The 288,358-nt window shown below is 42.2% G+C and overlaps 5 protein-coding genes, 1 long non-coding RNA gene, 2 other non-coding genes and 2 pseudogenes across 13 annotated transcripts in view; 6 read left to right on the top strand and 4 right to left on the bottom strand.

Annotated features, from left to right (window-relative positions):
- Positions 1–46,216: 46,216 nt before the first annotated feature.
- BTF3L4 (basic transcription factor 3 like 4) lies at positions 46,217–67,519 on the bottom strand. Of its 2 annotated transcripts, none has more exons than XM_053576485.1 (6): positions 67,383–67,519; positions 63,375–63,441; positions 59,686–59,799; positions 50,764–50,965; positions 48,484–48,543; positions 46,217–47,949 (listed from the first exon to the last, which is right to left on the bottom strand). In XM_053576485.1, the coding sequence occupies exons 2-6, from the start codon at positions 63,426–63,428 to the stop codon at positions 47,903–47,905; spliced, it is 477 nt and encodes a 158-aa protein (XP_053432460.1). In that variant the 5' UTR covers positions 63,429–63,441; positions 67,383–67,519; the 3' UTR covers positions 46,217–47,902. The 2 variants fall into 2 exon arrangements, with proteins under 2 accessions (XP_053432460.1, XP_053432459.1); XM_053576484.1 differs by lacking the exon at positions 67,383–67,519 and adding an exon at positions 67,181–67,316.
- Positions 67,520–67,690: 171 nt separating this feature from the next.
- Positions 67,691–97,260, top strand: TXNDC12 (thioredoxin domain containing 12). The gene is made up of 7 exons (XM_053576483.1): positions 67,691–68,524; positions 78,433–78,493; positions 88,704–88,756; positions 90,034–90,107; positions 93,748–93,817; positions 94,406–94,489; positions 96,405–97,260. Exons 1-7 carry the CDS (start codon positions 68,428–68,430, stop codon positions 96,482–96,484), a joined length of 519 nt encoding a protein of 172 aa, XP_053432458.1. The 5' UTR covers positions 67,691–68,427; the 3' UTR covers positions 96,485–97,260.
- KTI12 (KTI12 chromatin associated homolog) lies at positions 82,875–84,959 on the top strand. Its single transcript, XM_053576480.1, has one exon. It carries the CDS (start codon positions 83,349–83,351, stop codon positions 84,399–84,401), a length of 1,053 nt encoding a protein of 350 aa, XP_053432455.1. The 5' UTR covers positions 82,875–83,348; the 3' UTR covers positions 84,402–84,959.
- Positions 97,261–100,130: 2,870 nt separating the features above from the next.
- On the bottom strand, positions 100,131–107,584 carry LOC128574729 (caspase-6-like; annotated as a pseudogene).
- LOC128575123 (homeobox expressed in ES cells 1-like) lies at positions 101,781–102,855 on the top strand (annotated as a pseudogene).
- A 12,372-nt stretch (positions 107,585–119,956) lies between the features above and the next one.
- RAB3B (RAB3B, member RAS oncogene family) lies at positions 119,957–198,791 on the top strand. Its single transcript, XM_053576481.1, has 5 exons — positions 119,957–120,106; positions 131,506–131,733; positions 173,344–173,462; positions 177,318–177,442; positions 191,491–198,791. Exons 2-5 carry the CDS (start codon positions 131,506–131,508, stop codon positions 191,676–191,678), a joined length of 660 nt encoding a protein of 219 aa, XP_053432456.1. The 5' UTR covers positions 119,957–120,106; the 3' UTR covers positions 191,679–198,791.
- LOC128575730 (small nucleolar RNA U13) lies at positions 139,343–139,446 on the bottom strand. Its single transcript, XR_008377137.1, has one exon. It is a non-coding gene; the product is annotated as a small nucleolar RNA U13 (small nucleolar RNA).
- Positions 198,792–225,828: 27,037 nt separating the features above from the next.
- The window catches only part of NRDC (nardilysin convertase), a 126,768-nt gene continuing 64,238 nt past the window's right edge, over positions 225,829–288,358 (top strand). Inside the window, exons 1-6 of one of the 2 annotated variants that reach the window (XM_053576455.1) lie at positions 225,829–226,351; positions 255,899–256,199; positions 259,198–259,331; positions 260,956–261,025; positions 261,184–261,265; positions 262,403–262,556. In XM_053576455.1, the coding sequence (XP_053432430.1) occupies positions 226,008–226,351; positions 255,899–256,199; positions 259,198–259,331; positions 260,956–261,025; positions 261,184–261,265; positions 262,403–262,556 (1,085 nt within the window). In that variant the 5' untranslated portion in view covers positions 225,829–226,007. The remainder of the gene's footprint in view (positions 226,352–255,898; positions 256,200–259,197; positions 259,332–260,955; positions 261,026–261,183; positions 261,266–262,402; positions 262,557–288,358) is intronic. The other variant, XM_053576456.1, reaches the window with a different exon arrangement.
- On the bottom strand, positions 233,724–241,163 carry LOC128575130 (uncharacterized). 4 transcript variants are annotated; one of them, XR_008376929.1, is made up of 4 exons: positions 240,923–241,163; positions 240,373–240,412; positions 236,980–238,299; positions 233,724–235,865 (listed from the first exon to the last, which is right to left on the bottom strand). It is a non-coding gene; the product is annotated as an uncharacterized LOC128575130 (long non-coding RNA). The 4 variants fall into 4 exon arrangements; XR_008376931.1 differs by lacking the exon at positions 240,923–241,163 and adding an exon at positions 240,496–240,782; XR_008376928.1 differs by having other exon boundaries at positions 236,980–240,412.
- Positions 260,176–260,282, top strand: LOC128575768 (U6 spliceosomal RNA). Its single transcript, XR_008377160.1, has one exon. It is a non-coding gene; the product is annotated as a U6 spliceosomal RNA (small nuclear RNA).

The raw sequence follows: 288,358 nt of genomic DNA, 5'->3' as shown, positions 1-288,358 counted from the left end.
ATATGGGGCCGGAACCCTACTCACTGTGCCACAGGCGCTGCCCTATGTTTCCAATTTTCTAACTTACAACATGAATTTCTTTATTTGTAAACTGAAGACTGAGCTGTAAATGTAATTAGTACAGTAATGTTACTCCCACCTCAACTCAAAACAGCAAAACCAACCCCTTTCATTTACAGGCTAGAGATAAGGCAGTATTTTACTGCTATAATAGTTAAGGAAATGATTTTAAACTAAAGAACACCCTAACCATTGAGAGAGAGAGAAAGAAAAAGACAGAGAGGTGTTGGGAGAGAGAACTTGAGTGAAAGAAGAAGAGAGATTGAGAAGGAGAGACCTCCACAGGCTGTTATAGAAGCAAAGAGCAGAGGTGAAAGAAGCCAGCTAGGTGTAACTGAAGCTCCAAGTTCCCCAAATCAGGTCTGTAAAGTGGGGAGGGAACAAACAGCAGCAGCAGGAAAACCATATATTGAATCTTATACCCAGTTTTCCAACTCCATTCTTTTCTTTTCTTTTTTTTTTGAGACAAACTCTGTTGCCCTGGGTAGAGTGACATGGTGCCACTCTACCCAGGGCAACTTCAAATTCCTGGGCTCAAGCGATCTTCTTGCTTCAGCCTCCCAAGTAGCTAGGACAACAGGTACCCGCCATGATGCCCGGCTAATTTTTCTATTTTTAGTAGAGACAGGATCTCAGCTCTTGCTCAGGCTGATCTCATACTCCTGAGCTTGGACAATCCACCCACTTTGGCCTCCCAGAGTGCTAGGATTACAGGCATGAGTCACTAAACCTGGCTGTCACTCCATTCTTTGTATAAATTATCTTATTCCCTCTTCCCACCAATCCAGTGAAGTAAATAACATTATAGGCGAGGAAACCAAGGCTTTCAGATATGAAGAAACTTGTCCCAGGCCACATAGTTTTAGAGACAATAATCAAACCCAGCTTTACCTAAGAGTCTTTTCTCTTAACCACTTCCTGTGAGCCCAGCCCAGACTCCAGACCTTGCCTTTGATAGAAGATCTGATGGGGCTCTTCATAGCACCTTTTATAAACACACCTCCTGTGATAGTGTACAGTTTGTATCCCCCACTTCAGTTTATTAGGGTTCAGCCTTCAGTGCTCTGTTACAGGAGGGATTGAATCCTCAGATCTGATCACTTATCAGATGGAGGGTTTTCTGTGGGGGTATATCACAATCTATAGGACACAGGGTACAAAATTATGGTGTGTTTTCTATGTTTAGGTTAGGCTAGGAATAGGATTTGGGGAAAAGAGAAAAAGTCGTGTCTATTGTAAATAGTTTTGTTTTTTAATGTGGGGGATGTCCAGAACGCAAGAAAATTACAAAAAGAAATTCTGAAAAGAAACTGATTAATGGGGATCTTTCAAGGGAAAAATGCTTTCTTTTATCTTGACATGAGGATAAGTTTATTAAATATTTCCAAGGCCAGGTGCGGTGGCTCACACCTGTAATCCCAGCACTTGGGAGGCTGAGGTGGGCGGATTGCCCAAGGTTACTGGTTTGAGACCAGCCTGATCCAGAGCAAGACCTTGCCTCTAAAAACAGGCAAGCATTGTGGCAGGTGCCTGTAGTCCCAGCTACTTGGAAGACTGAGGCAAGATAATCGATAAGCCCAGGAGTTTGAGGTTGCTATGAGCTATGTCACCATGGCACTCTACCAAGGGTGACAAAGCGAGACTGTCTCAAAAAAAAAAAAAAAAAAATATATATCCATAAGACTAAGTGATTAAGCAATACATTATTAACTATTTAAATATAATAAAATGTTTGATCCAATATTTCTATACTGAATGAATCAAAAATGGTATTTTAGGAAGATAATGTATGAAAGAAAAATTATCAACAATAGGTATATACCAATTTATGATATATACATCAAATTATGAATTAATTTACTAAAAATATACTGCCTCCTTAAGATATAGAATTCTTATTGGAAACTTTCTATTTTGTTAGAAGAGTTAAAGTTGGGGGCAGGGCGAGGTGGCACATGCCTATAATCCGAGCACTCTGTGAGGTCAAGGTGGGTGGATTGCCTGAGCTCACTGGTTTGAGACCAGTCTGAGCAAGATCGAGACCCGGTCCCTAAAAATTGCTGGGCGCTGTGGCAGGTGCCTGTAGTCACAGCTACTTGGGAGGCTGAGGCAAGAGAATCGCTTGAGCCCAAGAATTTGAGGTTGCTGCGAGCTATGATTTCACAGCACTCTACCCCCAGGGCAGTGTGAGACTTGTTTCAAAAAAAGAAAAGTTATGGGGGCAGTGCCTGTGGCTCAGTCGGTAAGGCGCCGGCCCCATATACCGAGGGTGGCGGGTTCAAACCCGGCCCCGGCCAAACTGCAACCAAAAAATAGCCGGGCGTTGTGGCGGGTGCCTGTAGTCCCAGCTGCTGGGGAGGCTGAGGCAAGAGAATCGCTTAAGCCCAGGAGTTGGAGGTTGCTGTGAGCTGTGTGAGGCCACGGCACTCTACCGAGGGCCAGAAATTGAGACTCTGTCTCTACAAAAAAAAAAAAAAAGAAAAGTTAAGTTTTTATTCAGTGAAGATCCATTTTCAGAAAGGCATACATTAACTTGATCAGTGGTTATCAGCAGTTTTCCTGTAACATTTCAAGATAAGAATGAAGTTCCTTTAGATTTTCTAAGTCATATTCCTACACTGATTAACCTGTATAAAGCAGAGCGGTGGGTAAATGGAACTCACAGATTCAAAATAAAGAATTTTGCCCTTCCCTCTGCATTCTTTCTTCATCTCGAGAAAAACTGTTCAAGGATATCCTTGACAGTTATCTATATCAACTTTTTTGAGAGATTAAAACTGAAGTTGCACATTTGTCAGACAGAATGTTGTTGCAATACAAGTGCGTAAAAGTTAACTGGATAGTTTTTTTTTTTTTTTTGAGACAGAGTCTCACTTTGTTGCCCTCGGTAGGTACAGTGCTATAGCGTCATAGCTCACAGCAACCTCAAACTTTTGGGCTTACGTGATTCTCTTGCCTCAGCCTCCCAAGTAGCTGGGACTACAGGCACCCGCCACAATGCCTGGCTATTTTTTTGTTATAATTGTCATTGTTGTTTGGCAAGTCTGGGCTGGGCTCTAACCCACCAGCTCCATTGTATGTGGATGGCGTCCTAGCCTCTGAGCTACAGGCGCCAAGCCAACTGGTTAATTTTAATTATATGTAATATGTAGAACAAAATTTCATTTTGAACTTGAGTGCTAAATCAATTTTGTGCAATATTCTTCTGGAAAAATTTGGGTTAGCAGTTTTCCAGACCTACTGTCCTCAGATTATTAAAAAAATGATTTTCCCCTTAGGAGCAGATCCAATTCAAAAAATTGTTTGGTAGAGAGACGAGAGCCTCTAGGTATACAAATTAATATATATAGAGAGAATCTATTATCATATGTCACAATACAGACACATTAATTAATCAACCATTCTTCATTGTTATTTTTATTTTTTTTTGTAGAGACAGAGTCTCACTACTTTATGGCCCTCGGTAGAGTGCCGTGGCATCACACAGCTCGCAGCAACCTCCAAGTCCTGGGCTTAAGCGATTCTCTTGCCTCAGCCTCCCAAGTAGCTGGGACTACAGGCGCCCGCCACAACGCCCGGCTAAATCAACCATTCTTAAAAAGTTTTACATTTTATAAAAATTGCATTACCCTCATTATAATTGACATACCTTTAAACATCCTCTCAAAGAAATGAATTTAGAAAAAGATAAAAACTGGGCGGTGCCTGTGGCTCAGTGAGCAGGGCACCGGCCCCATACACCAAAGGTGGCAGGTTCAAACCCAGCCCTGGCCAAACTGCAACAAAAAAATAGCCAGGAGTTGTGGCGGGCACCTGTAGTCCCAGCTACTCCAGAGGCTGAGACAAGAGAACTGCCTAAGCCCAAGAGCTGGAAGTTGCTGTAAGCCGTGTGATGTCATGGCACTCTACCGAGGGGGATAAAGTGAGACTCTGTCTCTACAAAAAAAAAAAAAAAAGAAAAGAAAAAGATGAAAACTGAAATTCACTACTGTACTGATTTTATAAGATAGGTTGGCTCATAAAGCAAGAAACCAATCTATATAGATCATAATCCAGAGGAATTTTAGTTTGATTGTTTAGAAAAGGAGACATATCTTATCGTGAAAATTATGCTATAAATGGTGGTTAGTTTCTCAAATGAACCCAGAAACATTTTACACTCCACATATGATAACATGCAGTATGGTTTTCAGCTGATTTCTGACTCAGTCTTGCTGATATCAAGAAATCATTTATCTGTTTCTATGGCCTTGGCTGCTTTCACTTACAAAAGAAAAAAAGAAGTGATCTTGTCCCTGTCAGCTACTGCAGCTGCTAACTGCTCAATGTCCAGCGAAAAGAATAACCCCACCCTCCAGCTATCACATCTGAGAGCTAGTACAAAAAGAATTCTACCAGAGCCACAACCTCTGCATGTTTCCAGTAAATAAACAACTCCCCATTCAGCCACAGGGTTCTTTCACTTTCTCATGTGAGGCAAAACAACTCTAAAACAATTTCTTTTAAAAACCCCCAACAGTTCTGGGGCTGGTGGCTTACATGTGTAATCTTAGCACTCGGGCAGACTGAGGCAGGAAGATAACTTGAGGCCAGAAGTTTGAGGAGTGAAACGTCCAAAATACAAAAATTAGCCAGGTGTTGTGGTGGGCACCTATAGTCCCAGCTATTTGGGAGGCTGAGGCAGGAGGATCCCTTGAACCCAGAAGTTTTGAGATTGCTGTGAGCTAGGCTGACAGCATGGCACTCGACAGCCTAAGCAACAGAGTGAGAGTCTGCTGTCTTCTAAAAAAAAAAAACACAATTCCAACAGTGATAGCTTCACATTTACTTCCTCCCTAATATGAGCAATCTTCCATTTCTCAAATAGAAGGGTGCTGAGGGTCTGAGTTGGAAGTCAGCTGAAAACTTGTCTTCTGGACATAATTAGTAGTCAGTCACTCATAGCGTAGGAAGCATAACTTGAGGAGTGTCAGCAGTTAACTAAGGGAAGACTGTCATTAAACTGATTTGAATAATTTGGATGCTTATGGACAGAAATGCGTTTAAGATTTTACATAGCGATATTGAAGGAGCTTGGAAGATTTTCATAAAATATTTAATTGTGAAAATCCAACTTTAGACATTAAAGCACTTTTGTTATTTCCCTTGGCTAAATTGAGAATTATGAGCTGTGAACATAAATAGGCAGCATTATTTTCTCCCTCTTTTAAGATGTATAAACTGTAAAGATCTTTCATCAAAATAATGCATTGCTATGATGACCTGGATTAAAGCTTCACAGGCATTAGATAGCTAAATGAAAAATGAAATTTTCGGCGGCGCCTGTGGCTCAGGGGGTAGGGCGCCGGTCCCATATGCCGGAGGTGGCGGGTTCAAACCCAGCCCCGGCCAAATTAAAAAAAAAAAAAAAAAAAAAGAAAAATGAAATTTTCAGTTGATTCAAATACTTTAAAATGCTTTGGTACCATCAATTATTCTTTCTAAAGAAAACTTCCTCCCACTAACCCTGTACACCCTCTGGTGTTACTTCTGCCTTATCTAACACTCTTTACTACGAAACATTTGTAACGTTCCCTTATGGGCTTCACTTGCTAACTTTCCTCTCACTTAACAAGCTACTGCAGAAACTACTAAAACTGCTTCTATGAAGGTGGACAAAGGTCACATGATTTGCCAGTGGCTTTTCATCTCTTTGGAACAGAGTTTTTCAACTTCAATACTATTGACTTTGAATAGTAGAGAATTCTTTGTTGTAAGGAGAATTCTATTTCATAGAATGGTCAGCAGCCTGGCCTCTACCCTCTAGTAGCCAGGACATCTATAAATTAATAAGTAACTTCACAGAAAGTAAGACCTTAATTAACAGTGAGCAACACATACATAGGTACATTCTTCTAGAGAATTAAATAATGCTTGGCCAGGCTTGTTAAGCAATGCCCCAACTTTGAAAGAATGTGCTAGAGGTTCTTAATTTCTGAATTTTGGGTAATTTTTCTTAACAGACAGGGCCAATGCCTTATTTATGTTTCTACCCTCAGTACTTGACATTCAGTAATTTATATCTTGAAAAAATGCATAGAATGATGGATAAATAAAAATACCTAGGTAACCGAATTCTTCACTTTCAACCAGAAGTTTTGACAAATTTTTTTTTTTGCAATTTTGGCCAGGGTTGGGTTTGAACCTGCCACCTCTGGCATATGGGGCCAGTGCCCTACTCCTTTGAGCCACAGGCACCGCCCAGTTTTGACAAATTTTACGTTTGTGACCAGCCTATATAATTGCTATTTTTTTCTTCCTTTCTTTTTTTTTTTTTTTTCAGTTTTTGGCCGGGCTGGGTTTGAACCCGCCACCTCTGGCATATGGGGCCGGCGCTGTACTCCTTTGAGCCACAGGCCCTCCCAATAATTGCTATTTTTTTTACTTGGCTAATGCCAAGTGAGATAGCTTACAGAGGAGAAAGACCCATTGGTTGTAGAACATGGAATTGTAGGGAAACTGAGAAAGGAGAATTAGGTTTCCAAAAATAAATGAAAACTTTTGACTTCACCTTGGAGACCTAAATTTTTCCTAAAGCCATCTCTGTTTACCAAAGTAAATTTTCTCATTGGTATTTACTACCTAGTGTTTGGAATTCTTTCCAAATATATGTACCCTTTAACATGTTTTAGTGTCACCGTTTTTGTTTTGCAAGGCCCACTAAATCTTTTAGGTAATATTTGTAACTAAGATGGGTATGTCTTAGTCCATTTTGTGTTGCTATAAAGAAATACCTGAGTTTGGGTAATTTATGAAGAAAAAAAGGTGACCAGGCACGGTGGCTCATGCCTGTAATCCCAGCACTCTGGGAGGCCAAGGTGGGTGGATTGCCTAAACGCAGGAGTTTGAGACCAGCCTGAACAAGGGAGAGAACACATCTCTAAAAATAGCCAGTGGGTGTGGGGTGCCTATAGTCCCAGCCACTTGGGAGGTTGAGTCAAGAGGATGTCTTGAGCCCAAGAGTTTGAGGTTGCTGTGAGCTATGATGCCTTGGCACTCTACCCTCAGGACAACAGAGTGAGACTCTGTCTCAAAAAAAAATTAGTTCATTTTAAGTTTCTCCCTGTGCATTATTTATTATTTATTTTACTTAATAGGAGAGGAAAACTTAAAAATATTAAAGAATAAGAATGTTATTCGTAGCTGGGCATGATGGCTCACACCTATAATCCTAGTACTCTGAAAGGCTAAGGCAGGAGGATCACCTTGAGCTCAGGAGTTTGAGACCAGCCTGGGCAAGAACGAAATCCTGTGTCTACAAAAATAAAAAAAAGCCGGGCATTGTGGTGGGTGCCTAGAGTCCCAGCTCCTTGGGAGGCTGAGGAAGGAGGATCACTTAAGCTCAGGAGTTTGAGGTTGCAGTGAGTTACAATAATGCAACTGCACTCCAGCCCAGAAACACAGCAAGACCCTGTCCTATTGCATAGAACTGCTGATATTCTTCTGTATAGAAAGAAGGAATGAACTCACACTTTTTAAACAATATAATTCAATACCAATTAGTTATCTTGATGATTTTCAGAAACTCCAATGTTAATGTTATACCCAAAGGAAAGGTGGGAAAGACGATTTCCCTGTAGGAATTCTCTGGGAACTGTTACCTGAATCAAATAGGTCCCTGGTGGAATGGCAAATTCAATTAACTTATTTTTACAATGTAATAGTACTAAGGAACAAATTCGAAAGTTGCCTGAATTTCTAATCAAGGATAATAGCATTATTGAATATTTAAAATCAGTCTTTGTTTTTTTTCTTTTTGAGATAGTCTCACTTTTTTGACCTCAGTAGAGTGCCGTGGCATCAACAGCAACTTCAAACTCTTGGGCTCAAGTGATTCTCTTACCTCAGCCTCCTAAGTATCTGGAACTACAGGCACCTGCTACAACACCCGGCTATTTTTAGAGACGGGGGTGGTGGTGGTGGTGGTGTCTCGATCTTGCTCAGGCTGGTCTCGAACCTGTGAGCCCAGGTGATCCAACCACTTCCGCCTCCCAGAGTGCTAGGATTACAGGTGTGAGCTACCATGCCTCGTCTAAAATCAGTCTTATTTACTTATCACAATTTAAAAAAATATTTAAAAAAATTTTTGTTAGTAAAAGAACTCAACATTTAGATTTTAAAGCAAATTAAGAATTAAAGCACCGTCCTTTTCACTCCATCACACTCTACAGAGGTAAACACTGTTAAGATTTTGAGTACATAATATTTTTGTGTATTTTTTATAAATGTAAAATATGCATATATGAGATACATAGTTTTTAAAATATGTATAAAATTCTGCATTTTTTTCACTTAATGCTTGATAGATGTCATTTCATGACTGCCTTCTTCTTTTCAACAGCTCAGAGTATTTTATTATGAGGCTATACTGTAATTTTTAACTATTCTCTGAACTAACAGACATTTAGGTTATTTTTATTATTTGTTATTAAAAACAGTGAGCAGGGTGGTGCCTGTGGCTCAGTGGGTAGGGCACCGGCCCCATATACCGTGGGTGTGGGTTCAAACCCAGCCCCGGCTGAACTGCAACAAAAAAATAGCTGGGTGTTGTGGTGGGCACCTGTAGTCCCAGCTACTCAGGAGGCTGAGGCAAGAGAATCACTTGAGCCCAGGAGGTGGAGGTTGCTGTGAGCTGTGACGGCACAGCACTCTACCGAGGGTGACATAGTGAGACTCTGTCTCAAAAAAAAAAAACAAAAAAAAGAAAAAACCAATGAGTCATTGCAAGTATTTTATAAGAAAGAAAAATAAGGGCGGCGCCTGTGCCTCAGTCGGTAAGGCGCTGGCCCCATATTCCGAGGGTGGCGGGTTCAAACCCGGCCCCGGCCAAACTGCAACCAAAAAATAGCCGGGCGTTGTGGCGGGCGCCTGTAGTCCCAGCTACTCGGGAGGCTGAGGCAGGAGAATCACTTAAGCCCAGGAGTTGGAGGTTGCTGTGAGCTGTGTGAGGCTACGGCACTCTACCGAGGGCCATAAAGTGAGACTCTGTCTCTACAAAAAAAAAAAAAAAGAAAGAAAAAGAAATTCAGTTCCTGTCATCTAGGGACAGATCTGACGTAGTAGGCCTCTATGTTAAAGGGATGTGACGCACACACCTGACTCATCTCACAAAACATCCGATTCAGACAAGGACACTGTGCAACACAAAATACCAAACAACTGCTTCTCTTGCACAATAAGTAACTGCTAATTCTTCACCTGTTACAGCTTTGTCCTAGCTCTAATCTGTCCTACGTATAGGTAAGATTTATTGAGATACTCAGTTGTAGAACTGCTTCGTTTCTGACGGCACACCATCTAGACCATTTTGTTTCATAAAACCTCCTTAACATTATCCAACTAAAGAAAAAAAGAAGGCCAAATGGCAACAAAAAAATAGCCGGGCGTTGTGGCGGGCGCCTGTAGTCCCAGCTACTCGGGAGGCTGAGGCAGGAGAATCGCCTAAGCCCAGGAGTTGGAGGTTGCTGTGAGCCGTGTGACGCCACGGCACTCTACCGAGGGCAATAAAAGTGAAACTCTGTCTCTACAAAAAAAAAAAAAGAAAAAAAGAAATACAAACAAAAATTCTGACTTAACAGTTTTGCTACAGTGTTGAAAGCCTATACTCCCAATAAGATAAAAGGGAATTTCTATACTTGGTAATTAGCTTTTATTTTATTTTTTTTATTATTAAATCATAGTTGTGTACATTAATGCAATCATGGGGCACCATACACTGGTTTTATATACCAGATGGACATATTTCCATCACACTAGTTAACATAGCCTTCCTGGCATTTTCTTAGTTATTAGTAATTAGCTTTTAAACTTGCCTGGAAAAGTTTTCTTTTTTTTTATCTGTTATTAATCACCTGTGATTTAAAAAAAAAAACATTATCCAACTAAAACCCAAATTCCATAATACATTCATTCTAATTTCATCCTCTTACCGAGGAATCCCACAGTTAATTACAGGTGCATTCCTGGTGGTCTTTGTTGGAGGACATTGACAGTTAAGTTCTTTAAATATGTAGGTAACATTTCTAGGACTTGAATTCCTGGGTCAAATAGATAACTATTTAAAATTGTAAGAGAGGCTGGGCGAGGTGGCTAACGTCTGTAATCCTAGCACTCTGGGAAGCCCAGGCAGGTGGATCACTTGAGCTCAGGAGTTTGAGACCAGTCGGAGCAACAGCAAGACCCTGTCTCTACTAAAAATAGAAAAATTAGTCAGGTGTGGTGGTGCAGGCATGTAGTCCCAGCTACTCTGAGGCAAGAGGATCACTTGAGCCCAGGGGTTTGAGGTTTCTGTGAGCTATGACACCAAGGCACTCTACCCAGGGCAACAGAGTGAACCTCTGTCCTGAAAAGAAAAAAAAAAAAAAAGTAATAATGTCTTTTTGCAGCTATCACCGAAGAGGCAGTGGCCAAAATGAACTTCAATTCATTTGTGACTTCTGACCAAAGCACAGCAAAAGATTTCAATGCACCTTCCCACATTCGCAGGAACATTATGTCTTCCCCTCTTTCCAAAGAGCTGAGACAGAAGTACAGTGTTCGATCCATGCCCATCCGAATGGCTCATGAAGTTCAGGTTGTTTTGGGGGCTGTATACAGGTCAGCAGATTGGCAAAGTAGTCCATGTTTACAGAAGAAATATGGCATCTACACTGAGTGGGCGCAGTGGGAAAAGGCTAACGGCACAAGGGTCTGTGTGGGCATTCACCCCAGCAAGGTGGTTATTACTAAGCTCAAACTGAACGACGATTTCAAAAAGATCCTTGAACAGAAAGCCGCATCTCACCAACTAAGAAAGGAAAAGGGCAAACACAAGGAAGAAACAATTGAGAATATTCAGAAAAGAAAGAATCATATATACAACTTTTGTTAAAAACTGCTAAAATGAGATTCGGTGCCTGTGGCTCAGGTGGCTAAGGCGCCAGCCACATACACCTGAGCTGGCAGGTTCAAATCCAGCCCAGGCCTGTCAAACAATGACAGCTGCAACCAAAAAATAGCCGGGCGTTTTGGCAGGGGCCTGTAGTCCCAGCTGCTTGGGAAGCTGAGGCAGGAGAATCGCTTGAGCCCAGGAGTTTGAGGTTGCTGTGAGCTGTGATGTCACAGCACTCTACCGAGGGCGACAGCTTGAGGCTCTGTCTCAAAAAAAAAAAAAAAAACTGCTAAAATTAAAAAAAAAAAAAGAATTGTAGTAGATGTTGCCTAATCATCTCCAAATACTATGCAACTTTTATTTTTTTTTTGCAGTTTTTGGCCGGGGCTGTGTTTGAACCCTCCACCTCCGGTATATGGGGCTGGCACTCTACTCCATTGAGCAACAGGCACCGCCCCACTATGCAACTTTTTTTTTTTTTTTTTTTTTTTTTGTAGAGACAGAGTCTCACTGTACCGCCCTCGGGTAGAGTGCCATGACGTCACATGGCTCACAGCAACCTCTAACTCTTGGGCTTATGGGATTCTCTTGCCTCAGCCTCCCAAGCAGCTGGGACTACAGGCGCCCGCCACAACGCCCGGCTATTTTTTGGTTGCAGTTTGGCCGGGGCTGAGGTTTGAACCCGCCACCCTCGGCATATGGAGCCGGCGCCCTACTCGGTGAGCCACAGGCGCCGCCCCACTATGCAACTTTTAAATGCTCCCCCAAAGTCTACTGGTTGTTAGCCTTTTCTTACAGTTATGTAAAACTTCCTTTTTATAATGATAACATTGGTTACATTAAACCAAGTACTTTTTCTAAGTGATTTCCATGGTATGAATAACCTTTTTTTTAGACAGAGTCTCACTGTGTCTTCTCCTGGTAGAGTGCTTGATGTCACAGCTCACAGAAACCTCAGATGATTTGGCTCAAGGGATTCTCTTGCCTCAACCTCCCAAGTAGCTGAGATTACAGGCGTCTGCCACAACACCCGGCTGTTTTTAGAGATGGGGTCTTGCTCTTGGTCAGTCTGGTCCTGAACCTGTGAGCTCAGGCTGGTCTCAAACCTGTGAGCTCAGGCGATCTACCCACCTAGGCCTCCCAAGTGCTGGGATTACAGGCATGAGCCATCGCTCCCCGCCTGAATAACCTTTTTAACATCTTTGGAACAAACCTATGATATAAATTCTAGTGTTTTCATTTTAGAGATGAGGAAATGAGGTAGCTAGAGGTTATGCAATTGCTCAAGGTCACATGGCCAGGAAGTGCTAGAGTGGAGATTTGCACAGTCAAGTTCCAGAGCCTCTGCTTGTATCCCTTGGACGGTAGTCCTATTGAAAGACATACAAGAGGCCGGGCATGGGGGCTCATGCCTGTAATCCCAGCACTCTGGGAGGCTGAGGCAGATGGATTGCCTGAGCTCACAGGTTCAAGACCAGTCTGAGCTAGAGCGAGACTGTCTCTAAAAATAGCCGGGCATTGGGACGGGTGTCTGTAGTCCCAGCTACTTGCTGAGGCAAGAGGATTGCTTGAGCCCAGGAATTTCAAGTTGTTATTAGCTGTGGTGCCACGGCACTCTACTGGGGGTGAGAAAGTGAGACTCTGTCTCATAAAAAAAAAAAGACATAAAAGAAAGCTAGGAGAATGAAAAGCCAGACTGTGTTCTTGGATACAAAGATTCCCTGTTTTATGAGCCTACAAATTTTCAAGCAAAACCAGTTCATTTTAGAGTACTTGACAAAATAATTTCAGTGTTCAACTGGAAGAACAAATACATAAGAGTAACCAGGAAAATTCTGAACAATAATAATGAAACGAGACTGGCTCCCCCAATTATTTAAATTCATTATAAAATGAAAGCAACAACACAGAACCAGTGCAAGGATAGTGTAATTAGTGGAAGAGATTAGAACCCAATAATAGACCCAGGTATGTGTGCCATGAGAAAAGAAGGAAAAATATGGCTGGACTCGGTGGTGGCTCACACCTGTAATCCTAGCACTCTGGGAGGCTGAGGCAGGTGGATTGCTAGAGCTCAGGAGTTTGAAACCAGCCTGAGCAAGAGCAAGACCCCTGTCTCTACTAAAAATAGAAAACTGAGGCAAGAGGATCTCTCGAGCCCAACAGTTGGAGGTTGCTGTGAGCTATGACGCCATAGCACTCTATCCAGAGTGTCAGCTTGAGACTCTGTCTCAAAAAAAAAAAAAAGAAAAGAAAAGGAAAAATAGAAGAATTACTGAGGAAATAGTGATGGTATAACTGACTAAGTGTGTAGGAAAAATTATAGCCAGATGCCTCCTTTATTACACCAAAAATTCTAGATGAATCAAAGATTTAGCCAAAAAATTAAGCCATACAATTAGACCAAAAAAAAAAAAAAAAAAACCCACATTTTAAATATTTAATCAGGGCTTGGCGCCTGTGGCTCAAGCGGCTAAGGCGCCAGCCACATACACCTGAGCTGGCGGGTTTGAATCCAGCCTGGGCCCGCCAAAGAACAATGACGGCTGCAACCAAAAAATAGCCGGGCATTGTGGCAGGCACCTGTAGTCCCAGCTACTTGGGAGGCGAAGGCAGGAGACTTGCTTGAGCCCAGGAGTTGGAGGGTGCTGTGAACTGCGATGCCACGGCACTCTACCCAGGGCAACAGCTTGAGGCTTCGAATAAAAAATAAATTTTAAATTTAATTTAAATTAAAAAAAATATTTAATCAGGGTGCAGGGAAGACTTTTCTCATAATGACATGAAAAACATTAGGTATTGGGCGGCGCCTGTGGCTCAGTCGGTAAGGCGCTGGCCCCATGTGCCGAGGGTGGCGGGTTCCAACCCAGCCCCGGCCAAACTGCAACAAAAAATAAAAGTAGCCGGGCGTTGTGGCGGGTGCCTGTAGTCCCAGCTACTCGGGAGGCTGAGGCAAGAGAATCGCTTAAGCCCAGGAGTTGGAGGTTGCTGTGAGCTGTGTGAGGCCACGGCACTCTACCGAGGGCCATAAAGTGAGACTCTGTCTCTACAAAAAAAAAAAAAAAAAAAAAAAAGAAAAACATTAGGTATAAAGAAAAAGGCTGACACATTTGACTGACTGAAAAAATTTTAAAGCGCCAGGAGTGGTGGCTCATGCCTATAATCCTAGCACTCTAGGAATACAAGGCAGGTGAGTCCCTTGAGCTCAGAAGTCTGAGACCAACCTGAACAAGAGAGAGACCCCTTTCTACTAAAAGCAAAACAAAACAAGACAAAACAAAAAAAACCCAACTAGCTGGGGATTGCAGTGAGCATCTGTAGTCCTATCTACTTGCGAGGCTGAGGCAAGAGATTTGCTTGAGCCCAAGAGTTTGAGATTGCTTTGAGCTGTGACACCACAGCACTCTACCCAGAGTGACAGAGTGAGACTCTGTGTCAAAAAAAAAAAATTTTTTTTAAGCATAAAATGACAGAAACAAAGTGATAAATATTTTAAAAATATACTAGGGGAAATGTTTATGATTTTTTAAGGACATTTATTGTAATTTTTGTGGTTTTGAAAGTATAGGTGGCTCATTGTAAAAATAAAGGCCAAAAATTATCAAGAAGAAGATAAAAATTGCTACCAAAGAGTAATAATAATTAGGGTTTGGGTATCCATTCTCCCAGACATTTTTCTGTGCATATATATGTCTTATTAATACAATTTATTATATATTAGAATAATGCTTATAAGATAAATACATATATATTTTAATGGCATCATACTATTTAATCAACCATTTTTTTTTTTTTTTTGTAGAGACAGAGTTTCACTTTATGGCCCTCGGTAGAGTGCCGTGGCCTCACACAGCTCACAGCAACCTCCAACTCCTGGGCTTAAGCGATTCTCTTGCCTCAGTCTCCCGAGTAGCTGGGACTACAGGTGCCCTCCACAACGCCCGCTATTTTTTTTTTTTTTGTAGAGACAGAGTCTCACTTTATGGCCCTCCGTAAGTGCCATGGCATCACACAGCTCACAGCAACCTCCAACTCTTGGGCTTCAGCAATTCTCTTGCCTCAGCCTCCCGAGCAGCTGGGATTACAGGCGCCCGCCACAACGCCCGGCTATTTTTTTTTGTTGCAGTTTGGCCGGGGCTGGGTTTGAATCCGCCACCCTCGGCATATGCGGCCGGCACCCTACTCACTGAGCCACAGGCGCCGCCCAACGCCTGGCTATTTCTTGGTTGCAGTTTGGCCGGGCCGGGTCTGAACCCGCCACCCTCGGTATATGGGGCCTGTGCCTTACAGACTGAGCCACAGGCACCGCCCAATCAACCATTTTTTGAGCCTTTAACAGTATATTGTGACCATATGCTCTTTTCAAAGATATATAAAGATATGATTATCAGAGAGTTGTCTCTAGACCAGCAGCATGAGAAATTATAAGAAGTGTACCCCCTTAAGGCCCTTGGGAAGCCTATTGAGCCAGAGACGCCTGAGTTTCAATAAGCACTCCAGGTGATTCAATTTATACCTAAGTTTGTGAACTACTGACTTATATCATCATTTTTGACCACATAGTATTTCTTTTTTTTTTCTTTTTCTCGCTTACTTTTTTTTTTTTTTTTTGGAGACAGAGTTTCACTTGGTCTCGCTTGGTACAGTGCTGTGGAGTCATAGCTCACCGCAACCTCCAACTCTTGGCCTCAAGAGATTCTCTTGTTTCAGCCTCTTGAGTAGCTGGGACTACAGGTGCCTGCCTCAATGCCTGGCTATTTTTTAGAGACTGGGTTTCGCACTTGCTCAGGCAGGTCTTGAACCTGTGAGCTCAGGCAATCCACCCTCCTCGGCTTCCCAGAGTGCTAGGATGACAGGTGGTCACCTGGCCTGACCACATAGTATTTCATTGATTGCCTGGTTATAGTATAATTTATTTAACCAACTCCCATTATTGAATTTTTTGCTGTTATAAACAATGCTGCAACAAATATTCTTTTCTTTAAAAAAACTCTTCATCAAGATATAACTTACAGGCCATGTAATTCATTCATTTAAAGTATACTAAATGGTTAGAATATTCACAACACTAGGGAGCCACCACCACAATCTGATTTGAGAACATTTTAAGTCGCCCCATTATAGCCTTGGCACCTGTAGCTCAGCAGCCAGGGTGCCAGCCACATACACTGGAGCTAGCGGGTTCGAATCCAGCCTGGGCCTGCCAAACAACAATGACAACTAGAACCAAAAAATAGCTGGGCGTTGTGGCAGGTGCCTGTAGTCCCAGCTACTTGGGAGGCTGAGGCAAGAGAATCGCTTAAGCCCAAAAGTTTGAGGTTGCTGTGAGCTATGACGTCACAGCACTCTACTGAGGGCAACAGCTTGAGACTGTCTCAAAAATAAATAAATAAATAAATAAATAAGTAAATCATCCCATTATAGAAATCCTATATTCATTGCAGTTAGACCTCATACCAGCCCTGGGTATCAATAAACTGTTTTCTGACTCTATGGATTAGCCTGTTCTGGACATTCCATAAAAATAACATTCATATAATACTTGGCCTTTTGTGTCTGACCTCTTTCATGTAGCATAGTGTTTTCCAGATTCATCCGCGTTGTGGCATGTATTAATACTTCATTCCTTCTTATTATCAAGCATTATTCCAAGCATGGATAGACCACATTTAATTTGGCCAGTCATCAGTTCATGAATCTTTGGATTGTTTCTACTTTTTGTTCTTATGAGTAATGCTACTATAAATATTCAAATATAAAAATTTTGTGGGATTCAACAAGTTTTTGTGTGGCTATATGAATATATACCCAGTCATATATTATGAAGACATGTGCATGGCTGGATACTTTCTGGACAGTCCTGTGTTTTCATTTAGCAAACCAACCTTTTATTTATTTTTTTTTAAACTGAGTCTTACTCTGTCACTCTGGGTAGAATGCTTCAGTCTCTCTGAGTAGCTGGCACTACAGGTACCTCCCACAAGGACAGGCTAATTGTTAGTAGAGACAGCACTTGGCTCTTGCTCAGGCTGGTCTTGAACTATACTATGGACCCATGTTGGCCTCCCAGAGTGCTAGGATTACAGATGTGAGCCACTGCACCCATCCCCAACATTTTTTTTTTTTTTTAATTTTGAGACAGAGTCTCAAGTTGTTGCCCTGGGGAGAGTGCCATGGCATCATAGTTCACAGCAACCTCCAACTCGAGCTCAAGGGATCCTCTTGCCTCAGTTTTTCTATTTTTAGTAGAGATAGGGTCTCACTTTTTGGTCAGTCTAGTCTTGAACTTGTAATCTCAAAGCAATCCACCAGCCTTGACTTCCCAGAGTGCTAGGATTACAGGCATGAACCACCGCGCCCAACCTCCCACCATTCTTTAAAAAAGTTTTACTTGAGGTATAAGTTACATGCCATATAATTCAGCCATTTTGTGTTCTATTGAAGTATTTTTATTAAATTTACAGAGTTGTACAACCATCAATGTCTCAACAGACATTCTTGCCCCTATACTTTTTCATGCTTGAGAAGATGTTAGGTTAAATAAAATATTATTGATTTCCCCCATGGAAACAACCTAATCAATATTTGCCCTCTTTGTAAGACTCAGGCATTTCAAACCAGAAAAGAGAGATTTGGAAAGGCCATGAAATGGAGCAATGACCTATACGATTTATTGGGTAATGGACTCTAAAATTTAAAACATCCTTATCTTCTAGGACATTTTCCTTTGATCATTTAATAGTGCAGTCCCCAACCCCTGGCTGTGGACTGGTACCAGTCAAGGGCCTGTTAGGAACCCAGCTGCATGGAATCACCTCCAAAAAATAGTAGTGTGCGTCCTGTCAGATCTCCCCATTGCCCCACATACCCCTCATCCGTGGAAAAATTGTCTTCCATACAATTGGTCTCTGGTCCCAAAAAGTCTGGATACTGCTGATCTAAATGTAATGTGTGCTGAGAATTATTTCCCGAAGGAGAAAGTTGAAAAACATCAATGTCAGGCTGGGCGAGGTGGCTCATGCCTATAATCCTAGCACTCTAGGAGGCCAAGGCAGGCAGATTGCTTGAGTTGGAGACCAGCCTGAGCAAGAGGGAGACCTGGGCATTGTGGTGGGTGCCTGTAGTCCCAGCTACTCCAGAGGCTGAGGCAAGAGAATTGTTTGAGCCCAGGAGTTTGAGGTTGCTGTAAGCTGTGATGCCATGGCACTCTACCAAGGACAACAAAGTGATACTCTGTCTCAAAACAACAACATACCCAGGAAACCTGTGCTCTCAAATCATTGGCCAGAAATAGAACACATGGCCATTTTCAGCTGCAAGAGAAGCTGGGAAACCAGGTAATTGGCTTTCTGACCTCGAGAGTAGGCGAATGAAAAGAGGAGGAAGTTGGGAATGAATTTGGGTTAATTAGCCAACAGAGACAGCTACACTGGCCAAGTGGAAGTTGGAGAGTGTGTAACCACGACCTAGATGTGGAACTCTTACACACACAACAGTGGGTGTAGAGCACTTAGGGTATGTATGGGGAAAGGTCTTCTTCAGTCTCTCAGCTTGTGCAATATGGTCTTTAATGCGTCATGTCACGCTCTACCTCCGTGTTCTTCAACTTTTTTAACTCATGGACTGCTGGAGCCTATAGTTAAACTTCCATGGCACACGTAAATTATGTTGATAAAAAAAAAGGTAAAAAAAAGAATATACTTACTGTGCTTTGAACTTCTTCCAAAAATAATTTAATTAATGATCTTTAAAAAGTTTTGCAGATCCTCTTGCAGCATACGGGTTGAAAAATCACAGCCTAACATATTAACATAACTATACCAAAAGATCTCTTCACTAAAGAATTTTGTTTTATTTATTTTTTTGAGACAGAGTCTCACTATGTCATCCTCAGTAGAATGCCATGACATCACAGCTCACAGCAACGTCAAACTCTTGGACTTAAGCAATTCTCTTGCCTCAGCCTCGCAGGTAGCTGGGACCACAGGTGCCCCCCACAATGCCCAGCTATTTTTTTTTTTTTTTTCGTAGAGACAGAGTCTCACTGTACCGCCCTCGGGTAGAGTGCCGTGGCATCACACGGCTCAGAGCCACCTCTAACTCTTGGGCTTACGCGATTCTCTTGCCTCAGCCTCCAGAGCAGCTGGGAGTACAGGCGCCCGCCACAACGCCCGGCTATTTTTTTGTTGCAGTTTGGCCGGGGCTAGGTTTGAACCCGCCACCCTCGGCATATGGGACCAGCGCCCTACTCACTGAGCCACAGGCACCGCCCCCAGCTATTTTTTTTGTTGTAGTTGTCATTGTTGTTTAGCAGGCATGGGCCGGGTGCATGTGGCTGGCACCCTAACCACTGAGCAACTGGCATCAAGCCTAAAGAAGTTTAGAGAAATGTCACTGTTTATTCTGGGCTGGGTGCAATGGCTCACACCTGTAATCCTAGTACCCTGGGAGGCTGAGGCTGGTGGATTGCCTGAGCTCATGAGTTCGAGACCAGCCTGAGCAAGAGTGAGACATTGTGTCTCTAAAAATATAAGTCGGGTATTGTGGCAGGTGCCTGTAGTCCCAGCTACTCTGGAGGCTGAGGCAAGAGGATCACTTGTGCCTTAGAGTTTAAAGTTGCTGTGAGCTATGAAGCCAGATCACTCTACAGAGGGTGACATAGTGAGACTCTGTCTCAAAAAAAAAAAAATAAAAAGAACAGTAGAAAATAGTAACTAGGCGTGGAAGCACTTTTGAAAAAAGTGAGCACTCAGGGATGGTGGCCTTGACAGTATTAAAGAAGGTAAACTTAATAAAGCTGTAATAAAAGAAACTAGGCCTGACAGAGTATAATCTTAAAAGGGAAGGTGTATAATTTAAAAAAAAATTTTTTTTGAGACAGAATCTTACTATGTCACCCTCGGTAGGGTGCTGTGGCATCACAACTCTTGAGCTTAAGTGATTCTCTTGCCTCAGCCTCCCAAGTAGCTGGAACCACAGGTGCCTGCCACAACACCTAGCTATTTTTTGTTGCAGTTGTCATTGTTGTTTAGTAGGCCCAGGCCGGGTTCGTACCCGCCAGCCTGGGTGTATGTGGCTGGTGCTGGCACCGCCCATAATTTTTAAATCTAGAAAGTGAAAGATTTGGAAATTACATTTTCTCAACTCAAAATTTATATATGGAAATCCTAACACTAAATGTGATGGTATTATGAGGTGAGCCCTTTGGTAGGTGATTAGGTCACGAGGAAAGAGACCTTATGAATGAATGTCCTTATTAAAGAGACCCAGAGAATTTGCTTCCCCCTCCAACCATGTAAGGTTATAATGAAAAGACAGGGCAGTGCCCCTAGCTCAGCGGGTAGGGTGCTGGCCACATACACTGAGGCTGGTGGATTCGAACCCAGCCTGGGCCAGCTAAACAACAATGACAAGTGCAACAACAACAAAAAAATAGCCACATGTTATGGCGGGTGCCTGTGTTCCCAGCTACGTGGGAGGCTGAGGCAACAAGAGAATCGCTTAAGCCCAAGAGTTTGAGGTTGCTGTGAGCTATGATGCCATTGCACTCTACCAAGGTTGACACAGTGAGAACTCTGTCTCAAAAGAAAAAAAAAGGAGGGCGGCGCCTGTGGCTCAGTGAGTAGGGCGCTGGCCCCATATACCGAGGGTGGCGGGTTCAAGCCCAGCCCCGGCCAAACTGCAACCAAAAAATAGCCGGGCATTGTGGCGGGCGCCTGTAGACCCAGCTGCTCGGGAGGCTGAGGCAAGAATCATGTAAGCCCAAAAGCTGGAGGTTGCTGTGAGCCGTGTGACACCACGGCACTCTACCAAGGGCAGTAAAGTGAGACTCTGTCTTTACAAAAAAAAAAAAAAGAAATAAAAAGGAAAGAAAAGAGCAAACAACCCCATTTATAAGTGAGCAAGAGAAATGAACAGAAACTTCTCTGAAGATGACAGACCAATAGCCAACAAACACATGAAAAAGTACTTACTGTTCCTAATCATTAGAGAAATGGAAATCAAAACCACTCTGAAATATCACCTAATTCCAGTGAGACTGGCCCACATCACAAAGTCCCAAATCTGCAGATTCTGGTGTGGATGTGGAGAAAAGGGGACATTTTTGCACTGCTGGTGGGATTGCAAAATAATACAACCTCTATAGAAAGAGGTATGGAGAATTCTCTAAGAACTAGAAATCAACCTTCCATTTGATCCTGGAATCCCATTACTACGTATCTCCCAGAAAAACAAAAATAATTTTACCACAAGGACATTTGCACCAGAAAGTTTATTGCAGCTCAATTCACAATTGCCAGGATGTGGAAGCAACCCAAGTGCCTATCAACCCAGGAATGGATCAACAAACTGTGGTATACATATACCATGGAGTACTATTCAGCCGTAACAAAAGATGGGGACTTTACATCTTTTGTGTTTACCTGGATGGAGTTGAAACACATTCTTCTTAGGAAGTATCTCAAGAATGGAAAAAAGTACCCAATGTACTCAATACTAATTTGAAACCAATATACAAACAACTACAGGCCCACACAAAGAAAAAAACTCAAATATAGTCTAGCAAAGGGGAAGAGAGAGGAGGCAGAGTGAAAGAGGCAGGAGGAAGGGCGATTGTTTGGAGGAGAGAGGGCAATTGGCAGAATCTCACCTCGTGCACAATGTGAGGGTTTTCAGCACACCCCTGGGTAAAGGGCTCAGCTACAACTTGCACTTTACCTTAGAATTGAAAACAGTGTGATGCCTGTGGCTCAGTGAATAGGGCACCAGCTCCATACACTGAAGGTGGTGGGTTAAAGCCTGGCCCTGGCCAAACTGCAACAACAACAAGAATAACCGGGCATAGGGATGCAAGGCTGGTTTAACATACGCAAGTCTATAAACGTTATCCACCATATTAACAGAGGCAAAAATAAAGATCACATGATCCTCTCAATAGATGCAGAAAAACCATTTGATAAAATCCAGCATCCTTTTCTAATTAGAACACTGAAGAGTATAGGCATAGGTGGCACATTTCTAAAACTGATTGAAGCTATCTATGACAAACCCACAGCCAATATTTTACTGAATGGAGTAAAACTGAAAGCTTTTCCTCTTAGAACTGGAACCAGACAAGGTTGTCCTCTGTCACCTTTACTATTCAACGTAGTGCTGGAAGTTCTAGCCAATACAATTAGGCAAGACAAGGAAATAAAGGGAATCCAAATGGGAGCAGAGGAGGTCAAACTCTCCCTCTTTGCTGATGACATGATCTTATACTTAGAGAACCCCAAAGACTCAACCACAAGACTCCTAGAAGTCATCAAAAAATACAGTAATGTTTCAGGATATAAAATCAATGTCCACAAGTCAGTAGCCTTTGTGTACACCAATAACAGTCAAGATGAGAAGCTAATTAAGGACACAACTCCCTTCACCATAGTCTCAAAGAAAATGAAATACCTAGGAATATACCTAACGAAGGAGGTGAAGGACCTCTATAAAGAAAACTATGAAATCCTCAGAAAGGAAATAGCAGAGGATATTAACAAATGGAAGAACATACCATGCTCATGGATGGGAAGAATCAACATTGTTAAAATGTCTATACTTCCCAAAGCAATCTACCTATTCAATGCCATTCCTATCAAAATACCAACATCGTACTTTCAAGATTTGGAAAAAATGATTCTGCGTTTTGTATGGAACCGGAAAAAACCCCGTATAGCTAAGGCAGTTCTCTGTAACAAAAATAAAGCTGGGGGCATCAGCATACCAGATTTTAGTCTGTACTACAAAGCCATAGTGCTCAAGACAGCATGGTACTGGCACAAAAACAGAGACATAGACACTTGGAACCGAATTGAAAACCAAGAAATGAAACTAACATTTTACAACCACCCAATCTTTGATAAACCAAACAAGAACACACCTTGGGGGAAAGAGTCCCTATTCAATAAATGGTGTTGGGAGAACTGGATGTCTACATGTAAAAGACTGAAACTGGACCCACACCTTTCCCCACTCACAAAAAAATTGATTCAAGATGAATAAAGGACTTAAACTTAAGGCATGAAACAATAAAAATCCTCCAAGAAAGCATAGGAAAAACACTGGAAGATATTGGCCTGGGGAAAGACTTCATGAAGAAGACTGCCATGGCAATTGCAACAACAACAAAAATAAACAAATGGGACTTCATTAAACTGAAAAGCTTCTGTACAGCTAAGGAGACAACAACCAAAGCAAAGAGACAACCTACACAATGGGAAAGGATATTTGCATATTTTCAATCAGACAAAAGCTTGATAACTAGGATCTATAGAGAACTCAAATTAATCCACATGAAAAAAGCCCTTATATCAATGGGCAAGAGACATGAATAGAACTTTCTCTAAAGACGAGAGACGAATGGCTAACAAACACATGAAAAAGTGTTCATCATCTCTATATATTAGAGAAATGCAAATCAAAACAACCCTGAGATATCATCTAACCCCAGTGAGAATGGCCCACATCACAAAATCTCAAAACTGCAGATGCTGGCGTGGATGTGGAGAGAAGGGAACACTTTTACACTGCTGGTGGGACTGCAAACTAGTACAACCTTTCTGGAAGGAAGTATGGAGAAACCTCAAAGCACTCAAGCTAGACCTCCCATTTCATCCTGCAATCCCATTACTGGGCATCTACCCAGAAGGAAAGAAATCCTTTTATCATAAGGACACTTGTACTAGACTGTTTATTGCAGCTCAATTTACAATCGCCAAAGTGTGGAAACAGCCTAAATGCCCACCAACCCAGGAATGGATTAACAAGCTGTGGTATATGTATACCATGGAATACTATTCAGCCATTAAAAAAAATGGAGACTTTACATCCTTCGTATTAGCCTGGATGGACGTGGAAGACATTATTCTTAGTAAAGCATCACAAGAATGGAGAAGCATGAATCCTATGTACTCAATTTTGATGTGAGGACAATTAATGACAATTATGGTTATGGGGGGGAAACAGAAAGAGGGAAGGAGGGAGGTGGGCGGGGCCTTGGTGTGTGTCACACTTTATGGGGGCAAGACATGATTGCAAGAGGGACTTTACCTAACAATTGCAATCAGTGTAACCTGGTTTATTGTACCCTCAATGAATCCCCAACAATAAAAAAAAAAAAAAAGAATAACCAGGCATTGTGGCGGGCGCCTGTAGTCCCAGCTGCTTGGGAGGCTGATGCAAGAGAATCACTTAAGCCCAAGGGCTGGAGGTTGCTGTGAGCTGTGATGCTACAGCACTCTACCAAGGGTGACAAAGTGAGACTCTGTCTCTAGTAAAAAAAAAAAAAGAATTGAAAACCATGTAACCTAAACAATTGTACCCTCATATTAATTTGAAATATAAAAAAAAGACAGTGGTCTATGAACCAGGAAGTAAGCCCTCACCAGACACTGAAACCACGGCACTTTGATATATGTTTGTTAAGCTACCCAGTTATAGTATTTTTGTTATAGCATCTTGAACAGACTAAGACGGGGCTTATATAAGTAAACTAAAATGTTTCTTATCTTTAAATATTTAGAATAATTTCAATGAATGTCTAATTGTAATATCTGTATTCCCATCTGCTTGATTCTTCCTAATATATCCAGATCCAGTGAAATCACAAAATGAAGATAAAAACATGAACAAAAACATTTTTTTTCTATTTTAACAGGTTATAGGAAGTATTTCTTCCTTCTATGACCTTTTTTTTTTTCTGCAGAGACAGAGTGTCATGCTATGGCCCCCCGGTAGAGTGCTGTGGCCTCACACAGCTCACAGCAACCTCCAACTCCTGGGCTTAAGCGATTCTCCTGCCTCAGCCTCCCGAGTAGCTGGGACTACAGGCGCCTGCCACAACGCCCGGCTATTTTTTGGTTGCAGTTCAGCCGGGGCCAGGTTTGAACCCGCCACCCTCGGTATGTGGGACCGGCGCCTTACGGACTGAGCCACAGGCGCCGCCCTTTTATAAAGTTTTTTTTTTTTTTTATTTGTAGAGACAGAGTGTCACTGTACCACCCTCTGGTAGAGTGCCGTGGCGTCACACAGCTCACAGCAACCTCTAACTCTTGGGCTTATGCAATTCTCTTGCCTCAGCCTCCCGAGCAGCTGGGACTACAGGTGCCCACCACACGCCCGGCTATTTTTTTGTTGCAGTTTGGCCGGGGCTGGGTTTGAACCCGCCATCCTCGGCATATGGGGCCGGCGCCCTACTCACTGAGCCACAGGCGCCGCCCAACACTAACTTTTTTTATTATCTTACATAACAAAAAGTCTGGAGGCCAGATTGATTCGGTATCTCAACAATGCCATTAGAAGCTCAGACTTTTTCCACATCTCTATGCTTCTATCCACAGAGTGTTGGCTTTCATCCTAACTCTATATCCTCATTGTTACAAAGTGGTTGCTGCAGCTTTAGGAATCATGCCCTTTCACAACATCTTCAGAAGGTAAGAGGGAAGAAGGAGGTTCTCCTTATGCATCTCTTTCTTTTTATCAGTGAGAAAAGTTTCCCCGTATTTTCCTTAGGTGTCAATGGCTATAACTGGTCTTAGCTGTGTGGAAGCTGAAAGGAAGCTGTTTTTGAAGACAAACAACTGTCATTTCCACCACTGTCATTTCCAGCTCTGTAACAGGAGGTAGCCTCTGTCAGATAGCCGGCAGAGGAATGGGTAGTATGCAGGAAACCTCGCGGGTGAGAAAACAAAATTGTTCCATTTACAGAATTGATAGCTTCCCTTAGATGTTTCAATAAAAGTGAGTCAGATTTCTATCAGAATAGTTCAGACTCTGATATTTCCTACCTCCTGAGAGTGATTCTGGCCTATTTATTGACTTCAGAGGCTAGGATGTTGATCATGAGCTTTTGTACTTTAAGGAGGAATGTTTGTATTAAAAAGAAGGATGTATTCCAGCAACATTATTTCATCAGAAACTTCATTAACAGAAGCCTGAATACTATGAGAGTAAAGAAAGGGAGTTGATGAATACTGGATCCTCAAATTTGTCAAATTAGCCTGGGTGTGGTGGCTCACACCTGTAATCCTAGCACTCTGGGAGGCAGAGGTGGGTTCAAGACCAGCCTGAGCAAGAGTGAGACCCCTGTCTTTTAAAAAATAGCTGAGCCTTGTGGCTGGCACTGGGAGGCTGAGGTAAGAGAATTGCTTGAGCCCAAGAGTATGAGTTTGCTGTGAGCTGTGACACCACAGCACTCTACTCAGGTTGACAAAGTGAGACTCTGTCTCAAAAAAAAAATATTGTCAAATTAGTCAAGAAACCTCTGAGATTCTTGTGGTAGAGGAGAGGGTTATATGATATGTGCTGGGGGAGGGGGACTCCCTCATTTCTTTAGTAGGAAAGAGATCAGCAGAGAGAACTGAAATAGACAAAGGGTGGACTCACTGAATCACCCTCTGCGTAGGGGATATGGCTAACTCCAGGTCTTAGGCGTCATTGATGGGTCCTCTTAGACCAGTGGTTCTCAACCTGTGGGTCGTGACCCCTATTTAACAACAAAAATACATTGCGGCATTAGGAAGGTTGAGAACCACTGTCTTAGACACTTCTGGAAGTTAGCCTTCAACACTTGACTAGACCAGTTTCATTTCCCATGAGAGAGATTTGAAATAGACTCTTCAGGGTCCAGACATGCCATAAGGATTATGTGAGATTTATTCTTAGGACCATTCTGGGTTATAATTCAGGTTTTTTTCCTCCTCCATGCACTCCTTTCCCCAACCACCAGAAATATTATTGGTGTTTGAAATGTCTTTACATAGTCCTTTCAATTTATACTTACAAATAAATAGATTAAACCATAAATGTGTGAGAGAAGTAACAGGTTAACGTATTCACTAGGTTGCAATCACTCAAGGTAATAAGTGCACAAAGATGGATAAACGCATTAGCTCTTTTGCTAAATTATATAACCATGATTTCAAAGCTGAGTTGTAGTCAGCAAACATTTTCAGTTACTTTCTACTTAGAAGTCTGTGGCTGGCTGCAGCAGGGATGTTTTAGGGCTGAGGAGGGGCCAGACACAGCACATATTTCCTTATATAGCAATAGGGGCATCACAACCTTGAGTTGTGAGGAGGGTGTCTCTAGTTCAATGATAAAAGGCTAATAATTCTTCTTTTTTTAAAAAATAAATTTATTTATTTATTTATTTATTTATGTTACAGTTGTCATTGTTGATTTTTTTTTTTTTTTTGAGATAGAGCCTCAAGCTGTCACCCTGGGTGGAGTGCTGTGGCATCACAGCTCACAGCAACCTCCAGCTCCTGGGCTTAAGCGATTCTCTTGCCTTTGCATCCCAAGTAGATGGGACTACAGGCACCGGCCACAACGCTTGGCTATTTTTTGGTTGCAGTCATCATTGTTGTTTGGCAGGCCCGGGTTGGATTCGAACCCGCCAGCCTGGGTGTATGTAGCTGGCGCCCTACCCACTGAGTTATAGGCACTGCTCAAAAGGCTAAATGATTCTGGGCTTCAAACTCCATGAACCCAGAGGGAGGAACCCTTCAATCCTGTGAAGCGAGCAACACTGACTATCAGAATTTGTGTGTACTTTTTGTGCATTAGGATAATAAAGAAAATGAAGTGGAAGGGTTGCGGGGGTTCCAGGTCATATAATAGGCAAAGCATGCTAAACAACAAAGAAATTGTGCTGGAATGTCATCACCCTTTGAATAGGGATTTAATTTCAGCAGTACAGCTTTAACTATTATTAGATTAATGCTGTTAACTTGAATAATATTGGTATTATTATTATTATTATTTTTTGCTGTTGTTGCTGTTTGCCCAGGGCCGGGTTTGAACCCACCACCCTCGGTATATGGGGCTGGTGCCCTACTCACTGAGCCACAGGGGCGCCCAATATTGGTATTATTTATATTCAATTTTTTTCTTTATAAGTATAATATGAAGGGAAATTAAATAAAGATTTTATAGCAAGTTTATGCCTATTTCAGAAACAAAACAGAAATATGTCAACATAGGGATTGCAATTCTGTTTTTACTTTTCTTTAAAGCATATTCATATGTTACTTAAGTTTGAGAAACTCTGACTAGAGTGTTATATATTAGAAATACTGAGCTGTTTGTATTTTTTGATACCATAGGGAAGGAAAAATAATTTTTTCTTCTATCTTTATAATTTCTTTTCTTTTCTTTTCTTTTTTTGAGACAGAGTTTCACTTTGTTACCCTCCCTAGAATGCCCTGGCATTATAGCTCACAGCAAACTCAAACTCTTAGGTTTAAAGTGATTCTGTTGCCTCTGCCTCCCAAGTAGCTGGGACTACAGGCATCTGCCACAAGGCCTAGCTATTTTTAGAAACGGAGTCTCCCTCTTGCTCAGGGTGGTCTGGAACTCGTGAGCTCAGGCAATTCACCCACCTCGGCCTCCTAGAATTCACCCGTCTCAGCCTCCTACATGCTAGGAGTCTTTGTAAATCTTATGTTCTGCTTTTAGACAAGTAGGGAGCAAAGAACTTTCTTACACCTGCTTCTTTGTATTTATTTTCAGCTCAAAACAATCTATGTCAAAAAGGTATACTTGGGGATGGCACATTCAGGTCTTCCACAGTACTAAGAAAAAAACCCTTAGGGCGACGCCTGTGGCTCAAGGAGTAGGGTGCCGGTCCCATATGCCGGAGGTGGTGGGTTCAAGCCCAGCCCAGGCCAAAAATCACAAAAAAAAAAAAAAGGGCAGCGCCTGTGACTCAGTGAGTAGGGCACCGGCCCCATATGCCGAGGGTGGTGGGTTCAAACCCGGCCCCGGCCAGAATTGCAACAAGAACAAAAAAAAAATAGCCGGGCGTTGTGGCGGGCACCTGTAGTCCCAGCTGCTCGGGAGGCTGAGGCAAGAGAATCGCGTAAGCCCAAGAGTTAGAGGTTGCTGTGAGCCGTGTGACGCCACGGCACTCTACCTGAGGGCGGTACAGTGAGACTCTGTCTCTACAAAAAAAAAAAAGAAAGAAAGAAAAAAACCTTGATTTTGTCAAAGTTAAATTAGTTGTGCTTCTGGATTTGATTTTCTGTAAGACATGCTGACAACTGTCTTAGCTCTTTTGGGGTAAAAATATCTTATAGAGATTTACTAACAGCCCTCAATAAAATAAAATATTTTTAGTATAGCAGGTAAGCCTTTCATCATCACAAGATTTAGATGGACAGAAACATAATTTTTCTTTTTTAATTTATAACTGAAGTTAGTGGGGGAACCTTCATTCTGGCTAGCAATACAACAAAAGAAATTAAAATGGCCAATTCAAGGTATCCAGTAACTTTCAGATTTTTTTTTTTTTTTGAGACAGAGTCTCACTAAGTTGCCCTTGGTAGAGTGCTGTGGCATCACAGCTCACAGCAACCTCAGACACTTGGGCTTAAGTGATTCTCTTGCCTCAGCCTCCCAAGTAGCTGGGACTACAGGTGCCCATCACAATGCCTGGGTATTTTTGTTGTTCTTGTTTTGTTGTCATTGTTGTTCAGCAGGCCTGGGCTGGGTTCGAACCCGCCAGCCCCTGTGTATGTGGCTGGTACTGTAACCACTGAGCTACAGGTGCCGAGCCAGTAACTTTCAGATTTAAAACTCTTGTTGGGTAACTACTGAGTCAGACCTGAGACTACTTCCTTCCCTGTTCATCTTCTCTGCTTTTCCCTGGGAGCAAGGCTCATATATCATGTGGCCATGCTCTGCTCCCATGCCTTGATATGAGTTTTTTTCTGCTCTCAGCCCTCACTTCCCTCCTGTCCTTGGGTTTATGCTCTGGCTTCAGCTGCTGATTTCTATGGTCATTTCCATGGCCTTTAGTTTCAAGGTCTAGCGTTGTGTTTCTTTTTTTTTTTTTGTAGAGGCAGAGTCTCACTTTATCGCCCTCGGTAGAGTGCCATGGCGTCACACAGCTCACAGCAGCCTCCAACTCCAGGGCTTAGGTGATTCTCTTGCCTCAGCCTCCCGAGTGGCTGGGACTACAGGCACCCACCACAACGCCCGGCTATTTGTGTTTCTTTTATTGGTCCCACCACAAGCCTTTTCTGGTCTCTGGGCTTGTTAGCACTTTCACTCCCCCAGCTCCCAGTCACACCCTAGGGGTATCAGGAACTCTAGCCCATTTTCCTCCCTACGTTGGATAACCAGCGCTTTCTGAAACAAGTGGGCCTATTTATAAAAATAATGGTGACACAATTAAACACAAATATCAGATACGAAGCTTCCGATGTGAGCTTTTGCAAAATCCTTAATTTACTTTTACAAAGTTGCATGAGAAGTTCACTATTATAATGGAAGAAAGTAAGAAAATTAATGTTGCCTCCAATGGTACAAATGTTGTCGTGGGAAAGCAGGAAGAATTTGATCCTCTCTTCTTAGATAAGGGAACTATGTCAAAGATAAGATAATGTTGCCTTGGGCAGAAATGTTGACTTTCAGCTGTTTTCCCATGTGGGAGCCTGAGTGGCCTTTGGGGACTTGGTACTCGGTGCTGACCACGGACATCAGAGCCCTGGGCAATTGATGCTGGCAGGGCTATAAATGACTCTAACCTTGAGATGTTGTCCTTTGAGCACAACAAGTGTTGGTTCTGTGCCCGTGAGATCTGAGTATAAAGGATACAGCTTCTGAAAAGAAGAGCTTCCAGTTACTAACCACTCAGGGTGGTTGAATTAGGGCCACCAGGGCCTGCTCAATGTGTGGATTGTGCATTTAAACTGAAGTTTCTAGTTTGTTGTTGTTGTTGCAGTTTTTTTGGCCAGGGCTGGGTTTGAACCTGCCACCTCTGGTATATGGGGCCAGTGCCCTACCCCTTCGAGCCACAGGCACTGCCCTGTTTGTTTGGTTTTGAAACAGAATCTCATCTGCCACCCTGGGTAGAGTGCTGTGGCATCATAGCTCACAGCAACCTCAAACTCTGGGGCTCAAGCAATCGTCTTGCCTCAGTTTTTCTATTATTATTTTTTTTTTAGCACAGACAGGGTGTGGGGGATGGGGGATGTCTCGCTCTTGCTCTGGCTGGTCTCAAATTCCTGAGCTCAAGCAATCCACCAGCCTCAGCCTCTCAGAGTGCTTGGATTATAGGTGTAAGCCACTGTGGCTGGCCGACTAACATTTTTTTTTTTTTGCAATTTTTGGCCGGGGCTGGGTTTGAACCCACCACCTCCGGCATATGGGGCCGGTGCCCTACCCCTTTAAGCCACAGGTGCCGCCCCCATTTTTTTTTTTTTTTTTTTGAGACAGAGTCTTACTGTCACTCTCGGTAGAGTGCTGTGGCATCACAGCTCAAGCAACCTCAAACTCTTGGGCTTAAGTGATTCTCTTGCCTTAGCCTCTCAAGTAGCTGGGACTACAGGTGCTGGCCACAACGCCCCAGCTATTTTTTTGTTGTAGTTGTCATTGTTGTTTCATATAGTTGTGTATTATCATTGTCATATACTGAGTTGTACTTACAACAGTTAGGAAGGCTATAGTATCACTAGGTAACAAACATTTTTCAGCTCCATTATGATTGTAGTGTAACACCATTGTGTCTATGGTCTGTTGTTGACCAAAGCACTGTTATTCACCACATGACTATATGTGTATAATACGTGATGTATGTATAATGTGTAAAATACATTTTTAACATATAGTGGGTTGCATTTCATAGTGTACAGGTTGAAATGTGTGTGTATAATCATGAACGATTTGCTCTCAGCTTATATAGTAGCCAGAACAACGGTGGCTCCAAATTAAACACTAAGGTGATTACTTAAGAACACATGGCACCTGCCAGCTTCATCTTAGTTATTCAAAACATTTGGCCACCTCCTGGCCTTCAGGTGAGAAAGCCTAAGTTAACCTGCCTTCCTTACACAGGGTTAACACTCCTATGAAAATTAAACCCAAATCAACACCACTTGTTGAACAGATGGCCATCCAATCTCTCCGTGGAAGTGGATCAATAGAATAGGCAGGTCCAGTGCAGACACTACAATAGAGACTCTACCTAACAAATGCAAACGTTGCAACCTAATTGTTTGTACTCTCACATTAATCTGAAATAAAAAAAGAAGGTCATGTCCAAGAGTTCACTGAATCTTTTTATAGGATATGAATGAGTAAATTGTTAAGTATCCAAAGGTCTTCACCATAATGTGTGACCAAGATTCTTTAGACCAGAACATTCTCAAAGCGTAAGTTACCAACAACCTACTATGGCTATAGGGGAAAAAAAAATCTCATCAATCGCACCAACAGAGCATGTTTTTTTTTTTTGTAGAGACAGAGTCTTATTGTACCGCCCTCGGTAGAGTGCCATGGCGTCACACGGCTCACAGCAACCTCTAACTCTTGGGCTTCCGCGATTCTCTTGCCTCAGCCTCCTGAGCAGCTGGGACTACAGGCGCCCGCCACAACGACGGGCTATTTTTTTGTGGCAGTTTGGCAGGGGCTGGGTTTGAACCCGCCACCCTCAGCATATGGGGCCGGGGCCCTACTCACTGAGCCACAGGCACCGCCCAGAGCATGGTTTTAAGACATTAATTTCCTTGGTGAATCTGCCAGGATATATTAATTAGTAATGTACACTTAAGTAACCAAATTAATTATCTTGTCATATGCTATTGATATAATCAATTATGTTTGGAAAGATAACTGACTCAAATTTTTTTTTTTTGAGACAGAGTCTCATTATGTTGCCCTTGGTAGAGTGCAGTGGCATCACTGCTCATGGCAACCTCAAACTCTTGGGCTTAAGCAGTTCTCTTGCCTTAGCCTCCCAAGTAGCTGGGACTACAGGCACCCACCAACAACGCCTGGCTATTTTTTTTTTGTACTTGTCATTGTTGTTTTAGCAGGCCCAGGCTGGGTTTGAAACCACCAGCCTTGGTGTATGTGGCCAGCACGCTAACCACTTAGCCACGGGTGCCCAGCCAATTTTTTTTTTTTTTTTTGCAGTTTTTTGGCCGGGGCTGGGTTTGAACCCACCACCTCCGGCATATGGGGCCGGTGCCCTACTCTGTTGAGCCACAGGCACCACCCGCCAATTTTGTTTTTTAAGTGAATGATTTTGAGCAAGCCTTTATGATAATAGTTGACAAACAGAACAAATTTCCCCTTGAAACCCCTGATAGTTTGTGACATATAGTCATGTCATAAGCCTATGGAAGAAATGTTCTATTTTTTGTAGAGACAGATTTTCACTTTATTGCCCTCGGTAGAGTGCCGTGGCATCACACAGCTCACAGCAATCTCCAACTCCTGGGCTTAGGCGATTCTCCTGCCTCAGCCTCCTGAGTAGCTGGGACTACAGGCGCTTGCCACAACGCCCGGCTATTTTTTTGTTGCAGTGTGGCCGGGGCTGGGTTTGAACCCGCCACCTTCGGCATATGGGGCCGGTGCCCTGCTCACTGAGCCTTGTAGAGACAGAGTCTCACCTTTTCGCCCTCGGTAGAGTGCTGTGGCGTCACACAGCTCACAGCAACCTCCAAATCCTTGGGCTTAGGTGATTCTCTTGCCTCAGCCTCCTGAGTAGCTGGGACTACAGGCGCCCACCACAACACCCGGCTATTTTTTGGTTGCAGTTTGGCCAGGACTGGGTTTGAACCCACCACCCTTGGCATATGGGGCCGGTGCCCTACCCGCTGAGCACAGGCGCCACCCAGAAACGTTCTATTTTTAATATTGGACATATTAAGGCCAGGTGCAGTGAGGCTGGCTTACACCGGTAATCCTAGCACTCTGAGAGGCTGAGGCAGGTGGATCACTTGAGCTCAGGAGTTTAAGATCAGCCTAGCCAGAGGAAGACCCCACCTCTAAAAGTAGCCAGGCATTGTAGAAGGCGCCTGTATCTCAGCTAGTTGGGAGGCTGAGACAAGAGTATCTCTTGAACCCAAGAGTTTAAGGTTGCTGTGAGCTGTGAGCACTCTACTGGGGGTGACAAAGTAAGACTCTCTCTCAAAAAAAAAATTGGACATATTACTGCTAATCGAACAAATCAGTGAATATATAAAAAAAAGTGGGTTAAATAAAAATGCAGAAAGCTTTAGTGACCTTTAAAACTGTTATATGATTAGCTAGTATGCTACTGCTCCCAATTCTGATTCTCAGCAGAGTCTAGGAGATCTGTTCCTGCCCCAGTAGACCTTATTTAGAGTAGCAACCCTGGTGCCACGGTATAACTTAGCTGGTATTAACGCTGATTGTTGTTGTTTTTTTTTTTTTCTGAGATAGAGTCTCACTCTGTCATTCTGAGTAGAGTATCACAGTGTCACAGCTCACAGCAACCTCAAATTCTCTTGGGCTTGAGCAATCCTCTTGCCTCAGCCTCCCTAGTAGCTGGGACTATAGGTATGCATCACTATGCCCAACTACCCTGTTTCCTGTCTTATTTTAAGGTGTGCTCCCAAAGATGCGCTAGGTCTTATTTTCAGGAGACGTCTTATCTTTCCTGTAAGTAGGTCTTATTTTCGGAGGATGTCTTATTTTTGGGGAAACAGGGTAGTTTTTCTATTTTTGGTAGACATGGGATCTCACTCTTGCTCAGGCTTGTCTTCAACTTCTGAACTCAAGCACCCCTCTAGCCTCAGCCTCCCAGAGTGTGAGATTGCAGGCATGAGCCACCGTACCCAACCTTAACATAGGTTTTTGTCCAGAGTAAAAGGCTAAACAAAAATCATCATTTTTATAAGTACTTTATTTTATAAGTACATCATTCTGGACAGACTTTGTTACAAGTAAACTTAAGCAAACTAAAGATTCAATCAAGTTTCTAACATTGGTCCTTAGAATAATCTTGCCCCAAATCTTTTATTTCTTTTATAATATATTGATCTAAGAAATATATATTAGTAGTTCATTAAGGAGAAAATTGGAGTGGCATTTGAATGTATATTATAATGGACTTATTTTAGAAATAATGTGACTTGCAACTCTTCTGCTGAAATTTTTTTTATAAACACATTCTTTTTTTTTTTTTGAGACAGCCTCAAGCTGTCTCCCTGGGTAGAGTGCCATCACAGCTCATAGCGACCTCCAACTCCTGGGTATAAACACATTCTTTATATGTGTTTAATTTACTAATCTACAAAAGCTATCGTTCTGTTAATGGAACAAAGAATTCTTGATTATAAAGGAGTTGTAGAGGACTAAGTGGGTCTAAGAAATACTTCTCCTTTTTTATTTTCCATTCCAGCGTAGTCATTCTGTGATAACTGAATGTCAGTGAAGCGTTGGATGCATGTGAATTGTACCAAAATACTCCTGCACAGAAGGAAATGTTAGGTCTCTAGCTAGATATGAGCATGGTGGATGATGGATGAGCTTAGGCTATTTTGGACTGGTCTGGGTCAGGCTGACCCTGGACTATTATGGATTGCAGAAGGATTATTATTAAGACCTTGCAGGTGGGCTGTTTTAAGAACACAGTTCATTCAGACCCTGGGAGACTTCCAAGAAGCAGCTGATACTCCTCAGAGTCACGTATAAAACTCAGAAACTGTGCTTTCCTTGGTGCCTGCAGTCAGTAGGGCGAGTCCTGGCCTGCTATCCAGGTTATTAAAATAAACTTTTTCTTCCTGGCTAAAACTGTACGATCTTGCTCTGTTTAATTATTTTTGGGACTACCTCAAGCCACCCCACTGCTCTAACATGTTGGTGGGCCAGCCAGGAGGAGGCATGTTTCACTGATTAACTTTCACTCTTAACTTTTCCTTTTTTAACTGCTGAGGAAGTGCAGACGGTTTTATGGGAAAGAGTGCCAGGGAGCTGTCTGGTTTCTGCTTTATGGCCAGCACATTCTTAGAAATGGTTTCTTTTGATTTGCACTGAATTCCAGGACTTGAACTCTCTCCTCCCATTTTTATGAGGAGGTAGTCAGAAGAGGAGGACTAGACGCTGACCTGTGCAGCTTGTGAGAGGTCAATTCTTACCAAGCCTCTCACAATTTCCTTCCTGGTTAGTAACTTGAGACCTCTAACGGCCTCCTGGGAACCTGGCCGTCCATTAGCTGGGTGAGAGATCCATCAAGCCTGGTACTTCAGAGGCCAATGTCACACAGACTAGTCCTTCAACTGTGTCTTCTCCCCTTTTACATTTTCATTTTTCCTACTGATGGCCAGTGGCGGGAGGGCATTAATTCACCCTGGCCTATAATCCCATCCATTCCTTTCTCCTTTTTCAGTTGGTTCATTTCTTCTAGGGCTGTTTGAGTCTCCTTGTGGAGACTCCCATATGAAGGCGGCTGCACAGAATCTCTGGAACCTACGTCTGAGGTATCATTTTGCTCACCAGTAGGAGATGTCCCTCTTGGAGACATGTGAAGGAGACAGCAGACATTACTGCGTCAGTTCTGCTCAGTTCTGCCCTTGGTTGAGAGTGCCAGTGGGGGTTTGGGCCAGCACTAGTTCACAAGGCCTTCTTCCTTACTGAGTTAAACAAATAAAAACTAATTTAGGTTCCACCAAACAAAGTATTAGGAAATTGACTCCAGAAACTCTCAGCTCTGGCTCTAGGTTTTACCCTCTGCATTATTGAGACCCAAGACTATGCCCCAACAGGCCTTAACTTTCAGCCCCTTTAAATTTTATATGGGCAACCCCGTTCTCCAACGGGATTCTCTAATAGATCCTGAATCCATAGCTCTCTAGCAATATGCTTCTTCTCTTCATATATTCCAACAAGCCCTTTCTAACCTTGTAGTTTCTAGACCCAGAACAACAGAAACTCCACCTCTTGTTTCTTTCAAGCACCCAGGATCTTACATGAACCCATAAAGATGATAATCCACAATCTCAGTTACAGCCCATCTGGGAGAGGACCTTTCTGGTGTGACGTCTGCTCCCAAAGCCATTAAGGGGCTTGGCCTCTCCAGTGGGATACCTTGCTCCTGAGTGAAGCAGTGGACCTCACTGTCCACTGCTAAAGACCACGAACAAGGTCCTGCCTATTCTTGAGAACCTTTGAAAGAGCTCAAACGCCTATTCCTCACGATATACTCTTTTAACCCCTACCACAACACTTACAGGAGCCAAAAATTAGGATTGGTGTATGTTAAGGTGCCTAACAAGCCTTTTTTTTTTTTTTTTTGAGACAGAGTCTCACTTTGTCACCCTCAATAGAGTGCTGTGCTGTCATAGCTCACAGCAACCTCAAACTCCCAGGCTTAAGTGATTTTCTTGCCTCAGCCATCCAAGTAGCTGGGACTACAGGCACCCACAGCAATGCCCAGTTATTTTTAGAGGCTGGGTCTCACTCTGGCTCAGGGTGGTCTTGAACCTGTGAGTTCAGGCAATCTACCCACCTCGGCCTCCCAAGTGCCGGGATTACAGGCCCGAGCTACCACACGCTTCCTATAACAAGACCCCTTCCCCTTTAGAGGCTATCACCTTATAGATACTGGTTACCTCTGGGTATCAGGATTTACAACCAAACGATGCCTATATGCATCAAAACAAACATATCTATGGGACTGGACACAATTTCACAGGGCAGGGCTTTTAATGGGTATGGTTTTAATTTTTTTTGAGACAGAGACTCACTCTGTTGCCCTGGGTAGAGTACTGTGGCATCATAGATCATAGCAACCTCAGTCTCTTGGGCTAAGGAGATCTTGCCTCAGCTTCCCGAGTAGCTGGGACTACAGATGCCCACCACAACACCTGGCTATTTTTATTTTATTTTTTTGAGAATATGAATATATTTAACACTATGAACTATACACTTAAATGGTCGAAATAGTAAATCTAACTTTTTTTTTTTTTTGAGACAGAGTCTCACTATGTTGCCCTTGGTACAGTGCTATGGCGTCACAGCTCACAGCAACCTCAAACTCTTGGACTTAAGCGATTCTCTTGCCTCAGCCTCCCAAGTAGCTGGGGCTACAGGTGCCTGCCATAACACCCAGCTATTTTTTTGTTGCAGTTGTCATTGTTGATTTTAGCTGGCCTGGGCCAGGTTTGAACCTGCCAGCCTCAGTGTATGTGGCCAGTGCCCTACCCACTGAGCTACAGGTGCCACCTCTAACATGTTTTGTTTCACAATTAAAAAAAATTGTTTTTAAAAGAATGAGGAGAAATCTGAGATTAGGTTCTCTACTGAAAAGTCACAAATCTGCCTGTTTTCAGACCCAGTAGCCTCCAACTAAAGGAGGTCCTTCCTATGAGGAAGGACCCTGCTAAATAACCCAAGTATATATATATAGCAGTGATCCCCCCAGTCCTTCCTCAAAGGGATCTGTAGTCATTTATTCAGATAACCCTATTCTAAAGGAAGGAAAATATCTAGATCCAGAAAGAGGGTCCAAGTTAACACTGATAGCTGGGGATCCAAACCTTCAACTACCTAGTTTTGCCTAGTAATGCCTAGCGGGTATTACACAGGCCCAGGTACATGCTGTACTGCTATTGAACTGGCAAATGTATTCTTTTTCACAACTATCTGGAAGGAGACTCTCCTAGGATAGGCAACAGTATACTTTCATGGTCTTGCCTTAATGTGCTCATTCATGTGCTCTCTGTCATAGTCCACAGGACTTGAACTCTTTGGCCATTTTGCAGGATATGCCATCATGTTAATTGGACCTGGTGAGCAGTTAAGTGGCCAGTACTCTGAATGCCTTGGAAAGCCACATGCACCTCAGAGTGCGAGAGAGAAGACAAAGAGTCAGAGGCCTGCCAGCTCAGTGAAATTTTTAGGGGTTCAGTATTTTGGAGCATTCCTGCAAAGTAAGGAACAAGCCATTGCACATTGCACCTATTACCACCAAGAAGGAAACACATTTGGTGGGACTCTTTGAGTTTTTTTTTTTTTTTTTTTGTAGAGACAGAGTCTCACTGTACCGCCCTCGGGTAGAGTGTCATGGCGTCACACGGCTCACAGCAACCTCTTAACTCTTGGGCTTACGCGATTCTCTTGCCTCAGCCTCCGGAGCAGCTGGGACTACAGGCGCCCGCCACAATGCCCGGCTATTTTTTGGTTGCAGTTTGGCCGGGGCTGGGTTTGAACCCGCCACCCTCGGCATATGGGGCTGGTGCCCTACTCACTGAGCCACAGGCGCCGCCCGACTCTTTGAGTTTTTGAAACCACAGATTTTGCAACTGAGAATTGCACCTACTACCGAAGGTTCGTGGCTTTGATTGGGGCTCAGAGCAAAAAAAGACTCTGAAAGGTCAAGGCTGAGGTATGAGCAACATTGCTGTTTATATATGACTTATCAGATTTGAAGATACTTGAAGTAACTGGGATAGGGAATGAAACTTCATAAAACCTCTGGCTACTTAGCCGGGCGTTGTGGCGGGCGCCTGTAGTCCCAGCTGCTCGGGAGGCTGAGGCAAGAGAATCGCTTAAGCCCAGGAGTTGGAGGTTGCTGTGAGCTGTGTGAAGCCACGGCACTCTACCGAGGGCCATAAAGTGAGACTCTGTCTCTACAAAAAAAAAAAAAAAACAAACCTCTGGCTACTGCTTGGCTCAAAGATTTGGTCATTCATGCATTTTGAGATTTAATGGGTTTTACCATTTATGTATTTACCACATGTAAGGCCCTGCGCTGGACTCGGAAGGAACACACAAATATATAACAAAACTTATTCCCTGTTCTTAAGTAGCTCAAAGTCTAATTTTACTCTTAACAATTTGCATACTATTTAATTCATCCTCTTTTTAATTTTTATTTGAAAGTTTTTGTATGTGTAAACTCAATCCTAGGGCACAATTACTTTTTTCATCCCCCAGTATTTGGTAGGATACAGGTGATAACAAAGAGGAGTCAAATGGAGGAAAATTTGAGAACTTGATTAACTAAAAATGTACTGCATGGGCCAAGACCTAAAAAAGATTTGATGTCAACAGGCCCTATCTGTCATGTTTTAACAAGAAAAATCCATTTACTGAGTGCCTTATTATGTGCTATGAATTTCACATGCATTCATTTTCCCCAACAATTCTGCAGGTACTAACATCCCTCAGTCTCCACTTGAGAAAACTAAGGTTCAGGAAGTTAAGTAAATCACCCAAGTGTCATATGGAGTGGTAGAACTAAGATTTGAAAATAGAGCACCCCAAATCCTCTGCCTTTTCCTTAACACCATACTTCATTTGTGCTACTTCCAACTAGTGATCTATAGTAGTGTGAACATAACCTGATCTTTTTCAACTTCACTTAACACCAATTTTCCACTTGAAGCCCTCCCATGACCATGAGTTCTTCAAACCAGTCCTTTACATCTATGATCAGAACATTCTTGCAGAGGACATTCAAATGTCCTTGGTCTAAGATAATTTAGTTGCTAGGAACAGTCTCTTATGCTGGCTTAAACAGAGTGATAGTGGCAGAGGGAGGTGTTTTTAGGAAGACAAAAATCTCAATGGCAAGTTAGCAGCCCAGGAAAAGAAAAAGGACAGGTAGGCATTGTGGAGACAGAAATGGCGAAATCATTTTCTGAGGATGTTCTTTGATTGCCTTTTTCTGCTTCATTCTTACCAGCTTCTACTACTTATGACTCAACATTATTGCTCTAGCTCCACCCTATGTAACATTCAGTTCAAGGAGCCATTATCTCCTGAATCAGTCTTTTTTAGGTCAAAAATCCTTAGAAATAAATGGAGTGGCCCAGCCCTTAGTCTAGGGATTAGATCTTGGGTCATAATTCTATCCTTGGTCTGATCACCTACAACTAGGGTGCAGTCATATCTTGCAAACATGGCTATCTAGGCTTTTGAGAAGGATGTGTGGAGGTAAAACAATTCAAGAGGTGGTGTGGAGCTGGGCTAAATATACTATGATAGAAAGTATAAATACACTAAATATACTTGTCTAGAAAGCAAAGATAGGATGAAAGTCCTTTTCTTCTGTGAAAAAGTCTATAGCACTTACCTGGTTCTTGGTAGATCTTTTATTTTTTGAGCATATGCTATTTTCTAACAACTGTAAAACCACAGAAGTAGGGATTTGTATCTCAGGTAGTCAGTATGAGGAATCAGACCACCTACTCAAGGGGTTTTAACACCAAGGCCTTGGAAATGACTTGCTGGTGAGGTAACTATATCCATAGCATTTGTGATAGGGTATGCTTACTGATAGTTGGCTGATCTCTTCAACATGGGGTTCCCAGAAACATGCTGATAGGCTTTTTATTATACTAAACATATATATAAATGTTATCATTTTCACACTCCTCCCGCCACTTTTTGAGACAGAGTGTCACTGTCACCCAGGCTAGAGTGCAGTGGTGTGATCATAGCTCACTGCAACCTCAAACTTCTAGGTTCAAGATTCTCCTTGCTCAGACTCCCAAGTAGCTAGGACCACAGGCATGCACTACTACACACAGCCCATTTTAACAGGTTTTCCATATACAATTCACATTGTTGTCTATCACTTTTTTTTTTTTTGCAGTTTTTGGCCGGGGCTGGGTTTGAACCCACCACCTTCAGCATATGGGGCCGGTGCCCTACTCCTTTGAGCCTCAGGCATCGCCCTATCACCACTATTTTTCTTCAGAACCTTTTCCTTGTCCCAAACTGGAAGCTATCTATACTTATTAAACAGTAATTCCACAGGCTCGGCGCCTGTAGCTCAAACAGCTAAGGTGTCAGCCACATACACCAGAGCTGGTGGGTTTGAATCCAGCTCGGGCCTGCCAAACAATGACAACTACAACCAAAAAAAAAAAAAAAAATAGGCATTGTGATGGGCGCCTGTAGTCCCAGCTACCTGGGAGGCTGAGGCATGAGAATCACTTAAGCCCATGAGTTAGAGGTTGCTATGAGCTGTGATGCCACAGCACTCTACCCAGGGCGAAAGCTTGAAGCTTTGTCTCAAAAAACAAAAAAACAAAGAGTAACTCTCCATTTTCTCCCCTTATGTCCCCTAGTAATTGTTTCTACTTCTATGAATTTATCATTCTAAGGCACCTTATACAAATGGAATAACTTTTCTTTTTGTCTTATTTCACTTAGTGTTCATGTCTTCAAGGTTCATCCTTGTTGTAATCTGTCAGAATTTCCTTTCTTCTGAAGGCTGAATTAATACTCCCTTACAGGTACCCAACACTTTGTCCGTCCATCATCCATCCATCTTTATAGTGTCCTTTATACAGGTTTTTAATTTTGATGTAGTCCAATTTATCTAGCCAAGAAGTCACTTCCAAATTTAACATCATAAAGCTTTCCCTATGGCTCAGTGGGTAGGGCGCCGGCTCCATATACTGAGGGTGGTGCGTTTGAACCCGACCTCAGCCAAACTGTAACAAAAAATAGCCGGGCGTTGTGGCAGGCGCCTGTAGTCCCAGCTACTCAGGAGGCTGAGGCAAGAGAATTGCCTAAGCCTAGGAGTTGGAGCTTGCTATGAGCTGTGATGCCACAGCACCCTACAGAGGGCGATAAAGTGAGACTCTGCCCCTAAAAAAAAAAAAAATAAAGTTTTCCCTTATTTTCCTCTAAGTTTTAACTTTTGATCCATTTTAATTTTTGAATATTATATAAGGATCCAACTTTATTCTTTTCCATGCAGATTTCCAGTCTTTTTAGTACTTCTTTAAAAGACCATCTTTTCTCCATTGAAAGGTCTTGGCATCCTTCTTGAAAATCATTTGGTCATACATGCCAAGGTTTATTTTGACAGATGCCATCCTATCCCATTGGTCTATATCTATCTTTATGACAGTGTCACACTGCTTTGATTGTTGTGGCTTTGTAATAAACTTTCAAACTAGAAGTGTGAGTTTTCCAACTTTTTCAACTATTTTGGCTATTCTGGGCCTCCTATGAATTCTTGGATAGGCATGTATCTATTTATATGAATTCCATATGAATTAATGTGAATTCTTGAATGGGCATGTATGTATTTATAGGAGGGTTTTGCTATATTACCAGGGCTGGTCTTAAACTCCTGGCCTCAAGTGATCCTCTCACATCAGCCACCCAAAGTGTTAGGACTGCAGGTGTGCCCAGCCATCAAGATTTTGACACAGGAATTGCATTCAATGTGTAGATCACCTTGGTTAGTATTGATATTTTAAATGGTTTCTTTTGCAGTTTTTGGCCGGGTGAACCTGCCACCTCTGGCATATGGGGCCAGCACCCTACTCCTTTGAGCCACAGGCGCCGCCCAGTATTGATATTTTAGTATGTCTTCCAATACACAAACACAGGATGTTTTTCTAAATTATTTGTCTTGTTTTTCACCAAAGTTTTGTACTTTTCAGTGTATATGGATTTTCTTTTGCATCACTAATTGTTTATATCTAAGTATTTTGTTTTGATGTTACTGTAAATGGAACTGTTTCCTTAATTTCCTTTTTGGATCACTCAACTGATTTTGTAAATTGGCTTAATTTATTAGTTTTAACAGTTTGTGTAACAGCTTGATGTTTAAACACAGAAAAAGTGTGGCTATAGAGTAAATTCACCACCTTGTTCAAGTCTATAGAATATTTTCATATACAACCCAATAATTTTTGCCTAAATACTGTCATCAAAGATCCTGAGGTATGCAAAGTATCTAGTCATTGGCTTTATAAAAGTCAACTCCTGAATATATACAGAACTTACAAACTTTTTTTTGCTGTCACCCTGGGTAGAGTGTTGTGACATCATAGCTCACAGCAACCTCCAACTCCTGAGCTCAAGTGAGTCTCCTGTCTCCACCTCCCAAGTAGCTGTGACTACAGGCACCTGCCACAATGCCTGGCTATTTTTTGGTTGCAGCCGTCATTGTTGTTTTGGCAGGCCCAGGCTGGATTCAAACCTGCCAGCTCAGGTGTATGTGGCTGGCGCCTTAGCTGCTTGAGCCACAGGCGCTGAGCCAAAAACTTACAAACTCTTATTATTTCATTAAGAAAGTTCTCAAGTTACGTCCTGAATGATAATTATGATGGGTTTGACTTTCAGACTAATACTGAGTGATGTTAATTTGAATTTGATGAGAGTATCTCAGAGGTTATGTACACATAATTTTCATTTTAATAAATATTTGTTGAGTGGCAATGGGGGTGATGTTCGGAGTTCAGACTCTGGAATTTGGTATCTAGATTAGAATCCTGGTTCTCCCACTAATTAGTTGTTTGACATTTGGCAAGTTTCCCAAATCATTTTTTATTCCTCTTTATTTTTTTTTTTTTGAGACAAGAGTCTCACTCTGGTGCCCTAACTAGAGTGCCATAGCAACATTGCTCATCACAATTGCTCAGGCTGGTCTCGAACTCCTGAGTTCAAGCCATCCACCGGCCGTGGCCTCCCAGAGTGCTAGGATTACAGGTGTGAGCCACTGTGCCTGGCCTTGCTCTTAAAAACTGAGATTATAGTATCTGCCCCAATAGATTGCTTGAGAATTAAGCAACTCTGTGTTCAACAGCAGTCAGTGAGTGTTGTTATGATCCTGAGCACACTACATGTTGGACATCATGCTAGATATCTGCCATCAAGGTGCTCATGATCTAGATGGGAAAGTTATCAAGAAAAAAAATTTTTTTTTCTTTTTAGATACAGTCTGGCTATGTTGCCCAGGCTGAAATGCAGTGGCACAATCATAGCTCACTGCAGCCTTAACTCCTGGGCTCAAGCAATCCTTTAGTGTAGCTGAGAGCCTATTCAAAATCTTAAAACAGAACGGCATGTTGGAAATAAATGTAAAGCTGTGATGCACTCAGATATGAAACTTAGGGAGTTGTAGCCCTCTCTGTAGGGTTGGAGAGAGTAAATCATAAACAAGACTAATAATCCAGACAAACTCTGGCACAGCAATACAGGTTGAAAGCTGGTGTAGAATGGAGCACTTTTGTGCCTTGAACCAGGAGTTCCAGAAAACTGACTTTTTGTCATGGCTTGGGAGATATAACACACTTTAATCATCTCTCATTTTCATCTTATCATTTAGAAGGTTCTAAGGAATCATTTGACTCTTAGGCATCATTTTACAGAGGAAAACTGAGTCTCAGAGAGCAAGGCCACTGTTGCACTGTTAACAGGAGCACTATACACACTGTAGTCTATGAAAATGGCCCCGTCTGGAACACAAATATGAACGACTCCTGGAGTTATACTGCAGCAGCCCTGTTGGAGAGGTTACAGTGTCACAGTAGGTAATGGAATCCATCTCCATCTAAAAACCTACGCTCTTCCCACTATAGCAGACTATCTCTTATCATGGCATCTTATTTATGGGTATGTAGCATACTTACAGTAATAAAACAAATAAACACATCCCAGATATGGGTATTTCACAAGAATATAATAAGCTTGTTGCTTATAACAATGAATTTAATGGAATCCTGTAAGTACTAGTTTCTTAATGATAACAAATTAAGGTGCTTAATGTATTCTTAAAACATTACTTAATAGGAAAAATGAGGGTAAAATAGATATAAGGGCTCAATCATTTACTTTGCGCTTGCCCCAAACAGAGAAAGCTTATAAAGGACTAACCACAAAAATTAAGACCATGAATCAATTTTCTACAGACATTTCTTAAATTATTCTAAAATTTTAAGGTCAATTTCCACAGAAAGTGATTTATAATTGTTATCTTGGCAAAAATGACCTAATCTTAGTAAAAACCACATAGTAAGCAATTAGTTCTTTATATATTAAAAAAAAAACCTATTTAACTCATATTTATGCCAAGAACACAATAATTTCCAAAATTTTAAATTATACTCTTATCCTATACCTACCCCTGCTAAAGGCAGGAATAATTCAGTCTCAAAGACAAGCCAGCCATTAAGAATTGTCAACAAGATAAAAGGGAACACTGACCAGAGATCTTCTGGATGAGCAGCTAAAATATCATCAACAGGGGAAAAGAGGCAGCAGCATATACACAAAGTTTTATGGTTATTGATAAAAATAGATATCTCTGAACAGATGATAAAATCCCCTCCTTGAAAGTTTTCAGAAATGAGGTTCACAGAACTGCAGAAGAAACTTTAGATTTAGAAACAACTTATTTGACTAATGATGAATTTTAGAGTATTTAGGTGACCTGCCCACAATCACATAATTAACGCCAGAGCCTAGACCAAGAACACACATCTCCTGACTTCTAGACATGGGCTCTTTTTTTCATTAACTACACTGCCTATCTATTTGTTCCTAGCCATTTGAAGTGGTATCTCTCTTTCTGCTCCACAATTCAGAGGAACAGAATCTGGACTAGACTATGTAGAGCTATTGACATAACAATAAATGAGACATTTCAAACAATGACTGTACTAAAATTCATCTGGGATGGGGAACAGAAAAGGAATACAAAAGAAGAAATTCTGTAGACAAGAATAAGAGAAGCACAAGAGGAAATATTCTCCTCTTTTGTACTATTATTTTATTACTGTTATTTTATTTTGTTAAGTCCATATATTATATAAAACATAACAGGAAAAATGAACAAATTTATAAAATAAATTGAGGTGTTTGGATGAAAAATACATGAACTTTGCCTTCATGTCTATACATCTCTCAAGATGTTGTTGGTCTTGCACCTTAGATATCAAATAAAGATATCTAGCTTGACATAAAAGGTGATATGCTGCAAGGTTAAGCTGTAGTTTGATGATGGGCCAGGAAATAATAGATTTTCTAAATCTTATCCTTAAACACTGGCTATAACAAATGCTGATAGAGCAAAATGCAAGCTTTTATCAGATAGCAAGAAGGAACCTTGAGTGAATGAATGCAACTTACCTCCAAGGCCTCTGAAAGGAGGTGAAAGAATAAATACTGTGTTTTACCAGTGCTCCCCCAAAACATTATTCTAAGCATGCAGGAGGGTATTGTGAGCAGCTACAATAGTAAGGTCCAACCCAGAGGTAGGTTCATGGCCAAGAGTTGGAGAGTGATTGAGGAAATCCTCCTAGAGGGCCAGTACCATTTCACAGAATGCCCATTGCAGGGATTAGACTATGGCCTGTTTTCTTCTGATTCAAAAGGACATTCCCAATGTCAACCTTGCTGAAAAAGAGGCATTTTTGCACCTGCTAGTAAGAACAGCTAGGATACAGGGTAAGGCTAGCATAAAGTTATTTAGCAAGCACATGCTAGCTTTTCCAGTTTGAAATCTACCACACTGTAAAATTAGTGGAAAATGCTAAAGATGAAGTTGTTGTTTCTCAAGATGAGGGAACAAAATCTTACAAAATGAGATTAGGCACTAGATTAACTCTATATGGAAAACATCCTTCTTGAGCTAGGTAGAAGATGAGGAAGAATGTTACCAAAGGCTGACCAGGCCATTTGAAGACCAAAAGGAGAGGGAAACAGGCATTTAGGAAGAAAGCTAGTAAAAGAAATGCTTATGGGCCTGACAAGGTAAGTGAATCTAAGGCAACCACACCACAGATATGCTACCCATTACTCCAGCATGAAGCTGGTGGCAAAATATCTCAAGACATTTTAAACCCAGAGAAATGTATGAAACATATTATAGTTAAACAAATTAAAACCAAACCTACAATGGTAAAATCTTTTCAGATGTGAAATCCAAGATACTCAACTTTCCATTATGTTAATGCATTTTTTGGGGGGGAAAAAAAGTAACAAATGTAAAGATTTGTTTTATTTCTACTGGGGAAGGGAGAAGGATAAATAGAACCGTTTTCCAATTTGCTCTCCACTGTATACATACATACTGACACACATACATACACATACATACACCAAAAGTACTCCAACAAAAAATAAAAAAAAAAAACCCAAGAATCAAAACCCCCAAACACCCTCAAACTCTACCAATACTTCATATTTTGACCAAAAGAACAGATCCTGGGAGGAAGTGCAAAATGCAAAATCAAATGACCGAAAAATGCTGAACAAACAGCATTATTAATATACAAAATATTTATATTACTGAACTAGTAACAGGTGATGTTCTCTGTGTCTGTAAAACTTTGGAACCACACAGCTGATATGTTAAATCTAGTCCATGCCAGCTTCCAAAAATCAGAAAAAATTTTAGTTAGCTTCATTCTTTGATGCCTCATCAAAGTTTTCTACAAGATCTGGAAGAAAAAAAAAGGTAAATGAATCAAAGAATACAAAAAAGGAAAAAAGAGGCACATGAAACTCCTTTTTACCAAAATAAAAAGCAAAATTACTACAATTAGAATTAGCCTAAAAACATATAGGACAATAGGAATAAATAAACTGGTAGGACCTCATTAATAATGGTTTAATTATCTGCTTACAATAGCAATCCTAAGGAAATGTTCATCTTTTTAGTCTATGCAAACCACTAAGGTGAACAGCATTTTCATTATGTCAATTATAATTCACACAGAAACGTTATAACAATAACTATGCAAATTTATGATCACAGTGATTTTAATTTAACAAATGCAGGCAGCAGAGCTTTGTATGACAATTTCTAAGTTCTAAATGGGGGGGAGTGTTATTCTTCTTCATTAGATCCTATCCACACAGCATTGTGCATCAATTTAAATTCATGAGCTCTCGATCAACAAAAGCCCGAGTCATCCATGCAGTGAGTGAAAAGAGATGCTAAAAATCTTAAGATTAAAGAAAATGTCATTTACCTGGAACGTCATCATCTTCCTCATCAATGTCTTCTGGTTTTGGTGCTTTGCTATCCAAGACTAAAAAAAAAGTTTATTTTAATAAATATTTTAATATTAGTCATTGACAACAAAGACCTTTAAGAGAATACTTAAAATGTTTATCCTTTTTTCCTGTCTAAATTTCATACATTTGCTCAGAAAAACTAAATACTATCAATCTAAATTGCCATTCATATTTTTGCTTAAGTAACAATCCAATCAGTAAAACTTTGTAACTTTTAAATTTTAATTTATTTCTATATTTTTAAGGCAAGCATAATACAAAATTTATCGAGAAAGAAAAAGGTTTATAGACTAAGAGAAAATACAGGCTTACAGAGCAAGATACATTTGCTGTAGACAGTGAACAAGTCTCTACTGCCATGACAAGGGAAAGGCCTGGGTCATGGCTGCCGATTCTCTTTGATGCTGTGTGCGTCAGGCCCACCTCATGGTTCAGAGGTTACTTTGAAACCTCAAAACTTTTTTTTTTTTTTGTGAGACAGAGTCTTACTATGTCGTCCTCAGTAGAGTGCCATGGCATCACAGTTCACAACAACCTCGAACTCCTGGGCTCAGTGATTCTCTTGCCTCAGACTCCCAAGTAGCTGGGACTACAGGCGCCCGCTGTAGTTGCCATTGTTGTTTAGCGGACCCAGGCTCGATTCGAACCCACCAGCTCTGTTGTACGTGGCTGGTGCCCTACCTGCTTGAGCCACAGGCGCCGAGCTGAAACCTCAAAACTTTAATTTTGACATATACCAATGTAGGTAGACATTTCAATGTGCAGCAAAGGCAAAATTCATATGCAAAATGGAATAACACATGAATTTGAGTAAAAAGACATTACAGTAAATTTATGATGGCTATATTCTTCAAATAAAAAATTAATATTCAAGTTTTTTCCCCACTTCTTTTAGTGTAATGAAATTTCTAGCTAGCCATGTAGTATAGGCAGTGAGATATCTTTTTTTTTTTTTGGGGGTCTCACTTTATTGCCCTCAGTAGAGTGCCATGAGGGTCACAGCTCACAGCAACCTCCAGCTCCTGGGCTTAGGCGATTCTCTTACCTCAGCCTCCTGAGTGGCTGGGACTATGGCACCCACCACAATACCTGGCTATTTTTTGTTGCAGTTTGGTCGGGGCTGGGTTTGAACTCGCCACCCTCGGTGTATGGGGCCAGCGCCCTACCCACCGAGCCACAGGCGAGATATATTTTTTCTTAGGGGCAGTAGCACATATTAGAAATCAGGACTATCTTGAAAATTCAGAACTTATGGTTGTTACATCTACATATTTGACAAAAAATTTACAAATTTGATAAAAATGAACTTCTCTGATAATAGTATTTCCTGGTTGTCATTAATTAACCATGAATATCAAATTAACTGAACTATGGCCTGCAGATCTTGGCACTTTCATTTTAGGCAATTACCCCTCAACTCATGACATTACTACCAAAATGTTTCCGAATATTTTATGTTGTACTACACAATTACTATAGAAACAAACTCAAAATTGTATGAAACATACAAGTGATTTTATAGAAAGTAAAATAATTACATGCAGGCAAATTCATTGTAAGATGGGACATTCATTCATTCATTCAGTGACAAGGTCTCACTCTGTTGCTCAGGATGAAGTGCAGTGATGTGATCACAGCTCACTGCAACCTTGAATCCCTGGGCTCGAGCAATCCTCCTCCCTCAACCTCCTGAGTAGCCAGGACTACAGGTATATGCCACTACATCTAGCTAATTTAAAAACACTTTTTTTTTTTAGAGATGGGGATCTCAGTATGTTACCCAGGCTGGTCTTGAACTCCTGGCTTCAAGAGATCCTCCTGCCTCAGACACCTAAAGTTTTGAGATTATACGCATAAGCCACTTGCCCAGCCCATCTTTTTTTTTTTTTTATTTGAGACAGAGCCTCAAGCTGTCACCTGGGTAGAGTGCCATGGCATCACAGCTAACTGCCAGCTAACAGCAACCTCCAACTCCTGGGCTCAAGCGATTCTCCTGCCTCCGCCTCCCAAGTAGCTGGGACTACAGGCGCCTGCCACAACGCCTGGCTATCTTTTCGTTGCAGCTGTCACTGTTGTTTGGCAGGCCTGGGCTGGATTCGAACCTGCCAGCTCAGGTATATGTGGCTGACACCTTAGCCGCTTGAGCCACAGGCACCGAGCCTAGCCCATCTTTTAAATTAAGTTTTTAAAGTAAGGTGGGGAGAAAAAGAGGTACAAAATTAAAAAATACCTACCTTGCCGTGGGAACTGTTCAGCTAACTTCCTAAGGCTTGTTAAGCTGTCAGCACCAAGCTGACTTAATATTCCAGGAAGCATTTCTGTAATTGGTTTAGCTTCTGCATGACCGGTAATTGCAAAGGTGTTAGCAGAGAGGGAAGCTTGGACTTTGGGATTGTTGAAATGAATAACTGTCCCATCATCTTTAATCATGTTCACCTGTATGATCACAGAAGGAAAATATACTTTACATGCTAGGTACAACTAAAACAGTATCTTTTTAAAAAAGCAATTTAACCAATTATGGTTTGTTACTTGGTCAAGATAGTGATTAGCTAAGCAGTGGACATGGATGGAAAAAGACCCCAGTAATAAAGTACAATAGTATATAGATGGCACAAATTACTAGGATGGTCAAGAAATAGTCATTTTGTGATATAATCTAGATTTTAAATTCAAAGACTCCTAAGAGAAGTTCATGTTCACATTAAAAAAAAAATTATCAGCCTAGAACTGGCTTCTTAATGGAACTGCCCATTATCTGACTCAATTCATATTATCAAACAGAATCAATGTAATTACTATTTGGTAGGGTAGCATCTTACTTAGGGGACTGGCTGTAAAGGGGAAATAATACATGGCAAAAATAACCACTGAGCTTTTTTTCGGCCAGAGATGCCATCTTTCAGTAATTCACCAAAATGACAAACACAAAGGGAAAGAGGAGAGGCACCTGATACATGTTCTCTAGGCCTTTTAGAAAACATGGAGCCGTTCCTTTGGCCACATATATGTGAATCTACAAGAAAGGTGATACTGTAGACATCAAGGGAAAGGGTACTGTTCAAAAAGGCATGCCACACAAATGTTACCATGGCAAAACTGGAAGAGTCTACAATGTTACCCAGCATGCTGTTGGCATCCTTGTAAAAAGGGCAAGATTCTTGCCAAGAGGATTAATGTTCATATTGAGCATTAAGCACTCTAAGAGCCGAGATAGCTTCCTGAAACATGTGAAGGAAAATGATCAGAAAAAGAAGGAAGCCAAAGAGAAAGGTACCTGGGTTCAACTGAAGTGCCAGCCTGCGCCACCCAGAGAAGCCCACTTTGTGAGAACCAACGGAAAGGAGCCTGAGCTCCTGGAACCCATTCCCTATGAATTCATGGCATAATAAGCATATAACACAGCACACAGGCATACCAGTGGACCCATGTTTTTAGGTGCTAGAACCTATTTATTCCCCATGAGCTCATGGCATAATAGGTGTACAGCATAGCACACAGGATAACCAATAGGCCCCATGTAACGTGATGTAAGATGCTGGAACCTATTTCTCATGAATTCAAAAGTCAATCAGTACTTTGACACATTCAACGGCAAGGTGCCTCCTTGAGCTACCGGAACCTCTTCCTTATGAATTCACGGCATGGTAGATAAAAATAATAGCCTACTGCTACTGTAAAAATCTTTTTCTTTCATTCACTAAAAGTGTGATTATTTTTTTCCCCAAAGAAGTATTAAAGCAAATTTTAATGTGTCCTAAAAAAAAACACAAAACACTGAAAAACCATGAAGAACACTGAGAAATTTAATGAACCAGGTATCTCACTTCTTGTAACACTTGATAAATTACAAAAATTTCAACTTGTTCTCATCATGTCACTCTTTATAGGAGATTTTGTCAGTTCCTCTAATTCTTAAGGTTATCTTCTCCACAATCTTCAATAAACCCTGTTAAAAAATCCACTTCCCTGGGCAGTGCCTGTGGCTCAAAGGAGTAGGGCACCGGCCCCATATGCCAGAGGTGGCGGGTTCAAACCCAGCCCCGGCCAGAAACTGAAAAAAAAAAAAAAAAATCCACTTCCCTTCCTATTTCAACATGCTTTACCTCTGACTAGGAAACCTTTAAAATCACCCTCACCTTTTTTCTTTTTTTTTTTTTTTGTAGAGACAGAGTCTCACTTTATGGCCCTCGGTAGAGTGCTGTGGCCTCACACAGCTCACAGCAACCTCCAACTCCTGGGCTTAAGCGATTCTCTTGCCTCAGCCTCCCGAGTAGCTGGGACTACAGGCACCCGCCACAACGCCCGGCTATTTTTTTTTTTTTTTTGGTTGCAGTTTGGCCGGGGCCGGGTTTGAACCCGCCACCCTCGGTATATGGGGCCGGCGCCCTACTCACTGAGCCACAGGCACCGCCCCACCTTTTTTCTATTACCTTTCACTAGTATGAACTATTTCAGATTTGATTTCACCTATTCCTTGGGATTTACTGAAAAGTTGAACACATGCTATTTAAATTATTTATCTCTTTCACTCATATATTTTCTGGTTTTTTGGTAGAGATGAATTTGTGTAAGTTAAATGTGTAAATAATGTGATTCTACTGTGTAGTTGATTCCACTGGGTAAGTTACCTTGGTGGTAACATGCTTATTATGTAAAAAGATTAGGAGAGTTAACTCTTAGCTACTTTAGAAGCATTTCCTGTTCCATCCAAAAACTGCCCTCCTCACAATCAAGCAGAGGATGCTGAGTGTTCTCCATTGTCAGTGGGGAATGGGCTTTTCTTCCTCAGAGGTGACCATCACTACTGACAGCACCAGAAAGGGGGAAGAAAGGGGCTTCTAAATTTCAGGCCAGACCTGGAACAAGGAGAAAATAAAGGCTAATCCCTGGAAAAATTATAACTAAAACCCACAAATGAATTCCCAGTTTTTTCTGATAAAAATCACTACTTCAGTTCTATATCTTTCCTTCTCTCAGTTTTATAGTAAGGATCTATTAAGTATAATCACACACAATAAGCATTTAATACAGCTGTTATAAACAAATGGTACTGTGAGTTACTTTACATTAACTTTAGGAAAGATAAATTATATACTTCTGAAGATAATTATAGTTTTGGTATATAGTTTTGGTAAAAAAGTTCAAGGTTAAAGTGGCTGAACTCTGCTAGAGGAAGGGTTTGAGAAGGATAACAGTAGATATGAAATGGGATCCTGCTCTGGATCTAGGCTAGACTCAAGTAATTTTAGCATGGGAAAAAAAAAATAAAATAAAGAGGGGACTTTGTGATATGGGGTAATCTTACTATAAAACAATGAAGTCACTATGAAAAAAAAGAATAAAGAAAGATATTAAAAAATGGTTTAATAAAAGGTTTTTATAATATTTCTAGTTACAAAGAGTCTCAAATATTACAATTTGAGATTTTTTTTTTGAGAATCTCAAGCTGTCACCCTGGATAGAGTGCCATGGCGACATCATAGCTCACAGCAACCTCCAACTCTTGGGTTCAAGCGATCCTCTTGCCTCAATTTTTTGTATTTTTAGTAGAGACGGAGTGTTGTTCTGGCTCAAGCTGGTCTTAAACCCATGAGCTCAAGCAATCCACCCACCTCGGCCTCCCAGAGTGCTAGAATTACATACAAGCGTAAGCCAGCATGCCCGGCCCAATTTGAGATATTTTTGATTTATGGTCATTTATACACAAAAAAAATTGTAATCAGTATTATTTAAAAAAATTTAAGGCTATATAGTTATTGAACCCAAAGGTCTTGCAGTTCAAATCCTTTATTCTCCAGGAATAAATACTGAAGACAAGAGTTCTTGGCTAAGAAACATACTCAAGGACAAATAGCTAGTTAAATGCAAACCAGACACAAAAGGACAAATGTTGCATGATTTTACTTATGTGAACTTATCTTAAATAGGCAAATCCATAGAATAGAAAATAGACTGGAGGTTGCCAGGGGGTGAGGGAGAAAAGAACAAGAAGTTCTTGTTCAATGAATAGAGGATCAGTGAGGGAAGATGAAAAAGTTCTGAAAGTGGATGGTGGTAATGGTTGCCCAACACTGTGAGTATAATTAATACCACTGAACTGTACACTTAAAAAATGGTTAAGATGGCAAATTTTGTGTTATATGTATTTTACTACAATAAAAAAAACAAAACAAAAAGTCAAAAGCATAAGACCCTAAGAGAGAAATTAAGGAATGATAAGGCGAATGGACACAGTACTTCCCTTTTACTCTCCTGGACCCAGAGGTGTCAACTTATGGGCACCTAGTTGGATGAAGAAGGAACTGTGGGAAGAGTCTACCAATAACTTCAGGTCCTCCTTCTACACAACTAGTTTAGGAAATGTAATAAGAACCAGGAAGAGGAAAACAAAAAAAGTAAAACTTAGATGCACAATTATAAAATTTCCATTCCTGGCTCCCTACAGGAAACTTCTTGTAGAACAATTCCACCTGGAATAATCTGTATCACTAAAATTTAATAGGCCCCAAACAAATTCATCATGGGAAACAAAAATATAAACAATGAATGAACATGATCCTTGCTGTCAAAACTCTTACAATCTACTAAAAACAGACTATTTGGTTAATAAGTAACCATTATACACCAATAATAATGATAATAAATGTATTACAGCAAAGCAGATTAAGCTAAAAAAGTACAGAGATTATTATGCCTGGTTTCAAAGAGGTAGACTTAGACCCCAAATAACACAGAAACTATCCTCTGAATATAAAACTTCAGGAAGCAATTTGAATAAATAGGGCATCTGAATTAGTGCTTTTTTGGACGCTTCTTACCAAATAAATCAGTTAAAATCAATTGTTTCTAAGAAATGGAAGCGATCCTATTTTCAACAGACACGTGTTATCAGGGGAAGAAAGGTGCCAGCACAGTCACTATACTCAAGTAGATAACCAGACAAGAAGTACCTTCAAGTATCTTCAAATGTCATACAACAGTTTTAGAAATTTGGTGGTGGATTAGAATCTGCGAGCTTGACTAAGAATTCCTTCCCAAAACCTGATTATTTACTTGACCTTTGTATGAAATAGTCTGGTGTGCTCCTACACCTTACTTTTTGACAGCTTTGGATTTTTCTGTCTTTGGTAGCATGTTAAAAAAAACCCACATATAATTTATTATACCAAATCAATAAACTTATGAATACATGAAAAACCAGAAACTTAATCCAAATAGTCTCTCAGTTTTTAATGTTTTTGAAGAGGATATAAATTAAGCTTTGGAAGTTAAAAAAAAGTGTCACTAATACTGACAGCCTGTAAAATAAGAATTTTGTTTGGCAAAAGTGCATTCCTTGAGTTCTGAAATCCACCACCGATTTCCCTATTCTTCATTCCCCAAACTGACTACTTTCTACTTGTTTCATGCTTTGAAGGTCTAAGTAAGAAAGCACCATAATATTATTTTTGTTCTACAACAATGACAATGGTGTCTCTTCTTTTCGAGTTTTTAACACTTAATACGAACTGCCAAAAAACAAGATAGTACATTCCAGAGTTTAGCACTTTGTAACAACTTTAACACATCCCAGAGTAAAAATAACAAAACTGTAATTAATGCTTCTTTCCCTCTAAGACACACATATGTATATTTTCATATCTGTTTCTGGAAGCCATATACTATTTTTTCTTACATACATTTAATGCAGAGGCTTGGTTTTTCCCCTGTTAAGAAGTTTGTTTTTAACCCCAAATCCATAAAAAAGTGAGCAAGCAGGTTATATGCAGCATATTAAATACTTCTAAACAGAAACATTTTATTTATTTATTTTGAGACAGAGTCTGACTCTGTTGCCCAGGCTAGAATGCCCTAGCTCACAGAAACCTCAAACTCCTAGGTTCAAGTGATCCTCTGGCCTCAGCCTCTTAAGTAGTTGGGACTACAAAAGTGTACCACCACACCCAGCTAGTTGTTTTCTATTTTTAGTGGAGATGGGGGTCTTACTCTTGCTCAGGTTGGTCTCTGAGCTCAAGGGATCTTATCATCTTGGCTTCCTACAGTTCTAGGATTACAGATGTGAGCCACCACGTTTGGCCAACAGAAACATTTTAGATCTGCAAAGAGTTATATGAAGTACAAATATCTTGGTTCTCAAAAAATCAATTTTAGAAAAAAGAAAGAAGAAAAAAAGTAGAACTCCTTTCTATCTTAGGTTTAAATATTCAGAAGTTATTTTATAGTTGCTACCTTGCATTGTTAACTACTTTGTGTATATTTTCCCTGTACAACTAGTCTATGAGGGTTGGAAGACAACGAACACGGGGTGGGGGGAGGGCAGGGAAGCAGCTAGCCAATTATGTAGCACAAATTCTCTGTGATGTTTTAGCAACTATGACTCCTCAAAAAGTTAGAATTGCAGTGGCAATTAAAACAAAAATTCACCATACAGTTTAATAAGTGCTATAGTGAAAGCAAATACAGGGCCCTGTAGAGGGAAAGGCACCTAACCATTCTCTGCATAAACGTTGTGGAAGGGTGCTACAGGAAGGCTTTTGGGAGGAAATGACACCTCCATTAAGACCTGAAAAAGGAGGCCGGGCACGCAGTGGCTCACATCTGCAATCCCAGCACTTTGGAAGGCTGAGGCAGGAGGGTAACTTGAGGCCAGAAATGCTGAGGTTGGGGGCAGAGGAGTTGAAGGGTAGAAAGGTAGACGAAGGTATAAAATTGCATAAACATTTACAAATAGGTTAAGTTTAACATTATTAAAACTCACGTCCATTATTGCAACTTACTCATTTTTTCAAGTTTTGCATTTTTAAAAAGAGTTTTGAAGGGACTTAAATTTATTTATTCTAAAGTTTACACAAGATTAAGGAATCGATTGCTCTAAAAATGATTTTAGGTCAATGAAAATATATAAAAGCAGCAAGACATGATTGCAAGAGGGACTTTGCCTAACAACTGCAATCAATGTAACCTGGCTTATTGTATCCTCAACGAATCCCCAACAATAAAAAAAATAAAAAATAAATAAATAAAATAAAATAAAAAAAGAAAATATATAAAAGCACTCAGAAAAATATGTGTATAAAGTAACTAATTTCAAGACTTACAAATGAAATTATAATCTTTTTTTTTCCCCTTTGTTACCCAGGTCTCACTTTGTTACCCAGGTTGTAGTGCAGTGGCACCATTAATCACGGCCCACTGTAACCCCAAACTCTTGGGCTCCAATGATTTTCCCACCTTAGCTACCCAAGTAGCTAGGCCTTTAAGTATGTACCACCAAGTCTAACTAATTTTTTGTAGAGATAGGGTCTTCCTATGTTGTTGCCCAGGCTGGTCTTAAACTCTTGGCCTTAAGCGATCCTTCTGCCTTAGCCTTTCAAAGTGCTGGGATTACAGGCACAAGCTGCTATACCCAGCCGAAGTTCTAATCTTTATTACAGTAGGAAAGCAGTCACATCAAGCCAGAAGGCAAAGATGCATGTGGCTTATATTTTCTATTATTTTACCAGCACACTGATTTTGAAAGTACAAATATGTTATACTAATTTTATTCACTCATATATGGATGTGGAAGGAAAATGAGGCACTTTGCGATTTCACTGCCTTTTCTTTGGTACTCTTTCTATTTCTTTTTAATGATCCTCACCTCTACGTTATTTCTGATTCATGTTTATAGCACATTTGCATTACTAACCTATTAAAAACCGTGAGGTGGTGCCACACAGTGTAATGACATAATTAAATTTAACTTATGGCAATGAAAAGGTAAACATTGGTTACTAGCTGAAATGGAATCATCAAGGAGAGAAGGATCTAGATGGCACATTCACAAGTAATTGATGTTATTTTAATTTTCCTTGAGTCTTGAAATTAGTCTTGAAATTAGTTACTTTATACACATATTTTTCTGAGTGCTTTTATATATTTTGGAATAACATTGGAATAACATTAACCTTTGGTTTCGTAGTTTGAGAAAAATTAGTATCATCAAAATACAATAAGCTGACTTAATTAAAAATGATAATAAAAATGTTTTCCACATTTGGTGCTTTAGGGGCAAATATGTTGAAATGATGACTAAAAGAAAAACTGACTTTGGTCAGGCATAGTGGCTCATGCCTGCAATCCTAGCACTCTAGGAGGCTGAGGCAGGAGGACTGCTCGAGCTCAGTAGTTCACAATCAGCCTGAGTAAGATTGAGACCCTGTTTCTACTAAATATAGAAAAATCAGCTGGGTGTTCTGACAAGCACCTATAGTCCCAGCTTCTTGAGAAGCTGAGATAGGATTGCTTGAACCCAGGAGTTTGAAGTTGATGTGAGTTAGGATGATCCCACTGCACTCTAGCCTGGGCAACAGGCTATTTTCTGAAACTCTGTTTTGACAAAACAAAATGACTTAAAAAAATTAAGCAATAATTTTTAAAAGAGTTGTAATAAGAAATCCAATTCTTATAAAGCTATTGCTAGAGTCTTTCGGATGAGGTAATAACAAAGACTTTGCAGAAAGGTCCCCTTATAGTAAAAACGTATGCCTTATTTAGGCTGGGGGCAATGGCTCACCCCTATAATCCTAGCACTTTAAGAGACTGAGGTGAGAGGTTCACCTAAGCCTAGGAGTCTGAGACCAGCCTGGGCAACACAGCAAGACCTTATCTCTTAAAAAAATAAATAAATAAAATTAGCCATGCATGGTGGCACATGCTAGCAGTTCTAGCTGTTTGGGAGGCTAAAGATCCCTTGAGTCCAGGAATTTAGGTACAGTGAGCTCTGATCAAGCCACTGTACTCTTGCCTGGGCACAAAAGTGAGACCTTATCTCTCTCTCTTATTTTTAAAGTCTACCTTATTTGAAAAAAAATCTCAGAGTTTACTTCTATATTATTTTACATTAAAATTCAAGAGCAGTTGTAAAATTTTGTTATATATACAAATATGTCTGAAAAATATAACAAAAATCCTTGACTGCCTACTAAAATTATTTTTTTGACAACTACTCAATTTCATATAAAAAGCAAATTTAGCTACAGTCCTTCCAAGACATCTGAATGACAATATCAAAGATTCTTCTAAGGTAATATTTTACATTTGTAAAGTCTAGACAATTATTCGTGCCTGTGATATTTACCCATATAATTTAACAATTTACAAAGTGATCATACCTCTTCAATACCAGCTATATTGTTCACAGCCAGTTTTTTAAGAGAACTCTGAAGCTTTTTGTCATCAGCTGTAGCTGTTCTATGTACCACCTTCTTCTTTCTGCGAGCTGTACCCTGAAAAATAACCAAACAGAGTGGTTAGCATTTCTGGCATCCAGCAATTGCATTCACATTTTCCCATCCATCACAATAATCTAACTAAAACCCACATAAAAAACTTGATTACTATAAACAAGTAATGACTAGTGAGATTACTCAGAGGTTAGCCTAACCCAGACTTTTGAAGGTTAGTTCTAGTCGATTCTTTTTCTTATCTATCATCTAGCCTTTATCACTTCAACACAAAACACTGCTTGCTAATAAGACATAATTTATAACTTCAATTTATAACTTTGAAACAATTTAGTGTACTTTATAACAATTTTCAAACATTACAAGGAATGTTTTCTTACAGTACCTACCATCTCCTGCCAATAAAGTTCAAAGATATTCTGAAATTTTGGGAATTACGATATAATTGAGAAGTAAATGCCTAGTAGTATGTGTTCTAGAGTCTGAATTCAACTAGGAATGAATACGACCAAGTTCGTACTTTAAGGAAAATACATTACAGTCAGAGGAAGAAGTCAAAAAACATAAAATAATTTCAAATAGGATAAGTACTATTAAAACAGTAAGCAACTAGTTAGGAGCAATGTATTACTTTATTAGAATGTCCAAGGAAGGCCCTTTGACAAGGCTGAGACCCACAACCAAGGGAAGAGAGATCCAAGCAGAATAAAGCAAGATTGAATTTGTCTTTCTAGACTGAGAAAATGAGCCAGTATGGCTAGAGCAGAGTGAACAATGGGAAAGGAAGAAGATGAAATCAGAAAAATAGGCAAGGGGCCAGATCATGTAGCCTAGAATACCAAGGGCAGGAGTTGGATTTTATTTTAATTGCAATAAGCAGCAATGGAAGGTTTTAAGCAAGGGAGTGACTTGATCTGATTTGTTTATGACTGAGGTTGCTATGTGAAAACGCAGTCCTGTCAGAGATGAGGGCTATGACCGTGGAGATGGTGAGAGTTCAGGTGAGATTCTTAACAAGAGACAACATGACTCATTGGCAAATTAAATGTAGGATGTGAGGAAAAGAGGAATCTAAGATGATGCTTAGCATTTTGGCCTGAGCAAATAGGTTGAAAATTATTGTTATTTACTGAGATTGAAAAGTTCATTTCTAAATTAATACTTTGAAACTCTAAATGTTTTTCCCCATTGAAAAACTATTTAAAGTAATGGATTAAATTTCTGAACCAATTTATAAAAATGTAACCTAAAACATAGCTGAAACACTACCAAAAGCAGCCTAAAGTCTCGAGGATTAAATCTTCCTGAGACTGGTAGGAATAAGAACAAAGGAATAGTGGTTTCTACTCAGGTAGCTCCTGAAGTAGAACTCAGGGAATTAGGCTTCTAGAAGGGAGGCAGGGGCTTTCATCTCAGCAATTGTGCTGGGAGTGGAAGAGAGCTGGCAGCAGAGGCTATGCTAAAGGATAACTATTTGCACACATGGTCATTTATTTGTGAAGCATTCCTGACACAGGAATAACTCAGCTGTTTGCTGGATACAACTCCCAACGAACTTGAAGCATCTCAAATTCACCATGCCCAAAAGCTTTTCAGTCTACCTATCTATTTTTTCTCTAATTCCTAAGTTTTATAGCTGGTGGTACCAGAAATCTGGGGGTCATCCAGGACTCTTCTCCATGCTTTTCACCCTCTATGGCCCATCAGGCATTAAACCATGTCAATCTCAATCCCTAAATTTGTGTCCCACATATAAAGCAACAGCCTCTCAATTATTGTCTACATTAAACCTCTATTTCATTCCATTTTCCACAATGCCAGAAGTTACCTTTCTAAAATGGCTCTCAATGCCCTTTCTTAAAATCCTTCAAGAGCTGCCCAATGCCTACGCCTATAAGGATAAAATCACAAGCTCCTTAGTATGGCATATGAAACTATGATGGAACCGCAAACTACCTGGTTAATTTCCTGCCATTCTGTATACTCTAGGAACGAGCCATCCCATTAAGTACTGTGTTATCTCAGCACCCTATGACCTTTTGCATGTGTGGGAATGACAATTCCTTTTACACCCTACCTCTAGGAAATGTCTCACCTATCTGCCTAATGGTAAGGCAAGGACACCTTGTACTTCATCATAACACTATTCTGCACTGTAACTGCAGAAACGTCTCTCTTCCAAGTAGAGGTATGTCAAGAGCAGGAGACCTTGACTTGTGCTCAAAGAACGGATAAATGAATGCACGTTACCACTGGTTTAAAATAGATAATATTTTAAAGTGATATATTGCATCAAGCTCTTTAAGGTATATTCCATTGTTCTTGAATATCCCCAGTGCTTGCATTGGTACATTACATCACACTTGATGCTACAATGTGACTACTGTGGTTACATGAGTGGTTAATGTGACTCCAGAGTCATATAACTGTATCACTATGAAAGAATGAGAAAGTGGGTGGCGCCTGTGGCCAGTGGGTAGGGCGCCGGCCCCATATACCAAGGGTGGCGGGTTCAAACCCAGCCCAGGCCAAATTGCAACAACAAAAAATAGCTAGGCGTTGTGGTGGGCGCCTGTAGTCCTAGCTACTAGGGAAGCTGAGGCAAAAGAATGGCCTAAGCCCAGGAGTTGGAGGTTGCTGTGAGCTGTGTGAGGCCACGGCACTCTACCAAGGGCGATAAAGTGAGACTCTGTCTCTACAAAAAAAAAAAATAATAAAAAAAATAAAAAAGAAAGAATGAGAAAGTACTAGTCACTTCTTCCCTTCCTTCTCTCCTGTCCAGCCCTTGGGGCTGTGGTTATCACCAATGTGACTGACACAGTGGGGTGTACAACATAAAGTAGTATCCTATCTACCCTTTCCTCAACTCCAAGTTAAGTAATATCCTCTCTTTCCCTTTTGCAAAGATTGTATTGGGCAGAGATAACGATAGAATATTCTCCTTGATTTTGGGACTTACAGCTGAAGAGAATCAAAGATTTTTGATGTTCAGTATTAGCACTTCATTAGGCATTAAAGTACACAGAATAAGAAATCTCATGTTCATATTCACCAACACGGTAGGAATTTGGGAGGAAAACCTGGCAATGAACAAAATGTACAAATAGCTTGAGTGTCTCCAGTTAAACATCTTATAAACCTAACTGCATAAGTAGGTTTATTCATTTAATAATAGGTAATGTTAACATTTGGTATGCCTTACAGTTGAGTCTGACATAATGACAGCTATCTTTTATTAAGCATCTACTTTGTGCCAGACACCATGTTAGGCATTTTATAAATATTACCCTAATCTTTAGGAGCATCTTATTTAGGATTATTTCTCTTTTGCAAATCAGAAAATGGAAGCTTAACGAGGTTGGGTAACTTGTTCATGTCACACAACTAGCAGATGTTAAGAGTTAGGATTCAAACAAGGGTGGCTATTTCCATTGTACTATCAGAGAGAAAAGTCTTCTAGGTACCTATTTTAGACCTAGAAAAATTATTTTTCAAATTGGAATGTGGTTTGATTTTGATTATTGAAAAGATTTTAGATTTTCAATGACCACAAATCCAAAATAATACTATCTGGTAACCATACATTCTCCTACCAATTTTTCTTATGCCACACTCACCTTGCCCCCTATCCGGACCTGAGCCTGAAGTTTGGCTAACTTTTCTTGATTCATGCTGTTGGTAAATCTAGGGGGGGAAAAATAGATTTGTTAAAGTCACTGTTTTACCAAAAGTAAAAAACTGTTTATGCAAACAGTACCTTCTGGTTCACTGAGCTTGCAGTGTGCACTGACATCATGATCATATTAATACTGCCTATATTCTTAATAAATATCAATAGCTTGTTCTAGCTTCATAAACCAGATATTAAAAAATCAAAATAAATTACCACGAGTGAGTCAAATACACAAACAGAAAATAGAATGGGATTCAAAGTCAACTATTTGAAGATCCCTCCTTAAAAGATAATTCTGTCCTTTGGCATTCAGTTAAACCTAACCAATTATGAAATCTCTGTATTCAAGCCAATTTTTTCCTCCAAAGATTTTTATAGCAGAGAGCTGTTACCAAATGTTATTAGCAACATCTTCAAGTAGATTTTTTTCTTTTAAATCACATTTTATATTTCTTATAAACCACAAAGATAACAAGAAAAAAAAACTGAACAAAGAAGCAATTCAACAATAGGTTGTCTAGCTGTCAGGATATCAGGTAGTCTTGTCCTCTATTCAAGGTCAGATGGTGTGTTAATAATAGGGAAAGAGAACCAGATTTCCAAACATTAGGCTCCTCTGCAGTCTCTCCACAGTCAGCATAATACTTTGCCCTGAAAGTGTCACACTTTCCAAGATAGTCACATGCAGTATAAAATGCTTCGTTGCACAACAAAAACATTATCTCTGCTACATTAATACTAAATTTGGGAAAAAGGGGAAAGACTTAAAACAAGCTTTTTAAAGTTCATCTTGATTTTGAAGACTGTAACATTATAAAGTCTTGAATCCTACTGTGGTCAGGGAAATTCCTAAGGAAGAAAAGTTCCCAAGTTTAGAATGGGTCGTAACATTCCAGGCTACATATATAAACAAATAAAAGCCAACTTAAAAGTCTTGTTTTACTTGTTCTGTGGATCAACAAATCATGGCTGAGAAGGGAAGTAGGGAGGGAATGAGCTCCTAGGCTGTTAACAAACCTTCTCTGGCCAATTCTCTAACCCATGCATAATCATCCAGATAAAAAATATTGTTTTCTTCATTTGAGACATGAAAAAAACAGAATCAAAGACTATATAATTACTAACCATTTTGTACTCTGACTGTAATCAGGCATTGACCTGCATTATTTCTTCTTCAAGCTAAATAAGGCCAGTTTCCAAGTAACATTTAGAATTTGTGATTCCTCATTCTTTGCTCAGCACTGTATCACTATGCTCCAGCAGCTAAAAACACTTTTTGTAGGAGGAAGTGTGTTTAGAGTCCAAAACACAAAGTCTTAGGTGTGTGTCTATCTTAGCTCTGCCACTGGCTTAAATTTGCTCATGTAATTTCCAATCTCTACACACAAACACCCAGAGAAAAGGATCAATATTCACTTTTCTCAAAGGAATGTGGCCAAGAAGGTGTAGTGAATTACTGAAGAGCTTAAGAATGTCCTCCTGCCATAGAGGTGTGTGTGTTGGGGGGGGGCAAGAGCTTAAGGAATTTCTTACAAAAATGGGGCTTAGGGGAGTAAGTGAAAATACTAGAACTGGACACAGGGAGTCCCTTTGGACTTCTGCATTTTTAAGTAACAATCCTCAAGAGAAGAGAGGGAGGCTGACAAGTCAAGACATAAAAGAGTCCCGACTTGTTTGAACAAAAAGAAAGGATTAAATTAGCTCTTTAAATCAGTGTGTGGATGAACGAACAGATTCCATTCTAGGTGTTGAGGACAACAGAATTGAGAAATCTTGGGAACAAGTAGTATTTCAGAGAAAAAGGATTTTAGGGAGGCTGGAAGCTCAAGGCAGGAGGGGAGGAAGAAGTGTGGTCTTTTCTCTGCTAGCAAGGTGGGGTGTGTGCAATTCAAGTAGGAAAGAGGATTGGACTCAAGTCTATGAAAGAAGAAAGGCCAAGCTTAGCATGTGGAGTAGACCTCAAAGATTACGTGATTTAATTCTCTATTCCTCAGTCAACTTTTACTGTATTGTTCCCATCATTTCTGTCTTAATATGAGGCCATCTTGAAACTTACTAGCAGTTGCAAGGTATATATTATAAACAAAACATTTCTTTCCCAGTTTAATAGATTAGGAAGGGAGGGCCCAGAAGGGAGAAGTCCTTTTCTAGGCTCAAAAGGGAGAAGTAACTCCTTTTTTTTTTTTTTTTGTAGAGACAGAGTCTCACTATACTGCCCTCGGGTAGAGTGCCGTGGCGTCACACAGCTCACAGCAACCTCTAACTCTTGGGCTTACGCGAGTCTCTTGCCTCAGCCTCCCAAGCAGCTGGGACTACAGGCGCCCGCCACAACGCCCGGCTATTTTTTTGTTGCAGTTTGGCCGGGGCTGGGTTTGAACCCGCCACCCTCGGCATATGGGGCCAGCGCCCTACTCACTGAGCCACAGGCGCCGCCCAGTAACTCCTTTTTTTTGGTTGCAGTTTTTGGCAGGGGTTGGGTTTGAACCCACCACCTTCGGCATATGGGGCCGGCGCCCTACTCGTTGAGCCACAGGTGCCACCCCAGAAGTAACTTCTTAAAGCCACATGATTTAGTTCTTCTCGAAGACTTAAAAAAGGGTGTAAAGGGCGCTGGCCTCATATACCGAGGGTGGCAGTTTCGAACCCAGCCCTGGTCAAACTGCAACAAAAAAATAGCCGGGCATTGTAGCGGGCACCTGTGGTCCCAGCTACTCTGGAGGCTGAGGCAAGAGAATCGCCTAAGCCCAAGAACTGGAGGTTGCTGTGAGCTGTGACACCATAGCACTCTACAGAGGGCGAAAAAGTGAGACTGTCTCAAAAAAAAAAGTGTAAATAAATAATAGTGTCTAAATTACAAGCATCGTGGTATATGCATTTTCACATCCATGTTTACACAGAGCCCAAAGTAAATTCAATCTTTAGTTCCGACTTAGTATTTTATGCGGAGTTTCTCTAAGAAAATCACAGGCTTTGGAATCAGAAAGACCACTTAAGGCGTCAGAAAGATATTTACTTCTCTGAACTTGTAGTCCTCCCGAACTAGAAAAAAAGACTTAACACCATAACTTCACAGGGTTGTTCTGAGAGTTAGAAACTAGACTCGAGTACGGCCCACAGAAGATACTCCATAACTGGCAACTATTGTTGCCACTCCCGAAGGGACAGCTACAGCAAAGTGAAAACAACGTGGGAACGGAAGTGGAAACCGCCATTCACCAGCTGAGCCTGTCGGGCAAACATCAGGCAGCGTGAGGGGGTCTGGAAGGCGATGTCTCAAAAGGGAGGCACACTTGTCAACCAAAATTGGCCACTCCAAGGTGAAGAGCGCTGCAGCGCAGTTCGGCGTTGGGGTGCTAACCTCAGTTTCCCTATCTGTGGAGCGGGAGGCTCCCATGAGATGACAACACATAGGCTGTACCAAGCTCAAAAGCTGACGACACTGCTGTGAACAACGAGTAACGGGACAGAGGAGGGGGGCCCACCGCCTCCGGGGACTGGATCCGGGCGGCAACAGCCCGGACCCGCTCGCACCCACAGGGGGCGGTGGTGCTGGGGACCTTCCCTCAGGTGCCGACCCCCGGCTGCGCCGCCGGTAACCGACAGGCCAAGCCAGCCGCCTCCGCCCCCACTCGCCGCGCCACGGCGGAAGTGGCAGCCCGAGCGGATGGCAGGTGTCGGCAGAAGAGGGCGGGGGGAGACCGTGCGCAGCGGCCTATGGCCGTGGAGTGGCGGGACTGCCGGGGGTCTCACCTGAAGCAGGGAGGGTCCTCCAACACCAGCACGCGGCAAGAGCAAGATGGCTGCCTCAGACAAGACAGAGAAAGGCGGCGGCGGCGGCGGCGGCGGCGGGAGCGGGACCCACGTGACCAGGCAGCCCCGCCTCTCCCTCGCCAGAGGGCCTATCCCGGGAGCGTATACTCGAACTACAAAGCCCAGCCTGCTCTGCGCTTACCTCGGTTTCTAATGATGGCAGGTGGACGTAGCCGCGCTGCAATCCTGGAGCTTGTAGTCTGCCCAGCGTTCCATTGTGTCGGTGCCTATCATTTGTAGGAAACCTAGTAAGAGGGGTGTGTGCTTTTGTTCCGATGCCTTTTCACTCTTCGCACCATAGGACTGAACTAGTACCAGGAGGAAAGATGGAAATTTTTTGCCTGTTTGGTGTACAGCAGAGGGGAAAAGTGGGAAGAAACAACCTACGAGAAAAACACATTTAACCATAAGAAGCTTTACCATTTAAATATGTACAGCGCCTCACGTCCTGGTGTCCTAAATCCATCTAGGTCAGTTTTGCAAGAGGCCTTAAGTTTTCTTTACTCGGAGCTTGCATCAGTTGGTTGCATTATCTCTGTAAGTGGAAGTATTGCAGTTGCAAGGCAAATAAGGTCCTGAGCTGCTTTTCCAGTAGGAAAGGGCATGCTTCCAAGGCACCAGACCGTGCACCACAGGTTTTCCAGATTTCCTTGGAGACCCGAGCAGGAACCTAACAATTAAATTCAGTTGTCCAGTCTATTTTATTTGTGGAGGGAGAATCCAAGGCCAACGGGACAACCTTTGTTGCCAGAGGCTAACCTCACCAATCAATAATTTATATTTGAATATTAAGAGCAGCAGTTCTTGGTGGGAGGGGCTAGACTGGGAGGCGGACACGGCCAGCAACGGTTTTCTCGAACCTTTCCCCCGCCCCCACTCCCTTGGTCCTTCTTTTCCTGTTTATTTCCGGGACCTGGACTTCCAGAATCGGGTGAGAGCAACTCGCGCTCGAGACCAACTCCTGTACCCTTCTACGTGATCTGCACCTTTAAACTCGCTCCATCCCAAACCGGACTCCGGAGGCACCACCCACATCCGTCTAACATCACTTCCTTCAGAGTTTGGAAAAAAAAATTTTTTTCTGGGAACGCGAGGGGTTGGTTTGAGCCGCGCTTGGGGAGCGGTGCGCACCTCCTGGACTCCGGCCCTGTGTCCGCTCAGCGCAGTGGCCCGGCGCGCCTACTACCATGGAGCTGCAGCCGCGACTCGGGGCCACCTGTTTGCTGGGCTTCAGTTTCCTGCTCCTCGTCATCTCTTCTGATGGACATAGTGGGCTTGGAAAGGGTCAGACCGTGTTCTTACCTTAATCTTTACTCTTCCTGGGCCCCAGCCCAGTATAAACCCTTGTCTTTCCCTAACACCGTCCCCGTCCTGTTCTATCTCTTGGGCCACTCCAGATTTCCTTGTGTCTTCCCTAGTCGCTTCTGGATTTTGAAGATTTCTTGGGTGCAGGGGCAGTACTGGGTCTGGGGAATGTGAAAAGGGGGAAGTCGTACTTGAGTCCTCTTTAAATTATTGCGTTGGGAGAAGGAATGGCCTGTAAATTAGGAAAAACATGTTTGAGAGCGCAGCACAGTGCCCAACATGTGGTAGGTCTTCAGGAACGGTCACATGCCCTCCTGGGAGAAATGGGGCCGTGGAAGTTCAGCATATGCAGAGACTCCTGCCCTGGGTCTGAAGGTTCCTCTCCTCTCTTCCTTGAAGAGCTAGGGTACTGCTCCCTCCTGCTTCTGGAGGAGTGTCTGGTGCATAAGAAATGGCCAGATGAAGGCTCTGCTATTAGAGGGTCTCCAGCAATTGTCCTTGTTGTGGTTCAGCCACTGTGTCTTAAGAAACTGAAGTTTTTTGAGGAGTGACCAGTGATTATGAATGGAGGTTAGAATGAGTGACTCCTTACTCCATCCATTGCCTTCATCTTCATTTTAACTGTTAACACCTTTCTCCTCGCCAGCTCTTTCATAGTTGAAAGTTGGATTTATTGTCTGTGAATTCAGAGTATTGGAGATGTAGCGTGGATCCCAACCTTTTGTTTTTTCTTTCTTACTTGCCTTACTATATAGAATGATTCTGCTGTAGTCCTGCTGGGCTTTTTTTTTTTTTCCCTCTTATCCTCCCTATTTGCATCTTTGAGATTGGATAGGCATTCAGGGTGCCTGAATACAATCCTTCATTCAGTAAATAATTTTGATAACTTATATTTCAGGCACTGTCCTAGGCTCTAGGGTTATAGCTATGAACAGGATAGACAAGGTCCCTGCTCTCATGGAGTTTATAGTCAAGTCAGAGACACAAAGTAAACTCAAGAACAAATTAATAAACATGGCAGTTTTGGGTGGCGCTTGTGGCTCAGTGAGTAGGGTGCTGGCCTCATATACCAAGGGTGGCAAGTTCGAACCCAGCCCCGGCCAAAGTGCAACAAAAAATAGCCGGGCGTTGTGGCGGGTGCCTGTAGTCCCAGCTACTTGGGAGGCTGAGGCAAGAGAATTGCCTAAGCCCAAGAGCTGGAGGTTGCTGTGAGCTGTAACGCCACGGCACTCTACTGAGGGTGACAAAGTGAGACTTTGTCTCTAAAAAAAAAAAAAAAAACAGGCAGTTTCAGTAAAGGGTAGGTACTGGGAAGAAAATGACTGTGTTGGGGGCGGCGCCTGTGGCTCAGTCGGTAGGGCGCCGGCCCCATATACGGAGGGTGATGGGTTCAAACCCAGCCCCGGCCAAACTGCAACCAAAAAATAGCCGGGCGTTGTGGCGGGCGCCTGTGGTCCCAGCTACTCGGGAGGCTGAGGCAAGAGAATCGCTTACGCCCAGGAGTTGGAGGTTGCTGTGAGCTGTGTGAGGCCACGGCACTCTACGGAGGGCCATGAAGTGAGACTCTGTCTCTACAAAGAAAAAAAAAAAAAAGAAAATGACTGTGTTGGAATAAGAAATAGGCTGGGAAGGATGAGGGAGCTGGCATCACTTGGGTTAGGAAGGTCAAGAAAAACTTATTTGAGAAGGTGATATATGGATTTCCATCTCAGTGGTGAAATTGCATGATGAATCTTACTGGGTCTGAATGTTTTTTAATTATTGTAATTAATTTTTTTTTTTTTTTAGAGATGAGGTCCTACTATGTTGCCTAGGCTGGTGTTGAACTCCTGGCCTCAGGCAGTCCTCCTGTCTTGGCCTCTCAAAGTGTTAGAATTACAGGCCTAAACCACCATGCCCTGCCTAGAATGTTTTTAATACTGACAATACCATTGTAAAACTGACTACTATGTACTTAAGAGTAAAATTGTAAGTGCTGAGGGAAATAGAAGGGTGTAGTGTTAGGAATATTGGTTTAGATCTGAGTTTTAATTTGTTATGCCACTGACCAGTTCAGTAGCTTGGGGCAAGTTTCTTAACTTCTGGAAGCCCCAGTTCCTCATCTGCAAAATAGGCATAATAATACTATGTAACTACTTCAAACACTCCACAAATAATTTATTACAGTTAGGTGTTACATGTTATATATAGGCATTATCTTGGAGTCAGATATTTATTATCTTTACTCCTTGTTAGACATTAAGTTCTGTGTGGTTTTTCTACTTACCATTGCTGTGTAATAAACCACCCCCAAATCTTGTGGCATAAAGAAATCACTTTATTTTGCTCACAATTCTGTGGGTCAGGAATGTGAACAAGGCACAGTTGGAAGGCTTATTCTATCCTACCTGGGGCCTCAGCTCTGCTAGTTACTATTCCATGTGATATTTCTTCAGGGGCTACTGTGGGCATCTTCATAGTAGGGCAGCTAGATTCCAAGAGTGAGCGGCATAAGAAATCAGGTGGAAATGCATGGCATTTTTGTCATCTAGCCTTACAAGTTACATAGCATCATTTGCACTGAACTATGTCGGGGCAGGTTCAAGAGGAAGGACATTTAACACCCTAACCCCTAATGGAAGGTATGCTGAGGTCACATTGCTGTAAGAAAAGTATGTCTGCCACAGGATCCAGGATTGTTTCTATCATGTTCATAAACAGGAATATTTGTTGAAAGAAGAAATGAATGATAAACATGATCATTGTGAGTTGTGATTGCTATCCTTTTTCAGCCTAAAGTCTGGTGAAATATCAAGACAAATGAGCAGGCAATTACAGGACAGCCTGATACATATTTTGAGCAGAGGAATACCAGGTAACTGTAGGAACATGTTTTAAAAGGCAGTTTAGGGCAGGGGAGCTGGGTTGTGAGGATTCGATGTATAAACAAAAGATACTTAATATTGTGTCACACACTTAGAAAGTATTTAGTAAATGTTAACTGATGTTATTTCCTCTCATGACAAAATATTTTATTAGCCAGGCATAATGGCTCACACCTGTAATCCCGGCACTTTGGGAGGTTGAGGCGGACAGATCATCTGAGCTCACAAGTTACAGACCAGCCTGAGCTAGAGCAACACTCCATTTCTAAAATAGTGACAGGTTCCTGTAGTCCCAGCTACTAGGGAGGCTGAGGCAGGAGAATCACTTGTGTCCAAGAGTTGGACTGTGACCTATGACGCCATAGAACTCTACCAGGTGTGAAAAAGTTAGACTCTGTGTCAAAAAAAAAAAAAATTAAAAAAAAGAAAATGTTTAATTATTTCTGAAAGGGAATTAGTATTTCAAACTTTTTTTTTTTTTTTTTGTAGGGACAGAGTTTCACTTTATCGCCCTTGGTAGAGTGCCATGGCATCAGACAGCTCACAGCAACCTCCAGCTCCTGGGCTTAAGCGATTCTCTTGCCTCAGCCTCCCGAGTAGCTGGGACTACAGGCACCCGCCACAACACCCGGCTATTTTTTGGTTGCAGTTTGGCTGGGGCCGGGTTTGAACCCGCCACCCTCGGTATATGGGGCCGGCGCTTTACCGACTGAGCCACAGGCGCCGCCCAGTATTTCAAACTTTTTTTTTGTAGAGACAGAGCCTCACTTTATCCCCCTTGGTAGAGTGCCGTGGTGTCACACAGCTCCAAATCCTGGGCTTAGGCGATTCTCTTGCCTCAGCCTCCCGAGTAGCTGGGACTACCGGTGCCTGCCACAAGGCCCAGCTGTTTTTTTGTTGCAGTTTGGCCGGGGCCAGGTTTGAACCCACCACCCTTGGTATATGGGGCTGGCACCTACTCCCTGAGCCACAGGCGCCACCCAATATTTCAAACTTTTATATATCTCTTGTATATATCCCCACCCACGTACCTCCCAGAAAAGTGCTACCCAAGGCAGTGATTCGTAAAGATCTTGATGAGAGGGATTTCTTCTCAGATGATAAGTAGCTTTGGCTCTTTCCAGAAGATGGCCTGGGGGTTCGCAAAGACAAGAGACTGAATGATCCCCACTGGTTTTATTAAAAAGTGGAAAAACAGTGGTATGGAGTGAACACCGTATAGAAATTAGGCGGCCTGTGTTTTAATCCTGGTCAGGCCATTTAGCCGGCTCTGGTCCTCCGTAGTGACCATTTATTAAATTAGAGAGTTGGCTTAGAAATGGTTCCTAACAGTCCTTATAACTCTAATATTCTAGAGTTCTAAACTCATTTCATTGTTCCCCATGGGCTAAAAATTTGGACATCACCTACGGGAAGAGGTGTAACGAACAACATTTACTGTACCTTTACTATCTTCCAGGTGCCGTTCTGTGCATTTTTCATGTATTGACTGGTTTAATCCTCATAAATAACCCTATGAGATGGATAATATTTTTATCATTATCTCCATTTCACAGATGACGAACCTGACATAAAGCACAGGAGTCACACAGCCATCAAGGAAGTAGACTCGCTGGAGTACAAATCCCAGAGCCAGTCCCCTTAACCGCTACACTCTTTTGGCCTCTCAGTGCAGAAACTCCTCTGAAGAGGTTAAAGAGAAACTAGAAAGCTGTCAGTAGGGGCAGTTCATGTGCTCTCCTGCCCGAACTAGAAATGGATGACAATGTCAAGTTTCTGGAGTAAAAATCTGGCACTAACATGTATAAAGCGTTTACCTTCTACACAGTGTCCTGTTCACAAAACAGTCCTATAGAAGGGATAATTTTTTTTTTTGTTGTTCATGTGAAAGATGAAACAAATAGGTTACAGTATTTGCATTTGTTAGGTAGACTCCTTCTTGTAGTTGTGTCCCGCACCCAAGAGGTGTGCCATATACCCTTACATTGTGCCCACTAAGTGGGAGCACACCAATCCCCTGCCTCCGTTCCCTACCCCCTGCAGCTTGAATTGAGTTTCTCTCTTACCTGGGCATGTGTTAGATTGTCTACTGGCTTTGCGTTAGTACTGAGTACATTGAATACTTGCTTTTCTATTCTTGTGATACTTGACTAAAGAGAATGTGTTTCAACTCCATCCAGGTTAAGACAAAAGATGTAAAGTCTCCATCTATTTTATGGCTGAATAGTATTCCGTGGTATACATATACCACAGTCTGTTAATCCATTCCTGAATTGATGGGCATTTAGATTGTTTCCACACCTTGGTGATTGTAAATCGAGCTGCAGTAAACAATCTAGTGCAAATGTCTTTATGATTGAATGATTTTTTTTTCTTCTGGGTAGATGCCTGGTAATGGGGTTGTGGGATCAAATGGGAGGTCTGAGTTCTTCGAGGATTCTCCATACTTCTTTTCAAAGAGGTTGTGTTAGTTTGCAGTCCTGCTAGCATCTGCAACTTTGGGACTTTGTGATATGGGCTATTCTCCCTGGTGTTAGGTGTTATCTCAGGGTGGTTTTGATTTGCACTGCTATGGTGTTTAGGGATGATGAGCATTTTTTCATGTTAGCCATTCTTCTGTCTTCCTCGGAGAAAGTTCTGTTCATGTCTAGGATGGATAATTTTTGTTAGGCATATTTTGCATTTATGAAATTGGAATCCTGAACAGATCTGCTTGACTGTGACAAAGATTATTTAGCCATTATGTTATTCTACTTCTCAGATACAGCATTCCCTATTTCAGAGTTTTGGTTGTCTGCTCTGCCATTTGACCTTTGGTTACTTAAGTTTCGTGAGCTGGGGGTGGGGGGTGGGGTAGATGATACTTCTTTGATGTCCTTACCTTTCGCTCATTGAAGCAATTTTCAGATGACAGTCTTGGATATTCTGATATAAATTCTGTGTTTAAAAATGGCTGCTTTTTCTTTTTTTTGAAAAAGTTTTTAGGGAAAGAGCTGCTGACGTAGGAGACTTTAGTTTACTTTGCAGATAACTGGCATAAATTAAGTGGCTGTGCAGGTGACTCTTTAGGAAACTAGACGGTCTTCAGATTTCCAAGTTGCCTGGGTATGAGCAGGTGCGGTGCTGGAGGGGGTCAGTGGTAAAAACCGTACCTTTTAAAGTTCTTTTTAAAAGGGAGACAAAAGAACCCAAGTTTCCAGACTTCAGAGTTCTCATTCTGATTTGGTAAAGCTGCATTTATTCATTTAATCTTTGCTAGAGAGGCAGTAAAAGGTAGTGATCCTAGAACTGAACTACCTAGATGCCAGCTCCAGCTCGGCCACTTAGTAGCGATGTAACCTTGGGAAAGCTGTTTAACTTCAGTATCTTATCTATGAAAAGGTGATAATTAGAGTTTCTACCTTCCAAGGTTATTGTGAGGATTAACTAAGCTAATACATCTAAAAGTATTCTAAAAAGTGCCTGGCACATAATGTCATATAAGTGTTGGTCATTTTTGATATTTTTATCATCATAATATTATTGTTTAATTATGTCACAAAGTAAGCACTCAAATGATGGCGATGATTGTTATTATTATGAAAAATCCCAGGATACTTTAAAAATGAATTATCAAAGAAATTTTGTATATGCAGTGGGCTGTATCATATTACACCTCAAGGCTTACTCTTAGAATGCTATAGCGGATCAGCTCAGAAATTGTTTCTCTCCTGTAGAAACATCCTGCGCTCTACCTGTTCATCTCTCTCCTCCCTACAGATCTGGCAACTACTGTCTTTTTACTATTTCCATAATTTTGCCGTTTCCAAAATGTCATATAATTGGAATTACATAGTTTGTAGCCTTTTCAGATCAGTTTCTTCCACGTAGCAATATACATTTAAGGTTCTTCCATGCCTTTTTGTGGCTTGATTGCTCATTCCCTTTTATCACAGACTATCTATTCACTTTGTATTTCAACAGTTATATTTTTAATTTCTAGAAGTTCTATTTGGTATCTTCACAGATTTGCCCATTTCTTTTGTATATTGCATGCCTATGTTTGTGATTTCATGTATTTTTTCTTTAAATATTTCATACATAGTTATTTTTCCGTTCTGTGGCAGATAGCTCCAATGTATGAAATCCTCGGGGTCTAAATTTGTTGCTTCTGCTTAATGTGTGGTGACTTGTCTTCTTATATTTTTGGTGATGTAGGAGTGTGAGCTCATAATGGTTGTTCTTCACCTCCAGCTACTAGCCTGGAGGCCTAAAGTGGGCAATGCTTTCCTCCAGAAAAGTTTGGTATTTGATTGACGTGGAAGCCAGTGGGTATTACTGGCCTGGAATCACATTAGTCACTTTTGAGGGTTGAGTTAATATGGGAGTGTCAGGTTTGTTCCATTTTGCCACATCACAATGGACATTTGCTTCCAAGGCGGCCTTACCTTTTGCTTGTTGCTGTTTCTCATCTGAGTTTTTAACTTATTTAGTGTTTATGGAGGGATTTCTGTTATTACTGTGAGTCTAGTGAGTACATTCCTAAGATCTGTCTTATCTAAGATTCCATTGTTTTGAGGTACATAATATCCATTTTAGACTGTATAGTTGGGGATCTCACCAAAACAGGATTCAGTTGCCCAAGTGTAGGGTTTTTCTTTTTTTGTTTGTTTGTTTTGAGACAGTCTCACTACTGTCATCCTTGGTAGAGTGTTATGGCATCACAGCTCACAGGAACTTCAAACTCTTGGACTTAAGCGATTCTCTTGCTTCAGCCTCCCAAGTAGGTAGGACTATAGGAGCCTGCTACAATACCCAGCTATTTTTTGGTTGCAGTTGTCATTGTTGATTTTAGCTGGCCGAACCCACCAGCCTCGGTGTATGTGGCCGATGCCCTACCCACTGCCACAAGTGTAGGTATTGACAGAATGATGCTGATTATATTAAACACCTTTCAGTTCTCCTGGGCATCCTCCTAATTTTACTCTCAGTCATTCACTCTTCAGGATCAAACTTTGAGCCCTGGGCAAATGACACATTTTCTCTTGGCCAGCAGCCTGTGCGATTGGGAATGAAAAGTGATGGTTAGTTTGGATACTGCTGCCTCTGTGTGCTAATCTGGATGACCTTTTGTTTCCCTGTGGTAGCACTGATGAAAATCGGATTTGAATTTATTTCTGGGAAAGAAAGGTCTGCAAGACAGATGTAGTAATGGAAAAGACACAGGATTGATGTTTAAATCTCATCTTGGCCACTTAGCAGTTATGTGACCTGGTGCAGATTATGTAACTTCTCTGAGCCTCAGAAGTCTCAACTGTAAAGGACAAAAGCTGGCTTGGCGCCTGTAGCACAGTGGTTATGGCACCAGCCATATACACTGAGGCTGGCAGGTTCAAACCTGGCCCGGCCAGCTAAACACAATGGGGGAAAAAAAAAAGAATAACAAAGTTCCTACTCATTGATCCTTTATAGTATGCTAAGTTATTTATTTTTTTTTTTTTAGAGACAGAGTCTCACTCTGTTGTCCTCCATAGAGTGATGTGGCATCACAGCTCACAGCAACCTCCAGCTCTTGGGCTTAGGCGAGTCTCTTGCCTTAGCCTCCCAAGGAGCTGGGACTACAGGCACCCGCCATAATGCCTGGTTATTTTTTTGTTGCAGTTTGGCCAGGGCCGGGTTTGAACCCGTCACCCTTGGTTATGGGGCCAGCGCCCTACCCACTGAGCCATAGGTACCACCCAGTATGCTTAGTTTTTTGCCTATATTTCTTATTCAGTATTCAGTAACCTTGTAAGATATAATTATTGTGCTTATTTTAGTGATGAGGAAACTGAAGTGTAGAGAGGTTAAGTAAAATTAAGTTATTATTAAGACCAAATAAAATATTTAGTCATTTATTTTTAGAGATGTGGTGGGGGTCTCTCATTATTATTGTCCACGCTGATCTCAAACTCCTGAGCTCATGTGATCCTGTGTCCTCAACCTCCTGAGTATCAGGGATTACAGGCGCATGCCACCATGGCTGGCATGTTAGGACCAAATTTAAATGAGATAAACATGTGGTATACTGGTTACATATAAAGTGATCAATTGCAACCAGCATTGTTATGATTATTAACACATTTTGGATCTAAAATTAAGTCTTTTATGTAATATAGCCTAAATAAGATTCATTTCTAATATTTTATGGAGTACTTACTATGGCCATGTATACTTGATTTCATAGATGAAGAAATTGGAGGCCTGGCCCAGTGGCTCATGCCTGTCATCCTAATACTGGGAGGCTGAGGCAGGTGGATTTCTTGAGTTCAGGAGTTTGAGAGCAGCCTGACCAAGAGTGAAATCGCATCTCTACTAAAAACAGAAAAATTAGTCAGGCGTAGAGGTGCACATCTGTAGTCCTAGGTACTGGGGAGGCTGAGGCAAGAAGATTGTTCAAATCCTAGAGTTTGAGGTTGCTGTGAGCTATGACACCACGGCATTCTACCCAGGGTGACCGAATGAGACTTTGTCTCAAAAAAAAAAAGAAAGAAAGAAAGAAAGAAATTGGAACTCAGAAAGCTTACTTCACTCATAAAAATTCATATATTTAATAAGAAGTAGAGTCATGGACCTACGTCTTTCTGAATTTCAAGCCGTATTACTGTATCACCTTCAACTAGTTGTGATTTCCTTTTTATGTTTACTCTGTGAACACTTCTTATTCTTATAGTATTATTGGTGTATTCTGTGATAGTTTACAAAGCATTTTACATCATTATTTAATTTACTCTCCTTAAAACTATGAATTTGGGTAGTGTTATCACCATTTTTCTGGTGTGAAAACCAAGGCTTGAGGACTAGGACTGTCTGTAGCCCCATATATCTAAAGAAGAGTGGAGCTGGGACTTGAACATCTCTTGAAAGAAGAAAACCTTTAAAAAAATTTTTTTTTAATTTGTAAGAAAAAAATTTTAGTGGGTATTTTGTAAACATGCCACACTTTTTCTTGGGTCTATGCCCTTTGTTCATTGTGTGAATGTTTATGAGGCTCTTTCCTTCTAGGTTTTGGAGATCATATTCATTGGAGGACACTAGAAGATGGAAAGAAAGAAGCAGCTGCCAGGTACAAAACATGGTTTTAGGTCATTTGTGGTGGTACAACACTTTGCAGCTGTCAATGTTAGGTGAAGGGCTGTGCCAAGGCTGAGTGGGAACTAAATAGTTTCCTAATAACAACAATAGTAGCTAACGTTTATAACTGATGCTTGAACAATGTGGACTTGAATCACACAGGTCCACTTATCCTCAACAAATACATTGAAAAATATTTTGGAGATTTTTGACAATTTGAAATATTTGCAGATGAACCATGTAGCCTAGAAATATGAAAAACAGTAAGAAAAAGTTAAATATATCATGAATGTATAAAATGTATGTGGAAACTAATCATTTTGTCATTTACTACCATCAAATATATACAAATGTATTATAAAAGTTACAATTTATCGGGCGACGCCTGTGGCTCAGTCAGTAGGGCCCCGGCCCCATATGCCGAGGGTGGCGGGTTCAAACCCAGCCCCGGCCAAACTGCAACAACAACAAAAAAAATAGCCGGGCGTTGTGGCGGGCGCCTGTAGTCCCAGCTGCTCGGGAGGCTGAGGCAAGAGAATCGCGAAGCCCAAGAGTTAGAGGTTGCTGTGAGCCGTGTGACGCCACGGCTCTCTACCCGAGGGTGGTACAGTGAGACTCTGTCTCTACAAAAAAAAAAAAAAGTTACAATTTATCAAAACTTAAGCACACAAATACTTACATAGGATACATGGTGCCTTTTGTAGTTGAAAGAAATATAAACAAATATAAAGATGCAATATTAAATCATAACTGCATAAAATTAGCTGGAGTACGTTGTATACTACTACCATAATTTTGTAGCCCCTTCTTGTTGCTATTGTAGTCAGTTTAAGTGTTGCAGAGCATGTGTTTAAAACACCATGTGACACTAATCAACCTCCGCATGAGCAGTTTTCCCCTCCAGTAATTTGTGTATCACAGTAAAAAGTGATCTCTCGTGGTTCTTGAGTATTTTCCGTGGCAAGTTTAGTGCGAGATCACAAACCTAGAATAGTATATAGAATGCATGCAAAGTGCCACTAGTGACACTAAAGTGCTCCTAAGAAGCAGAAAAAAGTCATGATATTACCCAAAAAGTTGTTTGTGTACCATAGATTGAGGTCTGCAGAAGTGGTTGCCAACCACGATTTCAAGAATATTAAATCCAGTAGAAGGACCATTGTAAAAGAAAAGGAAATTTATAAAGCTATTGCTGCAGCTACACCAACAGGCACAAAACCTAGATTTTTGTGAAATACTTTTTCATCTCTTACTGACAATGTAGATTTTATGCTTAGGATTGCTATAAGAAAGGCATTCCTATACAGCCTTAATACAATTTGAGGAAAAAATGAAGTTGTTACATGACAAAGGGAAGGCAAAAGAGCTAAAGCTGGAGAATTTAATGCCAACAAGGGATGATTCAGCAATTTTAGAAAGAGGCTTACCTTTAAAAATGTCAAGATAAAAGTAGGAGCTTCCAGTGATGAATTGGCAGCTGACAGGTTCCCAGATACCATTAGGAAAATTGTTAATGAGAAGGGATATATCTGCTTGAACAGGTTTTTAATGCAAATGAAAGTACCCTATTCTGGAAAAAGAGTGTTACAAAGGATGTTTATTAGGAAGGGAAAGGGAGCACCAGGATTGAAGCCAGGAAGGGATAGGCTAACTCTGCTGTTTAGTGCAAATGTAGTTGATTTATGATCTGAACAACTCTTATCTATAAAGCTGCTAATGCCTAAGCCTTGAAGGGAGAAGATAAACACCAGTTGCCAATGTTTTGGTTGTACAATAAGAAAGCCTGGATGACAAGAACCCTTTTTCTGGATTGGTTCCATCAATGCTTTGTCCTTAAAGTCAGGAAGTATTTTGCAAGTTCTTTTGATACTAGATAATGCCTGGGCCACTCAGGGCCCCATCAGTTCAACATCAGAGGCATGTGGTCTACTTGCCCCCAAACACAGCATCTCTAATTCAGCCTCGAGATCAGGGGTCATAAGGACCTTTGACTCATTACACATGGTACTCTATGGAAAGGATTGTCAATTCTGTGAAAGAGAACCCTGATACAGAATACATGATGAAATTCTGGAAAGATTACACCATTGAAAATGCTGTTGTTGTTACAGAAAAAGCTGTGAAAGCCATCAAACTGAAATAGTGAGTTCTTGCTGGAGAAAACTATGTCCAGATGTGTATGACTTCACAGGATTTGTAACAAAGATAATCAAGGAAATCATGAAAGAGATTGTGGATATGCCAAAAAAGATGAGGGGGGTAGAGGGCTCACAATTTGGATCTTGGAGAAATTCAAGAGCTAATAGATGCCATGTTGGAGGAATTAACAGAAGACGACTTGATAGAGATGAGTGCTTCAAAAATAGGGCCAGATAATGAGGAAGGAAATAAAGAAGAATCAGTGCCAGAAAAAAAAAAAAAAAATGAGACGAATCTTGTAGAAGGATTCCTATTATTCAAGATAGTCTTCCACTTTTATGACATGGACCCTTCTAAGATACAGGCACTGAAACAAAAGCAAATAGTGGAAGAGGGATTGGTACTATATAGGGACAATTTTAGAAAAATCCAAAAGCAAAAACATCAGTCAAATTACAATGTATTTCCATAAAGTTACACCAACTCTGCCTCCCCTTCCACTTATAGCTCTGCCACTCCTGAGATCTCAAGACTAACACTCCTCTTCCTCCTCCTTCTCAGGCTACTCAATGTGAAAACAAGGGTGAATAGTAAATATTTTCCTTATGATTTTCTTAACACTTTCTCTAGCTTACTTTCTTATAAGAATACCTTGGGCAGCGCCTGTAGCTCGAAGGGGTAGGGCGCCAGTCCCATATGCCAGAGGTGGCAGGTTCAAACCCAGCCCCGGCAAAAAAAAAACCGACAAAAAACAAAACAAAACAAAAAAGAATACCTTATATAATTCATATAACATACAAGGTATTTTGTTAATCAGCTGTTTATGTTATTGGTAAGGCTTCCAGCAAGCAGTAGGCTATTAGTAGTTAAGTTTTTGGGGAGTTAAAAGTTATTTTCAACTATGTGGGGTCAGCATCTCTAACCCCCATATTGTTCAAGGGTCAATTGCCCTAAGTACTTACTATGCTCCAGGCATTAAATTACATGAATTGACTAACTTACTCCCCACAACAACTCTCTGAATTGGTACTGTTATCGCCATTTCAGAGATAAGAAAACTAAGGCACAGTTTTCTAAGGTAACTGCCCAAGATCACACAGCTAGTTTAGTGGCATAGTCAAGATTCAGACCTAGACTCTCTGAGTTTGGGACCTGTACTCTCAGCCAGAATACCATACTACTCACTAAACTCCTGTTGAATAGTTTCAAGTCCCAAGTAGGTTTAGTTTATGCAGAATTTAAAGCATAAGAAAAGGGAAAAGAGAGAAGGTTAAGCAATAGTCTTAAGTGTTTTACATGCACTGATTTATTTAATCCCTGCAACAACCTACTAGATCGGAACACCTATGAAATAATGATTTTTATTTTACAGAAGAGGAAATTGAAGTACTACAGAATTAAATAACTTGCCAATATTTGCAGTGCTATTATGTGTTAGAGCTAAGACTTGAATGTTTTTCTACTATACTGGAGAGTTACAGTTACAAAGACCTGCACCCCAATATATTAATATATGCACCGGCATTATAAACACACATACTCACACAAACAAATACACTATATATATATTTTTTGAGACAGAGTCTCAAGTTGTCGTCCTTGGTAGAGTGCTGTGGCATCATAGCTCACAGCAACCTCAAACTCTTGGGCTTAAGTGATTCTCTTGCTTCAACCTCCCAAGTAGCTGGGACTACAGGCGCCCATGACAACACCTGGCTATCTTTTGTTGCAGTTGTGATTGTTGTTTGGCAGGCCCAGGCCAGGCTCCAACCCGCCACCCTTGTTGTATGTGGCCGGCGCCGTACCCACCATACTATGGGCACTGAGCCACAAATACACTATTGCACTTGAAAAAAATTAAGCGCTTGGTATCCTCAGGACAGATATAGTTTCACAGCCCTGGGTCTGAAAACTTCGGTTGTCAGATTTAGCAAATAAAAATAAAAGATGCGCAGTTCAATTTGAATTTTAGATAAACAATAAACAGTTTTAAATATGTATGCAACATTTGGGACATAATTTATACTAAAAAAAAATTGTTTTGTTGTTGGCAACCTTATCCAGGGGAAAAATTTCTTTTAATCGTTCAAGTTGTAAATCAAATGACTATTCCTAGGTAAAGTCTTCAATGATTTCCCTGTGCAGTTTGTTTTTCTCTTCTGTCTTTTATAACTGCACCTACATCTGATCATAGCATTTATTACTCTGTAGGTGCCTGATTCTTTCCGTTCAGACTTTTGATCTCCTGCGGGTAAAACTTTTGTGTTTATCTTTGAATTCCCAACAATGGAGATGTCTAAGGACTCAAAAGGTTATTAAATAAATATTCACTGAGAGCCAGTAGGTTTAGGAGGAGGAATGGAGAGCAAGCATGTATGAATTACCTTCTGTAGGTTAAATACAGTGCTGCTTGTTCTACAGTATTTAATGCTCATCAAGGCTTCAACATGGCATAATCCTATGCGGCAGAGAGAACACGTTCTCCGGAGGCCTAAAGTCATTTGGCACAAATAACGGGCGCCATTTAGATCTTTGCATCTCTTTTCTGAGAATGCTGGACCCGGGCCTAGTTGGCCTAGAAATCCTGTTTCCATAGAAACGAGGGTCTCCGTAGCTGCGAACGCAGGCAGGAAGTGTACTTTGCACTTCCGGAGTCGCGGCCGACCCGGAAGTTGCCCCGCCATCGCTCATGGTCGCTCCCGGGCAGGATGCCGCTCGTGGTGTTTTGCGGCCTGCCGTACAGCGGCAAGAGCCGGCGCGCCGAAGAACTGCGCGAGGCGCTGGCGGCCGAGGGCCGCGCGGTGTACGTGGTGAGCGACGCGGCGGTGCTGGGCGCGGAGGACGCGAGCGTGTACGGCGATTCTGGCCGTGAGAAGGCGTTGCGCGGATCCCTGCGCGCCGCGGTGGAACGGCGGCTGAGTCGCCAAGACGTGGTGATCCTGGACTCTCTGAACTACATCAAGGGCTTCCGTTACGAGCTCTACTGCCTGGCCCGGGCGGCGCGCACCCCGCTGTGCCTGGTGTACTGCGTACGGCCCTGCGGTCCGAGCGGCGGACTTCAGGTGGCGGGCGCGGGGGAGAACCGCGGCCGGGACGGCAGTGTGAGTTGGCGGCCACGCTTTGAGGAGGGCGGGAGACCTCAGGCGGCGGGCGCCGGTGCGCCCCGGGAACTGCGTGCGGCGGGCTCTGTAGTAAACCGGAGAGCCCAGGCCGAAGGACCGAAGGAACTGGAGCCAGAGGAAACCGGTACAAGAGATTCTCCGCAGTCCGAAAACTCTTCAGAGCCTTTACCTACTAGTACCTTTTACCCCCCCGAACTTGTGGAGGCCCTAACGCTGCGCTTTGAGGCTCCCGACTCTCGAAACAGATGGGACCGGCCTTTGTTCACCTTGGTTGGCTTAGAGGAGCCCTTGCCTCTGGCGGAGATCCGGACTGCCCTGTTTGAGAACCGGGCCCCTCCACCGCATCAGTCTACACAGTCCCAGCCCCTCGCCTCTGGCAACTTTCTGCACCAATTGGACCAGGTCACCAGCCAGGTGTTGGCCGGGCTGATGGAAGCGCAGAAGAACGCGGTTCCTGGGGACTTGCTCAGGCTTCCTGGCACCACGGAGCACCTGCGGTTTACCCGGCACTTGACCATGGCAGAACTGAGTCGCCTCCGTCGCCAGTTTATTTCCTACACTAAAATGCATCCTAACAATGAGAACTTGCCTGAACTGGCCAATATGTTTCTTCAGTATCTGAGCCAGAGCCTGCACTAACAAGAGTGAGTAGGGGGATGCCATGGTCCCTAACTTCGCTGTATTTCGCAGCGCTTTTGCGTTGTATTTATCTGGGAAGAATAGTCTGAAGGTCTGCAGATAACAGTACTGTACCACATCCATTGTGACTGATTCACTCAAACTTTCCTGACTGCCTCTGTGCTAGGCCTTGAGGTAACCCCTAAGTTGTGACTGGAGAGAATGGAGAGCTTGGAGTATCCTGGCAAATAGTTTCAGAGGACAGAACTCAGGAGAAGACATGTTGCTTAGATTGGATTCTACTGGGGATATCACAGACCATTGTTTCCCCCTATCTCAGTTGTGGGAGAGCAGACCGGATGGATGAGAATTGCTTTAAAACAATTGTCAACAGCGCAGTTCCGCATCGGCACCTGCCTTTTTTTTCATACTAAGCATTTTTGAATACCATGCTTTTTGGCTGGTCACTATGAGACTGAGTTCACAGATCCATTGGTTTCTGTCCTTGGGAGGCGTTGATTTTGTGGGACGGGAAGCATAACCACCAGATTATTCCCTCTATTAAAATCTTTTAAAGTAGATTGTGTACTGGAATCTTTTTCACTTAATGTTCTCCATGTAACTTAGTGAAATATTTTAAACACACGTCATTGTTAATATCTTAGAAATAGTATTTTGGTAGTGCTTGTGAGAGATCAGCATGAGTTTTGGTCTAACCGGCAATAATTATATTATGACAACTGCCATAACTGTTGTCCTAAATTCTGTGTTTTAAGCAAATATCACCAAGTTTGTCTTTTGTTCTTTTACTGATTTCTTTGAGCAAATGGTAGGTACTTACTGAACCAGTGCCTGTGATTTTCAAAAACTGGATACAGTCTTCTCTCTTGAGAAATACAGATAAGTAAACATGATTATAGGATGAAAAGGGCTGGTGGTCAAAGGATGATAACAAAATGCTTTGGGAACCCAGAGGAGAGAAGGACTAACTACGTTCTGAGAAATGTGGTTTTGGAAAAGTTTTTTTTTTTTTGTAGAGACAGAGTCTCACTTTATGGCCCTCGGTAGAGTGCCGTGGCCTCACACAGCTCACAGCAACCTCCAACTCCTGGGCTTAAGCGATTCTCTTGCCTCAGCCTCCCGAGTAGCTGGGACTACAGGCGCCCGCCACAACGCCCGGCTATTTTTATTTTTTGTTGCAGTTTGGCCCGGGCTGGGTTTGAACCCGCCACCCTCGGCATATGGGGCCGGCGCCCTACCGACTGAGCCACAGGCGCCGCCCTTGGAAAAGTTTTGAAAGGGGTTTTAACATTTGAACCATCATTCTAGAATAATGATCTGAAAAAAAAAATAATTTTTTTTTAGGTGTTGTGGGGAATAGGGTCTCTTGCTACTTACAGTAAATAAACAAATGAGCATAAATATGTTTTAATTAAAACCATGGACACTGAAATGTGAACTACATTTAATTTTAACATGGCACTAAGGATTCTTTAGATTTGCTTTTCAACCATTGAGAAATGTAAAAATATATTGTGCTTTAAGAAGAGCTGAAAAAATATTTGCTTATCATGGGTCCCTAGAAGCAGGTAGCGGTCTGAATTTGTCTCTCAGACCATATTTTGTTGATCCCTTCCCTAGAAAGATGAATAGAGGAGTTTGCGGCAAAGAAAGGGGAAGCAAAGAGTTTAAAATGTGCATATTCTGAAACTGCTTGGGGTTATTAAAAGGTGAGGAAGATAGGCCGCTTTGATTGATAGTATATTCCTTGTTCATCTGGTAATCTCGACTCACCTTTTGTTTCTCATAAAAGAAGATTTCTCGTGTGATATGGAGAAATAGGCAACCTCCTAGGAGGTTGGAAAAAGGCTTTTTCCATTTTTCACTTTCTGCTTCTAATCTATTAATAGTTGATTATTGGTTGAGTTGGTTTAAGCACAGGAACTCCGGATTGCCATTCTAAGTTGAAGTGAGAACATTGGTTTTGGAGTCAAACTTCTGAGTTAGCTAGTAAGTGGCGGAACATAGACTCTACATGGCCAAATATTTAATCTCTTAGGAATCTGTTCCCATTTCCGTTGTGAGACATTAACAGTATCTTCCTTAGGGTTATTTTGAGGATTTAATGCATGTAAAGCACAGCACATGTCATAATAAAAATTCAGTACATTTTGGCTATCGTGGTTACCTAGATCCTACTATCCACCTAAACTTGCCCTGCTCATTTGATTTACAAGCTTTGGTAAGTATTGGAGACACAAATCCATCCCAGATTTGAGGTAGGCCTAAGGTGAGGTAGCTAAATAATTGACACTTACATTAAATGAGTTAATTTATGTATATTTAGAATAGTGCCTGGCCAGTAGTAAATGATACATGCATATTGCTAATAATAATACATATATATGTCAGATGTAGGAAATACAGAAACAGTGAAGAGTTCTTTTCCATAGGAAGCTCCAAGTCCAGTGGAGGGAGGTGGATAAATAATAGATAACAGGTCAACATGTTAAATGCAGTAATCACTATCATACGGTACATCTTGTTATGGTGATAGGTGGTTGTATGACGGAGAAAGCCAGTGGCTGAGAGTCCTCCTACTGGTTGTCATTTGAACCTTGAGAGTTAGGAGTTTTATCTGGCCAGTCTGGTTCAGGTAGATTATATTGTTCATTAAAAAAAAAACAAAAAACACTTTCTTCCCTTGATTATAAAGATTATATTTAATTGTAGAAAAATTAGAAAATACAGAAGTATAGGAAAACATCCACAGTACCATTATCCATAGATAACTATTATGTTTTGGTAAATTTCCTTTTATCCTCTTTATACATGTTTATATAATTAAAAGCAGACTATATTTGCCTGAGCAAGACCAAGACACCATTTCTACCCAAAATTAGAAAAATTAGCTGGGCGTGGTGCCTTGCTGAGGCAGGAGGTCCCTTGAGCCCAAGTATTTGAGGTTGCAGTGAGCTATGATAATGCTATTGCACTCTAGCCTGGGGAAGAGAGAGACCCTATGTCAACCCCCATCAAAAAAAACAAGAACGGGCGGCGCCTGTGGCTCAGTCCGGCCCCATATGCCGAGGGGTATCAAACCCAGCCCCGGCCAAACTGCAACAAAAAAATAGCCGGGCGTTGTGGCAGGCGCCTGTAGTCCCAGCTGCTCGGGAGGCTGAGGCAGGAGTTGGAGGTTGCTGTGAGCTGTGTGACGCCACGGCACTCTACCGAGGGCAATAAAGTGAAACTCTGTCTCTACAAAAACAAAAAAACCAAGAACATAAACCGAAAAGAAAAGCAGACTATAGATAATTTTGTATCCTAGTTTTTTATATAATGTACCTACAAAATTCTTTATTAGCATTTATTTTATTTATTTATGTATTTTTTTGAGATACAGAGTCTTACTCTATTGCCCTGGGTAAAATGCCATGGCATCATCCTAGATCATAGCAACCTCAAACTCTTGGGCTTGAGCAATCCTCTTGCCTCAGCCTCCCAAGTAGCTGGGACTACAGGTGCTGGCCACTGTGCCCAGCTAATTTTTCTGTTTTTAGTAGAGATGTGGTCTCACTCTTGCACAGGCTGGTCTTGAACTCCTGGATTGCTCACACAAGCCACTGCCTTTAGCTTCTTAGAATGCTAGGATTATAGGTGTGAGACACTGTGTCTGACCTAATATCTTCAATGATTATATATAACAGTAATCATTTACAAGTACTGTAACATTTGGAAGTATTATAACTTGATGTTTTCTTCTGTTTTTTTTTTTTTTTCTTTTTTGAAAGATAGTCTCATTCTGTTCCCCTGGGTAGAGTGCCATGGCTTCATAGCTCACAGCAATCTCAAACTCCTGGGTTTCAGCAATCCGCTTGCCTCAGCCTCCTGAGTAGCTGGAACTACAAGCACCCATTGCTACACCTGGCTAGTTTTTTTTTTTTTTTTTTTTCTGTTTTTGGTACAGATGGGGTCTTGGTCTTGGTCAGGCTGGTCTCAAACTCTTGAGCTCAGGCCATCCACCTGCCTTGGTGCTAGGATTATAGACATACCTAGCCTGGTGTTTTCTTCTGTTCTGCAATCTTTTCTCCCTAGCTTTAAAACCCACGTGTGTGGGATTTACAGAAATGTCAGACTTTACCAGTAATTTTGTTAGGGTACTAATCTACTATAATTGAACATTTAGGTTGTCTTGAGATTTTTCCCAGTTGAAATCATATGGACTACATGAATGTCTTCATATGTTAATCTTGATAAACATTCTTTTAAGAATAGATTTCAAAGTGGAATTATACATTATAATTTCTTTGTTTTGCTTTTAAGTGGATTGCCCCTGATGGTGATTATTCATAAATCTTGGTGTGGAGCTTGCAAAGGTAAGTACAAGTGCTCAATCCAAATTCAAACCTCAGATGTATTGTCAAACATTAATATTTAACAAATGTTGGCTTGGCGCCTGTGGCTCAAGTGGCTAAAGCTCCAGCCACATACAGCTGAGCTGGCGGGTTGGAATCCAACCTGGGCCCGCCAAACAACAATGATGGCTGCAACCAAAAAAATAGCCAGGTGTTATGGTGGGAACCTATAGTCCTAGCTACTTGGGAGGCGGAGGCAGGAGAATCGCTTGAGCCTGGGAGTTGGAAGTCGCTGTGAGCTGTGATGCCACAGCACTCTACCCAGGGTGACAGCTTGAGGCTCTGTCTCAAAAAAATATATATATATATATAATATATATATAAAATATATATATATATATTTAACAAATGTTAGCACTGACTCTGGCCCAGTACTTCTGATTGCTTTAAGGAATAACAAAGAAATATAATTTTATTTGTAGGGATAAGATGATTAAGATATAATTGTGTTGAATATGAGATTAAATACTAAGATGTCATATGGACGATAAATATTAGAGGAAGGCAAAATTATGTACAGAGAGATGAGAAGTGGTTAGGGCAGTCCCGGAGGAGGTAGGAACCAAATTGGAACCAAAGATTACCTGACTCTGTGGCTTGTGTTCTTTCTGCTGTACCGCCTTGCTATTTTCTCAAGGAGGTTTTTTTCTTTCATTTGGTATGCTGCACTTAAAAAATTCCTAGTTAGAAAGTGAGTGTAAAACTCGTGTAAATAATTAGTGTAAAATTATATATGTGTATATTCGTGACAGTATTATCACTCTTGTTGCCTGTTACTTCAATAGAAGTTATTGAAATGTAACTATAAAAGCAAATGGTAATACTTTCAAAGACATTTGTATGTTTTATATATTTTATCCTTATTTTATTTTATTTATTTATTTATTTTTGTGGGTTTTGTCCGGGGCTAGGTTTGAACCCGCCACCTCCGGCATATGGGACTGGCGCCCTACTCATTGAGCCACAGGTGCCGCCCTTTATCCTTATTTGATAAATGAGGTAAAAGCTTCAGAGAAATGAAGTAAGTCATCCAAGGTCATGTAGATATACAAATAAGTAGCAGAAGCAGGACCAGAATTCAGGTATCCAGTTTTTTGAAGTATTTAAAAAAAAAAAAAAGTTATGTGAATCAATGCAGCCCTGACCTATCAAAGAGAAATGGTGATGCTTATGTTATTTAGGGTTTTGATATGACCGTGATGTTTTCTTCTATTCCAAAATCTTTTTTTCCCTTCTAGCTTTAAAACCCAAATTTGCAGAGTCTACAGAAATTTCAGAACTTGCCCATAATTTTGTTATGGTAAATCTCGAGGTAAGATTGAGAGTTTCTCTTTTTTGCTATGATATTAAGACTACTGTTTTAGAATTGGCATCATTAATGGTATAAAATTAAAATGGTACAGAATTATATTTAGCAGAGCTGGTTACTTGTATGTATGTATTTTTCTGTTGACCTCTGATACTAAGGATTGCATCAGATATTTTAGAAAGCCATCCAGTGTCTACATCAGGGTGGAAGAAGGAGAAGAGATTTCATATGTTGACTAAACTTTCAGTTCCTTTCGTCCTTAGTTTATGATTATGACATGTTTTATATCTTTGTGTGGACTAAAGGTATAGTCATACATGCAGACCAAAACTTCTTGCAATACATGAGTCAGTTGAGCGTCCACTTTGTGCTGGGCTTGTATGTACAATCTTTCTCTTTTATTGTGAGATATCCTTTTTATACTTCATATAGAACGCAGGTTTTGTAATCCTGAGTCATAGAATGTCAGATCCTAGAATTGGAAAGGATTTGTAGGCCATTGGTACTATGCCCATTTTACAGAAAGAATGTCTAAGGCTTAAAGAAGGTATGTGATTTTTGTCAAGATCACAGAGCCAGAAGGCAAGAAGGGGATGAAGGGAAGGGATGGGGTAAATTCATGCCTGGTACAGCGCACACTGTCTGAGTGAGGGGCACACTTATGAGTATAACTTTGACTTAGTCTGCACAAAAACAAAGTAGGTAAAGAAAAACATCTGTATCCCCTAACATTCTAAAATTGAAAAAAGGCTCAACGCCTGTGGCTCAAGCAGCTAAGGCGCCAGCCACATACACCTGAGCTGGCAGGTTCAAATCCAGCCCAGGCCTGCCAAACAACAATGACGACTGGAACCAAAAAATAGCCGGGCGTTGTGGCGGGCGCCTGTAGTCCCAGCTACTTGGGAGGCGGAGACAGGAAACTCACTTGAGCCCAGGAGTTTGAGGTTGCTGTGAGCTATGATGCTACGGCACTCTACCCAGGGCGAGAGCTTGAGGCTCTGTCTCAAAAATAAAATAAAATAAAATTGAAAAAAAAAAAGAAAGAAAAAAAAAGACTACTCATTAAGGAACCCCTTCAGTAGCAGGCTAAGTGCTTTAGACTATCTCCCGAGACGATGTTTGCATTTGTCTTCTCAGCTTGATGGAGTTCTTAATGACCAGCAAGGCCCTGTCCACACTGCTGACTGGATGGTTCTCTGTGACACTGGTGGGACTCATTGATCCCCATTTATTGTGACTAAGTCAGTGTGGCTTCACAGTCTGTAGTGCCTAGTTTCAAATTACTAACTACCTAATTACCTGACTACTCATGGAAGACTAGAGCCACCAAACTCTATCCACAATGTTACATCCTCAACTAGATTTTACAAATGGTATGACTTGTGAGACCTAAAATGTTTTTCTGTATCACCATTAGAGATCTATATCTCTCATGGTTTTGGCGTCATCCCAGGCTTCAGGGTCCTTCTACTACAAGAGAGAGATAAACGTTTTCTTGAAGCTCTGGCTACCAAGGCATGCCTCAAGAATAGTTTTGTGCCAAATTTATGGCCAAATAGGCAGTAGTGTTTCAGAACTGAATATGAATTGCACACACTCATGGATGGTCCTTATTTGTTTGTTTTTGAGACAGAGTCTAGCTTTATTGCCTGGGCTAGAGTGCCATGACATCAGCCTAGCTCACAACAACCTCAAACTCCTGGGTTCAGGTGATCCTCCTACCTCAGCTTCCCGAATAGCTGGGATGTAGGGGCCCACCACAATACTCAGTTAATTTTTCTACTTTTAGTAGAGTCAGGTCTCATTCTTGCTCAGGCTGGTTTTGACCTCCTAAGCTCAAGTGATCTCCCACCTCAGCCTCCCAGAGTGTTAGGATTACAGGTGTGAGTCACCACATCCAGCCTGGATGGTCCTTGTTGAAGACTGGACTTTTGAAAAATAAAGGGGTAAAACTCATGGTCTGTAAAAAGCAATTCTATCTGTTCTTTTTACTTCCAGTTGAAATTCTCCAGCTTGTTTTTTCTCATAGATATGTCACAATTGAAGTCTAACAACTAGCTAAAATCTAGCTTCATGAAAAAATAGAAACAAAGCCAGGTGCAGGGGCTCATGCCTGTAATCCTGACACTCTGAGAGACCATATAGCAAGTGGCTGTCTTGAGTTCAGGAGTTTGAGACCAGCATAAGCAAGTGTGAGACACTGTCTCTACTAAAAATAGAAAAATTAGTAGGGTGTTGTGTGGGTGCCTATAGTCCCACCTACTTGGGAGGCTGAGACAAGATGATCACTTGAGCCCAGGAGTTTGAGATTGCCGTGAGCTATGACACCAGGGCAACAGAGTATGACTCTGTCTTAAAAAAAAAAAAAAAGAAAAGAAAAAGAAACAAGTTGCCTATTGCTTTTATTTTTTCAAGGGGCAGACACAAAGTTCCTTCTAGAATGAGACAAATATGCAATGTAGCAAGCATTATGCAATTTAACTTTTTTCTTATTTTTTTCCTAAACATTATATATGGCTGAGTCAAAAAAAAAAAAAAAGCTCATAGAACCTAATAAGTGATGAGAATAGTTACTATGACCTAGCCATGTTCCCTTTTGGGTGCTCTCAGATATTTCTAGCCATAAATTTGTATAAACATAATATTTACTTAAACATAGGATGCGGAATCTTCTAACACTAACAGTTAACATTGAGACCCCTATGGAATTGTTTATATAGGCAGTGGGCAGCCTGAATGTTCACACCTCACCAACACAAAGTTACATTACATATGACCCCATTTATCTCCTGAAATGGGAACCACTTCATATTGTAATTGTTGATTTCCCATGTATGGGAACTCCTTACCACTTTCTGTGATAAATTAGGATTTCTACTCAAAGGAGATAGGAATAACATTTTTAATGAGCATTCTCTAACTCCAGAAATTTCTTAAAAAGAAAACTTAATTGAGGTTTGGCACCTGTAGCACAGTGGTTATGGTGCCAGTCACATGCATCAAGGCTGGTGGTTTCAAACCCAACCTGGGCCAGCTAAACAACAATGACAAATGCAAAAAAAAAATAGCTGGGTGTTGTAGCAGGTGCCTGTAGTCCCAGCTACTTGGGAGGCTGAAGCTAGAGAATCACTTAAGCCCAAGAGTTTGAGGTGCTGTGAGCTGTGATGCCACGGCACTCTACAAGGGCTCACAGGAGTTTGAGGTTGCAATGAGCTAGGCTGCTGCCATGGCACTGTAGCCTGGGGAACAGAGTGAAACTCTGTCTTTAAAAAAAAAGTGCCATTTGGGCGGTGCCTGTGGCTCGGAGGAGTAGGGCGCCGACCCCATATACCAGAGGTGGTGGGTTCAAACCCAGCCCCTGCCAAAAAAAAAAAAAAAGTGCCATTTGGGCAGAGGTCTGAAGCAGAAAAAGGAGTAAGCTGTGTGGATAATGGGGAAAGTGGGTGCAGGCAGAGAGTAAGAGCAAGTCCCAAAGCCTGAGATGTGAAGTTAGAGATGTGCCTGGGTGGCACATGGAGAGTCTTGCAGGTGGCCCTGCAAGGACTTGGAGATTTGCCCTGAGTGAGAGGAGAAGCCACTGAAAGGTTTTGAGGAAAGGGAGGACATGATCTGACTTAAGGTTTACATTTATTTAATCTAATAGGATGAAGAGGAACCCAAGGATGAAGATTTCAGCCCTGATGGGGGTTATATTCCACGAATCCTTTTCCTGGGTAAGGCACAAGATCTTAATTGGGGATCCGTGATGTAGATGGAGAGAGAAATGAATCAAGGCCCTGATTCCACCTGGTGAAACTACTGGGCTGGCCAACACCAAAAACAAACAAAAATTTCAAGAAGGAGTGGAGTTGTGGATGCCAGAATTGCAAGTTTGAAGGAAAACTCTTCTCAGTACTACTTTTGTGAGCATCTGTTTATCCAGTTAGTAGTCATCTGAGCATCAGCTATAGGTCAAGCACTGCGTTAGGCCCTACAGGGACAGAGACAGTTGCAATCCCACCTCCGTCCCCACAGTACAGCTGAGGCAGTGGAACAGTAGAACCAGACAAATGCCCACAAACAATTTCATAAGATAGTTAATGACCACCTAATCTTTGCTCAGTATTCTGCTAGATTTATGGAGGCTATAAATAAAAATGTATGATCCCTGCATCATCCAACAGAAAGGAAGCAGAAATGCAAGAAGTAAGTGGGTAAGATGATAGACTGCAAACGGCCTGGCGTACCATGCATACAGTGTTTGAAGAAGTACCTGTCTATCGTAATAACTGCAAACCCCTGCGCCGTTTTGTCTATAACAGATCCCAGTGGCAAGGTGCATCCTGAAATCATCAACGAGAGTGGAAATCCCAGCTACAAGTATTTCTACGTCAGTGCTGAGCAAGGTACAGTGATGGTGAGAGAAAGGAGGGCGGATTGCTGCTAGATTTGACCAGGATGGATACCTCCCAAGGTCTGTGGTAGGAAACTATCACATGCTAGCTGGGCTGCTCCTCCCTGTCTAGTTTTTGGCTAGATCCTACAGAAGATATAGGAGAAAGACAAAAAGTGAGCCCTTTTCTCTAGCCACTTATAGTCCACCGGAAGAGCTGACTGACCCACAGGAAACTATGCAGAACTGAGGCCCACAGAGAGAGTCGCTTGCCCATGGTCTCATAGTTAGTAAGTTACAGAGCCCAGGATTTGAGTCCAGAACTTATTTCACTGCACGGCTACTATTCTTTGTATAAGAGTTTAGAGGAAGGGTGAATACCATTAGTTAAACAAGTTTCACAGGTTTCATAGATACCAAACTTTAATTGGATCTAGAAGAATAAGAATTAGTCTCTGTAAGATAGAAGGAGGACATTTCAAGCAGTGGAGGTAGGAAGGAAGGAGGATATAGCCCAACACAGAGAGTCTAGAAGGCTTGCTAGAGGAAATGATGACTCTTGAAGAATGAGACCTGGTCAGCAGCAGAGTGGGGAAAGCGTGTTGCAGGCAGAGAGAAGAGCGGCAGCACAGACGGGGAGGTTGAAGCCACATCAGTCATGCTTTTTGTGCATGATCATTCTGGAGGCGTGGGTTGGAATTCATGCCATGTCTTGGAATACATGCCATGTATTGTCACTGTTTTCCTTCCTTGTTCCCCTGATTGATAAAAGGGAATTGTTTGCTAAGTTGCCATGTGTCCTCTATGCCAGGTTGTTGATCACTTTGTTTTGAGTCCTTGGAACTCTCATTCACAGAATAGGGAGGGGAAAGAGGTCTGGAAGTGTTATCACCTCTTTCCCCTGGGTAAAAAGAATGTCATGTTCCTTAACCAAATGCAGATCACTGGAGTCTGATATTAGAGGGCAATTTTCCACATGGAGAAGGACAGCTGGGCTATAGGCCCTCAATTCTTGTACCCAGAGATTCATCTTCCCTTTAGAATGTCATTCAAGTTACCAGTGCCATCTCCACCTGGCATGGATGTGAACACAAGACCCTCAAATCTCCCATAGCTCAGCTGACATGAAACTAGAACATTCAAACATGGCTTTACTAAACGCACCAGCAAAACAGTAGGGAAATAGCAGACTACGTGATCTGGCTCTTACGGGCTTATCCATTTGCTTTTCAATATTTACTGACATTGGCTCAGTCCAGCTCCTGGCCTGGTAGGAGTGCTGTTGTACTACCATCTCTCAGGAACCTATACCAAAATAGCTGCCCTTCTTAAAGTCTGAATCCATACGAGGGATACCCCAAGATAGACAAGAAGTTTCATCTCCAGTTCTACCCAAGCCTTCCTTCCAGGTTTCTCCTTTTTTTTTTTTTTGGCCTAAGAACTTGGCTTCTTCCATGGATAGTTGATACTGGAGATGACCGCCCCCTTCAGTGGAGACCATCACCACTCCCAGGACACACACACATCATTGTAACCCGTAACCTCCACAGGAAGTGAAATAAAGGCAACATTCATCCAAAAGATATAATGGGATGAAAGGAGAGTGTTTGCTCTTTCCTCGTGTCAAATGAGCACCCACAATTGAGGACCGGGAGAGGGTGAGCCAAAGCGGCTGCCAGTATTTTTGTAGGACTTCATATTGATAAAGCACTTTTATTATCCATTCTCTCATTTAAATTTTACAATAATCCAGTGTTGAGGAAGTTACGTGATCTCATGAATGATTTTTGCCAGGGCTAAAATCAAGAACTAGATCTTGTACTTCTCTCATATTTCTCCTAAAACATTTAAACGTCTACATTGGTTGGCAGACATCAGATATTAAAGATGTACTTCATGTTCCCCCACCCCCAACTTTTATTTCACAGTCGTTCAGGGGATGAAGGAAGCGCAAGAACGGCTGACGGGTGGAGCCTTCAGAGACAAACATCTTGAACATGAGTTGTAACTTGAACGTATCCCTTCTTTCATCAAAGTTAGCGTTCTGGAAGGAAAACAGCAGGGGAGGGGATATTGAGGAATCACCCAGGACGATTAAACCGCGCTCCTGTCTACACCGGGAGCAGCGCTCTCACTGTGGAAGAGTTCTGCTAACCAAAGCTGCTCTGCATGTTTGCGGATCTGGCAGACCCTGGCAGACTTTCTTCTCCTGCTCCCTCTCACCTAAATGTCCATCTGTCATTGAATGTAAAGAGTGAAATCTTTTGACACAAAACTTGAGCCCCTTGGAGGTTTACTCCTCACAGTTGAGTATTTGAGTCTTTTCCCACTTCCTCTCACTTTATTCACCTTAGTGGTGAAAGGAGACCAGTAGCATCTTTTCTACAATGTTAAAAGTGCAGAAATAGCTTATCAATTTAAAAAAACAACAACAATAAATCCTAAATGTAAATCAGTAATTCTGCCCTCTATCTAGGAGAACAGCCTGTTTTTTTTTTTTTTCCTCCTGGGAATAATTGTGGGCTTCTTCCCAAATCCCTGCAACCTCCTTCCTCTTCTCTGCCTGGGCCTCCCTGTCTGCACGCACATGTGTGCGGGAACGGCTGTGTGCATGGACTCAGCTCCAGCTGGAAGCATGCTTCCCCTCGTTACCATTGGAGAAACTCAAATCTTCCAGCCCTAGGTGTAGCCACTTTGTCAAGTCAGCAACTGTATTTTTGTACTGAGGTTAATAAAAAAGATAAAATATTGTTCCATTAAACATTAATAAAACTTTAAAAGGAAGTGTGTCGTGATGGCCTTTTTGTTATGGAGAATGGATGGGGGGGAGGGGTGGAGATCACTTCAGGAAGAAAACTTACCTTGCAGACCAAATCTAGAAGTCCTAATTTGGGACTCCTCTTTCTCTTCCTGCACCTTCTACATTCAAATGAGCACCAGGGCTCTTCCCCTGCCCCCTGCTCCTTCCTTTTAACATGCCTGAATTTCCTCTGTCTTCACTGTTAATATTTTGCCACAGGGCAGGCTTTTTCTCTTTCCAAGACTCCTTGTAGTAACACAGCCTCTTGCTTATTGCCTCTAATATTATTCTACCCTTTATCTTTTCAAAACACAAATGTGACCACATCACTCCCTTGTTGCAATTAAAACATTTCCGGCTGAGCGCCTGTGGCTCAAGCAGCTAAGGCGCCAGCCACATACACCTGAGCTTATGGGTTCAAATCCAGCCCAGGCCCACCAAACAACAATGACGGCTGCAACCAAAAAATAGCTGGGCATTGTGGTGGGCACCTGTAGTCCCAACTACTCTGGAGGCTGAGGCAAGAGAATCGCTTAAGCCCAGGAGTTGGAGGTTGCTGTGAGCTGTGTGAGGCCATGGCACTCTACCGAGGGCCATAAAGTGAGACTCTGTCTCTACACAAAAAAAAAAAAAAAAAAAAAGGAAGGAAATTCTGACAAGTGCTACAATATGGATAAACCTTGAAGACATGCCAGACACAAAAGGACAAATATTGTGTGAGTCCACCTATATGAGCTATTTAGTCAAATTTGTAGAAAGAAAAGAGGAGTAGTGTGGTGGCTGGGGGATGAGGGGAGGGTCCACAGAGTGTTAGCACTGAATGGTTACAGAGTTTCAGTTTGCAAAAATGAAAAAGCTCTGGAAATGGAAGATGGTAATGGTTGCACAACAATGTGAATATATTTAATACTACTGAATTTAACACTTTAAAATGGTTAAAATGGGCCACGCGCAATGGTTCACACCTGCAATCCTAGCATCTGGGAAGTCAAGGAGGGTGGATTGCTTGATCTCAGGAGTTGGAGACCAGGCTGAGGGAGAGCGAGACCCTGTCTCTGCTAAAAATAGAAAAACTAGCTGGGCCCAACAATAAAAAAAAAAAAAAAAGAAAAGAAAAACTAGCTGGGCGTTGTGGCGGACACCTGGAGTCCCAGCTGCTCAGGAGGCTGAGGCAAGAGGATTGCTCAAGCCAAGAGTTTGAAGTTGCTATGAGTGCTGATGCCATGACACTCTACCCAGGATGACAGAGTTAAGATTCTGTCTCAAGAGCGGTGCCTGTGGCTCAGCGAGTAGGGCGCCGGCCCCACATGCCGAGGGTGGCGGGTTCAAACCCAGCCCCGGTCAAACCGCAACAACAACAAAAAAATAGCCGGGCGTTGTGGCGGGCGCCTGTAGTCCCAGCTACTAGGGAGGCTGAGGCAAGAGAATCGCGGAAGCCCAGGAGTTAGAGGTTGCTGTGAGCCGTGTGACGCCACAGCACTCTACCCGAGGGCCGTACAGTGAGACTCTGTCTCTACAAAAAAAAAAAAAAAAAAAAAAAAAGATTCTGTCTCAAAAAATAGAAATAAAAATAAATTTAAAAATGACTAATATGGTAAATTATATATATATATAAACCACAATTAAACTGACTTCCCAAGGAATAGCTTCAAGATAGTTCATTCCCACCCTCCTCATCATGTTTACCATTTCCCATTTTACAGCAAAAACAGCACACTTCTTACTCTGAGTTTTAATATGGTACATTGTTCTATCATTTAAAAACCTCTGGAGCATCGAAGGGAAACTGAAATATTACTATGCTTCCTTTAGAGGCTTTTTACCTTGCACATAGTTCTATCCTAAGCATAGTTCTGTGAAGACCAAAACCTGACATTAGAAATGGGGCAGTTTGCATTGTTTGGGGATATTTCAAATTCAGCCATAGTAAAGTGGAAGTGAGGACAATTTGCTTCTTCCCATCCCCAATTATTATTTATTCAAGAAGGCATCAACCTGAGGGCAAATTCTAAGAGAGCTTAGAATTTTGAAGTCATCCATTGCTGACAATCTTCACCTCTTAGACTTAGAATTTATAATCGCTTGAATTGGAATTTGTAATATTTTAGCATTAGAATTTGGAATAAGACAGCTGTCATAGGAATTTGTGTTAACATGTTTGTTTACATTGAAACATGAAGAGTTATGATATTGCTTCTTGGCAAAGACTTGAACTTCCCTAAAGAAAATATATGAGTAGCTAATAAACACATGAATGTGTATGGTATCATTAGTCATCAAAGACATGCAGAATAAAACTACAATGAGATACTATTTGTCATCTATTAGAATTGCTAAAATTAAAAAAAGAAACCGAAGATACCAAGAGATGTAGAGGAAGTGGAGCAACTGGCACTCTTTTTTTTTTTTAGAGACAGAGTCTCACTTTATGGCCCTCGGTAGAGTGCTGTGGCCTCACACAGCTCACAGCAACCTCCAACTCCTGGGCTCAAGCAATTCTTCTGCCTCAGCCTCCCGAGTAGCTGGGACTACAGGCGCCTGCCACAACGCCTAGCCATTGTTGCAGTTTGGCCAGGGCTGGGTTTGAACCCACCACCTTCAGTATATGGGGCCGGCGCCCTACTCACTGAGCCACAGGAGCCACCCGCAACTGGCACTCTTAAGATTGCTGGTGAGAGTGTGGAAAGGTTCAGCTACTTTGGAAAACAGTTTGGCAGTGTGTGGTAAGCTGCAGTTACTGTGTAATCCAGAAATTCCAGAATTATATGACTATCTGGATTTATATGACTATATGGATTATATTTATATGGAAAATATGATTACAATATGCTGTATTATATGGATTATATGAGGGTCACATGGGCACTGTGTGACCTACCAACAAATAAATGGATAAATTGTACGATAGTCAAACAAAGGGGTACTAAGAATAAAAAAGAACAAACTACTGATACAAGCAACAACATGAATGAATCTCCAAAACATGCTGAGTGAAAAAACAGCCCCCGCCCATACATCTGTAGATAGTTTTAGAACAAGCAAAACTTATCTATATAGTGAGAAACCAGACTAGTGGTTATCTGGCATTGGGGGTGGGAGTGAGAAGGAATTGAGCGCAAAGGCACAAGAGGGAATGGAAATACTGATTGTGATGGTTACACAGGTGTATATATTTGTCAAACCTCACTGAACTGTAAACTATACATACGAGCATCTTATTGTGTGAATTTAAAATCCTTACCCAATTCTCCAAAATAAAAGCTTTCTGAAATAAAGTCAGACTTAACTGATTGAACAGTGAAGACTGGGTTGGCTAATTAGGTATTATATAAGACTTTACCATATTTTTGATTAAAATATGCTTAAAGCGGCCAGCACCTATGGCTCAGTGGGTAGGGCGCCAGCCCCATATACCGAGGGTGGCAGGTTCGAACCTGGCCCTGGCCGGCTAAAACAGCAGTGACAACTGCAACAAAAAATAGCCAGGAGTTGTGGGCGCCTATAGTCCCAGCTACTTGGGAGGCTGAGGCAAGAGAATCGCCTAAGCCCAGGATTTGGAGGTTGCTGTGAGTTGTGATGCCACAGCACTCTACCAAGGGCGACAAAGTGCTTAAAGCACATGCTAAGATAAATGCATTTTATCAAAGCACGTTATATTGTATTGGCAAAGATTTTCTTAGCACTTTCTGAGGAATTTGGATTAGGCAAGATACCTCTAAGGCAGTGGTTCTCAACCTTCCTAATGCCTCAATCCTTTAATACAGTTCCTCATGTTGTGGTGACCCCCAACCATAAAATTATTTTCGTTGCTACTTCATAACTGTAATTTTGCTACTGTTAGGAATCGTAATTTAAATATCTGATATGCAGGGGTTGCGACCCACAGGTTGAGAACCGCTGCACTCCATCCAAAGGGATGATGGGTCTGTCACGGTGGTTTCCCCAACATGCCTGAAGGATAGATATCTTGGGTTTTCCAACCAGGCTCTGACACTTGTCTCCTTTGAACACGCCAGTTAGTGTCTGAATTTCAATTTTGGCATCATATGCATGTATGTGATGCCTTTCTCCATGGCTCAAGAAGACACATAAAAAGCAATCGCATCCTTGTGGCTAGAAGTTGACACCTCATGAATGTTGCGCAGTAGTTCCTCTGCTTTAAGATCCTTAAAGCGTGGGCGGCGCCTGTGGCTCAGTCGGTAAGGCGCTGGCCCCATATACCGAGGGTGGCGGGTTCAAACCCGGCCCCGCCTGAACTGCAACCAAAAAATAGCTGGGCTTTGTGGCGGGCACCTGTAGTCCCAGCTACTTGGGAGGCTGAGGCAAGAGAATCGCTTAAGCCCAGGAGTTGGAGGTTGCTGTGAGCTGTGTGAGGCCAGGGCACTCTACCGAGGGCCATAAAGTGAGACTCTGTCTCTACAAAAAAAAAAAAAAAAAAGATCGTTAAAGCGGCTTGTACACATGGGGCAGAGCCAGCAGAGAGGCCAGTGCTCTCCATGAGAGAATGTCTCCCAGCCTTCAGGATGGTACTCGACTTGGGGAAGGTAAACCCTCACCCTGCTGCTTTTCTTTTTTTTTGGCCGGGGCTGGGTTTGAATCCACCACCTCCGGCATATGGGACCGGCACCCTACTCCTTGAGCCACAGGCGCCACCCACCTGCTCCTTTTCAATAGAGAGCATCTTAGGACTGGACCAGAAGCAAGACTCTGTTCCATCAGCGAAACCCCACAGGCCCTGGACAGACACATGCAGCTCCTCAGGGAAAGATGGTAACCTATGTTTACATGTCTCAAGTCTTCCCAGTGGGATCCCATTCCCTTGCATATTGGATCACCCAATGCCCAAACAAAAAGCTTTGAAATATGAAAATTCCTTTTCAGCCTCAGAAAGACTGACTTTGAAAAGAGAGTTGATGGCGGCGCCTGTGGCTCAAGGAGTAGGGCGCCGGTCCCATATGCCGGAGGTGGTGGGTTCAAATCCAGCCCCGGCCAAAAAAGAAAAAAAAAGAAAAACAAAACAAAACAAAGAAAAAAAGAAAAGAGAGTTGAGTTGGTATGGAGGCCGAAGACCCAGAACTGCTTTTACTCAAAACCAGGTGATTGAAGTGCTAGAAAATGTCTTTCGAGTAAACTGCTATCCTGGCATTGATATCAGAGAAGACTTAGCTCAAAAATTGAATCTAGAGGAGATAGAATTCAGATTTGGTTCCAAAATCGGCGTGCAAAGCTGAAAAGGTCCCATAGAGAATCACAGTTTATAATGGTGAAAAAAAAACTGAACACAAATTTCTTGGAATAGATAGAAAACTAAACATGTGAAATTATCTTCTAATTGCAGAGCAGGACAAATCAATGGAAATATGAAGTGTTGAAAATGTGATTTTTTTCCTGCATTTAATCTGAATATTGTCTTTTTTTCCTGAAAATATATTGTAAATAATTACTATTGTAGCATGGTACATATTCTATTTGGGCACTTTTAGTTATAAGACTTTTCCTATATATTTTAGTAAACGTGTTTAGAAAAGATGGCTATTTTTTAAGTGAGCAAAGTTAATCTAATATTAGTTTGCTAAAATCAATAAACTCATGACTAAGTGATTCTATAAGATTTCATTTACAAAGTGTTTCAAGTAAAGTAATGAAGAACAAAGGTTAGTTTCTCCTAACCACATTTTGAAACATGATTATGCTTAACTATATTGTACAATATGATTTATTGTTGAATGTCAGTTTCTCTTGATTTATGGCATAAAGCAGTGACACATTTCTCACCATGTATCAAAACAAATCCCTATAGCATGATAGTTTCAAGTTTTTTATAAGCAAATTCATTATGCCACAGAAAATATAAAAGTATCAGCTCTCAAATTTATATTATGTACAAAAGTATTAAGCTACAAATAAATGCAAATTTTTAAATAAAAAAAAAAAAAGATTGTTAAAGCATCTCACCTCAAATCCTAGATCTGAAAACCTGCAGATAAGATTGTCTCTGTCTGCAGCAACTATGGCTCAGTAGGTAGGGTGCTGGCCCTATATGCCGAGGGTGGCGGGTTCAAACCTGGCCCGGGCCAAACTGCAACAAAAAATAGCCGGGCGTTGTGGTGGGCACCTGTAGTCCCAGCTACTCGGGAGGCTGAGGCAAGAGAATTGCCTAAGCCCAGGAGTTGGAGGTTGCTATGAGCTGTGATGCCCTAACACTCTACCCTTTTTTTGTACAAACAAACAAACAACAAACAATTGTCTCTGTCCGCCCTGGTGCCCTGCCTCCCGCCTTTCTGGCAGTGTTAAAGGCCAAAAGAACCTCTCATGATTGAAGATTAAAGCAATTCCTCCTCTCTTGTGGTCCATTTTGTACTCTTCTGCTGGATCTTTTCTAAACATATCTCTTTTATAGAAGGCATCTGTTTCTGTCATGTTTTGTTCCCCACCTTTCTATGCTAAGTGTTCATTTTGCCAAATTTCTTTGGCTGTTCTACTGTCATTGTCTTCATTCACTGCAGTACCTATAAAAATCTGCCCTGCAAGCCCCGGAGAGCCCCTTTGCCCAGCTCATTGCTGCCCAGTTTGCTGGACACCCAGAAGCCTTGGCTTCCAGAATCTCGGCTCTTCAGAACTTTTAATGCCATTGTTGAAAGCATCGTTATAACAAGCTTGCCTAAAGAGTTATTTGGCTTTCCAAGAGATATGACTTAGTTTGAGTTACTATTTACTATTACTTAGGATCCCAACATTTTACTGCTCTATAGCCTTGACTGTTAACTTGTAGAAAACGAATAAGAGACAAATGATTTCTTTCTCAACTACATAACCTCAAAGATTATGGCTTTTTTGCCTACAAGTCATTAACCAGTTTGTCTGTTTTCTGAGATAGGGTCTTGCTCTATCGCCCCAGCTTGAGCGCAATGGTATCATCATAGCTGACTGCAACTTCAAACTTTTGGGGTTGAGTGATCCTTCTGCCTCAGCCTTCCAAATAACTGGGCGTACAGGGTGTGCCACTACACCCAGCTAATTTTTCTATTTCTGTGGAGATGGTCTCAAACCCCTGACCTCAAGCAATCCTCCCACCTCAGCCACCAAAAGTGCTAAGATTGTAGCCCAGAGCAACAACATCTGGCCCATTAAGTGGTTTTATATCTGGTTTGGCAATCTTATTTCAAAATTCCTTTTTGACATTGACAATGTATGATATAGGTAAGTTTTTTTAATCCTCCTTTGAATTGGTCAGTTACCTTGCTGGTCTTCATTAATGAGTTAATCAAAACTTTGGTATGTGCTCAGAATCTGTTTGAGAATTAAGTTTTTAACATTTTGAGAAGGACATGTGACATTTAAAAAAGTGGTTAACTGAATCCTATCTCTGTCTAGTCATAAAGAACATTCTTTTTGAGACAGTGTCATTATGTCGCCCTCCGTAGAGTACTGTAGCATCACAGCTCACAGCAACCTCAAACTCTTGGGCTTAAGCGATTCTCTTGTCTCACTTTCCAAGTATCTGGGAACACAGGTGCTCACCACAATGCCTGGCTATTTTTTTGTTGCAGTTGTCATTGTTGTTTGGCAGACTTGGGCCAGGTTCAAACCTGCCAGCCTCAGTATACGTGGCTGGCACCCTAGCCGCTGAGCTACAGATGCAGAGCCATAAAGAACATTCTTTTTTTTTTGAGACAGAGTTTCTCACTGTGTCACCCTCAGTAGAGTGCTATGGAGTCACAGCTCACAGCAACCTCAAACTCTTGGGGTTAAGTGATCTTCTTGCCGTAGCCTCCCAAGTATCTGGGATGACAGGCTCCCACCACAACACCCAGCTATTTTTTTGTTGTAGTTGTCATTGTTGTTTTTTGCAGGTCTGGGCAGGGTTTGAACCCTACAGCCCCAATGTATGTGGCTGGCACCCTAACCATTGAGCTATAGGCGCTGCCCCATAAAAAACATTCTTGATGTGAACCAAAAATTGTAAAAGCCTCATTGAAAGATACATTTTCAATAGAATTTTACTTTTTGTGTTTAACGATTAGCATTTGTAATGTTTTGTTGTTTTGATTGGCATAGTAAGAATTCTTGTGATGATAACTGAATCTGGAAGAAAAAATTTACACACACACACACACACCTCTCCCCCCCTTGAGACAGAGTCTTCCTCTGTTGCCCTAGGTAGAGTACTGTGGCATCATACATAGCTAACAGCAACCTCAAACTCTTGGGCTCAAGAGTTCTTCTTGTCGCTGGTGCCCGAAACTCAGTGGGTAGGGCACTGGCCACATACACCCAGGCTGCTGGGTTCAAACCCAGCCCGGGCCAGCTAAACAACAATGACAACTGCAACAGAAAAATAGTTGGATGTTGTGGTAGGCACCTGTAGTCCCAGCTACTTGGGAGGCTGAGGCAAGAGAATTGCTTTAAGCCCAAGAGTTTGAGGTTGCTGTGAGCTGTGACGTCACAGCACTCTACTGAGGGCGACATAGTGAGAATCTGTCTCAAAAAAAAGAAGAGCTCCTCTTACCTCATCCTCCCCAGTAGCTGGAACCACAGGCACCTGCCACCATGCCCAGCTAGTTTTTCTATTTTTGATAGAGTCAGAGTCTTGCTCTTGCTCAGACTGGTCTCAAACTCCTGAGCTCAAGTGATCCACCTGCCTTGGCCTCCCAGAGCGCTAGAATTACAGGCGTGAGCCAGTGCACCTGGTCCCAAATTTTATGCTTTAGTTTAGGTTTTCCAAAAAGTGGAGGCTGAGATGAGGCCTTCTGCACTGGTCGTATATTTAGGGATTCTAGGAAGCAGAGTGAAGGATGAGGGAGAGAGCCCAGGAAGGATAGCCAGATGGGGTTTCTGATTGAGCCGATTGTCCTGATTGGTCAAGGAAAGCCCTAAAGGAGTTGATTTCCAGAGAGGTTGAACACACAGAGGTAAGAGAGAGCCTCCTGAGCAAGAGAGAGAAGAGTGTAGTTCTGGGGAGGTGTCCTTAGGGGACAAATGTTGCTGGTTACCACAGAGACGACCAAAGCTAGGGTGGAAAACCATACAAAAGTTGTCCAAGACAACTTCGATTCTTATATTAATAGTTAAAGGAAATTTTAACATTTTATTCCAATTAAGTACATGTTTTTACCGTAGAGCAATATGACATGGTGATCAATGAGAGACTTGAGCATATAAATGGTTTACATTAGGTTAAAATTCTGTTGGTTGAATGAAAGAAACAAGTTCAAAGAGAAACAGAATGATATAAAGTTTCCAACTATTAAGAATAGCTTGTGTATATATGTTAGTTTTAAGTGGATGATGTGGGTATCAAATGTCTATGGTACTTACAGGGGATACCTGTAACAGTTTTATTTTAAATGTTAATATTCACTGTATACCAGAAATTGTGTTCTTTGTAGATATTTATATGATGAAACCTTGAGACGTCAACTTAAAAGTGTGTGACAGGGTACATAGTTTTCTGAAATTCTTTCCAGGATCATGTAAGCAAAGAAGTTTCAAAACAACTGATTTCAAACATTCCTCACTTGGCAATACAAACATTTAAATAGCACAGTGTTCAGGGAACTATTCTAAATCCTCCACTTTTATTAATCCTAACGACAACCTGAATAATTTTTTTTTGTTTACCATCACCTCTGCTCTACAGATAGGGAAACTGGGGCACAAAGTAGGTAAATAATTTACCTAAGCTGGCAGTTAACAGAGCTGGGATTTGAACATGAGCAGCTGGCTTCTGAATTCATCTTTTCTTTGAAAAATAATTTTTTTTTAAATTTTTGAGACGAGGTCTTTTTCTGTTGCCTCTGCTAGAGTGTAGTGACATCATCATAGTTTATGGTAACCTCAAACTCCTAGGCTCAAGCAATCTTCCTGCCTCAGCCTCCAAACTAGCTGGGACTACAGGCATAAGCCACCAGGCTCAGCTAATTTTTAAACTTTTTTTTGTAGAGATGGGATCTTGCGGTTGTCAAATTGGTCTCGAAGTCCTGGCCTCCAGCAATCTTCCTGCCTCAGCCTCCCTTCCCAAAGTTCTAGGATTATAGCCACGGCAGCCAACTGCATTTCTCATTTGTAAATAAGCCATTCCTGGGCTGGCTGTGTCCCTCCAGCCCAACCTCCCTTCTTACTCTTTCCTTCACGTTTTTCATGCTCCCCTCTGGCGTCTACCTTCACAGCTCCCCCCACGCGGTTCCTCTTATGGTAAGGGAAGAAGCTATAGGGTTTGGAAGTCAGTGAGAGAAGTTCAGCTGGCAAAATGATTTTATCCATTTTTTTCGTGTGAAGTAATTCTGAAAGTTGTCTTTCTCGATTCATACTTGCATGGATAACACCTGATCCAATCCTCCAGACGCAGTGGATACCATGTACCAATTAATACCCTAATATGCCACTGGCCAAACTAATGTATTTTTGTACATTGTTTTAGGACCCCTAAAGGATTACAACTAGTGAAAAAGAGGAAATGGAGGAGGGTGCCTGTGGCTCAGAGGAGTAGGGCGCCAGGCCCATATGCAGAAGGTGGTGGGTTCAAACCCAGCCCTGGCCAAAAACTGCAAAAAAAAAAAGAGGAAATGGACCCCAGTGGTCCTGACAGTGATCTTTCTTACAGAGTTCCTTATCGTATATACGTAAAAAGCACCACCCTCCTTACACGCTAGAAACCTGACACCCGTCTTTGACATCCCCTTCTAACCTCACCTTTAATCATCAATTACTGTTCATTTTTTCTCTGAAATATCTTTAAAAGTTCACCCCCCTCCTGGTTATGGATGACATGTGCTCCCATCCCATTCATATGTCAAAGTCCTAAAACCTGATGCCTCAGGATGTGACTGTATTTGGAAGTAGGGTCTTTAACGAGGTAATTAAGTTAAAATAAAGCCATAAAGGTGGGCTTTTGTCCAATACCACCAGTATCTTTATAAGAAAAAGAGACTAGAACATAGAAACACACAGGGAAGATTATGTGAAGACAGAGGGAGAAGACAGCCAGCTATCAGCCAAGGAGAAGCCAGCCACCATCTCAGACTTCATGCCTCCAGACTTGAGAAAATAAACAGCTGTTGTTTGAGCCACCCAACCCAATCTGTGGGACTTTGTGACAGTAGGTCTAGTGAACTGATTCACTCCTCTTCCTCCCCACCATCACTGCCATGTTCTAAACCACCAACATGTGTTCTCTGTACCTCTGAAGTGTAAGGTCCATCAGGGCAGAGCCTTTATGTGTCTTTTAGTTCACTGTTGCATCTTCAGAGTCTACTCTAGAACCTGGCATGTGCGCTCTGTGTGTATTAAAGTCCAATAAAGTCCAGAAATAGTTCAAAGGAAGGAGTGATTAAATTCTCTACAAGTAAGAGGGATGGGATGGCAGGATAAGTAGGAAGTAGTTTTTGAGACAAAGGAGGATTCTGAAGAAGGCTCCTAAAGGGTCAAGTGCAGTGGTTCGCATCTGTAATCCTAGCACTCTGGGAGGATGAGGCAGGTGGGCTGTTTGACCTCAGGAGTTCCAGACCAGCCCGAGCAAGAGACCCTGTCTCTACTAAAAATAGAAAAATTAGCTGGGCGTTGTGGCATGTGCCTGTAGTCCCAGCTACTTGGGAGGCTGAGGTAAGAAGATTGCTTGAGCCCAAGAGTTTGAGGTTGCTGTGAGCTGTGACACCACTGTACCCTATGACACCCTAGCCAGGGTGACAGAGTGAGACTCTGTCTCAAATAAATAAATAAATAAGAAGGCACCTAAGGAAGAGACAAAAGCTGGTGCAAAAAATGCTGAGATATAAAGCTGTTTCTTGCAACTCTAAAACATTTTGTGTGGCCAGAGTACAAGGACCAAGGGGGTTAGTAGGAGATAAAGCTGGAGATAAAATGACCTGATCAAATTTGCTAAAGAGGTTGAATTTTATCCTGTAGTGCAGAGGTCCTCAAACTACGGCTCGCAGGCCACATGAGGTGGTGTGATTGTATTTGTTCCCGTTTTGTTTTTTTACTTCAAAATAAGATATGTGCAGTGTGCATAGGAATTTGTTCATAATTTTTTTTTAAACTATAGTCCGGCCCTCCAACAGTCTGAGGGACAGTGAATTGGCCCCCTGTTTAAAAAGTTTGAGGACCTCTGCTGTAGTGCAGTAAATATCACTGATTTTTCCAGCTATTCTCTTCATTTAGGTCTATTTTGTCTCTCACTACCCATGAATAGTCTTTAATACACACTATTTTTGAAAATACACTCAACCTTGAGCTTCAGTTTTCTCTTCTATTGAATGATTGAGGGACATGAGGTAACATATGGAAGTTGCCTCAGAAGTTTCCTGGGATAAGCCAGGTGCAGTGGCTGCCTGTAGTCCTAGCAGTTTGGAGGACCTAGGATGGAGGTTTTCTTGAGGCCAGGACTTTGATACAGGCCTGAGGAAAGTAGCAAGACCCCTTCTCTGCCAAAACCACAAAAATTAGCTGGCATGGTGACATACACCTATAGTCCCAGCTTCTGCAGAGGCTGAAGCAGGAAGATCACTTGAGCTCAGGACTTTGAGGTTGCAGTGAGCTGTGATGATGCCGCTGCATGCTATCCTGAGCAACAGAGTGAGACCCCATCCTCCACGACCTCCCCCAAAGATAGGTGCTTATCAAACGTTAGTCCCTTCCGTTTAGCCCCTATAATCAGGCTAATTTCAGCACCATAACCACTGGTCAGCCCAGAGGTTGTAATTCCCGTCTCCAACACAAGAGGGGGTATGAGACTGTACTTTTGCCAAAGGTCACGCTTTGAGAGAACTATTCATAATTGATAAGTTACCACATCCCTTAAAGTAGCTGATGTTATTATGCATCACTTACTTTATGTACACTATCACTTTTCATTTAACTCTCCCAAAGAATAATATGAGAATATTATGAGAATAATGAAATAATTCTCACCCCATTTTACAGATGAGCAACCTATGATCTAAAGAAATTTAATCACATAATTAGCACGTGGTGAAATTTGAACCCAGACCTGTCTAATTCCAAAGCTTGTATTGATTATATTCATTTTAATTCAATGCCCTCATTTAAGAGAGGTAGTCCAGAAAGGGAACTGACTGGTCAGTGGTGGGTGATAATTTATGAGACCAAAGGAGAACTTTGTGCCCTGGGTGAGCTCATGAACGCTGAAGATGCTGACCACAGACCACAGTTGAGCTTAAGCCACTGCTGTATAATCACATTGCAAGAGGGAGAAGTACTTTAGAGTTATTCGTTTAACCATTGTCTTACCCTGGGAAAATCACCTGTCTTCTCTGTACCTTAATTTCCTCGTCTTTAGAATGGATTGATTCTGGCCGGGCACTGTGGCTAACTCCTATAATCACAGCACTTTGGGAGGCCAAGCTGGGTGGATCGCCTGAGCTCAGGAGTCTGAGATCAGCTTGAGCAAGAGCGAGACCCCCAACTCTAAAAAATAGCCAGGTGTTCAAGAGAGTTACTTGAGCTCAAGGGTTTGAGGTTCCTATGACCTATGGCACCATGGCACTCTACTGGGGGTGACAAAGTGAGACTCTGTTTCAAAAAAACATATATATCAAAATCAAGTTGTGCATGCTGGTTCATGCCTGTAGTCCTAGTACTTTGGGAGGCTGAGGCAGGAGGATCACTCCAGGCCAGGAATTCAAGACCTGCCTGAGCAACATAGCAAGACCCCATCTCTGCAAGAAATACAAAAATCTGGGCTTGCAGTATGCACCTGTAGTTCCAGCTGCTCACAAGGCTAAGGCAGGAGGATCACTTGAGCCCAGGAGTTTGATTACAGTGAGTTATGATAACATCACTGTACCCTAGCCTAGGCAGTAGAGTGAGAACCTGTCTCAAAAAAACAAAAAAAAACCCTGCCGGATGTTGTGGTGGGCGCCTGTTGAGGCTGAGGCAAGAGGTTTGCTTGAGTTTGAGGTTGCTGAAAGCTATGATGCCATGGCACTCAACCTCAGGGCACAGAGTGAGACCCTATCTGAACTACAACAACAAAAAGGAGTGATTCCGGGCGGCGCCTGTGGCTCAGTTGGTAAGGCGCCGGCCCCATATACCGAGGGTGGCGGGTTCAAGCCCAGCCCCGGCCAAACTGCAACCAAAAAATAGCCGGGCGTTGTGGCGGGCGCCTGTAGTCCCAGCTGCTCGGGAGGCTGAGGCAAGAGAATCGCTTAAGCCCAGGAGTTGGAGATTGCTGTGAGCTGTGTGAGGCCACGGCACTCTACCGAGGGCCATAAAGTGAGACTCTGTCTCTACAAGAAAAAAAAAAAAAAAGGAGTGATTCCTTGTCATCCATCAAGTCTCAACTTAAATGTCACTTCCTCAGAGAGGGTGTCCATATTTAATCATTCTAAATTAGCCCCCTCTCCTAGTCATTTTCTATTCCATCATCTTGTTGGAATATTTCCTTAGCTATGCTTATCACCATCTGAAATTATCTCATATATTTTGTGTAGTTACTGTTTGTCCTCCCACTTAGGATATATAACTTCTGTGTGAGCACATGTTCTATCAATTTAGTTCACTTTGTGTACTCTGCACTTAGAACAATGCTTGGCACCTACTAAGTGATCAACAGATCTTTGTGGATTGAATGAATGAATGATATAAAGATGAAGAACTAGGACCAGAGGGTGGAAGCTACAAACAGGCAGATTTTAGCAAAGAGGAGTTTCCTAACAAGAAGAGTTATAGAAAGGCACGGCAGTCTTCCCTAGAGGAGGGGATCGCCTCATCCTTGGAGGGGAGCCTGTCAAAGCGACAATGGGGCTCCCATATTGGGTCAGGGAGAGTTGATTCGCAATTACTCTGCCTCCTCAGTAAAACCACAGTTAAGTTTTGAGTTAAAACCCTGACCATAGGGTACTGTCTAGTCATTCTCTGTGTTAAATTATGGAATGGGTATTCTCTTTATTTAATAACTGGAGAAAGAGAAGCCTAGAGGGGAGGAGAGGCAGACATAAGGAAACTGATGGCGCTACATTTTGCTTCTGGGCTCCGGGGAAGAGGCGTGATTGAGATGCTAGTGGGACTGATTAGATTTAGATAAAATAAATCAAGAAAATTGTGAATAATCATTTCCAGACCCGTGGCTACTTTTACCGCTGCTCCCCTTCTTTTGTGCCCCGCTGCGCCTGTCACTGCCTCTTCTGTTCTCTTTCCCACAGGCAATGACACTACCCATGTTACAAAGTTCTCCTTGCTTCAGTTTCCTTCCTCCCATCTACATCTAATCAGTCACCAAATCTTTTCCCTTTCATGTCCCTCCCAGCTCAGGTCTTATAATCTCTTTTGAGTTACTCACCAGCATTTTCTCTGGATTCCTTGCCCCCACTCGCCCCCAGTGTTTTGGAACCTCCAATCCATTCCCTGTTGTGCAGGCTAAAATCTTTCCAAAACACAAATTTGGCCAAATCTTCCCCCCAGATAAAGGCCTATAACAGCTTTGCACTGCCCTGACCATGCACTTCATCATCCTTAGCTTGGGCCCCCAGACCTTGGCTGACCTCTGGCTCCGACTCACCTCTCCCACCTCACTCACCACCTGTTCCTCTGCCCTTTATGCCTGTGATTCTAGAGGCTCAAGACTCTCCAGTCGTCCGAGGACTTCACATCATTTGACATCTTTGGGCCTTTGCTCACGCTGATCCATCTTCCTGGGTTGTTTCTTCATGCATTTAACTCCTACTCATCCTTGAAGGCAAAGTTTAAGTTGTCAGTCTGCATGGCAGGACCCCGCAGGGGACTAGGCCTAACATGGCAGGCTCCTTCCTGCTGATCTATCCCCCAGATCTGTTAATGTGGCTAATTTGAGTCCTGGCTTTCCCTCCATTCGATAGCTAAGAAACCATGGCCTAGTTCTTACTTGCTCACATCTAGGATGATATTGAATCAGTCCCCACCTCATAGGTACATTGTGAAAGTCAAATGGGATGGTGGGTGTGAGAAATCCCTTGTTAATATTTATACACAGGCCTCTATCCAGGGGGAAGGTTTGGCCAAATTTCTGTTTTAGAAAGATTTATATTCAGCAAATATTCTCTGGGCCCTTCTAAGAAGGATTCAGGAAGGACCCTGTCGGGTAGTAGTGTGGCCTTTTGTCCTGTGGAGTCAGATTAGAGGATCTGCAGTCTCATCCCTTGCACCAGACACTGAGAGCCTTTGGGTCAGAGCCCATCTGTTATTCACCCCTGTGGATAGCAGGTACTCAGGAGATATTTGCTAGTTGGGTAAGTGAATGAATGAATAGCATTCCAGGTAGAGAGAAAAACTGATGCAAATCATGAAGACATTGTGTGAGCAGGTCATATTCGAAGAACTGCAAGTAGTTTAATGTTGATGGATCTCAGGCCACGAGAGGTGCATGACCAGTGAGGCTGGAGGGCAGAAGGGGCCAGATCCCCGGGGGCCATGTGTAGCTATTAAACAGATAGGCTTCTGGGGGGCAGGCGGATGGGGAGTTTTAAGCTGGGTGTAGGAAGAGTCCTCTGTTGCAGTGTGGATCGTGGATTAAGGGAATATCAGAAGCTATCATGGGAGCCGGATGGTGAGGAGACTGTGGCTGCGGAACGGAATGGAGAGCTCCTGGGCAGAAGAACGGACCAGCATTGGTGAAGGACTGACAGGGCGGGCAAGATATGAATGGTGGATGCTACCTGGGTTTGGACTGTTCACGTGTTAAATATTTCCTGAGTGTGTGTGTCTCAGATCCCACTCCTGCTGACAGTGTGTGTCTGGTGATGGGGCAGCATACTCAGTATGGATTTTAACTAGATCCACCTCATACAAAGAGGCAGGTGTGAAGAACGGACTTGCATGTTCATTCATTTTACAAATGAAGAAACTGAAGCACAGAGAAGAAGGGAAGAATGATTAGTGCACGAGCGGGTATTTGAGAGGCTCATCAATTTTTCTCATTACCTTAAATTTGTTTCCACTCCTGTTGTGGTTTGTTGAAGGCCTTAGACTCCTTCCTTTCCCGTATCCGTGCCTATTTGTGATGTGATTTTTTTCCCCTCTTCCCATTCAAAGGTGGAGTTTATTTCTCCATCTCCCCCTTTTTTAGAATACAAAAGCATAAGTTTATTTTATATTAGAGAGAGGGGGGAAGAGATAAGAAAGAGGGAGAAGAAGAGAGCAGGAAGTGAGAGAAGAGGAAAGAAAGAAAGAGCAAGCGAATGGGGCCAGCCTGGCACCCCAAAGAAAGGAAGGAAGGAAGGAAGGAAAGAAGGAAGCTCTCCATCCTCTTGATTTGGGCTGGGCTCGGGACATGATTTGGTCAATAGAATGGAGTATATGTGAAGTTATATGATTTCCGAAGCTTGGCCTTAAGAGATTATATCTTCTGCCTTTACCCTCCTGGAACACTGCCCTGAGACCACTGTGTAGGCTGGTCTAGGCCACTAGCGGATGAGAAATCATGTGGAGAAGAACCATCGTGCCCAGCCCTCAGCCAGCGCCGATGGCCAGACCTATGTGTGAGCACATCTTAGGCCTCTGGGCCAGCTGACTTTCCAAGTGCGTGTAGCTCATAAGTTATCCCTGGTGAAACCAGCAAAGGAGCCACTCCATTGTCCACCGAAACGTGAGAAATAATAAATTATTGCTGCTTTGAGCCTCTGAGTTTTGGAGAGTGCTTTGTTTTTCAGCAATAGAAAACAGAAACAACTTCTGTGCTCCCTGTATCAGTACATAGCTTTGTTATCTACCTGGTAGTTTATGTCTGTGACCTTGTCTTCATGTTTCACATTTCATCTGTCACCATTTCTAGAGAATTTTACTTCTAAATATACATATCCAATCTCTCTACTTTCCGCCTTCCCCATTGCTATGGCATTAGCTCAGGTCCTGTTCCTCTCTCACTTAGATTATTACAACATTCTCTTAACTTTTTTCTCTAACTCCTGTCTCCCTGCTCTCCACCCATTCCATCCAAAATGTTGTGTTCCCCCCACCGTCAGAGCTCTCTTTCTTACATGCATACATAACGATGCTACTTCATTGCTTAAAACGTTTTTGTTTGCAAAGTCAAGTCCCAAATTCCTAATATGAATTACAAGGCCTTGGACCGCCCGGCCCCTACCTCTCCTTCCAGCGCAGTGTTCCACCATCCTCTCATTGCACCAATGTTCCTGGGCTATTTCACAAGTTCTGGCCTGGCACCTGCTTCAGTTCCCCCATTGCATGAGGCATCCTATCAAAGGGGTTGGATAAAAACATCGGACCTGTCAACACATCTAAGCTGTCCATGAGAAACTCATGCTGGGATAAATATTCACCTGGAGAAAATTTTAACTTTCCAAATGATTCCACTTATGCTATTACCCTCCTAAGCAACTGATTCTCTTTCGATAAAAAGCATCAGTTACACATGCCTGTAATCCCAGACTTTGGGAGGCTGGGAAGGGGGAGGGTCACTAGAGGCCAGGAGTTTAGCCTGTGCAACATAGCAAGACCCTGTTTCTAAAAAAAAAAAAATTTTTTTTAAATGAGCTCGGCATGGTGGCATGCACCTGTGGTCCCAGCTACTTGAGAGGCTGAGGCAAGAGGATCACTGGAGCCCAGGAGTTTGAGGCTGCAATGAGCTATGATGTCACTCCACTCTAGCCAGTGCAATAGAGTAAGATCCTTCTTTGTCTCAAAAAAAGAAAAAAAAAAAACAAGAATCAACTTTATATTTCATAGGAAAAATAGGACCTAGAAAAGGCTGATTATCCTGGCAATTAGGAAAGAAAAACTTCTTTGTAGGACTCTTACTTGCAATGGTGTTCCAAATACTGGGGTCTGATAGAAAGAGAGTCAGGCAGACCTGGTATTTGCCATTTACCAGATGTGTGACCTTGGAAAAGTTACTTAAACCTTCTGACTTCTGTTTTCTTATCTATAAAAAGGGGATAATAATCTATATTTGCATGATTATATTAAGGATTGAGGGCGGTGTCTGTGGCTAGAAGGAGTAGAGCACCGGCCCCATATACCGGAGGTGGCGGGTTCAAACCTGGTCCGGGCCAAAAACTGCAAAAAAAAAAAAAAAAAAAAAACGGATTGAATGAGTTAAAAGATGTGAATTATCCTATCCTATTTTAATGACTCAATGATTATATATATAATTTTAACCAATCTGATCGAGCAAAAAATAGAATTTCCTCTTCTTTCTCACTCTTACTTGGGCATCTGGATCTGGCAGTGAAGACAATCCAATATAATCTGACTTGTTTTGTTCTTCTCTCCAGTGGCTCCCTGCTAGTCAATAGCCAGGTAGCTATTGGGAGCATAAAAGATACAACCCAGGGTGGCGCCTGTGGCTCAGTTGGTAAGGCGCCGGCCCCATATACAGAGGGTGGCGGGTTCAAACCCGGCCCCGGCTGAACTGCAACCAAAAAATAGCCGGGCGTTGTGGCAGGTGCCTGTAGTCCCAGCTGCTCAGGAGGCTGAGGCAGGAGATCGCTGAAGCCCAAGAGCTAGAGGTTGCTGTGAGTCCTGTGACGTCATGGCACTCTACCCGAGGGCAGTACAGTGAGACTCTGTCTCTACAAAAAAAAAAAAATACAACCCAAATGTCAGATGTGACCTCTCTGCCCCTTTAAGGTCTAAATGCAATGGGCTTAAACCTCAACATTCACATTTCACAACTCTTGTAAGTGTAGAGTCCTCCCCAAGATTTTTGCAAATTCCATGAGGCCTTTCTCTCCGTTATGTCTGCTTTCCATCTCCTTTTTCAACTGAGACCCAAGGAGGTGTTTCTCTCAACTCCCCACTCTTGCACTCTCACACTTCCCCTTCCCCAAAGCATTCCTGGGTATAACAGCTGTTCTTGAAGTCTCGAGAGTCACAGAGGTAATGACAATTCGTCCCATTTTAGGCATGCTAGTGCTTAAACACTTTTGTCTGTCAACCGTGGGGAGGGTTCTTCTGCCTCTGACCAGGCAGCACCCACCCTTACACTGATTTTCTTACTTGTCCTTTTCCTTTCCCCCCTCCATCTTTCTTTATTCACTCTCTAGATTTTCCTCTTCCCCCTTTTTTTTACTTCTTGTCCGCAGTAAGGACAAGAGCAATTGGGTGTTTTCCCTTCTCTTCTCAAACTTACTTGTCTACACTCATAAAGGCCCTGAGTTGGATAAAAGGACCTTCTGTTCAGTAGGATCTATCCTTCTAGGAAGGCAGTTGGGGTTTAAAAACAGCATTTGTCTATTATAATAACCACAGTGCTTTCTATTTCTTACTGTGTGCGTGGCACTCTGTCGAGGGCTTTCCAGCAGCTCATTTTCTTACTTATTCTTCACAACTCTGGGAGGTAGCTCTCAATATGAGGAAGGGGTGTATGTGTGTGCGTGTGTCTGAAAAATGAGGTAGCTCGCATAAGATCACACAGCAAGCAAGTGGTGGAATGCGGGTTGAAAACCAGGTCTGTGTGGCCCCAAGCCTGCACTCTTTTTATTTTACTACATGGCCTTTCAGGGGAGGAAGAAGGAAAAAGCTATCAGAAGACCTGAGACTACATAAAAGCAATGCCATCTGTTCTGTTATTGTTTCACACATTTAAAAGGATAGTTTTACAAGCTATCTTATTATTTCTGTGAAGAACGAATAATCATCATCTCACCCATTTTAAAATGAGTAAATTAGGGCCTGTGTAGAGTGTTTGATTTTTCTTTTTTTTTTGTAGAGACAGAGTCTCACTTTATGGCCCTTGGTAGAGTGCCGTGGCATCACACAGCTCACAGCAACCTCCAGCTCCTGGGCTTAAGTGATTCTCTTGTCTCAGCCTCCTGAGTAGCTGGGACTACAGGTGCCCGCCACAGCACCCGGCTATTTTTTTTTTGTTGCAGTTTGGCCGGGGCTGGGTTTGAACATGCCACCCTCGGCATATGGGGCCTGCGCCCTACTCACTGAGCCACAGGTGCCGCCGAGTGTTTGATTTTTCTACTGCAGAGGTACCAGCAGTGAGTGATGAAGAGGTTCAAGAGTGATCATGTGAGCTGGTGGCCAAGGTGATGTGAAATGGAGGCTGAGTACTGAGGGGTCAGGAAGCCCTATAGCTGTTGAAGTCACCAGGAAGATGGCAGGACAGAGACTCATCAGGACTGCCACGGGTCAGGGGCTGTAATCGTTCATGCATACAGAGCAACTGGGGGTCAGTGATGAGATGTAGAGGGTGGCATGTCTGGAGAGCAAGAGAGAAGCAATTTTTGCATAAGAGTACAAGTGGCAATGCTGGCTCTACCACCTGTTTTATAGTATGTGGGGAGTGGGGAAATGAGAATCCTTCTTGCAGAGGGATACAAAGGAGGCAGTGGCCTGGAGGACGATCAGTTTTCAAAAAGGGCAAGGAAGGCCAGATGCGGTGGGAGGCTAGGGTTGCCTCAACTCAGAAGTTTAAGACCAGCCTGAGCAAGAATGAGATCCTGTCTCTACTAAAAACAGAAAAACTAGCTGGCTATGCCAGCGCATGCCTGTACTGTAGTCCCAGCTACATGGGAGGCTGTGCCAAGAAGATGGCTTGAGCCCAAGAGTTTGAGGTTGCTATGAGCTATGATGATGCCACATTACCCAGGGAGACAGATTGAGATTCTGTCTCAAAAAAAAAAGGTGGGAGGGGGCAGGGAAGTAACCCAAGTACTCTGAAGAAGCAGAGTGTGTGAGGGGAGTTTGTTGCCAGTGAATCAGGGTTGCAGAGGGCACGGGGGAGAGGTCTGGCAGCGTGGTGGTCAGTGGAAAGATGAATGAAAGCATTGGGCAAGAAGCTCGGAGCAGTGTGAGTCTTTGGGAGAGGCCGTCAATCTAGGCGGTTCCCTAGGCTGGAGAAGCACATTGTAGACGGGGTCATAGTGGAACTTGAGGGGGAAAATGGACTGGTTTGAGGATCAGAATCAGACCTCTAAGACTTGTGTTGCGGAAGAAGTGTGAGGAAGGATAACAATTGTAGACCAAGGCCGTCAGCCAGCTCTGATGACTTTAGGAGGACTGGAAGCAGGGTCCACGTCAGAATCTGAGGGTGGGATGCTAATCACTCCTTGTACCCGCCTCCCCAGCAGAACTGGGACTTCCTTATACCAAGGGAGAACATTTCCCCATTCCCGTTGTCAGCCTCCAAGTTACTACTGGCAATGGGGAACCATTGAAAGTTTTGTTTTTAAACAAGGTTGATGGTAACATGACATTTTAAAAGGTTACTCAAAATGCTGCTGTAGAGAGAATGAAAACAGAATGGGAAGCTGTTGGGTTAGTGCGGACAAGAAGTGATGAAGCCTGAACCAGGGTAAGGGCAGCGGAGACAGTGCGTCAAGGCGGTCTTATTACCAGACCGATAGGATGAGAAGGGTAGAGACAGCGCCCAGGTTTCTGGCTTAGTTTCTACTTGTAGTAGGCTGTCCAGTGCTGCCTCCCTCCTTGGGCGAGGATGGAGCTGATTTAACAGGAAAGCAGTTTGGAAATAGCAAAGCTCCTAACGTCGTAATCTACATTATCATCAAAGAACTCTGATCACCCCAGTAAATTCAGTCTATGGAAAGAAGGTGTGAGAATTAAGAGAAATCACGATAGTCACCCAGTTATGGGGGACCTGGGGGCCCCTGAGATATCTTGGGTTCTCCGCACCTGCCGCGAGCTGGGGGCGGGGCGAGCATAGACTCCGCCCCTGGGCGTGGCCTGCTCGCGGCAGCCGAGCCCAGCCAGAGCCGGAGCCTCAGCGCCAGGTCGCCGCGGTAGAGACCAAACCCGCGCCCCGCCCCGCCCGGCCCCGCCCGGCCCGGCCCCCTCCCGCTCCCCGGACCGACCGCGCCGTCCCGCTACGCCGTCCGGAGTGAGCCCCTCGTTCCGCGCTCGGGCTTCGAAGTAAGGGGCGCGGCCGCGGCGCTGGGGACCGGGAGTGGGCTCCGGGAAGGCGCGGGGCGCAGAGGGTACGCGGAGACGGGGCTGGGGGAGGCGCTAGCCCCAGGGCGGGGGTGCCGAGAGGGGTGTCCCCGGCCGCCGGGAGCGCCAAGGGCAGGGGACAGAGGGCTGGGGTGCGCGCCCACTGGAGGGCGGTGGGGGCGCCGGGGAAATGTGGGGCGTTGGGAGCTGGGGAGCTGTGAGGACCCCCGAGAGGGGCGGTGCGGGACGAGCGTACCAGGCAGCCGAGGGGCAGCCGAGGGAGGGGACTGGGGGGATGAAGACAAGGGGAAGGCGTGGAGGTGAGCTAAGGGGAGGGACTGGGTCGGTGGGGGTCGTTTGGAGCTTCAGGGGACTGAAGTGCCGAGGGCAGGGGGCATCTGGTCGAGGTGGGTCGGGAGATGTTGGTGTGGGTAGCTGGGACGAGAGGGCTCAAGGAGCCCCCTGGACGCCACAAGGTGGGTAACCGAGAATGGACGGCTGGGGGTGGGGTTCGGGGGCGAGCTCGGGAGGATGGGAAAGTGTGAGGCCGGGCCGGGTCCATCCGACTGCAGAGGACGAGGGCGGGGCTGGTGCAGGGAGAAGGCTGTGGCCGTGGATATGGGCAGGGGGCGCCTGGGTTCCGGTCAGGAGTGGGAAGGAGGCTCTGGGATGGAGCGGGGTCTGGCGCTGGAAGTGGGGGACCGTGGGGGAACTTGGAGAGTTTAGTTAGGGTGGTGGGATGCTGGGTCAAGCTGGGGAGGGGGTGTGAGGGTGAAAAGGTAAGGAGGGGGGGTGTTGCAGTGGAGCGCAGGTGCTAGCTGCGTTTCGGCTGCTCGGAGAGGGCGCAGCCCCTGGACTCTGTTACGCTGCTACCTGCGATCACAGGCAAGAGGAGAATGGTGGACAGAACATTCATCCCCAGGCCAACTCTGTTCTGGAGAGGGCCGGGTGGCTAATAGAGATATGGTGAGGGGTGGGAGAAACTTGGGACCTCTACCCCAGCTTCTGGGAATCCGGGTGGAAAGGAGTGGAGGACAGTACATGGAGTGTGTGTGTGTGTGTGCGCGCACCCCTGGCAGGTGCATGCCCACCTGTTCTGTGCCTATAAAACAGAGAAAGACAATGGAAGTCAGGTAAGGTACTGTGTACAGTGGTGGGGAGCCCTGGTGCTGGGGGAGCCAGAGGAGTGGCATTTTAGAGGAGGTAGGTGGGTCAGGGAAGGTTTCCTCTGGTTGAGGGATTTAGTTAGTACTGGAGAAAAGTGTGTTACTATTAGAGGAAACAATATGGGGAAAGGCAAAAAAATTAAATTGTCTCTGGTCCAAGAAAGAAATCTCTAGTTTATTGAGAATTACAACATGAAGGGAGGCATCAGTAACCTAGAGAATGTTCAAAAGCTTTCCCCTCTGAGCGTGGGGTGCCTCAGAGTATAGCACAGGGCCTGGTACCTGATACACAGCAGGTGCTTGGTGAATGTTGATTGAATGAATGATTAATCTGTGGTGGTGCTGCTGCCTCAGTCTCTTCATCCTCCCAAGCATTGTTGTGAGAATCGAATAGGATAAGGTGGGTGAAAAGGGCTTTGTAAACTGTAAAACACTGTGCAAAAGAGAGAGGCCACAGAGGAGATTACACAGGTATGCCTCTGTTCTGTTAGCAGTCACACCCATGGCTATCTTGGTCCAATTTAGAGAAGGAAGGAAGTGAATATTTATCTAGCATCTGTTGTGGGCAACATAGAATGCATCAAAAAACACTTTGTAGAATATTTGTCATTTAGTAGGTTCTCAATAAATGTTAGCTATTATCATACAGTTTCTGTGGCTGTTCAGGGACCTGGGAAAACAGTGAGAAGGTAGGCAGGGCTGGGCTGGTGGTGATAGAATGGCAGTGGGGAATGAAAGATTGAATTAGAAAAGTTAGTAACTTATCATTTTAGGGAGGAGGGCATATAGTAGGGTGAGGCTCACATTTGCCCAATTCCCTCCTATCCTTACTGGTAAATGCTCCTAGTTAGGAAGACAGGGACTTACATTTTTTGAACACCTGTTATATTCCATATACACTTGACCCTTGAACAAGTGGGATTTGAAATATTTTTTTCAACCAGACTCAGGTGGAAAATACAGTATTTGGGCTGTGTATAGTGGCTCCTTCCTGTAATCTAAGCATTTTGGGAGTGCAAGGTGAGAGGATCACTTGGGCCCAGAAGTTCAAGACTAGCCTAGGTTAATATTAATATAGTGAGACTGCATCTCCTAAAAAAAAAAAAAAAAAATTAGCCAGACACAGTGGCTCACACCTGTAATCCTAGCTACTTGGGAGGTTGAAGAAAAAGAATTGCTTGAGCCCAGCAGTGTGATGCCTCACTGAGCTATGATTATGCCACTGCACTCCAGCCTGGGCAGCAATGTGAGACTCTGCCAAAAAAAAAAAAAAAAAAAAAAAGAAAATGCATAATTTATGGGATATAAAACCATGTATATGGAAGCATTCCTGGAGCCAATCCCTCACATATACAAAGAGGGTATGACTGTAGTATCCACATTACATATAATGTTCCCAACAATACTTTTCTTATGAGCAAAGAAACTGTATCTTAGTCATGTAAAATTTCTTGCCAAGGTCTCATGGCTAAGAAATGATAGAGCTGGAAATTGAATCTAGTTTGATTTGGAATTCCAAACTGTTTCCACTACTCTGGATCATTTGCTAGGAGAAAACGTAAAGCACAGAGACAAAAAAAAAAAAAAAATGTTTTTAACAGGCTTATAAAGCACTCTCTCATATACTGGTTTTAATTCTTGCAGTTGTTTTGCCAGGAAGGTGTTTTAGTAATTCATTTTATAGATGAAGAAACTGAGGCCCAGGGTGTGGTTTGCCTAACTTTACAGAACTATTGAGAGAATCAGAGATCAACCCCAACTCAATATCATGTCCTTTTCATCAGAAAAGAAATACGTTCACTCACTTTTCACTGCATTTATAGAGCAGATCTCTTCCTGCTGGATTTTAGGGCTCTCTCTCTTCTCGCTGGAGTTGGCTTCTCCCTTGGATGCTTACTTCTACTGCCTATCAGACTGAAAGGATTATTTGCTTTTCACAGCAACCCTTGGAAGAGCCATTTCTTTCTTTCTCTCAATCTAGAGCCAGGGATGACTTCCCAGATGGTCCCTGGCTTTCATCTGTATTGCTTGTCATGGAGACAGTGAGCTACCCAGCTCTATCATTTTATGTGACTGTCCCAAAAGAGAGAGAAGATTTGATTGATGCTTATCTTACAAATGTGATTCTGCACGCTCCACTGTGCAGTGACCTGTCTGCTCCAATATGCCTTGGGCGGCTGTCTGTGGGGATGTTTCTGCCTCTCTTCCAGGTGTCTGAGTAGCCCCTGCCCCCTCTCCAGAGGAGATCCCCAGGCGACTTCTGTCTGAGTGTGCCTTCCCGTTGACCTTCTCTGCTCCTCCCTTTTCTCACACCACCCACTGAAGAGGCCACCCTTAGTGCACATAAGCAGATGTTGACAGTATAATATGGTAGCAGGACACTCAGGGTGTTGGGGATGTTTCTGTACTTACCCTAAAATTGTTATAGTTTTTGTTTTCCTTAAACCCAGTCTTAATCTGACAGTTATTAGGCAATGGAAGTTCTAGTCGTGACTCTCCAACTCACCTGCTGTGTGAACATGGACAAATCACTTATTTTTTTGGAGCCTCAATATTCTTACCTACAAAACGCAAGGGAGTGGATCAGACCAGGAATTGAAACTAGTTTTTACTCTTGCCTTCACTCTCTAGTCTCCCCAGTCTCACTCCTGTGGCATGCATAGTTAATAAAGGCATGCAGATTCCCCACTGATTCTACACAAGGCCACATGTAGTTTTCTCAATGCTGTGCATGAAGCCCACTTGTATATGTGTACATCCTCTTATTTAAAACTCACAGGACCGGGTGGTGCCTGTGGCTCAGTGAGTAAGGTGCCAGCCCCATATACCGAGGGTGGCGGGTTCAAACCCAGCCCCGGCTGAACTGCAACCAAAAAATAGCCGGGCGTTGTGGCGGGCACCTGTAATCCCAGCTGCTTGGGAGGCTGAGGCAGGAGAATCGCAGAAGACCAAGAGCTAGAGGTTGCTGTGAGTCCTGTGTACATCATGGCACTCTACTGAAGGCAGTAAGGTGAGACTCTGTCTCTACAAAAAAAAAAAAAAAAAACTCACAGGACCTTGTGAAGTAGATATTATTGTCAGATGAGGACACTGAGGCTTAGCGTTTAAATGACTCACCGAAGTGTATACATTGAGTTACTGGGAAAGCTGGGAGCAGTTGCCAGCTTTTTTGTTATGATTAAGCTTTCAATCCAAAATCTTTTCTAATTCTATCAATTCTATCAAGAATGTAAAGCAGGTTGCATCAGAAAAGTGTAGACCAATAATATGATACATTGATAGTTGAGTCATGGAAAATGTTCATAAATTTTGTTTTTTGCAGTTTTTGGCTGGGGCTGGGTTTGAACCCTCCACCCTTGGCATATGGGGCCGTTGGCCTACTCCTTTGAGCCACAGGCGCCACCCTGTTCATAAATATTTTTAATAGATGCATAATAGATGTACATAGTTTCAGGTACATGTGATAATTTAATACATTTGTGTCATTTGTATGGATCAAATCAATGAGTATACCTTAAATGTTGTCTTCCCTTTATGCTAGAACCATTCTAATTCTTCTAGGTATTTTGAAATATACATAAGATTATCGTAAACTATAGTTACTCTATATTATTGTAAATATAGGTAAACTATATTTAACACCTGCTCTTATTTCTTCTACCGAACTGTATGTTGGTACCAATTAATCAACTTCTTTTATCCCCCCTTCCCTCTATCCTTCCTGGCTTCTAAGGACCACTTCTCTACTCTCTTTCTTCATGAGATCCACTTTTTGAGCTCCCGTATATGAGTGAGAACATGAGATATTTGTTTTTCTGTGTTTAGCTTATTTCACTTAACATAATGACTTCCAGTTCCATCCATGTTGCTACAAATTACAGGATTTCATTCACTTCTAATGGCTGAATAATTTTCCATTGTGTACGTATACCACATTTTCTTACCCATTCATTCATCAGTGGGCACTTATGTTGACTCTGTATTTTGGCTATTATGAATAGTGCAGATGTCTTTCATCTGTTGATTTACTTTCTTTTGGATATTTACCCACTAGTCCGATTGCTGGATCCTAGGGTAGTTCTATTTGTAGTTCTTTGAGGAAGCTCCATACTGTTCTCCATAGTGGCTGAATAAATGTTTCTTGAAAGAGGGAACATCCTCTAAGGATGTTATAGGTCCAGTGTTGATGGGGATGTAAGGATGGATAAAACTCCCTTGAATCAGGAATGGGAAACAGACGTTTAATTGTTAATAGGCCCAATAATGGAGAGGAGGCTCAATAATCTCTAGATCAAGGACAGGCAGTTGGAAAATATTTGACTGAAAAAGTGAATTAAAGGGGCCAATAAAATAATATATATTTTTTTAGGATAGGGTCTTGCTCTGTCACCAAGGCTGGAGTTCAGGGGTATGATCACAGCTCACTGCAGCCTCGAACTCCTGGGCACAAGAGATCCTCCTGTCTCAGCCTCCCTGAGTGCTGGGATTACAGGTTCCTAGCTGATGGAATAATATCTATTGAGTACCTCCGTGGGTACCTCCAATAAACTGTGCCAGGTTGTTTACGTACAGTACTGTTCATTCTGTTGGTACCATAGCTCTATGAAATAGTATTTTCTCTATTTTAAGGTAAAAATTCTACGAGTTAGAGAGGCAATATGGCTTTCCCAAGACTTCCACTGAGGGGCAAGCAGTGATTTTAAACTTTTCCATAACATTACAGAGTATTAAGTCTAGCTCATAGCTGCTAGCTATGAGACTTTGGCAGATCCGCTTAATTTCTCACTTTAGGTTTTCTTCTTGATCAACTAGGAGTAATAACCTCTGACCTAACAACTTTATTTTCCAGGTTTACTTAGAGAATAAAATAAGATAAAGAACATGCAATTGAAGTAAAGGTCAAATCTATGTTTTAGTAAAGTGACCCTCTGATCGGCAATCTCTCCTAAGGAAATAATTTGGAAAGCGAACAGAGATTTATGTAAAGAATTAGTCATTGCAGTTTAATTTATCATAATTAAGACTAGAATAATGACTTAAAATTAAAAATAACTCTTTTCCTAAAAATGACATTAAAGAATTGATCATATAACTGGGACTACAGGCACCTGCCACAATGCCTGGCTGTTTTTTAGAGACAGGGTCTTGCTCTTGCTCAGGCTGATCTCGAACTCCTGAGCTCAGGTGATCCACCTGCCTCAGCCTTCTACAGTGCTATGATTACAGGCCTGAGCCGCCATATCCTGCCTACTATAGATTTTATAAATACAATACACTTAGGCCACAGTAAATTTACTTAAAAATATTTTTCTTTTTTTGCTAACAAATTAACCTCAACTAACTAATATTTTTAGCTTTTAAACTTCTAAATTTTAAAAAACATTTTGGCTCTTTTATAACAACATTTAGCTTAAAACACAAATACATTGCACAGCTGTACAAAAATATTTTCTTTTTATCCTATCCTATAAGCTTTTTTCTATTTTTAAAAATTGTGACTTTTTTCCTTTCTAAACTTATTTGTTAAAAACGAAGACACGAACACACACATTAGCATAGGCCTGCACAGAGTCAGGATCATCAATATCACCGTCTTCCCTCTCTACATCTTGTCCGGTGGAAGGTCTTCAGAGCCAGTAACATACATGAAGCTGTCATCTCCTAGGATAATGATGCCTTCTTCTGGAATACCTCATGAAGGACCTGCCTGAGGCTATTTTACAGTTAACTTTTTTTCTATAGAAGGAATGCACTCTAAAATGACAATAAAAAGTATAGTAAATACATAAGCCAGTAACACAGTAATTTATTATCAAATATGTACTGCTCATAATTGTATGTGCTATATACTTTTATAAGACTGTCAGCTCCTTAGGTTTTGTTTTTTTTTTTGAGACTGAGTCTTCCTCTGTCATCTGCTGGGTGGAGTGCTGTGGTATCATCATAGCTCATAGCAACCTCAAACTCTTGGGTTTAAGCAGCCCTAGCTGCTAGGACTACAGGCGCCCACAACACCACCTGACTAATCTTTCTACTTTTAGTAGAAAGGGTCTCGCTCTTGCTCAGGCCGGTCTGGAACTCCTGAGCTCACGCAATCTACCCATCTTGGCCTCCCAGAGTGCTAGTATCACAGGTGTGAGCCACTGCACCCGGCCCTCGCATTACTTTTGTTTATACCAGCATCACAACAAACACTGAGTAATGCATTGTGCTGTGATGTTACCATCTCTATGATGTCACTAGGCAGTTTTCAACTCTATTGTAAATCTCATTGGACTACCATCAGGTATGAAGTCTGTTGTTGACCAAAACATTGCTATATGGTGCATGACTGTACTTTTATTGTTTTGTTGTTGTTCAAAACATATTTATTTATTTATTTATGTTTGAGACAGAGTCTCAAGCTGTCACCCTAGGTAGAGAGCCGTGGTGTCATCACAGCTCACAGCAACCTCCAACTCCTGGCCTCAAGTGATCCTCTGACCTCTGTTTTTCTATTTTTAGTAGAGATGGGATCTCACTCTTGCTCAGGCTGGTCTCGAACTCCTGAGCTCAAGCAATACACCTGTCTCAACCTCCCAGAGTGCTAGGATTACAGGCGTGAATGATTGTACTTTTAAATTTAAATACTTTTGCCAGATGATAACATACAATATATTCTAGTGTATATCTTCTGTGCATATGATCCTAGCTATTAAATAAAATATATATACAAGGTATAGGCTAGAATGCATGGTATGCTGTCATTTATATATAAATGAACATATAAATAGACCTCTAGGCTTATATATGCAAAGACTATCTCTGAAGAATACATAAATTGCAGTGGGATGAAAGTGTGTCAAACGATCTGTGAAGCTAGTGTATGATGCCCCATGATCATATCAATGTACACAGGTATGATTTAATAAAAAAAAAAAAGAATACATAAATTGGTAAGATGTTTGCCTCTGGAGCATGAATCTAGAGATTGGGAATCTGGGGTCAGATAATATTCAGTAATATTTTCAAATAGTATAAGAGTTGTTTGAGGTTTGGCGCCTGTAGTACAGTGGTTACAGTGCCAGCCACATACACCCAGGCTGGCAGGTTCAAACCCGGCCCGGGCCAGCTAAACTACAATGACAACTACAGCAAAAAAATAGCTGGGTGTTGTGGTGGGCGCCTGTAGTCCCAGCTACTTGGGAGGCTGAGGCAGGAGAATTGCTTAAGCCCAAGAGTTTGAGGTTGCTGTGAGCTGTGACGCCATGGCACTCTACCCAGGGCGACATAGTGAGACTCTTGTCTCAAAAAAAAAAAAAGAAGAGTTGTTTGAATTATTTTCAATAAGTGTGTATTGCCTTCAAAATTAACAAATAAGATGCTATTTTATGATTGTTCCAAAAATTAAAAATATTAACAAATAGGATTTAATTTTAAAATAGATGGCATTCTTATGCATGAAAAAAATGTTTGAGGAAATACACTAAAATGTTAGCAGCAATCGTGTCTGAGTCGGTGGGATTGCAGGTAATTTTAAATTTTCTTTTTTAGACTTTTGTACACTTCGAATTTTTAATAATGAGTCTATACTTTCATAGTAGAAGTTTTCTCTTGTAAACAAAGAAAGATGACTGGCGACAGTGGGAATGGTGTGAGGGGTTGTGGTTTTTCCCTTTGTATTAAGTAGAAAAAGCACAATTCCTTTGAATCACCAGTTCTTACAACAGGCTTTGCATCTTGTAGCATGAAAAGCTGAAAACTTAAGGCTATGAAAGAGTTTCAGCAGGCAGTGGCACCCTCCCCTCCAACCTTACTTTCTTCCTGAATGTAAATGCCATGCCTCAGTCTCCAAGTGTCCTGGGCATGTTCCACCCTGGCCTAGAGAGCCTTGTTGTGAGGTAGATCGATACAGAGATGGAGCTGAGGGTCTCAGATAAAGTCTTGAGAGTTGGGAGCAAAGAGAAGGAAGAACAGAGACCACCAGCTACATGTTAAAGAAGTTTTACTGAATGGCTGCTAGGTTGGGCACAGTGATGTGGGAGGCTGGGGTGGGAGGATTGTTTGAGCCCAGGCATTCAAGGTTGCAATGAGCTATAATTGCACCATTGCACTCCAGCCTGGGTGACAGAGTGAGACCCTTACTCTGGGAAAAAAAAAAAGCTGATAATGCCAATAATCCTACAAATCTATCTGACCTTGCTTTAAGAGAGCTTTCAACCTTCCACGTACATCAGTTCCTTATCCTTATAGCTCACCTGCAAAGCCCAAAGAGCCACATCCACCAGCCTCACCCTCCTTCTTTTCCTTTGGGAGAAAAAAGAGCAGGAGTTCCTAAAGAAAATGAAAACCCAGACATTCTCTCACGTTAGGGCTGTCCTCCCATCATCCTCCACTCCCTCACTCAGCCAACTGAGTACCCAGTGCTGAGCACAAGATGAGATTTCAGGTGCAGAAGAAAGGACCCCAAGGCTTCCAGCAATAGGAGGAGCAAAGGAAGCCTACAGTAAGGCCAGGTGCTGAATGGGTTATGAGGTTCAGATCCAACGTGTTCTAGGAAAGGGGAGGATGGTGGCAGGACTGAGAGCCGCGATCGGAGGGAAGAACAGGCACATAATAAATATTTGCAGGATGAGTGAATGAGTGCATGAAAAAATACATACTGGGGCGGCGCCTGTGGCTCAGTGAGTAGGGCACCGGCCCCATATGCTGAGGGTGGCGGGTTCAAACCCAGCCCCGGCCAAACTGCAACAAAAAATAGCCGGGCGTTGTGGCGGGCGCCTGTAGTCCCAGCTACTCAGGAGGCTGAGGCAGGAGAATCGCGTAAGCCCAAGAGTTAGAGGTTGCTGTGAGCCGTGTGATGCCACGGCACTCTACCCGAGGGCGGTACAGTGAGACTCTGTCTCTAAAAAAAAAAAAAAAAAATACATACTGCATCTATGTTTTGAAGGATTTAGAATACTAAGGACTAAGTTCACACCTGTGTGGAATTCACCGGTTTAAAATGGATTCAATCACCGTTATCTCATTTGAGTGTTGTGGTGTCCCTGTGAGAAAAGCCGGGCAGAAATTCTTCTCCCTATTTTCCAGATGAGGAGATTGGGGTCTAGAAGGATAAAGTGACTTTACTAATTCAGCACACATTTGCTGAGTGCTATTATGTGCTATGACTTGTGCTAGAGCTCGGGCATACAGGAGCGAAGTACGTTAAGGCCCGGATGCTCGGTCTTGAAGGATACAAAGGCCTTTAGAATGTTTTGGGAGTACAGGAGCTGAAGTGCCCACCTCTGCCACGCACAGGGAAGGTGACACTTGATCTGGCTCTTCAAGGATGAATAGGAGTTTGTTAAGAGGAAAAGAGCATTCTAGGCAGGAGGAATACCTGTAAAAAGTGACAAAGACAAGAATAATGGGGCCTATTTGGAGGAAAGTATGGAATTTGATACGAGGGTAGCACAGGTTGATGGCAAGACGGGTTAGGTAGGAAAAGATAAAGCTTAGAGAGTTGGTTCGTTGGTTAGTGCAGTAGTTCTCAACCTTCCTAATGCTGTGCGCCTTTTACACAGTGCCTGTGGGTCATGACTCACAGGTTGAGAACTGCTGGGTTAGTGGGTTCTTTGTCAAGTTGAACAGTTTGCACTTGATCTTTTAGAGTTTTGGGGAGCCATGAAAGTTTATAAAGCAGGGGAATGAAGGATAGCTCTGTACTGAGCCTTCCTGGCGTGTTCATATGTTTACTGTTCTTGGATCTTCCCCTCAAAGAAGAAAACTCAGCCCTGGAGCTGCCTCCTACAGGAGACTCTCTCTGACCACTATGCCTCCCTCCCTCCTGGTTGGTTTCATGCTCCCTGTTGACATCTCGGCCAGGCCTTCCCTCTGTCTTATCACTACTGCTTGATTACTTTGTGTTTGTCAGCTCTTTTATTCTAGTTTGTGGCCACCCAAAGGTCAGAGACCATGTCTGATTCTTATCTGTATTCCCCCTGCCCAGCACAGGGCTTGCCCCAGGGCAACGTGCTCAGTAAATATTTGCCAAGGGAATGAATGGAAGGAGCTGGGTTCCACCCTGATGCTGAGACAATATTTGGGGCAGGTGCAGTGATGGGGTGACTGTGAGTAGCATGCATTTCCTCAGTGATGCTGGAGTGTGCGAATGGCGGGGTGGTCATTAGGAGGTTGGTGACTCAAGGTTGAGGTGGAGGTGTGTTCTTGAGTGACCATGGGCTTCTCTCATAGATGGCTTCGGTGACTGATGGTAAAACTGGAGTCAAAGATGCCTCTGACCAGAATTTTGACTACATGTTCAAACTGCTTATCATCGGCAACAGCAGTGTTGGCAAGACCTCCTTCCTCTTCCGCTATGCTGATGACACCTTCACCCCAGCCTTTGTCAGCACGGTGGGCATCGACTTCAAGGTGAAGACAGTCTACCGCCATGAGAAGCGAGTGAAGCTACAGATCTGGGTGAGTCCTGGGCATGTTGGGCAAGACTGTCCTGGGAAGTGGGACCAGCTTGAAACCTCTGGGCCTTATAGCATCAGGCATTACTGCTGTTACAGGTCTGGCCCCTGGACTGCCCCCTGCTAGCTTTATACAAGTTTGCTATCCTCTAGAGCAGTGGTTCTCAACCTTCCTAATGCTGTGACCCTTTAATACAGTGCCTGTGGGTCTCAACCCACAGGTTGAGAACTGCTGTTCTAGAGGTTCAATTGCTTCTACTATTTAACTGTACAAGATGCTTTATCCTGGCTTGAATAAATGAATGATCAAGAAACTGGGCTTTGGAGTTAGAGACCTGGGTTCAAGTTTTACTTCTACCACTTGCTAGCCATGGAACTTACCAGTTCCTGAACCTCTCTGGGCCACTCTTTCATCTTTAGGGATTATAATAGCATCTATATCTTAAGGCTGTTGGGTGCTTAGCTAGTTCCTGGAGCACAGTAAATGCACAATAAATATAACTACTAAATCAGTTATCTAGTGTTGCATAACAGATCACTTCAAAACTTGGTGGTGTGAAATAACAAAAATTCATTATCTTGCAGTTTCTGTAGGTGGAAAAATTAGGAGTGGCTTGGGGTCTTTCATGAAGTATGAAAGTAGATGTTGGCTTGGATTGCTTTCATTTGAAAGATTGACTGGGGCTGGAGGATCTACTTCTAAGGTGGCTTAGTCACATGTGTGGTACTAGCTATTGGCAGGAGACCTTATTTCCTTCCCATTTGGCCCTTTTACAGTGTCTTTTTTTGCATGGCAGCTGCTGGCTTTTTCCAGAGTGAGATATTTAAAAAACCAAAGTGGAAAATGACCATGTGTCTTATGACTTATCTTTAGAGTATTCTATTGGTCGCTGATCCAGTGTGGGAGGAAACTACACAAAAGTGTGAACACTGGGAGAGAAGGATTACCGAGGACTGGGTGTGGTGACTGACACCTGTTATCCTAGCACTCTAGGAGGGAAGGAAGGAGGACCCCTTGAGCTCAGGAGTTTGAGACCAGCCTGAGCAAGAGCAAGACCCCATCTCTACTAAAAACAGAAAAAATTAGCCAGGCATTGTGGCAGGTGCCTGCAGTCCCAGTTACTCAGGAGGCTGAGGCAGGAGGATGGCTTGAACCCAGGAGTTTGAGGTTGCTGTGAACTAGGCTGACACCATGGCACTCTAGCCTGGACAACAGAATGAGACTCTTATCTCAAAGAAAAAAAAAAGATCATTGGGGACCATGCTGGAAGATGGCCATCACTTTCTATTATTGGCATTAACCACTGGCACTAATAAAATATGTACATATTTTATTTGATAAAGCAACATGTGGATCCTATGCTTTTCAGTAATGAATTAGTATCAGGATCGGAAATTTTGAAAATTTGTGATTTAAAATATTCAAAACATAATGAATTGTATATATGTATATCTTATTGGGACAGTATGAATACAGTACTTTTCACATATTTTACACATTTCCCATATTTTAATATCATCTCAAAATTAACACTGTGAGGTAGATATTATTTTAATACACTCCTGTTTAACAGAAGAAAAAAGTCAGACTCAAAAATTAATTAACTTAGCTCAACCACACTGCCATAAAGTGGGATTTGAACTCTCATCCTCTGATTCTAAATAAATATGCTTTTTTCTCTACATTGTGCATCTGAGGTATTATAGAACCCCTATTTCCACCCTTTATGATAATGCTAAATATTGATTTACATAGAGAATAAAGTTCTTGTGTTCATTTACTCTATTAAAGGCATGAGGACTCAAAAATCACTGGAAATGGGAGACGCTGTGCAGGTCATCTAGTTCATTGGTTTCAAAGTGTGGTCTCTAGACCAATAGCATCAGTGTCATCTAGGAAATTGTTAGAAATGCAAATTTCAGGCCCACGTCAGACCTATTAAATCAGAAACTCAGGGATTGGGGCTAACAATCTATGCTATAAAGAGTTTTCCAGGTGGTTTTTAGGCAGCCTTACGTTGTAGAGCTACACTGATTTAGTGTAACTATGTTATGGTGAGAGTCAATAAGCATTTATTTAAAGCACCTCTTCTGTACCAGGAACTTTCTCTTATGTCATCCGACATCATCCCTGCAGTCAATGCACGGGAAGGGGTAAGAGAACCGGATATTTGGGGCATGGTGAGCAGTACAGTGAAACTGGATCAGGCTCTGAAAGAGCAGGGAGCAGGTGCTGGAGAGGCTGACTGGGGGTCGGGGAGACCTTGTTCAGTAAACAGAAGCTTCTTGCCATCGACCAGCAGGGGTAAGCCTGATGATTCTTTGGGGGGCTAAAGAAACTACAGGGCTTACTTTAAATCTATGAATATAAAATAACGTTTACTTATAGCTACTATGTGGATTGATACAGATGTCTTCATGTGAGCCCTGTATCAGATTGTCACTTACCCTACATTAAAAAAATCTTGAGGTAGGAAAAGGGATTCTGCCTTTCTTTTTTTTTTGAGACAGAGTCTCACTCTATAGCCTTGGGTACAGTGCTATGGCATCATCATAGCTCACAGCAACCTCAAACTCTCGTCAAGCGGTTCTCCTGCCTCAGTCTTCCAAGTAGCTGGGACTACAGGCGTGTGTCACCCCTGGTTAGTTTTTTTTTTTTTTAGTAGAGACAGGGTCTTGCTCTTACTCTTGCTTAGGCTTGTCTGGAACTCCTGAGCTCAAGCAATCCACCTGCCTTGGTCTCCCAGAATGCTAGGATTACAGATATGAGCCACCGTGCCTGGCTCATTCTGCCTTTCTAAGAATTGGAAAGAGGTTGGTGGTGGTGACCCTCTCACTTCTTTGTCCATTTTCAGCCTAATTTGAGCTTTCCTAGTTTTCCTGTGCCTGGTTAGTTTTAACTAAATGAAACCTCACAATGGATATGTGGTTTTTAAAGAGTCCTATAAAGAAATCTCTGATTGAACACTGTGCTAATTACAGTGAACCCAAGTCAGCATAAGAAAATGGCTGAACTGGGCTGGGTGCCTGTGGCTCAAGTGGCTAAGGCGCCAGCCACATAGACCTGAGCTGGCGGGTTCAAATCCAGCCCAGGCCTGCCAAATAACAATGACGGCTGCAACCAAAAAGTAGCTGGGGGTTGTGGCGAGCGCCTGTGGTCCCAGCTACTTGGGAGGCAGAGGCAGAAGAATTGCTTGAATCCAAGAGTTGGAGGTTGCTGTGAGCTGTGATCCCATAGCACTCCTCCCTGGGCAATGGCTTGAGGCTCTGTCTCGAAAAAAGAAAATGGCTGAACTGATGTTTCTCTGACTCCCAGCCCAAGTTCATGGTCAGCCATGTTTGCAGGTAAAATCAATGACAATCTTATTAGACCTGGCATAGTCAATCACATTGCTTTTGCTGGAAAAAAAATTAGCAAAGTGTTTTTTATCTGGATATGTGTTTTTATGTAGCAAAAATAAAATTTTCTATACCATTCATAAATACATTAAAATTTAAACTTTTAGATATTGTTTATTTCATTTTTATATATAATTTTAAATTTTTTATTGTTGGGGATTCATTGAGGGTACAAGAAACCAGGTTACACTGATTGCATTTGTTAGGTAAAGTTCATTTTTATTTATTTATTTATTTTTTAAATAGTAACAGTTGGATTTTTTATTTTGTATTTTTTATTTAATTAAATAAATAAATTAATTAATTAATTTTGGGGGCAGTTTTTGGCCAGGGCTGGGTTTGGACTCGCCACCTCTGGCATATGGGGCTGGTGCCCTACTCCTTTGAGCCACAGCTGCCGCCCTGAAGTTCATTTTTATATGAACATTTTTTTGTGTACTTCTATATAATCTAAGTAAATATACATATTTTGTGCATGCTGTACCTAAATTTTTTTTTATATAGGAGATATAAGTTTGGAGACCATTATCATAGGCACTGGGGAACCATAAAAGGGTTTGACAATTCAGATTTACATTTTAGAAAAATTTCTGGGCTGGGTGCTGTGGCTCACACCTATAATCCTACCACTCTGGGATATTGAGGCAGGTGGATTCCTCGAGCTCAGGAATTTGAGACCAGCCTGAGCAAAAGCAAGACCACATCTGTACTAAAAATAGAAAAACTAGCTGGGCATTAAGGTGAGCACCTATGAGGCTGAGGAGGGTGAGGCAAGAGATAGCTTCTGCTTAAGAGTTTGAGGTTGCTGTAAGCTATGATGGTGCCATGGCACTGAACCCAGGGCAACAGAGTGAGGTTGTCTCAAAAAAAAAAGAAAAGAAAAGAAAAAGAGAAAAGAAATTTCTGGCTTCAGTAAAGGTTAGATGGAAATGAGGCAAAGATTGTACATATTAAATATGTGCATTTTTTGCATCTCAATTATACCTCCTAAGGCTGTTTAAAAATAAGTAAATATAGTATTGATCAGCTATAAGGAAAGAAGAGAAAGAAAAACAGAAAGAAAAAAAGAGGGCTGGGTAAATTATAAAGGTCTGAGCTAAGTGCAGTAGCCTGATTGGGGCTGCCATAAGGAAACACCCCAGACTGGGTGGTTTAAACAACATTTATTTTCTCACAGTTCTGGAGTCTGGAAGCCTGAGATGAAGGTGCTGCCAGGTTGATGTCTGGGGAGGGCTGTCACCTTGGGTCACCTCTTCACTCAGTGCTCATGTGGCCTTCCTGTTCATGGACATGGGGGGCAGAGGGAGAGAGAGAGGACTCTTTGGTGTCCCTTCTTATAATAACACTAATTCTGTTAGTTCTGGGACTCACCCTCATTTAATCTTAATTATTTCCTTAGAGGCCTCATCTCCAAATATAGCCACACTAGGGCATAGCTTCAACATATGAATTTTAGGGGGAAACAAACATTTCAGTCCGTAATGGAGTGATAAAATGACATAAGGGTTGGAAATGATTGGAAATGAAAAGGGAGATGTGAGAGAAATTTAGAGCTAGAATTGGGGCTTTGGACAGTCCTTGTTGTATGTGCTGACTGGCTGTTAGTCATTTAGTAGCTGTCCTGGTTATCTGATTGAAAAAGCATGTACATAGGTGGCGCCTGTGGCTCAAAAGGAGTAGGGCACTGCCCCATATACCAGAGGTGGTAGGTTCAAACCTGGCCCCAGCCCAAAACTGCAAAAAAGAAAAAAGAAAAAAAGAAAGGAAAAACATGAAAACATGTACATACTAAACTGGGTTCCGTGCTCTCTGCGGTTTCAGGCATCTACCCAGAGTCTTGGAACTTATCCTCTTAGGAGAAGTTGTTGCTACTATAATTGTAAAGGGAGAGGGAGGAACTTATTTATCTACTTCTATACACAAAGGTTCTATGATTTTTTTCTTTTTAAGTTGTGTGAGTTTTGGTAAAGTCACTTCATTTCCATGACTAGATAATGGCTTCAACTGTAAAAGCCTCACAGGTTTGTTGAGGGGGCGCTAAATGTGATAACATAATCTTGTGCTGGGGGGTGGGGGTGGGGAGGCTGGGCACGGTAGCTCATGCCTGTAATCCTAGTATCCTAGTGCTCTGGGAGGCTAAGGCAGGCAGATTGCCTGAGCTCAGGAGTTCCAGACCAGTCTGAGTAAGAGTGAGACCCCATCTCTAAAAAATAGCCAGGCATTGTGACAGGTGCCTGTAGTCCCAGCTACTCGGGAGGTTGAGGCAAGAGGATCACTTGAGCCCAAGATTTTGAGGTTGCTGTGAGCTATGACATCACAGCACTCTACCCGGAGCAATAAAGTGAGACTCTGTCTCAATAAAACAAAACAAAACAACCCCCCCCATAATATTGTGTCTGACACATATTGCAGTAAAATTAGGTTCCTTTCTTTCTCTGCCTCCTGGTCGACATGCAGAGGATCACAGGATCTTGTTCCAAGGTTTTCCATCTGTGGTTTCAGAAGTATTGGAACAGCATCTGGTGAACTCACCAGCATGGTATGAAGTGTTCAGTTAAATTCCTCTATTCCATTCCATCTCTCCCAGGGGATTTCGGAAAGTGGTTGTCAGGGTGGAAGGGAGCGGGGGATGAGGAGGTTACGAGCATCGCTGAACAGGATCATTTGCGATGGGAGTTTCTGTCATCCCTGGGGGATGTGGATGATGAGAGCATTGGGAGTACCTTACTCCCTGGGTTCCTTGCCACATAGGTCCCTGAGAGCCCCCTCTATTTTCTGAGAGGTTAATTACTGTGTCTCAGAGAAGAAAATCTTACTGGGAGGCAGGGTTAGGGGACAAGTCTCATTAGTAGGGAGTGAGAGCACGCCGGAGAGTGAGGGGGGACTTGGTAACTCCACAGCAACAGACCTGACTAGAGGCCACTTACTGCTGGGTGCCAGTTGCCAGGCAACCCCTGAGACCTGTGGGAAGAGACAAGCAGGAGGGGTCTTCCACCCCTCTACGTGGGGCCCTGTTGCAGAGGCTGTCAGGTCTGCTGCTGGTCAAGGGAAGAATCTGCGGGCCTGTGGGAGGGCTGAGCTAACCCAGGACTTCAGAGTCCCGTCTCTGTCCTGCAGTCATCATTCGATATGGAGTGGTCCCTGCCCTCCATGGGCCTGTTTCCCCAGCAATGAGATGGAAGTATAATCCTTGCTTTCCTGGCCTCAGGGGTTGTTGTAAAGATCAAGTGAGAAAATGGAAGGGGAAGCCCAGGGAAAACTTACAGACCCTGAGTAGATCAGAAAGATTGTGGATATTGTCAGCCGCACAAATTCTCCTTGTATATACTTTAAATCAATACCTTCGTCTGACCTAGGGAGGTAGTTATCTCCTTATAGAATGGGTGGTTGAGGCCAGGAATGTCAGGTTACGTGTGTGGAACCAAAAGATAAACTTTATTATTTCATTCATTCAATAGACACTTATCTGCGGCTCACTCTGTGCCCGGCATTGTGCTGGGATAGGGATATACTCCTCTGTGCTACCAGGGGAGACAGACACAAAGTTAAAAGGGTTTCATTCCATCTGCAGTAAGGGCCCTGAAGGAAAGAACAGACTTGTTTCATTTTCAGGCACTGGGACTCAGCTCAGGAATCCCTGAACTGTGATTTAGGTCTCATTCTGGGACTTGGAGTTAGGTTCAGGCTCAACTCAGTTCACAATTCAAAAGCCTAGCTTAGCTGTGACCTTCACCATGCCAACTTGTCTCAGGCCTGGTCCCTGCTAGGGGATGCAGTGGCAGGGACCTCCCTTGTGGAGAGATAGAATCTCCTCTTTTCTACTTCCAACAGTGAGGCGTTTTTGTTGACCTGCATATCAAGAAGATGTTAAAGACAGACACGTCTGTCTCATGTGTCTGGAGGTATTTGTACAAAGAAAAATGAACTGTGGGCCTCCCCAGCATTCTTCTATTGGAGATTTAGACCTCTCTTCTGTGAAGGAGGTACAGGCCACCATCTCTGCTCCTGGGTCTGCCTGCTGTCACTGTTCTTCTTTCTTTCTTTTCAGTTTCCTCTTTGGAAGCCCTCAATCACCCTGGTGCTTGTATATACCTCAATTATTCTACTTGTTTTGCTTTGTTGGTGAAGATTTAAAAGAAATGATGTATATAAAGCATTGTCACAGTGCCTGGCACAGAGTAAACATTCAACAAATAGTAGTTTTTTTTTTTTTATGTCAGACAGGTAATGTGCCGACGTCGTAACAAGATTTGTGGGAGGCACATCTCACGCATGCGCATGAAAACCCAATCATCACTCTTATGAACTACAAAAGGATCAACAAATAGTAGTTTTTATTAAGGGTTTTTGGAAATCAATAAATGGCACTCTTTTTCTTCCCCTCCTAAATTTGGAACTAATTGATAGATAAATTCAGGAGTTGGAGAGAGGGGGAGTAACATGAAAGCTATGGTGAGACACATGGCTAAGTCTTCAGGCAAGTAGAGGGGTAATACGTTTCTCTGGAGTCAGGCCATAAACCCAGTCATGGGCCAACATGGCTGCTAGCAAAGCACAAAATGCTTTCAAGGTCAAAGTCCATGTGATGGGGGGAGGGAGGCTGAGCATTGGTGGCTCATGCTTATTTATAATCCTAGCACTTTAGGAGGATGAAGTGGGAGGATTGCTTGACTACAGGAATTCAAGAGTAGCCTGAGCAACATAATAAGACTCTGTGTCCACACAAACAAACAATAAACAAGTCCGTGTGGCCCAGATTGCTAATATCTATAGGCTTAAAGCATCCTGCCTGGGTCTGCAGTAGGAGCCTCTGTCTCCATGGACAGCCTTCTTCATGGAGGGGGAAAGAGGGTCTCTCCTCCAAACACATGCCTTCTCTAGACATAGCTAGAAGTAAGCATCAGCTCCAAAGGGGTTAGATGGAATGATGAAAGCTGGGACAAATAGGAGGGGTCTTAAGAGATTTCCTGGGAATCCTGAATTCCACAGTGATGAGAGTGACTCCCTGTATAATCAGGAGCTGAGAACAAGGCCAGGGTGGGGTGATGGTGTTTGGGCAGTCAGCTAGGTTCAGTCGATAACTAACTGCCTTATTCCTGTAGAGCAGCCTCAGTGAAATTTTAAGTTACCACATGGCTTTGGAGTCACTTACAAATATTAAAGCTAGTAAATATTAAATCAAGGACTTGTTTCTTAGGACCAATAACATACGAGTACAATGAAGCGTGAGGGAGGTCAGGAATGTGGGAAAGCTAGTCACACCAGAAAGCTAGACTGAGGAGGACTGTGGCTCTTGAGCAGTCCTTTAATAAATATTTACTGTGCCAGACATTGGGTATGGAGATATTAATATGAGCATGACACATTCTCTGCTCTCTAGGAAGTAGGGAGACTGAATTTACCTCTGAGCTTCAAAAGTGAAATAAAATATTATAAATATTATAGTCCTCTTGTTCTGATTAAAAGAAGCAGTTGAGGACATCAAGAGAGGTTTTTCCCTAGAATTGAAGAATTATAATAATGGATTATTATATGAGATTGGGCAGCTGTCTAATGGACATCTATTTGTATTAGTTTCCTATTGTTTTTTTTTTTTCTTTTTGTAGAGACAGGGTCTCACTTTATGGCCCTCGGTAGAGTGCCGTGGCCTCACACAGCTCACAGCAACCTCCAACTCCTGGGCTTAAGTGATTCTCTTGCCTCAGCCTCCTGAGTAGCTGGGACTACAGGCGCCCGCCACAACACCCGGCTATTTTTTGGTTGCAGTTAGGCCGGGGCCGCGTTTGAACCCGCCACCCTCGGTATATGGGGCCAGCACCTTACCGACTGAGCCACAGGCGCCGCCCTGGTTTCCTATTGTTGCACTAACAAATTACCACAAACTTAGTAGCTTAAAACAACACACACCTATTAGGTCATTAAATATGAAATGTCCCATTTCTAATCAAAAGTTTGGCTTATTATATCTCAAATAAGAATTACCATCAATCAAACAATGCACCTAAACAATCAACAGAATTTTGCCTTTCTTTTTTTTTGAGACAGACTCTCAAGTTGTCACTCTCAGTAGAGTGCTATGGCATCACAGCTCACAGCAACCTCAAACTCTTGAGCTTAAGTGATTCTCTTGCCTCAGCCTCCCAAGTAGCTGGGACTACAAGTGCCCACCACAACACCCGGCTATTTTTTGTTGTTGCCATTGTCATTGTTGTTTTAGCTGGCCTGGGCTGGGTTCGAACCCAACAGTCTCGGTGTATATGGTCAGTGCCCTACCCACTGAGCTACAGCCACCGTCACAATTTTGCCATCTTAACAATAGCTTGTGAACACCAATAGTGAAGAAGCCTGGAGAGTGAGTGGCAATGAAATCTCAAAATGTGGGGGCTGGGCGCCATGGCTCACACCTGTAATCCTAGCACTCTGGGAGGTGAAGCAGGTGGATTGCTTGAGCTCTGGAGTTCAAGACCAGCCTAAGCAAGAGCAAGACCAGTCTCTACCAAAAGTAGAAAGACTAGCCAGGTGTTGTGGTAGGTACCTATAGTCCCAGCTACTTGGGAGGCTAAAGTAAGAGGATCGCTTAATCCCAGGAGTTTGAGGTTGCTGTGAGCTATAGGATGCCACAGCACTCTACCCAGGGCAACTAAGGCTAAGTAAGACTCTATATCAAAAAATAACAAAACAAACAAAAAACCCAAAATTGCAAAAGGCATTTTCCACAGCTTGTTGAGAATTGAATATTTTTCCTTCAAGAAGTGGTCCACAGCTTGGAAGAAGTGGTAGTCCATTGGTACAAGGTTTGGTGAATATGGTGGATGACAGACAATTTCCAAGTCCAGCCTCTGTAGCTTGAGCAGTATCGTTTGTGGGATATGTGTTAAGCATTGTCTTGTAAGAGGATTGGCCTGTCTCTGTTGACCACTCTCAGCAGCTCGCATCATTTCATCCAGTTGGACGCAGTGGATATCCACTGTAATCAACTGACCAGCTTTCATGAGGCTGTAGTAGATAATACCAGCGCTAGACCACCAGTCACCATGAGCTTTTTTTGATGAATATTCAGTTTTGGACTGTGTTTCAGCGTTTCGTCTTTATCCAACCATTGTGCTAAATGCTTGTGATTGTCCAAAATAATCCATTTGACATCACACATAAGAATATAACGTAGAAATGGTGCAGCTTTATGTTGTGACAGCAAAGAAAGGCAAGTTTTGAGATGATTTGTCTTCTGACATTTGTGCAATCCACGTAGAACCCCTCTATTCTGCTTCTTTACCTTTCCAATTTGTTTCAAATGGTCCAATACTGTTGGAATAGTAACGGCAAAGCTTGCTGCTAATTCACGTGTAGGTTGAAGTGGATTCACTTCCACTATAGTTTTCAGCTCACCATTATCCACCTTGGTCTCAGGTCACCCATGTGGCTTATTTTCAAGATTAAAGTCACCAGAATAGAACATTAGCCACATCCTTCACAAACACTTCATTGATATTTTGAGCTGTCTGCCCTGAATCGGTTCCATGATGAACCTCACATTAAAAAATAACACATTTTTTACTTACCTATGGTTTCACAAAAATTTCTCTTAAAAAATTTTTTTGAAAGATAATCACAATCTCAAAAGTGCCTTTGGAAGAATGAGGATATATTTGCATGATTTAAATAAAAAGCATCAGCTCAGCGCCTGTAGCATAGTGGTTACGGCACCAGCCACATACACCAAAGGCTGGCAGATTCCAAAGGCTGGCAGAGTCCAGACCAGCTAAACAATCATGACAACTGCAACAAAAAATAGCCAGGGCTCAGCACCTGTAGTTCAAGCGGCTAAGGTGCCAGCCACCTACACCAGAGTTGGTGGGTTCAAATCCAGCTGTGATGCCATGGCACTCTACCCAGGATGACAGCTTGAGGCTCTGTCTCAAAAAAAAAAAAAAAAAAAAATCCAGGCATTGTGGCGGGCACCTGTAGTCCCAGTTGCTTGGGAGGCTGAGGCAAGAGAATTGCTTAAGCCCAAGAGTTTGAGGTTGCTGTGAGGTGTGATGCCACGGCACTGTACTGAGGGTGACATAGTGAGACTGTGTCTCAAAATAAATAAATAAATAAAATAAAAATAAAAATAATTTTAAAAAAGTGTCAAAGTGAAAGGTCAGAGATATCAACTGTCAAACTTAGTACTTACGGAAACTGGACATTTCTTGTCTAATAACCTAGTATTCTCTTACATTTCTGGAGGTCAGAAATCATGGGTCTTACTGGGCTAAAATCAAGATGCCGGGAGGTCTGTTTTCCTTCTGGAGGCTTGAGGGGAGAATCCTTCATTTGTCTTTTCCAGCTTTAAGAGGCTGTCTGCATTCCTTTGCTTAAACCCCTTCTTCCATCTTCAAAACCATCAATGTAACACTTTCTAACTTCTCTCCCTGAGCCTCTTGCCTTTCTCTTATAAGACACTTGTGATTATAATGCACCTACCTGGACATTCCAGGTTAATCTTCCCTTCTTTAGATCCTTAATTTAATTATATTTGCAAAATCTCTTTGGCCACATAAGGTAACACATTCACAGGTCCTAGAGATTATATCTTTTGGAGGCTATTAGTCTGACTACCACAACATTTATTAGCAACATGAAAAAGACATAATGTAGATTCTTCCTATCTCAGAATCTGAGAGAACTCGGGTTCTGTCTTCTTTGGTGATAGCTCCCTCCACTAACTGCCTGAAAAAGGTAATGTCCATGTCTTAAGCTCACGATGCCTGTTGAGACTGCCTGTCATAGGCCTGTGAATTTAGAGCTCATCACACCTCAGTGTCTGATTTTAGACATGAGGAGGCTGAGGCTCAGAGAGAACGAGGGACTTTGCTGAGGGCCCATGGTGAGAATCTTCTAACACATTCCGGTGCTCCTCCTGCCACCTTCAGGAAGGTGCAATCCAGTCGCCTGTAAGCTGGAGACCTACAGAGAGATTGATGGGCAGCATCAAGGAGTCTGGAGGTTGAATGGGGCTCTCACAAGAGAGAATGTGAGACAGATCCTGAGTACACCATCCTGTGCTCAGCCCTTATGGTAATCAGAATTGATTTTTCTGGGCAGCAAGTTTCCTGGTGGGGCTACAGAGACATGCTGACACTTTTATCTCCCCAAAGCCCTTAGGAGCCAGCTGCTGGAAGAGGTTTAATCTGATTTTTAAAATCACAACAAAGACTATAGGAAGTCAATTCAGAATTGCAGGCATAGTCTGCCTTTGTAATTTGGAAATCAATTAACCAGCAATCCTGATCTACTATTCAAGGGGTCGCCAAGACGGATTATTTGTAGCCATAGCCCACTTCCCCCCATCCAAATTGGTGTGGAAAAAAAAGAAAAATCTATTAGCCATTTGCATTCATTCAATAAACATGTATCATGTGCTTATTATGCCAGGCACTGTCATAAGAGGGTGAATAAACAGCTATAACACAATATAAATGATGTAATAAAGGTATGAAGAAAGTGTTGTAGAACACAGAGGGGATATGCTACCTCTGCCTGGAAGAGTCATTGAAGGCCTCATCAAGGAGGAGGCATTTGCACTGGGTCTTGACAAATGAGTATTAGTCTCTCAGTTAATGTAGGGGAAGGGTTTTACAGGCAGAAGAAAAGGCATTTGCAAAAGCATGATTGCTTTGAGGACCCTTTGTATGCCTGGCTGTGCTAGGCAGTACAGGGATTGGTGAGACGACATCCCTACCTCTGAGGGCACTTGGAGTAGTGAGGGAGGAGGGATATACTACACCTGTACAAATAGTGATGATGACTTGAGACCAAAGCAGTGGAGTGACATTCCCTAATGTTATCATGTTACATAGCCATGGTAAATCTGTCAAAACTAAGAAATTAACATTGGTACAATATGATTAACTATGTCAGACTTTTCCTCATTTTCACTAGTTTTTTCTACTAATGTCCTTTTACAGTTGCAGGATCTAATCCAAGATACTACATTGCATTTAATAATATATTTTTTGATTGACATATTCTTATACCATAAAATTCGCCCCTTTTAAAGTGCAAGGTTCAGTAACTTTTCATATATTCACAAAATTGTGCAACTATCATCACTATCTAATTCCAGAACATTATAATGGCTTACATCTTAATGCTTAATAGGATTTCTCGGAGGTGGGGTTATACCTGTTTCAAGAATAAATTATGAAAAGCAAAGGGCAAAAGCAAGGAGAATCAGTTAGGATTTGCAGCTATTGAGGCCAGGAATGATAGTGTCTTAAACTAAAGTGGTGTCTTAAACATACATTCTGCACGTATGTTGACAATATTACATAGTGGATAGGATGTGGAGGGAGAAAGAAGGGGAGGAGTCAAGGATAATGCTGAGGGTTTTGTGTGAGCAGCTGGAAAATGGGAGATCGCTTTGACTGAGATGGGGAAGACTGCAGGGAGAACTTCCTTTGGGGAGACAGTGGGGACTCAGTTTGGTTAAGCCCAGTTGGAGACGCTTGTTAGATAATCAAGTAGAGATATAGAATAGACAAGTTGAGTAAATGAGTCTACAGTTCAGGGCAGAGGCCCTGGCTGCAGATTATAAATTAGCAATCATCAGCATGTAGATGGTATTTTAAATGATGAGATCAAGTAAGACCAATTAGGGAGAGAAGTGAAGATAGGAAAAAAGAAATGTCTAAGCCAAGAGACATTCCAATACTAAGATGTTGGAAGATGAGGAAGAAACAGTAAGGAGACTGCAAAAGAGCAATTGAAAAGGGAAAGTGTAGGCTCAGCACCTATAGCTCAGCGGCTGGGGCGCCAGCCACATACACTGGAGCTGGCAGGTTCGAATCCAGCCTGGGCCTGCCGAACAACAATGACAACTACAACCAAAAAATAGCTGGGTGTTGTGGCGGGCGCCTATAGTCCCAGCTTCTTGGGAGGCTGAGGCAAGAAAATCGCTTAAGCCGAAGAGTTTGAGGTTGCTCTGAGCTGTGATGTCATAGCACTCTACCGAGGGTGACATAGTGAGACTCTGTATCAAAAAAAAAAAAAAAAGGGGGGGGGTGGAAATGTAGTGTCCTGGCAGCCACATGAAGATAGTTTTACTGGGGAAGGAGAGATCGACTATATCAAAAATGGCTGCTTAGGGTACAAATAGGAGGACTGAGAATTGACCGCTGTATTGAGAAGGTAATCTTGATGTTTTGGTAGAGGGTTGGGATGAGACCCTGGTCAGAGTGGGAGAAAAGAAATTGGAGACATTTCGTATTACATAGCACTTTCAAGGATTTTTGCTCTAAAGAAATAGAGACAATTGGGGCAGTAGCTGAATGTGATGGAGGAAGTGAATCAGAAGAGATTTGGGGGCTTTTATGACGAAAGAAGTAAGAGGATATTTTTATACTGGTGGAACAATTCAAGAAATCAACAAACCAAGTAATTACAAAGAAACAAAAATAAGAAACTGATGATATAGGAAAGAGAGAATTGCTGGGCCCATATCCTTGAATTAGAGAAAGGGAATAGGATCACATGTCTTGCTAGGAGCACGGGCTGTGTATGCACATCAAGAGGGAGAAGGCAGAGGGTCTGGGCACAGGTGCAGCAGAGGCTTACATGTGCTGGTGAGAGTTCTCTTGGATATAATTTTCTGACGAAGCAAGGTCATCAGCTACGAGTGAGGATGGGGGAGTAAGTTTAGAGATTTAAGGAGAGAGGAAGATGTCACCAAGGAAGGTGGGAGAGTGAATAGACTCAGGAAATGTAATTTGATTGCTGATTAGCATTAAGGCTTCGCTTGAAATTAGTGATCATGAATTTAAATTCATGAACTTAGGAACTTGAAGCATAGTCGAGCCACCTTTTGATCTGTGAATACAGGCTGAGAGTAGGGCAGAGAGTTGGCTTTCATGAAAGTGTGGTTTTGCTGAATGAATATGATGAAGCAGACAAGGTCCCAGGGCATCAGTGGTGTGTTCAGGGACGCCATCGTCAGGATTGACCACGGAATTCGAGCTGGGCAGACAGGGAGTTAAGGACATGAGGTGGGAAGAACAGTGAAAAGATGTTCAGGGATGAAGGCTGTTGAACTGGGGAATCTAGAAGGAGTGGGCTGGAAAGAGCATAGTGGGGGGAGTGTGGGGGCTGAACTTATGGTACTAATAAGGTCCAGGGCATGACTGTGAGAGTGAATGGCTGAGGTTGGTCAGTGATCAGCATCACTAGAGAAGAGTTGGAAGAAATGACAGTCCAAGATGTTGGAAGGCTCATCTATGTGGATATTGAAATCTCTAAGAATTATAGTGAAGTGAACCAAAAGTGAACCAGAAGCTGTTCACTGATCAGTAGAGGGATAAGAATGGGGTATAGTCCATAACATGAGATTGAAAGCTGGGGGTGTTTTGTTTTGTTGAAGGAGGGAAGGAGAATGATATGGAAGCAGGGGTAAGAAGCAGCAATAGCTATCTCACCTCCTGGCCCAGTCATTCAACCGCAAAGAGAGAGGAACGGACCAATAAGGTAGAGGCCTTGGCAGGAGAAGTAGTGTCCTTAGCGAGAGTCAGGTTTCAATTACAGCACAGAGATGAAGGAAACACATGAAAACATACAGATGAGAGGCTAAGCAAAAAAAGATATTTCTGATGACTGTGAGTTTCCAAAGGCCCAGGGAAAGGGCTCAGAGGGGAGGGGAGGAGATAGTGTTAGAAAAGATAATATACCAGGCCCGGATCCGTGGGTCACACCTGTAACCCTAATACTCTGGGAGGCTGAGACAGGTGGATTGCCTGAGCTCAGGAGTTCTGGATCAGCCTGAGCAAGAGCGAGACCCCATCTCTAAAAATAGCTGGGTGTCGCGGTGGGCGCCAGTAGCCCCAGCTCCTTGCCAGGCTGAGGCAAGAGCTTGAACCCAAGAGTTTGAGGTTGCTGTGAGCCATGGCGCCGTGGCACTCTACCAAGGGTGACAAAGTGAGACTCTGTCTCAATTAAAAAAAAAAATGATATACCAACCTGTGTGGGAATCAGAGTGCAGTGACCAGGAATGACTTGGGTTTCTTGTCATTATGGTCACAGAGAGATGAAAGGTATAACAAAATAGATCATAACACAGGCAATTGGCCCCAGGACAGACAGGGTTGTGTGGTGGGTGTGGGAGGATCCCTGCTTCCTCCTAATCCCTGCTTTAGCAGCCCAGACTCTGGCAAAGCTACCATTTCTTTTTTTTTAAGGTATCATTCTTATTCTGAGTGCCTGGCATCCCTCTCAACTTCACACATCAGTAATTGTTGTAGCAATAAACAGACCCTCAACTATAAATGGGGCTAATAATGTCTCCCACAGGGCTGACCATGAGCTGACAGTGGCACTAGCTCTTATACCAGCACTGAGTTCAGTACTTTCATCACCTTGCCTCACCCTCACAATAACTCTGGGAGGCAGGTACTGTTATTATCCCTGTTTTACAGTTAATTAAACTGAGGTCCAGAGGAGTTAGGTTACTTACTCAAGTTCATACAAATAGTAAATGGCAGAGTTTAGATTTGAATCATATTCTATCTGACTTCAAAACTCATGTATGCCCCATGCCATGTCCCCCTCCCCTCCTTGCTATACCTTCTCATAGGTAGACTTTGGTAAAGCACTTCATAAATTATGAAAATGTTAACAATTATAATTTATCAGGCAGCAGCTGTCTGTTTTGCAGGTGCTTTACTTGCATTTAAGCAAAAGTAATTATCACAATGACGGCACCTAGAATAGATGAGGAAACTGAGACTCAGAGAAGTTAAGGGACTTGACCAAATCCTACCAAGACTAGTAAATAGCACAGCTAGGATTAAAAAAACCAGGACTGTCTGCCACCAAAGCCTGCGTTTTCTTCACACCCAACTGTCTTCCCCAATCTTTCCCTTGACCTGCGATATACCTCACTAGTAGTTGGGAGTCAATGTCACAGCTAAAAATTATAACCTCCCAGCAAACACTCTGAGAAAGAGATGGATTATCTGTTGCAAACTATAACCTATTGACGAGCCAGCTTCCCTCCCTTTTTGCACCTCCCCCCAACTTCAGAGGTCAGTTTAATGGGCATCCAAGGCTGAGCGACACTGGTATTTGGCTATACAGCTAAGTGGTATGGCACGTAATGTGGTGGTCTCTAACTGTTGTTTAGTGACGTTATTTATCACACCGCTGGTGCTATGGGTTCATTCTACTCATCCCACAGCTGAATTAACCAAGCCCCCGACAGCATGTTCTAGAACAGGGACGGAGGAGGGTTGGGGGTTTGGTTAATTCAGCTGTGGGATAAGTCAGATGAACACATGGCACCACCAGGGTGATATAACAATGTCTCTGACTCTTGTTTTTTCTAGCTGTGAAAGAGGAAGAATAGTAATGCCTACGTCTTAATATTGTAGTAAAGATTGAATGAGACAGTATATGCAAAGGAGCTGCATCCTGTCTGTAATATACGGGGTCCTCAATAAACTTACCCAAAGTCTCACAGTGAGATTGAGAGCCAGATTAGTGTATGGGTGTTCCGCTGAGGCTCCACAATGCCTTCAAAGGCTGGAGATTCTCCTAGCTGGTTGGGATGCTTCCTGATGTGTTGCTAAGGCAGGGCTGGGAGTGAGGCGTGGGATGGGGCTTTCAATGGAGGATTTATAATTCCTTCTTGCTGCAGACTCCTGCTTCTCCCACACCATTGCCCAACACTATTGCCCCACACCTTGAGTTGCCGGGTGACAGCTGGAAATTCTTTTTTTTTTTTTTTTTTTTTGTAGAGACAGAGTCTCACTTTATGGCCCTCGGTAGAGTGCCGTGGCCTCACACAGCTCACAGCAACCTCCAACTCCTGGGCTTAAAAGATTCTCTTGCCTCAGCCTCCCGAGTAGCTGGGACTACAGGCGCCCGCCACAACGCCCGGCTATTTTTTGGTTGCAGTTTGGCCGGGGCCGGGTTTGAACCCGCCACCCTCAGTATATGGGGCCGGCACCTTACCAACTGAGCCACAGGCGCTGCCCGACAGCTGGAAATTCTTACCCTCTCTGTGCTCCTGATCTTCTCACCATCCTCTGTGAAGTCTGTTAACTCTGTGCTAATGATGCATGGGCTCTGAGCTCAGGCCCAGAGAGGCAAGGGGTCAGGTCCACAGAGGTGTCCGATAGATGTCTGAGAACCCCCCTCACTGCCTCCAGCTCAAAACCGAGGGTCAGTGTTCTAGGTGGAAGCTAGAGGAGCCCCAACAGTCACAAGCCAGGGCTGAGGCCCCTTTGCTGGACTGTGACTTGTGCTGCTCCTGTCGCCTATGGGCAGGGGGTCTGGCTGGGAGCATCTTCCTGCTGGGCTGGGAGCAATAAATGTGGCAATGTGAAAACAAAACAAAATAAACAAGATTCACCTTGTTTATTCCTTTCTGTTCTTGTCCTGCTCCTCTATTTGGGGGATTTGGGAAACTGGGGAGATGGAACTACCAATTCCATCTCCCCAATTTCTCTCAAAGGCATCTCCTCCTCAGTTCTGCTCTGTAACATTTATTGAGGGCGAACCTGGCTCCCCCTCTGCCCCTTGCTTCCCTCTAGTTCCTGTCACCTCCCCCTTAGACTGTAGCAGCAGCCCAAATGGAGCTCCCGGACCTCAGTCTCTCATGAGGCACAGGGCCTTGCAAATAGTAAAGGGTCAATAAAGGTTGGCAAAATGAAAGTGAGCGTTGAGGCTGTGGCTTCACACCTCTCAAAGTCAAAGCCAGCTCTTCTCCCTGCACCTACAATGTCTGACCCCTCTCTTAGCTCTAGATCAAGTATTCCCCTCCCCACCACCACAGTCTGTTCTGCTGGAGGTCTGAGGCTTCTCTTGGTCAGCCTCTCTGTAGAACGGGCACGGGTGCGTTCTTTCCTGCTTTCCTCTAAGAGCCACTATGGACACCAGTCCAGTCAGCTCATCTGATGTATTCCTGGTCTTCTTTGATCACAAGAGAAGGTCTTGTCATCCTCATTTACACATGAAGAAACTGAAGCCCAGAAAGGGAAAGTGTTTGTACTTTACTAGAGGTTACGGGGCAGGCTTTTGTGACTCAGCCTAGGCTCTTCCCACTGGACGACACTATTTCTGCACATGAAAAGTGAAACCAGCACATCACAGACTCCTCTGCTGGGAAGATTTTAAATAAGGTTGCAGCTAAACCTTTCCTTTTTCTCAGCGAGAGCTTGGAGAGGAAGAGATAAGAAAGGTAAGAGGGGCTCGGCGCCTGTAGCTCAAGTGGCTAAGGCACCAGCCACACACACCAGAGCTGGCGGGTTCGAATCCAGCCCGGGCCTGCCAAACAACAAAGACAACTACAACCAAAAAATAGCCGGGCATTGTGGCGGGCGCCTGGAGTCCCAGCTACTCGGGAGGCTGAGGCAAGAGAATCGCTTAAGCTCAGGAGTTGGAGGTTGCTGTGAGCTGTGATGCCAAAGCACTCTACCCAGTGCAACAGCTTTAGGCTCTGTCTCAAAAAAAAAAAAAAAAAAAAAAAAGGTAAGAGAGGCTCAGCGCCTGTAGCTCAGTGAGTAGGGCACCGGTCACATATACTGAGGCTGGCAGGTTTGAGCCCAGCCCCGGCCTGCTAAACAGCAATGACAACTGCAACAACAACAACAACAACAAAAAAAAAAATTGCCAGGTGTTGTGGCGGGCGCCTGTAGTCCCAGCTACTCAGGAGGCTGAGGCAAGAGAATCGTTTAAGCCCAAGAGTTTGAGATTGCTGTGAGCTGTGATGCCACAGCACTAGGGCAACATAGTGCGACTCTGTCTCAAAAAAAAAAAAAGAAGGTAAGAGAGAAGAGAAAGGGTAAATAAAGATAATCAGACATGATTCTGAGCTTGGACATTATGTTCAAGCTGCCATGTGGTGCCATTTTGTGAGGAGAGAGAATGCCCTCTGGATACTGTCCTCCCCACCGGGGTGTTGCTGAGTCAACTGATTGAGCCCAAAGGCTAGCCTGGAAATTTACCACCAGCAGAGGCATAATTAGCCCTTTAATTTCCTTTCAGCGGAAGTTTGCTCAGGCTGTTATCAGCCTGCTTTCCTGGGCTCCTCCCTCCTCCCACTTTGCTGCACCTCCAGCTCTCTGGCATCTGACGCCTGCCCCAGGTGTGACACCAAGGGGAAGAACAGCAGATTACTGCGGGCAAGCTGTAAATGGAATGATTTATTCATGGAATAATGTTTATACAGAGCTTTCCAATTACCAAGACACAGTACTTGTCTCATTTTATCCTCCTAACAATACTGAGGAAAGAATGTTATTATCAACCCCATTTTGCAGCTAACAAACCTATAGCTCAGGAAGTCAAATGCAATAACTGGCCCAAGACCACGTGCCAGGAAGTGCGAGAGCTGGACTTTGAATTCAGAGATCCTTGCTTCCCAGATCCATACTCTTTCTGCTGCTCCTCCCAGTGTCTGGTCATTAAGTGCTTGTGGTGTTTAATTCAATGACACAGAAGTGCTGAAGGGACAGTAAATTGAAGGGGAGGATGAGAATGAGGGTAATTTTAAGAGACTTCTTGGAGGAGGTGATCCCATCCTTGAGATGGTAACAGAAGTGGGTTCCACATTACAAAGAATTTTTTAAAAAAATATTTTTGTCTCGGTTGCGCCTGTAGCTCCCTGAGTAAAGTGCCGGCCACACACACCCAGGCTGGCTGGTTTGAACCTGGCCTGGGCCTGCAAAACAGCAATGACAACCACAACAACAACAAAGAATTAGCTGGGTGTTGTGACAGGCGCCTGTAGTCCCAGCTACTTGGGAGGCTCAGGCAAGAGAATGGCGTAAGCCCAAGAGTTTGAGGTTGCTGTGAGCTGTGATGTCACAGCACTCTACCAAGGGCAACATGAAACTCTGTCTCAAAAAAAATTTTTTTTTTTGTCTTTGTTCCCAAAGGGATTTAAAGTGACAGGGAGAGATTAGACAGAGTGAGAGACTTCTCTTTTTTCTTTTCTTCTGTTTGGTCCTGACTCTAGCCCCACATTGCCCACCAGACATGCTGCTGTAAGTTTACTCCCCAGCAGTTCGTTTAATCCTCCAAAAACAAACAAACAAAGCCATTAAAAGAATTTACCTAAAGTTTACTTACAAACCACTATCAGAATTTCTAGTCTGCTGAAGGAGACAAGCACCTTGACAATTCACATACTGTTTCCTATAGAGAGTAGGTACACAGGGGTTTGGAAGCCTGGGAGATCTGGCTGTCTGGTTCACATCTTTACCAGCTGTGTGGCCTCAAGCAAGATATTTAACCTCTGAATCTCAGTTACCCCACCTGTAAAATGAGTGTATGAAAATGGAACCTCTGTGAGAAAGTTGTAAGAAATGGCATAGTGCCTGGCATATCCTGTCTCAACAAATAGCAGCCAGTCATTACTTCTGCCTCTGGGTATTAGGAGAAGTGTGAATCGTAGAGGAGGAAGCATTTGAGCTGAGTTATGAATGCTAAATAGCAACTCATTCAGCAGGGCAGGGGATAAGGCTATTCCAGGCAGAGGGCACAGTGTGAGCAAAGCACAGAAACTTCGAAGGGCACGATGTTTGGGATTTAGGGAGTAGGCCAGGATGGTTAGAACCCTGGGAGAAAATAACGGAGTGGAGTGGCAGGAGCTTAGGGTAATGAATCCATTAGGTTAGAAGACCAGGGATGAGTTTAGCATCCTAGCATCCTGGGAGGCAGTGTAGTGGACAGCTTTAACTCCCAGCTCCCAGGCAGTGTAGTGGAGGAGTTTAACTTGCAGCTCCAGCATTTGCCAGTGTGGGCAAATATTTACCCCCTTTTTGCCTCAGTTGCTTTGTCTTACCTCAAGGAACTAGCTGTGAGGATTGATGACTCAATACATGAAAAACATTGTCATAGTGCCTGACGCTAAGTACTCAACTCATGTTAGCAATTATTATTTGATTACAAATATTATTACTATTTATCTTGACTCCTTAGAGTTAGAAGGGGCCCTAAAAATCATCCAATCTAATATCTCTATCTTAAAGATGATTAATCAAAGCCCAGAGTAGACAATATGAATAAGCCACAAAGCAAGTTAGTGATTAAGCCAGAACCATTTGGCTACCATCGTCAGGCTGGCTCTGACAGGTTTCTCTTCCCTCCTCAGATGCTTGTCCCTTCTCCCTTGTAAATAAATTTTAAGGTGTTCGCTTCGTGGAACTGAGTATTGATTCTATTTTTAGAGCATTCTGGCACCTGTATGCAAATGATCCTCAGGGAACTTGTCTGCTATGGTGACTTGGGCCAACTCTGCAAAGAAAGCAGCTAGGAGCCCCGAGAGAAAGCACAGCCCAGGGCAGGGTGGAGATCCTGGATTCCTGATTTCTCTTTCTCGTTCAGTCCCAGATGTTCTGGGGAGTTCAGTCTCTTTTCTGTCCTATATATGTTGACCCCTGTGTTTCCAGTTGGAAAAGAGTTCAGAAGTAGATCTCTAGGCCAGGCTCCAAGCTGAGATTTTGGCTTTGAAATGTCATGTCAGAAGGTGCCGTAGGCTCCAGGGCTGTGGACGTTCACATCAGTTATGGTATTGGCTCAAGTTATGGGGAAATATTTATTGCTTTCAGGAAAATAGAAACAATGTGGAGGTTTGGAGGAAGAAAGACCACTTTAACAGACAAACCAGTGGTTCTGCCCTGCACGGCAGGAGAGACTTGGGTGAAATGATAAGAAGGAAGGGAGAGCAAGAACTCAGACACTTGCCCCTGGCCCTTGGCATAAGCAGCCGTGACCTGATTCTCAATGGCCTTACTGTTTAGCGCATACTAACTGAATGTTCTCCAGGTGACAGGCCCTATGTAAGTCTTGTGTTTCAGAGAATCTAAGATATCTTAGATGTGCTATCACTTGTAAGGTACATCCTTATTTCAGAGATGCTAAAACATGAAAAGTGGACATCTTATAACCCAAGAATATTTTATGCTCCAGTGACAATGGAATTGCTTGCATCCTTCCCAGATGCTGTGCTGTTTCAGCCTTCCCATTTTTTGTTTTTTTTTTTGAGCTGTTTATTATGGAAGATTTCAAACACATACTCAATTTAAGTGGAAAGAATAAATAGTACATAAACTCCATCATCCAGCTGCAGCAATGATCAGCTTACGGTTGGTGGTCCATGTTTTCCCTGTATTTCCTTTTCCCTAGACCAGTAATAAGAATAGTAACTACTAGTACTCATTAGAGATTTATTTTTTCTTAATTATAAAATTCATATATGCTCATTTCAAAAATATTTTGAAATTACAGTTGAGCAGGAAAAGGAAAATCTTACTGATATTTTGGTTGGTTTCGTTCCAGCTTCTCTTTTTGAGACAGTCTCACTGTTACCCAGGATAGAGAGCCATGGCATCAGCCTAGCTCACAGCCACCTCAAACTCCTGGATGTAAGTGATCTTCCCACCTCAGCCTCCCCAGTAGCTGGGACCCCATAGGTGGGCACCACAACATCTCACTTATTTTTCTATTTTTAATAGAAACAGAGTCTCGCTTTTGCTCAGGCTGGTCTCAAACTCCTGAACTCAAGCAGTCCTCCCACCTTGGCCTCCCAGAGTGCTAGGATTATAGGTGTGAGCCACCACACCAGCCTCCAGCTTCTTTTCTGTGAACATTTGACATAGTTAAAGTCAGATTATGTATCCAAATTTATATCCTGCCTTTTTTATTATTCAGTTTTTATTTCACAGTTATAAACTTAACTCTGCAATCCAGCTAGACATGGAGGAGAGTACTACTAGTAATCTCTAATGAGTACTAGTAGTTACTATTCTTATTACTGGTCTAGGGAAAAGGAAATACAGGGAAAACATGGACCACCAACCATAAGGAAGATATGGAACTCAAAGAACTGTAGTAAGAACACAAAGATTACAAGGTCTTGTGAGCAAATGTGGTAAAGGGGTGTTCTCGTGAGCTACAGAAGGAATGGTCTGGTGGTTAGGATAAAACATGAAGTCAAATTTATTACAGTTGTTCGCAGTCAGTAATGGTGATCTTGCTGGTCTTATCATCCCGTACCCATAGTACTTCACAGCTTCAACAACTCTCATGCCTTCTTTCACCCTGCCGAAAACTACATGCTTGCCATCCAACCACTAGGGATTAGCACTGCAGATGAAAAACTGGGAACCGTTGTGTTGGGTCCAGAATTTGCCATGGACGAGATGCCAGGACCTGTACGCTTCAGGATGAAGTTCTCATCATCACATTTCCCCCCATAGAGAGTACTCCCCATGTGATATCACCAGCCTGACACATCAACCCTGGAATAATCCTGTGAAAGCAGGAACCCTTAGAACCAAATCCTTTGTCTCCAGTGTTCTGAGCATGAAAGTTTTCTGTTTTCTTCGGAACTTTGTCTGCAAACACCTCTAAGGAGGTAGGGGGGTTTGCCATCCTCGGCGATACTGAAGAACACAGTGGAGTTGACCATGGTTGACAATAGGCAACGATGGGAAGTGGCAGCATCTGCAAAGTGCCCTGCTCTTTTTTTTACTTATTACTATAACATGAGTTCTAACATTGTTAGGAAATCTTTATCAGTATGTTTTTTTTTTTTTTTGTGGTTTTTGGCCAGGGCTGGGTTTGAACCCGCCACCTCCAGCATATGGGACCAGCACCCTACTCCTTGAGCCACAGGTGCCACCCTATCAGTATGTTTTTAATGACTTCATTGTACTTTATAGGGAGAACGAGCCATATCCATTCATTAATTCAATCATTCAAAAATATGGGTTGCATTTACTGTGCATCGGGCATTCTAGACAGTGATGAAAGAATGAAGCTCAGCCAGGTATGGTGGTTAACACTTGTAATCTCAGTACTTTAGGAGGCTGAGGTAGGAGGATTGTTTGAGGCCAAGAGTTCAAGACCAGCCTGGGGAACATAACAAGACCCCATCTCTACAAAAGATTTAAAAAATTAGCCCCGTGTGGTGGCATTTGCCTGCAGTCCTAGCTACTCAGGAGGCTACGGTGGGAGGGTTGCTTAAACCCAGGAGTCTGAAGCTGTGGTGAGCTATGATCGTGCCACTCAACTCCAGCCTGGGCGACAGAGTAAAAGATTGCCTTTAAAACAAAATAAGCAAAAAAAGAATGAGGCTGTCTCAATCTCTGGCCTCTCAAAGCTTAGTTTTCCCCCATTGTTTGACATTTAACTATTTTCTTATTGGGAGCTGTTATAAATAATGTAGTGATCATCCATGTGCGTAAAACTTTTCCTAGGTTTCATGTAATTTCCTTTAGACAAATTCTCAGTAATGAAATCTCTATTTTACTTTTACCTTTGTGAGCATTGAATATTATCTTATTTTTAGCTTAGCTAATTCAATAGGCAAAAAATGGTATCTCATCATTTCAAATTGCATTTCTCTGATTAGGTATTGAATAATCATCTATATATTTATTAACCATTTGTTTTCTGAAAATTGTCTGTTTAGCAAGAGTCCTATTTTTATCACCAGTAATTTTTCAGCACAAGACTTGACTCTCTTCATTTCCTTTTACTTGCTGTGACCTGAGGTTGTATTAAGTATAATCTTGTTCTGTGCTTCTTTTTTCTCCCTCCTGGCTCTCTCCCACCTCACTTCTCTCCCCACATCTTCCTGTCTTGAAGGGTAGTTGGGTGAGTCACATAAAGGGTACAGCAGGTGGCAAATTAAGTAAATTCCCCAGAGAGACTTCTCAGAATACTGTGAATTGTGCTGATGTCAATTTGGAGGCAAAAAAAGAGTGGAGAGGAAATGGATTAGAAACTCTTATACTAAATTTGTCCTTGCCCAAACTCTGGGGTATTATGGGATGATGGTTCATTCAGCTAGCTTCTTTAGGATGTCTGCCATGTACCCAGATATGTGTGGGGTGCTTGTGAGGGCTTATTTGCTGGAGAAAACATACATGAAATGGGTCATAATTAATAGTCAACCATGTACATGTTGGACGGCTTCAGACTAAGTGGACATATCCACTAGACAATTGGAAATTTCCATCAGAGACTTGGAAATCAGGACCCAGGAGAGGATAAGGAGCCACTGCAAGAGACAGGAGAACTGATAAGGTGAGGTTTCACAGAAGCCAAGGAAAGAGGGTGTCTTAAGAAGAGAGGCATATGTTTAGGGAGTGTTATCTTTGTTATTTAAGGCAATAGAGATACAGTATCCACCCTTCCCTCATCTACCCATTTCTTTGTTCATTCAGTATTTTTGGAGTACCTGCCAGGTTTCAAGAATTGCTGTGGGTATTGAGGGTATAGAAATTAAAAGACACAGCCCCCCACCCCACCCCCAGTCTGAATGAGAGAAAGATCTAGGGATGGAAACAAATTCCTGATATAAGGGCTATGATCCATTCATTCAAAGAATATTTATATTTATATTAATCATCATTGAGGAATGATGAAAGGAAGCCCTATGACAGGGGTCTTCAAACTACGGCCTGTGGGCCACATGAGGTAGTGTGATTGTATTTGTTCCCGTTTTGTTTTTTTACTTCAAAATAAGATATGTGCAGTGTGCATAGGAATTTGTTCATAATTTTTTTTTTAAACTATAGTCTGGCCCTCCAACGGTCTGAGGGACAGTGAACTGGCCCCTTGTTTAAAAAATTTGAGGATGCCTGCCCTATGACCTTCAGTTTACCTGCTGGAAGTAAAATGTGCTAACTGTATCTTAGTGGAAATCAGAGTTTTGTGTGAGAGAACAATGCCAAAAATAAGAATAAGGGCATTCATCCCTCTGGCTTCCATTTCCCATCTGTAAAATAAGGGAGATGACCCTGTCTGTACCTAGGATGAGATTTGTCACACATGTGGTAACTTCTCCACTAGACTGTGAGAGTTCTGAGGACAGGGAGCACAGGGGTCTTACTGAGTTCAGTAAATACATGTAGAACTGATTACCTTCAAAAGGGCCTTCTATCTCTAATATTCTGAGCTCTGCCATGGCTAAAATAAAGGCCCAAGTACATTCTGTGGAATCCTAGAAGGAATGATGATGAATTTTGACACTGAATCCTGAAGGATTTCCCAGAATAGGTACACTTTGACCTGAACATCAAAGGTTAGATGAGGCCAGGCACGGTGGCTTGTGCCTATAATCCTAGCACTCTGGGAGGCCCAGGTAGGAGGACTGCCTGAGCTCAGGAATTTGAGACAAGCCTGGGCAGGAGTGAGACCCCATCTGTACTAAAAAAAAAAGCCAGGCATCATGACAGGAGCCTGTAGTCTACCTACTGGGGAAGCTAAGGCAAGAACATTGCTTGAGCCCAAGAGTTTGAGGTTGCTGTGAGCTATGACACCACGGCACTCTGCCCAGGGCAACAGAATGAGACTCTCAAAAAAAAGTTAGATGGGATTAGAGAGGGCAGGGAAGTGCTTTCCAATCCTTGATCCTGGATTCCAATAACCCCTTTCCTGCTCTCTTGCCCTTAGGGATCTAGCCAGTTACTACCTACGTGTCCTTGGAAAAATCAGTCATGGTAGTGATCCATGGTGCTCTGGAAAGAGCACTGGATGTGGAGGCAGCGTATTTGGCTTTTGGTCCCAGCCAAGCCAAAAAGCCAGTAGTTGTGTGACCTTGGGAAAGCCACTGAGTGTCCAGGTCTCAGTTTCCCTATCTGTAAAATAAACAGATCAGAATTGATGAGCTGTAAGACTCATTTCTTCTGGCTCTAAAAAGTCTGCATCACAGAGTCATTGTCAGGCTCCAATGAGATGCTGTAACCCTCGTAAACTGTAAGGTACTCTGTAAGGTGGTCTACACTGCTGAGGACAGATAGGGGTAACATTAAGGGGGCTGTGAAAAACCATTTTTTTTTTTTTTTTTTTGGCGAAAAACGATTTTTACTACTTCTTAGTCCGTTGCTCTTCCTAGGCTTCCCTGAACTTCTATCTCCTTCCAATTTCCTCCCATTCCCCTGGGACATACTATCTCAGCTCCCAGAGGCTGTGAAATACAAAGGGTCCGAGCAGCTGTGGGTCCGGAGGGTGGGGCATGGGGAGAGCCAGCTTGAAATTTCTGGTTACCAGCCTCCCTGGTGCTTATCATCCACACCCCTGAACCTGGCCTATAGGCAGTGAATTGAAGAGAGAGGGGGAGTCTGGCTGGGGGAGCAGGGATGGAGGCCCTGAAGAGAACCTCTTACTTTTTTGTGTGATCTCCCAAGTTGTCACTGCTCTAGGCCTTCCTATCTTTGCTTATAACACAGAACAGAAAGTGTCCAGAAAAAGGAAGTAGTATGTAGGATCTCACAGACCCTATTCTACCCAGGGCTGAAATTCTAAATGGATTTTCCCTACTCAGCACATAGTCAGCCCTTGAGTTTCATTCACTCTTCTTAAATTCCTACTATGTGCCAGGTAATATACTTGAGGGCCTGGGATTTCGCTAAATACGATTTGGTTTCAAGGTGCTCATAACCTGAAAGAAGAGACAACTGAATAAACAAACCAATAACTATAACAAACGTGATGTGTCAGTGGTATAATGCAACCGTTAAAGGGCAGGGAAGGAGATTACTCTGTGGGGGAGAAAGGAGGTCAGGAAAAACTTCAGAGACGATGTGATCTTTGAATAAGGTTGTGAATTAAAAAGGACAAAGAGCAGCGTCTGAGAAGGCCCAGAAGTGTGAAGGAGCAGTGTGTTTGGGAAACCACAGGTATTTAGACAAAACTGGAGCCCACTGGTTCAGTCAAAGAATGAGAGGAAAAGAACTGGAAGGGGGGCCTGAGCTAGATACTGAAAAGTCTATATCAACAGGGAATTTTATTTATTTATTATTTTTTGAGACAGAGTCTTACTATGTCACCCTGGGTAGAGTGCCGTGGCGTCACAGCTCACAGCAACCTCCAACTCTTAGGCTTAAGCAATTCTCTTGCCTCAGCCTCCCAAGTAGCTGGGACTATAGGTGCCTGCCACAATGCCTGTATTTTTTTTGTTGTAGTTGTCATTGTTGTTTGGTAGGTCCAAGCCGGGTTCAAACCCACCTGCTCTAGTGTATGTGGCTAGCAGCCCTAACCACTGAGATACAGGTGCTGAGTCTGAAAAGTCTGTAATCTACTAAGAAAATTAGACTCCATCTGGTGGGCTGGGAGAATCCAGGAAAAGGATTTAGACATCGAGGGAGATTATGAGATTTGGATTTTAGAAAAACCATCTGACATTCTGTGTGCCCCTGTCCAAAATGTTGCGAGACACCCACTAAATGTGTCCTTCCAATAAGTATTTATTGGAACACTCTGGCCCTGTGTTCCAGGTGCTGGCCAGGCATTGGAGACACAATAGTAAGTAGAACCAGACATCCTGTTCTTGTGGCACTTGCAGCTTGGCAGAAGAGACAGACCTTAATCAAATAATTACACAAATGATACAAAATTACAGTGGAGACTAGTCCTACAAAGGAGACGTATATGGTGCCAGGAAAGCCAATAATTGGAGCCCTTGACTTTGCCAGGAGGGTCAGGGAAGCCTCTGCAGAACTGAGCTCTGAAGAAAGAGTGTTACCTTAAAGAAAGGCACTAGGAAGGTTCTACGTAGAGGCTTTGGGGGTGGGCCTCTCCTGCTTCAGAACCCCCATCCGATTCACGTTTACCTTCTACAGTAAACAGGCCAGGTATGGTGGCTCATGCCTGTAATCCTAGCACTCTGGAAGGCCCAGACAGGCAGATTGCTTGAGCTCAGTAGTTTAAGACCAGCCTCAGCAAGAGTGAGACCTCGTCTGTACTAAAAATAGAAAAACTAGCCAGACATTGTGGTAGGCACCTGTAGTCTCAGCTAGTCGGGAGGCTAAGGCAAGAGGATAGCTTGACTGAGGTTGCTGTGAGCTATGATGATGCCAGGGCACTCTGTCAGGGTGACAGAGTGACTCTGTCTTAAGGAAGGGAGGGAAGGAAGGAAGGAGGGAGGGAGGGAAGGAGGGAGAGAAGGCGGGAGGGGAGGGAGGAAGGAAGGAAGGAAGGAAGGAAATACTACAGTAAACAGACACTGTAGACTTTAAGCAAGTACCACGTGGTGTACATCTGTTTATTTTCAGGACCTAGCCAATGCTTGGCATAGAATCAGTACCAAGCGAAGATTTGAAAGAAAACAAAGGAGAAGGGGCGGTGCCTGTGGCTCAGTGGGTAGGGCGCTGGCCCCATATACCAAGGGTGGCGGGTTTGAACCCAGCCCTGGACAAACTGAAACAAAAGATAGCCAGGTGTTGTGGCGGGCGCCTGTAGTCCCAGCTACTCAGGAGGCTGAGGCAAGAGAATTGCCTAAGCCCAGGAGTTGGAAGTTGCTGTGAGCTGTGACGCTATGGCACTCTACCAAGGGTGATAAAGTGAGAGTCTGTCTCTAAAAAAAAAAAGAAAGAAAGAAAAGAAAAGAAAGGACAAGGTCAATGCTTTAGGCATTTTAGATATCTGAACACAGTAGTACTACTCCCTTCAGAGCTAAACATCTTCCTTGGTCAGTTGGTTGCCTTGACTGTTCTGGTCATTCTGCCAATTAGCAAGGTCCCTGTGACAGGTGATTCAAAACATCAGTGATGCAGCCTTGTGAAAAGAGCACTGGTCTCTAGGAGACAGAAAACCTGAGTTTATTTAAGCTCCTTCTCGTCATTTCCTGTCTTTCACCTCTTCAATTCTCAGTAGCCCCTTTTGTGGAATAGAGATACTGGCCTTCTCTCTCAGGGTTGCTCTAAAAATTAACCAAGATTGTAAGAAAAAAAGAAAATACATTGTAAACTCTAAGAGTCAAACAAACATAAGGATTTAAATATTTGGAAGTCTGCCACATAAGTGAAGAATTAGATTTATTCTTTGTGTCTCCAGAAAACAGAGTTAAATCAATGGATAGAAATTACCACAATAGGGCGGCGCCTGTGGCTCAGTGGGTAGGGCACTGGCCCCATATACCAAGGGTGGCAGGTTTGAACTTGGCCCCAGCCAAACTGCAACAAAAAATACCTGGGTGTTGTGGCGAGCGCCTGTAGTCCCAGCTACTCAGAAGGCTGAGGCAAGAGATTCGCCTAAGCCCGGGAGTTGGAGGTTGCTGTGAACTGTGACGTCACAGCACTCTACTGAGGGTGATAAAGTGAGACTCTGTGTCTAAAAAAAAAAAGAAATTGGGCAGTGCCTGTGGCTCAAAGGGGAAGGGCACCGGTCCCATATGCCGGAGGTGGCGGGTTCAAACCCAGCCCCGGCCAAAAACTACAAAAAGAAAAGAAATTACCACAACAAAAGGAAGAACTTTTGTAACAGAACTACACATCAGTGGAATGGCTGCCTTCTGAGAAGATGGGCATCCAACATTGGAAACACTCAGTACAAGTATGCTGTGGAAGGAGTTCATATTTTGAGTGAGAAAGTGGATTGAATAACTTCTAAGGTTTCTTTTTAACTCTAGAATTCAGCGGTCTGATGGCAAGACAAGCCAAGAAGAGGGGAGAGGTCACCTGTGGCGGAGATTGTAGCATGAGCAGCAATGAATGTGACATGTATAAATAACGATGAGGAAATGCCACAAGGAATTTGAATATTAGATGAGCGCCTGTGTACCAGACACATATGATTTATTTCATGTAAGCTTTGCAGATAGTTTCCAGCCTTACACTCTGATGGAGGGCAGATTGTTGGCCCCTAGACATGGTTGGAGGATCTGCTGTCTGGAAGGCTGCAGAGTAAGCTGGGTCTGGAGGGGGGTGGGGAGGATCAAGAATAGTTTGGGCTGGGCAGCGCCTGTGGCTCAAAGGAGAAAGGCACCAGCCCCATATACCGGAGGTGGCAGATTCAAACCTGGCCCCAGCCAAAAACTGAAAAAAGAAAAAAGAATACTTTGGTCTTTCAGGTGTGGCAGCTGCACACCTGTAATCCTAGCACTCCAGGAGGCTGAGGCAGGTGAATTGCTTGAGCTCATGAGTTGGAGACCAGCTTGAGCAAGAGCAAGACCTCATCTCTATTTAAAAAAAGGAGGAAGGAAGGAAGTTAACAAAGCACTGGGGTGGGCACCTGTAGTCCTAGCTACTCAGGAGGCTGAGGCAAAAGGCACTATTGGGCCCAAGAGTTTGAGGTTACTGTGAGCTATGACACCACGGCACTGTACCCAGGGCAACAGAGTGAGACTCTGTCTCCAAAAAAAAAAAAAAGAAAAGAGAAGAAAAGGAATACTTTAGGCTACACTGAAAATGCATTGGTCAAAATACAGAATTTGAATCTAACTTTGCCTTCATATAGCTTGTGACTGTAGCAATTTAGTTAACCTCTAAGACCCTCTGTTAATTCATATTTAAAATGGAGATTCAAATTCATCCTGTTTCAGGCTGATGTACCAATTAAGAAAATAGGATGTACCAATTAAGAAAAATAGTTTAGAATAAAGGGAATCCTGGGAAGAGCACTGGATTCCAAAGGCTTTGGAATCAGACAGGCCCAGGTTTGAATCCCAATCTGCAATAGACTTGGTTGTAAGATCTAAGGGAAGTTATTATTGTTATTATTTTTGAGGCAGAGTCTCACTATGTCGCCCTCAGTAGAGTACTGTGGCGTCACAGCTCACAGCAACCTCCAACTCCTGGGTTTAAGTGATTCTCTTGCCTCAGCCTCCCAAGTATCTGGGACTACAGGCACCTGCCACAATGCCCAGCTATTTTTTGTTGCAGTTGTCATTGTTGTCTAGCTGGCCTGGGCTGGGTTCGAACCTGCCACCTTCGGTATATGTGGCTGGTGCCGTAACCACTGTGCTACGGGCGCTGAGCCCTTAGGGAAGTTATTTAACTTTTCCTCATGTGTAAATAGAGGACATAGTATTTTAGTGTTTTGTTTTTTTTTGTAGAGACACAGTTTCAAAACTTTATGGCCCTCGGTAGAGTGCCGTGGCCTCACACAGCTCACAGCAACCTCCAACTCCTGGGCTTAAGCGATTCTCTTGGCTCAGGCTCCCGAGTAGCTGGGACTACAGGCGCCCGCCACAACGCCCGGCTATTTTTTGGTTGCAGTTCAGCCGGGGCCGGGTTTGAACCCGCCACCCTCGGTATATGGGGCCGGCGCCTTACCGACTGAGCCACAGGCGCCGCCCTGGACATAGTATTTTAGAAGACTGTTTTGAAAATTGCGTGAAATAGGAAAAGTGTTTAGCATGGGCCTGGCACATAGCAATGCTCAATTAATAGTTCTGTTACTACACAAATAATAAATGAATTTCATACATAAAGCCCTTGTCTAAGTGCACGGCTCATAGTGGGTGTCCAGTTGACATTAGTCCTCTTCCCTTTTGCCTGTGTGTCTGTCTGCCACCCCGAGGGGGCCGTGGGAGGCAGGGCAGAGGCTCACTCCTGCTGGTGTTGTCCTTTCCCTGGCACAGCTCTGCCCATCTGAAGAGCTGAATGAGTGTCTGCTGTGTAGAAGTGAATTTGATTGCTCTTGATGACATGGTCTCCTTCCTCAAGTAGCCAGTGAGTCATTTCTCTTCCTTTCTCCTCCTTCCTGTCTCTTCTTTGGTTCTATTTCTGACTTTCATCAGTGGGAGGGGAATCAATGATCGTCAATGTGATTTTTAAAAATAAAAGAGAGGTTCAGAAGCAATACTATGGCCCACTTTCCATTGAGCAAGCAAGAGCTGGATTGTCATGTTTCCAATGTCACTTTTCTTTATGTGAAATAACAACTACAATGATATCAACAGTAACAGCAGCCCCTACTGTGAGTTTTATTTAGCACCTACCATGTGCTCAGTGCCCCGACAGGCTTTACCCACTCCTTATCTGCAATTCTCACACAACCACTGCAAAGTTGATCATCGCTTTACAGAAGAGGAAACTAGGCTTATTTTTTCTTTTTTTCTTGAGACAAAGTCTTGCTCTGTTGCCTGGGCTAGAGGGCAGTGGTGACACTGCAACTTCAAATTCCTGGCTCATTAGATCCACCTCAGCCTCCTGAGAGGCTGGAATTATAGGCATGCACCACCATACCCAGCTAATTTTTCTACTGTTTTTTGTTTGTTTGTTTGAGACAGAGTCTCACTATGTTACCCTCAGTAGAGTGTTACGGCGTCACAGCTCACAGCAACCTCAAACTCTTGGGCTCAAGTGATTATCTTGCCTCAGCCTCCCAAGTAGCTGGGACTACAGGCACCCGCTGCAACGCCTGGCTATTTTCTTGATGCGGTTGTCATTGTTGTTTAGCAGGCTCAGGCTGGGTTGGAACCCGCCAGCCTCAGAGTATTTGGCCGGTGCCCTACCCACTGAGCTATGGGTGCCACGCCAATTTTTCTATTTTTTCTAGCCTTGCTCTTGCTCAGGCTGGTCTCAAACTTCCAGGCTCAAACAATCTTCTTATCTTGGGCTCCCAGAGTACTGGAGTTACAGGCAAGAGGCTCTGTGCCTGGGTCATATTTCTACTCTTTAAGAAAGAGAATCTCACATTGAGATTCCAGCTGGTGGCAGCTTTGGAAGGTTTGAATGGACAAGGAAGTGACACAAGGCAAGACATCCATCCACTTCAGCCGGGCAGATCCTGGGACTCTGGCCCTGCTCTAGGAGCTGACCCTGGACGTGCAGAAACAATAACTGCTGCGTATATGGCATTTATATGCACCAGGAACTGTTTGAAGCATTTTTTTTTTTTTTTTTGGCCAGGGCTGGGTTTGAACCCGCCATCTCCGGCATATGGGACCGGCGCCCTACCCGCTGAGCCACAGGCGCCACCCTGTTTGAAGCATTTTATACATACAGTATCAATGTTCTTAATCTCACAAAACTCTATGAAGTAGGCACAAGCTTATATTGGAGATACTGCAGGTTTAGTTCCAGACCACTGCAATAAAGTGAATCTTGCAAGAAAACAAGTTACATGAATTTGTTTTGTTTCCCAGTGCATATGATAGTTATATTTAGGCTAGGCGCGATGGCTCACACCTGAAATCCTAGCACTCTGGGAGGCCCAGGTGGGTAGATTGCCTGAGCTCACAGGTTCAAGACCAGCCTGAGCAAGAGCGAGACCCTGTCTCCAAAAAATAGCTGGGTGTTGTGGTGGGCACCTGTAGTCCCAGCTACTTGGGAGGCTGAGACAAGAGAATTACTTGAGCCCAAGAGTTTGAGGTTGCTGTGAGCTGTGATGTCGCGTACTCTTATGAGGATGACAAAGTGAGACTCTGTCTCAAGAAAAAAAAAAGGAAAGAAAAAGGCTGGGTGCCCATGCTCAATGGTTAGCGCGCTGGCCCTGTGCAGTGGGATTGTTGGGTTTACACCTGGCCTGGGCCTGCTAAACAACAACGAAAAAATGCCATGTTTACACTATACTGTAGTCTGTTAAGTGTGAAATAACATTCTGTCTAAAAAACAATGTTGATACATTAATTAAAAATACTTTATTGCTGGGCGGCACCTGTGGCTCAGTGAGTAGGGCACCGGCCCCATATGCCGAGGGTGGCAGGTTCAAACTCAGCCCCGGCCAAACTGCAACAAAAAAATAGCCGGGTGTTGTGGTGGGCGCCTGTAGTCCCAGTTGCTTGGGAGGCTGAGGCAAGAGAATCGCGTAAGCCCAAGAGTTAGAGGTTGCTGTGAGCCGTGTGACGCCACGGCACTCTACCCGAGGGCGGTACAGTGAGACTCTGTCTCTACAAAAAAAAAAAATACTTTATTGCTAAAAAAGGCTAATGATTATCTGAGCCTTTAATGAGTAGTAATCTTTTTGCTGGTGGAGGGTCTTGCCTTAATGTTGATGACTGCTAACTGATCAGAGTGAACGTTACTGAAGTTTGGGGTGGGTATCAAAATTTCTTTTCTTTTCTCTCTCTCTCTTTTTTTTTTTTCTCCTGAACCAAGGTCTTTTACTCTGTTGCCTGGGCTAGACTGGAGTCATCAGAGCTTATCCCAACCTTAAGCTCTTGGGCTCAAGCAATCCTTCTGTCTCAGCCTCCCTAAGAGATGGGATCACAGCACAGACATGGAGCCATTCCTGGGGCAATTTGTTAAAATAATAATGGAGTTTGCTACATTAATTGATTCTTCATTCCCGGAAAAATGTTTCTGTAGCACCCAAAGCTTCCTTCAAAATTTAAGTCAATCCTTTCAAACCCTGCTACTGTTTTATCAACTAATCTTATGCAGTTTACTAAATCCCTTGTTGTCATGTGAATGACCTTCACAGGATCTTCACTAGGAGCAGTTTTCATGTCAAGAAACCATGTTCTTTGCTGTAAGAAGCAAGTTCTCCTCTGTTCAAATTTTATCATGAGATTGCTACAATTTGGTCAACTCTTCAGGCTCCACTTCTAATTCCAGTTCTCTTGTTATTTTTACCACGTTTTTCATTTACTTTCTCCACTAAAGTCTTGAATTCCTCAAAGTCATCCACGATTCCAAAGTTTGGAATCAACTTATTCCAAACTCCTGTCTACATTGATATTTTGACCTCCTCCCATGAATCACAAATGTTCTTAATGGCATCTAGAATGGCGAAATATTTCCAGAACGTTTTCAGTTTACTTTGCCCGGGTCCAAAATAATAAGACTTGAAAGTCAAAATGACTCCTTGATTTATGAGCTGCAGAATGGATGTTGTGTTAGCAGGCATGGGAACCACACTCACCTGCTTACACATCTCTGTAAAGGTTCTTGGGTAACTAGGTGCATTTGTCAATGAACAACATTGTGAAAGGAATTTTTTTTTCCCCTGAGCATTAGGTCTTAGCAGTGGGTTTAAAGTAGTCAGTAAACTATGCTGTAAACAGATGAGCTGTCATCTATGCTTTGTTCTTCCATTTCTAGAGCACAGGCAAAGTAGATTTAGCATAATTCTTAAGTCCCTGGGATTTTCAGAATGGTTAATGAGCATTGGCTTCAACTTTAAAATCACCAGCTGCACTAGCCCCACTTAGTCATTTGTGAGCTGGAGAATACTGTATTTGTCAGACTCTTAGGGAGAACTACTGTACGTGGTCAGAAGGAATATTCTGATAAGCTGATTGAGATGAAGAGTAAGATATTCAAAGACCTTTTTCAATGAACAGGAGATGGTGACTCACATGCTCTCCAAGGAGGGTGGCTATGTTAAATGCAGTTTTGTTTTGCTGAATAAGTCTGTGCAAATCTGAGTCGGAGCTGAATTGCTGAGGACACGGAGAAGCTGAGCCCTGACAGAAACATAGCTGTTATCTTTGCTTTTTTATCTCTTTACATCTAATCTATCACCATGCCCTATAACTTTATCTCTTAAATACCTCAATGAATCTGTTCCTGGTCTATCCCTCTTGCTACCACTCTACTTCACAAATGCTTACGTCATCTCACTTGAACCACTGCAAAAATCTTTCTATTTATTTATTTATTTATTTTTTGAGGCAGAGACTCACTCTGTTGCCCCAGATGTCAGCCTGGCTCATGGTAACTTTAGACTCCTAGGTTCAAGTGATCCTCCTGCCTCAGCCTCCCAAGTAGCTGGGACTATATGTACCTGCCATCTTACTCAGCTGATTTTTTTTTTAGTAGAGACAGGATCTTGCTCTTGCTCAGGTTGGTCTCGAACTCCTGAGCTCAAGCAATCTGCTTCAGCCTCCCAGAGTGCTAGGACTACAGGTATGAGCCACCACACTCTGTCTGCAGGGATCTTCTAACCATCCTTCCTGCCTTCCATCTCTTCTGATCCACTCTGCACACTGCTGCCAGAATGATCTTTCTAAACCTCAGATCTAATGATATTAATCCCCTTCCTCAAAGTCTTTGACTCTAGCAGATAGTGTTCATACCTCACAGCTTTCAGTAAAGCCTTCAGAGCTCTTTCTGGCTTCATCACCTACCCATTTCCCATCTCCTACCATCCTTAATTTACTCTCAAGTACTCCTATCAAAAACTCTCTGCCAAAATACCTGTCCTTCCTCTTTCTGCTTGGAAAACTTTTCCTTAGAAAAGTTGTTCTCCTTATGTCACCAAATAAGCACATCTTCAGGTGATGCTCCTGGGCTTGGTGCAGATTCCACCGTGGGAATCAGTGTGCTACCACATTTGTTTGGTTCTCCTCCTGGGTATATTACAGTATTGCACTTTTTTACTCCTTGGAAGTTGGGTGTGTGACTTGCATTGGCTGGTAAAATGGGAACAGTGAAAGTTTTGAGAACCAGTGTAATTCTTTCCCTCTGTTAGCTGCTCTGTCAGACTTTCTCCTGGAACAAGGAACATGAAGAGTAAAGCACTCAGTCAACCCTTAATGGACATATAATAGTAAGGAAAATAAAATCTTGTTGCGTAAGCTACTGAGATTTGGGGATTGTTTGTCACTGAAGAACCTGGCCTGTTCTAACGGATACACTATCTCTGCTTTAATGTTTCCAGACCTATCCTAAACCACGATGTTGCTGCCTTACCTGAACTTGTGTGACACTTGTTCTCCGTTCCACTCATCTAGTGCTGATAACATATTGCCTCATATTGCTAATTAGCAGTTTGCTATTATGCCTTAGCCACCTCCACAACTCTAATGAGGCTTCCTGAGGGCAGAAATGTGCTCATTCCATTTTTATATCACACAGAATATATTATAATGGGTGTAGGATTCAGATTTGTTTTGAATGAACCTTAGTTTCCTCATCTCTAAGATGAGAGTAACAACTCTACAGATTTTTCTAAAGTTTGTGGATAATGGGTACAAGGTAACTATTGTTCCCATTATTCACTTTTGTTATCATTATAAATGGTGTTCAGTAGATACTTGTGAATGAATCAATATTCCATGGATTGAGGTGTAGCATTGGACTTATTATCTGAAGTTCTGGATTTAAGGCCTCGCTTTGGGGCTAGGCGTGGTGACTCGCACTTGTAATCCTAGCACTCTGGGAGGCCAAGGCAGGTGTATTCCTTGAAGTCAAGAGTTTGAGACCAGCCTGAGCTAGTGTGAGACCTGTCTTTCCTTAAAAATAGAAAAACTAGCCAGGCATCATGGCAGGTACTTGTAGTCTCAGCTACTCAGTTGGCTGAGGCAAGAGGATCGCCTGAACCCAAGATTTTGAGGTGGCTGTGAGCTGTGACACCATAGCACTTTATCCAGGGCAACAGAGTGAGACTCTGTCTCTAAATAAATAAATAAAATAAGAGGCCTTGCTTTTGTCACCGGCTTTGTGACTTTGGGAAAGTCACTTACCCTTTCTGCATTTTTTGCATTCTCAAATATAATGTGTGAATTGTAAGGATTTAGAGGGATTTTATAAAGTTTAAATGAGATAATAGGTGAGGAAACAAGCATCGCACATTGTGAAACTGAATGACTCAGGGAAGATTGGTCTTCACATATAGACCTGTGGACATTTGTGAAGCATCTAGTGTGCATCAGCTCACTTTCTTACATGTTTACCTTTCCAACTAGACTGTCAGATCTTTGAAATGATGAATTGTCTTGTCATTTTTTTTAAAGTTTGAATGTTAGTTTGCTTTTCCTTGTATAAGAGTAATACATGCCCATTGTAGAGAAATAAAAACATACAAAGAAAATAAAAATCCCAGAAAAATTCTTGTCTCTTACTCAGATAATGATCTCTATTAACATTTTTTTTTTTTTTTGGAGACAGAGTCTTACTCTGTGTTATGCCCTGGGTAGAGTGCCGTGGCATCATCGTAGCTCACAGCAACCTCAAACTCCTGGGTTTAAGTGATCCTCTTGCCTCAGCCTCCCAAGTAGCTTGGCCTACAGGTGCCTGTCACCATGTATAGCTGGTTTATCCATTTTTATGTATTTTTCCTTTTTTTTTTTTTTGAGACAGAGTCTCACTATGTCACCCTCAGTAGAGTGCTGTGGCGTCACAGCTCACAGCAACCTCAACCTCTTGGGCTTACGCGATTCTCTTGCCTCAGCCTCCCCAGTAGCTGGGACTACAGGCGCCTGCCATAATGCCCGGCTATTTTTTTGTTGCAGTTGTCATTGTTGTTTTAGTTGGCCAGGCCAGATTCGAACCTACCAGCCTTAGTATATGTGGCTGGCGCCCTACCCACTGAGCTACAGGCACCACCAATTTTTCCATTTTTAGTAGTGCAAGGTCTTGCTCTTGCTCAGGCTGGTCTGGAACTCCTGAGCTCAGGCAATCCACCTGCCTAAGCCTACCAAAGTGCTAGAATTACAGGCATGAGCCATCATACCCGACCTTATCTCTATGAACCTTTTGATGTGTTTTTTTTTCCAGTTTTCTTCTGTACATATATAGTTACAAAATTGATATTACATCAACATACAAGCATTGTCTGATGTCATTAAATATTCTTACATATATAAACTCACATAAAAATTCCTACATTTTAATCATTCTCCAGTTGTGGAATAGGTAAGTTGATAATGCTTTCTATTATCTAAATAAAGCTATAACAAACATTTTTATGCATATATTTTTATCTGATTTTCTATTTCTGTTGGAAAAAATTTTAGAGGGAATATTTCTTGGTTAAAGAGTATGCTCTTGAGGGCGGCCGCTGTAGCTCAAAGGAGGAGGGTGCCGGCCCCATATGCTGGAGGTGGCGGGTTCAAACCCAGCCCTGGCCAAAAAGCGCAAAAAAAAACCCCAACAGTATGCTCCTGAAACTTCTAAATTGATTTCCAGAAAGGTTAAATCAAGTTCCACTCCCAAGCAAAGTGAGAGGTTATGCATCTCACTGAATCCTTATCTAGCTCTAATGGGAGTTATTTATTAAAAATAGGGATAACAGGGTTTTTTTGTTTTTTTTTTGAGACAAAGTGTTGCTATGGTAGAGTGCTATGGCATCACAGCTCACAGCAACCTCAAACTCTTGGGTTTAAGCAATTCTCTTGCCTCCCAAGTAGCTGGGACTACAGGCGCCCGCCACAACGCCCGGCTATTTTTGGTTGCAGTTGTCATTGTTGTTTAGCAGGTCTGGGCCGGACTCAAACCCACCAGCCTCGGTGTCTGTGGCCGACCCCGTACTCACTGAGCTTTGGGCACTCAGTCAGGGATACAACTTTTATATAATAATGATCCACTTACATTTCCTCTGTGACTTGTTCATTCCTATACCCCATTTTTGTATTGGGATTTTAATTATTTTCTTATTGCTTTCTATGAGGTTTTAAACCGACTTTACACACAAACCCATTGTGCTAGTTACCAAGCACAATGCAAGACACATAACAGGTGCCTCCTTAAATGTGCTTTGGATTTTTAGTTGATTGCCTCGGGGACATTTTAGGAACTAAAGCAGACTTTCTAAGAGACTGACTCTTTCCTTCTTCCACCAGGACACAGCTGGGCAGGAGAGGTACCGCACCATCACAACAGCCTATTACCGCGGGGCCATGGGCTTCATCCTGATGTATGACATCACCAATGAGGAGTCCTTCAGTGCCGTCCAGGACTGGTACCACACTCACTCGCTCATTTGTTCAGCACACTGCTCGTGGAAACCAAACACGTACTAGGCCCTGTGCTGTGTACTATGTAAACCCAGGGGAATGAGCCAGGAACTCACAGGAAAGGGGAGAAGACAGTTTTGTAAGCAGGTGATGAATATATCATGGGATAGGCTTAGTGATGAAGAGGGACATCCGGGCTGAAGGAACCCAACAGAAAGCTCTCTGACCCCGTTTAGGGGGTCAGGGAAGGTGCCCCGGAGTTGCTAATGTGTATGCTGCACTTTCTAAGATAAACAGGAGTTAGCCCAAGGGATGAATGGATAAGAATGTTCCAGAAAAAGAATACAGATGTGCAAAGGAGAGAAGGCAGGATGACACAGGTTGTGAAGGGTTTTGTGTGTTGGGATAAGGAGTTTGGATGCTGTCTCATGACATTTGAATTGGAAATCAAGGTTTTAGGGAGATTACTCTAGCTACAGTGGACATTGAATCCACACAGCAATTCTTTATAAAGTTTATCCCTGAGCTGGGCTGGGAGTCCAAGAGCACATCTAATCCAAGTTCATAAAGGTTTAATATACAATGGAAATTAGTCCAGCACCCCTGAGGTACAACCTCTGAGCAACTGATGTCTTCCTTCCTGGGGCATTACTCACAGGAGATGGGAGCCTGAAGGGCAGGCGCATGAGAGAGAGGGGCTAGGAACCCCTACCCCTTAGATGAGAATGGAGGAAGGTGGAGCTTTTGTTGGCTGTTCTTAGAAGCAAAGAGGCTGAGCAAGCGAGGCACACAGCAGCGGTGCTGGCCAGTGCCAAGCTTCTCTCCTGCTCCCTTTTGCCCAACAACTTTGAGGACTTCCCTTCTCCAAAGGAGCATTGGCAACTTGGAGCCTTAGCAGAGTGACTTCACAGGCTGCCTGCTACATCCCCTGTTCCAACCCATAGTCCAGGGTGTCAATGGCCTGCCCATCATTCAGGAGATTCTGTCGTTGCCTTTTCTGCCTCTAGGTCATCCTCTTCTTCCTCCTTTCTCCCCCTTCCTTTTGAACAATTGTTCTTCCCTCTACTTTCCTTCTTTCTCCTTTCCTTCCTCTCTCTCTTCCGCTTCCTTTTACTCTCTCCAGCCATGGCTTCCTCCCTCCCCTCCTTCTTTCTCCATCCCCCCTCTCCTGTCAGGACCTTCCTGGACTGACAAGCTCCTTCTCCACAGGTCTCCACACTGCTCTCTCCCTACTGGCCTTGACCTCTTTCCTTTCTCCATCAGTCTCTGTTTCGGGAACACAGTGACTTCAACACCTGGTGACAATTCCTCCAAGAATAACCTGAGCTTGTTGCTAATCTGGGAGCTGAGAGGGAATGGGGTGGGAGGAGGGAGGAAGATGAAGAGTAGCATGTGGAGGTAGGAACAGTTGTCTCCCAGTTACCTTGAGTCTGAAGACAGAACGTCCATCCCTCTCTCTCAAGCCCTGGCCCCTACCTCCCATCCAAGCCCCAGGGTCCAGTAGGGTGCCTGGCTCTCCGGGGCCCACAACAGATGGTGGGTAAGTGAATTCTGTCCTTTGAATGGCTTCTCACCACAGATGAGCAGGTTGATGGTGGGATCAGCAAGTCAGTAATTGGTCTGGGTTGCAGTTAGGGTTGAGTCAGTCAGAGTAGGTTCAGATGCAAGATCTGCCTCAGGATGAACCATTCACTGGCTCACTCATTGATCAGACATGCACCGACACCTTCTTGCTATTTCTCTGTGCTGGGTGTTGACATGCCAAAGATGAATAAGCTGCCTTTCCCTGTCCTTAGGGGGACACAGATAAATTCAGCCAAGTGTGAAATATGTGAATGTTAGGGGACCAAAAGGGGAAGTAATTATTTCTATCTGATGGGACAGAGTTAGGCCCATCCTGGAAGACAAAAAAGATGTCTCCACAATGTAAGAGTCGTATTTTATTCCTCTGGTAAAATTTTGTTTTTAATTATAGAAGTAATAATTTGAAGTTGCTCACCTTCAAAAATGTGAAAAGTAGAAACATTTGAAAAGTATTTTTTTAAAGTTTCATAATTATCTTTTTTTTTTGAACGACAGAGTCTTACTTTGTCGCTCTCGGTAGAGTGCTGTGGCATCACAGCTCACACAACCTCCAACTCCTGGGCTTAGGCAATTCTCTTGCCTCAGCCTCCTGCGTAGCTGGGACCACAGGCACCCGCCACAACACCCAGCTATTTTTTGTTGGAGTTTGGCCGGGGCTGGGTTTGAATCCGCCACCTTCCATATATGGGGCCAGCACCCTACTCACTGAGCCACAGGTGCTACCCAAGTTTCTTTTTTTTTTCTTTTCTTTTTTTTTTGGTAGAGACAGAGTCTCACTGTACCGCCCTCGGGTAGAGTGCTGTGGCGTCACACAGTTCACAGCAACCTCCAACTCTTGGGCTTACGCGATTCTCCTGCCTCAGCCTCCTGAGCAGCTAGGACCACAGGCGCCCGCCACAACACCCGGCTATTTTTTTGTTGCAGTTTGGCCGGGGCTGGGCTTGAACCTGCCACCCTCGGCATATGGGCCGGCACCCCACTCACTGAGCCACAGGCGCCGCCCGCCACCCAAGTTTCATAATTATCTTACATGAAAGAAACCACTGCTGACATGTGTTTCTGCAAATACTCATGACCTGAGGCTTCAGTGCAGACTTATGCACCAGAGAGGAGATCCGTGGAGGCACCTGGATCTAGGGAAGCTTCAGAAGGCTTCCTGCAAGGCACACTGGAGCAGCACTGGGCCTTGGAGGGTGGGTTAGTTGTGGGGAAGGGATTCCCACTATAGACAAAGGCACAAGCCATGTAGAAGCTTTTGGGACTGAGTGGGAACATTTGTGAGGTGGGAGGAAGGGTAATGAGGCTAGAGAGACAGGACATGAATAGTCTTGAACCGAGGAATCTGGATTTGATTACATAGCTAGTCAGGGGCCAGAGAAGCCACTTAAGAAAGTACACATTTAGGGGTGCAGTGACACCTGTAATCCTAGCACTGTCGGAGGCTGAGGCAGGAGGATTGCTTGAGCTCAGGAGTTTGAGACCAGCCTAAGCAATAGAGCAATTTAATAGCGATGCTGTCTCTATTAAAAGTAGGAAGATTAGCCAGGCCTGTAGTCCCAGCTACTTGGGAGGCTGAGGCAAGAGGATTGCTTGAGACAGGAGTTTCAGGTTGTAGTGAGCTATGCTGATGCCACTGCACTCTACCTACGATGACAGAGTGAGACTCTAAAAAAAAATCAGGATAGTCAGATACATGTTTTAGAAAGTGAGGAAGGGGGAGGTGGCTGAGATTTGCAATGAGGGCTTAGGGCTCAGCATCTGTGACAGCCATCAGGGGTAGGTTATCTGTCGGTCTGTCCCCAGTTGAACTAATTGGCAGTAACTTGTATGTTGCTAGTCTTATGGGAGAGAAAACATTTCTTTGAACTTCCTGGTTCTCTTTCTGACCTAGGAGGTTGTGTGTCTTAGTGAGTGTGGGCTGCTGTAACCAAAATACTATAGAATGGGTGGCTTAAATGACAAATATTTATTTCTCACAGTTCTGGAGATCAGAAGTCCAAGGTCAAGACTCCAGCATCTCCAGTATCTGGAGATAGCACCTTCTTGTTGTAATCTCACATGGGCAAGAAAGAGAGCTCCAGTCTCTTTCTCTTCTTATAAGGACACTAATCCCTTTATTAGGACTATATCCTCCTGACATAATTCCCTCCCAAAGCTACACCTTCAAATACCATCACATTAAGGGTTAGTCTTCAACAGGTGGATTTGGGGAAGGAGACACACATTCAGTCAATAGTCATTCAGTGTGATTAACATCTCTCTCGGTCTCTTTTTAGGGCTACTCAGATCAAGACCTACTCCTGGGACAACGCACAGGTTATTCTGGTGGGGAACAAGTGTGACATGGAAGAAGAGAGGGTTGTTCCCACTGAGAAGGGCCGACTTCTTGCAGAGCAGCTTGGTAAGTGTGTGACACCTGTGTACATGTACACCTAGGAGTGGAGCAAACAGAGAGGATGAGTGTGTGTTTGTCTTTGTGATATTAGTGTATGTTGTGATTGTGAATTATGCACCCATGTTCTGTGTGTATTGTTTGATATTTGTATGCTGTACATATGGGTTTTCTGCTTGTGAAGTTTAGGTAGTTCATCATTTATGACATGTATATATTCTGTTATATTGAATATGTAAGAACATTTTAAATTTATGAACTTTGTTGTCATCTCCTTTCATAAAAGATTTGAAGTATCTTATAAAAATCATTATAGTTCAGCAATAAAACAAAATAAGTGAGAAAATTGGAGCAAAGAAAAAGCAAGGGTGGGAATAAGTGGAAACCAAGGTGAGGTGAATGTATGTGTCATAAGTTGCTGGGTACCTGCAAGAACTGGGCAAAAACTTGCCTTCAATCTTCCTAGCAACCATCGCAAAAAAGGAAACATAATCAGTTACATGATTCAGAGTACCTTTAATATAAAAATAAACCCTTAATTCTAGAGAAGTGCTGCTGTTCATTGGCAACTGTAGATCAGTCTGTATGCTCAGTGTGACTATGTCCTTAATATCAATAAGGATAATAATCCTTGCGGCAATCACAACACTGGATATTATATGCTGTTTTTTACAGTTTCTCTCAATGCAAACTGATGTTTTTCCGCAAAACACAAGTCACAACAAAAGTTATTTTATGAAGGGGCAAAACTTTGTGGTTCAAATATGCAGTTCATTGATGCTTGGAAAAATCCGACCTTAAAGCATTTTGATCCCTGTGTTCCACTGAGGCCCAAGTGCTCAAACACGTCTCGGTGGCCTCAGAGCAGAACCTCTACCTACTTTTGGTTAGAAGAGTAACTTGTTTTGTATATTGAGGTTCAATGTAAGTTTGCCTTAGAGAAAGAGGTCCATAGCTATAGAAAGTTTAAAATCTTCCTCTAGAATAGAGACTGCTTAGCTTTTAGCCAGTCTCCCTAAACATGTCTCACATCCTAATGCAAGGGTCCTCAAACTTTTTAAACAGGGGGCCAGTTCACTGTCCCTCAGACCGTTGGAGGGCTGGACTATAGTTTAAAAAAAAAATATGAACAAATTCCTATGCACACTGCACATATCTTATTTTGAAGTAAAAAACAAAACAAAACAGGAACAAATACAATCATACCACCTCATGTGGCCCGCGGGCCGCAGTTTGAGGACCCCTGTAGTTGTCAGTATTGAGGAGTAGAAGGTTTAAAGTTATATTCTCTGAAGTATAACAGTTTCTGGAGTGCTTTTAAATGGGCAAATTGTATAATATGCGAGTGGTGTGAATTGTGTGTTATATATAACTGTATTATGTGTGTTGTAAGTACATGTGTGTACCCTCTACTTCTTTCTCCCCACTTCTATTCCCCAAGGTGGCCTGGACTAGAGATTAGCAAACTGTAAGTGCTAAGTAGCTAGGGAGGTGGGTTATCTTGGGTTTCACCATTCCTACTATGTCATAGAGCAGCAGTTCTCAACAAGTGGGTTGCCGACCCCTTTGGGGGTCTCCTACACATCAGATATTTACATTACGATTCATAACAGCAGCAAAATTACAGTTATGAAGTAGCAACAAAATAATTTTATGGTTGGGGGTCACGACAACATAAGGAACTGTATTAAAGGGTTGCAGCATTAGGAAGGTTGAGAACCACTGTCATAGAGGTTCTCAGAGTCCAGAAAGTATCTCCACTTGGTACAGTTCTCTGGGGTCAGAGATCATAATGCTCAAGTGGAATCTGGAAAACAAGCAGGGCCGGCCACACACGGAAGAGCAGCAACAACTGGAGACGTAACCCTGGCAAAGGCAAGGAATAGACAGCCCTGTGGTTCCGGGAACCATAAATCACGTTAATCGCACTTGCTTAACTTCAGGCTATTTGTGCTCTCAACCCATAGTCCATGGGGGGACTCCCAGCACTCTCCCTAGACCAGTGATTCTCAACCTTCCTAATGCAGCGACTCTTTAATACAGTTCCTCATGTTGTGGTGACCCCCAACCATAAAATTATTTTCTTTGCTACTTCATAACTGTAATTTTGCTACTGTTATAAATCATATGAATCGACCCCTGTGGAAGGGTCATTCAACCCTCAAAAGGGTCGCGACCCACAGGTTGAGAACCACTGCGCTAGACTGATTATTTCCCATCTGTCTTCTTTTTTTTTTTTTTTTCTGGCCAGGGCCGGGTTTGAACCCGCCACGTCCGGTATATGGGGCTGACACCCTATTCCTTTGAGCCACAGGTGCCACTCTGAGACCTTTTTTTTTTTTTTTTTTTTTTGATTTTGGCCAGGGTTAGGTTTGAACCTGCCACCTCTGGCATATGGGACCAGCGCCCTACTCCTTGAGCCACAGGCACCGCCCTCTGAGACCTTTTTATAATTTATTTTATTATTTATTTATTTTTTTCCTGGCCGGGGCTGGGTTTGAACCTTCCACCTCAGGCATATGGGGCCAGCGCCTTACTCCTTTGAGCCACAGGCACCGCCCGGAATCTTTTCTTCTATGCCTCATCTTCTACCCTCCTCCATCTGAGGTGAGCCTCCACTCAGCTTTCACAATAGCTCAAGATTCAGACCTTCTATGAAGCCTTGCTGGCCCCCAAAGCTCTTTTCTTTGTGTCCACACTTAACGTACCCCACACCTGCAGTAGTCCCAATACCCATCACACTTGGGTGACTCATTTACTTGTCTCCAGAAAGCTCCTGGAGGACAGGAAATGAGTTTTGTTTATCTTTGTACCCATAGTGCCTGGCATATGGCCTGGCCCTGAGTAGATGTGTAAAACCAGTTTTTGATTTAATTTTATAATGCAAGCGTTTGGCTACTTCATTTTACAGTCTGATGAAGACTTCCTGAGCACCTACTGTCTGCCAGGCACTGTGCTATAACGTAGGATACATTCCCTGGTCTGAAGAAGCTTGATTCAGTGAGAGAACAGACAAAAACAGCAATAGCCCAAGTGATGAGGGCTGTGACAGAGAGTGTCCCAAGAGATTGGGGAGCATGGAGGAGACACCTGCTTCAGGTGGGGTCAGACAAAATAATGCTCAAGTGGAATCTGGAAAACAAGCAGGGCCAGCGACATATGGAAGAGCAGCAACGACATTCCAGGAAGGAGACATAATACTGGCAAAGGCAAGGAATAGATAGCCCTATGGTTCAGGGAACCATAAATCACTGGATGGTATGAGACTGGAGTAGTGTTGCCCAAAGAGAGTGACTTGTGCCACTGAAATAGTGACAGATAATTTTGTATATTTCTTTTGATGTGTATTAGAAAAAAATAACGAACAAATCTGCCACCCTTGATTTATGGGGCTGGCGCCCTACTCACTGAGCCACAGGCATGGCCCAGGGTTTGTTTTTGTTTTGTTTTGTTTGAGACAGAATCTCACTAAGTCATCCTTGATAGAGTGCCATAGCATCACAGCTCACAGCAACCTCAAACTCTTGGGCTTAAGCAATTCTTTTGCCTCAGCCTCCCAAGTAGCTGAGACTACAGGCCCCCGCCATAATGCCTGGCTATTTTTTTTTATAGTAGTTGTCGTTGTTTAGCAGGCCTGGGCTGGGTTTGAACCCGCCAGCCCCAGCATATGTGGCTGGTGTCCTAGCCACTGAGCTATAGGCACCAAGCCAAAGCTGAGGGTTTTAAAGGTCAGTTAGTTTTATATTAAGAAAAAGTACAACTAACATGCCAAACTATTATGACTAAGATTTTTTTAAGGCAAGTTGGTTAAACATTTATTAGATACTTACCTTGTGTTAGATACTATTCTAAGTGTTTTAAAGTACTACTCAATTAAATCCCCCAAAACCAAGATACGCACTTTTATTGTCTCAACATTTTGTGGGTCTTTTTTTTTTTTTTTTTTTAACAGAATAGAAAAAAGAGAGCACAGAAAAGTTGAGTGACATCCTCAAGTCATACAGCTAGTAAGAGGGTAGAGCCAGGATTTGAATACAAGCAGTAGGCTGGCTTCAGAGCCTGTGCTCCTAACCACTTAACTTTACTATATAGCAAATACAGTAATAATAACTTATAGATATTGAAACAGGTACCATGTGAAATACAGAAGAACCTCTATAAGTTGACCACCCAAGGGACTATAATATAGAGGTGGAATAAGGAATTAGGCCTGTACTACTATGGATGAATGGTGCAGGTCCAATCTATGAAAATTAGGCTGACTGAAGGAGGTGGTCGATATTGGGAGGTGGTTAACTAGGGAGATTGTGCTGTATTTAGCATTAATTATCTCATTTAATTCTCCCTATAATCTTTCAAGGTGGGTATTCTAGGGCATGTCTAATACTCTGAAAAATTAGATTCAGAGAGGTCAAATAAATTGCTCGACTTTAAGGAAGGTAGTTAGTATAGATCAAATTTATATTTAACATAGATGGAAGTGAGATTAAATCTTAGTGCAGAGTTTAGGGAGACCAAAGGCTTTCGTGAATGGTCAGATGTGGCAGGTCAAGGTAACCCATCTCTGCCCAACACAATTTCCTGAGCTTGCCTATATTGATTACCAAAACTTGCCTATTTACATGTTTATCTCTCTCCAGGCTTTGAGAGCAGAGATTTTGTCTGATTTGTTTCATTATCCCAAGCACCCAGCATAGGGTAGATATTCATTAATATATTTTAGTTATTCAGTGAAAAATATGATTGAGCATATACTCTGGGTCAAGTTCTGTCCTGGTACTTAGGATCTAATTAACAGTGAATAGACAGCTGTGATCTTTACTGTCATGGAACTAATGGAACTAATGGGTAAAGAGATATTAAATAAATACTTATGCAAATAAATATACTATTAAAAATTGTATAGGCCAGGCAAGGTGCTCATGCTTGTATCTTAGCACTCTGGGAGGCCAAGGCAGATGGATTGCTTGAGCTCACTAGTTTGAGACCTGAGCAAGAGCAAGACACTGTCTCTAAAAAATAGCCGGGTGTTGTGGCAGGCACCTGGGAGGCTGAGGCAAGAGGATCACTTGAGCCCAATCTACTGAGATTGCTGTGAGCTGTGATGCCCTAGCACTCTACTGAGGGTGACAAAGTGAGACCCTGTCTCAAAAAAAAAAAAAAAAATTGTATAAATGGGTGAATCGTATGGTATGTAAATTATATCTCAATCAAGCTTTTTTTTTCTTTTTTGAGACAGAGTCTCACTATGTCACTCTTGGTAGAGTGCTGTGGCGACATAACTCACAGCAACCTCAAACTCTTGGGCTTATGCGATTTTCTTGCCTCAGCCTCCCAGTACCTGGGAGGACCGGCTCCACTACAATGCCTGGCTATTTTGTTGTTGTTGTTGTTGTTGTTGTTGTTGCAGTTGTCATTGTTCATTTAGCTGGCCTGGGCTAGATTCGAACTCTCCAGCCTCGGTGTATGTGGCTGGCGCTGTAACCACTGTGCTACTGGTGCCAAGCTTTTAAAATTGTGATACATTCTTGTTACTACAAGTGATAAAATCCCAAATCAAACTAGCATTAATAAAAAAACTAGAATTTATTAGCTCACAAAACTGGGATGTCCACTAGACCCAGGACTCAATTACATTTTCCATTTTTCAGCTTTACTTCTCCCCTCAGCCTCTTTTTTTTTTTTTTTTTTGCAGTTTTTGGCCAGGGCTGGGTTTGAACTCACCACCTCTGGCATATGGGACTGGCGCCCTCCTCCTTTGAGCCATAGGCACTGCCCCCCTCTTTCTATAGCCAGACTCTCTGCATGGGGTGTAAGAAGTGTGACGGCAGCTCCAGATTAATAGCTTCCTAATTCTTGTAAAAAGAGGCCTTCTCTCCCTCAACCACAATATATCAATCCCAGGGAAGCAGTGATTGGTCACTATCCAGTGGCTGGGGGAGGCAAATATGATAATTTATAGTTCCACTATAACTATTTAAAATGGTGGTTCCTGAAAGGAAGGAATACTAGGGAGATAAAAGCAGCATAAATCTACCGCAAGTTCTATGGAGAAAGTGAAAAAGGGAAATCTAATTTTAGGCTGGTGAATCAAGGTCTTGTGAGAAAGTAACACATAAGCTGAGAACTAAAGGATGAGGAGAAGTGAGCCAGGCAAAGAGTGTAGTGTGGGGAGGGGAGTGTTCCACTTCGAGAACAGTCTGAATGTGGGTTAGAGCTTGAAACATTCATAAGATTGAAAGAAGGCCATGTCACAGGGATTAAAGAATCAAGGGGCGAGTAGTGTGCAGTGAGGATGGACAGATAGGCAGGGTCAGGACGTGTGGGTTTTGCAAGGATACGATCAGATGTGGGAGAGTGAGGGAGGGCGCTCAGTCTTCCATTCCCCCCTCCCCCTCCCAGTGCCTAATCCTTCTGCTATCCCCAGCTTCCCCTCAGTTTCACTTGTCTGCTTACCAGGGCAGTACTACTGTTCTCTGCTTTACGGGATCCCTCCTCAGACTCCTTTTCTTTTTATCTCTTCTTAGCTCACTCAGCCAAGACGATTGATGTGAAGAGCGATGAGCATTTATTAAAGCTGTGACTAGCAGCAGGCCTTCTATGTTCTCCAAGTTCTTGGGACCTGGGTGAGGTCACATAGATGCTGAGGCAGGTGGATCTTTGGGAGGGCAGAGGAGTTTTAGGGCCTTCTTTTCCAGGAAGCATGACATTTTAGGATTCCTCCTCCATGTGCTCTTCAGAAAGGGGCTCCATGACCTTTTCCTGGATCTGATTGGGGAGGGGTCTTGCCAGAACCCAGACAGGCTAGTAAAAAGGAAATGTACTTTTCTCTACAAAGGAAGGAAAGACTATTCAACATGTGGCTTTGAAACAAACATATTCCAGCATAATGTAGTAAGAAAAGCACCCCAAGACTAGGAGTCAGGAGATTGAGGCTTTATCCTGCTTCTGCTACTACTTCACTATGTGACCCTGAGCATCTCGTTTCCTGTCTCTGGGTCTCTCTGCCCATTTGTAAAACAGAGGGTTTGGATTAATTGAGTGCAAAGGTCTGCTTGGCTTTATCCCACTTTGATTCCATGATTTTATTTTATTTTACATTACTTTATTTATTTATTTTGAGACAGAGTATCACTTTCTTGCCCTGGGTAGAGTGCTTTGGCATCATAGCTCACAGCAACCTCAAACTCTTGGGCTCAATTCTCTTGCCTCAGCCTCCCGAGTAGCTGGGACTACAGGTATCCACCACAACACCTGGCTATTTTTTAGAGATGGGGTCTCTAAACTCATGCTCATGTTGGTCTCGAACTCATGAGCTCAATTGATCCACCCTCCTCTGCCTCACAGGGTGCTGGGATTATAGGCATGAGCCACTGCGCTCTGCCCTGATTCTATGATTTTAATTTGCCCAGATCCCCACTCATCATTCAGACCCTTCTAGGTGTTCCATAAATGTTTTTTAGATCGACATGAACAACAGACACCTGGCATTATTGAGCCTGGTTGTGAGGAATTGAGGCCTAGTTGGCATTGGTAATACCTAATGGTGCCTCATAATTCACAATGTGCTTTCACAACAGTTTTCTTATGACCTTCAGTCTCACCTATAGCCTGTAAGGCAACATTATCATCAGTATCTGTATTGCTGTAGAGAAGCACATCACCATCAGCGCAGTAGATCAGTGATTTTACCCGTGAAAAAACTGAGTCCATCACTTGCGTTTTTCTGCATGCAACAAACTCTGCCACACTTCCATGTCTTCATTTTTTCACTTTAAGATCACATGACTTTACTAAGCCATGTAAGTGGTAGATGGCAGGCCCAGTACCCAAACTCAGCCTCTGGACTCAAAATTTGAGTGCTGTCGTTGATGTTTTCCTGAAAACCTCTCATAGTTTCTCTTCAAATTTCCACCCTCTGCCACAATATTAGTGACACAATGTTAGTGATTTTCTTTAGATTATGTTGTGGTGCACAACCTGAGTCAGGGGCTTAAATAGTAAAGATTTATTTCTTACTCACATATGTACCAGCTGCAAGTCAGCAGCAACTCCCATCCAGCTTACTTACTTCTTTACTCTGGGATCCAGCTGGGATGGCTAAACCACACAAAGGCTCTTAAAGCTTCTGTTGAGACTTAGATCACAGAATTTTTGCCCCCATCCACTGTCCAAAACAAGTCACCTAATAAACCTGATGTTGATGAAGTGAGGGGATATATTCTTTCCATAAAAGAGGGGCTGCAAGCCAATGGCAACAGGTAGGGATGTAAAATCTCCTGAAGGGAGGGCAGTAAAGAATCTACCATAGTCACCAAACACATGTTGGACCCTGAGGACACAGAGATGCCTGGGTTTCCTGTCTTCAGGATGCTCACGGGCCAGGGAAACAAAATCATAAACAGATAGTTCCAACATTCTTTGGGTAGATGGCTATGCTAGTCCTCAGCCTGTTTGTTATCATTCTCACCCTTCTTTGAGTCTCTCCTGCAATCCTGTCTGGGGTGTTTACCTTTGCGGGCTGTGTTCCCCGACTCCTGTGACAGTGGCTTCTGGATGGATTTAGACAAGGGAAAACCCTGGCAGGTGACCAGAGGTGGGGAAAGGAAGTGGCTAGCTCCTCCAGCAGGGGCTCCTCCTCTGACTCCTGCTCCCATGGATCCAACTTGCTTTAGCTCTAGTAATAGTAATTTTTGCTGCTGATAATCTCTGGATTCTCTCACCTTTCTGTTTAGGTTCTCAGTTCTTCTATCACCTATGTAACCAGTTTCCTCTGGTTTAAATGGTAAGAATAGGTCCCATTTTCCTGATTAGAATCTGACCTAAACAATCATGCATGGTGTCATGGGAGTTCAGGGGGGAGGTACGTTTTCTATTTGGAGTTCTAGAGATGGGGTAGAGAAGAGAGAGGGAAGGCTTTCTGGCATCAGTCATCCCACAGGTGTATAATGAAGGTCATTGGGAATAGAAGCTAGAGAGTATAACATGAGCAAAGAAAGGCACAAAATGGGTAGGGTGTGATGGCTCACGCCTGTAATCCTAGCACTCTGGGAGGCTGAGGCACGAGGATCTCTTGAGCCCAAGAGTTTGAGGTTGCTGTGAGCTATGTGATGATGACATGGTATTCTACACAGGACAGCAGAGTGAGACACTGTTTCAAAAAAAAGAAAAAGGCACAAAATGAGAAAGCATTGATGTTTCTAGAGTATAATGTGAGCCAGGAAGATGAAGCTGGGGAAGTAGACAGAGGCCAAGCCATGCAAGGTCTTGGGTATTAAGCCAAAAAGGCTGGATATTGAATTAATCAGACTGCTTCCAATTCCACTGGCACAAATCCAAGTCAAAATAGCTCAAGTTATAAGGACAGGGCATAGCTAAAACAAAATAGAAGAGAGAGTCACTACATATGACATGGTCAAGAAATTAAGAGCCCAAGGGATTGGACAGATTAGCCACATGACAGTTGAAGTTCCTGAGCATGAGAGCAAGCCTGGGGTAGTGAGCAAGATAATGTCCAGGGGATGTGAGGTGAAGGTTGATAAACGATGGAGATGTGAGAGGCTGCAGAAGGGATTTGAATATAATGGTGGAGGAGGAATGTTTTGCCCCAGTATTTGGATAAGGAGAGGTGGGTTTAGCCGGCTGCAAGTTTCTAAATAGAATTCTGAGGTCAAATTCAGAAGAAGGCAGTGTGGACTCAGTTTATGGGTCTGTGACAGCTGCCTTTGATAGGTAAACACGATCATCTCAGAGGGTGGGCGAACATCTCAGATTCAGGTAAGACTCGAATCCCATTAAAAACAGCAGAAACCTCATGGTTCTGAAGCCAATTAGAAGGAGGAAAGTGTTGGGGACTAGTCTGCTTAATTGGTTGTCATCTTCCTGGCCTTGGTGGATTCTCGCTCCTCAGAATCCTTATTAATAGACCTGAGGGAATGGTTACCATCTGGGCCACTAACGAAGAGCCTTCAAGGAATCTGACAGTAATTGGGCGAGGGTGCATTTGGTGTTATTCTGCTGAGCAAGAGACCCTTGAGCTGGCTAGACCTCCGAGCTGGTAACTTGAATCAGAGTTCTCATGCTTTGGGTTTCTTTGAGATGATAGTAATGATATCCCCTTGGAATGACATATGAGCTCTCCATGTGTCTGTCACCACTTTGGGTTTTCTGCTCCAATGATAAGAAACTGCCACGGTCCTTCTGGCATATACCAAGGCTGTTTTTTGCCCCCTTGTCTGTGCTCATGCTATTTCCCCTGCCTGGAGGGCTACACCTGTGTGTGCTCACACATACACTCACAGTCAGGTGTCTTTGTCTAGCTGATAGTTGCTTAAGCATCAGCTTCTCAAAGAAACCTTCCCCGGCCCCAAGACTTGGTTGGATGCCTCTTCTGTGCCCTGACAACCCCGTGGCTTCCCTCTATTACAACAATGTGTGTATCTTCCACACTAGACTAGGAGCTCCTTACGGGTAGGAACTGGCTGATTCACCTCACTGCCTTCAGTGCCCAGCACCAGGTCTGCCAGGCTTGTAGAGTTGAGCTTTCATGGCCCCATCCACAAGCGCCAGCTGCGCCCTCGGTGCTCAGTCCCACCTCCTCACCCAACTGCTCATTCAGCCAGCACTCAGCAAGCGCCTGCTCCTCTGGCCAGTGCTGGGGCTCAGATGGACAACATAGGCCCCGTTTAGGAAGCTAAACACTATGGCAAAGGGAAGCATGGAGGAGAATGAAAAGACCTTATCAGAGCTGAGTCCTGAAGAATGAGAAGTCATTTAGGTGAAGAAGAGCTTTCTCGGTTCTGACTGTAAAGGCTCACATCCTTACTAACTTCAAGAAGCTTCCTTCCCTCCTCCACTGCCACTCTCTTCCTCTGCTGCATTCCTTAATGGCTTCTATTTTCCCCTACCTGAGTAAGAATATTATTTCTTGTTCTGTCACTGTTCCATCTGGGAGAGAGACAAAGACGCTTAACAGGATAGGGCCCTAGCCCATCTCTGAGCCTCAGTCTTCCTGTAAATTGCAATCGCTAACCCTTGCCTTGCCCCACCCCCTCACAAGGCTGCTTTGAAAATTGTATTTGTGAACAGTTAAGGACTATACAGAAGTGAGAAACACACTCCCTTTAGGGTGTTTTCTCCATACCTAGATGGATCTCCCTGTATCTCTGACACTCAGATGGCACAAGGTCAGTGTTCAATAAGAGCCTGGTTTGGGCGGCGCCTGTGGCTCAGTTGGTAAGGTGCCGGCCCCATATACCGAGGGTGGCGGGTTCAAACTCGGCCCCGGCCAAACTGCAACCAAAAAATAGCTGGGCGTTGTGGCGGGTGCCTGTAGTCCCAGCTACTTGGGAGGCTGAGGCAAGAGAATCGCTTAAGCCCAGGAGTTGGAGGTTGCTGTGAGCTGTGTGACGCCACGGCACTCTACTGAGGGCCATAAAGTGAGACTCTGTCTCTACAAAAAAAATAAATAAATAAGAGCCTGGTTTATTGATTGACCCTATGTGATGAAGGAAAAGAGTTTCCTCAAAGGCCCTGGGAGACCATGAAGGGGCAAGGGAGCTGGGACTAAGATGGGCCAAGAACATATGGGAAAGAGCATTGCCTTGTATTTCACATGCCAGTCACTTTGCATACATTTGCGCATTTTTAATTGTCATTACCAGCCTATGAGGTAGGCAATATTCTCCAGATGAGGAAAGACAGTGTGAGCAGGCAACTTGTCCAAGGCCACACAGCCGGAAGCTAACAGAGACTCTATTCAAATCCAGGCTGGCCCCCAGGCCACTTCCCGCTGGCCACCTGCACAGTGTGTCCTGTCCTCCCCTCAGTGCCACTTCTCAGAAGGGATTTGGGATTTGTGTCCCTGGGCCTGCTTGTGTCCTTATCATCATTCAAACTAATAATTAAAACCCATCAACTTACCTACCTGTTTGCTCCTTTCCTAGACAAGCAATACACTCCCCCCACCTTCCCAAACATTGCCACTTGCAATACGGCAAAGACCAGGGAAAGACCTGGTTTTTTGTGATATTCATTAAGGAGAAGCTGTATACGGGAGGGTCTCTGAGGTCAACAGGGTTTCCAGGGCCTGAATATAATGAGCCAGCAGGTGCCTCCCTCTTCATCACCTGTCTGCAATTAGCAGCACTCTGCCGCTTGCCTTTCTCAGGTCAGGGAATGGGCCGCAGGAGAGGCTATCACCCGGAGGTGGGCTGGCAGAGCTGTGAGCACCTTCCGGCTGGGGAGGCCAGGGGAAGAGAGGCCTGTTGATACCTGGGACTTCAGACTGCTCTGTCAAGGTAGAATAATAGGGAGAAGATGGGAGAAAGGAAGAGATCCCCTCTTTTGTAGGAGAAGATGAGAAAAGAGGGAGAAAGATGAAGGGGAGGTGGAAGGAGCAAGATGAAAGAATTGCAGAAAGAAACTGTCATTATACACAGCCAACTTCGGACGGCAATTTAGCCCTTGCCTTTCCCCTCCCAGCTGTTCTCAGTAGGAAAAAAAACCCACTATTATTCCTACTTGACAAGCTAGAAGTCTGAGAATCAGTGAGGTTAAGGGATTCAAAAAAGTGAAGTGACTTGCTCAGACTCAGACACTGTGCTAGATAAAAGCAAAGGAGGCCAAAGAGACTTGTAAAGAAAGAAAAAGGTATGATCGGGAAAGAACATCCAAAGTGAATGGGAGAAAGAAGAAATGGGTGGCAGAGCGGTGTATGGACTTTGGAGACAGCCAAGCTCAGGTCTAAACCCAATTTCCACCGACGTTTGCCACACGACCTTGTGTGAGTTACAAAATCTCTTGGAACTGTCATTTTCTTATTTATAAATTGGAGATGATGATATTTACCCAACAGGCTGTTATGAGCATTAAAGAAGATAGTAGTATTTTTAAAGCTCCTAGCATCATGTCTGGCATGTAGTAAATATTCAATAGATATTAGGGATCCCAAGGAGAAAGTATAACATAAGGGCAAAAGAAGGAGCTAACGGGGGAAAAAAGGAAAGAGAGAGGCTTTTGAAGCGAAACACAGAAATGCTGGGAAGGAAGGGAAAGAGGAAGGTGGAAGGCCAAGAGGGGAGGGAGGAGGGTGGGCAGAAACACGACGGAGAGGGCTGCCGCCAAGCTGGTCAGGATTCCTCAGGTGGAAAGCAGCCTCTGTCTGAATCGGGAGGACCTTTGCTGTGTCTCTCGGGACAAGCAAGTCCCGTGCACTGTCACGGAAAGTGTCAGTAAGCATCTCAAGATGTAAAACAGATGAAACACTGCCCATGTCAGGTGCAGTTTCCCCTGGGCCTTTTGTTGGGTTTGTGGAGGGAAGGAGAGTTCTTTCTATAGGATTATGACAGCAGAATTTAGGGAGGAGGGACCCCACTGAGTAGAGATAAGCCAGTGGGTCTGTGGGTGGAAAGGGTGAATCTTGAGGTGCTTCCCAGAGCCCAGATTACAGCTGGGCAGGCTGAGGTGATTAGGAAGCAAGGAAAAGAGGAGGGAAATCCCTGGTCAAAAAGAACCTGGGCTTCTCATATTGGTGCCTTTCCTCCTGTGGCCCATTCACTTCTCTAAGCCACAGTGTCTGTGTTAGTGAAACCAAGAGGATCTGAATGAAGCACCTTTGCCCAGGGGCGATGTGAAGGGGAGGTGAGATTGGAAAATGCGAAGTGCTCTGCATACATATTTGTGTATTTATTCTTTCAGCAAACATTCTTAATGCTTCTTTGTGCCAGGCACAGGGCTATTTGTTGCACAAGCATGGTCTTGTTTAATCCTTGAAGTGACTCTATTTGGAAGGTAAAATTATCCCTACGGACAAACCAGTCAATTGATTTGTAAAAAGAATGAGTGACTTGCCCAGAGTTAAACAGCTGGTTAATGGTAGAGCCAGGACCTGACTGACTCTAAAACCAGGAAATTCCTGCCCTGTACGGTCTCCTTGAAGCAGAATGGAATTGCTTCCCTACTGGCCGTATTAATCCAGCGCTGGGGCCCAGGGCCGCGAAAGGGTTCCAGCTGAAGAGACGGGAAAAATCCTCATCTGTATGTCTTCTCCCCCCCAGGGTTTGATTTCTTTGAAGCCAGTGCCAAGGAGAACATCAGTGTGAGGCAGGCCTTTGAGCGCCTGGTGGATGCCATTTGCGACAAGATGTCTGATTCGCTGGACACGGATCCCTCCATGCTGGGCGCCTCCAAGAGCACGCGTCTGTCAGACACCCCGCCACTGCTGCAGCAGAACTGCTCATGCTAGCAAGACCCACCCTCCTAACTGCCCCTCATTGTGACCCCACACTCTGCTTCTCCCTGTCACACACTGTCCACCCCCAGCCCCAAGCAAGCTGAGTTGCTGCTGTCCTTTGCCTGCCCCTGGGGTTCTCTGCAGATGGCCCTGATAACAGACACTGAGCGCTAGACGTAAGAGCACAGGTCACGGCACGGGTGGAGATTCACTTTACAAAAGAAGAGTCCATTTTTACAAAGGGGATTTACTATAGGGACTTGGTAAGCGAGTTTCCTTCCTGCCTTTCAAATGAGAGTTCCTCCATTTACCAAAATCTGACACACATACACGCTTTTCAGGGGCTGGCCAACTGTGTAAAGTGAGGGCTCGCCCACACAGCTAATCCTATTAAAGAAAACCTCCCAAAGCACAACATGCTTATTTCATAACAGGCTCCCTGCGGAGCTTTCTCTCACTGCAAGTCAAGCGGCTCTGAGAGCCTCGTGCCTGTTACCACGGATGCCCACAGGGCCTGGGCAGTTGCTGTGGTGACAGGCCAGCACTAATCTTCAGAGAGTTCAGATTCTCTAATGATGCTGAAGGAGCAAAGGCTGAGTCAGAAACACTTAAAAGAGAAAGATTGTCCCCTGCAAAATGTCAAAGGTTCCTGCTATATGAAAAAGTGAGTAAGTGAGCTCAGGAAAGAAAAAGAGGATTGGTGTCTGTAGCTCAGTGGTTATAGCGCCGGCCACACACCAGGGCTGGTGGGTTTGAACCCTGCTCAGGCCAGCTAAACAACAATGACAACAACAAGAACATAAATAGCCGGGCGTTGTGGCAGGTGCCTGTAATCCCAACTACTCGGGAGGCTGAGGCAAGAGAATCGCTTAAGCCCGAGAGTTTCAGGTTGCTGTGAGCTGTGACGCCACAGCACTCTACCGAGTGTGACATCATCAGACCCTGTCCCAAAGAAACCAAAAAAGAAAAGGAAAAAAGAGAGAAGGAGGAAAAGAAACACAGGCCAGATAAAGAAACAGACTGTACTTTCTGACTTTGCTACTTTCCAGCAAGGTCTTAATTGTGGGAACTTCATAAAATTGGTTTCTCAGACTCCTGGAATGTGAAAATTTTAGAGTTGGTGGGATCCCCAAATTTACCTAGTCTGACTAAGCAATTCTAACCTTTCTATCTCAGACTAGTGGCCGTCAAGCGTCACAGCCAAATCCTTTCCTTCTAAAGCACACTTTCTAGGCAGGCACAGGAGGCCATTGTTCACACCATCTTGGGGCAGCTCTGATAGGAAGTTTTCCTTGATTTAAGTTTAAACTCACCCCCTGGATGGTCTTCTTCCTCTTCCCACCTCATCTGCACTGGCTTTGCTATCAGAGACCTCTGCCCGGTGACACCCTTAGATGGTCTGAGAGTAAGACCTGCCGTTTCTCTAGGTCCCCATTCTTCACAGGGTCTTCTCCCCATCCTGCCTCTTTCCTTAACCCATCTTTCAATTACCCCTCAACAGTCTAACTTGGAAATGTGATTGAAGCAGAATAAATCTAAGAGGACATGATACTGAAAATATTGGGGAAAATAAACTCAGAGATCCCAATCTCAACCCCATTCTCCTGGGAGAGAAACCCTAGTTTCTACCAAAGATAAGATGTGAAACTACTTCTGGTAGAAGCCCCTTAATTAAACCCCTTAAGAAAAAAAAAAAGAGAGAGAGAGGAGAAAATAAACTCTAACACCAAAATGGATTAGCTCAAGATTCTAGCTTGCTTGGCCAGAGTCACATATTTGGGTTTTAGCTGAAATAATGAAATGAAAATGGCTATGATTCCTGCCAATCTTTCCTCTCGACCATGGCCTGAATTCTTAACTTCCCCTTGCACTAACATGCTGCTTCATAGTTGTTGTCGATGTGGTAGGGGAGAGTCTCCCCAGTTTTTTTTGAGACAGTCTCACTATGTCGCCCTCAGTAGAGTACTATGGCATCACAGCTCACAGCAACCTCAAACTCTTGGGCTTAAGGGATTCTCTTGCCTCGGGCTCCCAAGAAGTAGCTGGGACTACAGGTGCCCACTAAACACCCGGCTATTTTTTGGTTGCAGTTGTCATTGTTGTTTGGTAGTAGGCCACGTCCGGGCTCAAACCCACCAGCCTTGGTGTATGTGGCCGGTGCCCTACTCACCGATCTATGCCCCCCGCCCCAGCCTTGCCCTGTTTTTTTCTTGCTTTCAAATGCAGCTCATTGTCCTAGAAAAGTTCATTAACTAGCAAGAAATCCATTGACTAAATAAAAGGACCACCCAGAGTCAGCTTTATGGACATGTTGCAGTTCCTGAGGACAGAGCTTTGAACTTGGAATCAAGACGGGGACTCTGCCATTACGTCAAATGTGACTATGGACAAGTTATTCCCCATCTCTTAGTTTTTATTTCCTACTTGTAAAATGAGGGAGTTTATTTGGATGATCTTTAAGGTCTCTTCTAGTACTAATAACTCTGTGACTCTTTTTTTTCCCCCACCTTCACTATTTAAGATGATCTGCCAAACAAATCCGAGAGATCAGGATCACCAACTCAATGTTATTTTAGCTAACACTGATGTCATGCTTACTCTGTACTAGACATGGTTCCAAGTACTTTACAGTATTAACTTATTTATTTACCCAACATCTTTGTAAAGGAGGCACTATAATCAGCCTCATTTGCAGATGAAGAAACAAACGTCCAAAGAGATTGTAGCTGCTTAAAAACAATTGCATATCAATGGGGGGGGGGTGACAGGGACTAGTTTGTTTCACATGTCCCTGTCCCCTTCCCCCATTGGTTTGCAACTGTTTAAAGGTCACAAAATGAGTAAATGGTAGTGGAGTTCAAACCCGGGCAGTAGCTCCCAGATCTGTGCTCATAACCACAATCCCTACTGCGTCTTTTACAGATAAACTGTGATCCAGAGAGAGGTTGAGAGACTTGGATCACCTTGCTAGTGAGTGTTAAAGACACAATAGGACAGGGCCATCAGATTCCAAATCCACTGGAGAAGACTTAAGTCTCTAATCTGTTAACAAATTGCTTCACTACTCAGACTAATCTGGTGTGATGGATGTCTAATGCTTAGGAAAGGATAGTCAGTCTCTGAGGCAACCAGGTCCCATGGGCCTGAGCAAAAAAATGCCCACTGCTTCTCTGGCCCAAACATCTGCCTTGTCAGGCAATACTAATCAGGCTCTCGGGCAGCGCTCTAAGCAGCCTCTATGCTCCAGCAATTGGCCCCCTTTTGGGGGAACAGACTTAATTAGCTCTTCTGACCATGGAAGAATACAGTCCGTTCACAGGGCTGTGGTTCTGGGTGTGCTTTTTACACTGTAGAGTTGCTTACGCTGTCAAGGATAATGACTGTTTTTTCTGGATAGTAACACCCACCTACCCCAGTACTAGGATTTCAGACAGAGGTCCTCATAACCCCTGGATGTAGGTCCTCATAACCTATATACCTATATACATATATATTTTTATTTTGAGACAGTCTCAAGCTGTCACACTAGGTAGAGTGCCGTGGCATCACAGCTCATAGCAACCTCAAACTCTTGGGCTTAAGTGATTCTCTTGCCTCAGCTTCCCAAGTAGCTGGGACTACAGGTGCCCGCCACAGCACCCGGCTATTTTTTTGTTGCAGTTGTCATGTTGTTTTAGCTGGCCCAGGCCAGTTTGAACCTGCCAGCCTTGGTGCATATGGCCGGCGCCCTACCCACTGAGCTATGGGCATTGCCCAATATACCTATATTAAACAATCTTTTCTCTCCTACTGAATATCCAGGCAAATAATGAATTTTTTTTTATACCATCAAATTCTTTAAAATTCAGTTCAAGGGAGCCAGTTCAAGGAAACAAGCATCTTCACGGCAGATGGAATCAAGAGTTAAATATTCTAGTGGCAAACTCTTCTACTGGGCACCAGACAACCACACCTGCTTATTGTTACTCAGCAATTCCCTAGCCCTGCTCTGTGACCTCGTTTCTGTTGAGTGAAAGCAGCGGCTTCCAACCGATCACAGCATAATGTTCATCAATCATGGTACTAGTGCAATTAGCCACCCAGGTTCAAGCTGCGTAATATGAGTTAGTGGCAACTTGTCCCGGATTTCATCTTCCTCAACAATCCAAATAAATGAAGATATAAAAAAAAAAACCTCTTGACTTCTAAAGAGGAAGTAGGCCAAAAGTGCAATACAGTATTGTAGTTATTTACAGAATCTGTTTTAAATGCATGTGTATCTGTAAATACAAAGTGATTCGTGACTTATCATTGTCTCCTCTCCTCAGTCTGGAGCAGCAGTGGCATAGTGTGTCCTGAATGACCACAGACTTGTTGAACAACAAAAGTGGGAGGAAGATTAGAGAAGATTTTGACTAGGCTCCTATTTTACAGAAGGAAGACTAAGGTCCTGGAAGTGAGGGGCAATCTAATCATTCTGAGAGTACATTAGTGATGGAGCCAGCTGTAGGTCTCAAATCACCTCTAAGAAGACATTCACCTATATGAGAATCTACTATGGGCCTAGTAGATGGATAATCTATTATATGTAGATAAATACAGATAAAAACAAATGATCCCTGCCTACAAGGTTCCTATCATTTAATGGAGGTTCTGTTTCTAAAATACTTACTACTATTATACCCATTTGGCTGTCAAGGAAACATAGCCCTGAAAAAGGTAACATGCCCAAGACACTCACTAGTATCATTTTGAACCATCTCTGACTCATGCCCTTTTCAGATTTTTTCTTTAGATCGTCTCAGACGAGGGATAAATGGAGTGGTGGTAGTAACAGGCTCCCAAGGCTTCTTGGAGTTAATTAGATAACCTCATTTGGGCCATTGTTGTCCTCAAACGGCGGCCTGTGGACCACACGAAGCGGTGTGAATTGTATTTGTTCCCGTTTTGTTTTTTACTTCAAAATAAGATATGTGCAGTGTGCATAGGAATTTGTTCATAGTTTTTTGTTTTAAACTATAGTCCGGCCCTCCAACGGTCTGAGGGGCAGGGAATTGGCCCCCTGTTTAAAAAGTTTGAGGACGCCTGCTTTAAAACATCCACAGAGTGGTATGGCCATCCTCCAGACCTGACTCTCCCTCCCACTCACACCACCTATTCCTTCCTGTCTGCCCCACCAGCTCCTTGCTCGTATATCAAGTTTCCTGGAGTGTCTTCAGAAATATTTGTTTGACTTTGTTTGCCGACACTGTGGGGGAAGTGGAAGGAATTACAATAATCAGTGTCCCAGAGTCTCATTGATTTCAGATTCTACATCCCAATTACCTGCAGTAGCTGAAAATTTAGGTAGCAGCCTGTGACTTAAAGTACATGCAAAAAACTTTTAAATTGTGGATTTTTAAGGCTTGGATCCCTTATACGAAGTAGGTAAAACTCAAATTTATTCCACAAATGAATTTTATTCCACAAATGAATGCGTAGTATGTGCCAGGGTACAATCAGTGTCAAATTAGACACAGTCCTTAACTTCATGAAACATACAGCTTTAGTCTAGATATTGTCAAATCATTACCCAAATATAAGTACAAAGTACTCTAAAGGAAAGGCACACAATGCTATGAAAACACATACTGAGAAACCTGAATCACCTTTGTAGAAGGGAACCGAGAAATCTACTGCCCACAAATACCTCTACCACTCCTGGCCTTTGCTTTATATTCCTCAATTAAGCTTTCACCTTGTAGTGCAAACCTTTGGTGGCTGGTCAAATCCAAATCCCCAAAGAAAAGTAGGCTTGGGAGAAAGAATGTCTGTACCAGTGGAACATTTTTAGACTGTCTGGTTAAGAGTTGATTGTTGTTCTCTGAAGGATATAATGAGCCACTCCAAATTTAGTGGCTTAAAACAACAAACATCTGTTATTTCTTATGCTTGTGTGAGCTGGCTGGGTGGTTCTTCTGGTTGAAGCTGGACAGTCTAGGATAGATACGTTCACACATCTGGGGGCCCAGCTTAGATGCCTGGGGCTGTTGAGGACTCTTTCCATGTAATGTCATCTTCCAGACGCTTCCCAGATTTGTTCATATAGTGGCAAGAAGTTTTCCCAGCAGCAGCAGAAGGAAAGCTTAAAATGCAGAAGCACTTTTTAAGCCTCTGTGTGCATCACATTTGCTAATGTGCCACTGATTAATTCAAGACACATGGCCAAACCCAATTTTAAGAAGTGAAGAAATAGCTGCCATCTCTTGATGGTAGTAAATAGCAATAATGTGGCCAATTTTTTCACTCTACCCTAAGGAAGCACCCTAAGTCACCTGAAATTAAGTCTGGCAAATTTCCTGGGGTCTTAAAACATGACTCTGAAGATATCCCCAAAGAGAAGTGTCAAAATGGCTTAAAGGCAGGGCGGTCTCATTATTTGTCCAAAGGGTCTACTTTAGAGGAATCAAAACACATATAGATGAAGAATTTCTGATGCTTGTTAAACAGTCGCTGAGGGATGAATCAGGCTTCTCATTCCACATGATTCATTGTAGCTTATGGTCACAACCCAGCAGAGGGATTCTGTATATGCAGAAAAGATGGCTCAGGGTGGCGCCTGTGACTCAGTGGGTAGGGCGCTGGCCTCATATAACAAGGATAGTGGGTTCAAACCCAGCCCCGGCCAAACTGCAACAAAAAAACAGCGGGGCGTTGTGGTGGGCTCCTGTAGTCCAAGCTACTTGGGAGGCTGAGGCAAGAGAATCTCCTGAGCCCAGGAGTTGGAGGTTGCTGTGAGCTGTGTGACACCAGGACACTCTACCCCGAGAGCAATAAAGTGAGACTCTGTCTCTACAAAAAAAAAAAAAAAGAAAAGAAAAGATGGCTCAAAGAGTGGGTGGGCCCCCTGCTCTAGTTATACTTTCTTCCTCAGAATACTCATCTGGTCTTGAAGTTTTAGATGCCAAACCTTTGTAATTGCATGTATACTAAGTGCCTACAGGCGATTTCATGTCTCAAACAGAGAAAGAAGGGAAACAAGACTCTCTGGGGAGGTTTGCTGAGAATGGAGCACAGACCATGGCTTTCCAGGCCTTGGTTCTGGCTTATGGAGGCTTGGTTAATCACCTCTTCCTCTGATTCTGTTAGCTCAGTATCTTTCTAATAAAGCACCTTTTAGTTTGCTCATTGGAGTCAGGTTCTTATATGCAAACAAAAATATATTGTCTCCTCTTTGGTTCTCAGTTTTCTCATTTGTATGTCCTTCCTGCTTCAAAGTACAGAAATTTTAATTTTTAAAAATTGGGTGGTCTAGCCTGGGCAACAGAGACTCTGTCTTGAAAAAAAAAATCGGTCTTCCAGAAAGTCCCACTGACATGGACTTTCTGATCAAGACTATATAATCTGGGAAAGAATAACCTGGAAAGGAAGCCTAGTCACTGCACTGTTCTCTCTTCTTGTACCTGAACCCTTGAGGAAGAGGGATTCCTCAAGGTGGAGCGCGGTTTTCCCTGGACACTGACGACAGCACAGGCAAAGTTCCTATGACTAGGGGTCACCGGTCCACACCGAGTCTGGCTCCCCAGATCTTCAGAAGCTGGTATCCAGGAGCTAGCGAACACCACTACCACTCCTTTTTCCACATCTGTTCCTATTTCTCAGCCATCTCGGTGACAGCCATCTTGAGAGCCCTCTACTTACTGGACCGAGTTGTGTGGCATATGCTTTTGTTTACTTCTCCATCATTTTTGAGTGGCCAAATAGCAAATATCCAAATAGGAAATTTCTGCCAGTATTAGTGTAGCACTTTCCTTTGCTTGGTACAAAGCTATGTCATAGAAATGTTAATGAAGAGCAAAGTAAATCAGCAAGTCCGGAGGAGTATGATTAGGATTCCCATCTCCCTTCAGATCCTAAACCATCTCTTCCTGGGGCTGACAATGGAAAGGGATAAAGCTAACAGGCTGCACAGCCTTGGTTAAGTCACTCCCTACCTCTGGGCTTCAGGAGCTTAGCCCAGATGGTTTCTACAGGCCCTCTTGGTGGTAATGCTTTGTGATTCTGTGCCCATTTTCTGTTAAGAGCTGCTAGTGGCAAATAGGATTCGGGCAGGCATCCTTTCATTATTAAAGCCTCCTTTCTTTTCAGGTACAATGAAAACAGCCAAGGTAGTGCAACCCCCTCATCACTCAGCCAGGCTTATGGCCCTGGTTTCTGAGGCTGCCAGAAAGCATTTTAGCAATTAAGTGCTCCTAGGTGGTTCCAGGCTGGAGGTTCTTAAAGACTAACAAGAGAAAGAAGGGAAAGAAGACTCTCTGGGGAGGTTTGCTGAGAATGGAGCACAGACCCATGTGTTTAAGCAGAGACACTAGGCAGCCATGTTTGAGTGCCAGAAAAGCATTCCAACAAGGAGAACTCAATTTATCAAGCACAAAACATGTGCCAAGCTGAGCTGGGCAAGTTCTTTCTGAGGACAAACTCTGCCATGCAGCTGGAACCCTGGAAACTAAAGGGCTCAGAGACTGCATGTGGGAAACTATCTTCAAATCCCTCTAAACATTGGGACACAGGATGAAGCTTAAGAAGTTAGTAAGGGGGTGGCGCCTGTGGCTCAAGGGGTAGACTGCCGGTCCCATATGCCGGAGGTGGTGGGTTCAAACCCAGCTCCGGCCAAAAACCAAAAAAAAAAAAAAAAAAAAATTAAAGAAGTTAGTAAGGCAGAGTTGTGAAGTGCTAAGGGCTTACAGTCTGACAGATCCAGGTTCAATTCTTGAGTCATCATCACTAACTAGTTTTGTGACTGTAGACAGATTAATGGGAAAATAACATCTACCTCAGGAGGCTGTTGAAAGGATTAAATGGGAGAATGGGTGTAAATCCCTTAGTGGGGGTGCCTGACACACATCACATGTGCTCAGTGTGTGCTCTTGACTATAGCACTACACGAAGTTATCCCTACCAGGAACAACCAGGGAAGCAAATGTAATCCAGGATCTTTGTAAGGGGACTGAGAACCAGAGACTAGAACGAACCCGTGCAAAGCAGCAGCTAAGCAGGGTTGTATGAAGGAGAGGGGGCCTGGACTTACAAAGTGGATCAAGGGTAGAAGAATCCAGTCATGCCCCCAGGGAGGAGAGTCTGTGCTGGCTTACAGTAGGGGCTGCCACCACCAGACTCCTGACATGTACTTCTCCTTCCCCCTAGAAACCATCCTTCAGGAGTGAAGAATGAACCCAAAATGAGCGTTTAGAGTATTCTGAGCATTGGAAAGCAGGTGGTCACCAATGCTCAGAAAACCAAGATTCCAGAGACCTGGTCCTACCTTTGCAGCATACTAACTGTATAACCTTGAACAAACATATTTTCATCTATAAAATAAGATTCATAATCTTGCCTGCTTTACCAGATAGTTATGAGAGTCAGATAAAAGTGCATTTTAGAAACTGAAATGTTGTGGACACAAAGATAAGAGGGCACCATTGAGAGGGGCTAGGAGGTGGGTGGCACTTATCTCAGAATGAGACAAAACACACCATTCCAGGGGGTATTTCCAAGGATGCCCTTCCCACTCCATCTCTTCCCAGCCCTACAATACACATTCTGGTCCCAGGAATCTAACCCCATGTAGAAATATCAGGGCCAACATGCCTTAGATTCAAAGGTTTGGTTGGCTTCAGAGAAATTTCCAGAGGTAAAAGTAACTGAGATGGGCTAGGTGCCCATAGCACAGGGGTTACAGTGCCGGCCACATACACCAAGGCTGGCGGGTTTGAACTCAGCCTGGGCCAGCTAAACAACAATGACAACTGCAACAAAAAAAATATATCTGGGCATTGTGACGGCTGCCTGTAGTCCCAGCTAGTTGGGAGGCTGAGGCAAGAGAATCTCTTAAGCCCAAGACTTGGAGGTTGCTGTGAGCTGTGACACTATAGCACTCTACCGAGGGTGACACGGTGAGACTTTGTCTCAAAAAAAAAAAAAGTAACCAAGATGAACCAGCCACTGAATGCTGGGATTAGATGAACAGAGCAGTGGTGCCATGATGGAGTTGTAGACTATCATTACAAAAATCATAAATCATGCGTTTTGTACTTTAGAGTTCCCAAAACACTTTCTCATCCAAACCCTGAGGATCTTTGAGACAACCCTGTAATGTGGGTTTTATTTTCCCCCACACTCAGATGTGGAAAACAGAGGCCTGCATCAGTGAAGCAACCCACTATATAGAGGGGGCAGGGAATGGCTTGGTTAGTGTTACAACAGGGCAGGGTCTGCCGCCAGGAGTGCGCAGTCCTAATCCTGAACTCTGCCTATCGGGGTGGGCGGCCAGGATGGAGGTGAGTAGAAGGAAGGCAGCTGGAGAGAAAACCTAAGCATCAGTTGTGTCTGCACCTGGCTGCTTCTCTGCCTGTGGGAGAGCAGGAAGAAGAGGAACATATTCCTCTCACCATCCTCACACCCACTTAGCAAAATTAAACCCTGCAGCAGCAGAGGTTTTTCTCCTATCACAGGGCCAGGGACAGATGATCTCTGCAGCCACGCAGGGAGGTGTCACCTTACCTTGTCTGCACACCATATTCAATTACCCCAACTGCACTTTCTAATTTATGCAACTGGGGACCAGGCTGGACTCACGCCAACCTAGGAGGTGTGTATGACAACAGGACAAGCAGAATTCCTCAGGAAGGGAAATTAGCAAAAATTGGATTTGTCTCTCTTTAGGACTGAGCAGGGAGAGGAGTCATAACTCCCATGTCTCCCCCCGTCAGATTCTAGTGAAGCAAATGTTTTCATGGTTTTTATTCTCCCTATGCTCTGTATACTGACATCTCTTCTCAGTGGCATATGAAATATGAAACGTCATGTGATGTTGTGAATTTGAACAAGTATAAAGAGGTGTGTAAGGATATATAGGGACAGACACACTGGCAAAGGGGAAGATCTGATATGCAAATAGCTGTGGCATCTCCCTGTTCTTTGTTGATCTGTTTTATTGATACAAACTGAATTTTCTTAATGAATCTCCTATCTTTATTATAGTGGCAATGATGGTGTATACATAAAAGTTCATCTGAGTTCTGTATCATTTATAGAGTGACTCTTTCCTCAGTTTGGGCTATGATCTTCGGCAGAGATGCTTGCCTCTGGAGAGCTTATAAAGCAGCGGTTCTCAACCTGTGGGTCGCGACCGCTTTGTAACATTGAAAATACATCCTGCACATCAGATAGTTACAATTCATAACAGTAGCAAAATTACAGTTATGAAGTAGCAATGAAAATAATTTTATAGTTGGGGGTCACCACAACATGAGGAACTGTATTATAGGGTTGCGGCATTAGGAAGGTTGAGAACCACTGTATAAAGGAATTGGAAAAACAGGTCCAGCATGAAGGCAACAAAAGCCACAATATAATGCAGCAGTGCATGATGGACTCAAGAAAGAAGAGATCAGGTGGACTACAACAGTCAGGAAGGACGGGCGCTGCAGGACACTGGGGAAGCCAATCGTCATGCACTTCTGGAGACCCGCGGGCTGTGGCTTTATGCCGGGTAGTATGAGGATGCGGAGACTAACAGGCTGCAGTGTGCCTCCCAGCCGCTCTGCTCAGGATTAACTCTCAACAGAAGGCGAGGACACACTGCTCAACAGCACGTGAGAACAAAGCCTCTGAGCTAGAAAGTGGTGGCCCCCTAGGAAAATGAGACAAAATGTAGATAGAACTGACAGGTCCAGGAAGGGGCAGAACCCACTCTCTACCCATCACTCCTCACTCCCCCATCCCCCATCAAGAATAGCAATAGGTAGCATATTCAGTCCCGTTTTACAGCCACCCCACATTAGTAGGGAACCCTTTCCCTTTCTTAGCCTAGTTAACTCCTGCTCATCTGCCAGGACTCAGGCATGGAGACTCTGGTGGCCAAGGAAGTCACAGGACTTTGGAAGCAGAGAGCAGAGATGATTAAGGCGTCAGGGACTGCATTCAGTCAAGGTTCTTTTGGTTACAAGGGATATAAACCCACTTTTAATAATGACAAGGGAAAAAAAGAGGGACTCATGGTAGGAGGGAATTTGTTAACTCATGTTACTGTAGAGTCCAGGGCTACATCTAGCATCCCACATAGCTGAAACCTGGTGATTAAATTATATTGTTGTGATTCTCTCTCTCTCAGCTCCACTCTCCTCTGAGCTGGCTTCATTCTCAGGCCACTCCAGACTTATCCTATCAATACAGCCATCTGAACACAGAGAGAATGCCTTTCTTCAATAGTTTTGGCAAAAGTCCCAGGTCTACCTAGAATTCAGGGGTCCTCAAACTTTTTAAACAGGGATCCAGTTCACTGTCCCTCAGACGGTTGGAGGGCCAGACTATAGTTTGAAAAAAAAAAACTATGAACAAATTCCTATGCACACTGCACATATCTTATTTTGAAGTAAAAAAAAACAAAACAGTAACAAATACAATCACACTGCCTCATGTGGTCCGTGGGCCACAGTTTGAGGACCCCTGTGAATCAATCATTATGTCAGGGGATGAGGTGTTCTGATTGGCCAAGCCTGAACCTCATGCAGGTGGGGAGTAGGGTTTAGTCCCACCCAAACCAGATGAACTGCAAGTGGGAAAAGGGTGGCTTCTCTAAGGGAAGATTATGGTGCTGTTTCCAGAAGAGAAGGGAGTTGTAAGCCAGGCAAAAATACCACTAGCTAATTCACAGGAGATACAAAATCAGACCATTCCACAAAAGGCATCCAAAAACTAGTTAGAGGAGAATAAGGATGGGTTGCACCCCCAGGATATGGGAATGGAAGGAACAGATGGGTAGGAAGGGAGGGAGGGCAGAGCAGTCAGGGGTCAGTACGTATGACTGAACAGGCTGTGTCCTGCTAAGGGGGCCAGACGGGGTGAATGGAGGTTGAAATTCAGCCTGGGCTCCAGGTGCAAAGCTCTGTGTCCTAGTGTGGAGCTCCCACCTCGAGGATAAAGAGTTCTTTGGTGTGATTCACACGGGGGTGCCACATCTGCTTACTAAGCCACGAGCAGAAGGGCGGCATCCATCCAGATGGGTCACCTGTCTCCAGTTTTCACAAAGGTCCTGTCATGGACCGAATTGTATCCCCATCCCCCAAAAGATTTGTTCAAGCCTTGTACCTGTGAATGTGACCTTACTTGGAAATAGTCTTTGCAGGTGTAACCGAGTTGAGATGAGGCCGGTCTGGATCGGGTAGGCCCTAAATCCTATGACGGTGTCACTGGAAAAGAAAGGAGAGGGAGCTTCTGACAGATGCAGAGAGACGTAGGGAAGAAGGCTATGTGATGACAGAGGTAGAGACTGGAGTGAAGCAGCTACAGGCCAAGGAATGCAAAGGATTGCGAGGAGATGGGCACAGAACAGATGCATCTTCAGAGCTTCCAGATGGAGCCAACACTGCTAACATCCTGATTTCAGACCTCCAGCTCCAGAACTGTAAGAGAATAAATCTCTGTTGTTTCGAGCCACCCAATTTGTGGTGCTGTGTGACAGCAGCCCTCGGAAACCAGGTGCTAGCTGGCTTAGCAGCAGCCCTGAGAATAAGGTTTCCCCTACCCCAGTGTCCTGCTAGAAGAAGATACAGAAATCCAAGGTACTCAAGTGAGTTTTGGGCCTCCTCTGCGGCCTAAGAATATTCCAGAAGTGCCTGCTTCCTCCACCTTCACACAGAAAGTAAAGAGTATTTTCAAACTATAGTGGTTCCTAGAATGAGGGCTACCAATACAACGAGCACAAGCTCTCAGTTTGGGAGGAGGACGAGGGCACACTTCAGGTCAGACCTTTTGCGTTTGTGGTTTTTTAAACTCTTCTGTCCCCCAAGCTCATCCTCCAGAAAACCACAGCCCCTTTGCTTTCCTTTGCCATAGGAATTACTTGCCATATTTCAATTTTCTGGGTACTTGTGAAGTAGATTGTCCAATGATGCAGAATACATTTTTTCTGTGAAGTAAACCAAGCAAGCTGTAGGCAAATGTATGCTAAGGGTCTGGGGACCTACTTACAGAAAGGAAAGGATGAGACTCCAATGGTTTCACTAACAAGAGTCAGAGTTATTTAAGTATATTGAAGGTAAACCAATGTGGCTGACACAGGTGATTAACAGGGAAAAAGAATGAGTCTTGGGAATGTCACTTCATTAGAGAAGTGTACCCTAACTTTATCATATCCCCTTATCTTATTTTTTTCATTGCATTCATCATCATGGAATTATTCTATTTGTTTAATGAAACTTTCATGATAACAGAGACCTGTTTTGTTCACACCGTATCCTCAGGGCCTTGGGCAAGTTACTTAACCTCTGTTTTACTTAAAACTTCTGTTATAAATCTCTGCTTTATATAATGCACCAACCTTATAGGGTGACGGTGAGGATTAAATGAATTAATGTAAGACCTTAGATCAGTGACTGGCACGTAGTTGACAATCAATACTAACTAACACTTATTTTGTGCCTAGTAGGTTCCCTTTACATATACATTAATTTAATCCTCACAACAACCTTATGAGATGGATACTATTATTATTGTCATTTCATGATGGGAAGACAAAGAGGATAGTTAACTTGTCCAAGGTCATACTGTTAATAAACACAGAACTACCCCCTAACTACTCCTCTGCACTGCCTCCTAATAGCAATTTTTTTTTTTTTTGAGACAGGCTTTTGCTGTGTTGCCCTAGTTAGAGTGCAGTGGTATCAGCATAGCTCACTTCAACCTCAAAATCCTAGTCTCAAGTGCTTCTCCTGCCTCAGTAGCTTGGGACTATAGGCATGTACCACCAAACCCAGCTCAGGCTAGTCTCAAACTCCTGATTTCAAACTGTCTTCCTGCCTCGACCTCCCAGTGTGGTGGGATTACAAGCATAAACCAGCACACCCAGCCTGACAGGCCTTTTCTCTGTCATACACATTCTTGGTGTTTTTTCCCTTTTCTTATAAGGACACCAGTTATATTGTATCAGAGGACCATCCTTATGACCTGATTTACTTTAATTATCTTCTTGAAGGCCCTATCTCCAAATACAGTCACAATAGGAATTAGGCCACAGGCCTTCAATCTATGAATTTTAGGGGAACACAATTCTGTCCATAATAGGGTCACATAGCTTTATCCCTTCCCTTTTGTCTCATATTTGCACAATTCATCCCAATACTCCCCAGGCCTTCATGTTTATTCAGTAGGGCAAGAAAATCAGGAACGTGGATCAGCAGGCCATGGTTCAGTTATAATGTAACAAGGACCTACTTAGCAGGAAGCATTTTGCTAAGTATTTCAGGGATACAAAAATGTAGTCACAAAGGCTAGGTCTGGCTTTCAGGGAACTACAACCTTAACTAAGACTATTCCTAAAACAGATTTTGTTTAGGAATTTTGTTTAGGTGTTTTTGTCTGTCACCTTATTTTTCTTTTCTTTAACAGAAACTTTGGGCCAAACAACTATTATATTAGATTTTTTAGTACAAAAACTACCTGGGCTCCTTAGTTTCATGAATACCAGAAATTCACAACATGGTATATATCTATGGACTTAAGAGTTATGAACTTTGTGACTTCAACCCTCTTGTTTACAATATAGGGTAGATGGATGCCCTTCTGGAAAATAAACTTGGAAAGACCTTATTTTCCATGAACATCATTCCATTTAATCTTAAAGTGCCTCTTGAAGGAAGCACAGATGGACAAGTAAGGAAGAAGGGAGTTATTTTTCTCAGAATGGGAAGGAGAGAGACATACAACTCTGATAGCTATGGAGGGCTTCCGGGGTACACATGATGGGTTCAGGAAGGGGAGGTAGTTTGAGCTAAATCTCGATAGCATGGGAAGAATTAGAATAGGAAAAAGCTGAAAAGAGAGCATTTCAGGCTGAGGAACTAGCCAGGGTGAGAACATGGAAGTTTGTGGGTTGTCTGGGGCATTGAGTAGTGAGGAAATAGCTGACAGTAACAATATTACACCTTGGCTGTGTAGCAGATCACCAGGGACTGAAACTTAGGGCTAAGTGGAACCAATTCATGAGAAGCAGGAAAAGCTCAGTCCCAGACTTAGAGGCAGAATCTCACTGTCAAGCCAATCTCAACTCTAAAGTTGATTTGTTAAGGGCCCAGTGCAGTGTTTCACAAAATGTGAGTTTAGAAATCTGTATTTCTGATTTTAAATTCTCTTTCTAGTTGTTCCTTTTTTTATTTTTTTTGTAGAGACAGAGTCTTACTGTACTGCCTTCGGTAGAGTGCCGTGGCATCACACGGCTCACAGCAACCTCTTCTCTTGGGCTTAGAGCGATTCTCTTGCCTCAGCCTCCCAAGCAGCTGGGACTACAGGCGCCCGCCACAACGCCCAGCTATTTTTTTGTTGCAGTTTGGCCGGGGCTGGGTTTGAACCCGCCACCCTCGGCATATGGGGCCGGCGCCCTACTCACTGAGCCACAGGTGCCGCCCCTAGTTGTTCCTTAAACTCTCTAAAGTTTGAGAGTTATTCATTGGCTTAGTGTTGGGTGGCAGATTCAATAGTGCTGAGAGCACTAGGCTTTATGCACACTATACAGATAACATTTGTTAAGCCTTCACCCTGAGCCAGCCAGTATCATCTCATTTAGTTCTCACAATATATCAAGGAGAGATTCTGTTGTTCTCATTCTATACAGGAGGAAATTGAGAATATATAACTTGCCCAGTGTCTCATAGCAACAGTCAGGATGTGAATGCTGTTGATCTAACCCTACAGCCTCCACTGTGCTAGTTTGCCGATTTATCGTAATTGATTGATGTTAGTTCTTTCATTTAACAAATATTTACTAAGCACCTAGTGTGTACCAAGTTTTGTGAATAAATGAGAAAAGTAATCAATAAAGCAGCAAAGTAATTTTCTCATCTATCTGATAGCAGGAAAGGAGAATTGAGATGAAGCAGAGAATAATTTCCTAGGAATACTGAGTCAATCATTCCTTCAACAAACACAATTGAGCCCTTACCATGTGCTGCATCTGATGATAGTAACTGAGGGTAAGGGTGTGCGGCAGGGACCAAACCTGCAGGTGGGAGATACAGACCAGTAGGGCAGTTCCTGGAGGCGGAGAAGCTGGGCGCCAATGAGAGTAAAGGACTGCAGGAAAACACAAAACACCTGTAGCACCCCACACTTCCTGTAAGCACTCCCCCCAACATATACACACACATAAGGCCAATAAAAGGAAACCGTCTGGGTGTCCTTAATGTCTTTCTCCATTCGTGGAGACTGACCCATCCCTCTCTCTGGAACGTACTTTCACTTTGTATAGCTCATTTCTTTTCTGCAATAAAAGCTGTTATGTGGAATTGCTTCCTGTGTGTGATCACTCTGTTGTACCAGCCCTGCTTGTGATTCTTCCAAGCAAGGAACCAAAGAATAGGACAACAGTCCACCAAGAGGCATACTGTGTCAGGACTAGTGGAGCTTGGCAGGACAGAGAGACATAACAACCAGTAAATCTAAAGACAGAGTTAAAGATAGGCCATAAAGATGACAGAAGTACTGCAGGCACCCAAAGGAAAGGAGAGGCTGCTTTGTTCTCAGGGAGGGTCCTCAGCCATAGGAGATGGTGCTTTAGAACTACGTTCCTAAACTTCAGTAGGTGTCCCCACGTCCCTCTTGGTCGACCTATTAATAAATATTTATTAAGGATATATATATATATACATATATATATTTTTTTTTTCAGTTTTGGCCTGGGTTGGGTTTGAACCCGCCACCTCCAGCATATGGGGCCGGTGCCCTACTCCTTTGAGCCGCAGGCACAGCCCCTATTAAGGATATATTTAAAAAAAATATTTTATATATTAAGCATCTACCATATGCCAGGTATCGTGACACATGAAGTTATCTTGTTTATTTCTTACAGCAACTCCACGGAATAGGTGGTGTTATTGGTCCTATTTTACAAATGAGGGAACTAAAACCCAGAGAGGCAAAATGACTTAAAAATCACTCAGCTAAAAAGATCCAAGTATGAATCTGGGTCCATCTCATTTCTAATCTGTGTTCATAACCAATAAATCTTATTGCCTCTTAATTCCAGCTGACCCTCAAAATTATACTGGGATTAGTAACAGTTTATCATAAATTCCTTCATTTTTCTCCATTCCATTGAGATTGCTGCAACTCTTACCATAAGAGCATAGTGGTTAAGAACAGACTTGGGGGTTGGCTCCTATGGCTCAGTGAGTAGTGTGTCATCCCCATATACTGAGGTTGGTGGGTTCGAACCTGGCCCCGGCCAAACTGCAACAAAAAATAGTCAGGCATTGTAGCAGGCACCTGTAGTCCCAGCTACTTGGGAGGCTGAGGCAAGAGAATCGCCTAAGCCCAAGAGCTTGAGATTGCTGTGAGCTGTGACACCACAGCACTCTACCGAGGGCAATAAAGTGAGACTCTGTCTCTAAAAAAGAACAGACTTGGGAAACAGACTCTGTAGATTTGAATTCCAGCTTAGTGCTCTTGGTAACTGTGCAACTTTGGTAATCTATCATCTCAGATTCCACATCTGTAAAAGAGGGATTCTTTATGGGGTTTCTGTGAGCATTAAATGAGTTAATGTATGTAGATTGCTTGGAGGAATGGCTGGAATATAATAAATTTTAACTATCATATATAGTATTACTGCTTTCTTTCTTTTCAGCCAGAGTCTGCCAGGAAACAGATGGTACACTCAAACTAGGTAATCGAGGAGTATTTAATAAAGAAACTGTTTACAAAATCTGTGAAAGGTTTAGGGAGATCAACAAGGGAACAAAGTTCCCTCGGCGTTAGCAACAGTGGAGATCATTACTACCCAAATAGTCAGTGGAGTAAGGAGAGGCAGTGATTACCAGGATCTGAAGAGGGCAGTTGTATGGAGCCTGCTATGAGCTATGGCTTCTGATGGAGGGAAGTATCCTCACTCAATGACTCAGTAAGGAGGGATCTGGGGGATAAATGCTTGGACCTCTCTTTCCCTCTGCCCGCTGACCTCCTCCTGCTATCTCCCAAAGCTGGACCCAACCAAAAGCTAGAGGGCAAAGGAGCCTGTTGGGAGCTCACACAGGTCAAACTTCTGGGACTTAGAGCCGGTGGAGTAGGGTAGAGAGAGTACAGAAGGTCCTTGAGTAACGTAGTTTTATTCAATGTTTCATTATTAACAAGAGGAAAAAAAATTATCCCCAGTAGGGGCCACTGTCTACATGGACTCTGTGCATGCTCCCCATGGCTTTCTTCAAGTTCTCCGCTTTCTTCTTACAGAGGTGTTTTGGGTCCCTACTTAGAAGACTGGTGATGTTTTGTGAACAGAAATATGCCATAGGAACTTAACTTTTGTTTGTATGAATTAGCCTATGGTACAAATTTGTTTCAATATGTTATTTCACTTAAAATTGCATTTTCCAAGAACCTTTTAATCATGCTAAGTGAGGACTTACTGTATCTGGAGACAGAAGTAGATACGCAGCACACCTGCCACCTGGTCTTGTTTTCCTCCATTCTTTATCTTGCAGCCAAAATGATCTTTTTTTCTTTTTGAGACAGAGTCTCATTCTGTTGCCCCAGCCCAGAGTGCCCTGTGGTCAGCCTAGCTCACAGCAACCTCAAACTCCTGGGTTCAAACAATCCTCTTGCCTCAGTCTCCCAAGTAGCTGGGACTACAGGCACCTGCCATAATGCCCTGCTAATTTTTCTAATTTTAGGAAATGGGGTCTCATTCTTGCTCTGGCTGGTCTGGAACTCCTGAGCTCAAGGAATCCTCCTGCCTTGGCCTCCCAGAGTGCTAGGATTACAGGTGTGAGCCACTGTGTCCAGCCCAGAATGATCTTTCTAAAGCATGAAATGATCTTGCCTTGCCTCACCCTGATGCCCTGTGGTGGCTCCCACTTTGGTCTCAGGATAAAGTCTATATATACTCTTTAACATAAAATACAAGGCTAAATGATTTACCTCCAGTTCACTTTTAACTCTTGCTATTCCCCCTTTCAACCTTTGCAGTGGAGTCATACATACATAATGACTTTCAAATCTATAAGAGCATTGCTTTCTTTTCTTTGACCCCTTTCCAAGTATTGGAACTGCCTGGAGTGATCTTTCCCCCTTTCATTTTCCTTCACTTGAGTAATCTCTACTCATCCTTTATTTATACAAAGAAATGAAGGGGTTTCTCTTATCCAGTAAGATTTTGGGGGATCAAAGCTCTGTTTCTATAGCAACGTTCTTCTGAGTCTTGAACGCAGTGGCACTTTGAGACTGATGTTTAATAATACTTTCATCTTTTAAGTGGATTTTTGTGATTTTCATGAGGTTCTCATTATAATAGGTATTTAGCCTATAAGATCATGCCTGGAAGTAATGAGTTGAGTTTTTAATGAGCTTATCAAAATATGTCTTCAAAGTGGTCCTTTGAGAGCAACCGAAACCTAATCTGCATCCTTGGAATCCTGGGATGCTAAGATAGACTTCTAGGAGTCCTATTTGCATTGGACTCAATGGGCTTCATGGAAGAAATGGTAAGTATCCCTTTTTTTTTTTTTTTTTGTAGAGACAGAGTCTCACTTTATGGCCCTCAGTAGAGTGCTGTGACCTCACACAGCTCACAGCAACCTCCAACTCCTGGGCTTAAGCGATTCTCTTGCCTCAGCCTCCCGAGTAGCTGGGACTACAGGCGCCCACCACAACGCCCGGCTATTTTTTGGTTGCAGTTTGGCAGGGGCCGGGTTTGAACCCGCCACCCTCAGTATATGGGGCCGGCGCCTTACCGACTGAGCCACAGGCGCCGCCCAAGTATCCCTTTTGGAAAGATGATTGGACTCTGAGAAATAGGAAGTCAGTCATAGGAGAGGGGAGTAGCCAAAAGCTGCCTCTGGCCTCTGGACTGAGGAATGAAAAGAAAATAGAGAGTATTGAAAGTTTTCTCTCATAACTATATAGTCATGTTTTATGTGTTAGATACCATATTTTCTCCAATGGAAGTGAATTTTACATTATTAACACCCAATGAAAGCTCCTTTGTCTTTCTTTCTGTCTTTCTTTTTTTTTGTCAGACCGAGTCTTACTCTGTTGCCCTGGGTAGAGTACGCTGGCATCAGAATAGCTCACAGCAACCTCAAAATCTTGGCTTCAGCAATCCTCTTGCCTCAGCCTCTTGAGTAGCTGGGACTATAGGTGCCCACCACTATATGGCAAATTTTTCTATTTTTAGTGAATCTTACTATCCATCAGTCTGGTCTCAAACTCCTGAGCTCAAGGGATCCTCCCGCCTCTGCCTCCCAGAGTGCTAGGAATACAGATGGGAGCCACCGCACCCGGCTGCAACTATCTTTTTGAAAACAAAAAAACAAAACAAACGAAAAACCCAAAGGCTGTCATGACAAAGGAACACAGTTGGTGGCTTAAAGGGAAATAGGATCTGTTCTAACAAAACCCAGATGGAAAGGCTACCTCCTTTTCCCCCTTAAGTCGAAAGATTCTCGCTGAAGAACAAGATATCTACTCCTGTGTCTCTAGCTCCACCTTGTGGTTAATCAAGAAATCACCTATTCCAGCCTCATCAAGTGAATTAGATAAAGAAGTCATCAGCTCTTTACACTGTATATTTTATATACATATAGCAGATAGCTGTTGAACACGCATCTTGGGCCAGACTCTGTAATAACTAATCTTTGAGCACAAATTCATTTAGTCCTTACAACAACCTTATGAAGGATGTATTTTATAATGAAAAAAAATAAAAAGAGTGTTTCTAACATGTTCAAGATAACACAAATGGTAGAGTCAGGATTTGAGCCCAGCCCCTTCTAGGACTTTCCTTTGTTTCACAATTGTCTGCTTATATACTCGTGCACACATCATATATAGTTTTCTCTTCTTTGCAACACACTTGTCCATCATTCATTTAATTCTCACAACTCTATTAAATGGGAATCAATTTTTTTTTTTAAGCTGAGGCTTAAGGAAATAACATAATTTTTTCTTTCTTTTTTTTTTTTTTTAGAGACAGAGTCTCACTTTGTTGCCCTTGGTAGAGTTCCATGGCATCACACAGCTCACAGCAACCTCCAACTCCTGGGCTTAGGTGATTCTCTTGCCTCAGCCTCCCAAGAAGCTGGGAGTACAGGCACCCGCCACAATGCCTGGCTATTTTTTTGTTGCAGTTTGGCTGGGCCGGGTTTGAACCCGCCACCCTTGGTATATGGGGCTGGTGCCCTACTCACTGAGCCACAGGTGCCGCCCATAACATAATTTTTTCTAGGCCATATGGCTCTTAAGTCTTGAGTTTAACTCAGGGCTCCTTTATTATAACATACTACTTCTCAGGCTGACTTGGGATCAACTATGAGAACCTCTTGTTACTCTATATTAGATCCTCAATATTACCAATTTATCTGAAAACTGTTGCAAAACCCCTTACCTTAGGAATGTCATTGTAGAATATAATTTCCAAATAAGACACATATACAATGAGAAGAGTACAGCAAAGTTAGGACTTGGACGCTAGGAGATTGATGGGGCTGATTTACTAAGGGACATTTCCCACATATCAGGATTACAAGGATTGATTTAAACTGACCTGTCAGCAAAGTTAAAAAGCATTCTGGGTTAGTGATTAGGGTTAATCACTTTTGTTTAATGGAAACTACACATATTAAATACATTGAACATCAAATATCTTCTGCAATGGTATTGGCTCCACTGCATGGATTTGAATTTTCAAGACAGTCCATAAGAAGTGGATGATCCAAAGAAACAAATTATGTTTAAATTACAGGCATTTGAATTAGGCCCTAGGAGTAGCTATTATTGGTGAGAAAAATGCTGTAATAGAAAAGCTGTGAGCTTTGTATTATAGCAGGAACTAAGTTTGAATTCCTGCTTGGCCACTTACTAGCTTTGGGTCCTTGGGAAAGTTACTTAATATGTCTGGCCTCAATTTTCTTATTTGTTGAATGACAAGCCAGTGAATTTAAAGGATACTAATTTTTGTAAATCCAACTCTGGTTTATTGTTCACAGAAACTAATTGTTAAAATTTGATATACCAGTAAACAAATTGTCTTGTTGGGATCTAATGACTGATTTTCAGATGAAAGAATGTTTAATATCACATCATGAATTAAAGCTCAGTAGATCTTTAGGAAGTGGAACTTTGAAAAACATACACACAATAGGCAGAATAATGGTCTCTGAATCTGTGAACATGGCAAAGGAGAATTAAGGCTGCTTATTAGTTGACCCTAAATAGGGAGATTGTTTTGGATTATCAGAGTGGGTCCAACAAAATCACAAGGGTCCTTAAAAGTGGAATGGAGTCAGAGGAAGTGTTGTGTGATTCGGTGCCGCAGAGGAAAAATTTGCACTGAAATGTCAGAATGAGGGGAAGACTGCAGCTCACTTAGGCATGCAGCCCCTAACTTTATTTCTTGCAGGCTTATATACTCTTAACAACACTAAGTTCTGCACGTACTCATTCTAATAATAAAACTAAACGGCAGCCAATGGTTTATATGATAAGAGTACAAAGAAATCATACAGAGCATCTACAAAAACTTAGCCATTTGAGAAAACAAGTGCAACATGTAACTGAAATGCTCATAACTTATCTTGTTTTCCACTCCCAAGGTTTCTTCCAGGACACTCTACAGACAGCCAGACTCTGCTTGCAGAGTCTGCCTCCCATATGACTAGCTTGCTAATCAGTTTGGAGGGTCTTAAAGGAACATCCCTTCCTATGGACTCTGAGAAAGCTTCTTCAAACATAAGTCAATGGCACTTGAAGTTACATTTAGTTACATTGAGGCTACAGGAAGATAGTCAGAAGATGTAACTGTGGAAGAAAGGTGCAGAGAGATGCAATGTTGCTTGCTTTGAAGATGGAGGAGGGGGGCATAAGTCAAAGTAAGTGAGAAAGATCTAGAAGCTGAAAATGGGAAGGAATCTGTTTAAGAAACAGATTCTCTTCTAGGGCTTTTAGAAAGAACTGCAATTTTGCCAACCCCCTGAGTTTAGCCCAATGAAACCTGTGTCAGACTTCTGTTCAAAAAATTATAAAATAAGGCGGTGCCTGTGGCTCAAGGAGTAGGGTGCCGGTCCCATATGCCGGAGGTGGCGGGTTCAAACCCAGACCCGGCCAAAAACCACAAAAAAAAAAAAAAAAAGTAAAATAATACTTTTGTGTTGTTTACACCACTAAATTTGTGTTATAGCAGCAAAAGAAAACTAATCCAATAGATAGACATGTCCATCAGTTTGTCCAGACTTGTAACCTGTTTCCATGATCGTGGAAAAGCTCTGGAATTAGAATCTGAAGACAGAGGTTGGCATATCCCAATCCTGCTATTCAATAGCATGTGACCTTCAGCAAATCATAGTTCCTCTCTGCAGTTTTATCACGTGGCAGCACCTACGTTACAGAGTTGTTATGAACAACAAATGAGATAATGGATATGTGTAGGTGTTTCATAAAGTATAATAAATTATTATTTACAGTGTCTGATACATAGTTGGGATGCAAAAAATATTTGCTAAGTGAGATTATTATTTGACATCCTTGGGATGTAGAAATGTGATTGCAAAACACGTGTTAAGTACTTTAGGAAGAAAATGTGATTATATATGGTAGCTGCTCCTGAACTGATTACAATATAATTAGGGAAATAACATTCATGAGAAGATTTAAACAAGAACTCAAAATTATATAAAACAAGAGAAGAGACAGAGTACAAGAGAAGTCACAGGTTATATATGATTAAGTGCCAAGGAAGTGATACCAACAATATATATCATGAGCTCAGGTATAGAATGGATGAGTGTGGGTCAGAATAGTTGAAGAAGGCCTCCAGGAGGAAGCAGGTCTTCAGCAGGATCTTGGAGGGTTTGGGTAGATGAAGAATAGCTACTACTATATAAAATCACCCTAACAAGCACTATTATTCAGCCCACAATTCCAGGAATTACATTGTAAATTTAAGACATTAGTAATCCTTTCCAAAGTTTCAAACTGTACTTTCTGTCACCCTTAGTGTTATTTTTCCCTTTTTGTTTTGTAATAATCTCAGACTTACAGGAAAGCTACAAGAACAGTATAAGGACATCTTTTATTCTCCCGAACTTTCAGAATGCCCAAATGATGGCTCATCACTCACAAATTCTCAAAATCAGGAGATTAACATTGATTACTATTGTATCATCCAATCCACAGAAATCATTCAAGTTTAGCCAATTGTCCCAATAATGGCATTAAGAGTGATGCATTTAGTATCACATCTCATTCATCTTTAATCAGAACATATCCTTAGGTGCAGTGGCTCATGCCTGTAATCCTAACACTCTGGGAGGCTGTAATGGAAGGATCCCTTGAATTCAGGAATTCGAGACCAGCCTGAGCAAGAGTGAGACTCTGTCTCTAAAAATAGCTGGGTGTTGTGGCAGGTACCTGTAATCCCAGCTACTTAGGAGGCTGAGGCAAGAGAATCTCTTGAGCCTGAGAGTTTTGAGGTTGCTGTGAGCCATGATGCCACAGCACTCTACCAAGGGCAATGAAGTGAAACTCTGTCTTAAAAAACAAAGCAAAACATATCCTTAATCTTTCTTTGACTTTTAAGACCTTAATACTTACAAAGATCATGGGTGAGTTATTGTATGTCCCTCAATTTTGATTTGTCTGATGTTACTTCTTGATTAGATTCAGGTTATGCATTTTTGGCAGGAATGGCACAGAAGTGCTGCTGGGTTTGGTGGTAACAATTTAAATTTGTCCCATTACTAATAATGGTAACTTTGTTCACAGATTAAATGGTGTTCACCGGGATTTTCCTTTGTAAAGTTATTCTTTGTTCTTTCTTAATTCAAAAGTATTTTGTGGGGAAGGTACTTTGATACTATGTTAATATCCTATTCCTCATCAAATTTTCACCAAAAAATGTAGCTTAGCATACATAGAGGTTTCTTGGTTGAATTAATATTATGGTTGCCAAAAGGAGATTGTCTATTTCTACCACCCTTCTATATTCATTATTGTCATTATACTATAACAAAAGCTCTCTCCTCTCATTCATTCATCAGTTTAGATGCATTAATTCCTATTTTACATGACGTCACTATTATTTATTTTCATGCTCAAATTGTCCCATTCTGGCACCTGAAAATGAGAGCTATTTTTGCCATGTCTTCTTCATTCTATGAACACTTTCTTATCTTATGACATAACAAGATGTTCCAGGCTCATTTTGTACATTCTCTGCCCTAGCCTTGGAATTAGTCATTTCTCCAAGAAGCTCTAGTTCCTTGTAGTGAAAAATGGCCTTTTAGGGGAGAATGGCCTTTAGAAGCCACAATGGAGGTATTAGGTGAGTTCATTGCCACTGGGGTGTCACTGTTCCTAGGCCCTCTCAGTAAACACATCTAGAGAATATGTCATGTATGTGTATATACACACACACACTTACATACACATATCTGTGTTTGAAAATCACAAGTTCTGCCTTGGTGGATGCCACACCTTTTGGGGGCAAGACACGATTGTAAGAGGGACTTTACCTAACAAATGCAATCAGTTGTAACCTGGTTTCTTGTACCCTCAATGAATCCCCAACAATAAAAAAAAGAAAAAATTAAAAAAAAAGAAAAGAAAATCACAAGTTCTCAATGATACCTATAAATCCAACCCAATACCCAGATTCATACTAATTTTCTGCCTTTCCATATTTGTAACTCCTTTCTCCTACAGGAAGAGACCTGGCTCCTATTATCTTCAACACATTTACTTATTTGGTAAATCAGCCCTGTTTGTAAACAATCACAAATTGCCACTCATCCCTCTCTTTCTCACTCTGCTTGGACTCTTAACACTTCATACCATGAGCCCACATGATCACCCTCCCTACACTCTGCTCATGCTCTAACACCAATCATCATGCTGTTTCTACACACCTTGGGCACAGGTGCCTGGCTTGCTTAGCCCCACCTAAACAAGTGACTTTTATAAATTATTATTCAGGCTTGGCACCCATAGTACAGTGGTTACAGCTCCGGCCACATTCACTGAGGCTGGCAGGTATGAACCCAGCCCAGGCCAGCTAAAACAACAATGACAACTGCAACAAAAAAATAGCCGGGCATTATGGCAGGCGCCTATAGTCCCAGCTACTTGGGAGGCTGAAAGAAGAGAATAGCTGAAGCCCAAGAGTTGGAGGTTGCTGTGAGCAGTGATGTCATGGCACTCTACCGGGGGAGACTCTGTCTCAAAAAATCAATCAATAATAAATAAATAATTATTCAAAAGGAAGGCAGGCTGTTGGAAAGCCAGATCCTTTTTTAATGTTAGCTATGAACTGTCTTTTTGGTATACATAAATTAAAACATGTTACTTTGCACATTATATTTAAAGATTAGACTGGGGGTTAACCACAAAAGGGAATATCAGTGACCAAATTAATGAAATTAGAAGTCTGTTTATTTTAGGTATTTGACAGGCAACATTTAAGAGATGGACGAGGCTGAGCCCAGTGGCTCACTCCTGTAATCCTAGTACTCTGGGAGGCTGAGGCAAGAGGATGGATCCCTTGCTCAGTTCAAGATCAGACCTGTCTCTACTAAAAATACAAAAGCTAGCTAGGCATTGTGTTGGGCATCTGCAGTCCCAGCTACTCAGGAGGCTTGAGCCCAGGAGTTTGAGGTTGCTGTGAGTTATGATGCCATGGCACTCTACCCAGGGCAACAGAGTGAGACTCTGTCTCCAAAAAAAAAGAGGCCAGGTACAGTGGCTCACACCTGTAATCCTAGTACTCTGGGAGGCTAAGGCAGGAGGATCACTTGAGCTCAAGAGTTCTAGACCAGCCTTAGCAAGAGTGAGACCCTATCTCTCCTAAAAATAGAAAAGCTAGCCGGGCATTGTGGTGAGTGCCTGTGGTCCCAGCTACTTTGGGAGGCTGAGGCAGGAGGATTGCTTGAGACAAAGAGTTTGAGGTTGCTGTTGTGAGTTATGACACCATGGCACTCTATTGAAGGTGACAGAGTCTCTGCCTCAGAAAAAAAAAAAGAGAGAGAGAGAAAGATGAAAGAATATAATTTTTGCAACCGGAAATATAGTTCGTAATTTTGGTAGTTTTACTTTCTTGTGTGATTTTTGTACAAGTTATCTAACTTCTCTGAATCTCAATTTCTTTACCTATAAACTGGTGAATAACAGATTTAGGTTAGCACAGTGGTTACGGTGCTGGTCACATATACTGGGGGCATCATTTTTATATATATAAATGATCTTAGGGGATCATTTAAAAACACCTCAAAGTCTACTTCACGGAAAAGGGGAAAAAGTCACCCTTCAACTCCTCACTGCTTGCACCCACACTCATTCACTTTCAGTGAAGAGATTTTCTCTTTTAATACCAATTTCTGGCTTGGTGCCCATAGCTCAGTGGTTAGGGCATTGGCCATATACACCAGGGCTGGTGGGTTTCAACCTGATCCTGGCCTGCTAAAACAACAATGACAACTGTAACAAAAAAAAAAGCCAGGCATCATGGCAGGCGCCTGTAGTCCCAGTTACTTGGGAGGTTGAGGCAAGAGAATTGCTTAAGCCCAAAAGTTGGAAGTTGCTCTGAGCTGTGACACTACAGCACTCTACCGAGGGCGCCGTAGTGAGATTGTCTCAAAAAATAAAAAAGAAAAGAAAAAAAATATATATAATCTTTGCAATAAGAAACATAGTTCGCAATTTTGGTAGTTTCACTTTCTGTGTGATTTTTGTGCAAGTTATCTAACTTCTCTGAATCTCAATTTCTTTATAAACTGGTGAATAACAGATGTCAGTTGTCATGAGGGTTAAAAGAGTTAATGAAAATAAAAGGCTTTGCACAAAGTATTATACCAGCTGGGGGTGGCTTCAAGATTTGACATGTGTGAATTTTAAACAAATAACAAAAGCAAATCATTTAATCTACTAATTCCCATGAAAACAGGACGCACACTACTCATCTTTTTGGTTCCAGCAGTGACTTTGTATGGCATTTTGAACAGAAAATAGTGGCTGGGGGCTGTGAGGTACAGAAAGAGCCTGATTGGTTACTGCTTACATTTGCCTCATTTGAACACCCTTTCAACAGCTGGCTGCCTGTGATTGGCCAAGACTCAGCAAATGGTACAAGAAATATAGCCTATTTACACATTTTTAGGTTTACTATGTAGAGAGAACCTTTTAGGTTGAACTTAAAATATGTTAGGAGGCAGCTTTAGGCTAAACTTACGTTTATAATATAGGAGAAAATGATTTTTAATCACAGAATCTCCTTGGTATCTTAGGCATACATTTAGTCTCCCTAGAGAACTCCATAAAAACAAGCCTGCTGCTTGACCTAAATACAAAGTTGCCAGATGTGGATAGCAATCAGTGGGTAGGACATTCAATAACTACAGCACCAAAGGTATAATTTCTTAATACGTGGGCGATGAACAAACTTTTGAAGTAGGTAATATTGTGCCTACACACACACACTTAGGCTTGGCGCCCATAGCTCAGGGGTTATGGCGCCAGCCACACACACTGAAGTTGGTGGGTTCGAACCTGGCCTGAACCTGGCCTGGGCCAGCTAACCAACAATGACAACTACATTAAAAAAAATAAATAAATAAAATAGCCTGGCAGTGCCCGTAGCTCAGTCAGTAGGGTGCTGACCACATACACCCAAGCTGGCGTGTTTGAACCCAGCCTGGGCCAGCTAAACAACAACAATTGCAACAAAAAAAACAGCCAGGTGCTGTGGCAGGAGCCTGTAGTCCCAGCTACTTGGGAGGCTGAAATGACACCAAAGCACTCTACCGGGGACAAGAAAGTGAGACTCCGTCTCAAAAAAAAATAGCCAGGCATTGTGGCGGGCACTGGTAGTCCCAGCTACTCTGAAGGCTGAGGCAAGAAAATCGCTTAAGCCCAAGAGTTGGAGGTTGCTGTGAGCTGTGATGTCACAGCACTCTACCAAGGGCAACATTGTAAGACTGTCTCAAACAAACAAAAAAACACTTAAATACTGTAAGTCTTCTGTGTAAGTGGGATTAAAAACTATAATTTTGTGCCCTTTCTTTGGGACAGAAAATCTTTTCAACTTTCTAACACCTCAATTTCCTATAAAATGGTAATAGCCTAACTTACCTATTTCTTCTAAGAAATAATATTTACAGTAACTGTGAATATTCAAATGAGGAGTGGCAACTTTGTTTTCAATGTGAAACAACACTTCTGGTTCAAAAGTTCTGGCTACCCCAGAGGTCACTTGTGAGTTTCACTTCCCTAGGTAGGTATTTGTCTTTATATTTGAAGAGGCCAGACTAAAGTACTTCTAGGCTCTCTTGACGATTTTTATATTTTATACTGCATACATCTAATGTGACAATTTTGACATTCACTGTGTCAATATCAGAGAGGTATTTTTCCAGAGATATCACATTCTTCTAGTTTTCCTTTTACCACTCTAGTATTTCCTTTCCAGTTTCTTTTTGTGGGTTCTTCCTCTTCTACAAGCTCCTCAACCCTTGCTCCTTGGGTCCTTTTCACTTCACATTCTCAGCATAGGTGATCTCATACAATAGGCTTTGGTTGCTTCCCAGAAACTGAAAAACCTCAGATTTTTATTTCCAATGTAGGTCTTTTTTCTGAGCTCCAGACTTGGTCTTCATTTGTGCGGCTCACAAATGACTCAAACTTAACATGTTTGAAATTGAACTAATGATCTTTTCCCAAACATGCTCTTTTTTTCAGAATTTCCTATTTACTGAGTTAATGGCAACATCTTGTAACCATCCAGAAAACCAGACACCAAGGAGTTATACCTGACATCTCTTTTCTTCATTCTTCTGCATCAAATCATCACTATCCTACATCAGTTAATTCTACCTCCTAAATACATATACATCTACATCAGTCTTCACTGCCTTTCTTCAAAGTGCCTTTCCTATTGCTTATGTTGCCTAATTTAATATCCTCCTAACTCTTACTTTTAATTGTGCCTGTTCCCCTCCATCCAATCTGTTTTTCACACCTCAGAGTGACTTGGAAAACACTTGTAATCATGTATTCCCTTTTCATTTATTTAACCATTATTTACTAAGCTGGGAATCCAATGATACAAAAAAATAGACCAACAATTTCTTCTTATTGTTGGGAAGGTTCTATGTGATCCTGGCCACTGATTCCTTTCCTTTTGCTCCTGGATTACTACAGTTTAGCCATAATGAGCGGCTTTCTCATCGTTTTTTTTTTAAACAGAGTCTTGCTTTGTTGCCCTTGGTACAGTGCTGTGGTGTCATAGCTCACAGCAACCTCAAACTCTTGGGCTCAAGCAATCCTCTTGCCTCAGCCTCCCAAGTAGCTGGGACTATAGGCACCCAACACAATGCTGGGCTATCTTTTAGAAATGGGGTGTCGATGTTGCTCAGGCTAGTCTCACACTCCTGAGTTCAACTGATCCACCTGCCTTGGCCTCCCGGAGTGCTAGGATTACAGGCCTGAGCCATCATGACCGGCCTTTTCATTGCATTTGACAAGTCTTTTCCTATATATTCCTATACCAGTTCTTAAGTATTTTTCAAATGTTGTATTTCCCTTCTCTAGAGAAACTCTGAGCAGGCTAGGTCCCTTTGTATTATCTCCTGCTAGAACTCTGTAATTATACATTTAAAATTTATGTGCTTATTTAATGTCTGTCTCTCCCACCAGTTTTTTTGTAAACTTCAAGAGAACAGAAAAATTTCTTATTCATCACTCTACTACTCCCAGTGTCTGGCACATACTGTTTATTTAATGAATAAATAATGTAATATCTTAATATAGGGTGCTATGATATTTTTACATCCTGGTGACCTGTAAGATTCAGAAACTTCTTTTTAAAGGAAAAAATGCATCACACTTTAGGATGTGACCTTTCTTTGCTTCTAGTTAGAAAAATTTAATTACTACCCTGTTTCCCCGAAAATAAGACATACTTACAGGAAAAATAAGATGTCCCCTGAAAATAAGACGTGGCGCATCTTTGGGAGCACACCTTAAAATAAGACACTGTCTTAAATGTATAATTACAGAGTTCTAGCAGGAGGTAATACAAAGGGACCTAGCCTGCTCGGAGTTTCTCTAGAGAAGGGAAATACAACATTTGAAAAATACTTAAGAACTGGTATAGGAATATATAGGAAAAGACTTGTCAAATGCAATGAAAAGGCCGGTCTGTTTTCGGGGAAACAGGGTAGCTAAACTTTTAGATTTCTTATGACATTATTGCTTTGGAGAGAAAAAAACCCCTCAACATAAGCATGTCACTTCACATAGTCATTCAACAATAAACGTTTACTGTAAATGTTTTACTCTAAATAGTAAACATTTACTGTTTTACTATATAGTGGGGAAATATGCTACAAACTGAAGACAAAAATAAAACACTGCTCCAAAAAGAGGGAAATTTAGTAAAGCTGCTTAGTTTAAAAAACTGCTAAGTTCTTGAAAAGCTGTCTGGAAACAAATTGGGATATTTGGACAGTATTTTTCTTTTTTTTTTTTTTTACAATTTTTTGAGACAGAGCCTCAAGCTGTCACCCTGGGTAGAGTACTGTGACATCACAGCTCACAGCAACCTCAAACTCCTGGGCTCAAGAGATTTTCCTGCTTCTGCCTCCCAAGTAGCTGGAAGCACAGTTGCCCGTCACAAGGCCCGGCTATTTTTTGGTTGTAGCCGTCATTGTTGTTTGGTGGGCCCAGGCTGGATTCCAACCCGCCAGCTCAGGTGTATGTGGCTGGCGCCTTAACCGCTTGAGCCACAGGCGCCGAGCCTGGGCAGTGTTTTTCAATTTGTCTCATCTACTGTCTAGTTCAGGTTTCATTTCCTACCTGAATCTTCCCATCCTCCAGCCGCTGCCACGGCCTTACCTTCCTATCCTGTATTGTGTTTTTATAGCAGTTACATTTTCTTTAATGTATCACTTATTTGTTTCTTTCCATTAGAATGCAAGCTCCACAGAACCATGGGTTTTTGTTTTGTTCATGGTTGTACTTCCTGCGTTTGGAGCTCAGAAGAGGCCTTGAAAACACATATGCAATAACGATCAATACATTTTCCCGCTTCAAGTCTTTTATCATTCTTTCATATATACTTAGTCTATTCCTTTTACATGCTAGGATGTCTTGCCCCATAGTGTCAGTATATTGAATCTCATTAACATCAGCTGCTTTTAATTTTTCATTTGTCTATGTTTCAGTCACATTTTTAGATTGACCTCCAAGGGCCACTGCAAGCAGAGAAAACTAAAAGGGACCTGAAGGCAGCAGCTTGACACGCTGTAGCTGCTAAGTAAATGTTGCCTTAGGTCAGACGCGGCGGCTAATGCCAGTAATCTCAACAATTTGGGTGGGCCCAGGGCAGGAGAACCGCTTGAGGCCAAGAGTTCATAACCAGCCTGGCAAAATAGCGAGATCCTCATCTACCTAAGTTTTAAAAAAAAAAGTTTTAAAGCTGGCTGAACATAACGGTGAGCTTTAGTCCGTGAAGGAGCTAAAAAAAGGTCTTCAGAGAGATGACTGAGCACATTCACAACGGTTTTCCAATTACTTGAAGCTCGGAGGGTGAAAATCACTAGGGTTTGACAGGCGGTCAAGCAGAGAAGCACAGTTGCTCATTTGCTCCGCTCAGCCTCCATCCCGCAGGGTAGGAAAAGACTTCCGGCGATCGGCTTTTCTACGTGCTGAGTCATTACCGAAAGTTCCGCCCTGGATCTGAGGGGCAGAGTGCACAGACCATGATACGAATAGGAAAACAAACAACAAAAAAACTCTGGAATTCATTCTCACCACTCTTTTTCTCGTTTTTTCCCCATGAGGGGGAATATTTTTCTCTGAGACGCGGAGCACTATTGACCACCTGCACCGTACCAACTCCCAGCCTTACGTCACAAACGCGGCGCAGCCCCCTGTACGCCCTTTCCCGTCGTCCTCCGCGCCACTCTCTCCACCTCCTTCCCCTCGCCACGCCCACCTCAGGTTTCGAAATGCTCTCTGGGTGTTCCGAGACTCGGCCCGGTCACTTTGGTTGCTCTCCCTCCGTGTTCCCATTGGTTGCTTATGTGAGTGTGACTGCTTTCTTGCCTCATGATTGGCTAGAACTAGTAGCGTCATCGGCGGCCGGGAGGCTGGGGGTGGGGGGAATGAGGGAACTTGGTGTGAGGGAGACCGGATTGGGGGAGGGGTTCAGGCCTGTCCTCCCCAGCGGCTGCGGCAGCACCAGCGCCGGCCGCCACCGCCTCAGGAACGCGGCGGAGGAGGAGCGGCTGGAAGAGTAGGAGGAGGAGGTGGGCCCTGGGAAGCGGGATGTCCATCGCTCCAGCTTGGTGGTGAATGCTGAGAGTCACGGTTGCTGCAGTCTGTGCCACCGGGAGGAAGTTGTGGTGTGAGGCCGGGCGGGAGCTCACGGCTCTGTGGAGAATCCGAGCGCGGGTTCGGTGCGAAGACTCTGCTGCTGCCAGACCCTTTCCTACTCTGACCATGCCAGGAAGGAACAAGGCCAAGTCTACCTGCAGTTGCCCTGACGTGCAGCCCAATGGGCAGGATCTGGGCGAGAGCGGCCGGGTTGCCCGTCTAGGAGCAGATGAATCTGAGGACGAGACACGGAGGAGGGGGTCTCTCAGTAATGCTGGAGACCCTGAGATCGTCAAGTCTCCCAGCGACCCCAAGCAATACCGGTGAGGGAGAAGGCTTGGACTGGGGAGAGCAGGGTGCAGGCCTCTGTGTTGGGGCCGCCGTCACTTCTTGTCACGGCATCTTCCGAAGGAGCAACAGGGCATACTTCTCACCCCAAATGCTTCCTTGGGTAGAGGTGGCAAGGGCAATGAGGGGCTTCCGTGCGGTGTCCGCTGGGCAAGTGGGAAATCTTTTGCGTTCCGAGATGTCAGAATGGGAAGAGCTATTCGGGTAATTTTGGCAAGCAGGGATGGAGGTTCCTCTGAGGACGGCATCCTGGATGGTGAGGGAGTCTTGGTACTGTGTTATGAAGAAAGGTTAATGGAGTTGGGGATTTTAATGTTGGACAGGATTTTAAGGCGCATGTTGTCTCCATCCAAAAATATTTGCCGGGCTCTTAAATGAAAGAGGTAATACTAATGGGTGCAAGTTACTAGAGGGTGGGTGGCTCCAGTAAAAGAATTTTGCATCATAGTTGGCCTAAGTCGAAGTGACTTGTTTCCATGGGTAGTTCTTCGTTACTAGAATGGTCGGGTGACCTCTTCCAAGAATATTAGAGGGAACTTGGGTCTCAGGTGAATTGTAGAAGCCTTGTGAAGTTTTTTCCTAGACCCGAAATTTTTTTGGTTTATGCAGGAGTCCTCTAAACATCTCTAGTAGTTGGTGATTCAGTCTGTACCTGAATATTTCCTTAAGTATTTATTTCATAGAACATCATGACTGTAATGAATTTTAAATGGAGTTCACGTTGTCCAACAACTTCGCTTTACAGGGTGAGGAAATTGAGACCCGGAGAGTTTGGGTCTTGCTCAAAATTACACAGCAGAGGTGGTATGAAACCTTGGCTCTTTAACCCCAAATCCAGGGCACCATTTGCTGATTTTTGTAACGCTCTTGTTTGTGTTGATTTGGAAGCTGAAGAAGGATTTTTGCTCTTCCATTTGCTGTAACCCCTTAACAGTGTTAAAGCAAGAAAAAAACCTTAGTGGTGCTCTTTTCCACTCCCCATCACCCTTGTTTGCCAGTTGACTGAAACTGAGGTCTGCAAAGAAGTAACTTAGCCTCAAATTTAAGATCAACTTGATTTCTTCTTTCACTCGAAGTCTAGAGATGAACAGTACCTAACTATATTATTTTCCCCTAAGGTGCCAGGATCAAGAGATCTTATTGATGGGCTAATTTTTCTTTTTCTCACCAAAGGTGTGGCTGTACAGGTTTACCATCCCTAATCTGATAGTCCAAAATCTGAGAGATGCCCCCAAATTTTGTGGGGCTGACATGATGCCACAAGGAGAAAATTCCATACCTGACACCTTTGCTGTTTGATAGTTGTACACAAAATTATTAAAAATATCCTAAACTTGCCTTCAAGCTGTATGTGTAAGGGATATGTGAAATTTAAAAGAATTTTGATTTAGATTTGGGTCCCATCTGCAATATGTCTTTTTTTTTTTTTTGAGACAGATCTCAAGCTGTCACCCTGCTTATAATGCCATCGTGGCATAGTTCACAGCAACCTCCAGGCTCTTGGGCTCACGCAATCCTCTTGCTTCAGTTTTTCTGTTTTTAGTAAAGATAGGGTCTCACTGTTGCTCAGGCTGGTCTCGAACTCCTGTGCTCAGGCAATCTACTCACCTCAGCCTCCCAGAGTGATAGGATTACAGGCATGAGCCACCATGTCTGACTTTCCCAATATTTGCAGATATTCCAAAATCCAAAAACATCTGAATCTGAAACAGTTTTGGTCCCAAGCATTTTGGATAAGGGATACTCAACCTGTATTAATAAAGTGTATATGAGCAAGTTGAACACTTAATAAAAGGTGCTGAGTTTTGACTTCCAGATTAAATGTTAAATAATGGCTTCAGGTTTTCTGTATGCCTATGTAAAGTTACATAATGACTAATGTTTATGGAGTATACACTATGTGTCACCTACTATTTTAACTGCTATATGTATATTATTTAATGACCTCATTTTTGGTAAATATATTGACAGATGTGTACTTATTAAGTCCTACTGTGTTCCAGGTGCTGAGCTAGATTAAATCTTTCCTGAGATTTGGTCAAATGCATTGTCAAAAATAATACTTTATTCTGGGTGGTATACAAAGATGATTAGGATAGTTCCTGCCTTCAGGGAGCTTACAACATAATGGAGGAATACATATTTAAAAAAATTAAATTAGGGCACTAAAGTTTTATAGAAGCCCTAATGGAAATATGTTCCAGATACATTAGGGAATAAAGTAGAGTGGTAAATTCCTGGAGAGGAAGGAAAGACTTCCAAAGAGGAGATAACGCTTAAGAGGTGTCTTGGAACAAATTGTTACATTCCTGTCTTTATGTGACATTTGTCAAGTCATTGTCCTTCTTGACAATGTGTTAACATTTAACACAGATCCCTACCTAACACAATAAAATAAATCTCAGTTTATTTTAAAATGAAGGGAATTAATTAGAATAGCGGTGTTTTTTAGTAGCCCTTCCTCCCCATTTCAAAGAGCAGGTCCACATGCCTGTTTTATACACTGTAGTTTCAATTAGACTTTTGAGGAAAAGAGTCTTTTACTTTAAAATAAAGATAGAAAACCTCAGGACTAGATGATATTTAAAGACTTTGAAAACTTATATTCTGTGAATTTTTCTGACCAGAAACAGACTTAGGAGGCATCTGCAGCCCCTCAGGGTGAATTATCCTTCCAGGATCCGTTCAGATGTTACCTCTGTGAATTATTTCCAGGCGGAATGAATTCCTCCTTCCATTTTATTTCAGTAGGACTTTGTACATGTTCCTTTACAGTACATAGCTATCATATTATGTATTTTGAATGTGTGAATAAACACCAGAGGAGGATCTGTTTAAATGTATATATATATGTATGTATGTATTTTGTCACCCTCAGCAGAGTGCTGTGGTGTCCTAGCTCACAGCAACCTCAAACTCTTAGGCTCAAGTGATCCTCTTGCCTCAGCCTCCCGAGTAGCTGGAACTACAGGAGCCTGCCACAGCACCTGGTTATTTTTAGAGACAGGTTCTCATTCTTCTCAGGCTGGTCTCCAATTCCTGAGCTCAGGCAATCCACCTGCCTTGGCCTCCCAAGTGCTGAAATTACAGGTGTGAGCCACCATGCCCAGCAAAAGGAATATTTTAGTGAAATAATGCCTTGAAAGCTTTAACAGTCTATGTTTATTAAGTAATAGCCTGTATTTTACTACTGCATATGTATAATTTGTATTTAGTTTTTTGAAATGTTGAGCATATTTCCAGGATACCTACTATGCTTTTCTCTAGGGATCTGTGTTAAATGTTAAGTGTCAATTCCCTTCCACTTAGAAGGATTAGGGACTTAAGATTGGGAACTATTATTCAAATCTTTATTGGTGTTGAGTGGAAATTCTAGATGGACAGGATCAGTAGTGATGCGTTCTAAATATTAAATTATTATTATTATTATTATTATTTTGAGACAGAGTCTTACTATTTTTACCCTTGGTAGAGTGCCGTGGTGTCACAGCTCACAGCATCCTCAAACTCTTGGGCTTAAATGATTCTCTTGCCTCAGCCTCCCAAGTAGCTGGGACTACAGGTGCCTTCCACAACGCCTGGCTATTTTTTTTTGTTTTTTTTTTTGCAGTTTTTGGCCAGTCTGGGTTCGAACCTGCTACCCCTGGTATATGGGGCCCATGCCTTACTCCTTGAGTGACAGGCACCGCCCCCTATGCCTGGCTATTTTTTTGGTTGTAGTTGTCATTGTTTGGCAAGTCCTGGGCTGGATTCAAACCCACTAGCTCCCGTGTATGTGGCTGGTGCCCTAGCCACTGAGCTCCAGGCACTGAGCCTAAATATTAAATTATTTTAAACAATGAAGAGGACTTAATATTAGGAAGTTTGGATTCACTAAAATAAATGTAAAATACTTTCCTTGTTTAACCTGTGTGTAAAAAGACCTGTATTTCTGTGGGAGAGGGGAGAAGAATAAATGAAAAGACATGTACGTTTCTGGAAGGCAAACTCTTATAATTTAAATTTTGGTCAGACTGTTACAAGTGAGGAGATGGTTATTTTAAGAAATTTCTTGAATGCTATAGAAATAGTATGTTAAATAAGATACAGACTATTTTGTTTACTATTGTATTTGCCATTATACAAAACAAAGATCATAATTTAATTGAGCAGACCAGCTGCCCTAAGAACACTGATATCTGCTCGCTTCCCTAATTGCTTAGTAATGGGGTGGCTTACATCTGAGTAGAAGCCTTTGGCAAATCTAAGGTATCAGAAGGCAACTATACATCAGAAAACAAGAGAGCATTTTTTTTGTATTGCATGGGAAGGACTTGGGTTTATTTGCTGATCTTCTCATCTAAACTGCCTGGAATAGTAATACTTCATTCTGTATGTCCAGCAGCAGTTTCATTTGTGTGTATGCATAAACACCCACCCACAAACAAATTAATGTTGTGATCACAGACTCTATGGCTACAACAGAAATCATAATGTACTTACATGTATGTAAATTCTGTGAGTTCTTCAATATCCAGTTCCTTTGTCTGATAACTGAATCCAAATCTCAGGGGTTTTTTGTATCTTCTTAGTCTTGTAAGGGCAAGATTCAAGCTCATTTGATAAAGTTGGTGCTTTTAAGGTTGAAATATATTAAATCTTCTGAATACTGGTATGACTTTAATAAATATATCTTTGACTTATTTATTAATTATGAGACAAAGTTTCACGGTCACCTAGGCTGAAGTTTAAGTGGCATGAAAACACTGATACTCCTGGCCTCCAGCAATCCTTGGCCTCCCAAAGTGGTGGGATTACAGGTGTGCGCCACCAGCCTTTAATAAAAATATCTTTTATCTCTTACTATTTCTTAGAGTGATCTCTTTAATGTGTGCTCATGGGCTGATAAGAATAGGAGGAAGATAAATTGTTTCTCACTAAAATGTGGGTGTGGTGTTTTTTGGAAATAACATTTAGCGTAACAAAGGTCTGTTTTTGAAGAACTGAATGATTTGGTAAAGGTTCTTTTGCCTTCAGGGAGCTTCTGATCTGCAGTAGGAGAGTCAGAGCAGATACTGAAACTGACATGCATTAAATGTAGTAAGTGCTACAATAGAGATATGTATAAAGTGTGGCATTTTTTGTCATTTGTGTATCTGGTTTCCTTTTTACTGGTTATGTGACCTTTAACAAATTAAAAAATCTCTTAAGGCTAAGGACCTATAGGACATGGAAGAGCAACCTATAATTGAAATTGCAAAAGGAGCAGTCAGAAAGCTGGAGGACAACTAGATTTTAGTAGCTTTGTTTGTTTTTCAATGAAGAGCCGGTGAAGGAGAATGCTTTAAGGAAGGAATAGTTAGGCTCAACCCTGTAGCTTAGCAGCTAGGGTGCCAGCCACATACACTGGAACTGGTGGGTTCGAATTCAGCCCGGGCCTCCTGAAACAGCAGTGACAGCTACAACCAAAAAATAGCCGGGTGTTGTGGCAGGCATCTGTGGTCCCAGCTACTTGGGAGGTGAAGGCAGGAGAATCGCTTGAGCCCAGGAGTTGGGGGTTGCTATGAGCTGTGATGCCACGACACTCTACCCAGGGCGACAGCTTGAGGCTCTGTTTCAAAAAAAGGAATAGTTAGATAATACTGAGAGGTCAAGTAATAAACGGACTGAAAACAGACTTTTGGAGACTTGAGAAATTATTCGGGTGAGAGCAGTTTTAAAGGAACGGTGGAGGCAGAAACCAAGTTGTAGGGGGGTTAAGGAATGAATGGAAAGTGAGAAATTTTAGATTGTACGGTAGACATTTTTCAAGAAGGTTGGTTTTAAAGGGTAAGGGATAAGAGGAGGTTTTAGGATTAAGAAGTACATTTGTATCAAGGGAGAGTTGTTTCAAGATGAATGAGAAGTGGGCAGGTCTTTTATTTGTGGAACGAATCAGAGAGAGAGGTTGAAGGTATAGGAGGTAATAGATGGATCCTAAGATTGTAGTGAGGTGATAGAATCTAGATTATATATGCAGGGATTGTTTTTTTTTTTTTTTTCTTTTTTCTTTTTGAGACAGTCTTACTATGTCACCCTCGGTAGTGTACTGTGGCGTCACAGCTCACAGCAACCTCAAACTCTTGGGCTTAAGTGATTCTCTTGCCTCAGCCTCCCAAGTAGCTAGGACTACAGGCGCCCACCACAACATCAGGGTATTTTTTGTTGTAGTTGTCATTGTTGTTTAGCAGGCCTGGACCAGGTTCGAACCCTCCAGCCCCCGTGTATGTGGCTGGTGCCCTAACAACTGAGCTATGGGTACCAAGCCAGGTATTGGTATTAAAAGAGAAAATCTCTTCACTGAAAGTGATGGAAGTGGTAATGAGTGTTGGTTCAAGCAATGAGGAGTTGAAAGGGTGACTTTTCCCCCCTTTTCTGTGAAGTAGGCTTTGAGGTGTTCTAAATGATCCCCTAAGAAAGTTGTAGGGGAAGTAGTGGGGCATTTAGGGGAATTTTGAGGGTGAGAGTTTGAAATAGCTAATGTAGAAAATGAGTATTTGTCAAGTATACTTGGTAAGAGAATTTGTGGATTCTTGAATATGAAAATGACATAAATCAGTGTTTTAAGAAGATGATTTTTAAATTCATAGGATATGGCAAGATTAGTTTAAGAGGGTATAATTGTGCGCTGAATGGTTATGTGCTGACACAAATGGTACCAGTCGGGTGGCGCCTGTGGCTCAAGGAGTAGGGCGCCGGTCCCATATGCCGGAGGTAGTGGGTTCAAACCCAGCCCCGGCCAAAAAACCACAAAAAAAAAACAAAAACAAACAAATGGTACCAGTCTTTCTCTAATGTGGTCTTCTCTTCACTTTTCTTTTTGCTTTCTCCTTAATTTAACATTTGCTGGGCTAAAAGCCTATGAGTACAGAGATCATGTCTGTTTTATTTACTCAGTGCCCAGCATATTGTAGATTCTCAATTAGTATTTGTAAAATGTGTAAATTGATGAGTGCTCACGTGCCAGACATTTTAACAGAATTCTGGGGATATTTCGCAAAGAATTTCTTAGATTAAATTTTATTCTGAAGCTGGGTGCAGTGGCATGTGCCTGTGGTTCCAGTTACATAGGTGGCTGAGGTAGGAGGATTGCTTAAGTCCAAGAGTTTGAGGTTGCTGTGAGCTACGAGGCCAGGGCACTTTCTACCCACGGTGACAGACTGAGACTCTTTGTTTCTTTTTCGTCTGTTATTGTTGCAGTTTGGTTGGGCGGGGTTCTAACCTGCCACCCTTGGCATTGGGGCCAGCGCCCTACTCACTGAGCCACAGGCGCCGCCTGAGACTCTGTTTCACACACACAAAAAATGGTAATACTTGTTTTCTGTCCAGAATTTTATTTTAAAATAATGTAATACGTGTTTATTGTAAAACAATAAGTTTTCAGAGAAAACGAGTCTGAATAGGCAGATTGCAGAAGAAATACAAATTATACAAATAGTAATAATGCATACAAGTGATATTGTAGTATATTTATGAGGAAGCTGTGGTGCTTGGCACATAGTAAACACTCATGATAGCTACTATTGTTTTATATGTTTCCAGTTATTACATAAGGCTTTCTTTGAAGCAATTTTTGTAGTAGCAAAAAGTTGGTAACAATTTTATTTTTCATTGGTTGAATAAAGATTAAGTAATAATATAGTTCTGCAAAGAAAAAATACACAGCTGTAAAAAAATATAGATGGCTTTATATACTGTTATGGAAAGATGTTCTATAATTTATGGTTGAAGGAAAACTCGTGGCAAAACAAAATGTATAATTCCATTTTTAAAAAGAAAAACCCCACAGAACACAATACCACTGTCATATGTTTACTTAAAATAGAATTTTTTTTGTTTAGATATGTATAGAAATGATTAGTAATGATATTCAGCAAGCTTATATCACTGGGGGAAGGAAGGAAAGATTTCAAAAAAAAAGATTTTTTTTTTTTTTTTGAGACAGAATCATACTGTGTCACCCTTGGTAGAGTGCTGTGGCGTCACAGCTTACAGCAACCTCAAATTCTTGGGCTTAAGCGATTCTCTGGCCTCAGCCTCCCAAGTAGCTGGGACTACAGGTGCCCACCATACAACTGGCTATTTTTTGGTTGCAATTGTCATTGTTGTTTAGCAGGCCCATGGAGGGCTAGAACCTGTCAGCTTACAGTCACAGAACAGCCAGTATTTGACTTTTGTATTATTTGTTTTTTTAGTAATTAAGTATTAAATAACAATAAAAATATTGTGTGGTCATTATAGGAAAATTAGATAATAAAGAGAAAATTGAAAAATGTCCCATATTTATTCTACTCAGCATTAACCACTGGTAGTATTTTAAATAATTTTTATGCTTTTTTTCTTCTTTTTTTTTTTTTTTTTTTTTTTTGAGAAAGAGTCTCACTGTGTCGCCCTAGGGAGATTGCCCTGGCATCACAGCGCACAGCAACTTCATACTCTTGGGCTTAAGCGATTCTTTTGTCTCAGCCTCCCAAGTAACTGGGACTACGGGCACCTGCACAATGCCACAACGCCCGGCTTTTTGTTTGTTTGTTTTGTATGTAGTTGTCATTATTGTTTGGCAAATTAGAAGTTCAAAAAGGAGTCTTTTATTAACCGTGGGGCTGTCTCAGCAAAGTCTAAAGCAGATTAAGTGAAAGAGCATTGAGGGGTCTGAAGTTGGGGTTTTTCTAGTCTGAAAGTTGGCAAAGGGACAAACTGGTGGTCTGAAAGTTGGCAAAAGAAGCAAAAAGCAAGCGCGGGGTCATGACCCCTTTTTCAGAAGCGAACCTTGCAATTTAGCAGATTAGCAGATAGGTAAAATAAAGGTCACATAAAGCAGATCTGGCAATTAGCAAATAAGTAAAACAATTTGTCATAGCACTTAACATGTCACAGCATGTTAACATGTCACATGATGTTAACTCTCATCATGACAGTACTTGGCCCATTAGTTCTTATGCTGTTCTGTTCTGGCCCGATCTGGACCCATCTAAGAGTAATGGTGCCTGTCATCCTTTCATAGTTGTGGTATTCTCATCTTTTATCCTACACAGCCCGCTGGTGCACATTGGTATCCATCTTATGGGCTTGAGGAGGCAGCTGACACCCATCTCATTCCCCCCTTCTGATTTCAGGGATTCAAATCATTGTTCCATTCTTATCTTGATGAATATGTAGATAGTGTGCTCATAATGATACAAGTTTCACTATCTGTATTCTCTTTTGGACATAAGAAGTGAGAGCATTATTAGGCGGCACCTGTGGCTCAGTGAGAAGGGTGTTGGCCCCATATGCCGAGGATGGCGGGTTCAAACCCAGCCCCGGCCAAACTGCAACCAAAAAATAGCCAGGCACTGTGGTGGACGCCTGTAGTCCCAGCTGCTTGGGAGGCTGAGGCAAGAGAATCGCCTAAGCCCAAGAGCTGGAGGTTGCTGTGAGTCCTGTGACGTCATGGCACTCTACCAAGGGCGGTAAAGTGAGACTCTGTCTCTACAAGAAAAAAAAAAAAAAAAAAAAGAAGTGAGAGCATTATTAACACAGGGTTCTACTGTTAGTCCCAGTAGGAGCGGGACAGTGGGTCCTGCTAATGCAGAGAGGAGTGTAGTCAGCCAAGGTGGCCAGTTATACATCTTTTCATACCAATTTGTCAGTTGGCCTATGCCTCCTCTCTCTTCTGCAACCTTTTTCTTACAAGTGACATGCTGTTTCTTATTACTCCTGAATTATTAGTGTAAAAGCAGTAAGTTTCTCTCAGGGATGCACATAGGCTTCCCTGCTTCAGAAATAGAAGATCCAATCCTCTCCAATTTTTCAAGACTATCTCAGCTAGTGAGTCCAAGGATGTTTCTAGTCAGGTTATGGAGCTTTCTACTTCCTTTAAATATTTATCTGGTGCGTTAGGATTTTAAAGTTCTCTGTGCCTTTCACTAGAGCTGTGGTTCTTATGGCTGCAGATTCAGCTATACTTATCCCCACTACTGCTGGGATAAGTACAAGTACTGGGACCTGTGCTTCTTATAAGCATGCTCTTAGAAGAGAAGCCCAGGTGCTCACATCCCCCCTCCCCTGAGGCTTAATAGACTTGGGGAATGTATTTTGCTAAAATACATAGGTCTGAGGTTTTGGTCAGAAAGATGGGGTTTATAAACGGAGTTATTCCGGAAGTGCAAGCAAACCAAGCTCCACCTGGGGCCTTCAGGAGGTACCAAACTCCTAGTCCAGGGAGAACTAGGGTGGAGTGGCAGCAGTCCCAGTAAGGGGAGTTCAATAAGTTGAGTGATGCTGATTGAAAACAAGACTAGGTTCAAGACTCGGTTCCTTGCAAGTCTCCCAAAGTAAGTCTGGGTTCATTAGGCTCTTGTCCCCAGCCGCAGAGCTTTACAGAGATGTTAACAATTATATCAGGGTGTTGGGCTAATATACACACAAATTTTTACTTTTCCCTGTGTGATATTCCTCCCCCCTTTCCCCAAAGTTTAGTTTAAAGTCCAATTAAGATAAGTTCCTCGAGGAGTTTCCTTAGGTTTCAGCCATGCATTGACCCGCCAACTTCTAGTATGTGGCTGGAACAGGCAATGTTGGCTGTCTTAAAAGGTACCTTTACCTTCCAAGGGACAGTGAAGCTCTATTTAGCCAGCTGTGATGACTTCAGGTGAGGATTCTTTTCATCCTCGTTGCCATGGGTGTAGTCAGGATGATGGTATAAAATTCTTTCTGCCTTGGTTTGGGGGGAACAGGTTCTGATCCTGAATCTAGACTTAAGTTCCTTGATTTTTCAGAGAGAAAGAATGTACAGACACAAAAGACTAAACAGAACACGGCTAATTATTCACATGAAGATTTTTCTTGCTACTCCTTCTAGGGTTTCTGTTTATTTAATTCAGTCTCTTTCAGTTCTTTTAGGAGTCCCTGCTAAATTGTAGAGGAGTGACGGAGGCTTCTTTGAATAACACCATTGGCAAGGCCTGTATTTAATTAAACTTTGCTTCCTGGCAGAGTTTATCGATTTTTGCTTCTGTGGCCCTGTTCATGTACTTTACTCTGTCCAAGCTTTGAGGCCTATAAGTTACATCTAGTTTCTCGGTGATACCCAAAGTTTTAGTTATTTTTTGCATTCTTTCTGTTATGAAGGCTAGTTCATTGTCAAATTTAAACCAGAGTAGCAACTTAAACCATGAAATGATTTCTCTGGGCAACACTCAGATACAGCAGATAACATTTAATACTGCACAAATTTTCCAGTGTAGCCAACAGGTGACCTTTGTTGAGTCTTAAGGCTTTAAAGCAAATATAACTACTGTATATAATTCTCTGTATATAAAAGACTCTTTGGCAGTCTTTTAGCTCCATTTAACAAATCATTTTATAAAATAGTTTTGTCTCATTTTATAAGTTGACATTATAGACAAGTCTGGGATTTAGTACAGGTGGGCCATAGCCTTCCTTTTCTTCTTGGACTTTTTCTCTCTCTAATTTCCCCTTCCACCAAATCAGTTGCTAAAATAAACTGTACCTTCAGTATACTGGGTTTGACTATTTGCATAGAGTGCAGTAAGAATAAGTTATTAGCTATTTAGGCTCTCCTTTAAAATTGGCTTTGCTGGAATCTTTTATAAGGGATCTCAGTTGGACTTGAAGCCTTTCACAAGCCCAGGTTTCATCTGTGCCATTAGATACCTGTATGCATTGGGTAAATTCCTCTTCTCTTGGGGTTCCTAAGCACATTTCAATTCCCACACCTGTCAGAAAGTGACCTTCGTTACTTACACAGATCAAAAACATCATTGATGGGTATCTGGCCAGTTTTTCCAAAGGGCTTTTTATTGGCCTTATAAAGTCAACCTTCCTTAATGCAGTCTGGACACCTCTGGAAATGCTATTCCAGCCAAAGCGTTGGTAAAATAACCAATGCCTTCATTATGTTCTGTAGAACAAAACAGATTCTTTATTGAACTTATGCAAATAATTGTATTGTCAGAAATTAAGCATACTTACACAAATGGCCTTTAAATTCCAGAGAAATTAATGAGAGAGAAAAAATACATGTTTCAGATTCTGCTCATAAGTACATACATTGCTTGAAAAGCTATAAATAGCTCAAAGATAGAAAATAATTTTCTTGACTTCTGGAAAACAGAACACAGAAAAAATCAGCAATAATTCAAACAAAAACTATAACAAATCAGCTTAGTTCCAGGTAACTGATTTCTGTTCTATTTGAAGCTAATTTAGCAATACTCATAGACATGTTATCTTTCCAGTGAAAGTTCTAAAAGTCTGTTTTTAGTCCAAGGGTACTCAATTTCCAAAGACATTAGGAATTTGAATTTGAGAGAATTTGTCAGTCTCTCTTAATATTTCTTTTCTCTCTTTTTTGATGAATTAAAGTTATTACTGATAATATACATAAAGACAGACCGATATTTTATACTTTAGGGCAGACTAATGTCTTATACTTTAGGATAGACCAATGTCTTATAATATTGGAACATACATATAACCATAATTCATACAAAATTCATTACCATTTCATATTTGACAATGTTTCCTATACATTTTAACGAATCAGATAAGTCTAATTTGTTCTCCTCAGGTTTTCAGTGGTTTTAATATTTCAAAAAGATCAGATTTAGAGTTGTGTTTTTGTTGTTTAGTTGGCCCAGGCTGCGTTTGAATCTGCCAGCCATGGTACATGTGGCCAGCACCACAACCACTGTGCTACAGGTGCCGAGCTCCAAATTTGGAGTTTTGACTTTGGATGGTTTGTCAAATATCAGAGGCTTAAAATTTTTGAAACAAGACTACGCCAAAAGATTTTAAAGACAATACATAGTTAATTGAATCACATGTAAACTTATTCCCTTTTATGAGCTTTATTTAATCCGCACAAGATTCTTATCCAATCTTGTGCCGATTAAATAAAAATGCCATTTTCCTTTCTGTCTAATTTGTCCTACTCTCAAAAATATATTTCCTACAAAGCAGGATCCCAGTTTATTATGAAGCCAATTCGTTCAGTGAAACTGATAATTAGAAGGTTTAAAAAGCAAGAATTTTTTCTTTGACAGACTCAGTTTCCCTAACAATTTAAACAACTAAATTATTATATTTTGAAAGTCCTTTTAAATTTTTCATAAACATTTACAACTTACATGCACCATCTTTCAACATTTTAAAATCCCTAATTTTTGTCTTAAATCGTCTTTTTAAAAACCAACAGTTACTTTAAGACAAGAAGTTTTCACACAGGATTTCTTTCTTACACAAAATTATTATCTTTTTCTTTTCAAGGTTATTTTAGCTCAGTGTAGATTATTCTTATCTTTAGAGGAATTCCTCTGCAGCTGCCTGTTGCTTTCTCAAGATCACTAAGAAGTATATTGTTACTCATTTCAGTTAGTTTCCAAGCACTCACATACACACATTCCAACTCATTTCTTAACCTGGGCAGCTTTGATTTTTCATTTGAGCTGCCATTTAAGACAAAGTCAGTGGGAGAACAGACGAGGCAAGTCACGGGATCTTTTTATGGTTCAATAGTGTTTTCACTTCCTGCAATAGAGACCTCCCTAGACTAGGAAAAGGAGAGGGCCCCATGTCAAGGGCTAGTAGCTGTGAAGAATCCTCCCCAAGCGACAGAAAAAGGAAGGGCCCGAAGTTTGGGGACGATGGGGCATCAAAGAGCTAGGGAGACACAGAAGAATTAGAACTAGCTGGAAAAAATACTCCAGGTAGGGACAAAAGTGTGAACAAGGTCACCACAAAGAGATAAAAACAAGTCAGGACCACATGCTTCCTGGTGGACCAGTCCGGAGGGGCAGCGCTAACAAGCCCAATACCAATAATAAGGATGAAGAGACCAATGACTGCCAGGCTAAAGATGCACCAGGCCGTGAGGGGTATAAGACACATAAAAGCAAGTAGGTAAATAAGGCGGTCTCAGAAGGAGCAAAGTCTTGTAGGGTCCCTTGAAGGAAAAGATCCACAGTCCACTCACAAATGTCTCCAGGACTGTTTGTTTCAGGCTGAGACCAATCCTCCAATAAACACAGAACAAATGACATAAAATGATACACAGACACGGGCCCGACATGAACAATGTCTAATAGTTCACACTTACTCTCACACTCTCGTACTCTCAGAACCAGAACACACTCTCATACACTTTTAACACCCCAGGGGTTGATTGGATCTCCACTTTCATTCCAATGGCATTTCTGGTGATGGGTGTTAACACACATTTCTGGGAGCCCCTGACAGGCCAGTAGGGCTGAGGCTTCCTACTGGTCGGGTCGTTCTACTGACACACGTCTCCCAGAGCTTCTGACAGGCCAATAGCCCAGCAACCCGGAGTCCCTGTCCAAAGTTCCTGTCTCTTTGGCCTTCCCTCAGAGGTTCCTAAGGGCTCTACACAAATTACAACAAATGAATTCAACAGTTACATATCTTCGCAACAATCCACAACAAATAAGCCCAACAAAAATACTATCAATAGTTACATTAACGTCTGCAGACACTAGCCAAAAATAGATGTTAAAGTGGCTTACCTTCGGAGGTGGACTCATAAGTGAATTTAGGAGTGATCCTTAGCCCGTCTCCTGAGGGCTCCAGGTTCTCTGGGGACTCTGGGATGTTTCTAAGGGGCTCCTCCCCTCAAAGGGACCACAGCCTGCCCCCCTTGCTGGAGGCGGCCCATAAGAGCCAAACAGTAATGTCAAGTGGCTACTGTTTCAAAAAGTAAAGAGGACTCTTTTTTTTCTTTAGTTCTAAATGAGTGATTGACCTTGGATCTTCTGCTGAGTGCTGGCACCTTATCTCAAGGCTGTTTGTAACATAGCAACCACAGTTTTTAGCAGCCAAAAAGAGGAACCATTTTAACAAGCTTTGTATTAACTCTTTAATTGCCAGAAAGAGAGGGTCCCAAACGCAGATGGGTCATTTACACCATAGTGTCAAGATAAAAAATGAGAAAGTACAAAAGGGCCATGTAAGAAAGATAGAAGCCAGTAAGTGCAGCATGCTGCCAAACAGACCAAGATTCCAGAGCAACACTGTACAGTGAAGTCCAACTCCCACCCGGGAAGCGATGTCAAAGGCAGTGGGAGACAGGAGACATAAGAGAAAGAAAGTGAAAAGGCTGGTTTCCACAGGATGAAATTCCTAGAGAGTTTCCTGATATCCAAACCTGCAAAAGAGACATAGGTCTGAGGAGACAGATGAGCCTCGTCTGACTCCCACTCAGATGCCTTTCATCCCTTCCCCGAAGGGATGAAAACTATCTTGGCATAGGTGGAGACGTATAAACCCTGTTCCAGATTGCCCCAAGCGGCCACCACTAAGCCGTACTCAGACTCCGTACATAGCCTCAGGGCCGTGGAATCACATCCAAACTCTTTCACTTTCTCACTCATACAAAACACAGAACGTACAAAAACATAAAATACACAAAAGACACAAACCAGAACCAGCACAGTCGACTGCAAATAATCAGAACAACCCAATAAAGACCGCAAATATCAGAACAGAACCAGCCTGCAAATATGAACAGTCCAAAGAACTGCTAATACCAGAACAGTTTAATAAAGGGCTGCTAATAACCACAACAGTCTAATAAAAGGCTGCAAACACCCAATTTACAGCTGTGTCCAGCCTCTGGGTATTCCAGAATGGATCAGCGCTACAGACAGACAGACAACCCCCAGTCTATGGCTGCGTCCAGCCTCTGGGGGTCCCAGAACAGACTTACAGGTAAGGAATTCAGGCCAGGCCCAATGACTCCATTAGTGAATTTAGTCAATCAATTTGGCAGGTTGAGGCAGGGGGACAGAGGTGGTCTTTTTTTTTTTTTTTTTTTTTTTGTAGAGACAGAGTCTCACTTACTGCCCTCGGTAGAGTGCCGTGGCGTCACACGGCTCACAGCAACCTCCAGCTCCTGGGCTTAAGCGATGACAGAGGTGATCTTTTACCAGGGGCTGAGAAATTCTAAGCAGCTGCCCCCTAGATGAAAACTGGCTCTTGTGCCTTAGCCACAACTAGTGGTGGTAGCCTGGGTTAAAACCCAGCAATCTCACTGAGGCCTCCAAAAAATGTTAATGGGGCGAGATAAGGACCACTGACTCAAATTAGAAGTTCAAAAAGGAGTCTTTTATTAACCACGGGGCGGTTTCAGCAAAGTCTAAAGCAGACTAAGTGAGAGAGCATTAAGGGATCTAAAGTTGGGGGTTTTCTGGTCTGAAAGTTGGCAAAGGGACAAACAGGTGGGCTGATAGTTGGCAATTAGAAGCAAAAAGAAAACTGGCAAAAGAAGCATGGGGTCACAATGACCCCTTTTACAGAAGGGAACCTCGCATTTTAGCAGATAGGTTACATAAAGCAGATCTGGCAACACGTCAAGCAGATCTGGCAATTAGCGAGTAAGTAAAACAGTTTGTCACAGCACTTAACATGTCACAGCATGTTAACATGTCACAACATGTTAACTCTCATCATGACAGTACTTGGCCCATTAGTTCTTATGTTCTGTTCCAGCCCCATCTGGACCCATCTAAGAGTAATGGTGCCTGTCATCCTTTCAGAGTTATGGTATTCTCATCTTTTATCCTACACAGCCCCCTGGTGCACGTTGGTGGCAGCTAGCATCCATCTTATGGGGGTGATGAGGCAGCTGGTACCCGTCTTACGGGGGTGACGAGGCAGCGGGCACCCGTCTTACGGGGGTGACGAGGCAGCGGGCACCCGTCTTACGGGGGTGACGAGGCAGCTGGCACCCGTCTGAGTTTTACATTTTCTTTGGTCATGTTGCCTTGTTAATTCGAGCACAAATATCTCCTGTGTGAGTTCTTTCTCTTTTCCTTCAATCTTCCTTTTCTACATGTGGTTAGTGACATTTTTCTGTGCCCTGTATCAATTTTTTTCAAGCTGTTTCATATTTTTATAACTTATCTTTCCATATCTGTCCATAATGCTGACATTTTTGAAGGGAGGGACTTTTATTCTTTGCATGTTTTTTTTTTTTTCTGTTACCAATAAATGAACTGTCTGCAATCCTGTTTAAGACTCATCTCTCCCAATGTACTCAGCCCTACTATGAAACCATATGAAAGCTATAACCCAATTATAGCCCAAGAATATGGGGAAAGAGGATAGGGAGGGGAGGGGTAGGGGGAGTATGGGTGGAGGGAGGAATAAAAAACAAAACAAACAAAAAAAGACTCATCTCTCCACTTGCACGTTGGATTGCATCCCTTCTCCCCTTTAGTGTTCCATTAATTACTGTGGCAATTGTTCTCCTATCCTGCATCATTAATTTTCCCTCTTCACTGAATCATTCCCGTGAGCATAGAAATATGCTGTAATTGTTTCCATCTTCAAGAGAAAAACAATTTTTAAGTTACGTATCCCCTTTGAGCTGTGTACTTACTTCCAGCTACTTAGTTTCTCAGTTTTCCTTTATAGCCAAACCAGCTAAGAGTTGTCTGTACTGGGCAGTTTGCAATTAATCCTTTTTTTTAAGCTTACGCAGAGTGGACTTCTGCCACAATTGCCACACCAAAATAGCTATGTTCAAGATCACCAATATCTTTATATTAGTCAGTGCTCAAGTTGTCTTGCTCAGCCTATCAGCATCATGTGATACAGTGCTTTATTTGTTTGGCTTCCAGGTCAACACTATTCTTTCTTTCTGCCTTATTCACGGGTTACTCTTTTTGTCCCTGAAAAATTTGGAGTTTCTGGGGCTCAGTCCTCAGATGACTGACCTACCCTGTCTAACTTGCTCCCTATATTGTCCAGTCTTGAACCCTCCAGCTTCTGGGTATGTGGCTGGTGCCATAACCACTGTGCTACGGGCTTTTCCATTTCTGAGTTTCCATTCTTGTGACACTTTACTGAGAAGAATGTTTCAACTCCATCCAGGTGGATACAATGTAAAGTCTCCATCTTCTTTATGGTATAGAAGTACCACAATTTGTTAATCCATTCCCGGGTTCATGAGCATTTAGATTGTTTCCACATCTTGGCAATTGTAAGTTGAGCTGTGATAAGCATTTGGTGCAAATGTCCTTACGATAAAATGATTTTTATTCTTCTAGGTAGATGCTTGGTAATGGGATTGCAGGATTAAATGGGAGGTCTATTTTGAGTTCTTTGAGGAGTCTCCATACTTCTTTCCCAAGAGGTTGTATTAGTTTGCAGTCTCACCAACAGTGTAAAATTGTTCCCTTGTCTCCACATCTGTCTTTAACCTTTTATTTTTCTTCATATCACTTATGGCCATTTGGCAAACTATGTATTTACTTGTGCATTGTCTTTTTCCCACGCTGGCATATATCTTCACAAAAGCAAGGACTTACATAGTTTTGTTTATCTCCAGTGCCTAGAATAGTGCCTCTATCAAAATCTTGCTTCTATCTCTGTCTTCATCTTTTTTATTTTGGCCTAATTGTTATGTAAAGATATACAGTCTGTCTTTTCTTGGTCATTTTGTTTTTGTTTCATATCAAAGAATATTTTTTACAGAACAAAACTTCCCAGGTAGAGTGGACTGCCACCTCCCATCCTTCTTTACCCTCTTTTCCAGTGTTAACCATTGTCTAAAATTGGTGTATATACTATTCCTACGTACGTTTTTATACTTTTTATTAAATGTATAGTTACCTATTAATAGTATGTATCATTGTGTTTGCACGTTTGTTTTTTTTGTTTGTTTGTTTGTTTGAGACAGACTCTTACTTTGTTGCCCTGGGTAGAGTGTGGGGGCATCATAGCTCACAGCATCCTCAGACTCTTGGACTCAAGAGATTCTCTTGCCTCAGCCTCCCAAGTAGCTGGGACTGTGAGTGCCTGTGACAATACCTGGGTATTTTTAGAGATAGGGTCTCAGTTTTGCTCAGGCTGGTCTCAAACTCCTGAGCTAAAGCAAACTACCCGCCTTGGCCTCCCAGAGTGCTAGGATTATAGGTGTGAGCCACCAGGCCCAGCCTTGCGTTTGCGTGTTTCAAAGTACTATAGAAGTAGAATCACACTGGAGTCTTACAACCTTTATTATTAGTATTGTTTTGTTTACATTGCTTTTGAGATTTATCCATGTTGATGAGTGTAATACCAGTTATATATGTTAACTGTTATTTAATATTTTGTTGTATGAATACATTATGATTTATGGCTCGGCACCTGAAGCTCAAGTGGCTGAGGCACCAGCCACATAAACCAGAGCTGGCAGGTTCGAATCCAGCCCGGGCCTGCCAAACAACAATGACAACTACCACCAAAAAATAGCTGAGTGTTGTAGTGGACACCCATAGTCACCGCTACTTGGGAGGTTGAGGCAACAGAATTGCTTAAGCCAGGAATTGGAGGTTGCTGTGAGCTCCAATGCCACGACACTCTACCCAGGGTGACAGCTTCAGGCTCTGTCTCAAAAAAAGAAAAAAAATTTATAATTTACTTATCTGTTTTCCTATTAGTGTTCCTTTGTGTTAGTCTCAGTTTTCTGTTATTTTACTTTATGTGTAACCTATAAGTTATCTTTTCTCTGATTGTTAGACATTTAGGTTGTTTCTAGTTCTTCAGCAGACTATATGGTTCTTTATGCACACATTTGAGAATTTATCTAGGGCCTAGATCTGTGAGCGAAATGATACCTATAAATGAAATGACTGGACATACCCATTTTTAACCTTACTAGATGTTGCCAAAGTACTCTTTTAAATTGTACTCATTTACATTTATAGCAGTAAAGCTTGAGAATTCCTGTTTCTTTATATTCTTACCAATTTTCAATATTGTTGGATTTGAAAAAATTATTGAGAATCTGTACTCTGGGAGGCTGAGGTAGGAGGATTGCTTGAGCTCAGGAGTTGAAGACCAGCCTGAGCAAGAGCAAGACCCCATCTCTACTAAAAATTGGAAAATTAGCTAGGGGTCATGGTATGCACTTGTAATCCCAGCTACTCAGCAGGTTGAGGCAGAAGGAATACCTGAGCTTAAGAGATCGAGGTTGCTGTGAGCTATGACGTTACCATGGCACTATACCCAGGGTGACAGAGTTGAGACTCTGTCTCAAAAAACAAACAGGCGGTGCCTGTAGCTCAGTGGGTAGGGCGCTGACCACATACACAAAGGCTGCTGGGTTTGAATCTGACCCCGGCCAGCTAAAACAATAATGACAACTGCAATAACAGCAACAATAAAAATAGCGAGGCGTTGTGGTGGGCACCTACAGTCCCAGCTACTTGGGAGGCTGAGATAAGAGAATCACTTAAGCCCAAGAATTTGAGGTTGCTGTGAACTGTGATGCCACAACACTCTACCCACAAACAAACAAAAAACTTTCTTCTGCAGCTTGCTCACCTCTCTCTACCTTCTAGAACTGAAGAGAGTTAGGGCTTTGTTCTGGATGGACTTTACTTCAGGGAAATAATGTGAGTGGTTTGATCTTCTATTTAGATCACTAAAACTTTCTCCCTATCAGCAGTAAGACAGTTTTGCTTTCTTCTTCTTCTTCTTTATTTTTTTGAAACAGGGTATTGTCACTCAGACTAGAGTACAGAGGTGTTGTCATAGCTGACAACCTCCAACTCCGTGGCTCAAAGCATCCTCCTGCCTCAGCCTCCCAAGTAGCTGGGACTACAGATGTACACCACCATCCCCAGCTAATGTTTTTTTATTTTTAGTAAAGACAGGGATCAAGTGATCCTCCCACCTTGGCCTCCTAGAGTGCTAAGATTACAGGCATGAGCCACTGCGCCCAGCCACATTTTTTTTTTTTTTTTTGAGACAGAGTCTCACTATCTCACCCTTGGTAGAGTGCTGTGGCGTCACAGCTCACAGCAACCTCAAACTCTTGGGCTTAAGTGATTCTCTTGCCTCAGCCTCCCAAGTAGCTGGGACTATAGGCACCCGCCACAATGCCCAGGAATTTTTTGGTTGGAATTGTCATTGTTGTTTAGCAGGCCTGGGCCGCGCTCGAACCTTCCAGCCTCCGTGTATGTGGCCAGCGCCCTACTCATTGAGCTACAGGCTCCAAGCCCCAGACACATTTTTTTTTTTGTAGAGACAGAGTCTCACTTTATGGCCCTCGGTATAGTGCTGTGGCCTCACACAGCACACAGCAGCCTCCAACTCCTGGGCTTAAGTGATTCTCTTGCCTCAGCCTCCCGAGTAGCTGGGACTACAGGCGCCTGCCACAACGCCCAGCTATTTTTTGGTTCCCGTTCAGCTGGGGCCAGGTTTGAACCCGCCACCCTTGGTATATGGGGCCGGCGCCTTACCGACTGAGCCACAGGCGCCGCCCAGACACATTTTTTTTTTTTAGTATAAGTTTTATTTTACCCAAATGTTATAGTAATACTTTTTCTTAATTTAAAAACAGTCTTTCCAAGTAGTTGTATGATATCTGGAATTTGTATTTGTTGAGTATAAGGCAGAGTTTTCCCCCCTAAATGAATAGTCTGTTGTTTCACCATCATTTATTGAACATAGTAGTAAATGGTGTTAGAACTGTATCATGTAACTGCTCTATTTCTAGGACTTGTTTTCTTTCATTGATCTTTTGATGTTCCTATACCAATGAGCAATTTCATTTCATTTTAAAAGACCATATATTTATAGTAAGGCTGTTCCCCTTCATTGTTTTCCCTTTGCAAAATGTTCTTGGCATTTTTGTGTGTTTTAGTTCACGTGAAGTTTAGAATCAGTCTGTCAGGTTACACAGAAACATCTTGTTGGGATTTTTTTTAAATTGCCTTGAATTTAATTTTGGGAAAAGAATGAATATCTTTATAATACTGGGTGTTTTCAGTCAGTGAATTATGATGCCACAGTACTCTGTTGCCCTGGGTAGAGTACTGTGGCATCATAATTCATAGTAATTTATATAGTCAGGTCTTTTATTTTCTCCTGTAAAGTTTTCTAGTTTTCCTCATGTTGGCTGTGTTGAGTTAGTAGTGAAAAGAATGGGTTCTTGTGTTATGCCATTTAGATTCAGTTCCTGCTAAGCCACAATGACCTTGGGTATTAATAAAAAACCTTGTTTTGTACTTTAGTTTCCTCATCTACAAAATAGGAATAATAGCTCATTAGGGTTATTGTGAGTATTAACTGAGTTAAGACATGTAAGATAATGCATTTAAAATAGGAGCTGTTGTTTTTAAGTGCATATTTGTTTTATAGTCTCTATTGCTTTTGTGAATAAGATTTCAAAACTCTTATTTTTAATTTTTTTTTTTTGGAGACAGAGTCTCATGATGTCGCCCTCGGTAGAGTGCCATGGCATCACAGGTCACAGCAACCTCAAACTCTTGGGCTTAAGCAATTCTCTTGCCTCAGCCTCCCAAGTAGCTGGGACCACAGGCAACCACCACAAGGCCGGCTATTTTTTGGTTGTAGTTGTCACAGTTGTCTTGCAGGCCTGGGCTGGATTTGAACTTGCCAGCTCTGGTGCATGTGGCTGGCGCCCCAGCCACTGAGCTACAGGGTTAGAGCCTTATTTTTAATTATAAGTTTTTTGAGACAGAGTCTCACTCTGTTGCCCTGGGTAGAGTACTGTGGCATCGTAATTCACAGCAACCTCAAACTCCTGGGCTTAAGCCATCCTCTTGCCTCAGCCTCCTGAATAGCTGGGACTATAGAAACCCATCACAATACTGTGCTAGTTTTTTGTTTTTTTCTATTTTTAGTAGAGATAGGGGTCTTGCTCTTGCTTGGGCTGGTGTCGAATTCCTGAACTCAGATGATCCACTTGCCTTGCCCTCCCAGAGTTCTAGGATTACAGGCGTGAGCCACTGTGCGTGGCCTAAAACTCCTATTTGAATTAGTTACCTTCCATGTATAGGAAAGCTACTGATTTTGTCATGATTCTTGATTTTTTTTTTTTTTTTTGAGACAGAGTCTCACTTTGTCACCCTTGGTAGAGTGTTGTGGCGTCACTGCTCACAGCAACCTCCAACTCCAGGGCTTAAGCGATTTTCTTGCCTTAGCCTCCCCAATAGCTGGGACTACAGGCTCTCACCACAATGCCTGGCTATTTTTTTGTTGCAATTCTCATTGCTGTTTTAGCTGGCCGGGGCTGGGTTTGAACTCGCCACCATGGGTATATGGGGCCGGCGCCCTACCCACTGAACCACAGGTACTATCTATGGTTCTTGATTTTTGCTGCTGAACTCTTTTCAGTGTTAATACTTTTTTTTATTGGTATTCTTTCATTTTTCAGTGACTGATTTGGCTTTCCATATTTGTGCCTCATAATTCTTATTTATTTATAATTGGATTTTTTTTTTTTTTTTGAAATTGACTAAAATCTCCAATAACTTCTTTAAGTGAAGTTGATGTTGACTTATGGAAACTATCCTCTGTGAAGCTAAGGGCTTTTGTGTGTGTATATGTTCTTAATTTGTTAAGGAGTGAGTTTTGAATTTTTTATTACATTATTTTTATTATACAAATAATAAATGAATATATGTTATTACAAAAGATTGAAGAAGTATAGGAATTATAAAGCATGAAAATTCTTTTTTTTTTTGTTACAATTTGACTGGGGCTGGGTTCGAACCTGTCACCCTTGGTATATGGGGCCGGTGCCCTATCCACTCAGCCACAGGCACTGCTCCAGGATGAAAATTCTTTTTCCCTTTCTTTTCTTTTACTCCTCTCCCCAGGTATACATTACTCTTACATTTGGGTTGTATACTTTTAGTTTTTGCTATACATTTATATGTATATATAGTTTTTTTTTTTCATAAAAGCAAGGTATTAGATTTTATCTGATTTTTTTTTTTTTTTGAGACAGTCTTACTTTGTTGCCCTTGGTAGAGAGTGCTGTGGCATTGTAGCTCACAGCAACCTCAAACTCTTGGGCTCAAAGTGATTCTCTTGCCTCAGCCTCCCAAGTAGCTGGGACTACAGGCGCCTGAACCAGCATCCAGCTATTTTTTAGAGATGGGGGTCTTGCTCTTGCTCAGGTTGGTCTCGAACTCCTGAGCTCAGGCAATCAACCTGCCTCAGTCTCCCAGAGTGCTAGGATTACAGATGTGAGCCACCGGGCCCAGCCTTGTTATCCAATATTTTGTTTCATTTAGCAGATACTAAGTACCTACCATGTGTCAGGCCCCCTTTAGGCATGAACATTCTTTTATTCATTCAGTGTTTCTTTTTTTTTAATTTTTTTAATTTTTAATTTTTTTGTAGAGACAGAGTCTCACTTTACCGCCTTCGGTAGAGTGCCATGATGTCACAGGACTCACAGCAACCTCTAGCTCTTGGGCTTCCGCGATTCTCCTGCCTCAGTCTCCAGAGCAGCTGGGACTACAGGCACCCGCCTCAACGCCCGGCTGTTTTTTGGTTGCAGTTCAGCCGGGGCTGGGTTTGAACCCGCCACCCTCATTATATGGGGCCGGCGCCCTACTCACTGAGCCACAGGCACCACCCCATTCAATGTTTCTTAAATGTTTCGTATATACCAGGTCCTGGTCACGGGTATAGCTATGAAAGAAAACAAAAGCTCTGCCCTCAGAGCTAACATTTTAATAGTGCAGAGAGAAAATTAAAAAAAAAAAAAACTTTGTGAGGAAGGTTAAAACAGGATAAAAGAGAATTAGATTGACGGAGGTGCTATTTTAGAGAGTGCATTCAGAGAAGGCATTTCTAAAAGGGAGATGTTTCAGCAAAGTCTTGAAAGTTGGAGCAACCTTAAGAATACTGTGTCTGAGGGCCACGGGAACAGCAAGCACAGAAGCCCTGGGAACCTGTCTGCAGTGTTCAAAAAACAGCAATAAGGTCATTTTGTCAGAGGAAAGAAAATGAGGTAAGACTAATAATGGTGAAGAAGGTTGTAGAGGTAGAAGAGTCAGATTATGTAGAGGCTTAATAGGCCCTGGTAAAGGATTCTAGATTTTATTCCGTGTATAATGAGAAGCTATTATTGGTTTTTGGAAAGAGAAATGATCTTGCATTAATAGTTTGTTAGGGCTGTCATACAAAATACCACAGACGAGGTGGCTTAAACAACAGAAATGTTGTTTTTTCACAGTACTAGAAGCTAGAAGTCCAAGACCAACCTGTTAGATGTGGTTTCTTCTGAGGCCTCTACATTTGGCTGGCAGATGGCCATCATCTTGGTGTCTCTTTGATGTGGTCTTTCCTCTGTGGTCATGCATATCTGGTGTCCCATTGTGCGTTCAAATTTCCTCTTTTTAGAAAGACCCCACTCACATTGCATTAGGCCTGTTTTAAAGACTTCATTTTAACTCATTAACTCTTTAAAAGTTCTACCTTTAAATATAGTCACATTCTGAGGTAGTGGGGTTTAGGGCTTCAGTATACAAATTTTAGGTGAACAGTTCAGCCCGTAATAGGAGTGATCTGCTTTATACATCCTGCTGATAATAGACTTGAGATGTGTGTGTGGGATGAGGGTAGGGAAGTATGCTGGACTATTGAAGTTAGAATAGAAGTAAGGAGACTAGTTAGGAGCAGATTAGATCTACTGACAGCATAGACTAAGGAAGTAGCTGTGGAGTTGATGAAAAGTTATCAGATTTCTGGGGTGGCACCTGTGGCTCAGTAGGTAGGGTGCCGGCCCCATATACCAAGGGTGGTGGGTTCAAACCCGGCCCCGGCCAAACTGCAACAAAAGAATAGCTGGGTGTTGTGGCGGGTGCCTGTAGTCCCAGCTACTCGGGAGGCTGAGGCAAGAGAATCGCCTAAGCCCAGGAGTTGGAGGTTGCTGTGAGCTGTCTGACTCCATTGTACTCTACTGAGGGCGATAAAGTGAAGACTGTCTCTACAAAAGAAAAGTTATCAGATTTCTGATTTATTTTGAAAAGTAGAATGCATAGAATTATATTGAACGTAGAGTGCCTTTAATTCTTTTTCCCCTTCTCTTTAGTTTTGAAAAATTTAAGCTACTAAAAAAATGTACCTTGGAACCTTGCAAGGAGTCCTAGATGCCCCTTTCTTGACTCCCCTCCCCCCAACCTGCCTTTATGTCTGGTATGAGTGTCTGAGACTACCCTAAGCCCTACTTGTCTAAGATTATATGTCTCTGAGATTCATCTTAGAATTTATTTCTGGACTGAGTGTTCATATTTTTTGGGAAATACTCTTGGGTTTTTTGTATGTTTGTTTTGTTTTTTCTTTTGAGATATAGTCTCACTCTGTTGCCCTGGGTACAGTACCATGGCATCATAGCTCACAGCAACTTCAAACTCTTGGGCTTGAGCAATCCTCTTGCGTCAGCCTCCCTAGTAGCTGGGACTATAGGTGCCTGCCACAATGCCCAGCTAGTTTTTAAGTTTTTGGTAGAGTTGGGGTCTTGTTCTTGCTCAGGCTAGTCTCAAACTCCTGAGCTCAAGCAGTCTGCCCACCTTAGCCTCCCAGAGTGGTGGGATTACAGGCATGAGCCACTGACCCCTGTCCAGCTCTTGGGTTTTAATTTGTCCTACTGCTATTTGGTTGTGTAGGGCAGGAAAACAATTATTTCTTCATTCCTTGTAAGTTAACTCTCTTAAATTCTTAGATGAAATGGACCGCTGTAACAAATGAGAGATTAACAAGAAAGAAACAAACATAAATTTGTTTGTATAAATTTCATATGTACATGGGAGATAACCAGAGAATGAATACTTTTTTTTTTTTGCAGTTTTTGGCTGGGGCTGGGTTTGAATCCGCCACCTCTGGCATATGGGGCCTGTGCCCGGAGAACGAACTTTTTAAAGGGTTGGCTTTGAATTCCAATTCATATAGCATCCTCAACACAGAGGAGTAAATTTTTAGAAAAATGACAAGACAGTGAAAAAGGACTTTGAGTCTCTAGGGGTGGCGACTTGTGGAAAGCAAACAAATGGCAGACAAAGGCTAGTTAGTAAACGTTGTTGATGTAGATTACTCTATCTCCAGGCCAGTTAGTTCTAAAATTATATTCAGTAGTTAACTGTTAACTGTGTTCTCCCTGGTAAAAGGAGGGTAGGCTGGGATATCTGTTGTCTTTGTAAATTTATGTCCTGATTTTTGGCAAATGGAGGGCAGAAAACTTTCTTGCATCTGCTTCTTAATTGCCTTCAGTTTAACAATCTTTATGCCAAATGAGGCATATTTTGGGGTGGCACATTCTGATCTCCCACAGTTGATTATTTGGGAATGTGACCTAACTGCCCAAGTTGTTACTGAATGAAGTTCTTTAATTATCATTTAAAAACTTCTTACGACTGTAATATTTGATATATGCTGAAAGAAAACATGCTATTTCTATGTAAATTGTGGGTGACAAATCTAAACTGAATAGCCTATCACTCAATTTAAAAACTAGGATCTACTTTTGTGTTCTTGTCACACTTACTATCCCTCTGTGGTCCTTCCTTGCTGCTTCTCATTCTGAATTTTGTGTTTTTCATTTCTTTGCTTAAAAACACGTTTTATCACATAGATACATGACTACACAACATACTGTTTATTTTTGCTTTGTATGAATGGTTCTCATAATGGTGTGTAGTCTTCTGTGACTTTATTTTTTTCACTCATTATTGTGTTTTTAAGGTTAACCAATGTTGTGGTTTGTTGCTGAATTGTGTGTTTCCCTGGTTTGTAATGTTCCACCATGTGAAAAAATTTCATTATATGAATATACCACAGCTTTTCTTATTTCTGATTTAATTAATAATTGAGTTTATTGTCCTGACTCTCCTTACTCTTTTTACTTTATTGATCTGCAGCTTACGCTTTCTCCAGGCTTTCTTGCAAAGAAAGAATATCTTACCACATGTATGCAGGTCTGTGGTTTTCTCTACCTTTTCCCCCCATTTAATCTGATCAGATTTGCATCATTTTTCTAATAATTTATAAAAGTTTGTGATCTGCTAAGTATGCTTTTCTGTTTTCTAACTGCCATGACTTTATACTCTCAAACAAAAAGAAAACAAAAACCATAACATTTTTTTCTATCATTTTAATGTTTTTTTCTTTGTTTTGATATAGAAAGGGGATAAATCCTTGTGTTCAGTCTTTTATCTTGGGCCAGAGTTTCCCTTCCTTGTCTTCTCAGTTATTGTGCTTCTCAGTTTCTGCCTGGTTAACTCTTTTTTTCATCTTTAAATCTTTATTTATCTTGCCTCAGAAGGCTTCCCTGACTGCTTCCTTCTTACATTCTGTGTTTACCTTTACCATTCCATATTGAACTAGTTTAACTCATTACTAGACAGTGAATGCCTGATTGAGAGGTATGTGGTTTTTATTCTTTCTATCCTTAATGTAGCATGGTATCTAATACATAAAGGGTGATCAATAAATGCTTATTGAATAAATACATGAAAGAATTAGTATTAGTGGTAGCAATCTGTAATAGGCACCTAGTCATCAAGCTGGCAAAGTTTTACTAAGTGAGAATCATCTTCCTACAGAGCTACCAGTCTGTGTGATTTAGTTTCCTTTAAGATTTAGCCATTTCTTTTTTTTTTTTTTTTTTTTTTGTAGAGACAGAGTCTCACTTTATGGCCCTCGGTAGAGTGCTGTGGCCTCACACAGCTCACAGCAACCTCCAACTCCTGGGCTTAAGCGATTCTCTTGCCTCAGCCTCCCGAGTAGCTGGGACTACAGGCGCCCGCCACAACGCCCGGCTATTTTTTTTTTTTTTGGTTGCAGTTTGGCCGGGGCTGGGCTTGAACCCGCCACCCTCGGCATATGGGGCCGGCGCCTTACTGACTGAGCCACAGGTGCCGCCCGATTTAGCCATTTCTTAAGTTCACAACAGCAGCTTTGAATAACTGGTATAATGTGAAATATATTGTAGAAAAGGGAATCAACAGTTTAAATTTTTGTACTTGAATACTTAAACTGGCATGACTGCTCTGTATATTAAGGGATACATTTCTCTTAAGCTAAGTCTTCTGGTATGGAGGAATGTTGGAATGTTTAAACGCATACAAACTGAAAAATAGGAGAGGCAGTGTGGTGTGTTTGTTGTTTATTTTTAACTTCTATAGGTAAACATACATATTTATATAGTTCAAAATTTTTTTTTTTTTTGTAGAGACAGAGTCTCAGTTTATGGCCCTCGGTAGAGTGCTATGACGTCACAGCTCACAGCCACCTCCAACTCCCGGGCTTAAGCGATTCTCTTGCCTCAGCCTCCTGAGTAGCTGGGACTACAGGCACCCGCCATGACGCCCAGCTATTTTTTGGTTGCAGTTCAGCCGGGGCCGGGTTTGAACCCGCCACCCTCGGTATATGGGGCCAGGGCCTTACCAACTGAGCCACAGGTGCCGCCCTATATAGTTCAAAATTTAAAAAACAAACAGGTTATATAGTGAAATGTCTCTCCCTGTGTTTCCCTCTGGCTATTCACAGAAACTAACTAGCTTTTGTGGTTCCCTTCCCAGAGCACCAATTTTATTAGTTTACAAATAGTGTTGACTCTGTGTGTGTGCTTGTGCTTGGATTTTTTTCCCCCTTGTATTCTGCTATGCTGATCACTTGTGTTGGTATAATGTAATAAGCAGCCGGATAAAAATGTTGTATGATGTTTTTTCCCTCAGATACATCAAATTACGGAATGGCTTGCAGGCACTTTTGATTTCAGACCTAACTAATATGGAAGGTAAAACAGGAAGTGCAATAGAGGATGAAGATGAGGAGGAAGATGAGGAAGAAGAAGAAGATGATGATGATGAAGATTCTGGAGCTGAAATAGAAGATGATGAGGAAGAGGGTTTAGACGATGAAGATGAGTTTGATGATGATGATGAACATGATGATGATGATCTTGATACTGAGGATAATGAATTGGAAGAAATAGAAGAGAGAGCAGAAGCTAGAAAGAAAACCACTGAAAAACAGGTGTGAGTCATGTCTATTATTTTATCTTTTCCTCATTTGGGAATTCTTTGGGATAACTTCTAAACTCATGCTTTATTTCTTAATGGCAAAAAGGAATATGTATTTATTTTTTGTTCTTCAGTAAAGGTCTACTCTGTATAAGGATTACATTTTTAAAATGTCAGTGTGATTATGAAAGTGATAAATGCTGATTTTAGAAACCAATGGAATATAAAGAAAACAAAAATAGGAAAATCACCCATAATTATGTTTGTCAGAGGTAATCAGTGGTAATATTTGAATTTATGTGTATTGTATACAATATGTTTTAAAAACAAATACTGGTATGTGAAGAGCTATATAATTCTTAGCCGGAGCTAGAGGAATAAGAGAGTGTATCGTTCTTAGAGACACTGGAAGAAGAAGAAGGAAAGAATGGGGCTAGTGTCAAATCTTAACATGGGCATCAAGAGCTCCTAGAGCCATCATATGGGTAATTTCTGTCTGGGTGATTAAATTTGATTCAGCTCTTTTTGTAGAAAAGCACCAAGGCTCGGCGCCTGTGGCTCAAGCGGCTAAGGCTCCAGCCACATACACCTGAGCTGGCGGGTTCGAATCCAGCCCAGGGGCCCACCAATCAGCAATGACAGCTGCAACCAAAAAATAGCCAGGCGTTGTGGCGGGCGCCTGTAGTCCCAGCAACTTGGGAGGCAGAGGCAGGAGACTCGCTTGAGCCCAGGAGTTGGAGGTTGCTGTGAGCTGTAATGCCATAGCACTCTAGCCAGGGCGACAGCTTGAGGCTGTGTCTCAAAACGAAACAAAACAAAAAAACCCCAAAACACCAAAGGTCTGGAAAAATAAGTACTTTGTAAAAGTTGAAAAGAAGTGGGGGAGATTGAGCTTAGTTAATTTAATATATAGCGACAATCAGTGAATAGATAAACAGTGCTTAATAGGAAGAATGTCTCTCTTGATATATTTTGAAGAGTGCCTCTATTTTGTAGTAGGGCATACCCATAATAAAGGACAGTATTTTGGAAGCAGTATAGTAGAATCGACCACCAAATGTTTGTGGTCAATGAATACTTACAAGTGCTCAGCCCTCAAAGATAGGAAGATATGAGTTGTAAGTACTAGGTATGATTTAACTAAATCCTTCAGTAATCATACTTCCTGGAAAAAAATTATTTGTTTAAATGAAAGATTATTCTGGTTCTTCTACTAAATTATTGAGGGGATTGAGTCATGTTTTTAAGAAGCTTTTTGCTCCTTGCTACTCAGATTATAAGTGATCTTATTTTGGGGTAGTGTGATAAACTAAGTAGTTTTAGCTCAGAATGCTTTAGAAATAAAAATCTGGGGCGGCGCCTGTGGCTCAAAGGAGTAGGGCACGGGCCCCATATACCAGAGGTGACGGGTTCAAACCCAGCCCCGGCCAAAAACTGAAAAAAAAAAAAAAAAACAACAAAAAGAAATAAAACTCTATATGCCAAGGTCTTTATAAACAGATTAAGAATTAACAAATTCATTTTTAGTTTAAAATAGATCTCATAATTCCAAATAGAGCAATAATAGGAAAAAAATTTAAGTCGAAGAATGGAAAGAACACAGTCAGGAAACCTGGGCTCTAATTTTGGCTGTACCCCTGTCTTTCTGGATGGTCTTAGGCCTTTTTATTTTCTCATTTTTTTTTTCACATTTCTAGAAGATTACATGATTTTTGAGGTTCATTTAGTTCTAAGGCTGTGTTACAACTTAATAATTGAATATTTCTTATCCATAAAATTCTTTCTATATCTATCTCTAAATAACTTTTGCTTTGGAGTTTCTTTAAATTTTCTATTAACTGATAAAGCAATGTAAACAATTAAAATAGTTTTAATAGCCATTTTTAATGTTAAAATATTATATACTTAATCTTTTATAGCAATCATAAGCACCCTTGACAAATGAAGATGTACTTCCAAGGCTTTTTGGTACTGTTTTGTATTTTGTTAGATGAATCAAATTATAAAAGATTACCTTTTCTAGAATCAGCTGGATCAGAGCCTAGTGATCATTTATAAAATGACTTTGGGGACCAGACATGGTGACTCATGCCTAGCATGAGGTAGTAATCCTAGCATTTTGGGAGGCCAAGATGAGAAGATTGCTTGAGGACAGGAGTTCAAAACCAACCTGGGTAAGCATAGCCAGACCCCATCTCTACAAAAACTGAAAAATTAGCTGGACGTGGTGGTGTGTAGCTGTAGTAGCTATAGTCCCAGCTACTTAGGATTCTGAAGTGGGAGGATCACTTGACCCCAGGAGCTCAAGGTGGCATGAGCTATGATTATTATGCCAGTGCACTCTAGTCTGGGCAGCAGAATAAGACTCTGTCTCCTAAAAAAAAAAAAGAGAGAGAGAGACGTAGATGCTACTTTACTGAAAATTCAGTTTGATATATTCCCTCATAAAATATTGACTGTTAATTTTCTGGGTTATACTAGAATGGAACTAAGGAACCTAAGTAATTTGATGAGGAGATCAAATTGTTTTGATTCAGAATCAATGAATACTCTAGAAAGATACTACATGATTATAACAATGGAAAATGGTTTATATTTATTGAACGAATGTCTGTAAAAGGGAAATAAAGTAGATTAGTCTTGGTAAAAGATGGCTTAAGAATAGTATAGAGTTTTGAAGTGCTTTTATGGTTTCCATTTGAAAAATGTGTACTCTGTTTCAGGTAAATATGAGAATTAATAAAGATAGTGGGAAGAGACAATTTGATAGTTTTTTGGGGGAACATTTACCTACTTAAGAAATTAACCACTTTTCTGAGATGACTTTTTTATTCCCCTCTATTTTCTTCCTTCTAAAAGAAGTTGATCTGAAAAGTTTGATAAATTAACAAGAAAGTTGAAATATAAGAATGATATATACTGAGTTATGATTTGTTCAGGGCTTTCTTAATTCAGTTCTCAAGTATGAATTTCTTGAGTAGAAAATTCTCAAGTATGAATTTCTTTTCTAGCAATCGCAGAGCCTGTTTTTGCTGTGGTCAAAGCTGACTGACAGACTGTGGTTTAAGTCAACTTATTCAAAAATGTCTTCAGCCCTGCTGGTCGAAACAAGAAATCTTTATGGGGTAGTTGGAGCTGAAAGCAGGTTAGGCATCTATTAAAACATCACAGAACAGGTTAGACTATGGTTTGAAGAAGTAAATATTCCCCCATGTTTAACTGAGTTTATGTGCCTAAGTCTTCAAAATGGAGTTTATAGTATCAAATGAGGCTGTTTGGTTCTTCTAAACAGCATACTTTCATTTTCTGACACATAGTTAGACTTTATGCCAAGGTATATGCTATTTTTTTAAAGACTTTTTTTCTAATGGGCAACCATTTATCAAAACAGTCTCCTTCACAGAAATGTGTTAGCCCTATAAAATTGACAGCTATACGATTTGAAAAAGCTAATAATTCACCTTCCTATTTTAAAGGAGTGAAATTGATTATTTTTCTCTTCTTTTTTGTCTTCTATAATGATATAATGGTATGCCCCAATTATTATTATTTTTTTTTGTAGAGACAGAGTCTCAGTTTATGGCCCTCGGTAGAGTGCCGTGGCCTCACATAGCTCACAGCAACCTCCAACTCCTGGGCTTAGCGATTCTCTTGCCTCATCCTCCCGAGTAGCTGGGACTACAGGCGCCCGCCACAACGCCCAGCTATTTTTTGTTGCAGTTTGGCCGGGGCCAGGTTTGAACCCGCCACCCTCGGTATATGGAGCCGGCGCCTTACCGACTGAGCCACAGGCGCTGCCCCATGCCCCAATTATTTTAAGTATAGAGTTTGGTGTACCTCTTAGCCAACTGTTTTGTTAAAAACTTTGATTAAAAAGAAAACCTTTGATTTTCCTAAGGTATTGGGAGAATATGTAGTGACAAGCAATGTACACTATGTATCTTCAGTAAGGTATGAAGAACTAAAAAGCCTCTTTAAAGTTTAGTTCTGTGCTTGCTTCGGCAGCACATATAGTAAAATTGGAACGATACAGAGAAGATTAGCATGACCCCTGCGCAAGGATGACACGCAAATTCGTGAAGCGTTCCATATTTTAAAAAAAGAATAATAATAAAGTTTAGTTCTATAGTTTTTTTAATAGCTAAAGATTTTATTTTTTTATTTTTTATTTTTTTTTTCAGTTTTTGGCCAGGGCTGGGTTTGAACCCGCCACCTCCGGCGTATGGGGCCAGCGCCCTACCCCTTTGAGCCACAGGTGCCGCCCAAGATTTTATTTTATTTTTTTATTTTTTTTTTTGGAGAGACAGAGTCTCACTTTATGGCCCTCAGTAGAGTGCCGTGGCCTCACACAGCTCACAGCAACCTCCAACTCCTGGGCTTAAGCGATTCTCTTGCCTCAGCCTCCCGAGTAGCTGGGACTACAGGTGCCCGCCACAACGCCCGGCTACAAGATTTTATTTTTTAATCATTATTTTTGTTAGATCTTTTCCTAAAATGTTACTTTACTCTCTATTTTAAGAAAAACAAAACTTTCCAAGTAACATAGAAGTTTCACATTTAGTAACTGGATTACTGAACATACAGAGTCTTTAATTAGAGATCTTTAGAGATAATCTACCTACATATATTACTTCTGCAGATTTCCAAAATCTAATAAGTAAGGGAACAAACTTGGTTCAGAATTCTGAAACACTGACATGAAATGATATTTGGGTGGGCTGTCCAGTCCCTCTCCTCCTTTTTCTGTCTGTTTCTGCTTTTTTCCTTAGGTCTGCACCTGTTGAGCATTTGGCAGGATGTCAAGCGGAGGAGCAGCAGGGTGAAACTGACACAGTTCTGGTGAGTTTCACTTTGCTGCTCCTCCTGATTCTCAGGGAAAGAATTTTTGTTACTTCCTATTGGAAAACATCCATCTCCAAGTGAATCCTTAAGATGAGATGCTGATATTATTCCTTTAGGATTGACTCAACTATTTGTATGTGTTCTACTTACTCCAGTCTGCAGCGGCTCTTTGTGTTGGAGTTGGGAGTTTTGCTGATCCAGATGACCTGCCCGGGCTGGCACACTTTTTGGAGCACAGTAAGATCTTGTAATATATCATTCCCCCTCTAAATTTATGTGAGTTGATTTCAAAGATAAGTAATTGATTTGATAGAAATTGTGATATATTTAATAAGAGAAAAAGACTAAGAAAACAGTCTTTAATTCATGAATATCATGGGGGACCTTTTAATTTCCTTTGGTGTCTTATATTGAGAATGAGAATGAAACCACTTAAGAAAGTATTTTAAAATGTAGGTGTTATTATTATTCAGGTTCAGTAAAGCTTATGTATCAGGAGAATATTGCTATTTACCAGGAATTGACTAGCCCTGAGAGAAGCATCTCTTCCAGCGTTAGCAAGGCCCTAAGATATCAAAGCATCAGAAATACAGAAAATAAAAGGGCATAATTAATATAAAAACTAAAAAAATAGAAACTTCAGTTTATTATGAATGTACTTGAATAAAACCTATGTGGAGTATTATACAATCACAAACATTAATTTATTTATTTTTGTTTATTATTATTTTTTTTTTTTGTAGAGACAGAGTTTCACTTTATGGCCCTTGGTAGAGCGCCATGGCATCATAAACCTCACAGCAACCTCCAACTCCTGGGCTTAAGCGATTCTCTTGCCTCAGCCTCCCGAGTAGCTGGGACTACAGGTGCCTGCCACAATGCCCGGCTATTTTCTGGTTGCGGTTCAGCCGGGGCCGGGTTTGAACCCGCCACCCTCGGTATATGGGGATGGCGCTTTACCGACTGAGCCACAGGCACCGCCCCAATCACAAAATTTAAATACCTATTTGTCTAATTTACTCACTTTTTATATTTTGATTTTCTGAGTTATTTGAGGAGAAACTTCTCACTGAATTTTTATACTAGCAAATAATCTGCATATGTATTTCTGCTTAGATTTTAGCCTTTTTATAAATTAGTTACACATTTTTCTTACTTTAAAATTAATGTTTTTTAGTATAAAAATAATACATGAATGTTATAGAAAGTTGTAAAAACAGAGGTATGATAAAGTAAGTATATCCAGACATAACCATTTATAATGTATTGATGTATATTCTTTCAGTTTTTCTATGCATATAAGATAATAAAAATATTGATAATAAATATTGTCTGTATCTTTGTGTTCTGTGACTTTATGTTTTTCCCATTTAGTGGTATTCATGGGTAGTTTGAAATATCCAGATGAGAATGGGTTTGATGCCTTCCTGAAGAAACATGGGGGTAGTGATAATGCCTCAACTGATTGTGAACGCACAGTCTTTCAGTTTGATGTCCAGAGAAAATACTTCAAGGAGGCCCTGGATAGGTAACTACTCAGTGTATTTTTATTTTAATTATTTAATAACTCTTTACAGATGGAAATATTGGGCATGTTCTATGGTGTTTCTTTTCAAGTAGTACTCTAGCTCTATAGGATTGTCACAATACTTTATTTGAAGAAAAGGGCAAACTGTTAAATACACCTTGGCCCTTGTCCTATAATACATTGTCTTTATGTTAAAGATTAAACTGAAACTTTTTTTAATAGACAGAGGATGTACAGTTTGAATTCCGATATATGTATGTATTGTGTGGTGGTGAAGTTTAGGATTTTGAAACTCTTAAACACCTTTTGAGTTTTGTTAATAATGCATTCTCTGTTGACTCTTTATTGCAATTATTTTGTTTTAATTTAATAGAAAATATGGAAAAACAGAGAAACAAGAAGAGTAAGATTGCCTGTAATCTTATAAGATAGAGATAACCACAGTTAAAGTTTTGTTATATAGCCATTTATCTTTTTTAATGTATATGGGATCATGTTGTTAATATCCTTCTATAACCTACAATTCTAAATAAGGTATGTCATTTTACTTCCTTATAAGATTTCTGTAGAAATTATATAATTCATAAAACTTGCATGTAAGTGGTTATGTATTATTTATAGAATATAGAAATACCATAAGGTATTCAACCAGTTACATGTATTGGAGAGTTGAGTTGTTTCTAGTACTAATGCTGTAATGCTATGATGAACATCCCAATCTCTGTGTACATCCTTTTTTCTTTTAGAGACAGGTCTTGTTCTGTTGCCCAGGTAGGAGTGAAAGGTTATAGTGAGCTGAGGTCATAGCTCACAGCTCACCATAACTTTGAACTCCTGGGCTCAAGTGATCCTCCCACATCAGCCTCCTGAGTAGCTGGGACTACAGGAACATACCACCATGCTCAACTAACTTTTTTCGTAGAGACAGGATATGGCTATGTTGCCCAGGTTAGGCTGTTCTTGAGCTCCTTGGCCTAAAGTGATCTCCCTCCTTCAGCCTCCCAGAGTGCTGGGATTACAGGAGTGAGCCACCATACCCAGCCTTCTGTGTACATTCTTAATTGTTTCTTTTAGTTAAGTTCTAAGAGATGAAATTACTGAGTATATTTGCATGTATATTTTTAAGGCTTTTAAGAAAAGCTTTTGATACTCATTGCAGAATTGTTTTTCATAAAGTTTGTGTCAGTGCATTCATATAGATATGCTATTATAAGGTTGCAGACCAGTCTATGCTGGAAAAAAAGGAGTCACTTTATGTCAAACTCTAGGTAAATGTAATATTAAAATGTAAAAAAAGAAATCTTGAAGTTATCAGTATAATATTAAGCTCTTTGAGTGCAGAAATTTTTGCCTACTGTTTGTGGATATATCTGCAACATTAAGAATTGGTAGATGGCAAATTTTTTTGAATGAATTATTGCAGTTCCTTTATAGCAAAAATTACCATAAAATCAAAAGATAATGGTCATAAAATTTTCAAAACATGACAAAAGTCTGATTTTCTCAGGGAAATAATCTCCTAAGAATTTAATTTGGTTGGGTGTGGTGGTTCACACCTGTAATCCCAGCACTTTGGGAGGCTTCATGATTACTTGAAGCCAGGAGTTTGAGACTAACCCAGGTGACATAGCAAGACCCTGTCTCTAAATAAATGGAAAAATTAGCACTTGTACTTGGGAGGCTGAGACAGGAGGATTATATGAACCCAGGAATTTGAGGTTGCAGTGAGTCTGGGCAACAGTGAAATCCTGTCTGAAAAAAAAAATTAAAATGAATTTAATTTGGTCTAAAGAAATCTTTTGGGCATATACCACTATTTTCACTAGAATAAATATTTATGTGCTCCTGAACCCCCAAGTTAAAAACTTTTATGCTAAAAGAATGCCAAAATTCCATTAAAATTAACCCAATTACTTTGGTAACTATTTATAATAGGATGCAACATAGCAAATTTTCTTTATTATTTTTGTAATATGACTGTTTCATAGCTGTTATTAATTGTGTACTTAGGGACATTCTCATAAAGCATATATTTTATATTCATTGTTTGGTAACCAAACTTTTAATGTCAAAATAATAAATAGAAGAATAGAGACAAAAGAAATGAATAAAGGCAGTGCAAATGATACTTGAGTTTGTCTTTCTGATAAACTCAAAAATAGATCAGGAATACTTTGAGGGAAGACTTTAATTATACAACTCTGAAGATGACCACATTTGCTCTGGTTTCAAAGTTCTCAGCTCCTATATTTTATAAAATCCAAATAGATATTTGTATGTGTGAAGAAATCTTAAGCAGAAGGCAAGTAGAATTGTACAACTTTATATCTGGCTGTCTCCAAATATAAAGAAGAAAAAATAAAAATTCATTTCACTGGGAAAAAGAATAGGCAAAAAAATAATAGGATTAGATTCTGGCCATCTCAGCAATAATGAAATTTGGTATGAAATTTAGTTAAGAAACATATTTTGTTTCCTTTTAAAGAGGTTGTTCTAAACATTTTTGGTCTAATGACTGCTTCACCAAGTAAGAATATCACCTCACACATTTATTTTCACTTAAAAAAACCCACCAGAATTAATAAGAAGTGTGGAACTATATTAATAGGAGAAAGTAATGAGAGTATCAAATCATAAATTAATGCCATAAATGATAGATATGGTGGTACCTATTATAAATAGATGTATGGTAAAGCATTATGTAATACAAATACTGTAATAAATGCTATAATATTATACTTATACAATTAATAAGGATTAAAATGTCTTTGGATGATGTGTAATAGGTTCTTATATACCAGGGATTAGTAGGTCAGCAAAATCCAGTTCTTTCACTTATGTAACACTGTTTATATTTTGGATCATTTAAGTAGCTTAGGAACTGATGGAATTTTTACTTAGTAGGTGCAAATGGCAGCTGTCTTTAACCTTGCTGGCATTTGCTAATTTCAGTAAATTTGAATTTTATTTCATAGTATTTCAGGATAAGGGTGAAACACATTCAAAGCCCAGGATGTCCACAAGACGGTATATCTAACAGGAGACCCTCCCTGTTGTGAGCTAGGACTCAAAATATCTTCACTCTCAGGTTGTGGAAATGGGTGAGGCAGTCTGAGAAATTACAGCCTCAGTTCAAAGTGCCTGAGTCTTTTAGGGATCTTTAAGTCTTGATTGTGGTTTAACATGGTCCAGAAGCCTGGTAGAAGCAAACATAAGTCCTATCAGTCAGAAATCAGCAGGCACATAGGAAAATAAGACAACGTGAGTAAGAACAGATAACACAAAATGATTATTTGACATCTCAAACATTGGAATAGTTACACAAAAGTTACAAAAATAATTATACTTTCTGCTTTTAAAGAAATAAAGGACAAGTTCGAATATCTTTTTAAGGAATAGGAAACTGTCAAATATGACCTAGGAGGTATGAAAATGTAAAAAAAATCTTGAACTGAAAGCTGATAAATATTGAAAACATATGGGTAAGCAAAGGAAAGTGTAGACATAGCTGAAGACAGAATTAGCAAACTGGAAGATAGGCCAGAAGAAATTAACCCAAATATAGCATAAAGAGGGGAAAAAAGATGAAAAATACAGAAAAGATATATGAGGCATAGAGGATAGAGCAAAAATGTTTCAATTTATTTATTTGGAGATGTAGAAGGAGAGGAGAGAAAAAGGGAGTAGAGACAATATTTGAAAGGTCAATCACTGGAAGATTTTCTAGAACCTTATGTAGGATATTAAATCAGAAGTGAAAGAAGTCTGACAACTTCCAAATGTATACCTGAGAAGAAATTCACGTGTATAGAAATTCTTTTCTTTTTTTTTTTTTTGTAGAGACAGAGTCTCACTTTATGGCCCTCGGTAGAGTGCCGTGGCCTCACACAGCTCACAGCAACCTCCAACTCCTGGGCTTAAGCGATTCTCTTGCCTCAGCCTCCCGAGTAGCTGGGACTACAGGTGTCTGCCACAATGCCTGTAGTTTGGTTGCAGTTTGTTTGGTTGCAGTTTGGCCAGGGCCAGGTTTGAACCCGCCACCCTCGGTATATGGGGCCGGCGCCTTACTGACTGAGCCACAGGCGCTGCCCACGTGTATAGAAATTCAAAGAAACTATTGAAAAATTTCTTCAAAGGAATACTGGTTTATATTGACAGATTATTATTCAATAGCAGTAATGAAAGCTAAAAGACAGTGAAATAGGGCAGAGACAAGATGGCTGACTGAAGCCAGCTTTCCACAGAGGCTCCCATCCAGAAGGAGAGTTTAAGGACAGAAATTTAGCAAGTAACCTGGTGGATTAGACCTGTACCAAGAGAAAAGGTTGAAGAACACACAACAACCCCTTGGTGAGTTACAACCCCAAGGATACAAACAAAAGGTACAAAATCCATCACCAAGTGGATGGGAGTCCCCTCCCCCATGAAAGCGACTCGGAGTGCCCACAAACAAACGAGCAGAGTTCAAAGGTCCTCCCACTACACTCCACGGGAGAGACCCTCTAAAAACTGGACCTACCTCCCCTACTAGGGTGCCATGGCATTCTCCTGCCAGGCATAAAACTGTATAAAACTGCATATATTCTCTACCTGCAATTCTGAGCTCCCAACACTCCCCTCCACTCTCACTCTAAGGTCTGGAGGCCTGTCCCCCAGGAGTCCAGATTCTTGGGTGATTTCTCGAGGGGTGTGGACAGGGCCTAGACTGCAGCTGGTCAGTGCTGATTCTGTGGCACCGGAGTGAAGAGAGGATGGTTGGCTGAGAGGGAACCACACCGGAGTGGCGGTGCCCCGAGGCACAGAGCAGCAGCCGTTTTTGGCAATAATAGGGCTCACTCCTGGATATTCCTAAGCCACACCCCCTGTCTCTCTGGGCAACCAGAGGAGGCCGGACATCATCTCAGGTGGCAACCACTGTGGAACAGATCTAGGACGGAAACTCAGGCCCCATGAGTAAAGGCTTTGCCTGAGATGGTACCGGCCTGTGTAGAGCACGGGGACTAGAAAACGCACGTACAGAGCCGGGAAATTCCCAGGGCGGGGCTGACCCAGAGGACCTCTTTACTGAGCCTAAGACGCACCCGGCCCTCAGGGGATTGTCAGCCTATAGACAAAGGAAAGCAGGAGCTTAGAACTAACAGCCAACCGAATACAAACCTGCAGGAGCAAAGACGGGGCCTGAGGCGCAGGCTCTGGGAACTCAAAACAGCTTCTCTTCTGCAGGGGAATTTAGCAGGGAAACAAATTCCCGCAAAGTTGTTCTGTTCTGTTCTGTCAGTAACATCAATCAGGGGCGTGGCTGGAACTGAGTGAATACCCCTCAGCCTCCATCAAGCACCCGAGGTTGTTAGGTCTCACCTCCCCCTGCTGGATAGAGGCAGAGTGCAGTGGCCTAGCTGAGCAGATATAGATTTCCTTGTGATTCAGGCAGGTGCAAATCCCTGGAGTATCTGTTCACTACAAGCAACTGGGTCACAGCCCTGCGAGACTATCAGTGACTGGGTATGACAGAGGTGCAAGGTGGGGAAGGAGGCATCAACCTTCCCAGACTAATCTATTTGCTAGGTGGGTCCTCCTGACTTCACGGAGCACCGAAGCAAGTCATATTTGAGTTGTCACTAGACCCCTGCGATCGAGTTGCCAGAGACCTTTTAAACTCTCCCACCTGAGACAGGTGCTGACTGAGACAATTGATTTTGACCTTTTGAACTGAGCTGATCGCCTGAGGACTATTCAAGTGGTGCCCTGGGTGTGTGGTTGTAGGAAGGTTTGATTTTCCTTTTCCAATTGTTGCCTGTGGGGGGGCAGGGTGACTTAATTGCTGGTTTTTCTCCACAGCTGAGACTTCAACCCAGAGTAACTGTTTCACTAGGGTCGGACAGAGATCAGCTGAAAACAAGACAGAACCACTTAGCCCCACCACACCGAACAGGTCTCCAGTTTCTCAGGCCATAGGACTGTACAGGTCCTCATCAAAGCTCCAGGGGAAAAATCAAATGGTGTAAAATAATCATGGGGCAGAATCAGTGGAAAAACTCTGTCAACATGAATAACCAGAATAGATCAACACCCTCCCCCCCGGAAAGATATGGCAGATGTAACTGAAGATCCCATTCATAAACAGCTGGTCAAGATGTCAGAAATTGAATTCAGAATTTGGATTGCAAACAAGATTAATAGAATGGAGGAAAATTTGGAATTAGAAATTTGAGGAGCAATTCAAAAGTTGGAATTAGAAATTCGAGGAGAAATTCAAAAGTTGTCTCAAGAATTTAATGAATTTAAAGACAAAAACACCAAAGATGTTGATGCACTGAAGCAAGAATTTGCAGCCCTCAAAGATCTGAAAAATATAGTAGAATCCCTCAGTAACAGAGTGGAGCAAGCAGAAGAAAGGATCTCTGACATTGAAGACAAAGCCTTTGAATGCCCCCAAACTCTCAAAGAGGAAGAGAAATGGAGAGCAAAAACAGATCATTCTCTCAGAGAGCTCTGGGATAATTTGAAGAAGGTTAATATCCGCCTCATTGGAATCCCGGAAAGTGATGAAGTGGCCTCGCAAGGCACAGAGGCCCTTCTCCATGAAATTATAAAAGAGAATTTTCCAGACATGCCAAGAGATTCTGAAATTCAGATAGCAGACAGTTTCAGAACCCCAGCCCGACTCAATCCGAATAAGACATCCCCCAGGCATATCATAATTAACTTCACTAAAGTTAATATGAACGAGAAAATTCTGAAAGCAGCCAGACGTAAGAAATCCATTACCTACAAAGGGAAGAATATTAGAATGACTGCAGATCTCTCTGCTGAAACTTTTCAAGCCAGAAGAGGGTGGTCATCGACTTTTAATCTCCTAAAGCAAAGTAACTTTCAACTCCGGATCCTGTATCCAGCTAAACTGAGTTTCATTTATCATGGAGAAATTAAATACTTTAATGACATAAAGAAATGTTGAAGAAATTTGCCATAACCAAACCAGCTCTTCAGGATATTCTTAGACCTATCCTCCATAATGGCCAACCCAATCCTCTACCACACAAGTAAACTCACTCAGAAACTTTTGATCAAACTCCAACTTCCACAGTGGCGAAAGGATTAAAAATGTCCACTGGACTTTAGAAAAACTCGATAACCAAAAATTTTATCAGACTTACCAATATTCTCCTTTAATATGAATGGCTTAAACTGTCCTCTAAAGAGGCACAGGTTAGCTGACTGGATACAAAAACTCAGGCCAGGAATTTGCTGCATACAAGAGTCACATCTTACCTTAAAAGATAAATATAGACTCAGGGTGAAAGGATGGTCGTCCATATTTCAGGCAAATGGTAATCAGAAAAAAGGAGGTGTTGCAATTCTATTTGCAGACACAATAGGTTTAAACCAACAAAAGTAAGGAAGGATAAGAATGGTCACTTCATATTTGTTAAGGGTAATACTCAATATGATGGGATTTCAATTATTCATATTTATGCACCCAACCAGAATGCACCTCAATTTATAAGAGAAACTCTAACAGACATGAGCAACTTGATTTCCTCCAGCTCCATAATACTTGGAGATTTCAACACTCCTTTGGCAGTGTTGGATCGATCCTCCAATAAGAAGCTGAGCAAAGACATTTTAGATTTAAACCTAACCATCCAACATTTGGATTTAGCAGACATCTACAGAACATTTCATCCCAACAAAACTGAATAAACATACTTCTCATCAGCCCATGGAACATATTCCAAAATCGATCACATCTTAGGTCACAAGTCTAACCTCAGTAAATTTAAAGGAATAGAATTTATTCCTTGCATCTTCTCTGACCACCATGGAATAAAAGTTGAACTCAGTAATAACAGAAATCTGCATACTCATACAAAAACATGGAAGTTAAATAACCTTATGCTGAATGATAGCTGGGTCATAGATGAGATTAAGAAGGAAATTGCCAAATTTTTGGAATAAAATGACAATAAAGACACAAATTATCAGAACTTCTGGGACACCGCAAAGGCAGTCCTAAGAGGGAAATTTATAGCACTGCAAGCCTTCCTCAAGAGAACGGAAAGAGAGGAAGTTAACAACTTAATGGGACATCTGAAGCAACTGGAAAAGGAAGAACATTCCAACCCCAAACCCAGTAGAAGAAAATAAATAACCAAAATTAGAGCAGAATTAAATGAAATTAAAAACAAAAGAATTATACAAAAGATCAATAAATCAAAAAGTTGGTTTTTTGAAAAGGTCAATAAAATAGATAAACCTTTGGCTAACCTAACCAGGAAAAAAAGAGTAAAATCTCTAATCTCATCAATCAGAAACGACAAAGATGAAATAGCAACAGACTCCTCAGAAATTCAAAAAAATCCTTAATGAGTATTACAAGAAACTTTATTCTCAGAAATATGAAAATCTGAAGGAAATTGACCAATACTTGGAAGTACGTCACCTTCCAAGACTTAGCCAGAATCAAGTGGAAATGTTGAACAGGCCAATATCAAGTTCTGAAATAGCATCAACCATACAAAAATCTCCCTAAAAAGAAAAGCCTGGGACCAGATGGATTCACATCAGAATTCAACCAAACCTTTAAAGAGGAACTAGTACCTATATTACTCAACCTGTTCCAAAATGTAGAAAAAGAAGGAAGACTACCCAACACGTTCTATGAAGCAAACATCTTCCTGATCGCCAGACCAGGAAAAGACCCCACAAGAAAAGAAAATTATAGATCAATATCACTAATGAATATAGATGCAAAAATATTCAACAAGATCCTAACAAACAAAATCCAGCAACACATCAAACAAATTATACATCATGACCAAGTCGGTTTTATCCCGGGGTCTCAAGGCTTGTTCAATATACGTAGATCTATAAGTATAATTCAGCACATAAATTAAAAACAAAGACCATATGATTCTCTCAATTGATGCAGAAAAAGCTTTTGATAATATCCAGCATCCCTTCATGATCAGAACACTTAAAAAAATTGGTATAGAAGGGATATTTCTTTTTTTTTTTTTGCAGTTTTTGGCTGGGGCTGGGTTTGAACCTGCTACCTCCAGCATGTGCCGCCAGCGCCCTACTCCTTGAGCCACAGGTGCCACCCAGAAGGGATATTTCTTAAACTGATAGAGGCCATCTACAGCAAACCCACAGCCAATATCGTACTGAATGGAGTTAAATTAAAATCATTTCCACTCAGATCAGGAACCAGACAAGGCTGCCCATTGTCTCCATTGCTCTTTAACATGGTGATGGAAGTTTTAGCCATCGCAATTAGGGAAGAAAACGTGATCAAGGGAATCCACATAGGGTCAGAAGAGATGATACTTTTGCTCTTTGCAGATGATATGATTGTATATCTGGAAAACACCAGGGATTCTACTATAAAACTCTTAGAAGTGATCAAGGAATGCAACAGCGTCTCAGGTTACAAATCAACATTCATAAATTGGGAGCCTTTATGTGTAACAACAATAGTCAAGCTGAAAAAACAGTTAAGGACTCTATTCCATTCACAGTACTGTCAAAGAAGATGAAATATTTGGGAGTTCATCTAACAAAGGATGTGAAAGATCTTTATAAAGAGAACTATGAAACTCTTAAGAAAAGAAATGGCTGAAAATGTTAACAAATGGAAAAACATACCATGCTCATGGCTGGGAAGAATCTACATTGTTAAAATGTCCATACTACCCAAAGCAATATACAATTTTAATGCAATCCCTATTAAAGCTCCACTGTCATACTTTAAAGATATTGAAAAAATAATACTTCGTTTCATATGGAATAAGAAAAAAACCTCAGATAGCCAAGCATTACTCGGAAATAAAAACAAAGCAGGAGGAATCATGCTACCGGACCTCAGACTATGCTATCAATTGATAGTGATCATAACAGGATGGTACTGGCACAAAAACAGAGAAGTAGATGTCTGGAACAGAATAGAGAACCAAGAGATGAATCCAGCTACTTACTGTTACTTGATCTTTGACAAGCCGATTAAAAACATTCAGTGGGGAAAAGATTCCCTATTTAACAAATGGTGCTGGGTGAACTGGCTGGCAACCTGTGGAAGACTGAAACTGGACCCACATCTTTCAACATTAACTAAGATAGACTCTCACTGGATTAAAGATTTTAACTTAAGACATGAAACTATAAAAATACTAGAAGAGAGTGCAGGGAAAACCCTTGAAGAAATTGGTCTGGGCGAGTATTTTATGAGGAGGACCTCCCCCCGGGCAATTGAAGCAGCTTCAAAAATACACTACTGGGACCTGATCAAACTGAAAAGCTTCTGCACAGCCAAGAACACAGTAAGTAAAGCAAGCAAACAGCCCTCAGAATGGGAGAAGATATTTGCAGGTTATGTCTCCGACAAAGGTTTAATAACCAGAATCCACAGAGATCTCAAACATATAAGCAAGAAAAGGACAAGTGATCCCATTCCAGGCTGGGCAAGGGACTTGAAGAGAAACTTCTCTGAAGAAGACAGGCGCACGGCCTACAGACATATGATAAAATGTTCATCATCCTTAATCATCAGAGAAATGCAAATCAAAACTACTTTGCGATATCATCTAACTCCAGTAAGATTAGCCTATATCACAAAATCCCAAGACCACAGATGTTGGCGTGGATGTGGAGAAAAGGGAACACTTCTACACTGCTGGTGGGAATACAAATTAATACGTTCCTTTTGGGAAGATGTTTGGAGAACACTTAGAGATCTAAAAATAGATCTGCCATTCAATTCTATAATTCCTCTACTAGGTATCTACCCAGAAGGCCAAAAATCACATTATAACCAAGATATTTGTACTAGAATGTTTATTGCAGCCCAATTCATAATTGCTAAATCATGGAAAAAGCCAAGTGCCCATTGATCAATGAATGGATTAATAAATTGTGGTATATGTACACCATGGAATATTATGCAGCCTTAAAGAAAGATGGAGACTTTACCTCTTTCATGTTTACATGGATGGAGCTGGAACATATTCTTCTTAGTAAAGTTTCTGAAGAATGGAAGAAAAAGTATCCAATGTACTCAGCCCTACTATGAAACTAATGTATGGCTTTCACATGAAAGCTATAACCCAGTTATAACCTAAGAATAGGAGGAAGGGGGAGAGGGAGGTGGAAGGATGGGTGGAGTGAGGGTGATTGGTGGGATTACACCTGTGGTGCATCTCATAAGGGTACATGTGAAACTTAGTAAATGTAGAATATAAGTGTCTTAACACAATAATTAAGAAAATGCCAGGAAGGATATGTTAACCAGTGTGATGAAAATGTGTCAAATGGTCTGTAAAACCAGTGTATGGTGCCCCATGATCACATTAATGTACACAGCTATGATTTAATAATAAAAAAAAAAGACAGTGAAATATCCTCAGTGTTCTGAAAGATCATAACTACCAACCACCCACAAATTCTATACTAAACAAAAATACCTTTTAAGAATGATAGTTGGTGAATTGTTATAATTCACCAGTTTACCTATGACATATTATTGTGGAAATATATTCATTTTTCTATAGCCATATGGGAAGCGAGATTTTGTCTATTTTTCTGAGGTTCTTTTCCACAGTAACATTTTTAAGGCTAAGCCCTGTAATCCTACTTGTTATCACTCAAAAGAAGACATGTGAGAAATTTACAGACACTCCTAGGGCAAAATGCAAAAAAGTAAAGAAGAATATTTAACAAATGTCAAAACTGGTTTGACACTCGGAAAAAAAAAAAAACAGCAAAAAAAAAAAAGTGTTTGACAATAATAACAGAATGGTAGTAGACTGGTCATGGTGGCTCAGGCCTGTGATTCCAGCTACTCAGGATGGAGGCCAGGAGTTTGAGGCTAGCCTAGGCAATATAGTGAGAACCCATGTCTAAAAATTAAAAATTACCTGGTATAGTGGTGCATTTGTAGTCTCAGCTATTTGGAGGCTGAGGTGTGAGCATTGCTTGAGACTATGAGTTTCAGACTGCAGTGAGCTATGATTATGCCAGTGAACTTCAGCCAAGGAAATAGTGAAATTCTACAGTAAAACAATAATATACTATTATTCCTAAATAATAGCCATAGTTTTTAAATTAAAAAAAGACAGTAAGGGCTTGGCGCATGTAAGCTCAGCAGCTAGGGCGCTAGCCACATCTACCGCAGCTGGACGGTTTGAATCTAGCCTGGGCCTGCCAAACATCAATGACAACTATAACCAAAAAATAGCTGGGCGTTGTGGTGGGTGCCTGTAGTCCCAACTACTTGGGAGGCTGAGGCAAGAGAATCGCTTGAGCCCAAGAGGTTGCGGTTGCTGTGAGCTGTGATGCCATGGCGTTCTGCCAAGGCTGACGTAATGAGACTCTTATCTCAAACAAACAAAAAAAAGACACTATCAGGCTGCATTTTTGAAAAGCCAGTCAAACATAGTTTTTAAGACTTAGATATAAACGTATATTTAAGGATGAAAGTAAAAGAGTCAGAAAGTGATATATTATGTAGACATTAACATAAGAAGCCCAATGTAGTTATACTGATATCAGAGAAAATAGACTAGGGCAAAAAATTTGATGTTGCTCAATGAAGCTTCATATTGATAAAAATTAGGAAGATAATTATTTCTAATATGGACATATCTAATTACTTACACCTCAAAGTAAATAAAACTTACACATATAAAGAGAAATATACATACAACCAACAACAGTGGACTTTTTTTTTTTTTTTTTGAGACAGAGCCTCAAGCTGTCGCCCTGGGTAGAGGGCTGTGGCATCACAGCTCACCCCTCAACTCGTGGGCTTAAGCGATTCTCTTGCCTCAGCCTCCCAAGTAGCTGGACCCACAGGCACCTGCCACAACGCCCAGCTATTTTTTGTTTGTATTGTCGTCGTTTGGCAGGCCCAGGCTGGATTTGAACCTGCCTGGTGTATGTGGCTGGCGCCTTAGCTGCTTGAGCTACAGGTGCCCAGCCTTTTTTTTTTTTTTTTTTTTTGAGATAGAGTCTCATTATGTGGCCCTTGGTAGAATGCTGTGGGATCACAGCTCATAGCAACCTCCAACTTTTGGGCTTAAGTGATTCTTTTGCCTCAGCCTCCCAAGCAGCTGGGACTACAGGTGCCTGCCAGAAGTCCCAGCTATTTTTTTTTGTTGTAGTTGTCATTGTTGTTGAGCAGGCCTGGGGTGGGTTTGAACCCACCAACCCCTGCATATGTGGCTAGTGCCCTAACCATTGCACTACAGGCACCAAGCCAACAGTGGAAAATTTAACACTCCTTTCTCAGTAATTGTTAGAATAACAAGGAAAATCAGTAAAGACATAGAAGATTGAGACCATAAGACTACCAAATTTTCTAGACATACAGTGCTTACCCAACAATTTCAGGCTTTAAATTTTATTCAAGTGTAATGGGATATTTAAGAAATGTGACTATATATTAAGTCATAAATTTAGTTTTAAATTTCAAAGCATGAAAATTGTATAAAGTACATATATTTTTTATCATAGTGAACAATTTAAGTTTAGCTAGAAATTGGTACCTAAAAGACAACTAGAGCATTCTGTTATATTTGGTAATTAAGAAAAATACTTTTAAGAAAATGTGGGTAGGTCAGGCATGGTGGCTTATGCCTGTAATCCTAGCACTCTGGGAGGCCAAGGCGGGTAGATAGCCTGAGCTCAGGAGTTTGAGAGCAGCCTGAGTAAAGTGAGATCCCATCTTTACTAAAAACAGAAAAACTAGCTGGGTGTGGTGATGCGTGCCCGTAGTCCCAGCTACTCATGGGGCTGAGGCAAGGGTATAACTTGAAAGAAAATAAAATGTATCACTTGAGCTAGCTTTGTAGCTGTTTGAGGTAGCTGTGAATTATAACTACATGGTACTCTACCCAGGGCGACAGAGTGAGATTTGGTTTCAAAAAATAAATAAGTTAAATAAAGTAGTTGGAGATACAAAAGAAATCAAGAAACGAATAAAATTATGGGAGATACAGAGAAACAAAGTATGGTCCATACAAGGGGAAAAAAGCAGTTATGGACACTGTTCTAGAGATAGCCCATATGCTTAACTTACTAAACAATATCTTTAAATGAGCTATTTTAAATATATTCAAAGAACTTTAAGATATTTCCAAACATATCAAGGAAAGTATGATAATGATGTTTCACCAAATAGAGAATTTTGATTAAGAGTGAAAAAATGATTTAAAATAACCCTGTGGAAATTCTGGAGTTGAAAAGCATAATAACTGAAATGAATTCATCAGAAGGGTTCAATAGATGTAAGCTGGCAGTTGAAGGACTCAATGAATGTAAAGATAAACCAACTGAGATTATCCATTCTGAGGATCAGAAACAGGGGAAGAAAGAATGAAGAAAAATAAACTGAACATCAAGTACCTGTGGTATACTATCAAGTTTGCTAACATATTCATCATGAGAGTCCCAAAGTAGAGCAAAAAAAAGAGCTGAAAGAATTGGATAAGAAATCATGACCAAAATCTTCCTAAATCAGAGGAAAGACAAAAATTTACATACTTAAGAAGCCCTAGAGATTCCAAGAAGAGTAAACACAAAGGCAACTGCAAGACAGATAATCAAAATGTCAAAAGCCAAAGATAGAGAGACATACAAAGCAGCAAGAAGGGAGCAACTAATCACATGTAAGACAGTGTCAAAAGGTTTTTTTTTTTTGTAGAGACAGAGTCTTACTTTATCACCCTCTGTAGAGTGCCGTGGCATCACACAGCTCACAACTCCTGGGCTTAGGCGATTCTTTTGCCTCAGCCTCCCCAGTAGCTTGGACTCACAGCGCCCACCACAATGCCCAGCTATTTTTTTGTTGCAGTTTGGCCTGTGCAGAGTTTGAAGCCGCCACCCTTGGTATAAAGGGCCAGTGCCCCACTCACTGAGCCACAGGCACCGCCATGTCAAAAGGTTAATAGCTGATTTCTCATCAGAAACCACAAAGGCAACAAGGCAATGGAATGACCAAAAAGCTGAAGAGAAAATTCTGAACTAAAAATTCTATAATATGCCCTGCAAAACTATCCTTGTAAATTTATATGCTCATATAATAGAAACTGAATTTGTCAGTAGAAGACCTGCTCTGTATGAAACATAGGTGAAGTGAGTTCTTCAGGCTGAAGTGAAGGAACACTTAAATCTACATGAAGAAATCAAGTACACAGGTAAAGGTAACTACATCGGTAAATATAAAAAACACTATAAATAAACATTTTGTTTGTAAAACTTTTTTCCTCCTACTTTGAAAGAGAACTGCATAAACTAATTATATTTTGGTATTGATAGGCATATGATGAAATTTGTATGATAATAACAGCACACAATATGGCCTCTCCACAGGAAAAGAAGCATTTGATAGAAACTATCCCTGAGACAGTCCAGATGCCTGAGCGAGTGGTGAGGGAACACATACACAGCAGCAAAGTTTATATATACTGTTGAAATTAAGTTGGTATTATTTTGAGATAGATTGTTACGTTAGTTAAAAAAATCTTAAAAATATATAATAAAAGAAATGACAAGAGAATTAAAATGATATATTAGGAAATATCTGTTTAACAAAAAAGTCAAACATGGGGAAAGAGAGGGCGACAAAAGACATAATTAACAAAAGGCAGACACATGGCAGTGCCTGTGGCTCAACTGAGTAGGATGCCGGCCCCATATGCAGGGGGTGGCGGGTTCAAACCCAGCCCTGGCCAAAAAAAAAAAAAAAAAGACAGACACAAATCCTATCTTATCAGTAATTGTCTTATATGTAAATGAATGAAACACTTCTATGAAAAGGCAGATGTTGGCAGAATGGATAAAGAAATACATTTTCAGGCCAGGTGGGGTGGTTCATGCCTGTCGTCCTAGTTCTTTGGAAGCCCAGGCAGGAGAATCCCTTTAGCTCAGGTGTTCCAGACCAGCCTGAATAAGAGCAAGACCCTCTCTACTCAAAATAGAAAAAATTAGCCAGGTGTGGTGGCAGGTGCCTGGAGGTTCAGCTACTCAGCAGCCTGAGGGAGGAGAATCCACTTGAGCCCTAGGAGTTTGAGATTGCAGTGGGCTGTACTCTAGCAGTGACAACAGAGTAAGACTCAGAAAAGAGAGGGGAGGGGAGAAAGAAAAGCACAGAAAGAAAAGAAAAATAAGCAATGTCATTAATAGAAATAAAGGACAAAAACATACGTCAATATATCATCTCAATATAACCAGAAAAACATTTGACAAAATCAACACCATTTCACAATAAAAATACTTAATAGACCATGAATAAAGAGTGAGATTCCTCAATCTGATAAAGAGCATCTATAAATATAACTCATAAATAACATCATACATAATGGCAGAATATTGAAAGCTTTCCCCTGAAAATTGTGAGAAAGATAAATTGTCATTTCTCACCAGTTCTATTCAATGTTGTAGTGGAAATTTTAGCCAGTTTTAGATAAAAAAAAAAAAAAAGGCATTCAGTTTGGAAAGGAAGAAGTAAACGTATCTCTTTGCAGAAAAGAGATATGTTTATGCATATAAACATAATATGCAGACATTATTTCTGTTCCCATGATTTATAGATTCCATATTTGCAAATTCACCTACTTGGTAAGAGTTTATTTGTAACTCCAAAATCCATATGCAGTCATTCATGGACCTGTACAGAGTGGTGAATGAATTGCCAAGCACACACATTCCCAGCTGAGGTTGAACTCTCACTTGACACTCGTTGTTGTAGTTCTCATGCAGAGGTGACCAGAAGATAAAGATGGTAGGCAGTAAAATGTAGTGCAGGAAACTCCGGCTTGGGAGTCAGTGAGGTGAAGTTTGAATCCACATCTAGCACTTGTTAGTGGGACAGCCTTAAGCAAGTTATTGAGCACTTCTGAACCTCCTCTCTTCTGCAAAATATAGAAAATAGAGTCTACTGGAGTAAAATACTTTTTCACTTTGTCTTTAGGATTTAAGATCGTAATCTGTGTGAAGGGTGTTATGTATGTATGTTTGTATGTACATATTTCCCCTAGTACAGTGGTTCTGTATTCACTAATTCAGTGGTCCTGGCAACTTTAGAGAATGTAACTACCACAAATAACAAGAGCTACATACTCTCTACTATATGTAGAGAATCCTACAGAATCCATAAAAAACTAGGTCTAATATAGAGTTCAGCAAGGTTGTAGCTGTGATAGAAGATCAGTATACAAAACTCGATTAAATCATTTGTAATCTTTAAAGAGTTTTGTGTTATTGTTGTTGTTGAGAGGTGGGAGTCTGCCTCTGTTGCCCAGGCTGGAGTGCATTGGCTATTTGTCAGCATGATTATAGCACACTACAGCTTTGAACTCCTAAATTCAAGTGATCCTCTTGCCTAAGCCTCCAGAGTAGCTAAAGACATGTACCACTGTGCCTGGTTTTCAATTACATTTTTTTAATTAATTAATTTTTTAAGAGATGGCGTCTCTGTTGCCCATGCTGGAGTTTAGTGGCATACCTGTAGCTCACTACAGCCTCCAGCACCTGGGCTCAAGAAGTCCTGCCACCTCAGCCTCTCTAATAGCTAGGACTACAGGCACACGCTACCACACTAATTTTTTTTTTTTTTTTGTAGAGACAGGATCTTACTATATTATTGCCCAGGCTAATCTTGAACTCCCTACCTCAAGTCATTGCCTGCCTCAGCCTCCCAATGTATTGGGATTACAGGTGTGAGACACTGCAGCTAGCCTAAATTGTATTTTTATACACTAACAATGCAAAATCTAAAATGAAATTAGGAAAATATTTCCTTTTCACAATAGCATTAAAAACAATAAAATACATAGTAATAAATTTAACAAAGGGAAGATTTATATACAGAAAGCCACAAAAAATTGTTGGAAGAAATTAGAGAAACCCTAAATAAATAGAAAGATATTCATGTTCGTAGATTGGAAGACTTAATACTCCTAAGATGGCAGTACTTTCCAATTTGATCTACAGAATCAATTACGTCAAAATTCCAACTGCCTTTTGGTGCCGGGGAGAAATTAGTGAACTGATTTTGAAATTCATATGGAGGGGGTGGAGGAAGATGGTGGACCAGAGGCTTGTTCAGCTGAGTTCTCCTAATACAACTGGGGAAAAAGAGAATCCAGCATTACCTGGCATGGGGACCTTACCCAGAGACACAGCTCAAGGAACACAGTGAGGAGTTGGTAAGCTGGCTACAACATATAATCTGGAGCCGTGGGAATCTGATTAATAGTAGGCAAGTGATTGAGACCTACTGGGATCAGCTGGCCCCCCACAAAGGTCTGGGATGGGAGGAAGCCTTTCTGGAGTTTTCATTTGGGGTAAGCTGTGCGTTGAGTGGCAAGCTTGGAAGAGTGGGCACACTTGAACAGTAACATCAATCAGATTTGAATGCTGGTTGGAGTGGATTTGCCATAGGTTTGGTGGTTGGCAGCCATACTGAAAAGGTCTCTGAAGCAAGGGGGCTACCATTGTGGGAAGGTTTTGAGAATGTCTTAGTAGGGGCCTAAAGCACGGCCATCTTAATTATGCCTAACAGGATCAGAACTCCACTCCTGGGACAGGCTGAGGGACTCCAGCACTCCATGAGAATTGGAGCAAGGTGCACTGTGAGACCTGTCCCTGAATGATTTTTTGGTGAGCTTTAAGATCCCAACCCATGCAGGGTCTGATGCTAAGGAGACAATCAGGTGATCACCCAACGCAACTAAGCTTGGAATAAGGACCATAGAAGTTGTTGGCTGTGCTCTCATGTCTCCTAAAAACCAACCAACCAAACAAAAAAACCCCACAGCATCACTTGGTGTCTGGTGACAAATTGCAATATACTGTCATCAAGAGCAAAGACTTCTGTTTAAAACAAAGGAGGCAGTGAGAAGTAAAAAGGAGATTAGGAGGTGAACAGGAAGAGAGAACACATGAGGAGGAACCAACAGAAAAATTCAGGCAACATGAAAAACCAAAACAGAGGAACTCCCCTAAGGGACCGTGAGGCAGCTACTGCAGAAGACTACACCTATAAAGAATTAATGGACCTGACAGAAGGGAATTTAAACTATGGATGATAAAGACAATAGAAGGAATGGATGAGAAAATGGAAAGACAAAACCAAAAGTTGGACAAGTGATATGTAGAATATAGAAAGGATATGGGGGAGCATAAGGAAATGAAGGAGATAATCTGGGAATGAACAGATGCAGTAGAAAGTATCAAAAATATGTTAGACCATGGAGAAAAAAGAACCTCAGAGCTAGAGGATAAAGTTTTCCAGTTAACCCAGGTCATTAAAGACGCAGAAAAGAAGAGAGAGAAAGCAGAACAGGTGCTTAAAGAACTATGAGACTCTATGAAGTGTTCAAACACACGAGAATAATAGGGATTGCTGAAGGGGAAGAAGATTATCACAAAGGAATGGAAGCCCTACTGGAGACCATCATAAAGGAAAACTTACCAAGTTTTACTAAAGACCCCAACCGTCTCCTCTCAAATGGATATTGAACCCTGGGTCATCTCAACTCAAACAGAGCAAGACACATTGTAACAAAACTGTCCAAAATCAAGACAAGAAAAAATTCTGCGAGCAGCCAGGAGTAAGCGCCAACTGACCTACAGAGGCAGAGCCATTAGGATGACAGCAGACTTTTCAACTGAAACTTTCCAAGGCAGAAGAGCATGGTCATCCTCTTTAAACATCCTTAAACAAAACAATTTTCAGTCCAGAATTCTGTATCCTAGTAAAATAAGCTTGAAAATTGATGGAGAAATCAAATCTTTTGTGGATGCAAGAATCGAGGAAATGTGCCACAACAAGATCAGCTCTACAGGAAATATCTAGACCTATTCTCAACACTGACCACCACAATGGACCACCAGCAAAGTAAACACCCAGAAGCTAAAGGTCAAAGTATAGCCTCCACAGTGGCGCCAAGGAGAAAACTACACAACAGACTTTCACAAAATAAGATGACTAGCACTCCGCCACACTTATCAGTTGTCTCAGTATGTGTCAGTGGACTGAATTCACCACTGAAGAGGCACAGGCTGGCTGCCTGGATAAAAAAGCACAAGCCATTCATGTCATGTCTCCAGGAGGCACACCTAGCCTTCAAGGGCAAATCAAAACTCAGGGTTAAGGGATAGAAAACAGTATCTTGAGCAAATGGAAATCAGAAGAAAGGAGAGGTTGCAATCTTATTTTCAGATACAAGCAAATTTAAAGCAACTAAAGAAAGACAAAGATGGACACTTAATTCTAGTCAAAGGAACGATTCAACAGGAAGACTATTCAATGTTAAGTATTTAAGGACCCAAACTTAAATGCTTCCAGATTTATAAAACAGACCTTAATGGGTCTGAGCAATATGATATCCCGTAACACCATAATAATCGGGCATTTTTAACACCCTTCTAACAGAACTGGACAGATCCTCTAAACAGAAACTAAACAAAGATAGAAAAGGCTTAATTGTGACCCTAAAATAAATGGTATTAATAGACATATATAGAATACACCACCCCAAAGCTAAGGAGTATACATTTTTCTCGTCAGCCCATGGTGAGAGGGAAATTTATCACATTAGATGCTTACATTTGAAAAACAGAGAACTCATCAACAAACTCATGAACCATCTATGGGATCTGGAAAAGAAGAACAATCTAATCCTAAATGCAACCAAAGAAAAGAAATAACCAAAATTACATCAGAGATTAATAAAAATGAAAACAAAAGAATCATTCAGAAAATTAATGAAGCTGGCTTGGCACCTGTAGCTCAAGTGGCTAGGGTGCCAGCGATGTACAGCACAGCTGGTGGGTTCGAATCCAGCCCAGGCCTGCCAAAACAACAATGACAGCTACAACCAAAAAATGGCCAGGCGTTGTGGCGGGCACCTGTAGTCCCAGCTACTTGGGAGGCTGACGCAAGAGAATCGCTTGAGCCCAGGAGTTGGAGGTTGCTGTGAGCTGTGATGCCACGGCACTCTACCCAGGGTGACAGCTTGAGGCTCTGTCTCAAAAAAAAAAATTATGAAGCAAAAAGTTTTTTTCAAAAAAAATAAAATTGTGGGCGGCACCTGTGGCTCAGTCGGTAAGGTGCCGGCCCCATATACCGAGGGTGGCGGGTTCAAACCCAGCCCCAGCTGAACTGCAACAAAAAAATAGCCGGGCGTTGTGGCGGGCGCCTGTAGTCCCAGCTACTTGGGAGGCTGAGGCAAGAGAATCGCTTAAGCCCAGGAGTTGGAGGTTGCTGTGAGCTGTGTGAGGCCACGGCACTCTACCGAGGGCCATAAAGTGAGACTCTGTCTCTACAAAAAAAAAAAATAAAAAAAAAATAAATAAAATCGCTAAACCTTTGGCCAGATTAACTAGAAACAGAAAAGTAAAATCTCATATAATCTCAATCAGAAACCATGAAGGGGGAATAACAACAGATGTCACAGAAATAAAAGAGATCATTTCTGAATTCTGCAAGAAACTCTATGCTCAGAAATTTGACAATTTTGAGGAAATGGGTCATTCCTGGAATCATACCCTCTCCTAGACTTAATGAAGAAGAAACAGATCTCTTAAACAAACCAATCTCAAGAACTGAGATGGAAGGAACAAAAAAAAAATCTCCAACAAAGAAAATTCCTGGTGCAGATGGCTTTACACCAGAATTCTATCAAACCTTCAAAGAAGAACTTATACCCATATTGCAGAAATTGTTTTACAAAATTCAGAAGGAAGGAATCTTCCTCTACCTGTTTTATGAAGCAAACATCACCCTGATACCAAAACCAGGAAAAGACCCAACTAAAAAGGAGAATTTCAGCCCAATTTCACTAATAAACATAGATGCAAAACTTCTCAATAAAATCCTAGCCAATAGATTACAGTTACACGTTAAAAAAATCATTCATTACAATCAAGTAGGTTTCATCCCAGGGATACAAGGCTGGTTTGACATATATATGCATGTCCATAAATGTAATTCACCATATCAACAGAAGACCATATGATCCTCTCAATAGATGCAGAAAAGGCATTTGATAAAATTCAGCATCCTTTTCTAATTAGAACACTTAAGAATTTAGGCAAAGGTGGCACATTTCTCAAACTGTTTGAAGCGATCTATGACAAACCCATAGGTAATATACTGAATGTAGTAAAACTGAAAGCTTTTCTACTTAGAACTGGAACCAGACAAGGTTATCCTCTATCACAGCGTTTCTCAACCTGTGGGTCATGACCCCTTTGTAACAATGAAAATACATCGTGATATTAGGAAGGTTGAGAATCACTGCTCTATCACCACTACTATTCAACATAGTTCTATCAGGCAAGAGAAGGAAATAAAGGATATCCAAATAGGGGCAGAGGAGGTCAAACTCTCGCTCTTTGCCGATGATAAAATCTTATACTTAGAGAACCCTGCAGAGTTCTCTAAGTTCTCTAAAGTCTAAGTTCTCTAAAGACTCAACCACAGACTCCTGGAAGTGATCAAAAAAATACAGCAAAGTCTCAAGATATAAAATCAATGTCTACAAACCAGTAGCCTTTATATATGCCACTAATAGCCAAGATGAGATGCTAATTAAGGACACGATTGCCTTGACATAGCTTCAAAAGAAAAAAAAAAGAAATACCTAGGAACATACCTAACAAAAGAGGTGAAGGACCTCTACAAAGAAAATTACAAAACCCTAAGAAAAGAAATAGCAGAGGATATTAACAAATGGAAGAACATACTATATACTCTTGACTGGGAAGAATCAACATTGTGAAAATGTCTGTACTACCCAAAGCAATCTACATATTCAATGCAATAATACCTATTAAAATACCATCATCATACTTTCAAGATTTGGAAAAAGTAATTCTTCGTTTTTATATGAAACCAGAAGAAACCCTGTATAGCCAAGGCAATTCTTAGTATTAAAAACAAAGCTGGAGGCATCAGTCTACCAGACTTTTGACTATACTACAAGGCCATAGTGATCAAAATAGCGTGGTATTGGCACAAAAATATTGATGTTTGTAACCAAATAGAAAACCATGTGATGAAACTAACATCTTACAGCCACCTGATCTTTGATAAACAAAACAAGAACATACACTGGGGAAAAGAATTCCTACTCAATAAATGGTGCTGGGGCCGGCACAGTGGCTCATGCCTGTAATCCTAGGACTCTGGGAGGCCGATGTGTGTGGATAGCTTGAGCTCACAACTTTGAGACCAGCGTGAGCAAAAGCAACACCCTGTCTCTACTAAAAATAGAAAAACGGAGGCAAGAGGATTGCTTGAGCCTAAGAATTGGAGGTTGCTATGAGCTATGACGCCAGGGCACCCTACCCAGGGTGACAGCTTAAGACTGTTGAAAAAATAAAAATGGTGCTGGGAGGGCGGCGCTGGTAGCTCAGTCGGTAAGGCGCTGGCCCCATATACCGAGGGTGACGGGTTCAAACCTGGCCCCGGCCAAACTGCAACCAAACAATAGCCGGGCACTGTGGCGGGCGCCTGTAGTCTCATCTACTCGGGAGGCTGAGGCAAGAGAATCGCTTAAACCCAGGAGTTGGAGGTTGCTGTGAGCTGTGTGAGGCCACGGCACTCTACTGAGGGCCATAAAGTGAGACTGTCTCTACAAAAAAAAAAAAAAAAATGGTGCTGGGAGAACTGGATAAACCACCTGTAAAAGAGTGACATATATATCATATATATGTCACTGGTCTTGTACCTCTCACCATTTATAAAAATTGATTCATGATGGAGTTTATGAAGACTTCTGTGGCAATTGCAACAACAGAAATAAACAAATGGGACTTAATTAAACTGAAAAGCTTCTGTACAACAAAGGAAACAACAACCAAAGCAAACAGACAAACTTCAGAGTGGGAAAAGATATTTGCACATTATGAATTGAAAAAGCTTGATAACTAGGATCTATAGAGAACTGAACTTAATTAACAACAACAACAAAAAGATTCAACAGTCCAATAGACCACTGGGCAAGAGACATGAATAGAACCTTCTGTAAAGAAGACAGGTGAATGACTAACAAACATATGAAAAGTGCTGATCATTCCTAATCATGAGAGAAATGCAAATCAAAACTACCCTGAGATTTCACCTAACCCCAGTGAGAATGGCCCACATCACTAAGTCTCAAAGCTGCAGATGCTGGCATGATTGTGGAGAGAAGGGAACACTTAGACACTTCTGGTAAGACTGCAAACTGATACAACCTTTTTGGAAGGAAGTATGGAGAATACTCACCTATTACTAGGCATCTACCTAGAAGGAAAAAAAAATCCTTTTATCATAAGGACATGTGCACTGGACTGTTTATTGCAGCTCCAATTTACAATCGCCAAAAGGTGGAAACAGCCTAAATGCCCACCAACCCAGGAATGGATTAACAAGTTGTCATGTATGTATACTATGGAATACAATTTAGCCATTAAAAAAGGTGGAGACTTTACATCTTTTGTATTAACCTGGATGGAGGTGGGACACATTCTTCTTAGTAAAACATCACAAGAATAGAGAAGCAAGAATCCAATGTACTCAATTCTAATATGAAGGCAGTAGATGAGCTAATACAGTAGGGGGTCAGTAGGGATATGAGCAAGTGGGGAGAGGGGAGGAGGGAAGGAGATAGGGGTCATGGTATATGGTACACCTCTTAGGGGCAGGACACAATTATAAGAGGGACCTTATCTAACAAATGCAATCAGTGTAACCTAATTCTTTGAACCCTCAATGAATCCCAAATAATTAAAAAAAAAATTGACGTGGAAAGCAAGAGACCAAGAATATCCCCAATTATTTTTTAAAAGAATGAAGTTAGAGGACTCATATCTCCCAGTTTCAAAACTTACTCAAAGATACAGTAATTGAGAGAATGTGGTACTGGCATAGGACAGACATATCAAATATATTAGAAACTTCAGAAATAAAGTATTACCTTTATGGTTAGTTGGGAGGATGCCAAGATAATTCAAGAGGAAAGAATACTTTTCAATAATTGCTGCTGGGGCTTGGTGCCCTTACTCAGTGGTCAGAGTGCCAGCTATATACACCAAGGCTGGTGGCTTCCAACCTGCCTGGGGCCTGCTAAACAATGACAACTACAACAACAAAATAGCTGGGCATTGTGGAGGGCACCTGCTGAGGCAAGAGAATTGCTTAAGCCCAAGAGTTTGAGGTTGCTGTGAGCTGTGATGCTACCACATTCAACTGAGGGCAAACAAAACAAGAGTGTCTCAAAAAAAAAAAAAAAAAAAAAAATTGCTGCTGTGACAACTGGATATCCACATGCAAAAGAATAAAGCTAGACTACCCTCACTCACACAGTATACAAAAATTAACTCAAATTGGGCCATAGATTTAAATGTAAGAGGAAAGAAATTTCTTTGAAGAAAAAACATAGGTGTAAATCTTTGTGACCTTGGATTTTGTAGTGGTTTCATAGATAGGGTGACAGAAACAGACCCAAAGAAAAACTAAATTGGACTTCATTAAAATTAAAAATGTTTTTGCTTTAAAGGTCCCTGAGAAAAAAGTGAAAAGACAATTCAGAAAATGGGAGAAAATGCTGCAAATCATATATTTGTTAAAAGACTAATATCAAGAATATACATAGAACTCTCACAGTACAAAGAAAAATAACCCAACTTAAAAATGAACAAAAGATTTGAATAAACATTTCTCCAAAGAAGATCTGCGGAGAGTCTAAATACATATGTGAAGGGATACTTAACATGATTAGACACTAGGGAAATGAAGATCAAGCCCACAGTGA

Source organism: Nycticebus coucang, chromosome 22 (genome assembly GCF_027406575.1).
Source record: "Nycticebus coucang isolate mNycCou1 chromosome 22, mNycCou1.pri, whole genome shotgun sequence".
NCBI classification, from domain to species: Eukaryota; Metazoa; Chordata; class Mammalia; order Primates; family Lorisidae; genus Nycticebus; species Nycticebus coucang.
Note: the sequence above shows the minus strand (reverse complement) of the source record. Positions and strands in the feature narration are given on the sequence as shown.

Bases quoted from the DNA above. Each gene is read 5' to 3' on its own strand.
- BTF3L4 (XM_053576485.1), bottom strand. From the start codon at position 63,428: ATGAATCAAGAAAAGTTAGCCAAACTTCAGGCTCAGGTCCGGATAGGG. The intron at 59,800-63,374 runs GTGAGTGTGGCA...GTTATTTTTCAG, and splicing joins AGGTCCGGATAGGGGGCAAG to GGTACAGCTCGCAGAAAGAA. The intron at 50,966-59,685 runs GTATGATCACTT...GTGATCATACAG, and splicing joins ATATAGCTGGTATTGAAGAG to GTGAACATGATTAAAGATGA.
- KTI12 (XM_053576480.1), top strand. From the start codon at position 83,349: ATGCCGCTCGTGGTGTTTTGCGGCCTGCCGTACAGCGGCAAGAGCCGG.
- TXNDC12 (XM_053576483.1), top strand. From the start codon at position 68,428: ATGGAGCTGCAGCCGCGACTCGGGGCCACCTGTTTGCTGGGCTTCAGT. The intron at 78,494-88,703 runs GTACAAAACATG...TTTGCTTTTAAG, and splicing joins AAGAAAGAAGCAGCTGCCAG to TGGATTGCCCCTGATGGTGA. The intron at 90,108-93,747 runs GTAAGATTGAGA...TTAATCTAATAG, and splicing joins TTGTTATGGTAAATCTCGAG to GATGAAGAGGAACCCAAGGA.
- RAB3B (XM_053576481.1), top strand. From the start codon at position 131,506: ATGGCTTCGGTGACTGATGGTAAAACTGGAGTCAAAGATGCCTCTGAC. The intron at 131,734-173,343 runs GTGAGTCCTGGG...TTCTTCCACCAG, and splicing joins GAGTGAAGCTACAGATCTGG to GACACAGCTGGGCAGGAGAG. The intron at 177,443-191,490 runs GTAAGTGTGTGA...TCTCCCCCCCAG, and splicing joins ACTTCTTGCAGAGCAGCTTG to GGTTTGATTTCTTTGAAGCC.